At 51.2% G+C, this 283,359-nt stretch overlaps 4 protein-coding genes and 3 long non-coding RNA genes across 13 annotated transcripts; 4 read left to right on the top strand and 3 right to left on the bottom strand.

Annotated features, from left to right (window-relative positions):
- Positions 1 to 26,901: 26,901 nt before the first annotated feature.
- On the top strand, positions 26,902 to 60,336 carry UROC1 (urocanate hydratase 1). The gene is made up of 20 exons (XM_063107751.1): positions 26,902 to 27,027; positions 33,617 to 33,747; positions 34,804 to 34,897; positions 35,723 to 35,782; positions 36,078 to 36,206; positions 36,302 to 36,363; positions 38,028 to 38,094; positions 38,184 to 38,327; positions 39,407 to 39,495; positions 41,172 to 41,234; positions 41,536 to 41,715; positions 42,217 to 42,314; positions 42,869 to 42,941; positions 43,873 to 43,994; positions 45,860 to 45,930; positions 49,305 to 49,403; positions 51,878 to 51,977; positions 54,559 to 54,640; positions 58,831 to 58,930; positions 60,199 to 60,336. Exons 1-20 carry the CDS (start codon positions 26,902 to 26,904, stop codon positions 60,334 to 60,336), a joined length of 2,028 nt encoding a protein of 675 aa, XP_062963821.1.
- Positions 57,950 to 61,799, bottom strand: LOC134385954 (uncharacterized). The gene is made up of 3 exons (XR_010024434.1): positions 61,730 to 61,799; positions 61,370 to 61,468; positions 57,950 to 58,335 (listed from the first exon to the last, which is right to left on the bottom strand). It is a non-coding gene; the product is annotated as an uncharacterized LOC134385954 (long non-coding RNA).
- Positions 61,800 to 68,744: 6,945 nt separating this feature from the next.
- ZXDC (ZXD family zinc finger C) lies at positions 68,745 to 105,223 on the top strand. Its single transcript, XM_063108384.1, has 10 exons — positions 68,745 to 69,567; positions 70,901 to 71,053; positions 71,152 to 71,230; positions 72,213 to 72,343; positions 76,637 to 76,807; positions 80,330 to 81,000; positions 82,847 to 82,931; positions 101,423 to 101,592; positions 103,467 to 103,568; positions 104,363 to 105,223. Exons 1-10 carry the CDS (start codon positions 68,760 to 68,762, stop codon positions 104,447 to 104,449), a joined length of 2,457 nt encoding a protein of 818 aa, XP_062964454.1. The 5' UTR covers positions 68,745 to 68,759; the 3' UTR covers positions 104,450 to 105,223.
- A 1,087-nt stretch (positions 105,224 to 106,310) lies between these two features.
- CFAP100 (cilia and flagella associated protein 100) lies at positions 106,311 to 150,680 on the bottom strand. Its single transcript, XM_063107520.1, has 17 exons — positions 150,555 to 150,680; positions 150,139 to 150,246; positions 133,582 to 133,659; positions 128,828 to 128,928; positions 127,097 to 127,262; positions 125,244 to 125,311; positions 124,993 to 125,156; positions 124,690 to 124,770; positions 123,903 to 124,084; positions 123,530 to 123,571; positions 123,325 to 123,451; positions 120,282 to 120,333; positions 119,957 to 120,108; positions 109,527 to 109,662; positions 108,599 to 108,804; positions 107,349 to 107,442; positions 106,311 to 106,424 (listed from the first exon to the last, which is right to left on the bottom strand). The coding sequence occupies exons 2-17, from the start codon at positions 150,185 to 150,187 to the stop codon at positions 106,311 to 106,313; spliced, it is 1,812 nt and encodes a 603-aa protein (XP_062963590.1). The 5' UTR covers positions 150,188 to 150,246; positions 150,555 to 150,680.
- Positions 150,681 to 150,830: 150 nt separating this feature from the next.
- On the top strand, positions 150,831 to 152,844 carry LOC134385544 (uncharacterized). 2 transcript variants are annotated; one of them, XR_010024407.1, is made up of 4 exons: positions 150,831 to 150,904; positions 151,563 to 151,675; positions 152,113 to 152,186; positions 152,452 to 152,844. It is a non-coding gene; the product is annotated as an uncharacterized LOC134385544 (long non-coding RNA). The 2 variants fall into 2 exon arrangements; XR_010024408.1 differs by having other exon boundaries at positions 150,858 to 150,904; positions 151,584 to 151,675.
- Positions 152,845 to 178,122: 25,278 nt separating this feature from the next.
- KLF15 (KLF transcription factor 15) lies at positions 178,123 to 212,275 on the top strand. Of its 4 annotated transcripts, XR_010024429.1 has the most exons (4): positions 178,123 to 178,332; positions 182,213 to 183,313; positions 189,485 to 189,717; positions 190,200 to 190,279. XR_010024429.1 is itself a non-coding variant. In XM_063107553.1 (3 exons), the coding sequence occupies exons 2-3, from the start codon at positions 182,238 to 182,240 to the stop codon at positions 210,108 to 210,110; spliced, it is 1,134 nt and encodes a 377-aa protein (XP_062963623.1). In that variant the 5' UTR covers positions 178,124 to 178,332; positions 182,213 to 182,237; the 3' UTR covers positions 210,111 to 212,275. The 4 variants fall into 4 exon arrangements, 3 of the variants coding, with proteins under 3 accessions (XP_062963623.1, XP_062963622.1, XP_062963621.1); XM_063107553.1 differs by lacking the exons at positions 189,485 to 189,717; positions 190,200 to 190,279 and adding an exon at positions 210,053 to 212,275 and having other exon boundaries at positions 178,124 to 178,332; XM_063107552.1 differs by lacking the exon at positions 190,200 to 190,279 and having other exon boundaries at positions 178,124 to 178,332; positions 182,213 to 183,342; positions 189,485 to 189,653.
- Positions 212,276 to 250,548: 38,273 nt separating this feature from the next.
- Positions 250,549 to 275,555, bottom strand: LOC134386035 (uncharacterized). Of its 3 annotated transcripts, XR_010024440.1 has the most exons (8): positions 275,425 to 275,555; positions 262,706 to 262,820; positions 260,590 to 260,680; positions 258,255 to 258,385; positions 255,834 to 255,888; positions 254,315 to 254,393; positions 250,980 to 251,110; positions 250,549 to 250,881 (listed from the first exon to the last, which is right to left on the bottom strand). It is a non-coding gene; the product is annotated as an uncharacterized LOC134386035 (long non-coding RNA). The 3 variants fall into 3 exon arrangements; XR_010024439.1 differs by lacking the exons at positions 250,549 to 250,881; positions 250,980 to 251,110 and adding an exon at positions 253,078 to 253,876; XR_010024441.1 differs by lacking the exons at positions 250,549 to 250,881; positions 250,980 to 251,110; positions 275,425 to 275,555 and adding exons at positions 253,078 to 253,876; positions 263,176 to 263,280.
- Between the last annotated feature and the right edge of the window lie 7,804 nt (positions 275,556 to 283,359).

Genomic DNA, 283,359 nt, shown 5'->3' on the forward strand with positions numbered 1-283,359 from the left:
GCAGGCTGGCTCCGTCAAGGACCCCAGCCCTGGGCAGCCCTCGACTGACCACGCACACACGAGCGCATGCCCCCTTACCCCACGCACACGGGTGCGCATGGGGACACATCGGACACCCCTGGGAAGATCCGCCCACAGCAAGATGGACACCCGGACACACAAGCTCCCTCCTGAACAGATGCACAGAAAGAAACAGGAACTCCCCAGCCAGGGCACACCGGCCAGGTGGGAGCGCTGCTCAGACTGCAGGACTGCCATGACCTGGGCAGGCCCTGGGGTGGAGCGCAGCGTCTGTTCTCTCTGGCTGCGCCTTCTGGTCAACATTGTGTCACCTCTGGCCAGTCATGAGGAAGCACACCCAGAGAGACGCTGTGAACACACACACACACACACACACACACACACACACACACACACCCCACACACACATAACCACACAACCACACACACACACACACACACACACACACCCCACACACACATAACCACACAACCACACACACACACACACACACACACACACACACACCCCACACACACACCCCTGGCCTCCGCCCCCAGGCCTCACGCCACACGTGTGGCTGCAGGGAGCAGCAGAGCCCGGGCTTTTGTCCGGCTCTCTGAACCGAGGCACAGGGCTGAGCTGCCAGGGCTGGGCCCTGAGAGTCAGAGGCTCCCGTGTCTCAGATTCTACCTGTGCAACGTGGGAGCAGCTAGAATCGGGTGGCTGCAGGGGTCCTGTGCATCTGTGCTGGGGCGAGGCAGGCAGGCCAAGGCCGCCTACACCAGGCAAGGAGGGCAGGGTCCAGGGAGGCTCCTGCAGGAGGACGGCACCAGAGCAGAGAGGTGAAGGGTGAACCCAGCTGCTGGCAAATGTGCCGGGGAGCTGCCGGAGGCAGGGGCAGCACCCAGCGCCCAGCCACAGCGGGAGCCGGACCCTGAGCGCCAGAGCCAGGGAGGAGGCTGTGGCTGCGCGGCCCCTGCCAAACAGCAGCAAAGCAGCGGAGAGAGGGCCCCGCTCCATCGCGCCCGCTGGTGCCCGGCGGTGCCTCCTGCTGGGAGCTTGACCAGGGTTGCAGGGTTGGGAGCAGGGCCATGCAGTCCACACAGGCCACCTTTGGGGGCAGGAGAGGCGGAGAGTAAGGAGAGGAGCGTGAGGGCTAAGGGTAGAGGCAGGGTCGTGCAGAGACGCTCCAGGCGGCGCAAGTGCCCAGGGAGAATGTCGCCCCACCTCGAGGGCCTGAACGGCTGGCTTCTGGATGGCTGAGACAGGCGGGGAGGGCAACGAGGCGGCCAAGTGCCAACATCGACCTGAGGGGTAACAGAGCCACTGAAGGTGTGGAGCAGGAGGCTGGCACACGCACACCTGTGTCAGCGGCTGGGAAGACAGGCAGGGAGGCCTCTGCAGGCACAGACCGGGGAGGTGGAGGGGCGGCCCCGTGTGGGGAGGCAGCAGGGGTGGCCTCAGGTGGGAGGCAGGAGGGGAGGTCCCAGCTGAGGAGGTTGGCATGACTTAGAGAGGTGTGTCTACCAGCACGTGCTAAAACAAAACTTGCTTAGTGGATGGGCGGGACCTGGGACCATGTCCCCAGCCACGTATGGGGCAGGGGCACAGGTGGCATTAGGAGCCTGCTAGGCTCTGGCTTAGATGTCTGGGCGGCTGGAGGAGCCACTGTGGGGGTGACTGTGTGGCATCTCCCGTGCTCTGTGTGGGAGGGGCCAGGACGAGGCTGGCAGGGAGCGGATCTCGGTTGGGGCCCTCCCACACGTGGGCCTGCCGCCTTCTCTGGATGGTGCTGGCTGCAGCCGGCAGGGCTCCTGAGGGTCAGGTGTGGCTCTGTGTGGCTTCTCTAGGCTTGGGGCTCCGGATTTTACATCACTGGTCTGCTCCCGCCAGCCTCCACCCCCACCGCACAGCCTTTGGGAACTCAAATTACTGAACCACCGCTTCCCCGGACAAGGCGTCTGCACGCTGGCCGCCCTGCATACCAGTGTCGACCACCCCTTGGCCAGTGAGGAAGCAGGGCCGCCTGGGGGCATCTCCTAGAGCCCAGCTCTGTTCTACAAAGAGAGGGGCTAGAAAGTCACCTTGGAGTCCATGGAGAACAAACAAAATCGTGGCACTAATTACAGCTCTCTGGAAGAGGTGCATGGGACGGCTCGTAGCAGGGTGTACAGGTGGCCCTATTGTTCCAGAAAGGAGGTGGAATGAGGACCCTTGTGATTAGGGAATTGAAGGGGGTGGTTCCCAGCCCGCAGAAGGCAGAGCCTGGGGTCGGTTCCACTGAGGTGCCTGGGGAAGGGCGCAGAGGACTGCCCCTGCGTGGCACTCCAGTGGGGGGCTCCAGCCCATCCCTCCTGGGGTGCTCGGCAGGGGGCTTCACAGTGGCTGTCTGGTGATGGAGCCCAGCTTCCAGCCGCAATCCCTCAAGCCTGCAGGAAGCAGAGATCTCCAGGGCTCGCTCTTCTTGAGGTTAGAACCAGACTGATGTGCATTGGGACTGTATGAGCCTCGAGGAGGGTTTCTCCGAGTTAAAAGCTACGTGCTGTTCAATAGGAGCAAAATACAGTAACGTGTTCACAATACAGCACAGCAGTCAAGGACACGTACCAATCCCTCCTGCCCCGCAACGTCCTTCCTCCCCCTCCAGGTGACTGCACCTCTTACCCCCTTTTAAAAATATTTCAAAACAATACATGTTTGCTTTTGTTTGTTTGTTTGTTTTTTAGTTAAGAATATATGATACTCTATGCAACTTTCTTTTTCCACTCAATGGCAGGAGCCATGGGCGATGGGTGCAGTCACAGTCCGTTCCTTCTTCCCTGCATCATACTCCACGACTTTGTCCATTCTTTTTCCAATAGAGGCTTGGGTTATTTCCACTTCTTTTTTTTTTTTTTTGGCAGCTGGTTGGTACAGGGATCAAACCCTGGACCTTGGTGTTAACACCATGCTCTAATCAACTGAGCTAAACAGCCAGCCATTTCCACTTTCTGCTATTGTTGACGATGCTGTTCCAAGCATTCCTGTCCCTGTCACCTGGGGCATGCTGCCCCTCCCCCAGGAGCGGAGCTGCGGCTCAGAGGGCTCCTGAACATCTGCCTCTTGCAGAGAGGGCCTGCAATCCTCTACACGGGACCTTGGGATCACTTCCGCGCTGGAAGCTGTGGTACTGGAGCATTTAGTGCATGGCGTGGGAGGGCTGCCGGCTGCCTGCTCTCCCCGCATGCTGGGCACACCCGCCGGGCTACCCGAACCCAGAGTCATAAGATGTGCATGGTCTTTAGTTAGTAACTCCTCCCCTGGGAGATTTTCTAAAGGCATGTAAAGGAGAGAGGAAATACCACTGCTCCGGCCTGTGCTGTGTTTGCACGCACATTACACCCTCAAAGGAGGGAAACTAAATGCTTGAGAGTATAAGGATGGTTTAGCAATATTCTCTACTCAAAATTATTCCATAAATATTAAAAATGACCATGTGGCATCCCAGACAACAACATAGGCATGTGTGCCTGGCATGCAGTGGGCCCGCCAGGCTGGCATTGGCCCACACGCGTGGGCACCTACCGGAACATGTCCCAGCAGACGGCAAGGCAGAGGCCCATCAGGCAGAGTGCGAGGAGCACGGACACCTCTCCGTTTATTCCACACCCACACACCGTGCAGGAGGAGGGCTGTACGAAAACATCCACTGCGGCATCGCGACAGGAAAGGGTCCAGATTAACCTAATTGCCTGTCATTTAGGAATAAAAGTAGCACATCCGTAATAAAATTATGGTGGATACCTTGCCCTGGGTCGAGTTCCCCAGAACCAGATCTGGAGACACGGGGTGAGGGTGCAAGTCATTTATATGGGAGGTGATCCCAGGAAGCCCCAGGGGAAGTAGGGAGGGGAGACAGGGAGGGACTGGTGAGGAGGATGCTGTGGGGCAGGTGGCCGCCATCTGGGTTTGCTAAGGCTGCCGTGACAAAACGCCAGGCTGGTGCTCTACACGTTTATTTTCTCACAGTTCCGCAGGTTGGAGGTCCAAGGTCAAGGTGAGGGCTGTTATCCTGGCTTGCTGTGTCTGGGGGAGGGAGAGAGAGAGCACACACTTGCGAGCAAGCACAAGCTCTTTGGTATCTCTTCTTATAAGGGCACTAATCTCATCACAGGGTCCCCACCCTCATGACCTCATGTAAACCTAATTACCTCCAGCAGGCCCTACCTCCAAAGACCACCACGCTGGGGGTTTGGGCTCCAGCATATGAATCTTGGCGGGGTGCAGTACAGCCTGCAGCAGCTTCTGTAGGTACTTGGTGCTGATCCCAGGGGGACCCCAGGATGCAGTGCCAGTTGTGCTCACACAATGGCTCCTGGACTATGTGTCCCCCAGCTTCCATCAGACATGGGTGAGGGTTGCTCCTGGGTGGGGACTGCTAACTCCCCACACGTCCAGCTTCCCTGTGCTCAGGCAAAGGTGATCAGAAAGAGCCTTGGAGGTTGCAGGTACCAGGGAGCCCATCAGGGCCCCTACCGAGAACTGGCTACTGTGGAGGGATGCGGTTATGGGCAGGGTTACCGTCCCTAGCCTCCCTTAAGCTGGGCATGGCAGTAAGGCTGGTGCTGGCCAGTGGGACTGGACTGGAAATGGAATGTATGTCTTTAAAGGGAGAGTGGGTGCCCTTTTCACTCCAAAATTCTGATGCTTGAAAAGTGAATGGCTCACTCTCATGGACACATGGGGGAGCAGCAGGCAAGGAGCCTGGGCTCCCAATGGCCCCAGGCAGCAGCTGTCCCACCAGCCCTGAACCACCTTCCTGTGGACAAGAGAAAACATCTTGTTTAAACCACTGTTGTTGAGCCTTTGTCCTAATAAGGGAACTATTGCATCACTGGTAAGATCAGGACCCTGAGGTCTGGGCTCACTGACCTCTTGGGGCGTGTCAGTGACACACAGTCCGAGCTGCACACAGTGGCTCTGGGCCCTGCCTTCGCCGAGGCCGTCTGGCTGGCTACTGAGGCTTGCAGAGGCAGTCCGCAGTGATGTTAAGACCGCATGCTGCATGAAATGGTGGTGTTTGCAAGGAACTGGAGATTTATTTTAGCCAAATTTTAAACTCTGGAAGCTGCCTGGCAGACAAAGCCACAAAATAAAACTGGAAAACAAAACAAAACACACACCATAACCACAAAAAACTGGAAAACATTTTCTTGACAACGAAAGCCAGAAAAAAAAAAAAAGAACATTTAAACTTATTTTAAACTTTGTAACCCAGTCCACCAATATCACCTCCATCCTGGAAAGTTTGAGAGACTGAAAAACTGGAAAGAATTTCACGTAAGTTAAAATGCCATGTGACCTTCAGTCCTGCTGGGGTGCCTGCCTGGGCGCCTTCATGTTGTGTCCAGCTCTGCGTGTGTGACCTTGTCTTTCTCAGGTCATTTATTGACCCCACCGTTGAGGGCAGTGGTCAGCCTGTGATCTGTGAGGACACAAATATTCTGGTGTCAGCCAGAGAGGCACCTGCACACACAGCAGAGTACAGAGCGTGCGTGACATCGGGTGCCTGCCACGTCAGCGCACAGGGGACATCGTGGGTGTGTGTGACAAGCGTCAGCATGTCGGGTGCTGAGGGGAAGAGAGCAGAGGTGGAGGCAGAGGAGTGACACGTGGCTATGTGTCCCACCAGGGTCTGTCTATGAGATGAGCTGGGAATGAAGATGCACATCACGGAACCGCTGTGCAGCAGATGAGCACACAGTGGTAATGGCGGTGACAGTGTGTACCCTCTGAGGGAGTCGGTGTGTCCACAGGCCCCAGCCCTGGAGTTCAGAATGGAGGAGCTGTGGCCCAGGGAGCTCGGGTAACGGTGCAGGGCCCGTGCTCTCTGTGTGCCTCCCGCAGGGAGCAGAGTCCCCCTGGCTGAGGCTTCATGGGGAAACCAGCAGCCCTTCCCAGGCCCACCGGGGCTGGCCACCTTGATCCACACTGGTGGGTCCCTGGACATAGCTTTGGGGGAGCTCTGAGGGGAGTGTCCTCAAGGCCTCAGGCAGGCTCCTGAGAGGGAAGCACCTCAGGACTGGCCTGGGGAGGGACAGTGCTGCAGGCAGGGGACGGCATAAGCAAAGGCCCATGTGAAGGTGACTGACCTGCCAGGCCCTGGCCACCCCAGCCCTGGTGGCTGGAGTGTGGCCTCATCCCTGCCAAGCTCCCTTCTTTGGTTGTGTTTCTGATTTCTGGTTTGCAAGACTCAAGCCCTGTTCTGTTCTTCCCAAAGTTCTGGCACTTTCATCAATCATCCAAGGAACCTGAGAAAGGACATCATGTACTCAACCAGTCACTAAGGGGACATCCAGTTCTTCCCAAGGGACTCCTATGGCTGGCTGTCTCCCCAAAGCCAAAAGGGTGGATAATCCTTACCGTCAAGCGAACCCCCCCATACACACACTCTCACACTAATGTGGGAGGCAGCTTGAGGCAGGGGGCTTGGCTGAGCAGGTGTGAGCTTCAGTCCTTGACCCAGGTCAGAGTAAAGGGTTAAAGTTTTTTTTCTGAATTGTCACTGCTGCCCTGCAGCCAGAATTCACCCCTGCACGGTGCACCCCCTTGCACCTACCCCTAGTGCAGCACTCACACCTGTGGCTGCTGTGAAGGTGACCCAGGCTCTATGATCACTCTCACCTGATCTTCTTATGCATTTGACGGCAGGGGAAACTGAGGTTCAGAGACTCAAAGAGGTGTCCGTGGTCAGACGGTCCCAGGCCCCCAGAGCAGATGGTGCAATAAAGTTGAGAAACGCCAAAAGGTCAGAAAGGAACAGAACACATTCACTTGAAAGCACTAGCATGGTTCACAGACGTCCTATAAAACCCGCACTGCACTGCACCCTGGGCTCACTGCAGGCTGGAAGACCCGGCACCTCGAAGGACAGATCAAAGCCGGTGACAGCAGAGTGGAAGGCAGCTCACAGAGGGTTCCTGAGCAGTGCCCCGACAGGTGGCCCTGCCTGGAGTCCAGCCAAGGGAGGGCTTCTCTCCTCGGCCAGGACTGTCCATGCCAGGGTGGGCGTGGTGGGAGGGCACCAGGCTGGGCCACAGGCCACACTGAGCCAGGTGTCAACATTTTGCTGTTGCACCACACACAGGGTGAATGATGGGGTTGACAGAAAATGGTGTCTCCCAGCCTCACGAAGCCGTGGGGCGAATGCACAGGCCTGTGCCCCTGGGGTGGCTGCGCCCATCTGGCCCAACGCGATCTGCGCCCGGGGCGGGTCTCCTCGGTCTCGCGGGAAGTGTGCCTTCTCCGGTCCCTCTCCGGTCCCTCTCCAGCTTCAAGCGGCTGCCCGGGACCATGGGACTGCCGGGCAGGGGAAGAGCAGGAGTCGGCCCTGGGGGAGGCCGGCGTTGCGGGCGGGTCGCCACGTGGGGGCGCGGGCGGCGTCACGTGCGCGGGGAGGGCGGGTCGCCGGGGGCGCAGCGGAGGCGCGGGCTGTGTCGTCGTCACCGTCACCGGCTCGCCGGCCCTGCGGGCGGCGGGGCGGGAACAGGGACGCGGCGCGGCCTCGCGGGCCCCTGGGTTCGGCTCGCGGAGCTGCCGCCGGGCCCCGGCGGTTTGAGGCCCGAGGACCTGTCCTGGCCTGGACTCGTGGGCGCGGAATCTGACCTCGTTGAGGCACGAGCAAGACGCGCCGTGAGAGCCCGGGGCGCACTGTGACGTCAGAAAGCCGCAGAGAAGATGACGTCAGTGTGCGCGCGAGTGACACGGGCACAGGTGACCCCGCTGCTGGCCACAGGCAGGTGCTGCAGGGGAACGTGGCTCCGCTGACTCACGTCGAGGTGAGAACGCAGCCCCTGTGGGCCGCCAGGTACTTTTTGCTCAATAGTAAATCAGCTGATCCTGTATTTATGAAGTGGCACTTTCTGCTGCGCTTCGATTTCCTTGTCCCCCAGCGCGCGGGCAGGGTGGCCCTTCCGGAGCCTGTCCCTCAAGCGGCACCTGTGTGGCACTTGCTGTGTGCAGCCACCTCGCCAGGCCTGTCCTTCCCCTCGCAAAAGTCCCTCTGCCCAAACAGGGTCCTGAGCCCCAAGACTGACTAACCCGCCCCCCTGGTTTTTGTCTAAAAGTTCTCAAAGGAAAGTGTTTTAACTTCTTAAATTGTATTAAAAAGATATGGTGAAAAAGCAGACACGAACAACATGGTGGGTTGTGGCGAGAGCGGACCCTGCACACCCTGCTGGTGGGGACGTGAAGCGTGTAAAGGGGACGTGAGCCAGCAGCTCTGCTCCCCGTGCACCCCAAAGACCTGAGAACGGGCCCCACACAAAGCTTGTCTGCGAATGTCACAGCAGCTTAGCCCTGCCAGCCAGAAGTCGAAACAGCCCGTGTCCTCCAGCCGGTCAGTGGACGAAGAGTGTGGGCTGCACCCACACGAGGGAGTATTTTTCAGCCACGAAAAGGAATGAGGTAGTGACACATGCTGCAACATGGATGGGTCTCGAAGTCACCGTGCTAAGTGAGAGGGGCCGGTCACAAAAGACCATGCATTGTATGATTCCATTTATGTGAAATGTCCAGAACAGGCGAATCTATAGATATAGAAAGTCGGTTAATGTTTGTCAGAGGCTGGGGGAAGGAGGACGGGGACTGACTGCTAATAGGTGTGAGGTTTCTTTCTGGGGTGGGAAAAATATTTTGGAATAGAGTTGATGGTTGCACAATCTTGTAAAAGTATAAAAACGACTGTACTGTGCACTTTGAAAAAGTGGATTTTAGGGTATGTGAATTATTTCTCAGTTAAGAAAAAAGCCTTCAAAATGTTTCCATTTCAGAGGAGGCCAGAGCAGGGTCTGATATGGTGGAACACTAGACCCAGTGCCTGCATGAGGGTGTCTGGCGTCCGTGGAGTGGGGTGTGTGTGTGTGTGTGTGTGTGTGTGTGTGTGTACGAGCGCACATGTACACACTTGTGTTTCTGATGCCTTTAAAAGTATCCTGTATTAGAGTGCAGCCTGTAACACCAAGATCAAGGGTTCGGTTCACTGCACCAGCCAGCCACCAAAAAATTTTTTTAAATTATCCTGCAGATTTTCAAGATATATTGAATGAAAAAACTAAAGTCCAGAACAGGACTTAACACTTGTGTTTTAAAAGAGTGCGGATGGAAATAAAAAATGTTTCAAAAACGATGGGAGGAGGGAGGCTTTTTCTTTCAGAGATACGTACTGACAGAGTCACAGAATCCGCAAGGCTGGGATTCGCTTCAAAATAATCCCAGGTAGGAGGGGGTGACAGCCCCACCTTATGGGCTACCGTGAGGAGACAATGAGTCCACAGAACTAAAGTGCCAGGCTCAAGTCAGTGCTTGTCGGCCAGATTGGTTTTTATCAGTACTATTTCTACACCTGCAAGGTGTGAAGCTTCCCAGGACTTGAGGCCCAATGGTCACGGGGTCCTCAGGCTGTGAGGGGCCATCTGCTCCTCAGATACCTACAGAGCTAGTGGAACCTGAGGGCTTGCTAAGATTCTGGCCTACCCCCTGCTTGCTGTGTGACCGAGGACAAGCCAGTCGTCCTCTCTGAACCAGGGCCTCCCTGCCTGCAGCCCGAGGCTGTGCTCGGATGAGCTCCTTTGGCTCAGCCCTCAGGGGTCTGGTGAGCAGCCCCCACTGACCCCACTCTCATCATCCTCCACACAGCAGCAGATCTTCCGAAGGGGACAGTCCCACATCATTGTTCCCACTTAAAACCCTCACGGCTTCCTGTTGCCCTGGCCATGGCTGGGCCCTGCCAGCCACTGCCCACCTCTCTAGACACACCTTGCACCCCCTCTTCTGCACCCCACTCTCCGCCAGGCCTTTGGCACAGCCGTTCCCTCTGCCTGCAGCACTCGGCCCCTACTGTTTGCCTCTTAACTCTTACCTTTCCTTCGGGTCTCAGGTCCAATGTCCCCATCTCGGAAAGGGTCTCCTCTCCCCCAGCTAACCTAGAACCCTCTTGGTAGAACTTTTGTTGCACCTTGTGCTTCCCCTTGAGAGTACAAATGAGCCACATGTTAGTGCAGGCAAGGCCAGGTGATGTCTTCCCCCCCACAAGACTGTCAACTCCACAAGGGCAGGGACCCAGCTGACCATTTGGGGCTATGTGTGGTCCCAGTGGGGCCCCAGCAGAGGTTGAGTGTGGGCCAGCGCCACCTGGATCATCTGCTGGAGAGTAACGCCCAGGCAGGGGCTCCCTGCACGTTTTCCTATCACAGCACATACTGAAATTGGGGGCTAACTTAATTACTGTCTTTCCACTAGGCTGTGAGCTCCCCAAGGGCAGGCACAGGGGCTGCTTTACTCTCTTTTATATCTGCAGCATGAAGAAGATGCCTGGCGCAGTGTGACCTCGGACTATTGTTGGATGGATGATGGATGGGAAGTAAGTGGGTGGAGACCCCAGGACTCTCAGCTTACGCCCAATACTTGCTCTGTCCCTCCTATCTGGACAGAGCCTGGGGTTGGGGAGGAAGCCCCTCTGTTCTTCGTGTGGGGTCCAGTCCCATGATAGCAGGTCTACACTGGGGCTCTCAGGTTCCCAGAGGAACTACTAGGGATAGAGGGAGGCATGCCTGGGGCAGGTCTGTCCACCTACCTGCTCCAGGTCATAGAGCATCTGCAGGGAACTCCTCCTCTTCCCACCAAGCCAGCCAGAGCCCAGGGCCCTGTTTTCAAATGCTGTGGGGCACAAGGAGAGAGGTGTCACTGCTGCATGAGAGAGACTCACTGTGGAGCTAGGGGCTTGGCCAACCCACCTAGGGCACCTTTGACACACCTCAGTTTCCCCTGTGTCCCACCTGCCTCCTGGTGACTGGATAGAGTGTGTAGGACACTGACAGGGCCCCTAATCCACCAGGACATACCCTTGGAGGGTGCCAGGCAAGAGGGGAAAAGAGGAAAAGTGGTGCCCATCCCACCTGCCCTTGGAAAGGCCTGCCCACCCAAACTTACCCACCTCCATCTGTCCTCGTCTCAGGCCCCACCCCTGCGAGACCCGTGTCACTGGAGCCCTGAGGGGGGCAGATGGATCCTGGATGTGGGCGGCCAGAAGGGCTGGGCAGTAGTGGAGGCAGCACAGCTGGACTGCAGGCTCTTAGAGTGACAGCTTACCAGGCTTGTGACCTGTCGTGTGCTCCTGTGGCAGCCTGTAACTCCCTGTCAGTGCACATTCTGCCTCATGATGGATGCAGGCTTAACTGTCTCCTGGACTGGAAGCTCCTGAGGGCAGGGAGGCTATCTGTCTAACTGCTGCATTCCTGTTTTCCTAAAACTATCAAAAATTCAGCTTACTAATAAGTTTATTCTTTTGCCCAAAACCTGTTTTAAGGAATATCATTTAAAACATATATTAATATATTCTTAGTAATATAGACAAATTTATATGATCATATGATTCTTGATCGCATTTTTCTTGAATATGACTACACTTACTAGTTAACTAATGAAGTATAATGCAGTCTTTTAATAGATCACCCAAACTGGCAAACATTTGGCTAGACTGATCAATAAGAAAAGAGAGAAGACTCAAATTACTAAAAGCAGATATGAAAGAAAGGATATTACTACCAACCTTAAAGAAAAAAAAAAGAATTACAAGAAAATTGAACAATTGTAGGCCAACAAATTAGATAACATATATGAAACTGGCAAATTCCTAGAAAGACACAAATTGCCAAAATTCATCAAGAAGAAACAGAAAATCTCAGCAGACCTCTAACAAGTGAAGAGATTGAACTGCTAATCAAAAAAATCCCCACAAAGAAAAGCCGAGGATCAGATGGCTTCATTGGTAAATTTTACCAAATGTTTAAAGAGGAATTAACACCAGTCTTTCATAAACTTCCAAAAAACAGTAGAGGGAAGAACACTTTACAATTCAGTATATGAGTATCAGTATTACCCTGATACCAAAAATAGACAGAGGCATCACAAGAAAAGTACAGATCAATATCCCTTATGAATATAGATGCAAAATCTCTGACAAAATACTAGCAAATCAAATCTAATATCATATAAAAAGTGTTATACACAATGACTGAGTAGGATTTATCCCAAGAATACAAGGTTGTCTCAACATACAAAAATCAATCAATAGGTTGAGAAAATAAAATAAAAAGGCCACATGATCATCAATACATGCAGAAAAAGCATTAGACAAAATCCAATACCCTTCTTTATGATTAAAACACTAAGTCTAGCAATAGAAGAGAATTCTGTCAAACTGATAGAGGGTCTCTGTGAGTAATTCACAGCTAATATCACATTTAATGGTGAAAGACTGGATGCTTTTCCCTTATGATCAGGAACAAGGCAAGGATGCCTGATTTTGACACTTCTATTCAACATTATTACTGGAAGTACTAGCCAGGGTAATTAGGCAAGAAAAAGAAATAAAAAACATCAATATTGGAAAAGAAGTAAAAGTATGTCTAGTCATTGGTGACATGGTCCTACATATATAGAAAACCCTAAGGAATGCACAATGAAACCCTTGAAGCAAATGAATGAGTTCAGCAAGGTTGCAGGATACAAGATTAATATACAAAATCCAATTGTATTTCTATATACTGCCAATGAATAATCAAAAATGAAATTAAGAAAACAATTACACTTACAATAACATCAAAAAGAATAAAATAATAGGAATAAACTAATAACAAAAGAAGTATAAGACTTGTACACTGAAAATGATAAGACATCATTGAAAGAAATTAAAGACCCACATGAATGAAAAGACATTTTGTGCTCATAGATTGGAAGACTTAATATGGTTAAGATGCCGATACTCCCCAAAGTGATCTACAGAGTCAATGCAGTCCCTGTCAAAATTCCAGCTGCCTTTTGTCTACAGAAATTGACAATTGATACTTAAATTCATGTGAAAATTCAAGGGATTCAGAATATGCTAAGCAATCTTGAAAAAAAAAAAAAAAAGCCAGAGTTGGAGGATTCACACTCCCTGATTTCACAACTTACTACAAAGCTATGGTAATTAAGACTGTGTGATGCTGGCATAGAAAAGACATATTGATCACTGAAATAGAATTGAGAGTTCAGAAACAAACCCTTATATTTATGGTCAATTGATTTTTGAAGAGGGAGCTAAGACAATCAGTGGGGAAGAACAGTCTACAATAAGTGGTGCTGAGACAACTGGATGTTGGACAATTAAGTTGGACCTCTACCTCATTCCATATAAAAGACTAACTCAAATGTAAGAAAAAAAAACTAACCTAAAGTAAGAGTTACAACTATGGAATTCTTAGGTGATAATGCAGACGTAAATCTCCATGACCCTTTAAGTGATGATTTCTTATGTATGACGCCAAAAGAACAAGCAGCGAAATAGAAAATCAGATGAATTGGACACATCACCATTAAGAACATTGTGCTTCAGAGGACAGCTCAAGAAGGAGAGACAACAAGCCACAAACTGGGAGAAAATATTTGCAGATCATCTCTCTGACAAGGGACTAGTACATTACATAGTGAACTTTTCAACTGAGTAATAAAAGACAACTCAACCTTAAAAATGGGCAGAGTATGAACAGATGTTTCTCCAAAGATACACAAGTGGTCAATGAGCACATGAAAAGATGCTCGACCTCACTCTTAGGAAAATCAAAACCACTAGGATGGCTGAGCGTGGTGCAGATGACACCATGCTGAGGGTTGCGATCCCCTTACCAGTCAAAAAAATAAAGTGAATTTTATGGAATGAGAATTACATCTCAATAAAAACAAATAAAAGTATTAATCATAAAAAGAATATATCCAAGAATGTTTTCTGTAAATGTAACTTACAAGTTTAAATATAGTCAATGGCTATCTCAATATATTCTTGAGTTCATAAGAACATTGAATAGTTATAAAAATATATTCAGAATTCAGGAACTTATGAGAAAAGAATATATTCATAAGAAGAATAAATGTTTCTATGACCCTAGGCTTTCAGCCAAATGAAGAGTCTTTAAAATGCTGTTACAAAGAATATACTCATTGAAAAGAGTCCTTCAGGCAGACTTTCAGTATGATGATAACCTTGGAAAATGTGATGATCTGATCCAGCGCAGTGGTTCTCAAACTTTAGCATGTGTGGAGCCCATAAAACATACCTGTTCAGGCCCCATGCCCAGAGTTTCTGGTCCAGTAGTTCAGGTGGGGCCTGAGAATCGGCATTTATTTCTTTTATTTCTTTGTTGGGGGCTGGCCCATAGGGGATCTGAACCCTAACCTTGGTGTAATCAACATTGCTAACCAATGAGCTAACTGCCAGCCCATTGAGAATCTGTGTGGCTAACAGTTCCCAGTGATGCTGATGCTGCTGGTCTGGGAGCACCTTTGAGAACCGCAGCAGCAGTGCAGAGCCTGGCAGGTAGAACAGAGTGAAGATGCATGTGCTCCGTAAACAGAGGTTGGCTGAATGAATGCACCACTGCAGACTGGCCTCCAGAACCCTGCTGTGCATACCTGAATTACACTGTCCAGGGCCCACTGCCACCCCTCTGCCTGCCTCAGGCCCCCTCTGCGCCCCAGACCACGTGGTGTGCCCCTGGAACGCGGGCCAGGCTCCCCGGGGACTGGGCCTTGCACAGGAGGCTGATGCTCTGGGAAGATCAGGGCCTCCTGTGTCTCAGTGGTGGTTGACAACCCCATAGCCCCAGCACCCGAACCTTCGTCTCCAGACACAGACCAGGGATCTTTGTGGGACCCATGGCTGCCTTCCTGGCAGGTGGTCATGTCCCAGGAATGCCACCGTCATCAGAAAAGGAGCTGACAGGAGAGGGCGGCAATGTTGGCCAGTCCTTCAAAGGGTGGGGAGACCCCAGGCTGGCTGGGGGTGGCAGGTCTGGCCACTGCTGCTGGCCTATGTTTAACAGTGTCACCATGAGCTAAGCTCCAGGCTAGTGTGGCACCTCTCGCCACCCTGAGAAGAGGCAGGTCCTCCTCCCCATTTTGCAGATGAGAAGCGTCCCGCTGGCCTGAGGTCACTCAAAGCTGTGGCTGGGGACTGAGGAAGAGCTGGTGCCCACCAGCCCAGGTCTGTGGGCAAGGAACAGGAGGAGCAGACCCCAGTGACGCAGAAGTGGGCCTTGGCCCGTCTCTACCCCAGGCCCCAGGACTCAGCCACCACCCTTCCGGAAACACCAGTGCTTGCATAGGGCCTCTCATTTCCTGGCCTGACCACAGCCTGCAGGAAAGTGGGTACCACAGCAGACCCCAGGGGCCAGTGGGCGGAGGGTGAGAGGAAGCTGGCACCAGAGAGAGGCCCAGAATATCTGTGACGGTGATTACAGAGCTGGGCCAGCTCTGCCCAGCCCCTCTCCTGCCCACCACACAGACCAGAGGAGCCCTGGGCTCCGAGGGATGGGCAGGCTGGCCATGGAGGGGACAGATGGGTACAGCAGGGCCAGAAGGGGGTGTCTTGAAGATCCCTGGTCCATCATCCCAGCCAAGGGAAGGCCTCAAACAGGGCTTTGCTCCTCTGCTGGGCTCCAGGTCCCAGGCAACGTGCCAAGGGCATGGGCAACAGACAGGCCAGGGAGAGCCAGGCAGTGGGCCTCAGTCTGTGTAGCCAGGGAGGGGCCTGGGCTTGAGCTGAAGAATGTGTCCACCCAGGGCAGCCACGGGAAGCCACGCAGAGTTTCTGCTGTGACAAGGACACAAAACTGGAAGGTGGTCAGGGAGAGATAAGGAGAGCAAAGGGGGTGAGGACAGTGGACAGGAGAGAGTGGGGGTGCCAAAGACACAGGGACAGAGACGGAGAAAGCTCTGTCCAATGGCAGGGACCTTGGCTGGGAGAAAGTGAGGCAGACAGAGTTAGAGGGAGCCGTGACTCAAAACAGCGGGACGTGTGAAATGGCCCACAGCAAGCCAGCCAGATCTGCAGGGCAGGAGCCTGCAGTCTGGAGGGCTCAGGCCCACGCCTGGGTGTCCACTCAGGGGTCAGGCCATGGACACAGTCCAGCCCGGCCTTGCAGGCAGTGCCCAGCCCCAGGCAAGCGCAGTGCCCACTGCAGTATGGGCCAGAAGCTCCCAGGTGAATGCAGCAGTCAGCCAAGGCAGGAGGGGCTTTGGCCGGGTCCAAGAGCTGGAATTCCGGGGTGGGTGAGCGCCCGGCGCTGTGCTCGGCGCTGTATGTACATGGGCACACTTCCTCCTATCAGGTGGAAACTATGGTTATCCCCATCTGACAGATGTGGAAACTGAGGGTCAGGGAAGCAAAACAACTTGCCTAAGGCCTCACAGCTTACTTGCTAGGCCAGAAACAGGACTTACTCCAGGGCATGGGTGCCAGCATCTGCAACCTTGATGCCCAGGCCGTCCTGCCTCTTGGGCACCACTCGCCTTGCACATGACCCCTGCGCATTCTCACAGCAGCCACAGGCCGGTGGTCTCAATATATGACTGATGAGGAAATGGCAGCTCAGGGAGCTGCCTGATCAAGGTCACACGATGGCAGTACACGGACAGGACATCTGCAGGCATGTTAGGATGCTTCCTATGCCAAATGAGACATCGGGTGAACGCTACAGAGAGACCCAAGGCAGAGAAGTGTGACAACCGTCCATGGCGCGCCCCTTCACCACGGAATGGCTCACCCCCACGTAGGGATGAGGGGCACGAGTCACCATTTGGGGGAAAATACAGTTTGGAGACGCCCCAGTCCAGTGAGCCTGGATTACCACACCCAGTTTCTGGTGGGTCAGAGCATTGCAGAAGCTGACAGAGGAGCAGCCTGGCCTAGACAGCAGCAACCCACTGGGAGCCTGGTCCCCACACAGCCTCCTAGGGCCTCTCTGCCCGGCTGACCCACCCCGCTCCTTCCCCAAGGGGCTTTCCAGGGTGACCTGAGTGCCCCCAAGTCAGGGACATTCCTTCTGGTGACCAGGAGGAACACGTCGGACTACCTCCTCACAAGTAAAAAGCAATTCCACCTTTTTTTCTTTTGAGAGAAATAGAAGCTTCACCACTTGTACTTAATTCAAACCCTATTCACTGAACTCCACAAGCTGTCTGGAATGGAACCCTGACCTGCCCAGCTCATTTGGAGATACAGTCCCATCAGGAATGCCCCAGAGCTGTCGGACACCCCACGTCCACCGACCCCATTGCACCAGCACAGGGAGGCCCTCTCAGCTCTTGTGATGATTGTGGGAGCCTCGTCGCAGTCTTCCTGTTTCTGGGAAATAGGATTACCCCACCTTGGTGATCTCAAAACCCACACGGCTTCCTACTGGCTCACATGCAATTCGGATTCCTTCCCAGGGCCCCTCCTGGGCACCCCACCCTTCCTGGGTCACTCACTCCTCTCCAGCCCAGTGGCCCTCCTGCTGCTCCCCGAACACAAGTGCTCCCCTGCTCAGGGCCTTTGCACCGCCTGCCCCCCGCCTGGGGCACACTTCCAGGAACCTTGATGCGGTGGATACGTCTCATTGATCCGATCTCAACTCAAGCGTCCCCTCCACAAAGAGCTTCTCTCCAACCAGTCTAAAACAGCACCACAGAAGGATCTTTCCCAGACTCTCCTTTTAATTCACTCTAGTCACTCCTTACTGCTGAAATCATCTGATTTGTATGTAGGTTGGTCCCTCTAGAAGGTCCGTTCTTTAAGGAAGGGGACTGTTTTGTTTTCCCTGTAAGGTAACCCCTGTACCTTGCCCAGTGTCAATGACTATTTGTTTGAAGACTGATGGCCCTCAGAGCCATAGGGAGGCCACCCCAACTTCTAGCCTGCCATTCAAGGCCATTCACAACTGGGCCTTTCGGGCTTCCACGCCACGCCTCCCTCTCAAGGCCTCTGAGCTCTGCCCACCGCGCATCCCTTAACGCACCGGGCAGGGCCGTCCCACTCTCCATGCTTCTGTCTGCCACTCCCTCCGCCTGCAGTTTCCTCATTTCCCTTCCTGGATGTTGCCACGCAGCCTTCAAAGCCCAACCCAAATGCCCCTGCCCTGTAGAGTGGAAAGAGTAAGGATTTGGGATTTAGACTGGAATTTAAATCCTGGCCCCTCACTCCTGGCTTGAGCAAGTCTTCCTTTCTCTTGATCTCAGTGTCCCCCTCTGCACTGCGGGATTGCCAGTCCCTCCTCTGTGCTGCTGTCCTTCCTGCCAGCCCGCCTCTTCCCATGGTACCCTCTGCAGATGCCTCGGCGCTCTGCACGCCCCAGCAGCACCCGAGAATGGACGACAGCATGGCGGGCCTCTGTCAGTTCTGCCCCCAGCAGCCAGCCCCTTCTTTTTTTCTTTAATTAAAGCATAATTGATTACACATATTTGTGGGGTGCAGTGTTGAATATCAATGCCTGGGTCCAAGGTGTGATCGGTCAGGATAATTAGCATGTTCACTACAAAACGTAATCATCCTTGTCTCTACTGATCACGGCTGACGGACACGCCTCTCCTTTCGCTGACCAACATTCATTCCGCGTCGCTCCGATAGCTTCTGAGACAGGCTCGGGACCCAGGCCTGGCCAATCAGAGCATTCCACCTCTTCATGCCACAGAGACTGGCTCAGATGGGCACCATGTGGCCCAATCCCAGCCAATGAGATGCAACCTCGGGACTTGGGCTGGAGCCATGGGTAGAAGTGCCCTCTCTTCTGGCTGGGGTTGCCAAGCTGGTGAAGCTGCTGGTGGCATGGCTGAGTGGAGCTACCATACCGAAATAACAAACCTAAAGCTGGAAATGTGATTTGAGCCCCTGGATACATCCATGCCTGAAGGCAGAGACATTTGGACTTTCAGTTCTATGCACCCATAAGTTCCCGTTCTGGCTTAAGTGGGTCTGAGTTGGGTTTGCCCTCAGTGTGACCACTATTATCTGTGGATGGTTCCCAGTCTCTGACTCCTCACTGCCTGCTAGTGAGCAGGGGCCAGGACTGGGGAAGGGTCAGAGTGTGTAGAACAGGGCAGTGGGACCCCAAAGACCAAGGTCCTGAGGGAGCACCCGCAGGCTGGGGCCTGCAGGGGGGACGCAGGGCACTGCCAGGGGCCATCTGCCTCTCAGGCCTCTTCTGGCTGTGTCAGCTGTGATCCTTGACCTCTATGCCGGTGGGGGCTGCTGCTGAGCCCCAGGAGGGCCTGCTCGGCCCCAGGGCCAAGCCCATCCCAGTCCTCAACAACCCGCCTCAGCCCTATCGACTCTCCTCTGCAGTCTTCCCCACTGGGCGCTTCTGCATTTATTCTTCATAAGACCAAAATGGCGGTATTTCCTTAAAAACTGTGGGTGCCTACAAGGCCACACGGCTGTTGCACACTGCACGACCACAGGGGCATGCCATCGCGGACCCTGTGTTCAGCCTGCACAGCTGTCCCAGGTGCCGTGGTGCTGGGGAGGGGAGCGCCAGGGTGCCCCCCAAGGTTCCTGGGTCTGTCCCCTCACACTCTCTGGGAGGCTGATGGGGGGAGGAGGTCTCTGTCAACACATGTTACCCTCTGACGGGAAGTGCTGGGCTCTAAGAGAAGGGATGGTGCCTGGAGGAAGAGCAAGGCAGCCATCCGCCCCAGTGGCTGTGCTGGGACAGGCCTCCCCTTTGCCCAGCCTCCTCCTGCCCCCTCCCTTCCCTGCTCCCAGCTCCAGGACCCTCTGGAAGCTGCCAGAGGCCTGGCCTGTCTCTGAGAGAAACACCAGTGACTTCCAAACATCCGGAGAGACGTTTAACCCTGGTGGGTACAGGAACAGAACAAAGGGTCCGCTGCTGTGGCCCAGCCAGGTTGACTTAATGTGACATCACCAATGTGCCTGCTGGTGTCTCAGGGGCCAAGGATGCAGAGTTGAGGTTTTGGTTTTTAATATTAAAATGTAAGCTCCACAAGGGCAGGATGTTTGTGTGCTTTGTTCTCTGCTGTCTCCCGGCGCCTATACAGACTCTTGGCACCAGTAGGCAAATATGTGGTCAGTGTTATGCCGACCACAGGAAGCACAGTCGCCATGCCCAGGCAGGGACACAGAGGGAGACCCAGGGGGGACAGTGGCACTGCCACTGGGATCTGGGGCCCAGGGTGGGTGGAGAGGGCGGTGGTGTCCGGCACATCTGTCCCGCCTCCCCTGGCCTCTCCTCCCCACAGATCTGGGCTGTGTTGGTTCTGGAGGCCTGGGGCTGAGGCGGGTTGCTCCACACCTCCCCACTTGTAAAAGGGCTCTGGCCTGGAAGCCCTTTGGTGGTCCCTTGCCCAACTTATGGCACCACCTCCTGCTTTGGAGAAGCGGGGGACAGTGCTGGACCCACCCACCTGGGATAACGGGCTAAAATTCCTCCCGGTCCCTGGAGCCCCATGCCAAAGCCAGGGCCCCTTCCAGGCACAAACCTGCCCCTTCGGCTGGGTGTCCTCTCTCATATTCCATACCGCTGTGCTCTGCCCTGTCCCAAATACTGGGTAAAGACTTGTCTACTGAAGGATGGGGTGGCCACAGACACTGGGGGCCACTCTGGGGGCTAAGACCTGAAGAGCCCCTGCTGCCAGCCAGTGCGAGGACGTGGGGCGGCGGAGCTGGGAAGAGTGACCACAGCTCGCTCCCGAGGGCTTGGGAGGCATCCGTGTCTGGCCGGCTGTGCCCAGACGTGAAGGGGACGGTGGGAGTGGCAGGATGAGCACTGGCGGGGCCTCCTCAGCCCTGCTCTCCTGAACCCTGGCCAAACCCTGGCCTCCACCCAGAGGCAGTCAGGGGCGCTTTGAAGGAGAGCAGGAGAAAGAAGCCCCCGGCCCAGGAAGGAGGGAGCACAGAGCCATTTCTGACAGCAGCAGCCAGGTGAGAAGGGGCTCGGGACTGGGCACTTCCTTGCTGTCTGCTCTCACTTGAGTTCACCCCCTACAAGCCCTGGAAGGAGAGACTCAGCACCCATTTTATAGATGGGACTCCTGAGGCCATGGGAGGGGAGGGAGGTCACCCAGCAGCTAGGGTCTGCAGAGTGCCCCCTAGGCCACCGCCCTGCACGTGGCTGGATCCCTCCACAGGTTACTGCCACCCTGCAAACAGTAGACGTGGCCTCACGTCTTTGGCCTGCCCGACCCTGCCCCTGCGGTCCCTGCCCACCCTGGGGCATGGCTACTAACTCCCTGGGACTGTTGCCAGGCTCCAAGGACCGACTCCTAGGCTCTCACAGGACCTGCACTGGCGTGGGGAAGGAAGGCCAAGGCAGCCTCCCCTCTGCATACAGGCACACGGGGAGGCAAGCAGCCTCGGAGCCCGGGAGACGGGCCGCCGCGTGGGCGCAGCCCCCGGCAGCCGGTGCAGCAGCGCTGCCGCCCGCACTCGCCCCGCGCCTCTCCCGCCTCGGTTTCCTCCTTTGTGAAGTGGGCTGGGGGGAGCGTCTGAGAGACGACCAAGCCGGGACCGACCGCAGGGCGGGACAGCGCCCCCACACGGACCCCACCCTCACCACCCACGGCGGACCCAGCTCTCCGGGCGCAGGCCGCGGCGTCCGGACGGTCACCCGTGGGGGGTCTGGGCCCTCGGTGGCCCCGTGCCCCGCCCGCCCCAGGCCCTCCGTGAAGCGCACAGCCCGCAGGCCTCCCCCGGGCGCGGGCGAGGGCGGGTGGTGGGTGGGGTCCTCTTTCCATGTCCTCTCCAGATAGAGGGGACGGAGGTCCAGGGGGAAGGGCGGACACCGCGCGGGGGCCCCGTTGCTGGTGAGGCCGCGCCCCTAGAGCTGGCCCTGGGGTGCCACCGTCAGAGGCCAAGAGGCAAGGTAATGGCGGCTTGTGGGAGCGGGGCCTCTTGCCGTTCTGCTGCCTTACTCTCCAGGGGCCCGAAGGCTGGTCTGGGGAAAGCCAGGGAGTCTAGCGGAGTCACCCAGGCACCCCAACTCCCAGTACCAGGCCTAACAGTGCCCCTTCCCTCCCCTGAGGCCACCTGTACCCTTGCTTTCCTCAGGGTCTCCTGAGTCTTAGCTCATGCAGGTCTCGGCCAGACTCCGACGGAGAGGTGGAGGTCTCAGCTCACGTCGTCTTGGCACCAGGCCTGTGCCTTTCTTGTCCCTACAACTGCCCCAGGTGCCAGGTGAGCACTCGGAACTCGCCAAGGCCTCATGTGCGTGGTGGCATAGTCAAGTCCAGGCCTTGGAGGACAGACCATACAGCTGGCCAGTGGGATGGGAAGAACACACCTGACCCCAGGTTCTTGCTGCCTAGAGGTCAGGCTAGCAGGGAGCCTGAGGTGCAGCTGCACTGTGTGCACGGTGTGTGTGTTTGGGCCAGCATTTAGCACTGCGAGTGTGTGAAATAGGGCACTGCAGGAAACTCCAGTTTTCTAACTGCTCCCCAAAAATCTGATGATGCCAAACTCTGCTGCTGCCACTAACCTGCTGTGTGAGATCAGGAAAGTCCCCTAACCTCTCTGTGCCCCAGCTTCCGGTGTGATGGAACACTACTAAACCTCACAGTGTAGTGAAGACTAAATGACACACCGGAGATATTAGCAATTAACCATTTATTTTATGATTACTGCCCTTTTCTGGCAAGTGACCGGTTTCTGTTACAGTGGTGATATAAAAATTTCTTCCTATTTCATTCATTTAAGTTTTAAAAGGTCTATTTAAGAGAGAATATTAAGCAAATAATAGCTCTGCTGGCGTTAAGATGCAGCGGCAGATGGTAAGGACGGCAGAGAGGGGAGCCAGCTCCTGGTTAAAATGCTCCTTACCATGACCTTCCTGGCCCTGGGGAGCCTGCAGCTCACCCCAGCCCACCCAGAACCCAGGGATTCCAGGTCATCGCATCGCCTGCCGGTCCCACATCTCGTCTCAGCAGCATTTCCGAGTCTCCTAGAGCTGCATTCCCTCCATTGTCCCCTAGCCCAGGAGTCCTCAGGGCAAGAGGCGTGGCCCTCTGGGCTACCACCTCGTGGCCAAACTTGAAATAACATCTCAGCCCATCCTTGTCCAGAGATGTCCCTGGACAGTGGCTCCCAAAAGATGACAGCGTCTTGGGCCCTGGGGTAGGAGAGTGCAGAAGCCTGGCTAGAGGCCAGGGCGTCAGTAGCTTCCCTGAGAAGACGCCCTCTGAACCCGCCTGCCCTGTCACAGGGACTCAAATTCATTCATTCATTCAGTCAACAGATACAGTCTCTGCCCTCAAGCTTACATTATAGGTGGGGGCGTAGAAATGGTAAGATAACACCATGAATGTTGCTATGAAGACGATACAGCAGGAAAGAGGATGGTAATGTGTCCCAGGTAAGAGGGTGGTGGGGCAGGCCTCAGGGAGGAGGTGACATTTGAGCAGAGACGTGAAGCCAGGGAGGTATCTGGGGAAGGAGTTTCTCAGGCACAGGAACAGCCCTTGCAAAGGCCCTGCGGTGGTTTTCCAGTTGCTGTTGCTAAGTAACAAGTTGCCCTAAAATCTGGCAGCTTAAAACACCCATTTAAATTTCGCTCACAATTTTGTGGATCAAGAATTGAGGTGGGGGCTTGGTTGGGTGCTTCTGACTGGAGGTCTCATGCTGCTGGAGTCAGATGGCAGCTGGGACTGCTGGCATCGGGGGATCACCCAGGCTGGATGTCCCGGACGGCTCACGCTCACTCTGGCAGGTAATGTGGCTGTTGTCAGGGAGCTCTGCTGGGCAGTCGACGTGAGGGCCTCTGTAGGGCACAGTCCAGCCTGGGGCAGGGCACTGGGATGCTCCCGCGGAGCCCGGCTGTGCGGCCAATTCCTGACTGGCCTGGGGCTACATTTACTCCTCAGACACACCTGAGGAAGTAGGTACTATTATCACGGTCATTTTCCAGATGCAGAAACTGAGGCACAGTGAAGCCAGGAACTTACCCGAGGACACACAGTTAGGGAGTGCTATAGCCAGGGCTGAACATAGCAGTCTGCCATAATTAACCTCTGTGAGATCCTCATTCTTTTAAATAGCTTGATGATGTTTGTTTGTTAGTTTTTAAATTAAAATATTTATCTGGGATGACTAGGTTTGTGTGCAGTTGTAAGAAATAATACAGAGATCTCACGTACCCTTAACCCAGTTTCCCCTGTGGTAACATCCTGCAAAACTGCAGGATGATATCACAACCAGGACGTGGACTTTGATCCTGTCCACAGGTCTTCTGTACAATGGTAATAAACTTTTTAAAAAATGTTTAAAAAAATTTTTTTTTAACTCAGGAGATATCACAAAAACTGTTGGATTTCTGGCTTCTCTTGAGCCATGAGATGATGAGGCCTCCTGAGAAGCAAGTCCTGAGACGAGGTTTCAGTACAGACAGCAGCAGCCACGGGGCTGCACCCCACTGCAGGCAGCTCGGCTTGAGCCCGCTGGGAACTCCAGGGGACAGCGCCCTCCCCAGAGCTCTTACTACCTCCGCCCGAAGGCAAGGGGCCTGGGGCATTCATCCACTGACTCCCCACGGTTGCTGGTTGAGGGCCACTCCTGGGGCAGGTCGGGGGCTGCCGATTCTCCAGCACTTCCAGCCTGCCGTCTCAGTGGGAAGAGCCGGCACAGGGTCACCAGAAGACCTCGAACAGAGAGACACAGGCGCTGGCCACTGCAGCCCAGGCCATGTGCAGGGCTGCCACAAGGATTTCTATCTCCTTGGCTCTGCTCCTAGGGCCCACAACAGTGCCTGGCACAAGAAAGTGCTCATTTAATTGTGCTTGAAAGGTCAAGTGAATGGATGAATGCCGGAAAGCAAACAGGAGTGCGTTTCTGCCCACTGCCCTTCCAGCGGCCTCCCTGCCGGTGAGGGGTGCGGCGGAGCCCAGAGGGAGGGAAAACAAACTCTTTCCTTCTACCTTCACACACTACACAACACACTGCTGGCCACCAACAACCAGTTCTCCAGGGGACACCAGCTGGATGTCCTCTAATTCCATTCAGTTCAATTCTGACACTGCCCACCTGGAGATAGGGTCAGACCCCACAGGTTGAGGCTCAGTCCCACCAGGCTGACCCTCCCTTCAGATGCCAGTTGCAAGCCCCAGGTTGCGGCCTGTGCTTCTGGCAGACTGGCGCTACACTGGGGTTCCCATGACCCCTTCCTGGGGTTCAGTTAATTTGCTGGGTCTGTTCACGAAACTAAGGGAAACACTTACAGACGTTTACTGATTTATTATAAAGGATAGTACAGGGCTGGCTGGTTGGCTCGGGTGGTTAGAGCGCAGTGTAATAACACCAAGGCCAAGGGTTCAGATCTCCATACTGGCCAGCTGCCAAAACAAACAAACAAAGATTAAAAAAAAAAAAAAGGATATTACAAAGGATACAGATGAACAGCCAGATGGAAGAGATGCATAGGGCGAGGACTGGGGGCAGGGATGTGGAGCTTCCATGCCTTCTCCAGGCGTGCCACCCTCCAGGAACCTCCACACGATAAGCTATCCAGACGCTCTCTCAGCTCTGTACTTCTGCACTTTTATGGTGGTTTTGTTAAATAGGCATGACTGATTACATCATCAGCCATTGGGGATCAACTCAACCTTCAGCTCCTCTCCCCTCCCGGGAGGTTTAGAGGTGGGGCTGAAAATTCCAACCCTCTAATCACATGGTTGCTTCCCCTGGGAGCCAGCCCCTATCCTGAGGCTATCCAGGAGCCCACGAGAGTTGCCTCAGTGGAACAAAAGATGCTCCTGTCACCCAGGAAATTCCAAGGGATTTAGGAGCTCTGTGAGGAGCTCCTATCACTCAGGAAATTACAAAAGTCTTAGGTACTCTGTGTCAGGAGGTGGGGTCAAAGACCAAATACTGGAACAAAAGATGCTCCTAGAGTTCCTGTCTACAAGGGTTTCCGGAGCTCTGTCTCAGGAACTGGGCAGAGACTAGTATGTGTTTCTCATTCTGTCACAATACCACACCAGCAAACGCGGGTGGCTAGAACCAGACCTCTGGGGTCCAGGGTTCAGGTCCCTGCTGCACCCCTGCCTGGCTGTGACCTTGGGCAAGTCCCATCTCATCCATACAACAGGACAGTGCGCCCTCAGGGTGACGAGTAGGTGAAAGCACACTCACAGGTGCTCCGAGAAGAGCCAGCACTTGCAAGGGCATCTCTCCTTCACCTTTCCATGTGCGGGCTCTGCACCAGGTGTTCAAATGACCTCTTCCTAGCCAACGCCCCATAGCCTGAGCAGTTAATTAATACTCACATGTGTTAATTACCACCCACTTGTGTAGACTGGGACAGGGCCAAAGGGGTCAGGAGCTGAGCTGGGTTCACACCCAAGTGTGTCACTTCCCCAGGACCACTAGGATTCAAAGGCGGTCACTTCCTGGCTGTGTGAGTGAGACTTGGGCCTCAGTTTCCCCATCTAGCATAGGGCTAATGTGTTTGGGGAAGAGGGTCATCCCCAAGCAGATCCTTCTCAAAGAGCTTTGGGAATGGGGTGGAGCAGTACACACCTCAATGGTAGCTGAGGAGGGGACACCTGCTGCTGGGGGAACTCCTGCCACACCTGTTACCTCACAGGTGGCAGGGAGGGATGGGGTACCCTGTGCTCAGGGCCATTTTCGATATCATATGGCTCTCCATCATCAAGACACGAATCCCATCACCTCCTTGGTATAACACCCCCATAAGACTGCCAAGCCAACACCAAATTAGAACTCCACCAGTGCCCCCAAGTCACATTCCGGAAAACACAACCCCTTAAAGCCAACATCCCACTTGAAAGGGCAAACAGACCCCCCACCTAGCCCAAGTGTCCCCAGGGTGAAGGCTGCCTCTCCCCCCCCCCCATGGCCCCTCCCCGAAGTCAACTCTGCAGCAGCCGCCCAGTGGCCAGTGACCCATGACCTGCACGTGGCTCCTTCCACAGACCCTGGGCCCAATGAGGGGCTGGAGGAGGTGGCCCTGGGGCTGGAGGTCCCCGCCCGCTGGGCCCTGACTACCCAGTCTCTTCTTGGCTGCCCCACCGTGCTGGCCTCCGCCTCAACCTCAGCCCACATGTCCACCCTCCAGGCGCTGTGCTCCGGCCTGCCCCTGCGGCCTCTGCCGGAGAACCGGGGACGCTGGGCCGAGGTGCCCCATGCCCCAGTCAGGACCCCTGGCCTAAGTCCTGCAGAGGAGCAGGTAAGAAGTGACCCCAAGCCTCGCCGCGGTGGCTGTCCTGCCTCCTGCTCTCTCTGAGGGAGCTGAGCCCCCCAACTCGACCCCAGCCCCGGCCTCCGGGGCTCCCCGTGGAGGTGGGGACGAGACTATCACACGCGGTATCTCTCGGGTGTGGCCACCCTTAGGTGCGGCATGACGGTCCCCATTTACAGAGCAGGACGCTGGGGCTCAAGGTCACTTAGCGGGTCGGGGCGGCTGCGGCCGAGGCCTCCAGTGGGCGGAGGAGGGTCGGGTGTGACGTGCCCAGCAGAGCCACCCATGCCTCGCCTGGCCCCCGAACACCGCTCCGGCCCCGCCTGTCGCCTGTGACCTTCCTCCCGCCCCCGCAGCGCGTCTGCAGCGAGCACCCTGAGGCGGGTCGCCGGCCGCCCGGGGCCTCGCTGTGCTCGTTTGTAAGCAGGGGCCGGACACGATCCCACCGCAGGCTTGTGGAGGAGACTCAGAGAAATAACGTGGGGACACGGCCACATAGCGTTTTCTCCTCCTTTCTCTCTACTCGAAATTATTCGAGAACGCAGAAACAGTGGAGAAAAAGTGGAAACCGCAAATAGCACAAAGGTTAAAAGAGCAACCTCACCACCCCAGAGACAGCCGCCCTTCGGGAGGCCACCCCCTGGGATTCCTTTCCTCAAGCGCGTCCGCGGAGGCGGGGGTGGCGCGGGGCGAGGCCCGGGGTAGGCGCTGTGGGGGCGGGGCCGGCTCTGGGGGCGGAGCTGGTGCTGGGGCGGGGCCGGCTCTGGGGGCGGAGTTGGTGCTGGGGCGGGGCCGGCTCTGGGGGCGGAGCTGGTGCTGGGGCGGGGCCGGCTCTGGGGGCGGAGCTGGCGCTGGAGGGGCGGGGTGGCTCTGGGAGGAGCCGGCGCTGTGGGGACTGGGCTGGTGCTGGGGCAGAGCCGGCGCCGGAGTGACGGGGCTGACTCTGGGCGGAGCAGGGCTGGCGCGGGGGCGGAGCCTCTTCACCCGGCCACTCTGGCCCAGCTGGGCTGACGTGCCGGTTGTGGTGAAGGTTTCTTGCGTCGACCTTCGGCCACGTGCGCCCGACGCTGTTCCAGGTGTGTCACCTTAAGTTGTCCCCAAGACAATCCTGAGAGGGTGCTGTTATTAGACCCACTTTACAGATGAGGAAAGCCAAGTCAGCGAGGTGCAGCGCCTGTGCGACGGGCCCTCTGCTACAGATGGAGGTGGGACAGTGAAGCCCGGCGGCAGCAGCCTCTGCGAGGCCATCCCCGCCAGTGCGAGCCTGAGCCGCGGCGCGGTCCGGGAGGTCTGGCTCCTGCGCCTGGCTCTTAACGTAGGTCCAGGCCAGAGCTGGCCAGCCCAAGTAAAGGCTGGGCCAGCGGGGTGCAGGCGCGGGAAAGATTCGGACAGCCAAGCCAGTTAGATCGTGGTCATCATTTTTGCCAGAAATAATGCCATTCAGGAACTTTCAGTGGATGAGGTTTGGGAGTGAGTAACCTACCCCACGATCTCACTGCCGAGTTGGAATGAAAATAAGCCACAGGGCTGATCCCTAGCTCAGTTGTTTAGTGCACGGCCTTGTAACACCAAGGTCAAGGGTCGCCCCCCCCCCCCGACGGCCAGCCGCCAAAAAAGACAAACATAAAAGTAGGTCATAGGCTGAACACACACACACGCACACACCTGCTCTGTGAGCTGAGCAAGCTGGTTCCCTGCCAGTGAGGTGCAGAGCCACCGTGCAGGGCAGGCTTGCTCTCGGCTGGGTACTGCCTAATCAGGGCTCTGTTACTGCCCATATTAGCTTCCTATGGCTGCTGTAAGAAATCACCACAAATGTAGCGGTTTGAAACAACACACACTTATTCTCATACAGTTCAGGGGTCAGAAATCTGAAGTGGGTTTCAGTGGCTAAAATCAGGAAATACTAGTGAAAAGATTCTGATGTTAAAATCGGGCTTGTTCCTTTGCTCTCTTATTGTGTTTTGTTTGCCAGCCTCATTTTTGGCACAAATATTACATATCAGATTGTCCTGGTTTATGCTTACATGTTTGAAAAGTTCGTAATACATTGTTAGTAGCATTAAATATATTATATGGAGTTTTAAAAAATGCCACAGGGCTGTGCTCCTTCTGGAGGGGAGGGGCCGTCTCTGTGCCATTCTCGGGGTTCAGAGGCGGCCTGCGTGCCTCAGCCTGGGGCTTCTTCCTCCATCCTCGAACTCAGGAGCTTGGCATCTGCAAAACTACATCGCATCACTCTGACACTCTGCTTTTGTCCTCATGTGTCCTCTGACCCTGACCCTCCTGCCTCTCCTGTGTTGGATAATACAGGATCATCTCCCTATTCTAAGATCCTTGACTCAGTTGCATCTGCAAAGTCCCTTTTGCTGTGTAAAGTAACATACTCACAGGTCCTGGGGTAGGACATGAACATCTTTGGGGGTGGGCATTATTCTGTCTACCGTCCCATCAAGAGCCCAGAATCCTCTGGTACCAGCCCTAAGCCACTGAACTTGTTAGAGTCTTCTTCCTGTGAAGGCAAAGAAATGTGTTTGTGGGGCTTCTCTAGAATATTCTGTCCAATTTATATGTCTCAAATTCTGGTTTCACCAGTATGAACCCACTTGTAACGTGCATTATGTGATTAACAAGTTACAGTTACACCAGTGAAGACCCATTTCTGACATTCTATGTGCTGTGTAGCAGACCCTCTGGTGTACACTGAGATTCGGAGAGCTGAAGTGCTTTGGCATCCTGTGATAAGCACGCTAGGGGACACCAGGACTGAGAGTTCCCAACAAGGGAGCCACTGCCTCTGTCTGGGTATTCTGTGGCATTTTAAAGTAAACTGAAGACCTGAGAACACGGGAGCTGTGAAGGCAGGTTGCAGTGGCTATTTGGAGAGAGGGGCTGGGGAGGAGGAGGAATCAAGAAACACTCCCCAGGTTCTGGCTCGGGGGTCTTTAAAAGAACAGGTGGGTAGAAGGCCTGGCACCTTCCTAATACACATCCAGGTAGACAGTGTGAGAGATGAGGAAACTGCAGTGGGGTTGGGACTGTGTGGGGGTAACGTGCCCAAGCTCATAGCTGGTAGGTGGCTGGGCTTGACACAGGCATGGCAGTGCCCACTGGTCCATGGTCATCAGGAAGTGACTGACCCTTCACACCACGCAGCCTGTGCTCGTGGGCCCGGCCTGCTGAGCCTCCTCCTCTGTTGAGGGTGTCGGTCTGTGGAGGCAGCTGGGCCTCCATGCCGGGCCTGCCACAGGCCTGCTGCAGGATCCCACGCAAGCCACAAACGGCTTGTGTGAGTGCCATTTTCTCCTCCTCATGCTGAGAACTGCCCCAGAGTTGCTGTGTTGAATCCAGGCCAGCTAAAAGAACCTTCTTTTCCCACTTAAGAAAAATCTATTGCATGTCTGTTATAAATAACTCTAGACATAGAGTATGATATTTTGATATATATACTTCTGTCCGGTCTTCCTCCTGTTGCGTTTCAGGCATACAACTCCTAAAATCCTTAGAATCTCCAAAGTAATGTCTTTTAAAGGCCAGTAAGCTGACTGGTGGCTGGCAGCCCCTAGGTAGCTTCAGGCAGGTAGTGGGCACAGGAAAGGCCTGTGGCAGGACTAGAGGGCTGGGACTTTCAGCCCCAGCCCCAGCCTCCAGGGAGGGAAGAAGGTCTGAAGGTTGAGCCTCTGTAATAAGCCTCCATGAAAACCCCAAAGGTTGGGCTTCGGGGAGCCTCTGGCTAGTGAACATGTGGAGGTTCCTGGAGGGTAGTGCCAAGGGAGGGTGTGGAAGCTCCGCGCCCCTTCCCCTTCCCTGTGTGTCTCTTCATCTGTGTCCTTTGTAATAAAATGTGTTTCCCTGAGTTCTGTGAGCTGCTCTGGCAGATCAATTGAACTCAGAGAGGGAGCTGTAGGAACCCCAACTTGAGGCTGGTTGGTCAGAAGTTCCAGAGACCTAGACTCGCGCCATGACTGGTGTCTGAAGTGGGGGCAGTCTGGGGACCAAGCCTCACCCTATGGGGTCTGACGCCATCTCCAGGTAGACAGTGGCGGAAATGAGTTGAATTATGGACACCCCGCTGGTGTCTGCTGCAGCATTGCCGGCTTGCTCGCTGGTGGGGAGAACCCCAGGCATCTGGTCGCAGGTCTTGTGCTGGTCTCTGTGTGAGTGTAGAGGAAGAGCAGTCCGCTTTTCTACTCGGTCTGTCCTTTGTCCACTCACAGGGGATAGCGTACTGAGTGAAAACATGATAGAAGAAGGTCAAGTCTTATTCCGCGGAGCGTGGTGAGTGCATCTGCAGCGATAGCTGCAGCTCAGTGTGGCTCACGATTGAGTTTGTGTGTGTATACGTTACTTTCAAAAGCTTTGCTGGCAAGCTCCGATTAGCAGCTATACAGCACTGAAAAAGCACAACCTTTGGGGTGAGGTGTACCATACAGGACCTCGGGTGCACAGATGAGCATCCGCAGACCCATGGGCAGAGGGGACGAGCACCACCGTGCCCGAGGTGCCCTGCAGGTGGCCGCCATCCTGCACTCTGACTGCACGCTTCAGCTGTGCTGCCTCTGAACTTCCCATCAATGGCATTTTGCAGTATGTTCCCTCTTGTGTCAGCTTTTTTCACTGTCACTGTATTGGGAGATTCATCCTGGTGGCTGAATGTAGCTGTGGGTTGTTTGTCAACTGAAATCAAGGCCATCGAGGCAGAAATAATTCTGTAAAGTTTATTGGGAGCCAGCTGTGGAGATCAACCCGGGACATAGTCAGAGAGGTGCTCCAAAGCACAGACAGCAAAGGTTTATAGACAGAAAAGGCTGAAGACAGCAGAAAGAAAGAACGAAAAATGGATAGGTCATTTCAAAGTTACTTTCCTTGTATGGTGGGGACAGGGAGATGGGACGAAGGAAAATAACTGAAGAGTTAACAACAGGTGACTTCAGGCTGTCTCTTGTGTGTGAGGAATAAAGCAGAGAGAACTTTGTCATCGCCACTGCTGAAGATTTACGCTGGCCTGTCTGGGAGACCGGCTGTTGTCTCTTTCTCCTTCCTTCTCTGAAAGTCCGACCGCAAGCCCAGGTGACCTGGGACTTAGAGGGGCTGTTTCCATTTTGGCTTTAGTCTGGTCTTTTGGGCCTAATGCAGGACCTTAGTCCAAAATAATGGCTTCTGACAATTTTTATTTAACATGTTCATTCTCACTGCTGACATCTGGCAGTTCCCAAAGTAGCATCCCTGGCCAGCAGCGTCAGCATCCCCAGGGAACTTGTCAGAAACACAAATCAGAGACTGGGGGTGGGGGGTGGGCAGCCCTTGGGGGATTCTGATGCAGGCTGGAGTTTGAGAGCCCCATACTGAGGCACACCCTTAGCCCCCTCCATAAAGGGTCTGGCTGGGCTCCCTCTCAGCTCCCTGCTGGCACCCCTTCCCTGCTCACACCCCCGAAATGCTGGTGTCCTGGGGCCTGGCCCTGGGCCTTCTCTCCTGTCTCCTCTCAGCCTCACTCCAGCTCTCCCCACAGTAGAAATCTTAATTCACCCAGCTCCCCTCTCCCCTCACCTCCAGAGCAGCTTGTTAGCCAAGGATAGTTGGTTGAATAAATGACCTCAACATCCACCCAGACACCTGGGTGTCACCCTGGACCCTTGCCCTACCTTGCCCGCTCCCACCCCCAGGCTCCAGTCTGGGTGTTGGAAGCAAGAGCTGTAAAGGGGTGCCAGGCCTCAGGTCCTCCTGCAGCTTGCAGGCCATAGCAAGGAAACAGACGGCCGAGCGTCCAACATGAAAAGCCCTGAAAGGAAACACAGGTGGAGAGAGGCTGGGAGGCAAGCAGGAGAGGTCAAGACAGGTCTCTGGACCGAGAGGAGGGGGTTGTCCAGGAGGACTTGGGATGGTGGAGGGAAGGGTTCATGCAAAGGCCCTGAGGTGGGACCAGAAACATGAGGAATACCTGGAGAAGAGTGACCAGAGGGTGTGAGGGCTCAGGTGCTCTCCCCAGGGGTAAGAAGCCCTCCTTGGCCTTCTGTCCTGGCCTCAGGCTCTGCCCAGGCCTCATCAGATCTACTCCCAGCGATGCAAATGTACCATTGTGCACTGCCTGAGGTTGGGCTGAGAACACAGCCTACACGCTCCTTGCCAGGCTAGGCACCTGCTGGAGGTGATTTTCTGTGCTTGCATGAGGTGCTTTTGGCTGCAGCAGGTGCCTCCCCTTGACCTACATTCCACTGTCCTGCAAGCCTTTGGCAGGCCCCTCTGTGGTCCTTGCCTGGGGTCAAGCAGCCTGTCCCTTGGGGCAGGAGGTGGTCTGTGATGAGCAAGAAGAGGGAGGGACTGGGTCTGCCTTCATGAAAGGGGCAGGCTGGGCAATCGAGGAACGCTTCCTGCAGGAGGGGACATCATAGATGGGCCCAGGGCAAGAATCAGGCAGTCTCTGGGTTGGTCAATAGATTTCTGAGTGGAGCAGAGGCAGATGGGGTCGGGGGGGGGGGGTGATCGGGGGCGGGGGAGGATGGCCCAAGATGGAGGCCTCAGGACACTTGGCCTGGAGCCCCCGGTCCGTGGCTGCCTCTCTCTGCTCTCCCTGCAGCTAGCGCTGAGGAATGCCCTGCGCTACTTCCCGCCGGATGTGCAGGAGCTGCTGGCCCCCGAGTTTGCCCAGGAGCTGCGACTGTATGGGCACATCTACATGTACCGGTTCTGTCCTGACATTGAAATGAGGTGAGTGTGGGTGGGCACAGCTGCAAAGGGGGCTCAGAGAGGGAAGAAATCTCCCAGGAAGACCATGCTGGAGGCCAGAAAGTTCAGAGAGTCAGCAGCAAGGGGGAAGTCTAGCTGTACGCACTAGCAGGCAGGAGGGGGTGGCACACTGAGCAGACCCCCCTCACGCAGAGGGAGGGGATGTTGTGTTGTCATCTGCAGGGGTCTGTAGCCCAGAGCTGGCTGTGGCCCCCAGGCCTGGCCCTAAGATGGGGGCACCTCATTAGATGGGTCTCTCTGGCCAGGCCCACCCGTCCTGGTCAGCCAGTCCTCTGCAATTCTGCAGCTAAATTGTATACAAAATCCCTTTCTAAATACCATTTCTTGTCATTCTGCAAGACAGCAGGGAGAGCTGGGGTGGCTCTGTCAGTGACTTCCAATCTCTCACATTTTCGATCCTTGGAGCCTTTGAGAACCGGCATGCTGGGCCTCACTCTGATTTCTGATTCAGTGGTCCTTGAGAGTCTGCATTTCTGACAGTTCCTGGCAGACGCTGCCTCTTCCCTGGAATCACACTTGTCTCAAGTCATCCCTGGGAACACTGTTCCCCATTAAGCAGGAAGCTAGGTCCTCATTCTCGTTGGGTCCTCCTGGCCTGGCACTTGCTGTAGAATGTGTGCCCAGGAGTGTTTGTGGAGGCAATGAAAGAACGAATGCACAAACTGTCTGGAGGTAGAGACTTCTGGAAAGCAGGCGTCAGCTCTGTTTTGCAATCAGCTTTTTCCCAGGTGGAGCTCTTCAAACGGGGAGGGAGGGCTGCTGGGGTGGGGTGGGGCCTGGGATCCCCGTGCCTGGGAGTTTGGGAGCTCAAACAATCTGAGCACTAGAGCGGGTGGCCTTAGTGGTTCTGGAGCCCCCATTGTGGGCACCTAGTGAATTCTGTAGGTGCCAGGTGTTGTTGTCCATTCCCGTGTGGCCAGGTGCTGGGCTGTGGCAGGGTGGGCACTGCATGTTAGCAGGAAGGGAAGACAGGAGCCTCCCCATGGTCACACCTGGTGGCTGGGCTTCCCCTGGCAGGGCCTACCCTATTGAGCAGTACCCCTGCCGGACGACATCGGCTGCAGCTATCATGCACATGATCATGAACAACCTGGACCCCGCCGTGGCCCAGGTAATGGACTGCTGGGGAAACCGAGGCCTGGAACTGTCCACTGGAAATTTAACACAAGACACACGTGTAATGCTCTTAAGCCTTTAATTCTGAAATAAGTGCCAATTCACAGGAAGTTGCAAAGCTAGCACAGAGAGGTCTGTGCCCTGCCCCTGCCTTCCGCAGTAGTCTTCTGTAACTATAGGACAGCACCAAAACAGGACATCAGCATCTCCACAGTGGACACATATGTAATTTTAAATTATCTAGTAGTCACATGAAAAAGCAAAAATAAACAGATTTAATACTATATTTTATTTATCCTAATAGATCCACAAATATTATTTTAACATGTAATCAGTATAAACATTGTTAATGAGATATTTTACATTCTTTTTTCATACTGTGGAGCCATGCACAACAAGTGCAGGTGGCCAGGACCGCGTTCTGGAGGCATGACCTGGCCATAGGTGCATGGCACAGGAGTCCAAACTGTACATCAGTTACCCTTATTGAGAAAGGACAGCCTTGGGGGAGAGGCCCTGAGTTCCTTGAGGGCAATAGGTTGCTAAAATTTGACCACTTTGCCTAGTGGGTGAGGACATCCTGAGCCTGGCCCTGGCCCCAGACCCAGCTCTGACCCCTAACACCAAGCTGAGCCCTTACCCCAGTCACAGGCTGGGCCAGCATTCCTGCTAATGTGGCTGTCCCTGGGCCTCACCCTCTGGCTTCTCCTGTCCCCACCCCGTTAAGCCTAGCCTGAGAGGTGGGGGCCTTCCTCTCCCTCCCCATGGCTTCCTGGGCCCTTCCGGGGCCTCATTTCAGATGACACCATATCTTCTCCAGTTTCCCCAGGAGCTGGTGACCTACGGAGGAAACGGGCAGGTGTTCAGCAACTGGGCTCAGGTACTGTGGGTGGACCGGGTGGCCTCACTCCCTCCCCCACTGGCCTAGAAGGAGCTTACAGATCCGTGGCTCAGGACTTGGGTCTCTGCCTCCATGATGCCTGAGGCTCCAGCGTTGTAGGTTACTGGGGGACGTTTCAGGTTATAAGAATGGGCAGGAGTGGCATTATTGGAAGCACCAGGAGCCATTGGAGTGTAAAGGAGACCTGCAGGGGTGGGGCCACTGGGCAGGACTGTGGGGCCCGTGTGGTGGCCACGCACACCTGCAGCTCCCTCCTGCTCTGCTCTCCCTCCAGTTCTGGCTGACCATGTCCTACTTGTCGAAGATGACAGAGGAGCAGACTCTGGTCATGTACAGTGGACACCCACTGGGCCTGTTCCCCAGCAGCCCTGGCACCCCACGGCTGGTCATCACCAATGGCATGGTGGGTCCCAGGCAGCTGGGCTCGGGGAGGTGCTGCTGGTGCAGGGAGGAGCCCTGTGCCCCGACACCTGCTGCTGCTCCATCCCTGTTTTCCAGGTCATTCCCAACTACTCCTCCAGGACAGAGTATGAGAAGCTCTTTGCCTTGGGGGTTACAATGTGAGTTGCTGTTTCAATTTCTCCCTGTGGTGTTTCCCCTTAGCTGTGTTTCATTATAAAGCAAATGTAGCGACATTACACGTAATTTTTGGAAAGCACTCACAGTCACAGACCAGTGGCATAAATAATTTTGTTTTCACATGTTCCCTAGTAGTGTTTATGTATATGCCTGCAATTTGTGTACACTTGTAAGCAAGAGAACATACAATTTTGGATCCTGACTTTTTCCAACACTTTATTACGAACAATCTCAAGCAAACAAAATCGACAGAGTTTGCAGTGAACAGCAGAATTCTGTGATTGACTTGCTACTGTACTTGCTCTATCATGTGTCTGTCACTCTATCCACCCGGCTTGTTTTTAACATATCTCCAACTTAGTTGCAAATATTACAGACTGGAATTCGATATTTGTTGACAGTTTTTTTTCTTTTGGAGTGAAGTTTGCCCAGGATGAGGCGTACACATGTCACGTGCACACATGATGGGCTCTTGTGCGCCGAGCCTGGCAGGCACCGAACGCTACAACTGCACCCAGCTCCTCGCACCCTTTCCGGGCTGTCGAGCTTTTCATCTGTTTTGAAGTTAATCCATGCTCCGGACTGAAAACTCTTTCATCACACATTGTAAAAGGAGCTACAGTGAAAAAGGAAATCGCTCTCCCACCCTAGACTCCCCAGTCAACGGTGTCTCCTGTGTCCTTGCAAACGTTCCTCATGCGTGTGGACTTTTGACTTGGGTAGCTAGACCATCGTGGGCAGCCCCTGTGCCCTGCCTCCCCTTTGACAAGGTTGGAGGCTGTTCTGTTTCAGGAAGCAGGTAGTCTTCCTCCACCTGCCTCTGATTTGAGGGTCTGTATGTGCTGATGTGGAAGGGACCCACAGGTGTTATGCTGGGGAAAAACAAGTCGCAGAAAAAGTACCTCATAATCAGAATAATAACAACAGTAACCTCATGCAAAACGATACTGTAAGCGTTGTTCACTGAGCAGCGTGGTGCACACAGCAGAAGTGTATGGAATTCTGACAGGTGTGGTCACCTGTGCCACCAGGCCAGTCGTGTCCAGACCCACCCCCCCTTCCTGCAGCTCTGACACCCCCGCTGGAGAATGGCTCCTCACAGTGAGGTTGATTGAATGTCACGTGAAAGGACTCCTGCAGAAGATGCTCCTTCATGTTGCTGCATGGCACATAGCAGGACTCTGTCCTCTGTGTCTGCCATGTGCTATTCCACTGCGATCCCGGGCCAAAATTCACTTATCTTTCCCATTGACCACCTTTCCTGCTGCTTCAGGGTCTGGCCACTGCAAATAAAGTGCTATGCCCATTCTGTGCATGTCTTTGCATGTGCATAAAAGTACGTAACGTGGACGTGCTGTGTCACATTCCGCTTGAGTCCATGTGGCTCAATAGTCCCCCAAGCAATTTCTTCTTACCAATTATATAGCAGTTTTTAAGAGAACGAAATCTGTTTGTAAAACATCTGGAAGGTGGAAGGGGACCAGAATCGGGGACCTGCAGCCTTATCTGTTATGTTCTCTCTTTTTTTTAAGGAGAATGAGGGGTGGTTAAAAACTAATTTTAAACCTCCTAATGTGGGTGGCAGGAGAATCTGTGCCGGCCTTAGGCTCAGCCTTTGCACTCACCTTGCCCTCTCTGTGGTCAGGTATGGCCAGATGACAGCAGGCAGCTACTGCTACATTGGTCCCCAAGGAATCGTCCACGGCACAGTGGTGAGAGAGGGCCCCTCCAGGGTGCAGTGGGTGAGTCCTGACCCCAGGGGCTAGGACTGGTCAGTGAGTGCCCCCTCCTCTCCTGGCAGCTCACTGTGTTGAATGCTGGGCGTCGGTACCTGGGTGTCGAGGACTTGTCTGGGAAGGTCTTTGTCACCTCCGGGCTTGGTGGCATGAGTGGGGCTCAGGCCAAGGCTGCGGTCATCGTGGGGTGCATTGGCGTGATAGCAGAGGTGAGTCAGCAGGAGCTTTTGGTCATCAACCCTGCCCACCGCCCTCCCTCGCTGCCTCCTCAACTCCTCAACACGTTGCAAGCTCCCCACAGGTTCCCGCAGCAGCATGTACTTCCTGCCTTGAAGTGCCCATTCCCCCCCAGGTCTGTCCTGTTGACTGCTCTCCTGTGAAACCATGACTGTCTGTTCACAGGCACTGCCCCCTGTATCCCACCAACTCCCTGGAGTGCAGAGGGGAGAATAAATGTTTGTGAATAAATGGACATAGACTCTCCTGACTCAGGCAGCCTGCAGTCAGGGGGAGGCAGACAAGTCCCCAGCAGCAGAGTCGTGGGCAGGCAGCTGTCTCTCAGGGGCTCTCACATCTTTGGTAGGTGCCAAGGAGAGTAACGGAAGCAGGAAACAGGAGGTGAACAGCTTTCAGACAAGCCTCAGTGATACATGCCACTGCAATTCGTACTCAGTGATGCTAAGCCTGTGTCATACATGCTTGAACTTGTTAGGAATGCACTGGGCTGCAGGTACCAGAAAACCTACTTACAGCAGCTTACATAAGTAGGGTTTCGTACTCCTTATGTAACCAACATGCTGACACTGGTTTAGCAGCTCAGTGACGTTGGTGGCAACATCTTTAGATCCTCTTGGGCTTCTCTCATGGATACAAAGTTGCTGCCCAGCCCCAGCCACCCTGTTCACTCTCCACATTCTAGGCAGGAACAGTGTGAGGGGAAGTGCTGGTCACAGTGGACTTGTGCACCAGGAAAATCATGTGGCAGGAGCCCCTTCTCTTGGCTCGTTGGTCAGCCTTGGGTCGAATGGATGTTCTCATCTGCAAGGGAGGATGGGGACAGCAGACAGGCTGCTGTGATTCGTTCGGATGGGGTTCATCTCCTGGGCTGAGCACAGTGTCACCTGAACAGAATCTGGGCTCTTTTGGTACAGAGATAGGAGGAATAAATAAGAGGGTATGAAGGCAGCTCAGAGCGTCTTCTCTGAGGCTGTGTTGTAAAAGTGGGGGTGGCAACTTCCTAGCTGAGGGGAGAATTGTACCTCAGTGACCCTGTGTCTCATGGTCCCAGGTGGATAAAGCAGCCCTAATGAAACGCCTCAAGCAAGGCTGGCTGATGGAGGTGACCGACAGCCTGGACCATTGCATTCGGAGACTCAGGTACAGCTCCCAGCTCAACTCAGAACACCTGACACATGAGCGTTGAAAGCAGGGAGACCAGAAGAGACCGGGAGGCTGGGCTGTTTGTATGGGCCTGTTTAATGCCTGACACCTGGCTGCAGGTGGGTGCCACACCAAGTGCCAACCCAGAGGTCACGAGGTAGAAATGTCGGGGGAGAGATCTTTTCAGACTCTTTGGTTGTTTTTGCTAGTATGTAGGAAGCCACTGGGTTAGCGTCCTTGGTGGGCAGACACTCGGCACTCACGGATTTCAGGTCATTCTCTTGGTGTTCCCATACTCAGCCGCAGCTTGGGGAAGAATGAGTCTCTTTTGTTCTCCCTGTGGGCTTGAGCCTGGCACGTGGTGTGTGCTCACCTGCTCTGTCTGTCAGGGAAGGTGAGCTGTTGGCGACATCGTGCTCAGCAGGAGCAGATCTCACTCCCCAGCACCATGCCTGTGGCTCATCTGGGGGGTCTTCTGACATAACTGCGCCGAAGCCTGCCCTGGGCTGCTGCTCAGAGGCCTGTGTTTGAGGTATCCTCTCAATTAATTTTCTTTGAAGAGCAGAGCTCTGCTGGGGAAGACACACCAGCGTGGTTCCCCACCCTGGCCACGATCAGAATCACCGCAGGGGCTTAAAAGTTGTTTTCTACGAAAATGTAAACAAAATCTGAAGAATGATAGTGAACTTCCAAATATCCCCATTATCCAGACTGGACTCTATAGTTGACACAGATATTCTAAAACATTAATTTGACCACATGCACACCTCTTTAAAACTCTCAGATAACTGCCCATTAATTATAGGAAAAATTCCAAACTCCAGGTGTGGCATCGAGGGGCCTCGCCTGACCTAACTCCCGTCCCCATCGGTGAGCATTCTGTTTAGCATGTGTGCGTGCACTCGCAGAGATACACACATGTACACACATACACAGGGACACACACGCACACATACACACACAAAACAGAATCAGTTAGATGAACTGCCCTAAGTAACTTGTCAAACTCCTGCAGCCTGGGCTGAGAGGACACGGGTGGGAGTGGAGTGGCCTCCCAGGGGCTCATGGCTCCTGGCGGGTCCTTCAGCTGGGATTCAGCCCTCTGGGACCGTGTGTCCTTTCCCACACTTGGGAGAGAGAAGGGTCAGGCTGCTGCTGGCTCCTCCTTGCCCAGCCTGGCGTGCGGCCGATCTGCCCCCTCCGGCCGCTCCACGGCCCCTCCTGTTCCTCTTGGCACCTTTGCTCTCTGCAGGGCCTGTTCATTCACACCTTCTGCTCCCCCCAAAATGCTTTGATGTTTCTCGTCCTTCTACTTTTTTGTGAATCCCACAAATCTAGAATCACTTTGAGTGAGTTTCACAGAGACCCTCACAGAGCTCGGACCCCAATGGCCTAGCTCCCTGCATCTCAGGAAGAGCTGTCGCTGTCGCTGTGTCAGCGTGCTCATCTGGGACACTCACATCTGGGCTTTCTCTTTACAATTTTGTGTCCTGCACAAAAGATGGGGTCCTGAGAGGACACAGCTCCAGTCCCGCGCCACATGGCCCCGCATGCACACTCAGCGCTGCGGTGGCCCTTGGCCCGCGCTGTGCTGTGTTGGTGGGGGCGGGCTTGTCCAGGGCAGCGTGGACAGGTGTGGCTGGGCCACCCGCTCTGCTCTGGTGCCCTTGCAGGGAAGCAAGAAAGAAGAAGGAGGTGCTCAGCCTCGGTTACCACGGCAACGTGGTGGATCTTTGGTGAGTGGGGGTGGGAGTTGGCAGCCGTGGGGATCCAGATCCTAACCCTAACCCCCAGCAAAGGTCGCAGTGCTGACCAGGTGACCCAGGACCCAAAGCTCTGAGCCCTGACTCCTCCCGCCTCTGACGGTGGCGCCCCCGCCCAGGCGGGCCTCCCTGCCCTGCTCCTCCAGGGAACGCAGCTTGCTCAGGCCCCGCCTACTGGGCATGTGGGTGGGAAAGTGCCATGGGCTCCACCTGGCCAGCCCGACTTCTACTCAGACCCACCTGTGCTGCACTGACCGCCCCGTGGCTTCCCCAGGGAGCGCCTGGTCCACGAATTGGACACTACCGGAGAGTGCTTAGTGGATCTCGGCTCAGACCAGACGTCCTGCCACAACCCGTTCAACGGTGGATACTACCCTGTGCAGCTCAGCTTCAAAGAGGCCCAGGACCTCATGGCCTCCAGCCCTGCTGCCTTCAAGGTCCTCGTCCAGGAAAGGTGACAGCAGGCCGGGGCTGCTGGGGTGCGGGCCCACTGTGCAGCCTTGGGCAAGACCTTAACCTCTCTGAGCCTCTGCCTCCTCCTCTCAGATGGGGTCCTGGACAGGCATCCCTCATTTGATATTTGCAGAAGTGGTATTTGCAGAATACCTGGCACAGCTGAATGCCAGGGCGTACGTAGTACATGGTCCTATGAGCTAGTGCATCTGTTTTCCCAGGGCCTGACGGGGTTGGTGATCAGTAAATGCTTGTTCAAAGGTCTGCCAGCTGGGTCTTGAAGGGTATAGAGGTTTAGAACAGGCGCCAGGGATAGGAGGTGGCATTGGGGCAGAAGGCTGCGGGGCCAGAGGGAGCTTGAAGTGGGCAGGCCCGAGGAGCGGGGGGCTCTACAGTCTATGGGCTGGAAGTGGGCAGAGAGCTCAGCTCCATGGGTTGGCACTGGGGTGGTGGCAGTGGGCGGGGGTTCCAGTGGGTGGAGCTGACCCCCTGTTCCTTGCAGCCTGAGGAGGCAGGTCTCAGCCATCAACAGGTTGGCCGAGGAGAAATTCTTCTTTTGGGATTATGGCAATGCTTTCCTCCTGGAGGCACAGAGAGCAGGTAGGTGAGGAGAAGGGAGGCCGGGCAAGGTCAGGCATGGGGCTGCTGCTGCCCGGGGCCACCAACCCCATGGGACCAACCACCCTTCCTCCCGTGCAGCGAGTGCTTGGGGAAGGCTTCACTGGGCCTCAGTTTCTCCACGTGCTATGAGAACGTGGGACAAATGCCATAGAGAGAGCTGGAGGGATGCTCAGGTACAAGCTTCAGCGCTCAAAACTGCAGCTTCCTTTTCCCACGATGGAAACTGCTCTCTTTAGAACGGTGATGCGCTCACAAAGCAGAAGGCTCAGAAGGTCTCTGTGCCCACAATAGGAAGTCTCCCTTCCTGGAGACTGTAGGCTGTGGCGTGCCTCTCTGGGGACAGACAAGCTTGTCCCCTCCCATGCCCTGGCCCCCACGCAGTGAGGCACCAAAAGCTGCACCAGCTTTTTCTCCTCTTTTACTTACAAACAGATCTTGCTGACCCTCCCCAGGTTTCACTGGGCCCTCTGTCTGAATCACCGTCTGGGGTCGCTGTGTGTGTCCTCACACCAGGGTGGCGATTCTGTCCACAGGAGCGGACGTGGAGAAGAAGGGCTCCAATAAGACAGAATTCCGCTACCCCTCGTATGTCCAACACATAATGGGGTAAGCGACGGGTGGCTGCTGGTTCTAGAGTGCCTGTGCCACCCCTGCTGCCTTTCAGGGTCCAGGCCCTGGGCATTCAGTTTGGAAAGGCTGGAAGCTCTGACCAGCACCAAGATCATGTGCTGAGATCTTCCCATGGCCCCAAAATATCCAGGCACCGGGTCATGGGATTTCCACCATAGCCTACTGCAGATGAGGAGGCACTGAAAACACGAGACATTCTGCAGGGCCTCGGTGAGAAAGCAGGGGGATGTGGGGGGCGGAGGCCACCTGCTGGTGACCACCCCAACCTCTGAGTGCCCACAACCCTCATTGGCTTGTCCATGGAGCTGCCCATCCCATGGCCACGGCCATGGCCACAGCCCTGAGTGGGCAACTGACAGCTTGATCGTACAGACCAATACCTGCTGTGGCCCTGAGCCCACCTGCCTGTCTGGCCCTGCAGGGCAGGTCTGGGGAGGGCCAGCAGCCTGGACACTTAGGGGAGGAGGAGAAGAACCAGACAGGGGACAGGGGCCAAGGCCAGAGGCTTCAGGGCCATGCTGAGGAGTGCAGGCTTTCAGCTGTGGGCTGGGGGAGGGAAGGCACCACGCTGCTTTTGGAAGACTCACCAGCCCTCAGTGTGCACAAGATGAGACCAGAGAGAGATGGAGGCCGGAAAGGTCTTTTCACATTGTCAGTTTCACCGTGGGGTGCGGAGGCAGAGCCAGAAGTGGGCTGGGTCACTGGCCGGGGCACAGGGGCAGATTAGCTCTCTCTGGGGAGGAAGGGGGCACTGAGGGGCATGGGGGCGCTACTGAGGGGTGAGCAGGACCCAGTTCTGGAGGCTGGCCCCTCTTCTCCAGGCATGTCACATGCTGCACCCCTGCCCAAGCCAGTGGGTGCAGCCTGGCTGGAAGTCCCAATGTGAGGAGGTGTTTTGTCCTTACAGGGACATATTCTCGCAGGGATTTGGGCCTTTCCGCTGGGTGTGCACATCAGGGAACCCCCAGGACCTGGCTGTCACGGACCAGCTGGCCACGTCTGTGCTGGAGGAGGCCATTGCTGATGGAGGTGACACCGCTGGGTGGGGAATGCTCACGGCGGGTAGTCCCCAGCACTCCTGCCTCCGTGTGGACAGGCTCCCGTAGCACGCCTGCCTGGCAGCTGCAGGCAGACTTCAAGAGACCCCAGGCACAGAAGGCCTTTGTGAGTCTGGTGGATGCTTGGCTGACTACAGGAAGGCCCTTGTCCCTGGACATCGTTCTGAGCTGAGGAAGCACAGGCCCCAGCCCTACCCCAGCCTGCGCCCTCCAGAGCTGTTCTCGGCTCTGCCAGTGTGGACCCTCTGGCAGCAAGTGACAGAAAGCCATTCAGTGGCCAGAGCAGAAAGGGTCTTCAGGGCTCGAGTCATGGAGCTGTCACAGCCGGGCCTCCCACAACACAACACAGTCCTTCTCTGGCCCAGCTTCTCTCCTGCATGTCCCCCGTCCCCTGAGGGCACTTGAGCACGCGGCCTCGGGCTTACGCCTGTTAGTGTGCTTTGATCCATGTCGGCTCTCCCAGGCCCACGTGAGTCTCTACGCCCGCACCCCTCCAGCATGGCCTGGGTTTTGCCGACACAGAGGACTGGTTCTGCCTTGTTGGCTCAAGTGATAATGGTCTTTCTGTGTCTACGTGTCCCTGCCCATGTTTAAAACCACCGTCTGCTCTTGTTGAATGGATGTGGCATCGTTTATCACGTGGAAAAGAGAGGCAGTTACTTTACAAAACCTCCTCGGTGGTCAGAGCTTTTCTGCAGGCCCCGGGGGTGGGCCTTCTCCTGCTTCTGTGTGCGGGTCCTTCAGCCTTTGCCGCTCACTTCAAATCCCCAGAGCCCATTCCAACCCTGCTGCTGACTTCCAGGTTCGGGGGGCTGCTCAGGGGTCCAGCTTACGCAGATCCAGCAGGGGCAGGGGCTATCTCTTGGAAAACCTGGTATTTAGAACAGCAGCACAGCCCTCAGCAGGCAGGCTGGGGGTGTTTAACAACCAGCCCCCGGGAAAGAAGCTGTGAGCTGTCGCATCTGCTGCCGACCCTGGTGCAAATACTCCCAGCAGGGCTGATTTCATGCTGTGACTGTGGCCTGCTCCCTGTGTAGCGGTAGCACTCTGTCATGCGGTGTTTCTGCGGGGCAGATGTGCCAGACACAGATAACCTGCAGAGCATGGTCACAGTAAAGGGCAGGAAAGTAACAGACAATGATGAGTTTTGAGTATTACCTTCATTTTTAATATAACTTTTTAAAGTGTAACTTTATTTAATTAAAATTTTAGTGATGTCTGTGTTAACCACTGGCTTACACAATTCCTGGAAAAGCACCAGTCTGCTCTCATGAGCTGGTACAAACTGGCTACCACCCCCTGCACCTGCCCTCCGTACCCGAGCCCAAGTGTCCTGTCTTCCCAGGACAGGCCGAACCGGTGCCCACTCAGGGCCTTTCACTGGCTGTTCGCTCTGCCTGGGACTCTGTTCTCTCAGAGCTTTGTGCAGCCGGCTCCTGCTAGCACTTAGGACTCAGCTTGACTGTTGCCTCCCCGGAGATCCTGGTCCCCCCAACCCACTACCCTCGTGACCACCTCATTGCACGCTTTCATTTCCTTCGTGGCCCACAGAAGTCTTCATTTTTGGTGCCTAGCTCGTGTCTGGTATACAGTGGGCACTCAGCTGTTTGTTGAGGGAACGACTGTATCAGGCAGTGGGTTGTACCCGTCCATCCATTAATTCATGTGGTCATTGGTACTGCCGGTTCCCAAAGTCAGGAAGACTGTTGTGGTGGGGGGGTGGGTTCCCTGGCTCCCCCCCAGCTCCAGTGATGGGTACGGAGCAGGTGCCCGCGTCTGTGCCCCCTGGCATGGGCTCCCGATGCCCATGACACCCCCTCTGCTCTGTCCCTGCAGTGGAGGCGTCAGTGAAGCTGCAGTATATGGACAACATCCGCTGGATCCGAGAGGCCGCCAAGCACCGGCTGGTGAGGGCTTGGGCCTGGGGGAGGCAGGGGTGGGCTATCGGGACATCCCAGACAGAAGTGAGGTGCTGCTGGTGGGCTCTCAGCCCAGCCAATGGCCCCCAGCTTGCCACGCCAAGGATGCACACACAGCACCCCGTGGGTCTGGGTGTGGTGGCAGACCCCGGGGGGCACACTGGAGGGGCAGCAGCAGCCACTTGCCAACAGGGATGGAGGAGGAAGCCCAGGGTCTTGCAAAGGGTGTGGGGAAACGAGCCCTGCACTGCTGCTGGGAGCGTGAAGCGGTGCAGCCGCGTGGAGCAGTGTGGAGCCTCCTCAAAAGTCTGAGATAGAGCGGCCACGTGGTCCAGCAGCCGCTCCTGGCACAGTCAGCCTCTGTGCCTGTGATTCCACGTTCGTGGATTCAACCAACTGTGGGTCCAAAATATGTATTTTTTAAAATTGCGTCTGTACTGAACATGCACAGACCTCTTTTTTTGTCGTTGTTCCCTAAACAGTACAGTGCAACAGCTATTTGTATAGCATTTGCATTGTATTAGGTGTTATAAGTAATGTAGAGATGATGTAAAGTACACGGGAGGACATGCACAGGTTACACGAAGATACTGCACCATTTTATGTCAGGGACTTGAACGTCTGCGGCTTGTGATGTCTGGGGGGTCCTGGAACCAGTCCCCTGAGGACACCAAGGGACGACTGTGTATACAAAAGAATCGGAAGCAAGGTGTCAAAGGGGAGCAGGCACCCCCACGTTCACAGCAGCACTGTTCACATAGCTAAAGTGTGGAAGAAGCCCACAGGGCCATCGACGGAAAATTGGCGAAACAAAATGTGGTCCACCCATCCAGTGGAATGTTATCAGCCTTAGGAAGGAAGGAAATTCAGACACATGCTACAGGATGGGTGAACCTTGAGGACATCACGCCGAGTGAAATAAGCCAGCTGTAAAAGGACAGATACCGTAGATTCCACTTACGTGAGGTCCCTAGAGCAAGAGGAGTCATAGAGACGGAAAGTAGAACAGTGGTCCCAGGGGCTGCGGGAGGAGAATGGGGACTCAGTGTCACTGGGGACAGTTTCAGTCCAGGAAGATGAAAGAGTTCTGAGCCGGATGGTGGTGATGGGTGCACAACGATGTGAGTACTTAATGCCACGCAACTGTGCACTTGCAAAAGGTTACGATGCTAAGCTTTATAGCACATGTATTTTACTTAAGAAAAAACCTGGGAAAAGAAGATGGCCTGCCAAGCAGGGTGACGCGGGGTGGGGCTGCTTCACACAGCCAGGTCAGGCAAGGAGGCTGGCACGTGCACTCAGGTGGAGGTGCCGAGAACATGGCAGCCGTGCGACAGTCGGCAGGCAGAGGGACAGCCGCCGAACGTCACCGAGGAGGAGGGAGCCGAGTGTGCTGACGACAGAACGAAAACACGAAACGGACATTTGGTTCACATGTCTTTGGCCACAGACCATCCCTGGACCAGTGGGACTATCCCCTGCTCCTGGGCTGTCTCATCAGCCACAAAAGCCCTTGTGCCAACAGCAGTCTGGCCTTGCTGAGTCGAACACCCAAGGCCAAGGCTTGAGGACTGGGGCATGGGCAGGAGGGGACTGCAGGAGAGAGTGAGCAGAGTCGGGTGGAGACGGGCAGAGAAGAGAGGAGGATGAGCCTGGACGAGGGACCGGTGGGCGGTCGTGAGGGTCAAGGGCATGCGGAGGGGCCTGCTGGACACTGCTGCGGGGCAGCGGGCAGGACTGTTCTGTGTTTGGGCTGGAGCTGTTCAGGGTTGGGTTCTTCCTACTTCGTGTTTTCTCTTATGAATGACGGTGATTGCAGAAGGTGCCTTTTTAAATTTTTTCATCTAATTTCTTTTAACGTACACTCTTGACAAGGTTGTCAGTCCTATGTCAGTTCCTCCCCATTTTTTTCTAGATCCGAAAAATGGGAAAATTTCTGCAGCACCGACTCACACCGATAGTTTTCTGTAAAGGGTCTGAGTAACATAGGGCCATTCCATAGAAACAGCGAGGAGGGAGGACGCAGCTCGAGGGGCCGAGCTCACAGCCAACGCAAGGCACCCTCCAGCGCCGGCCGCCCTGACCCAGCCGGGCAGCCGGGGCGCACAGCGCATCTCCTTTGGGAAAGCGGAGCCTCTCAGCCTCCACACTACTGACAGTTGGGGCCAAATAAATTTTTAAAAATTGTGGTACAATATACATGATCGTAAATTTACCACCTTACCCATTCTTAAGTGTGCAGTTCAGTGGCATTAAGTACTCACATCACCGTGCAGCCATCAGCACCATCCAGCCCAGAACTCTTTCATCTCCCCAAACTGAAACCCTGATTCCCTGTGCTGCACCCCCAGCACCCACCGTTCCACTTTCTATCTGTGAATTAACTACTCGAGGGCCCTCACATAAGGAGAATCATGCAGTTTTTATCTTTTTGTGTCTGGCATAAAGGCTGAATGATATTCCAATGTATGAACAGACCGCAGTTGGTTTATCCATCCATCCATCCGCGCACACATGGGCTGCTTCCACCTCATGGCTGCTGCGAGTGATGCTGCTGTGGACATGGGTGTGCACATACCTCTACAAGTCCCTGGGGGTTGGATAATTCTTTGTCATGGGGGGCCATCATAGGGTGTTTGGAAGCATCCCTACCCATGCCAGCACACCCAAAAATGTCTCCAGTCATGGCCAAGTGGTTGAGAACCACAGGGAGAAGCAATGATTCATTGTCTTTGCTGAAGCTTGTCTCTTGAGAACAGCCACCTGTCACTTTCCAGATGTGCTATATAGTATGCTGGTTGAGCACGCAGGTGCTGAAGACAGACATGAGGGTCCAAGTCCCGACCCATGGCAGGTCGCTCAGCCTCTCTGGGTCTTGGTTTCCTCATCTGTAAGACGGAGCTTATGAGGAGGACAAGTGTCTCCTCCTGAGACTCACGACCGAGGTACTATGTGTGAGGTACTTGGCGTTGTGGCAGGAGCACCCAAAATCACACTGTTGAAATGACTGAGCGGAGGGATGCTCATTAATGCCCACCCTCCCTGCAGCACAGGCGAGTCAGGGTCTCTGAGGCTCCTCCAGGGACAAGCCCTTGGGGGATGGATCGTGGAGGGGCACTCGGGCCCAGCCTGCAGATGGATGCGCGGGGCTGGTGTGGCTGTCTGGGGGTGGACGTGAAAGTTGCTGCAGGCCCATAGACTCAGAGCTATCACACACCTGGGAGGCCTCCGGGCCTTCCTGGAGAGGCCATCTGACTGCTGGTGGACCACGTCTGCGGCTGTGTCACCATGATCCCTGCAGCACCAGGTCCTGGCATTCCCACCTCCTTTGGCTGAGATGCCTCTTGCCCTTCCTCCCGCAGGTGGTGGGCTCCCAGGCGAGGATCCTGTACTCGGACCAGAGGGGCCGTGTGGCCATTGCTGTGGCCATTAACCAGGCCATCGCCCGCAGGCAGATCAAGGTGCTGTGTCCTGTGGTCTGGGGAGGCTTCCCATCAGCATGGGTGCTGCCCGGGGTCACCTGCTAGCCCGCCCCCACAGCCCGGCCTCTGGGAGAGGCGCCACCCCCTGGCCTCACAGCCTGCTGTTCAGGAGCTTCCACCCTCCCCAGCTGAGGCCCAAACTGCCACCTTCTTAGAGAAACCAGGTTTCACTGAAGGCCTAGGTCCCTGTGGACCGGCCAGGCAGTGGGGCTCAGAGATGAGCTGTCTCTGGACTAGGTCTGCTTGGGAAGGTGAGGCTGTGAGCGGCCGCGACAGAGGCAGGAGGCAGGAGAACACAGAGGGGCTTGTGTCCTGGGCCCCAGCTCGTGTGTGTGTGTCTGTGTGTCACTGTGGGGGGTGGGCAACTGGGGGCTGGCAGTCAGACCCAGGCGCTGACACTGTCCTTTGCTGTGGGACATTGGGGATGTCAGGGGTCCTCTCTGAGCCTCAGTTTCCCTCTTCTACGAAGAGAGAATAATGGTAAAACCTCAAAGTGTGGGTGTGAGGACTGAATGAGCCAGCTTTCAGAAACGTAATTTCACACATCTTTTCTGAGTTATCTTTTCCAAATCATGACAAACTTCCCCAGCTTCTCCCCACTTCCCTCCAAATCAGCCAGGCCCAGCTCCGAGGATGGGGACTCAGGCCGCGCCTGCCGGGAGGGACCGCGTGCCTACCCTGGAGGCCCAGGCTGCAGAGCAGGCATCTCTGTCTGACGTGCCAGGAATAGTCACGATGAGACGTGAAAGAGAAATGGAGAGGGATACGTGTAAAGACCGTCCTTCTGGGTGGTTCCGGGGGGCGTGGCACTGGCAGCAAGGACAGCAGCTCCCTGCCTTCTCAGGGAGCACAGGCGGGATGCACCACGCTCTCTGCCCACCGAGAGCCTGCCGGGTTTTGGGGGTTGCTGGCAACGTTCTTGGTTCAATCATAGGGGCCAGCAGAGAGAGGTGGGCGTCTGATCCTTCCTTCCTTCCTTCCTTCACTGGACAGCACTTGATTGAGGCAAGTCCTAAGCACCAGGGACATGGAAGAAAACGAGGTGAAACAGTCCCCACCTTGCTGTACTTAGTTTAGTGAAGGAAACTGAGGACACACCACTAAAGGTGCATATCAAGAGAATTTCAGGTGGAGAGGGCCCTGTGGAGAGAACAAGCCAGGGGACGCGGTGGAGGGTGACGCTGCTCAGGATGGGCCTTTCTGGGTTGCTGACGTTGAGCTGAGGCCTGCATGTCCAGAAGGTGCCAGAATATCTGGGAGAAGGCGGCTTCGTTGTGAAGGTGAAGGTGTGGGGACAAGCTTGGCTGCTCGAGGAGAGGAGCCTCTCAGTGCAGGACCAGGGGCTTCCCAGCCTCTCAGCAGATGCATCCTACACGGCAGCCCGTGAAATTCCAGGACCCGCTGGGAGCGATGGGAAGACCCACACCCCTTGGGCCAGCCATTCCTCCTTTATGGGACACTTAGAGAAGGGTCCCCAGGGCTCTGCATAGGAACAGCTCTACTTTGCCAGAGCAGCTGTGCTGTTACCCAGTGCCGCTCAGACAACTCCCCTGCACCCCATCCTTCCAGCTTGGCTTCCCTTCTCCACAGTTCCTTCACTCAGTTTTTAAATTGCTCCAGTTAGAACCTGTTTCCATAATGGGCCCACCCTTGCACAGCTCCGGGGAGCAGTCTTAGCCACAGCTCACTTGGCCTTCGGGGCTGCACCATGCTCCGTCACGTGGGCCCATAGCAGCAGAGCTGCCGGCTGCGTCTCCTGAACCTCCAAGAGGCCTGAGGTGCTTGGGGAACAGGGACTGCTGACAATGTGTGTGCTAAAAAAATTTAAGGTCAATGCGGGTGCTTTCACCACATGAAAATCTCTGTCCTCAAAGAGACTAGCAGTTAGCAATTATCTTGTCCAGGAAACCAAGGCCCAGAGTGGGGAGGTGACCCTAACCAAGGTCACACAGGGAGGGACTGTCAGATCTGGCCTCCCAGGTCGCTGTCCTCCCCCCGCCATGCCCACCAACACCCCCGGCTGTCGGCCAGCCCCTTTCCTTCCTGCACAGGCCCAGGGGCTAGGCTTCCTAAGGGTAGAGCCCAGACTCCAGTACCATGTGTGGGTGTAAATCCCACCTCGCCCACCCGCTTGCTCTGTGAAGTTTCTTACCCTCCGTGCCTCTGTTTTCTCGTTTATAAAGTGCGCACGATAACAGTCGTACCCATCTGGAGAGGGTTGTCAGGAGGGCCTAGTGAGCTCGCGTGCAGCACATGGGCGCTGCCGGGCACGAGAGTCTGTGGCTAGCTGCAGATGGCATCAGAGACAGCCTGTACTTCTCCTGTGGAAGAGGGTCTGTTTTCAAGACAGAGGAATCCACAGGGCTTCTGGTGTGGCCTGGCCATTGTCCTCTGCCTGCTGTCAGCGGCCTTGGTGCACAGCGCTGCTGACGTTTGTATCCTCCACGCTGCAGGCACCAGTCGTTCTGAGCCGGGACCACCACGACGTGAGCGGCACTGACAGCCCCTTCAGGGAGACCTCCAATATCTATGATGGCTCTGCTTTCTGTGCAGGTGAGGAAGACAAAATTTTTCTGAATTTAATGCTAGATTTGGATTTTCTTTAAAGACCTGTTGACTCATTCTTTTAGTCATGATGTTGCAGAAGATGTCTTGGCATCTGAGACTTGACTTAAGGTGACCACCCTAGGACAGAGGAGGTTCTGAGATGTGGGACTTCCAGTTTTAAAACTGGGCCAGTGCCAGGCAAACCAGGACAGTGGAATGCCCGAGACTTGGGTGTGCACCTGGCCCTGTCATGTGCTGGGTGATCTGCAGCCAGGTGCTTCCCTCTTCTGTAAAGTGCAGGTGGTGGTCGTTCCTCCCTCAGAGGGCTGTAGTGAAGGATGAAATGGAACGTGCAGCGTTTGGTCAGTCCTGTAACATCAGCTGCTGCCGCTGTCTCTGTAACTACTATAATCACTGCGGAAGCTACCAGGTCCTAATCTTTGCATAGCTAGCAAATTCTCAGCACCTGAGGGCTCCTTGAATTGTGGATGAGACCCCGAGAGAAGAAGGTGGACTCTCACGAGTACCCTTTGCATTACTTTTTTTGAGAAATTGCCCTATTTCATCTAAGTTATCAGATTTATGGGTCAAGTTATTAGTAGATTCCCCTATCATCTTTTTACATCTGTGGGGTCAGTTGTGTCCTTCCCTCTTTCCTGACTGCTGTCTTCTCTCTTTTTCCTTGGCCAGTCTGGTTAGAAGTTTATCAGTTTTACTGATTTCTCTAAGCAGCAGCTCTTAATTTCTTTCCATTGCTTTTCTGTTTCCAGATTCATTGATTTCTGCTCTGATCTTCAGTATTTCCTTCCTTCTCCTTGCTTTGAGTCTAATTTGCTCTTCTTTCTCTGGAAAGCATAAGGTGGAATCTGACCTTGAGATTTTTCCATGTTTTATGTAAGCATTTGATGCTATAAATTTTTCCATCTCTTATATAAGCATTTGATGCTATAAATTTCCCTCTGAACACTGCTTTACCTGCCTCTCACAAATTTTTATATGACATATTTTCATTTTCATTCAGTTGAAAATATTTTAAAATTTTATTTGAGACTTCTCGTTTGACTCACTGGTTATTTAGAAGTGTGTTTTTCAACTTCCAAATCTGGGGGGATTTTTCAGACATCTTTCTGTTATTGATTTCTGGTTTCATTCCATTATGGTCTGAGAACTTATTGTGTATGATTTCTGTTCTTTTAGATTTGTTACGAATTTTTTGTGGCCCAGAACATGGCTTATCTTGGTGCAGTTGAGAAGAATGTGTATTCTGCTGTTTGGCGGAATGTTCTATAGATGTAAATTTGGTCAGGTTAATTGATAATGCTATTCAGGTCACCTATATCCATCCTGATTTTCTGCCTGCTACTTCTGTAAATCACTCTGATAGGAGTGTTGAAGTCTCCATCTATATTTGTGGACTTGTCTATTTTTCTTTACAGTGCTTATCTAATTTGCCTCATGTGTTGTGTTTTTTGTTTGGGGTTTTTTTGGCAGCTGGCCAGTACAGGGATCCAACTTTGGCCCTTGGTGTTATCAGCACCACACTCCGACCACTGAACTGACTGGCTAGCCTTGCCTCATGAATTTTAAAGCTAAGATGATAGGTGCATACTCATTTAGGTTCATTGTCTTCTTGGAGAATCCACACCTTTATCAGTATATAATGTTCCTCTTTATCCTAACAATATTCCTTGTTCTGACGTCCACTTTCTCTGACATTAATATAGTTTTGTGTTAGCATCCTATGACCACTGTAACAAATTGCCACAAACTTAGTGGCTTAAAACAACACAGATTTATTTTCACAGTTCTGAAGGTCAGAAGTCTGAGGTGGGCTACAGTGGACTGAAGCAGGGCTGCAATGCCCCCAGAAGCTCTGGGGAGAAGCCTTTCCCTCGCATTCTCCAGACCCTAAAGCTGCACTTCTCTAATTTCTTGGCTCCTGGCCCCTTCCCCATCTTCAAAGCCCAGCATCTGGAGGAAAGTGTTCTCAGGATTCTCCTCAGTCTTTTCTGTGACACCCAATGGGGTTTTGGAGGAAGAGCCTACAAGAGGGTGCAGATGCCCTCGTGTCTGTGTCCCCAGAGCCTTCACGGTCTCGGGCTAACTCTCACTGTCCTTTAGCAATGCATTAGGCTCTTGGAAGGTGCCCAGTGTGGGCTCTGTTTCTCTCTGCAGGTGCTCTTTCTCCCCAGATCTCAGGTTAGGTGGTTATCTTGGGACCTTGGTCTCTGATGGGGTCAAGAAAAGTCATTCATGTGCAGTTTGTCCCTTCCTGACCTGCTTTTTCAAGGGTGGACATGATGCTCTTTGGCTCATCTCTGAGTGGATGCTGGTGACTCATCCCTTCTGACTCTTGCTCTTTCTGCTTCTGAGGCACTTACTCTGGTGGTCAGTGCTCAAGAGTATAATTACAGGGAGGGACAAGAGGGGAAACTGGGCACTTGTCAATTTCTCCTGCTTCAGCTCAAGTTCTTCAAACACAAATTATTGCTGTTTCTATAGTCGCCTGTCCCTAGTCTCCTATGCTTGGCCCCCAGAGCCACCTAGTCCAGGGAGTGATGGGTGGTGGCTTTCTCTGTTCCCGCAGACATGGCCGTGCAAAACTTCGTGGGAGACGCTTGTCGCGGAGCCACCTGGGTTGCACTTCACAACGGAGGCGGTGTGGGCTGGTAAGGTTTCTAAGAACAATGTGGCTGGATGTGGAAGTCTTAGAGACTCCCGGGAGCCAGGCCAGATTCGGGTGGCTGAAGTCCTGGGCCCTACCTTCCCCGCCACTTTCCTCTGCTAACGGCTTTGCTATAACACGTTCCTCGTGTGAGCTGGGAATTGGAGGGACAGAATATCAAGGAGGTTTCACATGTCACGTGGGGACACTGAGGCCTGCTGTGGACGCTCAGTAAAAGCAGCCACCAGCTTTCATGTCAGTTTCCTGGTGCTTTCTCAGCTCTTTCCTCTTCTCACTGTGATCACCTCACCTGAGAGTGCAGGACCCGCCCAAGGTGCCCAGGGCAGCTGGGCTGGGAGGTGGGGGACCTGGGTTCTAGGCTCCCCTCTGTCCCTGGCTCACTGCTCTGCCCTGTCCAGGCTGCTTCCAGTCTGTGCTATGAGGGATTGGAGTTTCTGGGAGGCCTTCATTCCTCCTGATTTGCTGTTCCACCAGAATGACGCCTGCTGCTAAGAGTAATAACACTTATTGAACACAGGCCATATGGCAAGCATTTGCCAAACTCTTTGAATCCACTCTCTCACCTAATCTTAGGAGGAAAGCACATTTTACAGATGAGGAAACTGAGGCACTGAACTATTGATGAACTAAACCTGTGCTGCTCTACCTCTGCAGAAAAAGGGCTCCAGGTTGGGGCTTCTGACCAAAGCTGGATTCCTTGGCTACTCTGAGCATCAGGAGTGCCACAGCTTCAGTGAGGAAGACAGCCCCCCAGCCCTGGCTCTCGTGGCCATCTCTGAACTGACCTCCAAGCCCATTTTGGCCAAATGAAGCAACCCCCTGCCTTCCAAAGCCAAGTCCTTCAGCACTCGAGCTTCCCAGAGCTAGCTTGGCCTTGGGCCCTTGGAGACTGGAATTCCTAGCTGCAGCGCAGTCAGGTGGCTTTGATTAGTGGGAAATGTGACCAGAGTGCATTTCCTTTCCAACTTACAGGCTGGAGAAAACCAAGACAGAAAAGGACTGCCAAGTTATTGGGTGCCTCATTTTCCAGTGCTAGATTTATGGAGTCACCTTTGGAGAGAAGGAAATAGCTCTAGAGGAGGCTGTGTGGCCCAAGGCCACAGAGCTGGTGGGGAGCCAGGGTCTGAGCCCAGACCTGTTGTCTCCCAGGACCCACCATCATTGCCGACAGGACACAGAGGGCAAGAAGGGGCAGGGTAGGCTGAGCAAGAGTTTGCACCACGAGGACCCTGGGGCCAGGGCAGCAGGCCCAGAATTTAGGCAGGACATAGTTGGCCGCTGACCCTGCACTGGGGCTCCCCGAGGCAGGGAAGGCTCCCGTACATTCCTAAAATGCTCCACACCCCAGAGGTCTCCCCAGGCTCTGTGGACTCAGGCCGTGAGATGCCAGAACCAACGCCCCTTATCCTTACTGTCCTTGTGGGCTGTTTTGGGAAAGTGCCGCAAATTCACTTTTGGTATCCATCAGACTGACACACGTACATAACTTAATCTGTCGGATAAGTCTGCAAGGCTTATTACAGAAGTCAGCAGGAGAAAGTCTGTCCCTGCAGCTACTGCCATTCCGACAGGAAACCAATTCTGACTCTGCAGCTGTGTTTTTCTTTGTCGTACGCACATCCATGTTCTAAGTTATAAGCTTATCCTGAGATTTCTTGATTTGCTTTTCCATTTTTTAGATTGTCTGTTGGCTGCCTCTTGTGCAGTGCTTATTTTTCCAAGACAATCAGATGGCTGGGTGTGTTTCCAGCTGCCTCCGTGGACCTGTCTCCTCAGAGCCCCTCTTTCCAGTGGCCTGTTTGGTGTCTGTCTTTGTGCTGTCTGTCAGCAGTCATGTTTAGAGGGGGTGCTGGCAGGTGGGCAGCAGCCCTGTGTGCTTGGGTGGTCCTATAGACAGTGGGTTGCAGGACGGGGCCATCTGACCAGGCCACAGAGCGAGAGGTCAGAGGCTGGGCTTGGCTAGTCAGACCTCAGAAAAGACCTTTCTGGTCTCCTGTCCCTGTCAGGTGTCGAAGCTTCACGTGTTAGAGGTTCACCTCCAGCCCCCTGCTGAGGGTCAGCTCGGGCAGCCGTGAGCATCTGGGAGTTCCCTCAGCTCTCCCTTCTGTTCTCTCCCCTGCTCCAGACCTCCTGGGCACTGCCCGGCTCCTGAGGTTTCCTGGGCCCTGGGCGCTGATGGCTCACTGCTGCCGTCCCCATAGCCACCAGGAGCGGGAGCTTTCCTGTCTGCTCTCCTGCTTCCCAAGTCCCATTGCTCCTCCTCCTCTTTCTCCCTGTCCCTGTCACAACAGTGGGGTTCCGTCCGCCGTCCTTACTGCTTCCCACTACAGGGTGTCTCTGAGTGCATCTCAGACTGACCGTGCACAGGAGTCCTCAAAGTGCAGGTCTGGATGGGGTGGAGATTCAGCACTTCTGACAAGCTCCCAGGTGGTGCTCATGCTGCCGGCCTGAGGACTGCTCTGAGCAGCCAGGGCTCCGAGGGCTCTCTGTGCACATCTGCCTCCTCCACGCCATCCACCCATGCAGTGGACAGTACTATAGCACAGTGGTTAAGAGCGTGCACTCAGAGGGCAGTCTGACTGCACAAGCTAGGTGTCTGCGCCTTTGTTTCTCATTGGAGAAGTGGTCATGACAGCAGCCGTTGCTATGCAGACTGGAGGTGAAGATCACTACGTCAGTGGTAATGGCTACTCACATGGTGCACAGCACGTGCGAGGCCTTCTAAGCGTTTGTAACGTTCACTCACCCGACTGCGGGCTTTAGTGCACCTGGCATTTACTTTTCTTTATGTGTGATGTGGAGTCCTACTTTCATGTTTTTCCCAGAGGTACAGTTAGCTGTCCCAACACCATCTGTGAGTAACCTCAACTTCTCCACAACAGCAAGGCTCCACCATTCCCGTCTTCCTGGACTCTGCACGCTCAGGGCTCCTCTGCAGCCAGTTTGCTGAGGTCACCTGGGCTGAGCAGCCTTGTGGAGGCCTGTGGAGGCCTTTTGGAGATTAGAACTACATCAAGGACACATCAAGGACACATCAAAGTCCTCAGGTCTTGGCCAGCTGCTGCCCTCTTTCTCCTCGTGTAGCCGGCATCGGCCTGTGACAGGTGAATGGGGGTGACGTTAGGTCAACTCGGAGCATCTTCCACCCAAGAGACTGGTGTGTTGGCAGCCCTCTCGAGGGCCTAGGACTGCTCAGGGCAGAGCAGGGGCTGGGGCCCATTCCCAGGAGGTGCTCAGCTTCTGAAACTGGGAGTGGGGGTGCAGGTGGCTCAGGGCACCTCAGCTTCCTGGTGAGAACTGGCTGAAGTTGTTGCCAGTAGGGTCCAGGCTGGGTAGGGAAGTAGATAAAGTCAAAAGCCTGAAAGATCTGACACAAGGGAAACTAGATGCGCATTTTGGGTGCAGGAAGGAGAAGGGGCAGCACTGCAGTGTGTGCGGAGTAAAGCAGGACGGACATGTCTGCAGCAAAGCAGTGACAGGCATCGTCAAGATTGGGGTGTCTCTTGCTTGTGTAACTGAAAGCTGAGAAGACTGGGCAGCAGCAGCACAAAGCCCTTGGTGATGACATCAAGGACGAGGATGGAGAAGGTCATCCCGGGTGGACAGAGAATGGCTGCAGGGCAAATGTGGAAAGCAGAATAGCACTGCGGGACTTAACTGAGGTTCAGGTTACTTCTGCTAAGGAAGAATGAAAACAAGAACGTGTCACAACCTGCAGAACATGTCAAAACAGTACTTGCATTAATTAGAAAGCAAGAAATACTGAAAATAAAGGAACTCCGCCTTCAGATCAGGTAATCAGAAGGGCCCCAAAATACATCTGAAGCAAGGAGAAGGGGTAGGAAAGATCAGGGTCATAAAGATAAAATCAGAAGGAATGATACTTGAACTGAGTAACACAAGTGGCACCCCAAGGAAGCGCGCCTCCACGGACGGCACTCTGAGAACAGCCCATGGTGGGCGGGCAGACTTCAAGCAGGAGCTGCCTCCCAGGGGACCCCGCGAGGCACGACGCCTGCACCCATTGGGCCCCATGCGCCACGCTGCAGAGGCAGATGCGGCTCTCCCACACTGCTGCCTTCTCAAACCAACACTGCCCAAACCCACGAGTCTGCCTGCTCTGGGCAGAGTCAGGCCCAGGGAGTGACCTGGAAATGCCTCTGCCTCTTGCAGGGGTGAGGTCATCAACGGGGGGTTTGGCCTTGTGCTGGACGGGACCCTGGAGGCTGAGCAGAAAGCCAGGACGATGCTCAGCTGGGACGTCTCCAATGGTGTAAGTCACCCCCCACCTCTCCACCTCCTCTTCCGTCCCTCCGCTCTCTTCAGACTGCAGGCCTGAGACAGAGTCCTGTCCCCTTGTCTCCAGAAAAGAGCTGGATGCTCTTCATGTCACGTCCCTCCTCTCGGCCACTGCCAAGGCTCCCTCTTCCCCAGACCACCACCGTGTCTCTCCCAACCACGTCCAGAGTGTACTTTGGGCCTCCCTGCCTCTGGCCTTACCCCTGCAGTCCAGCCTCTGTCCGCACGGGTGGCCCTGGCAGTCCCAGCCCTTCCTCCCAGCAGAGAGTGACCAGCGCGGCTGTTGAGAGCCTGTTGTGAGATGTTCTGTCTCCCCCATCTTCAAAGGTGGGCAGAAAGCACAGGTTCTAAGCGGGTCGGGCTTTGGCTGTGCAACCACGGTCCCCTTTGCTGTGACATGGCGTGTGTGGGGGTGTGTGTGCTGGATTTCTCTCCATGACCACATCACAGGCAGCCAAGAAGGGGGGAGCGGCTCACACAGGAGGTCAGAGGTCGGGTGGTGGGGGAGGAGGGTATGTGGGATGTGAGTGAGATACAGAGGCAGCTGGGGAGCTGTGTGCAGGAGTCCAACAGTGTGATGTTGCCAGGTGACTGAGGGCCCCCAGGCTGGCCCAGATGGCAGGGGACACGCTGGCAGGCAGACTCTGCAGGAGCCGCAGGGCCTCCAGGGTGGGGGTGGGGGTCTTCATCCTGAAGCAGTGAGAGTCGGGGAGAGCCATGGCCGGGTTTCATTCTAGGAGGCGCCACCGGCTGTGGCATGGAGATGGATTGGGGAGGCGCAGAGACACGTGGACCAGGGGTTGGCGAGACTGGCACCAGGGAGGAGGGCGGGGGATATGGCTGTCATCCAGGGGCGACCGGCGGAGAGAAGTGGGCAGGAAAGAGACTTTGAAGGTGGAGCTGAGGTTGGTGCAGACCCCGCGAGGACGGAAGGGAGGTGGGGCTGAGGATGTCCCAGCTCCTGGCCTGTTGCCCCCAGGGCCACTTCTGGAGGAGAGGGAGACAGGGCTGGGTGGGTGACGGCCAGTTTCAGATCCGAGAGGAGTCAATCAGTGGTCCAGGCAAGAGAGGGGGAGGCCTGAGCTAGGGCGGGGGCAGGGCAAGCAGTAAAGACAGCTGCCCCCGGACAGCGTCAGCGGCCCTTGAAGTAGAGGAAGGTGGGAAGCTCGAGAGCCAGAGCACTGCGCGGGGAGCTGGTGAGGTGACACCAACTGCCGCGCTCTTCCCCAACACCAATGGCAGGTGGCCCGGCGCTGCTGGTCCGGAAACCAAAAGGCCTATGAAACCATCTGCCGGGCGATGCAGGAGAGCTGCGACTTGGTCGTGACGCTGCCCGAGGCAGTGGAGGAGCACGTGCTGCAGCGGGCCCTGCGGCCCTGAGCGGGAGCTGAGCACCAGCGGCCGTCCCCTCTGTCCCTCTTCCTCCCTCAGGCCTGTCCTCGCCCCCCAACCCCACCGCCACAACACACCTTCTGCCGCACACCTTCAGCTCCTGGGCTTCAACACATGCCTTACGCAGCCCCCTAGTGCCCTGGACAAGGCTGCTGCTACCGGACCCATTTTACAGATGAGCCAGCTGAGGCCTGGAGTGCTGCAGCCATGTGCCCATGACCACCTTATGACGGGGGCCCTGGGTCCTCAGGCTTGCTGTGACCATTGGCTGAGCTGAATACCCACTGGACCCCTCCCAAGCTGCCTCTTGGAGGTTTCTTTGGCCAGGTTTCATCACGTCACTGTGTCTCCCGGCCACCTGCCATACACCACGCAGTTCTCTTTCTGTCTGTCTGCCCATCCGTGTGTCTGTGCAAGTACTTTCTGAACCTCAGCGCCCAGGCTTGGGGACACAAAGGGCTTGACGAGGCCCTGGGCCCAGAGGAGTCTAGGGAGGAGGATAGAGAAATAAAAGTGGAACAGAGTGCTGTGCACGGTGTCCTGAGGTGGAAGCAGCTGGTGGAAGGGCCAGGCACAGCCACCCCTAAGGATAAGTGATCATTTGTTGGGCAAAAAAAGAGAGAGGAGTGGCATTCCCCATGGCATGAATCATGAGAAAAACTGCTTACGACAGAGGTTACCCTAGAACCTGTCTGGGACCTGGCTGGCCTGCAGGAACCATGGTGAGGCTGGAGTCCTGTGCCCCCTCACCCCAGATCCCACAACCAGTGATGGCTGCCCCCCGAGCTCCAGCCTCAGACGCAGGCACCCAGGCAAGAGAGGCCTGCATTTGGAAGACAGCACTTTTTTGTCAAGGGTTCCCACACTATCAGGGCCCCTCCCACCTCCCAGACCTTGGGTTGCTCTGTGCCCCACCTCAAGCCCCACCGGGCGCTGCAGGACTATCCATCCCTGGAGTGGAGCCAGGCTCAGGAGAAATCATGGGGAGAGGGGAAAAAAGACACTCAGAGAGGCCACTGACCTGCAGTCCAGTGACGGCTGTGCTGGGGTGAGGATCTTAGTCTTGTTTGCTCACACAGCAGGACCCAGGACAAACCTGTTGTCTTCCCTGAGCAGGCACCTTTGGGGACGGGAAAGAGGGGTCTTCCAGCCTGCCCCAATCCTGGACAGACCATGACAGGGGCCAGGGACTGGGGTCACTTCTTCCCTGTCCTCAGCAACCAGTGATAGCTGCTGTTGGGGCTGCTCCCTTCTCTGTAAACATACACTGCCAAGCAGGGAATCAGGCAGAGGCTGCCACTGGAGCAGGCCCCTCAGTGTCCTACTGCATTCATTCACTGTCTACACTTGGAGACCCCACCCCTCACCCCCGTGACCTTACCGTGAAGGGCAGGGCAGCCTTGGCCACGAACCTCATTCCCATGAGTTCCTGCACCTTAGCCAGGCCCAAGACACACTTGCAAGTGACTCATCCTAAACAAAGAAATGAGGAAGACTGAGGGACGGGTGTCTGAGGGGCCACAGAAAAGCAGACTGCAGACCAGAGGGGGCAGGTCTAGCTGGGTCCTTGGTCCTCAGACACCCCGTGCTCTTTGTCCCCTGCCAGCAGCTCTTCTCCACATCCCTTGCTAATAAAACCCAGTTTTGGGCCAGCCTGTGGCTCACTTGGGAGAGTGCGGTGCTGATAACACCAAGGCCATGGGTTTGGATCCCATATAGGGATGGCTGGTTTGCTCACTGGGTGAGCATGGTGCTGACAACACCAAGCCAAGGGTTAAGATCCCCTTACCGGTCATCTTTAAAAATAAATAAATAAATAAATAAATAAATAAAAATTAAAAAAATAAAACCCAGTTTTACAGGGCAGCAATATGTCCCATAAAAATACTTGCTTTCCCAGCCTTCCTTGCAATTAGGAGTGACTGCTGGCCCAGTTCTGGCCCATGGGCTGAGGGGAGTCTGCTGGGCAGGACTTCTGAGGAAGCCGTTGTGTTTCTAATAAAAATGGGCAAAGGCAGCTGGGTCACTGTTGGCCGCTACTCCTTCCCGCCAGAACCTAAGATGCGATGCTTGGAAACACAGCCACTACGTTAGTCTGCTCGGGCTGCCTCGACACAACAGCCTGGGCTGGTGGCTGGCACAACAGACATTTGTTTTCTTAGTTCTGGAGGCTGGAAGCCCATGATCGAGGTGCCAGTTGATTTGGTTCCTGGTGAGGGCTCTCTTCCTGGATTGCAGACAGCTGCCTTCTCTGTGTCCTCACACGGCAGAGAGAGTGCATGAGCAAGCAAGCTCACGCTATCTTGTCTCTTCTTAAAAGGACATTAATCCCATCATAAGGCCCACCTGTGTGACTTCATCTAACCCTAATTACCTCTCAGAGGCCCCACCTCCAAATATCACCACATGGGGGTTAGGGCTTCCATATATAAATTGGGGGGACACAAACATTCAGTCCAAAACAGCAAGCACTCTGTGTTGTAGTCCACACAGTCCACGTGGAGGACGCAGCTGAAGAGGCAGAGGCGCCTGAAGTGTGGCGGCTCCTGGCTGTGCGTGGAGCTGCTGTGCCAGCCCCAGCCAGGCCCTGCCACTTTCTTCTGTCCTTGCCTATTAAAGCTGTCCAGGCAGGGCTTCTGTTTCACACAGTAAGTAGTCTCTAAATGACATGTCATCTGTCAACAGGTCTCCACACAGCACCCTGGTGCCCGTACCTGTGTAAATGTTTACAGACCAGGCCCTGGCATCATCTGTTTTCACCAGCACCTCCCTCATCAAGGACAGGCAAGGCTCCATGGCCAGCTTCGGCCGAGGCCTCTCCAGCACACACTATGGCCTTAGGCCCCCTCTTGGCTCCACACCACGCCATGCCAGTAAGCAGGCCATTTTCCTGGGCCACCACACAGCAGCCTGCTGCAGGCTGACAGGACAGTGGGGCCCCCTCAAGCTCCCTGGGGATTTGGGGCAGCTGGGCACAGCCTGGGTGGCCGTGGGTGGAGCAGCGTGGCTTCTGATGTGTCTAGGTCAGCCTTCTTTTTAAGAAAGCAAGGATGTGTATGTAGTACAGTTAGAAATGTTTTCATCAAAATGTTTAAAATAGAAACCAATTGGCCGTGATGGGCGTAGTCTTTGGTTTCCTTGAAAACTGGAAGTCGTGAATGGCTTGGGCCCCCTATTGCAGCCTTGGGGTCCTTACCCTGGGCAGCTTCTGCTCTCTGCCAACCCAGAGCCCCTGAGAGCTGCACCCTTCCCTTGCTAGCAAGCCCAGGTCAGGTAGGGAGGGCTCAGCTTTCCCAGAAGAGGCAACCACACGGGGGCTGGGGGCCGACTTGACCTGCCCTATTTAAGAAATGTTTAACTTTGTCACCAATGTTTACAAATTGGGAGATTTCACTTAAAAATGCAGGTTTCATTTAAAAAAAAATCAGGACATAAGGCCACACTGTGCTCTCACCATTCTGCGGCAGCGAGCAGCTGCAGGCCCCTGTGGGCCAGCCCTGCTCTCTCTCCCCACCACAGTCCCGGCCGTTCCCTCCTGCTCCCCACCAGTGAGGCTGGTGCGTCTGCTGTTTGTTCTGGGCACGAGCTGCTGCTTGTCTCACACACGCCTGCCTCCCACATTTGCATTACCTGCAAGGCCTCTGCTGGGACTTGAATCTGTGAGCTTTGGCAGAGAAGTTCCCTTTCACTCCCCAGGGAGCTCCAGCTCATCCCTGCTCATGTCAGAACTTGAGAAGTCCGCGCGCTGCTGTCAGCAATCTCAAAATCCGCATGATGCCTTTCAACTGGCTGGGGGTGCTGGGCACCCACCCATCCGGCCTGGTGGGATTTCTCCCTGAATGCAAACAAACATGACCAAATGTGTATCATCTGCGTTCCTTCCCCAGCTCCTCCAAACTACTTGCTACACAGCTTGTGGAGTGCAGGGGCGGGGTGGCTGAGGAGTCACAAGCATAATTTGGGGGAATCTTTCAGCATATTGAATTCATGTCTCTGCCTGAGACCCCACAGAATGCAACAATGTTGACAACGATTCAAGCCATCTAATTCTCACCAGAAATCTTGTCACTGTCGCATGATGAAGAGCACAGGGTGGCTCAGAGCAGGGTGTTAGAAACTCTCCTTGGATTTGGGTGGTTTGAAGGAGGGCGTAAGGAAGTGGGGTTCACTCCAGATTGTTTATTGCCAGAAAGTGGGGACAATTCCACGATTGGGCTTCTGAGTAAGTCCCACGTACAGGGAGAGGAATCCAGCACGAAGACAAGCAGCCGAGGGTAAAGAAGCGGCAATCACTTCTCTCAGCCGAGGGAAGGGGGTGCTTGGTGTTCTGCAGGTGGCACAGGGACCGTTTTGTCTGGGCTGAGACGCGGTTGTGAAGTGGCCTTGTTTTGTCTCACCGCATCGTGGTCTCAGCGTGGCCTTGGCTGAGGCTGTTTCCTGTGAGATTGTCACATCTAACAGGAGGACGGCCTGCCCCAGCCATGCACACAGCCAGCCTCCAGAGGGTGGGGGCTGCCTTTTTTTCTTTCTCAGTCCTCTTCATTTTACAGATGGGGAAACTGAGGCACAGAGAGGTTGTGGTGAATTAAAAATGGCTGAAAATTCATTCAGAACTCCTGTTGAGAGGTGGAGTCCTATTTCCCTTCCCCTTGAATCTACAGCAGCCTCGTGGCTGTTTTTAATCAAGAGAACACAGCAGAACTGAGGCTGTGCAGCTTCTGAGACCAGGTCCTAAGAGACAGGATCCCAGCCATGCTCCCCCTCTGAGTAGCCACCGAGCCGGGAGCACCTGAGCCAGCCGGCGGAGCAGCACCAAGGCCCCACAGCCAGCACCCACGCCAGCCTGTGACTTTCTGCCCTGATGGACATTCTGGCACTCTTCCTGTCCTATGTGGTAGCTGCAAGCCCACGTGGCATGGCATGTTCACTTCATGGCATGTGGCTAATGCAGCTGGGAATTGAATTCTAGAACTTGGTATTTCAATTCATTTAAATCATACTTACTTGTGTTAACATGAGACGCCTTTCCAAAAGCGCAATAAGGGTGATTTTTCCCACTTGAACATGTTCTAAAAAATTATGTTAGTCATTCTTGAAAAAACAGGAAAACAGGAAACATCCATATGACCAGTTTTTCATCAGAAATATTTTTTCTTTTATTATGGTAAAATACACATAACTAAATTTCCCATCTTAACCACATAGAAGTGCACAGTCCAGTGGCATTAACTGCAATCACATTGTTGTACAACTGTCACCACCCGTCCCTTAAACTTTCACCTCCCCAAACTGAAACTCTGCCCCCATTAACACTGACTCCCCATCCCCTCCCCCAGCCCCTGGGACCACCATTCTACTTTCTGTCTCTGATTTTAAAGACTTCATATAAGTGGAGTTGTATGTACAGTGTTTGTCCTTCTATGACTGACTTATTTTACTCAGCATAATGTCCACGTTGTTTGCTTATCCATGTTGTTATCCATGGTTGTTTATCCATGGTTCATCCATGTTGTTTATCATGTGTCAGAATTTCCTTCCTTTCTAAGGCTAAATAATTCTCCACTGTGTGTCTAGACCACATTGTATTTATCATGCATCTGTGATGGACACTTGGGCTGCTTCCACCTCCTGGCCATTGTGAATAGTGCTGCTGTGAACATTGGTGAACAGATCTCTCTTCCAGTCACTACTTTCAATTTCTTTGGGTATATACTCAGAGGTGGGATTGCTGGATCATATCATAATTCTATGTCTAACTTTTGAAGAACCACCATAATGTTTTCCGCAGCGAACAAAATAAATTTTTTAATCATAAAATTATTTTAAAAAGACTTGCTTGTGGTTTAAAACAGAACCAAATAGCGCCAAAGGCAGTGAAGTGCGAGTCATGGTCTGCTCCCACCCACTCCAGGAGCAGAAGGCACAGCAGCCTGTGTATCTTTCTGGATATTTTCTAAGCACATACATGCACACACACACGTGTAGTTTTCTTTGTTACACAAATGGGATCCTCCTAAACAATGTTCTGCATTGACTTTTAAAATACATTTTAAATGGAAACATACATAAAAATCACCATTTTGAAGTGTATGGTCAGTGGTCTTTTGAATACTGTGTTGTACAACCATGAACACTGTCTAATTCCAAATCATTTCCATCACCTCAAAAAGGAATCCACCACGGCTATTAGCAGCCAGTCCTAGTTCCCCTCCCCACCAGCCCCTGACAACGACTAATACACTTTCTGCCTATTCCAGATAGATTTACCTATTCCAAACATTTCAAATAAATGTAATCACACAATATGTGGTCTTTTGCGACTAGCTTCTTTCTCTTAGTATAATGTTTTCGAGGTTCATCCATGTTGTAGCCTGTACAGTACTTCACTCCTTTTTATGGCTGGATAATATTCCTTTCTATGGATAGAGCACATTTTGTTTGCCTATTCATCTGTGATGAATGCTCGGGTTGTTTCCACTTTTTGGTTAATATGAATAATGCTGCTAAGAACATTCACATACAAGGTTCTGTGTGAATGTGTTTTCATTTCTCTTGGATATATACCGGGGAGTGAACTTGCTGGGTTACGTAGAAATTCTCGGTTTAACTTCCTGAGGAACTGCCAAGCTGTTTTCCACGCAGCACCGTGCTTCACCATTCTTCATTCCCACACACAGCGTATGAGGGTTCCAGTTATTCTGTTATCTCGCCAACACTTACTGTTTCCTGTTTCTAAAAAATTACAACTATCTCAGTAGGTGTGAAGTGGTATCTCATTGTGGTTTTGATTTGCATTTCCTTATTGATTTATGATGTTGAGTATCTTTTCATGTGCCTATTGGCTGTATGTATTCTTGGAAAAACATCTATTCAAATTCTTTTTCCTTTTTTAAAGTGGGCCATCTTCTTACTTTTGAGTAACAAGAATTCTTTATATATTCTAGGTAGTAGATCCTTACCAGATATGATTTGCAAACTTCTCTCCTATTCTATGGGGCGTCTTTTCACTTTCTTGTTGGTGTCTTTTAACCAGAAAAGTTTTTAATTTTGATGAAGTCCAACTTATCTATTTTTTCTTTCATTGATGGTGCTTTTGATATTATACCTAAGAAACTATTCCCAAATCCACATCTGTCACAGATTTACACCCATGTCTTTCCCGAATAGCTTTAAGTCTTACGTTCAGATTTTTGATCTATTCCAGGTTAATGTTCATATCTGATGTGAGACACGGGTCCAAACCCGGCGTCTGTTGAAAAGACTGTTCTTTCCTCTGCTGAACGGTCCTGGAACAATAGGTTTTTAGAATAACTTCATATATACAATAGAAGTATCCTGTTCTTTTTAAAATTTTACTGCGCCTTAGTTTAGAAATTACCTTTAGTGACGATAAAGCATTCACCTGCTCGGTGAGTCGCACTAGGAGCACTCAGCAAGGCTATGGGCACCGGCCAGAACTAGGACAGCCCTGCAGCGGGAGCCCGCTCTCCAACGACGGTGGGCAGTGAGCAGCAGGGAGAGGACACGTAAGACAGTACGGAGGAGACGAGGAAGACGCGGGGCGGATGAGAAGAGGCTCGGTAAAGGGCTGAAGGGCACCGCAGGGCAGAGCCAGCAGAGCCTCCGCGGCAGGAGCGCGCGCGAAAAGGCGAGGGCGGGGCGGCGAGACCGCGCGGGGCGGGGGCGGGGCGGCGGGAGTGTGGGGGCGAGCCGGCGAGAGCGTAGGGGTGGGGGCAGGGCGGCAAGAACGGGCGGGGCGAGCCGGCGAGAGCGTAGGGGTGGGGGTGGGGCGGCAAGAGCACGCGGGGTGGGAGCGAGGCGGCGAGACCGCGCGGGGCGAGGCCGGGGCCGCGGCCGCGAGAGCGTGCAGGGCGGGGTCGGAGAGGCCGAGCCCGGCGGCAGTGAGCCGGTCTAGAGCAGGGTCCGACGCAGGGGGGGTCCCAGAATCTGCAAAGAACTTGGGCACCACGGTGAGCGGTGGGGCCGGCGTGTGGATCGGGGCACATATTCGAATCTCACTTCCGCCAGTTCCCTGCTAAGTGACCCTGGCAAGGGACTCCACTTAGTACTAACCCTTTTGCTTTCAGTACCCACGTGCAGAAGTACGACTCGAAGTCGCACGAGCCTCGCCCTCCCGGCAGGCAAGCAGACTCAAACTCTCCGGACTTGGCGCTCGGCGCGCCGCGCCCCTCGCCCCGCCCCGTCGGCCCCAGCAGGCCTCGCGCGCCGCCCCGCGGCTCCTACGCACGCGCGGCTCCGGGCCGGACTCTACGCCGGGCCTTGGCGCTGACCTCACGCGGGGGCCACGCGGGGGCCGCACGGCGTAGCGCGCACGGCGGGGCGGGGCGGGACGGGGCGCGCTCGTTCTGACGCTCTGAGACAGTGGCTGCGACAGGGCTGCTGGGCCCAAGATGGACCTGCTGGCGCCGCTCGCTGCCCCGGCCGCGCGCGGCCAACATGGCGGCGGCGGCGGGCCCGGCCGGCTGCGCAGGGGCCCGGGGTCGACGCTTGGCCCGGACCCGGAACGCCGCCGCCTGCTGCTGCGGCGGGGCCCCGGGGACGGCGGGCCCGGCCCGCGGCGCGGGGAGGCCCCCCGGCCGAGCCCGCCGCCCCCTGCGGACGGCGGCGACTCCTTCGTGGTGCTGCTGGAAGTGGCGCGTGGCGCCGCGGCCGAGGGCCCCGGGCGGCGGGAGGCCGAGCCCGGCCCCGGCCCCGCGGGCCGCCCGCAGCAGGGCCCCGGCCCGGGCGCGGCGCTCGCGGGCGGCAGCCAGGCCCCGCCCGCGCACGGCCCCGAGCCCGCGAGCCCCGCCGCTCCCCGCCGCGCGCCGCCGGGCTACCGCTGCCCCGAGCCGCAGTGCGCGCTGGCCTTCTCTAGGAAGCACCAACTCCGGGTGCACCTGCTGACGCACGGCGGCCTCCGGGCCCGGCGGCCCTTCCAGTGCCCTCTGGACGGCTGCGGCTGGGCCTTCGCCACCTCCTACAAGCTCAAGCGGCACTTGCGGTCGCATGACAAGCTGCGGCCCTTCGGCTGCCCGGCGGACGGCTGCGGCAAGAAGTTCACTACCGTGTACAACCTCAAGGCACACATGCGGGGCCACGAGCAGGAGAGCCTGTTCAAGTGCGAGGTGTGCGCCGAGCGCTTCCCCACGCACGCCCGCCTCAGCTCGCACCAGCGCAGCCACTTCGAGCCCGAGCGTCCCTACAAGTGCGACTTCCCCGGTGAGCGCGCGGGGCGGTCCGGGCGGACCCCGGCGGGTCGCGTCCGTGTTCCCCGGTGACGGCGTGGCGGGTTCGACCGCGAGCCTGCGCGCGTAGTGAGAGGCAACCTTCCGCGTCGCGTCGTGGAGGCAGTATCTGCCGCCCTGGGGCGCTTCCTTTCATGCGGGGGTAGTGCATCTTGAGGGCTTTGCGTCGGGTCGAGTCAGGTCGGTGTCAGGAGTGGTGAGGGGGCTCCAGGTGAGACAGATCGCAGAGGTAGAATCAAAGAGCATGATTATCGATTTGGGGGAGAGGGTTTCTTACTAAGACAGAGTCAGTGTTCAGACTTACCTGACCAAGTGTGAATACACCAGCCCCCAAAGGGGTGGGGATGGAGACCAAGTTGAGGCCAAAGAGGATGACTTTAGGGTGTTCAGGAAGATCAGCGTTTCTTAGCTAAACGCTCCTGGGGAAAAGTGGGGCTCCTCGGGTTGACCCTTGTGTGCAGTGCTGTGCAGCATATGAGCTGCGTGGTGGCTCACAGAACGGTGACAGCATGTTAAAGCCTCAGCAGAAGAGCTGCAGCAAAGAGATCTGGTCACACTTCTTGCACCCGCACATTGTCCACACTGTTTGAGCACTGAATATTTTTGTCAAAGGAGAAGTCATTATGTGGAAGGTTTGGGAATTGCTGCGGTGCAGGCTGCTTTGGCTGGTAGCTTGGCTGGGAGTTGAGCATGGAGGTGAAGGGGAAAGCCATGTGGGTGAAGACGACACGGCAGGGAGCGTGAGGAGTGGTAGAAGGAAAAAGTGGCCAGACAACGCAGTGGGGCTGGCAACTATAGAGGAGGTGGGGGAATTCGTAAGCGTGGAGGATGCAGTGTAACCCCAGGGGTGAAAGTCTGAGCTGCTAGGATGGTGTGTAACTCTGCAGAGTTCAACCCTGCCAGACACAATCTCGTTCCCTAGTATATTGTTTTTGTTATGAGTTTTTCTTGGGTCACATGAGCAGCGTTGCCATCTGAGTTCACGGAAGACACACTGAATGCACGCGAGATCAGTGCTGCAGAACCAGCGAGCAGAGCCTGTGATTGGAGGATTTTCTCTTGATTAGTTGCTCCATCTCCAAGTCACATTGCAACAGGTGGCCTGATGCCTATTGGCTGCTATCTGTCACCGCTATGGTAGCTATGACAAAGCCGGACATTAGTGGTCGTGACTTTTTAGAGAGTGTTTCTGAGTCATTTGTTTCCTTGTCTGCTTCAGTGTGAACTGGTCTGAGGTTGTGACTAACATTAGTTGTGTTGTGTGATTTTTGTCACACCATGAGCAGGGTTGTGTTTTCTTCTTGCAGGCTGTGAGAAGACATTCATCACAGTGAGTGCCCTGTTTTCCCATAACCGAGCCCACTTCAGGGAGCAAGAGCTCTTTTCTTGCTCCTTTCCTGGATGCAGCAAGCAATATGATAAAGCCTGCCGACTGAAAATTCACCTGAGAAGTCATACAGGTAGTGAGCTAGAGAGTGCAACATCGTTTGGACCCAAGATGTGTCTGTAGTAGCTATTGCATTTATAATTAGGCCATGTAATTTTTCTCTTCTATAAGGTGAAAGACCGTTTATTTGTGACTCTGACAGTTGTGGCTGGACCTTCACCAGCATGTCCAAACTTCTAAGGCACAAAAGGTAATCCTTACGTTTGGGTATGTGTTATCAGCTTTGAAAATGAATGGTTTGTCAGTTGCAGAAACCTATCGATGAAATATCTGTAGATTTTTTTAAAAGGAAACTGTAAGAAGAAAATTGCTTAGAATCTCATTACCTAAAGGCAGTTTTTATAATGTATACTTTTTTACACTTAATTGGCATACTTGGATTGGCCACTGAGCACAGTTCATAGAGCGCTGTATGATAACATTGAGGTCAAGGGTTCAGATCCCCATACTAGCCAGCTGCCTGCCCCCCCAGATGGCATACTTTATGTATGATTTCAGTTTTTTAAACTTTACATTGTAGATTGAGCTTTCCTTGTGTCATTACACACTTCATGGTGCTGACAGCCTTGGTGCCTGTGTCCAGGGTATGCTCAGCACCCTCCACGTGTCTTATTCCCTCTTCATGACAGCTCCCACATCGATGTTCTCTCTGCTTTACAGTGAGGCTCCGAGATGTTGGGTAGTTTGTCTAAACTTGCACAGGGGGGGTATGAGGGGTGTTAATATAAAAAGTCACTTAGGACAGACACAATCTGTATGAGTTGGCTTGAGGGGTTCTCTTAGCCTCACAGCCAGTGTTCCGTTCACACTTCTCATGGCCCTCAGTAGCTTGGAAATCCTGTTGATCACGAGTTTTCTAAACAACAGAAACAGCTTCATTGATACATTTGGGACTTAGCTGTTCATACATTGAAGTAGCACTAATTGTTCTGCGCCTGACTCTTGGGTCAGCTTAGTCATTAAAAAGTAGAAATTTCTAATTTGGGGGTAGCTAAATTGCAAATCTCACATGGACTAAAGACAGAATTAAGACTTTCTGGAATGGACTGATCATTTTTTTTAAATGCAAAGAGTTTGTAAGTTGTTATATTTTGCATAATTTTAAACAAGGAATCACCTCTGAGGCCTGTGACTTGTGTAATTATTGCTCCTTTGCTTTTCTGTTCTGGCAGGAAACACGATGATGACCGGAGGTTTACCTGCCCTGTGGAAGGCTGTGGGAAGTCATTCACGAGAGCAGAGCATCTGAAAGGCCACAGCATAACCCACCTAGGGACCAAGCCCTTCGAATGTCCCGTGGAAGGTAAGTTTTATTTTTATTTATTTATTTATTTATTTGGCAGCTAGCCAACATGGGATTGAAACTGGACTTTGGTGTTATCAACAGCACATTCTCACCAACTAGGAGGTAACTTTTAAAACGTTGCTTTGAGCTGTAAACTAAGTACCATGCCAATATTCGTTGTAAGTAAGTTGTGTAAAGGTAAGTTTTAGTTGCTTAAGGATAAGGTATAAGTCACAGCATTATCTTTACTTGGCTCATTGAGTTACTTGTGCTGTCTTGTGAGCAGTGTATTAGAAAGAGCATGGATGTGAGAATCAGAAGTGGTTTGACTCCTGGCCCTGCCACTCACCGGATCTGTGGCTCTAATTAAGTTACCTGTTTAATTTGGTGATTGTGAGCATTAGGTGAAATGCCCTGTAAGAAATTTCTGTTTATGCATCTGGCACATAGTTCAGACTCTGCAAATGATACGTAGCTGCTCATGTTGTGATTGGACGGCAGTAAAGCTAGGATGACTTTTTGAAAAGGGTATTAGAGAGTTTTTTTCTATAAAAAGCTGAAGGCATAGTTCATTTGCCAAAAATCTGTTGTGTGGCTCCTCCGTGCTGGCCCACTCCAGTACTGCAGGTGCGCTGGGAGTCAGGGTGTGTCAGATGGTTGCGAATCCCAGTTCTGCCTCCACCATTCCCTCACTTGCTGACCTCAGGCAGGCCGCTTCTCTGTGCCTTGGTTTCCTTATCTGGAAAAGGGAAAAATAGAGACCCATTTAAAGCTGGGACTAGTTCTTGGAGCACAATGAACATAGTACAAGAGGTATAACCAAGACACAGTTTCTCCTTCCAGCAGAGATTCAAGTGGGGCACAGACAGGTGAGCAGTGACATGTGGGGTGGTTCAGGGGCACAAGTGTTTGCCCGGACTGCTCTCAGGGGGTGGGAGCAGCCTCCCAGTCAGCTGAAGAAGGAGGAAGAGCTAGCCAGACACACGTGGGTGTGGGTGTGGGTGTTGGAAGCAGAAGGACCAGGGTGAGAGCAAGCCGAGTGCTTGAGATGGGCCAGTGATGTGATCGCGTGTGAGCTGCGGCTCACTCTGGCTTCGAGATTGAAAATAGGTAGGCTTGTAGGGAGATACTGCAGTCATCTGGGGAGGCAGGGTGTGCCTGGACTGGGGGTTGGCGGCAGGAAGGGAGAGAAACATCTCCACAACAGAGATTGGAGTCAGAAGTGACAGTACGTGGTGACGGTTTGCATCCAGATGGGGTTGAAGGAGAGGCAGTAGTTGAGGTCAGTATCTCAGCTGAGGTGGGGACGCAGGAGGGCTGGTGTGGAAGTGTTGCATTTTAGGTACCTTCAGCCATGCAAGTTGAGGTGCTCAGATGGCTGGAAATGTGCTGCTGGAGCTGGGAGAGCAGCAGGCAGTGCCCGAGAGGGGCCAGTTCTCAAGGAGCGGTGTAGATCAGCATAGTGGTTGGAAGCGTGAATTCCAGAGGCACACTGCTGGACTAGAGTCCCAAGTCTGCCACTTCCGTAGCTGTGGGTGCGTACACAAGCATCTTAAGCTCTCTGTGCCTCTTCCTCACCTGTAAAGTGGATGAAACGTCACAGGGTTGCTGTGAGACTCAACCAGTTAGTAAGTGTAAAGCACCTTGAAAACACCAGTGCTTGTCAGTTACTATTGTAGCAACTGCTGTTGGTTTTTAAAAGGCCTGGGGCAGAGCCCTGGGACTGCCACAGATTGAGGTGGAGATGTGGGTCCAGGAGTCCTGGGAGGGCCAGCAGGAGCACAGGGCCAGGATTGGGCATGTGCCTTGGGTGTCACCCACCAGATCCTCTGTGTTGCTGGAGAGGCTCTAGGGGGGTAACTCGGGAAGGGCTCTGCACCAGTCCCGAGAGGTGGCCTGAGGGGAGGCAGGGGATGCTTTGTGTTGACACTTTATGTTGAGGTGATTGAGGGGAAGAGGAGAAGGTGGGAGCTGGCTGCGTGGGGGGTCGTTTATTTTTTCAGAGCTGTCGAGGAACTTGGAGCACGTCTCGGTGTTGAGTCTAGAAGGAGAGGTTGGCACTCAGCAGTGGGTGGTTGAGAGCGCCCGTCCTGTGGAGCGTGGAGATAGAGTCGGGATCAGCCCCTTTTCAGTTTGACTGAGAGTTGACACCTCTTGAGTCTGGGTGATGGGGGCTGATTGCACCATTTTCTTTGCTGTGGTAGATGTTTGAAATGTTCTATAATAAAAAGTAGGAAAACAAACCAGGCCACCTTTTCCACAGTAACAGGAGGAGGTAAGGGCGGGGTGCAGGCAGTGATTGTGTGAGGGTGGACGATGCTGGGTTGCCGGCGGGTCAGTCTGAGTGGGGCCAAGGTCAGTGGGTAGGTGATGGGAGGCTCTCAAGGGTACACGTGGTGGTGTCCATGTCCCTTGTATGTGGAAGCCTTTCACACAGAATACAGGCTGGCAGGTGTTTGTGTAGTCATCCACATACGTGCCTAGCTGTGCTCTTGAGTGCGGGTTTGGGGCAAATTTGTCAGAGGTGGGCTGTTTGTGCCCCTCCTCTGGGTGGGGCTTTGCTTTGTGAATGACACCAATCTCAGTAGATAGATAGTGGTGCCATTAGGACATGCCAGCAGTTAACATGCATGGAGAAGTGGGCACACTCCTGGTCATCAGTGGAGACACAGACTAAAATGAAATGTATTTTGTTGCCTAATTAGCAAATATTTTTAAAAATGGAAGATCACTGCTGGCAGGAGTGTGGCTAGTGTCCCGTTGTGGGTAGCCCTTACCACTGGGAGAGCAGTTTGATAAAAGGTGTGTCCAGAGCCTCTGTCTCTAGAAACCTCACTGAGGACACCCACCTGGAAGAGGGGGTCCAGGCACCTGTGCACCCTAGAGAGCAGAGGACGCACAGCAAATAGCGCTGCATGGGTGAGGCTGGAGCTCCTGACCCTCTGTTGTGTTCCCAGAAGTTCTTTCATGAGCCTGACCTGGAAGCAAGTTTGAAGCTTTATTTGAAAATGAAATTAAGTTCAAAACTACACTTGGAGGCAGCCAAGGTCCTCATTCATCTGGCCATATCCTGTCTTTTTAGCCTCTTTTCCTAAAACATCCCCCTTCCAGGCCTTGGGCTCTGGCTATTGGGCCCCTGTCCCAAGGGTGTGCCCTGCATGCCATGTAGCTGGGCAGGTGCTCTGTCAGAGGCACTGCCTTATTTGCATCTCACGACACCCTTCAAGGTAGGTGTCTTCCCCTCTTACAGGGAAGGAAAAGGAGATGTGCAAAGGGTAAAAACATGTCTGGAGCCACACAACCAGCCAGCAGCCGAGCTCAAGGTGGGGTCCAGTCCCTCAACGTCCACCCCCAGGCTGGAACCCTGGTCTGCTGCCTTTCCTAGCCCTCCATGCCGAGCTTGGCCGTCCCCTCAACTAGAATGCCCTCTGCTTTGCCACGGGGTAGCCCTGCCACACGGCAGGGCCCCTTCACCTTAGACGCTCCCTGCCTCACCAGACCTTTTTCTCTTTTCTCAGGTGTGCTGTTTCCTCTGCTTCTAGAGTGCCTCCTTGTTTCAGCATGATTTAATTCTGCCTTTTGTTCCAACACTGATTGTTATGTGTCCCTACCAGATCACAAGCTTGCAGCATCCCAGAACCTCGCTTTCCCTGTCTGCTTGTGTTTGGGGCAGCGCTCCACCATAGTGGGAAGTCAGGCATGAAGGGACGATGACCATCAACCTGAGCTTGTCTTGTTTCCTTCTGTTGTCCCTCTCATGGGGATCTGAGGTGTGAGCGAAGAAGTGCCGTCTGCGGCTCTGCTTGTGGCCTGGCCTAACGAGGCTGCTTGATATCTCTGGGCATCAGCTCCCCAGTGCTGAAGTGAGAGGCGTTGGCTTTGGAGATCTGTTGAGACAGTTGTTTTCATAGCAATAGCTTAATAGAGATGGGTAGTATGAATTTTTTGCTACTGGGGTTCAAGGAGTTGTTTAATACCTAATTTGACTTAGTCTTTCCAATAACCTTATGTAGTGGCTGAAGAGAGAGGCACAGAGCTGGCCTGTCCAGGGCCACATGTCTCTGATGTGGCTGAGGCAGGCCTTCTTGCCTCCTTGTGGTTCTACTGTATCTCTTGCCTTGTAAGATCAGAGTTTGCTTTTGATGTTAATTCCTGGTGATGCTGCTCCCGGGGATGTTTGGTTTGTGTGCTTCGCCAGTGGCCCGTACATGGACATTTAGGTCTCATGGTTCTGACCTAATGAGGAAGTGCCGTTTGTTCTGGATCCTTGGTAATCCTCAGGCTTAACGCTTGATACTCTTTTTGTTTCAGGGTGCTGTGCTAGATTCTCTGCGCGTAGCAGTCTGTACATTCACTCTAAGAAACACCTGCAGGACGTGGGTGCTCCGAAAAGCCGTTGCCCCATCTCCAGCTGCAACCGACTCTTCACCTCCAAGCACAGCATGAAGGCGCATGTGGTCAGACAGCACAGCCAGCGTCAAGGTCTGTGCGCTGGGTCCCTCTTGGGGAGCTACAGGGATGTGTGTGCCTGATGTGGGAGGAGCCCAGAGTGCTGCTCCTCTGGCTCCCTTGGAGCTTGGCTAGCACAGCGGGGTCACAGCCCAGAGAGCGCGGCTGCCCCCGTGTGGCCTCCTTTGCACTGTCTCTGCCCTCAGTCCCTCCTTGTCTGTCTTTGAAGGGCTTCCACTCGGTCAGCTTTTCCTAGCGTGGGACCTCTGTCCTGAATTCCGAGCCTGCCCCCAGCATTCCCACCTTCTTTAGCTCCTCTCCTTCCAGGGCGTGGTGCTCTCTCTGAGCACTGAAGTCTTTGTCCTCTTCTCCCTCCTGCTGCAGAGTTGATTTCTTACTGCTGAGGACTCTGTTTCCTCTAGGAGGCAGGACGTGTTTCAGGAATGGCTGGGGAAGTGGGGGCTGGAGAGGAAGGAGGGATGAGAGAGGAGCCGCGACAGTAGTCCAGGGACACCTGACTAGGAGGATTCTGAGCATGCAGGTGCCTGGGCATTTGTCGCCTTTGTGGCATGGGACTTAGCAACCTGCCTCTTTAGGCCTTGTCCACAGTCCCGCGGGCAGGACGTCGAGGGTGTCTGGGTGGCAGTGATGGCTCTCTAGGGCATGGTGGAGTTGCTGTTCCTGGCAGGAACAGGTAGTGCAGAGTTGCTTCTGCTGTGCGGAGTCCCTGGAGGCCATGGGTGTTACTAACAGGCCCTCTTCTCCATGACCTGTGTGGCAGGTAGTACTGGCCTTGGGGCGCAGCCTGTTCCCAGGTGCGATCCTGGGCAGGGGACAGGCCTTTAAGCCCCATTTTCCTCATCTTTAAAACAGGGAAGGCAGTTAGAGTAGTTCTCGCCAAGTGTCTCGAGTGCCTAGTGCAGAGCTCGATGAGTGGTCAGGGCCCAGAGAAGATTGTGTCCTTCCTGTGGTTTCCTCTGATCCTATTTAGAAGAGGTCCCTCAGTCCCTCCGTTGGGTCCAGGACACATTGTCCTTTCACGGTGCACAGCAGTATTATTCAGCTTTGTATTTCAAGAAACTGCCCTTCCTCTAGATGCAAAGTGTCTAGAGGATGGGGAGAGTACGGGTCTACCTGATTCATGTTGGAGGGTGTGACCTTTGCTCTCAGAGGCCCTCAGTGACCAGGTTTCCCTCTCACCAGCTCTGAGCTGGTGTTACTCAGGCCTGTCTCCTTGGTTCCCGTCAGTCCCTCTCGCAGTGCACTTCCCCTTTCCAAATATGGCGGATCCCAGATGAGCTTTCCTTAAACTCCAGTTGCATGTGAGACCATCCAAGGTGTTTCTGTAGTGCCCTGTGTATCCCAGGGTCGTATGTATGATGTGACATTGATTTATTTGTGTCACAGGCAGATAACCAGGTATTGCAGTCCTTGCCTAGAATGTCTGATTACTGTGGGATTAGGCCAGTCCCTTAATGTATTGTTTCAGGACCTGCACACTGGTCCTAGGCGTGCTTTGTCACTGCTTTGTCATTGATGAAATCGAGGTGGAAAGAAGGGCCTGCCGAGGTCATAACAGACAGGAAGTGCTGGAGCCAGGACTTGACCTGGGGCCCGTTTGCCTCCTGGCATTGCGTTGGTAACTATTGTGTTAGACTCTGTACCAACTTATGTTTGTTTAGCAACTTTTTAATATCTGGCCCTTGTGTGTGTCAGGTCTGAAGTAAAAGTTTGTGGACTTAATAAAATGCTAAATAGGAAGTTTTTGAATAAATCGGCATCTCTGTTTGCACTGAGATTATTATTAATCTTTTCATAGGGAACTGAATCCTCAAGATAGGCAAGAGAATTTTTGGAAAGTTTTGAAAAAGTGACATAGGTTTCCATTTTTTTTTTTTTTTTTTTTTAAAGATGACTGGTAAGGGGATCGCAACCCTTGGCTTGGTGTTGTCAGCACCACGCTCAGCCAGTGAGCGAACCGGCCATCCCTATATGGGATCCGAACCTGTGGCCTTGGTGTTATCAGCACCACTCTCTCCCGAGTGAGCCACAGGCCGGCCCAGGTTTCCATTTTTAATTTCTCCAAAGAATCACTACCATTTTCTTTCAAAATGTTTCATTGATACTGAGAGATATTTATTGAAGAAGTGATACTACACTACTTTTTTTTTTAAACGTTGAAGTAATATGACAGTTAAACTCAGAACTTTTATTTTTGGTCTAGAGTAGATTTCTGTCATAGATTTGTATCAAAAATATAATAGACACCCTGACTGGGTGTTCATAGCTTGAAAGTATGAGTTTGGGGTTAGCTGTCAGTTGGTTTGGAGAAATAGATGCAGAGAGCCCCGAGAGAACCTCTGCCCTCTAGGCCAGGCACTGGTGTGGTCAGGAAGCTGCAGTGGGCTTTCTTGGGGAAGAGTAACATGGGCCTTACATCCTCTTCTGCACAAACACATTGTGCTCCCATCTTTCCACGTGCTCGAGTTGTGTAATTTGGTATGACTGGCGTGTACTTGTATATAAACCCCCAACTTGAACATTCGTTGGAATTATTTTGAAGTATGTTAATGTTCATTATTCCCTCAAGGATATTCTTATTAAATCACTTAATTGAATAACAGATAATAAAATATTTAAAGAGCATTGTGACCAAAAATTAAGACTCTGCATGAATAGGAATCTCTTGGAGTTATTTCTGCATAACTATTAAATGCCTCATAAGGGCCCTGTGCTGTGTTAGGTTCTGCCCCACAGGTGGGTCAGGTGGGCTCTCCACCCTCAGCATGGCTATAGCCTGGGGGCGGGGTGGGGGGTGAGCAGTTGGAAATGCAGTGGGGGGGAGGGGGGCTCTGGGAAGGGAAGCCCATCAGGAAAGCTCCATCTAGGGGGCATGTCTCCAGAGTGTGGGGCGGGGTACCTGCTATTTGAATTCTGTGCAGCTGCTGAGAGCTGGGGCTTTGCTCCTGCCCAGAGCCAGGCCAGGCAGGCCAGTTGTATTCTTGGTCACCCCCAGATGGCTCGAGTCAGTTTAGGGGTGGCGGCTCATTGTGTAGTGGGGCACAGAGTTTGACAAGATATGAGCCGACCAAGCTGATGCCAGAAATATCCCCAGAGCCAAAGTTTAGCTCATCATTGGCTTTAGAAGACAGTGTACTGGGGGAATTTGCACAGTCTTCTCAGGGCTAGCTACTGTGGTGTAGGTGAAAGAGCTTTCAAAGACACGGATCCCAGTCTTACCTTACCAGCAGATGTGACTTTAGGGAAAACATTGTTTAATCTCTGCAGTCACTTTTCTGGAGAAGTGCCAGTCAGCTCGATGACTTGAGGTGTGTGGAGAGTGCCTGACATGTTGTCAAGTGTGCCTCCCCTCCGCGGGTGTCGGTCGCCAACAATATGCCGATGTAGGTCCCAGTTAGTGACGGTGGGCAGCGAGGTACAGGATAGGACAGTAAATGTTGCCCTGAGGGGTTGCTTGCTAACATCTTGAGCATAAGCAGAATTCCTTTGTCTCCCAAGGTCATAAAATAACCCGAGTGTTCCTTCCTTTTTCAGATCTCTTACCTCAGCTAGAAGTTCCAGGTTCTCTTACGCCCAGCAGTGAACTCAGCAGCCCAGGCCAAAGTGAGCTCTCTAACATAGATCTAGCAGCGCTGTTTGCTGACACCCCTGCTAACGGTACTAGTTCTGCAGGCGGGTCAGATGAGGCTCTAAACTCTGGAATCCTGACTATCGATGTCACTTCTGTGAGCTCCTCTCTTGGAGGGACCCTCCCTGCTAATAGTAGCTCCTTAGGGCCGATGGAGCCCCTGGTCCTGGTGGCCCACAGTGATATTCCTCCAAGTCTGGACAGCCCTCTTATCCTTGGGACAGCAGCCACAGTCCTCCATCCGGGCAGCTTCAGTGTGGAGGACGTGCAGACTGTAAGTGCAGGTGCATTAGGCTGTCTGGTGGCTCTGCCTGTGAAGAACTTGGCTCAAGACACCCCACCTTTGACCTCCAGCAGTGACTTCTCAGCGTACATCACCACACCGACCTCTTCAAGCACCCCCCGAGAAAATGCCAGTGTCCCAGAACTGCTGACTTCAATCAAGGTGGAGCCGGACTCGCCTCCTTTTCCCGATGCAGTTGGGCAGCAGGAAGGGTCTGTGTGCTCCGGCCCAGCAGAGAGACATGGTGCTCAGGAGGACACAGAGCTCAGGGCATGCTCCGGAACCTTCTATTTGGTATGAAGCACAATATTCAATCACCACCACATAGCTCACTGCTCTTATCTCAGTTTTGAGGGTATTCTGGATTAATGCTTTCTATGCAGACGTTTCTCACTGGTTTGCAAAAGAATGGAGCCCTGAACTATGAGTCTGGAAATCTGAATCTAACCTCAAGTCTGGAAGTGACGAGTTCTTACGATCTTGAGCAAATCACTTATCTGAGCCTTAAATTCTCATTTATTTCTAAAATAAGGGGATTTGGCTAGATGATTTCTAAGGTCCTTTTGGGCTCTGTGATTCCGTGATAATGTGTTTCATTTTTTGAAAAAAATTGGGGTACTTCGTCATGTTGGAATGATTTGCCTTGTGCTTTCCACTTGAGGACAAGTCCTATACGAGGATGAATCGCAACATAAAGATTTAAAGGACTATCTTTGAAGGTTTAATGGGAACTTTAAAACCATGTCAAAATATTTTTAAAAATTAGAATTAACAAGAAAAAAAATGGGAGTGGTTATGAGCCTTTTCTGTTGGAGGGTTCTAAGATTCTTCTCCAGTGTTGAGTCTGGACAGTCAATACACTTTAATTTATGTCAGTTGTACATTTAATGTAACTATTTAACATAACTTGACTAAAGCTTCTTAGGAGAGTCTGGCTCTCACTCTCACACGAGATGATTACATGGGTTTTTCTCTGTGGCACAGGTTAAATTTGATGGTGACATTTACATTCAAAATGTTACATCTTATTTTACCACAGCACTAAAACATAGTCTTTTGAATCAGGATAAGTTGTGAGGACACACAGTAACTGGTCTTCCGAGGAGCCAACTTTTACTCTTTCAGTCTAAGAGAGGGCAGCCTCTCTTTCTCTCTCCGTTCCTGCCATCCTGCTTGTGGGTGGCACAGTCCTGCTGGCTAGCATTTGCTTTGGCTGCCACAGCAGTCGCTAAGCGGACAGGTGGCTGGGTGGGGATGGGAGGTGGCTGCAGGTGAGAGGTAAGTGGGAAGGCAGTCCCTGGCCCAGGGACTCGGTGCATGGGGAAAGCAGTAGCTCTCTCGAGCCCTGCTGCACCTCCAGAGTTGTGACTGTGGGTGGAGGCGGAGGCGCCGCCAGACCGCGATCCTAACCCCCTGTTCATTTTCTTGCTAGCTGTGTGACGTTGGGCTACCTCGCTTCTCTGAGTACAAATGGTGTGTGGTGAATGGGTTACAGGTATGCCACGAGCTGTTGAGGGCTGTTCTTTTTCTTTTTTGTAGTGATAAGTATTAAACCGTTTTTTAAATAAAACATTCACAGTTTTACAACGGTTTAAGTCCTATTTGAATACTGTTTGTCTCGCTCCCTCAGTTACCTTACTGAGTTCAGTAGCATAATGACTGGGTGTATACGACTGATCAAGGCCCCTGCCACCAGGGTGGCCTCTGCAGTGGGTACACAAGGCAGGACTTGCCTGGGTCTGCGGGACAGTAGGTGGCACGTGTGACACGGGGGGGGGTTGCTACTGTGTAGTCACAAGTCACCAAGGGAAGGTGGTTAATGTTTTAGAAAGCAGAGAAGTATGTAATTCATTTTATTACAGTTTCTGTGTAATATATTTTAATATGTTTTAGATTTTGGAGGAATAAACTTTGCTTCTCTGGATAATAAAACTATGTATATTGTTCCAACTCTGATTTTGCTTAGCTACCACGGTAGCTGGACGCAGCATTTGGTTCTTTGCGTTTGCTGGGGATTCTGAAGTCGTTATTGGAGTCCTAACGTGCTCAGGAAGCAGACTGACGACGTTTCTGTAGTTCCCTTACTACCCTTCCTTTGCTGTTCACATCAAGTGACTGACACACTTTTCTTTGGTCTCAGGAAAGTGGGGGCTCAGCAAGAACTGATTACCGAGCCATTCAACTAGCCAAGAAAAAAAAGCAGAAAGGAACTGGGAGCAACGCAGGTGAGGCCGTGTGTGCTGCAGTGCTGGGGTGAACGAGGGGCAGAGAGCGCTATGTTGCAGTTACAGGCAGAAGAGATGCACAGAACAGGTGTTTCTGTGTTCTTATTTTACTTTTATGTTCAAAATGCCCTTTTAACACTCCTTAGTTTTATGTGAACTTAATGAAAAAAGTAGTAACAAAATTCCCAGCATCGTTATGAACATGTTATATTTACCTAAAAAAAGCTGTGTGAAAGTTCGAGGTCCAAACACAAGTGTCAGTTACCTGACAGGCTCCTCAGCCAGATGAGCAAAGCAGGCCAGTTGTAACAGCGGAGGGGGTCCTGACTGGCTGCTGGCCCTGACCTTGGTGTGACAGAGACCCTGGGGGGGTTGCCACTGTCCCCAAGGGCAGTGGTACATGGAGCCAGCCCCTGTGACCTGTGGCATTGTGGCCCCCAGTTCAGAGTTATGTTGAAATCTTCTTTTAAAATGTCAGCAACTTATTTGAATTTTTAAAAAATACTATGTGGACCAAACAAGACCTGGTAGTTTGTGACCTCATGGTTCTGTCCCTCTTGAAAATAGAGTAGTGGGGCACAGTGCTTAAAGGAAACTGGTAAATCCTTTTATGAAAGTAACAGCGAATTCTTTTAATACATTATTTTTGTGTATTTCACTTGTCTTTTATGTTTATTTAATATTTATTTTTAAAATATCAAGGGATACGTAGAGTCAGCAATACAATTTTCTGTCTTGCTCTCTATTCTTAATAGCGTCATAGGTTTTCATTTAAGATAAATAACTCCGTTTTCTGTCGTTTTCTTAAAGCATATATTTCCCTATGATGCCGTACATGTCAGTGTGAATAGTGACTTAGGAAGGGATTCCTCCGCAATTCAAAGGGTACCAAGATGGACTTCGCAGAGATAATGGAAGGAGGTGTTGGGTGGAAATCTGTACAAAGAGTTCACCACATGCTAAGCAGAGTTCATGAAGGAAGCCACATGCCTTTATTGAACCTGGTAGACAATCTTCAAGGAAGAGGAGTGCTACAAGCATTTGAGTGTATAACACATGGTGCATTCATTGCATTGCAGTGATATCTATAGAGGTGGTTTGATTTTTTTTTTGTTGTTTTGTTGTTTTTGTAAATATTTCAGAAGTATCTTTAAGAAATACAGGCACTTTAAAAAATTATAGCCACATATTGTATCACTTCTTTAAACATTAATAGTATTTCCTTAATATCATTATCTACCAAGGGTTCAAATTTTCAGTTGTCCCAAATGCCGTAATGTTTTTTGTAACTGTCTGTTCAAATCAGAATACAAATAAGGCTCACACAGCACCATTGGTTGATAGAGATTTAAGTCTCTTTTCAGCGGCAGGTCTCTCCCTCTGTCTCTCTCGTGCTTTTGTTGAAGAAACTGGGTTCCTTGTGCTGTCGAGTTTGCCAGTTTGGATTTTGCTGATCATGTCACTGCGGTGTAGTTTAACAGGTTCCTTCATTTTTGGTGTTTCCTATAAATTAATAATTACACCTAGAGGCTGGATCTGCTTGATTCCTTTGGGGCAAAGAGGGGGTGGTAGAACTTCTTTGCAGGTGGTGGAGGCCACTGTCCTCTGGTGGTCTGTCCTTCTGTATTGTTAGTGGCCGCTGGTGACCACTGACTAGACCTGTTAATTCCTTAGGGGTTGCAAAAAGATGAAACATTGATTCTGTTCTTTTTCAGTTATTAGCTGGAATACTTATACTTCTGTAAAGAGCAACTTCTCAGTTCGTTACCCTGAGGTACAGTTCATGTAAGAAAGTCAGGATATTTGCATCTTTTTCTTTATCAGTTTTCAAATAATGACTTGGTTTCCTTAGCCTCCTCAAGTGATAGTCAAAATATTTTAACACGGATTTAAATATGTTGTAGACTTTTATGAGAAGTAGTCATCTGGTACCTGCCAGGCATCTGGCCTTCATATATGCGGTAGTGGGAAAGTGTCTTGTAAGGGTGAAGTCCTACCTCCTCTCACCCACGTATCCTCCATGAAAAGCCCTCTTGAAAACTGTAACCAGCGAGAGCAGGAGAACCTAAATATAGACACGGTCCCTTTTTCAAAGCCCTTGGGGCCAACTGTGTCTTTCCCCTGATATTTTATTTGCTCTAGTTTTATACTTGGAGAAGACTTGCTTCCCTGGTGGCGATACTCTGTGCATGTTATCATCTTTGTATCTCTGTGTAGGTCTGCCTGACTCTTTCTCATGAGACTGGGTTTGGGGGTGTTGGATATTTATCTTATTCTATGGGTTATAATCAATATTGGATTCTGATCAAAATTGTTAGTACTTTGTTGCTCAAATTACTTCAGCTTCAACCACTGGGAGCACCTTCCATTGGATTCTTGTACCCTTTCAGTATACTCCTGTCCTGGCATTTTTTTTTTTTTTTTTTTTTGAGCACTTCCTTACTTTTTGGCACTACCAGGCTCGTCCTGTGTCCCCCTGTCCTAGCCCTGTAATCACCTACTTCTGCAAAGAGCCCTGGCTCCTTTTAGTGGAGAATAGTACTTAGAATCCAAGATGTGGACTCTAGGTGTGTTCATTGCTTCCTGGGTATCATTGTTCTCTCACTGGACTATGCTAGGAAATTTGTTTATATATATTAGCCCACACTAGCTGTGTTTTGAATTCAGAATTTTCAGATTTTAGAAAAGTAGTATGATACGTATGTAATGACGCCCTGGTTACTGCGTCGGTGCTTTTCAGCACTGATGGAGTTTGGATGTGTTGTCCCCTCCAAAACTCATGTGGAAATTTGATCCCCAGTGTGGCAGTGTTGGAAACTGATTGAGTCATGGGGGTAGATCCCTCATGAATGGATTAATGCTCTCCCTGGGGGAAGGGGGATTAATGAGTGAGTTCTCGCTCTATTAGTTCCCGCGAGAGCTTGTTGCTTGGGCCCCTTCTCTCTCTCTCTCTCTCTCTCTCTCTCTCTCTCTCTTGCTTCCTCTTGATTCTTTCTCTTGCTTCCACTCGCCATGTGATCTGCTTGTACCTCCCGGCTCCCTGCCACTTTCCGCCATGAGTAGAAGCAGCTTGAGGCCCATGCCAGATGCAGCTGTCCCAGAATCGTAAGCCAAATAAACCCCTTTTCTTTATAAATTACCCAGTCTCAGGTATTTCTGTTATAGCAACACAAAACGGACTAAAACAAGCACGATGTATTCATCTAAGTGGGATCAGATAAGATGGTAAACAGCTGCTCATCAGTTCAGGTCAGGTTTTGCTACTAAGTTATTTTTGGTACCAAGTTTAGGGGAAACAGTTTGGGTTTTGGAGCTTTTCAGGTTTTGAGATTGTAATTGCAGACCTGTGACAAGTTCAGAACAGAGAAGCTGCGGTTTAATAGGAGTGCTGGTGGAGGTGAGTCATGTAAACAGGTCTTCACTGTCGTAACTACGGATGAGAGTGGAGTGCGTGTGCTGGTCTTAGGAAGTGTGTGGTCTGAAATGATGAGGTCCGAAGTCCGAGGCGATTCCCATTGTGATGCTGTTGGATGTAGAACATAAAATTGTGCCTGTTCTTCAGAAAAAACCAATGAGTTTTTCTCAACATAAAAATGTCAATTTTTATTGTTGAAACTTACAGCAAAATAAGCTTTGATAAAAAATGTAACTCGCTTCAGAATGGTACACGGGCATGCACCTTCCTGCTCTCTATGGGATGGGGAGGGAAAAAAGTGTGGTGCTCTCTGGTATGGACAGTGGACAGTGGCAAGACTCATGGCAGAAGACGGAGCCTGGCTCCCTAACAGACGGAGACCATGTGCAACAAAAAAGCAAAGTCCCACCTGTGTGTTATCTAGAAGAGGCATACCCTGTGTGGAAGTATTTGGGAAGGTTAATTAAGACATGCTAAAATAAAATAAAAACAAATCACTGAGTAAGGGTTAATTTTAATGTGAGAAGTGTAGAATTCAAGGAAGAAGAATTAGGGCAAAGAAGTTTTTCCCTATTTTTGGTTGCCGTTCAGGTATAGCCTACAGCAGAACTATACGACCCACGGACATTGATACGAATATTTAAATATTTGAGAACTTACAGTGTCAAACAATGTAAAGTAAAACTGATGGACCTCTAGGAGAATTTGATGAATACAGTCCTAGCTGTAGTGAAAGTGATTAATTTAGCTCGCTGTTTTTGCAGATCAAGCACAAAAAATAAGGATATAAAAGATGTCTATAGTGGGATTAATACGGTTGATTTAATAGATTCTGTCCCATGTGCTTGGAATGTTCATAGAAATGAAACCGAACAAATTAAGGCATTGGGGAAAACTACAGTGATGTTTCAGGAAAACCCGGGCAGGGCTTTGTCTTCTGATCATAGTGTGAATTAGAAAGTGAAAATTACTTGGAAGACAGCTCACTAAACAATTGGGTAAAAGATACATAAGCTAATTACAAGTACTTATAGAAAAAGTTGATAGCCATGTAGTTATAAGTTTGAACTCTTAAGCAGGCAGCTTCTATGTACTTCAGTTTTCTCCTTTGCAAAATGGTAATAAAAGCACTATTTAGCATTCTTGTGGGGATTAAATGAGGTAAAACACATAGAATACTTGTAAACACTTAAAATGTAAGCTAATTATTATTATGCATTATTGGGTATGAAATGTAGGGTATGTGGCTGAAGCTAGATGCACGTGTATGCCGCGATACCTTTCCATTAAATAAGAAAAAGGAAGATCCGGGGAACTAGCTGTTATTTCAGGAAGAAAGAAGAATAGTCAAATCAAGGTTTTGATGCATAAGTGTGACAACCTGTCAAGATTTAGAAGACAAACAAGACATATCATTAAGTGGATACAACTCCCAACTGTTAGTTTCCGCTTCTGTCTGAGCAGTAAAAGAGAGAAAGTATATGGAAGTTCCACAGATTGAACGGGAAACACAAACAGATGTTATATAAACTTTGTGGTAATAAATTGGAGTACTTGCAACAAAATGCATAATTTTCCAGGAAAACAAATCATCATTATTCAAAAATAAGAATATGAATAGTTCACCCACGGAAGAAGTTAGTCGATCAGAGGCTCACCCCTGTATGACCAATTCTTCCACTCCTTCGTGGGCTTTGTGCAGTGAACACCACTCCAGAGTTCTGTGGAAAATGGAAGCTTCCCATGAGAAACCTTGAAGAGGACTGCAGGTTGGTGACTTGTGACAATAGGTGGAAGTGTTCTAAGTAAAACACACCTAGGATCTGGCTCTATGTTTAAATCCAATATTTTGACCACGTGGGGATCAATCAGGTAGACTGGGAATGATTTAATGTTAGGAAATCTGTTAATTGGTTTATCTCAAAAATAGGGCAGTGAAGAACTTTATTATTTTCTCAGCAGATTCTGTATTTGATTTTAAAGTTGATACCCATTACTGATGGAAATAGGAATGTATGAGGGCACTTCAAAAAGCTCATGGAAAAATGGAATTAAAAGATAATATGAATCCTTCCATGAACTTTTTGAAGAGGGCTAAATCAAGCCAGACCGACAGCCACATGGACTTAGTGAAGAATCACCAAAGGCCATCTGCACTTGCACCTGGATCCATGTGAGAATCACTTGTGTTACCATTGTTACCCTTGGAATTTCACGTTGTTCTAGAGGTTCTTGCCATTGAAATAAACCAAGAAAAAACTAAGAACCGTAGGGAGGAAACAAATAATCATTTATAGATGATCTGACTGCTTGTGGGAAAACCCAAAAGAATCAACTGAAAAATTAGTAAAACTTAGAAGATGTTTAAGTGGCCAGTTACAAAATAAGTGTATACCATCTGGAATTTCCGACATGGCAGCAGAAGCCAGTTAGGAATGACATTGGGGGAAGATACCTTATTGCCCACAGCAGCAAAAATTACTAGATATCCAGGAGGAAATTTCACAAGTGGGTAGGAACTGGATGGAGGGGCAGACAAGATGTGACTGAGAGGCAGAAGGCTGACTGCTCTCGCATGCGGGGGTTCCCTCCCTGCAGTGAATCAGGGAGGTGGCGGGGAGTGCACGACACCCTGCTTGCAGTCTGGCAGTGGGGACGGATGTGTCCCCAATCAAGGACAGAGTAAAGCAAACGATGCATGTGATGATGAGAAGCAGGACCAGGAAAGGGTCTGAGACGGGGAATGCCTCACAGCAAGGGTGGCGGCCTCAGGAGGTAAGAAAGGCTGCCATGGGGGTGGGTCTGGGGAGATGGGCAGGGGAACCAACCGTCCAGGCCGGGGCCTGAGGCTGGAGTGTGCTGGGCCTGGCAGAACTTCCAGGAGGCCGTTGGTGCCAGTACAGAGTGAGCCGAGAAGGAGAGTCAGAGACGGGGCCAGAGGGCCAAGGAGGCTGGGCCGTTCTGGGCCTGGAGGTGGCCGTCAGCATGCTGGCTTTCACGCAGTCGAGTGGGAAAACGTTGGAGAGTACTTAGAACTAAGAGCGATATGATGTTTTTAAAAGGGTCCCTCTGGCTGCACTTTGGAAAATAAGCCAACAGGTGGCATGGGAGAAGGAAGGAAGGAGAATGGTGAGAGTGCTTACGTCATCCAGCAGGAGTGTGAGTGGCTGAGGCCGGGGTGGTGGCTGGGCAGCAGGGAGGGCTGGTCTCATTCCGAGCCCACCTGGAGGGCAGAGCCCATCACCAACAATGCAACCAGGTGTGGGGGCAGAGGTCACCACGGACACGCCCCCAAGCCACATTGTTATAATGCAGTTTCGTCTCAAAGTCCAGGGAGGTTTGAGGACAGCTGCGTGAGAACCTGCAGGCAAGAGTTCCCAAGGAAGCCTGGGGCAAGTGACAAGCTCATGGAGGGCTTGCCACAAGGCCACGGCCACTGGAAGGAACTGTGGCAGTTCTGGCGGCATGCACACGGAGCTTGGCATGCTGAGAAGCAGTCCTAGGGCCTTGCTTACCTCTGTAGTGGGAAGGTGGCTCTTCACATTACCAACAGACGAGTACTGGCCTTTTGGAGAAAAAAGCGTATTAAAATTCGCAGAAAATGAAGATGAGAGGTTTAAGGTTTTTAAAAAGCAGGAAAAGCTATAATAGTAGCCAACCCCTATTTCATTCTATTCTGTGTGCTCCACCTGTATCAACTCATTTAAATCCTCACAGTCACCCCCTTAAGGCAGATGCTGTTATCGTTAGCCCTTGTGCAGGTGAGCTGCTGAGGCTGAATAGTTTCCTGGAGTCACGTAGGCAGGCTGGCCATGGAGTCCACTCCCCCCATAGGCTGGGCACTGAGGGACTAGATGCTCACGGGGAGCAGGGGCCTGGTGGGCAGGATGTCAAAGGCAGAAACTATGGAGACGTGTTGACACAGATTTCCAGGGGACTGGTGCGGTGTGAAGTCACAGTGCTGCAGGTGAAGATGGCAAGTGTGTCATAGGAAAATGGATGAGGACAGGCACAGCACTTGCAGAAGAGGCTGGTGGACACAGAGAGCAAGGTGACGGCAGCCCAGTGCTGGGACGGGTGTGTGGGGAGCATCCACCTGCTTGGCGAGAGCCTCACCAGGGACATGGTGTGGCATTTCTGGAGGTCATTTGATGACGTTCTCAAGAGCCAGAAAATAAGCATGATGTTCAATCTTATAACAACATTTTTGGAATTTATCTCAAGGAACTCTTCAGGGATTTGTGTAAGGTACCACATACCAGCTGCTGCTCAGTGCAGGACTGTTCGTGATTGAATAGCTCAAGTGCCATCAGTAAAGCTGAACACTGCATGTCCATGTCTGTAAGAAAAGCTGGGTGTCAATAGACCATTTGTGTATGTCTTTGCATAGAAACAAAAGTGGTTGGACATATGTCCATGGATAGCGTTTTTTTCTTGCACGATAAGATTGTGGGTATTTTATGATTATTTTTACTTTTCGTATTTGAAAATACATTAACTGTGTTATTAAAAAGCTTGTGTTAAAATGGCCATTTAAATGGTAAGCAGCAGAGGAGCCGTTCTGCTGGGGTGGCCTTGCAGGGCTCCCCACAGGCTCTCAGGTGTCCTCACCTGGGAACTGAGGAGAGTGGTCTGGAATCTGTTTCCCTTCCCCGAGGGGATGGTGAGTCCAAAGAACAGTAGCAAAGAGGTGAGGGCAAGCTTGTACCTCCCACTGTGGGGCCTGGGAGCACTGGGGTGGCCTCTCTGTGGCCCCTTGAGCCCAGCGCCGTCCCAGCTTGCCAGTCCAGAACTGGGGAGTCTGCCATGTGGGTGGAGGTTGAGCTGGCTGTGCTGTGTTTGGTGCTGCTGGCTCAGGCATGCATGCAGCTGCAATGTTTTAATAAGTAGCTGGGTTGAATTGGGCCTTGAAATTGTCAGTGATCTAATTTTTAATAATATGTTTTTTTCACTTTAAAGCAGAAAACTTGGGGCATTCTTGAGGCATGTGGTCTCACCCATTCCTTCTTGTCTCTGCTGTGATGAAAGCAGAGGGAGAACGGGAGGACGGGAGTGGGTGGGGCTGCTGGGCCAGCGGGTCTGTCAGTCAGCTGGGACGCTACACTCTTTCTTTCCGGAAGAGAATTTACACAGTTCCTGTGGGGTTTGTAAACTCAAGTACCACAGAGCACCCCAGGTGGGTTTAGGTTTGGATTTGGATGGCGGTCTTTTGGCTGCAGAGGCTTTGTCACACTGTGTGGCCCTGTGTATACACCTCGGGGCAGATGTGGCCTCTGATGAGGGAGGGTGCACTGGGCTCTCAGGGAGGAAAGCGGATTGCGACTGTTACCAAAGTGGTGGCCGTCTGTCCTTGTCTTTTCTGTAGACACAGGGTGGTTTTGCCCAAGCTTCCCATCCTAGTTCCCTGTGTACTGCAGACACTTCCCGTGAAGGTATCTGCTCATCGCTCACTTGGGGCCCAGGTTCTTCTTTGTTCCTGGTGTAAAGCTCTGGTTTTAAGGGCTGTCATGGCGGGAGGTCTTCTGAAGCAGGAAAGGGTGCTTGGTGGCCATGAGCTTCCTGCTTCTGTGGTGGAGTGTGACCCCACAGTCAGCAAACCAGCTGCGAGTCAGGCTTCCTGTGCCCAGACCCAGCGAGTGCCAGGACTCTCAGTCACAGTCCTGCTCACTGCGTTGCTTTGGTTTCTGTTAACTTCCATGCATTGGTTTTCATGCTGCTTCCCTGCTTGGAGCACACGTCCCCGCTCCCTTTCTGTCTGTATAGGGGCAGAAAGGTGTGATACCTTTCCTTACCCATCACAAGGGTCATGGCCAACGCTCCTACAACAAAAGACAGGTTAACAAGAGAAGAGACTAACATTTATTTAATCAAAGTTTTATGTGTCATGGGAGCCTTAAGAATGAAGACCCAGAGACCCAGGAAAAGCTATCCATCCTTACGCTTGGGTCTGATGAGGAGTGGACAGCCGTGTGGAACTGTGATTGGACAGAAGGGTGTGAGCTAGTGGTAATTGACTTGGACAGGTAGAACCCCACAAGCAAGGCCTGTCTGTTCAAGTTCTTCTTGGCTTCTCTGCGTAGTATTCCTCCCCCTATCTACATGTGGCAGGACCCCTGAGGAATGAGGGTCTTCAAGGGAGAAAGGAGAGAGTGACCTTTCTAGAATGGGGGTGAGTAGCTCTAATTTCCATGACCTGCCTTGGGGAAGAGGAATTCTGGTTTCCACAACTCATTTGTGGGGAGTAAGAGGGGCAGCAGGGCAGAGAAGCATTGCTTCTGAGGCCTTCCAGGCACCTTAAGTTCCCAGTACTCAGCATGCCAAGGTGCCGAACTCTGGGGTGTTGTTTTGAGCCCCAACAACTGTGACTAGCACCTGTTTTCTCTGCAGGCCCTGCTTGTTCTGTGTCCCCTTCTGCTCTACCTGGTCTCGCTGTCAGGTGACAGAATGAAAGTCTGACCCTAACAGCCAAACAGTAAGTCCCTTGCTGACTCCTCGCCCTCGGCAGCAGGTCCCCAACATTTGGCAGAAGGAATCCTCTATTTAATGTAAAAATGGAATGGACTTTGCCACACACAACAGCTGAAGAGACAATTCATAGTGCCGAGGTGTCCTGTGCTGATTCAGAGTGCCAGTTCCACTGTCAGGAATCGGGGTGAGGTCTGGCTCCACCACCTGTGGTGTCCTGGGGCAGATTGTCTGACCTTTGACTTCAGCATCCCCCCCTGGAAAATGGGGTCAGTAGTGACCTGGCTTTTTAGGGTGGGTGTGAGGCTTCCATGCAGGACTGCCCACCACTGCCTGGAAGATTCGGTAACAGGTGCCGACGTGCACTTTGTTCATCACACCTACCTGTGCACATTCGTTTAACGTTTATGGGAGCATAGCAGGGAGAACAGCGGCAGGGCTGGTGTGTGTGTGGTTTCAGAACCACTGACCTCTAGGACGGGCCGCTGCCCCGTGTTTACGCTTTTGAGGCCTCAGGAGCTGGCCTCAGCTGCCCCGAGCCCGTCGCTCTGCCCTGAGCTGCTCTGGTGCCTATGGATGCCCTGTTGCGCATGCTGCCCCTGTTTGTTGCCCCGGCAGATCCTGCTCTTCCTCCTGTGTGGGTGATGAGACTCACCCCTCTCAGCTGGGCCAGTCATTACCGTTTCACTCCCCATCCCCAGAGGGTGTACCCAGGCTCCCCAGTAGCATTTCCAGCCAGGTTCGGCTGGTAGAGCACTGGTGAAAGATTAGGCGGAGGGGGGTGTGGAGCCGGAGTCTCGGGCACTTTCTGCTTTGGTGGGAATTTTATGATGGCTTTGTCTCCCCTGCGGTCCCAGCTCTTTCTGGGTGGCCCTTGCTATATAGTTCTGGCTCCTGTGCACTGTCCCTCTAGTGGACTCTGGTGATACCACCCCCTCCCCGGTCCCTCCAGCCTTGGGGTATGGTGACTTCTGCTGTGCTGATCTCTGGTTGTCTGCTTGGAATGCTGAGAGCGTTCCTGACAGACTCTGCAACTATCAACAGCTTCTCAAAGGCAGTGACTGTTACAGCCCCTTCAGTGTCCTCTGTCAGTGGCCCCTTCAGGGTTGCCAGGGTACCCTGTACTACTATATCATCCCCTTATCACTGCATTTTGATTGTAGGTTTGTCTGTATGTCCCTGAAAAACATAAGACACCTGTATTTAGAGCACAGACCAGCAAGTGAGCCCCCTGGTAAGGGTCCACATTGACCATACAGTGTGCCTACCACAAGGAGAAGGTGCAGCAGACACTTATTGAGTGAACGAGAAAACCCACACAGACATGTTTTGGTTAAAAGCTATTAAATCCAATGTACAAGGCTAACGCACCCTGAGTACTGAAACTGACAAGGGGGTAATGTCTATGTAAGGCGCACTGTGCACCAGGTATAGGTCTAGGCCCCATGTCTGTTGTCCCCTTTAGTCCTCTCAGTGGCCATGGGAGGCATATTTCCTAATTCTCTCATTTGCTGGATCAGGAAGCTGAAGCACAGAGAGGTGAGCTGACCAGGGCCACATAGCTAGTGAGGACAGGATCAGGACTGAACCCAAGGCAGGCTGGCTCCAGGACACCACGACTTGCCTCCAGTAAGTGACATGGAGGTGGAGACCCCGGGTGAGATGTTAGCACGTTGGCTGCAGATGAGTTGGGCTTACCCAGGGCCAGGTGGCGCATGGTCGCTCAGTCTGACTTGCCACATCAAAAACCACAGATGACAAATGAGGCAGTTGATAGCATTCATCATCTGTTGTTGATTTAAAAAACATCGTAGATCTGGGCTGGCCAGGTTACTCGGGAGAGTGTGGTGCTGATAGCACCAAGGTTAAGGGTTTGAATCCTGGTACTGGCCAACTGCCAAAAAAAAAAAAAAAAAGTCACAAATCTTAACTAGGACGCAAAAAAGATTTCTCTAATTGTGATAGCTAATATCATTTTCAGTGGAGGGATGCTAGGTACATTCCCATCAAAATCTGAAGAAAAGGCAACCATACAGTGATATTTGTAATATTTGACACTTTCATGGAAGGTTTAGAGAAAAATAGGTAATCAAATAGAAAGGAGGAAGCACTGATATGATTATCAGTCTTAGAAAACCCAAGGGAATCAACCCATATAATTAGAAATAAGGCTGGATAGGTAGCTAATTGCACTATAAGTTTTTACATGTATAAAACTAGTAGCTTTTCTGTTCGGATAATTAGGACAGAGATACAATAATGAAAAATAGATCTCATAATGGCAGTAAAAGTCATAAAACATCTTGGGGTCACTAATGACAAGTCTGCTGGGCATGGATAAGGCCCCAAGTAGGGCCTGCCATATACTTGGCTGGAAATGCCTAATTCTTGGTTAATATATATATTTTATTCAGTTCTTGTGAAATCTCAAAGGAACTTAAAAAAAAAATCTTGTCAATTTTAAGTTCATCTGGAAAGATAACGTAGAATACTCCTGAAGGCCACTGCAGAGAGGAGTCATGATGGTGGGTGACTTGGCTGGCTCATTAGTGTGACTGGTGGTTAACTTTTCAGGTCCCTTCTTTGCTTACCAGGAGGTTGCTTGCTGGTTGGATTTTACTGCTCTCCTCTCCCCACTCCTCAAGATTCTCTAGCACAAGTAAGCATTTTGAATAAAGATTGAGAAGACTGAAGCAAAATTCAGTTCAGTGTGGTTACCTTGCTCTGTAAGGGTTTGTGGATTTCCATAGTGAGGAACGAATTTTTGTTTTTTCCTATGAAAATGTCTGTCATATTTAATGCTGAGGCATCCTTTGCTAGGGAGGACCTGGGCTGTGTGGTCACTGTGGTGATTCCTGTGGAGACCATTTGTTTGTTTTAGCATGTCACGCATCCCTAGATAACACACTTGCTTCGTTAACTGAAGAAGTATATGATTAACTTTTAGCCATCTTAAATGTCTATGGTACATTACCAGTTGTCAAGGAGTATCACTGGGGATTATAGGACGGAACACAGTGCCCCAGCGGCTTTAACAGGCAGAGGTGGTTCTGTCCTGCCCAGGACGGATGGACAGCTCAGCTTCCTTCTCTCCCTGCCGTGCCCTTCTTCCCTCGCAGCCGTCTCACAGTGGCTAATGGGTGGTCTCCAGTCTGGCTCCAGTGCCCTTGGGTGTGTGAGAAGACTTTTGAGGAATCAGCTTTCAGGTCATCACCTTCCATAGACAGTCTTCCCTGTGATTCTCCTGAGAAGGTGTGTTTGAGTTCAGGAGCTCTGCAGGTTCTCCTTTCTACCTCTCCATCACAACTGCCCTCCTGCTTTATAAGAAACATGGAAGCCACATCTCTCAGCCCCACTTTTATTATGGTGCATTGCCCTAGGGGTGCATAAAGACAAATTAACCTTCCAGAACACCAGATCCAGGGACAATTGAAAATACTGGTCTCAGGGAAGCATCTTTTAGTGGATTAATACAGGCATCAAAACTACCAGGAGGTGCCCTTGCCAGCCTGCCCTTGTTCGTGCAGAGATTTTTCTAACAGTGAGCGCTGAGCTGTTCTGATTTGAGATGTGTTGTAGAGGGGCTGTGAGGGTGTCGAGAGCATTTCTTTAAAGTCCTCGTCTTTTCTGTCCCTCCGCTGTTGTCAAAGAATGCATTGCTTTTAAGGAATGAGTCCTGTATATACGAGTACATAAGCATAAGCAGTACAAGTTAGTGGCAGTGATTCTTCTAAATTTAACTATGGTGTCTGCAGGACTACCAAAGATACTGAGTTAAACAGGCACATTAAAGAGAAATTTATGTAATTTCTGTTGGATTAAGTGTAATGTAGACGTTAAAGCCAATTTAGCTTATCATAGGTCATGAAATATTCTAGTTACAGTGAATCTTATTATTATAAATTAATGCCTCTACATCCAGTTAATAAAAGTAGAATTATAGTCTAGGTACTAACTGGTTTTTTAGAAGTGTTTATGTCCTGGTCTAAAAGGAAAAATATGAGCATGATATCTAGCAAAGTCAGTGAAATTATTTCTGATTTTGTGCCCATGACTCTTTCTTAATTGTACGGTAAGTTGAATAGTTTACCTGCTGGCACATATCTAGTAAAGGAATACAAAGCTGTGATCTTATCTCTTGTTTCATAGATAACTTAGAGTATGACCCACATGTTTGGCTTCGAATCATTTTACAATAAATAGTGATAAGTGGCTCAGATTTATCTTGTTTTTCATGTTGTAAAACTACATGATAAATATTAGATACACATCATTTAAACCTTGCCTGCCTTTTAAAGTAACCTAAAAAGATTCATTATTCTTTTATGATACCTTCCTTAATTTATTCTTCAATGGTTTCTACAATATTCTGTGAAACATGTTTCAGTATGTTTACTTGAATTAAAAAATGAAGTCAGACTAGTTACCAGAAAATAATCACATACCATACTGTCTGACCATAAGGACTGGTCTTGTACTTGAGCTTTGTGACAGACATTTCCCCAATTGAATGAGCTCAATCTGTAGTTGCAAAGTTTTGATGAAATTATATTGAAAACAGCACAAGCATTTAATTTTTAAAAAATCCTTTTTATTGGGCCCAGGGAAGCAGGTGAGGAGCACACCAAAAACACTTCCACGTGGGTGGCCCACCACAGCCACCACCACAGCCACAGCTGCTGAAAAAGCAACTCAACTCCACAGCAGTAGCCACAGCCACCATGCAGGCGGCCTGCCACACACTTGACTGAATTAACACAGGGAGAGTCACCAGTGGAGACCAGAAAAAGAAGAGGATATCTCTCTCCTCAAAGCCCACTCCAGAGTAGGAATAGAAGCAACTGCTTTACCAGATGACCAGACATCAGTGTATAGATACTAGAGATACAAAAAAAATCCAGGAAGATATGACACCACCAAAAAAATACAGAAATTCTCAAATATCAGACCCTATAGAGCAGGAAACCCTTGAAATGAGTAAAAAGGAATTCTGAGCAACAATTTAAGGAAACTCCCTGAGATATGACAAGACTCAGTTAGACAACATAATGAAATGAGAAAAAATCCAGGATATGAAGGAGGAAATTTACAAAGAGATTAATACCTTAAAAAGTGTAGCAGGACTCATGGAACTGAAAGATTCACTCAATGAAGTGAAAAACACAACCAATAGCTTAAGCAGCTGGCTAGAACAAGCAGAAGAAAGAATTTCTGGTCTTGAAGATAGTCTATGAGAAATAACCCAAGCAGGCAAAAAAAAAGAAAATATTTTACAAAATGAGGAAAATCTAAGAGAGCTAGTGGACAACCTAAAGCACATAAACATTCGAATCATGGCTATTCCAGAAGGGGAGGAGAAAGGAAATGGCATGGAAAACCTATTCAACAAAATAATTATGGAAAACTTCCCCAGGGACAGGGAAAGACACAGACCTGCAGATACAGGAGGCTCAAAGATCCCCTAACAGATTCAACCCAAAAAGATCCTCTTTCCAAGACACATTATTGTCAAGCTGGCAAAGCTCAAAGACAAAAAGAGAATGTTAAAAGAACAAGAGAAAAGCATCAAATCACCTATAATGGAGTGCCTATCAGACTAACAGCAGACTTCTCAACAGAAATGCTACAGGCCAGAACAAAATAGAATGATATATTCAAAACTCTAAAAGAAGAAAACCGCCAGCCAAGAATTTACACAGCAAGGCTATTCTTAAGAAATGAGGGGAAAATAGTGTATTTTCCAGACAAACAAAAACTGAGGGAGTTTGCCACCACATGACCAGCCCTGCAAGAAGTCCTCAAGGGAGTCCTGCATCTGGAATCTGAAAAATGATAATCACTACCACGAATACACAAAGAAGAAAACCCACTGGTGGAACAAAAAATGAAAAAGAGAAATGTCTTACCACCACAAAAAAACGACAGTGAAACAGAAGCAAACACACACTTGGTCTCTTTGGAAGATGATAGGGAAACAATTCAGTTTTCTAAAACTAGTAGGCAAAAGGGAAGAGTCAAGCATTTATCCTGTCTTTCCTGTATGAATTGTTCCTCAGGGTAACCATAAATGGCTGAGGAGGGAGCATTTCTGTCTGTTGAAGCATCCCAGCTAGAAAATAAAGAGGGAATAAAACAATTAGAATATGGTATTTTGCAAACCTCTGTTGGAAGAATGGATCTAGCAAATGATCGTCAATGTCTGCTAATGTCACAGAGAGATGATCAGACACAGTGGGCCTCCTGCAGTAAGAACGTACATCTCTGAAGCCAACTCTAACCTGAGTGAGACCAGGCCTCGGGATCCAACAACCAATCATCAGGAAATGCGGAGGACGGCAGAACATGTTACGTGACACTACTGGGATGAAGCCAGCAAATCCAGACCTTGGGAAACTCGGGGGGGTAAAGGAGAAAAAAATAGGTGAAGGGGGAACCTATAGATTAAAAGAAGCTTAAGAGACAGCAGACACAGCAACCAATGCAACAAGCAGAACTTGTTTGGATTCTGATGTAAGCAAATCAATTGTAAGAAAGAAGGAGGGGGAGGGAATTAGAGAAATTTAAACATGTCTAATGTTTGATTATATTAAGGAATTATTATTGATTTTTAAAATGTGAGGAAAGAGAAAATGGAGGCAAAAAAGAAAATCTTTTTTGCTTGTCAGAAATATATGCTGACCATGTGTAATTCTGGCGATAAGTAATATTTAAACACAGGTATATGAACTCACTGGGAAAAAATGTAACCAGTCAGTCCTACTCTTCTTGAGATGCATTTTCAATACAGTTTTGCTTTTAATATCATAACTATCAAAGTTTCTATAGTTTCTTTTCATTTGCATTGCATTACTATAATTGCTGTAGGAATTCAGTCCAGGTGAAAAATTTTAACTCCTAGAAATTTAAATAAATAAAATTTCAATTTAGGTACATATTTTTATTGCAGGGAAATATGCTACGGTGGTAAGACTTCAGAGCATAAAAATGTATTCAGGTAAAGTTCTTGAGGTCAGTGGAATAGCATACAGGGTCAAGGAAAATAGGAACCATGTGAAATTTCTATCTGTTGAGGAAAAGTGAGTACATTTGGGGCCCTCAGGGCCTCTCTTGCTTCATCCCAGTAGTGCAATTAGAAAGGAGAAACTTGACCCGGAGAATAATTGGGGACAATCCACCATGAGGGTTGTTGCAGAGGACCTGCAAGTGAGTGGAAAGGAAGTTTTCAAAGGCACAGTGGAGCTGCTTCTGCAGTGAGAGGGCTGAACCTATGATCTCGGAGAAGCTCCTGTCTGGAATTTGCACTCCAGAGAGAAAACTCCTCAGGTGCCCAGGAAGAAAACAGGCCTGTGCTGGGAAAGGCGGTGTGCTGGGGCACCAAGGCAGTGAGTGCTGGGTGAGGAGACGCGCCTTGTCACATCTGAGCTCGGAGGCCACAGTGACCAGCACGAGGGGCTCAGGACAAGGGGCACCGCAGGGGCACTGGGAGGTGTGGAAGCTGGAATGAGGTAGTGCAGCGTCATAGCAGGGCTATTTGGAAGTCACACCTCCGTGACAAAACAGCCTGTCTTGGGGAGCGGGCACCTGTTCAGGTTTAAAATGGAAATGGGGTATGGAAAGCCCTAAGCGAAGAATCCAGTCTCTTCGTGTTTTTCATCTTTTTTCTTTAAATTTAGAGCAATTGGAAATTTTTATGAAGAAATCTTATTCAGAAATTTATCAAGCCCTTCTATTTTGCTTGTTCTATTTTATTTTGTTGTCTCCAATAAAATTAAACATAATACTTTTGTTATGGATGACTTGTCTGATAGTCACGGTGTGGTTGGTTTTGTCAAGCCACTCATGGGTGTATGTCCAGGCCGGGATGTGTGGACATAGCACCAAACATTCCTAAGATCCCTTGGCACTGTTCTAGGCTCTTACCACATATTTACATGTTCAGTCTTCCCCAAACTTTGTGAGTGAGGGCAGTTATTCCCGTTTTACAGGTGGAGAAGGAATACTGAAGCCCACAGCCTGGGTTCTTTGCTGAGCATCACAGAGCAGTCGGTGAGCCAGGGCTTGAACAAGGCTGTTGGTCTATACAGCCCCAGTCTAGGCCACCTCCAGGGCTTCCTGATGCCCCCAGGGTTATTTCTGTTTTAAAAAGCATTTATTTAGAAAACCGATGAATTGATGACTTTTGAAAAGGAAGATGGACAGAAACAACAGTTTGAAGGAGTTGGCAACTGTTCAGCCAGTTCCTCAGTTGCCCAGGGGTGGTGGATATGACGACCCTGTCTTCCCTTTCTGTGATTCTGTCACTCTGGTGCTTGGATGTGCTGGGGCATTTCCCAATTGCTGCGAGCTGTTGACAAGGAAGAGTCCGTGCCCTCAAGGAGTGAGCATTGTTGATCTGATGGCAGTCTGGCAGAAAGATCTGCATGATGTGTTTTGTAAATTTTCTAATGAGAATCTTGGTGGTTTTTGTTTGACCTCTTTCCTCACGGTTACTCCTGTTGAGCTGTGTGGGGTGACTGTTAACAGAAGGCAGTCTTCCTCATAGTAGGTCCCCAGGAGGGCCTGCCCATAGATGGTATTTTGGATGTGCTGGTTTTTACCTATTTCATTTTAGGAGCCTCGGGGTCTACTCAAGGAACAGTAAAAAGTGGCACAATCAGTCCTCCTCACTTCCACACCAGCCAGAGCAGTAGGTTGTGCGGGAACCTCGTGATGCCCAGTGGAGGCCTGCCAGGGCCAGCTGCAGCAGCGGGGGCACGGTGTGTGCACGTCCCCTTACTGCAGGTGAGGCTGGGCGGGTGAGGGGCTGCTCGTGGCTGCTGCACTCTTTCAGGGAATGGCCAGCCCCATACCCCCTCTGCACTGCCCTGAGTCCCGTGTCACATCCTGAATGTCTCCCCACAGCCCCGGCTGCTGCTTCCCAGCCAGCTGTACTGTAGCTGTCAGGAGGGGCACATGGGCTTCGGCACACTGTGTGTCACCCTGTCTGGTCACCTGCCTCTCTAGGCCGTGCTGGCCACCCCCACTCTGGGGACTGCTTGGGGTGCACCAGTGGGTGTATCTTTTCTATGTTGACAGTGGTGGGACCTTTCTGTTTTTGTTTTTTTCCTGTTTTCTTTTCCACCAAACCAAGCTCCTCAAGGACAGGCCCAGGGGCTGCCCGCAGCCCGCGGCCAGCAGGACACCCCTGCATGCTCCCTCAGCAGCCCATGTGCGCTCCATCTCAGCTGGAAAAGGGGAGCAAGACAATTTGGAAGGATTTGGGGAGAAAAGAGGTTTGCGTGCGGGCTGTCTAGCTCTGACCTGGCCCTTTTCACGGGCCACCTCTTCACTCTGCATCTGTCTGGGCTGTAGGTCACCTCGTGGAGGGAACTGCGTTTCCCGACACCATGGGCCGCGCGTGCTGAGCTAACTCTGGTCACGGCACTGAGAAATAGAGCTGAGAGAAGGCGAGACCCATGGGGTCTGTAGTCCTGGGAGCGGCTTATGACGGAAGGAGGGCTGAGAGCTGGCTGTGAAGGGTCCCAGAGGGGAGGTGCTGGCCTGGCAGAGGCAGGAGCTGGAGAGGCGGGCCAGGGGGAGCGGGGAGCTGGGGCATACCTGGTGGAGGCACCCAGAGGCTCCTGCAGAGAGGAGGAGGAGAGCAGGCCCCTTCCTTCCAGGTGTGGGACCAGGGATTAAAGCAGCTCGGAGCTTAGGAAAAGAGAAAACTCCCCAGAGATAGGGCAGAGAAGGAGGACCATTCCGAGAGAACAGCCCCAGCCAGCAGGTCAGAAAGGAGAAGGCAGAGCTGGAAGCTGTGAAATGGGAGGCTGCAGGACAGCTGCTACCATTGGCAGAAAAGAGCAAGTTGGAAGGGAGGAGGATGTGTTTTCTTTAAGAGACGCCAATTAAAGATACAAGTTTTGAGGTCAGGGAGATCTGGGTTTGAATCCTTTATCTGTCCCTTACCAGCTAGTGTAGTCTTGGGCAAGTTACTGAAGCATGTGGGCCTCAGTTTTGCCATCTATAAAATGGGAGTCATGGTGTTTGGTGCTTTATGCACAGGAGGCTCTCGAGGCTGTGGAGGAAGGGGGGCAGTAGCCCCGGGAGTTCCATGTCGGGGTTGTGGATCGCATGGGATGGCTGTGCAGGTGAAAGACAGGTGCAGTGTTGACCAGTGTCCCTTTTCTTTTTTTTAAGTTTTTTTATTTTTTGGTGGTTGGCTGGTACAGGGATCGAACCTTGACCAGATGGTGAGGGGCCTGGTGGCCTCGTGGCAGGGTGGCACCCACAGGGAGTTCAGGAACACCTCATAAGAAATTGGCATTTGGGCTAAACGGAGGATTTTTGAGTGTGGGAGTAACTGGGGCCAGGGACAGGAGCCAGTTGGCAGAAGGTTCCTGGCCCAGCTTAGTCTGTTGGCCCTTGGGCTGGGCACAAGGTGAGAGAGTGAGGACCAGGCGGAGGGGCAAGTAGCCCCCAGCCCTGATACCAGTTAGTGCTGGGTCTTCGGGCCTCATCTGGGAGTGGGTGTTGCTTCAGCTGGAGGGTAGTGGGTGGGCTCGTCTTACGGAAGGTCACAGGGGAGGGGATTCTTCAGGCCAAGGTGAGGGACATTGCTCTGCGCTGCTCAGTAAACAGCATGTGAAAGGTCTTTTCGGTTGTTGCCTCCCCAGGATGACCCCTCAGGTGAAGGAGTCTTGCCGTTAGCCCTCAACCTGCAGTCTTCCACCTTGCACCCCTTCTTCGCAGTGGATCTGCCCGTCTACGTGCTCCAGGTCTGGATGCCTCGACTTTTGTTTTTCCTGTTAAGAATGGCAGAGCCTCCTGGCTTCCTGAGGGCTGGCTTTGCAGCCAAAGGTGGCCAGAATCTTTTGCTGCCTTTTGGGAAAGGTGGATAAATGTCACAGCTAAGGATAAAGCTCAGATTTGCTCGTCATTGTAATTCCTATGGGTAAACAAGGTGAAATTTAATACACTCTTGAAATATTTTATATTTAAAAATTCTAGTATTTTCTCCTATGGGAAGTGGCCAGCTTTTAATGTGGGAAAATAGACCCAGAAAAATTCAGTCCTCTGCTTAAGTGGTTAAGCTCAGAATAGGTGGCAAGGGATACTTCCCGCCAGGAGCATGAGTTGAAGATAAGAGTACAGGCTGGCCGCCTGGCTCATCTGGGAGAGCAAGGTGCTGGTAACGCCAGGGTCACCGGTTTGCATACTGTAGCAGCCCGCTGCAAACAAGCAAAACGAGACATGTTATTTAAACTAAGGAAAGGCAGCGGCTTCTTGCAGGCTTCGTCCAGTGGCCTGTCGCAAGAAGCTGCGCAGCTGCTGTCCGTGCCTGGGGTCACCCACTGGGCCCACCCTGCACTCCTCCCACACACCTCCCTCCTCCCTCGCCCCTCCCCCTCCCTCCCCCTCCCTCCCCCCTCCCTCCCTCCTCCCTCTCTCCTCCCTCCCTCCTCCCTCCCTCCCTCCTCCCTCCCCCCTCCCCCCTCCTCCCTCCCTCCTCCCCCTCAGTCCTCCCTCACTCCTTCCTCCTCAGTCCTCACTCCTCTGCTTGGTTTTGCAGGAGGTACTTCCCGCAGCTGGAGGCACTGCTGGGCCTGAGGCTGCACAGTTCCCAGGAAGAAACGTCAACCTTCAGGACCTTCAGTGACAGCACCCCAGGCCACGAGAGGCCTGAGGGCCACGTTCCAGGCTGGCTTTCTTGGACTCAGATGATGTGGTTTGTGGGCCTGAGGAGACTTCACTTGGTTTGTGCTCAGAAGTTTTGCCTAGTTCTTTAGAGACTTGGGCACATTTGTTGAAAATGTTTTCCTTTGTTTTAGTAGGAACCAGTTTGGGTTGTACTCTTTAGAGCTGCTTTTTGGTGAGCAAGGGTCACGGTCAGAAAGGCTCTTGTCCCGTGTGCTGTAAGATCTGAGCTACGCATCACTCGTTGCATTTAAAAAAAAAAAAAAAAAGACTTGTGCAGGAAATAGGGTATAGTACTGGCGCCCTAGTCAAATATGACTTTATCTGTAGTAAAACCAAACGTGGTCTTTCATTGTCAGTGTTTTGTATTTTGCCTGAAAGAGATCTGGAAATTCCATTCTCCTTTTGTGAGAGCTGGTGCAACAGGCCGTTCGCCAGCACCTTGATGGTGTTCGTGGGTACATTGGTTTTGCCACACCATAGGGCAGAGTGGTCCCATTGCCACAGCAAAGCCAGATTCTAATCTGTGCTCTGGCTTTGGAGGGAGATGATGGGGTGAATGGGGCTATCAGTGGCCTGTTAGCAAGTCTTCTTCCTAGACCAAATTTACAGCTCACAGTTTGGGGGCAGTAGAGTTAAAACTTTCAAAATCATTCCCCTAAATTCTGTATTTGGGTATTAATGCTGAATAGTAATTTGACAGCAGTTCATAAAGTGATGTTCTGGATACTATAAATTACGTGTAGGACTGTAATTACGTATGTGTATGTTTTTATTGTTGTGGTTTGAAGGTGTGCACATAACACACCAATCTATATTTTTATGAGTAAGGTCGTCTTGCAGAGCTTGACAACCTTGCACATATTTATTTGTTACTTAACAGACTAGACTGGGCACAGGGTCACTCAGAAATCTTTTTTTTTTTTTTTTTTTTTTTTTTTTTTGCCTAGTCCCTTTTCTCAGATTTGCAGTCACCCAAACTCTGCCCTTTCTGTGTTTCTTTCTTTGAATATTTGGACTTTTGGGAGTGTGTCCTTACTCTGGTCCCACTCTGAGGTGCTGTCTGCCTGGGTATGGCTCCACCCAAAGAAATTCCAGCCCCACTTGTAAATGGTTCCTTCTCGCGGATGACTGTGCTGTGCCACAGACTGAAGGTCGGGGGTGGGATCTTCCCACCTGGCAGGCTCCCCAGCCCCCAGGTTACGGGGCCCTCCTCCTGCTGGGAGGCGCAGCTCTGCCTTCTCCACATGCCCTCAGTGAGTGGCCACCAACAATTGGGACTGGCTTTCGGTTTTCCAGGCACTGAGGCCCCCTGCTGGCCGTGGGCCCAGCTCCCAGTGCAAGTGGATAAAGGTTTTGTGCAGTCGTGCACTGAAGGCCTCACTGTGGCCTAATTCAGGGAGCCCTGTGTGTAGTGTTGTCATCATCATCTCCTCAGCTGGTGGCGATAACCCTTTCACCTGACCAGCTTGCTGCCTCCTCCTCTTTTGTCTCTGTGCTGGGGGTGACTGCACACAACACCCCAGCATGGAGCTGGCTTTTGTCTCTCTCCAAGCAGACGTTTTGGATGGCACACCTTGCCACCGGCATCAGTTCACAGTTGCATGATTAGAGAGAGGGATGCTTACATGTGCTAACAGTGGCTGTTTCCTTAAAGAGGCCTTCAAGACACCAGAGAGACATGAGTTTATTTTGAGGGAGTAAGGGAACACACAGAGGAGACCTTGAGGACTGAGGGTCCACTCAAGATCCAGCCCGTCTCTGCCTCCACTGCTGATGTCTCTTCTAAGCCCTCAGCCAGCCCAGCTGCGGCTCTGTGAAGGTTAAATGAAGAAAAACAGCGCCTCTTCCTTGTCTTTGTCCATCAGCGTGTGCTCAGACTCCTCGCTCGATTTGAGAGCCGGGGGTCGGGAGCGGCACACCAGTTTTCTGCCTCTCTGCAGAAGAAGTGACTTGGTGAGCCTATGCTTTTTGTCCTCATGGCAGAGGTGCGGGCAGAGGGGGTGATGCTGCACCCCCCTGCCCCTGAGCCTGGGGGAGGCCCAGCATGCTCCAGTCAGCTCCTGGTCACTGTGGGCAGCCTGGTAGGCTGAGCCTGGAGTTCCTCTGGAGTGTGACCCTGCCCAGCATTTATCATGCCTGGTCTATGGGAATGGAGGAGGACCTGGAAACATGAACTGGGAAATGCTGGCCTAAACAGAGGGAACTCATTTCCTCCGCTGTGGGGTTATGGAGGAGACCCTGCAGTATTTGCCCTTCCCCAAGTGGGAGTCCTGGAATGTTCAGCAGAAAGCCCACCACCTCATCTGTTGTGGGGCCGGGCTCAGCTCCGGGCCTGCTTGAGGGACTATGCTTCCTGTTGCCAGGGCCAGAAGGCAAGTAACCAGTCCAGCCCATTTGCCATGGGGTGTAGAGGCCTTGGGATAGGAGGAAGGGGGCCCCAGTGACATACGAGTTTAGTTTGGGTATGGTTGGAGTGTAGGTGGGGTGGGGGGACCTGAGGGACTGAGCTGTTTGGGCTAGCTCTCTGAGCTGACTGCCTGTACCTGGTAGGGGAGGGTAGGAAGTTGGGTCAGTCTGGCTAGGAGTGTGTGTAGGAGAGAGAATCCGACATGGGCCTCAGGCTGGCAGCCAGGGGAAGGTATCCTGGGAGTGGAGGACAGCCCTGGGGGGAGGTGGGGGCAGCAGGAGACCCCGCTCTACCCTGGCCTTGCTCTACAGGCAGCCTGTCTCTCTGCAGAGCCTCGGTGATACTGCCTGTAAAGGAGGTATCAGAGGTTCAGGCTGCAGGACCTCAGCTCCTCAGCTGTGCTGTATTGAGACCCCTTCCTAGCAGTGACCTCTAGGGTGACCCTGCTTACCTTCTTCTTGACCTGGGCCTGGGCACGGGCCCGGGCCCGCTGCAGACGCTCTTCCTGCAGTAGCTTTTGCATCATGACCTTCTCTTCCCGAAGTCTGGGTGGCAAGAGATGGCATTAAGTCTGGAAGAGCCTGGGAGGCGCTGCCATATTCTGTTTCTAGCTTCTTTCCACTCAGTCTTCCAAGTCAGGCCAGGGCTTCCTTCTTGAGAAAAGTCCCAACTCCTCTCCAGGTTGGGACCCTCCTACCTCTCCACAGCCAGAGCACCATTGCTTCTGGCCCAGATGGTTTGGGCCCAGAGAATGACAGATGGAGCCTTGGCCCTGGCTTCCTGTGGGTGGTGATCTAGGGTTCATCATAGCACACCCGTAAGAGGCTCATGACCTTGGTCCATGTCCCTGACCTCTGTGTCTGTCATCATTCCCTGTGAGAGCCCAGCACCCAGCTGGGATAGTAGTCCTGTGTCCTTCCTATTTGTACCTCCTGTCATCAGACCTTTGCCCAGTGCCTGCTCCAACTAGGGTGTTGGGGCCCAAAGGAGAGACCCCTCTGCTTGTGGGAGAGACAGATGGACAGCTGCAGGTGGCCATGTCTTAGGGCCCTGTACAGATAAGTGAATGAACCAGCTGGCCCAGAGGCTGGAGAGCCATGGTCCTCATCTCACCTGGGTCCCATCGGGCCTATGGGGAGCTCCCTGGACCTCCCCATGCCAGCTTCCATCTGGTGGTGTGACTGAGCTGGTGCCTGCCTGCCCCACTCCTCAACTCTGAGCTGGAGTCCCCAGAGGCTCCCTGAGCTTCAGCACCCCAACCACCATTCCCCTGCAAACACTGCTCAGCTGTGCCCAGCTCTGGCAGCTGCCCTGGAACTCAGCCTCTGCCCCACCTGTGCAGCTGGAGAGGGGAGATCTAACTAAATCCTACGTTTGTCCTCTTGCTCAAAGTCTTTCATCGATTACCCTTGTCCACAGGATCCAGGCCTCTCTTAGCTCCAGCTCTTCTAGATTGTGTGCCTCCCTCATGAGCCTCCGGACTCCATATCACCAATCACCATCACCTCCAGGGAGCCTTCTCTACCCACCCCGCAACTGAGTGTGCTGGCCTCATCCCCAAGACCCTGGCTTCCACATCTCAGCATGGAGTGCTGGGGGCCTGTCTACCCTGCTTCAGGAGCTCTTTGAAGGTGGGGAGGGGGGCTGTGTCAGACCAGAGCTGAAGCTGGCTGAGGAGAGTGGGGTGGGCCTGGTGTTCACCTCATCCGCCTCTCCTTCTCCTTGGCTGCCCTGGCCTGCTCGACCTTGGCCTGGGGCACATGTTCCAGGTTCTCGATCAGCTCGTCCAGCTGGTGTTCAATGATGGTGAGCATCTGCACAGTGCCCAGGTTGGCGTCCTGCTGGGCACCCACACAGTGCCGGTACACATCCAGCACCTTGTGGTTCAGGCTGTCCAGCAGCTTGTCCTGCGAGGAGGACAGGCCTCCAGTGGGGTGGATGGCAGGCCCGTGCCCAGCTCTCACTCCATGGCCTGCTTAGACTAGTGCCCCCGGCTGTGGCATACTGATCTCCCAGGGCCTGCCCACCGCACAGTGGGTCTCAGGGAACTGCTATGTGGGGTGTGTGAGGAGTAAGTAGCCACAGCAGAAAAGCTCAGCCAGGCCTGGGCTCAATGAGGTCCGGCCCGTGGCCACGTCCTGTGTCCCTGGCCCAATGCCTGGCATGTGGTAGGCACTCAAATGACCTAGGAAGCTGGCCCCAGGTGTGCTGCCAGGATGGAAGTGTGCTGAGCCCTTGGCCAGTCCCTGGTTCCTGCTACCCGGAACATCACTGGCCTCTCCCCTCAGGATTCTCTCACCCAGCCTGGCTTGGGGACATGCCTCTTCCCTACCTCAGGATCACCTTGCTGGATGCAGTGTCTGTTTTTAAGAATCAGACAAATTTGTTGAGTGAAAGAACAATGGAATCAAGGGTGTGTGGGGCAGCTGAGCTGGAATGGGGCATGAATGCACAGGTGGTTTGTCCAGGTGGTGTTCCTGAGGCTGGAGAGGTGGACGGTGGCAGGGGCATGGGCAGCCCCAGAGCCTCTGCCAAACCTTGGCCTCCATCTCCCCAGGGGCTTTTGGACCTCCTCCAGCAGGAGCCTGTAGCCTCACCCTCCCCAGGCCTGTGGTCAGGCCTCCCCTACCTGCTGATCGCCCTTGTACTCCCCGAAGTGGAAGACTCGAGCTTTGAGCTCCAGCTCAGCAGCAGTGTCCTCCTCCTTGGTGATGGACATCATCATCGTGGTGATCCACTGCTTCAGCTGGTTGACCTCCTTGTCCCTGGATGGGGATGGGGCAGGGCACCACTCAGCACAGCCCTGGGCAAGTCACCTCTCAGCCCCACCAGCTGTATAGCATCCCGAGGGCTGAAGGATCACAAGTGCCCAGTGTCTGCATGCCCAGGGTCCAAATGCTGGTGGAATGGAGGGTGTGAGATAAAATCTTTAACAACCAACACTAAAGAAAATAAAAAATTACAGCATTGTTGAGGTATAATTTACCTGCAATAAAACTAACATTCATAAACTTAAAGAGTAGAATTCAGTAGATTCTGGAATAATCATAAAGTTATACAACCATCAAAGAAACCCTGTACCCATCCCATTAGCAGTTACTCCATTGTCCTCTCTCTCCCTTGGCCTTAAGCAGCTCCTAATCTACTTTGTCTCTATCCTGGATATTTCATAAAAATGGAATCGTACAACGTGGTCTTTTGTGACTGGCTGCTTTCACGTTGCAGCTTGTGTCAGAACTTTATTCCCTTTTAAGGCTGAGTAATATTAGTTGTGTGGACAGAATTCACTGTTGATCCATTTGTCTGCTGATGGACATTTGGGTTATTTCTACCTTTTGGCTCTTGGGAATAGTGCTGCTATGAACATTCGTGTACAGGTTTTCATGGGGACATGTTTCCAGTTCTCTTGGGTATACATTTAGGAGTAGAATCACAACATTCACCTTTTAAATGAATAAAAGGTTTTAAATAATCTTTGTAATCATTATCGTACAGACACCAACCATTACATGTCGGGGTTTTCTGAGTGGGAATCCTGGCTCTTACGCTGGCATGAGTTCAACCAGTGCTGGCAGCTTCATGCAAGTCCTTGAAATGTAGGTGTGGACAGCCATTTTGGGATGCCACTGCTCTCCTGCCGTTTATGGACAGAACCTGCTGACAGCTTCTCTATCTTACATAAAGTGCCACAACTGCAACTCCTTTGCCAATGAGGGGTCTCATGGCTCACAGGGATGAGGCCACAGGGATGCAGTCCACAGCCCTCAGAAGCCCCACAGGCTTCACTCCACTCACTGTGGGGCCAAGGGTGGCGCCCAGAAGACCATGAGTGTGAGGTCTTCTGGGCTGGTCTGGCCAGCTCACCTGGGCTGATGCTCAGAGATGGATGACCAGAGCACCTGGCCACAAACAGCTCAAATGTCCCCATTGCACCTCAGGGTGCTGGCTGGGGCATGTGCAGTTCACCTGGGAAAACAATGGTGAGCATTTCCTGGGCATCAGCCCTTCCTTCCCTCTGTGGCTGAGCACTCAGCTGCAGGAGGCAGTGCATTTGGGGTTAGTAGTACTTCTCACAAAGGATATATGACTGCATTCTGCTTTCTGCCTTTTATAATAGGGATTTTTAGCTCCTTTATATTCATTGCCTTAACTGGTAAGTTTGATCCTACAGCTGGGACCATGTTTCTATCTTTGCTTTCTCATCTTCTGTTATATGGACTAGGTTTTCTTTGCCCTCTCTATTTCTTCTCATTATTTGGGGAAAAGATTTTGTTTTACTAGGTACTTTTAAATTAAAAATTCTTGGGTCAAAATGTTTTCCCTCAAAGTAGATTCTACAACCAATTTTCAAGAGATGGAGTCCTGAGAAACATGCTGCTCAGAGTTGATCCTCAGGCTAGCTTGAGCAAACCTGCAAATTTGTCAAAATGAAGAGTCTCAGGCCACAACCCAGGCCTACTGAATCAGAAACTTCATTTTAAGATGCCTAGGGGATTCAAGTGCATGTAAGTGAGAGAGGCACTTTGCTACAGGAAAAATGACCTGGTTTCCTAAACAAATGGACTACAAAGAGAAAACAAGACAGAGTAGGAATCTACAGATTGAAAAGGATTTAAAAACCACAGAATGACAGCAGCAAGATGGTGGAATCCATCTTCCTTGGCTTTTTTCCCCCCAGAGAAACACCAATTTGACAACTATTCACAGATGAAAATGCCTTTATAAGAGCTCCAGAATCCAAGAGAGAGGTTACAGCACTTAGTGGAGCACAAAAACTGAGAAAAGCCACATTAAAGAGGGTAAGAAGAACAGCTTAACTTGGCATATGTCACCCCTCCCCCAGGGCATTGCAGTGCTGACAGAGATCCTGCTGGCCTGCAGTTTCTCCTTTGGGGGGGAAGGAGAAAGCAAGGTAGAACCCCAGGTTCCCAAGCATTTTGGGTTGCTGCCTGAGAGGCCCACTTCTCTCTCACCTTGGCCAGAGCACTGGGGGAACTGGCATGGCCGGGTCACGTGGGGGCAGATAGGAACAAGTAATAGGGGCAGGGGCTCACAGCAATGTGCAGATTTTGGTGGCAGACCCCACTCACCTGTAGACCCCCATGGCAGGCCCCACCCACCTGTGGACATTGGCAGCAGGCCCTGCCTGCAAACCCCAGCAGCCAACTATCCAGAATCTCTGGCTGAGCTAACTGGTGAAAGGTCTTTCCCTGATGAAGCCAGTCTGTAAAGACTGGAAGAGGTGACTTCTTAAAATGCACAGACACCAACACAAGGTCACAAGGATCATGAAGAATTAGGGAAACATAACACCACAAGACAAACCTAATACAACTCCAGTAACCAACCCTAAATAAATGGAGATCTATGAACTGCCTGACAAAGACTTCAAAATAATTGTCTTATAGAACCTCAGTGAACTACAATAGAACATAGACAACTGAACAAAATGAGGGGAACAATACAGGAACAAAGTGAGAGGCTTAATAAAGAAATATAAACCAGGCTGGCTAGTTAGCTCAATTTGTTAGAGCACAGCCATATAAAACCAAGGTCATGGGTCCATATCCCTGTACTGGCCAGCTGCAAAAGAAAAAAAAAAGAAAAATTTAATAGAGAGCTTTAACAGCAGATTAGGTCAAGCAGAAGAAAGAATCAGTACACTCAAAGACAGGCCATATGAAATTAGCCAGCTACAGGAGCAAAAGGGGGAAAAAATGAAAGAAGAACACTTTTGGGACTTAAAGGAGAACATTAGATGAAACAATGTATGTATTGTGGGAGTTCAAGAAGGAAGAGAGAGAAAAGGTGGAAAGCTTGTTTAAAGAAGTAATGGCTAAAACTTCTCAAGTCTGGAGAGAGAAATGGACATCCAGATTCAAGAAGACTAAAGGTCCCCAAATAGGTGTAACCTAAAGAGGTCTACACTGGGACACATTATAATTAAATTATCAAAAGTCAAAGAGAAGTTTGAAAGCAGCAAGAGAAAAGCAACTCATTACATACAAGGGAACCCCCATGAGATAATCAGTGGATTTATCAACAGAAGCCTTGCAGGCCAGGAGAAAGTGGGATAATATATTCAAAGTAATGAAAGAAAAAGGAAAAAAAAAAAATGCCAGCCAATACTATACAAAACAAAACTGTCCTTTAGAAATGAAGAGATACTTTCCCAGATACACAGAACCTGGAGTTCATCACCTGCCTTAAAAAAAAAAAAGCTAAAGGGAGTTTTACAAGTAGAAACAAAACGTTCCTAAATAGCAACATGAAAGCATATGAAAGTATAAATCGCACTGCTAAAGGTAAAGATAAACATATAGACAAACATGGAATATAATACTGTAATGGTGGCACATAAATCACTTTTAACCCAAGTATAAAAGTTAAAAGACAAAAGTATTAAGAATAACTATAATTACAAAAGGTTAATGAATATACAATATAAAAAGTAATATCTGACAGCACAAAGTGGGGAGAGGGGAGTAAGTGTAGAGATTTTGTATGTGATTGAAATTGTTATCAGCTTGAAATAGACTTATAACTGAAAGATGTTTAATCCAAGCCTCATGGTAACTACAACAATAACAAAAACCTAGAGTAGATACATAGAAGATAAAGAGAAAAGAATCAAGGTATATCACTGCAAGAAATCATCAAACCAAAAAGGAAGCAAGAGTGGAGAATAGGAACAAGAGAACTACAGAACACACAGAAAACAATCAACAGAAAATGGCACTAGTAAGTCCTTAATTATCAATAATTACTTTAAATGTAAATGAACTAGACTTATGACACTGTATGTCGAAAGACATAGAGTGGCTGAATGGATTATTAAATAGACTCAACTATATGCAGTCTACAAGAGGCTCACTTAGGCTTAAGGATACATGTAGACTGAAAAGAAGGGTCGGAAAAAGATATTCCATGCGATGGTAACCAAAAGAGCAGGAATGACTATACTTATATCAAACAAAATAGGCTTTAAGTCAAAAACTGGTATTAGAGAAAAAAAATTCAAATAAAATCAGGAATTAAAGAAGAAACATTACAGCCCTTAGGTGCCTAAAGTCAATGTACAATGGCAGCTGACAAAGTCAGCCTTAAAAAGTCCTAGATCTGTCACATATTATTTTATCAATGTGTAATTTACATATCATAAAGTATACCCATTTTATGTATAGTTTGAGGATTGAGAAATCTATACACCTAGGTAAGCAACAACACAAGATGTGGAACATTTTCATCACCCCAAAAGCTTCCTTGTGCCCCTTTTAGTTGATTCCTCCCTTCCCCAGCCACAGGCACACAGTGAGCTGATGTCTTACTGTGGCTTTGTTTGCTTGTATGGTGGGCAGACCTCTAAGATGGCTCCCAGTACCACTTGCCCCCTTCTGTTCACACCCTTGAGTGTGGGCTGAACTGGTCCCTTTATTCTATCCAGTGGAGTATAGGATGGGATGTCACTTCTGCGATTCAGTTACAAAAGGTTGCAACTTCCCTCTTTCAGGCAATTGGCTTTTGTCTTGCACGCTTCGGAGGAGCAAGCTGCCTGTCAGGAGCCTACGTAGCAAGGAACCAAAGAGGGCGGTGGCCAACAGCCAGTGAGAAACTGGCTCCTGACAACCACACAAGCAAGCATGGAGGTGGACCCTTCCCCATGGAGCCTTTGGGTGACTGCAGCCCCACTGTGCCTGGATGGCAATCGGTGAGAGGCCCCGCAGCAAAGGGCAAAGCTAAGCAGTGCCCAAGTCCTGACTTACAGGAATCATGAAATGGTAAGTGTGTATTTTAGGGTAGTTTGTTATTCAGCAACAGACAAGTAGTACAGCTGGTTCTGGAACTTCATATTAATAATATAGTAGGTATTCTTTGGTGTCTGGATTCTTTCTCTTAGCATCATGTCTGTGTGGTTCATCCATATTGTTGCCTGTATTACTAGTTTGTTCCTTTTCATTGCTGATTAGTACCATGGTGTGTTGCAGCCCCTCCAAAAATGTCCACATCCCAATCCCTGGGACCTGTTAATATGCTATACTATTTGGCAAGGAGGATCAGAGTTGCAGATGAAATTATGGTTGCCAATCAGCTTACCTTGAGACCAGGCAATGACCCTGGGTTATACCCAGGCAGGCTCCTGTAATCACAAGTGTCCTTACAAATGGAAGAGGGAGGCAGGAGGGCCAAGAGTGATGCAGAGTGAGAAAGACTTGACTGGCTGCTGCTGGTGTGAAGACGGAAGGAAACCAAGGAATGTGGGAGGCTCTAGAAGCTGGAAAATGCAAGAAACGCATTCTCCCTTAGAGGCTCCAGAAAGGAATGCAGCCCTGACAACACCCAGATGTCAGCCTACTGAGACCTATTTTAGAATTCTAGCCTCCAGAACTGTAAGAGAATAAATGTGAATTGTTTTAAGCCACTCAGTTCATGGTAATTTGTTACAGCAGCAGTCAAAATCTAATGCGTGTGGCATGGATAGACCGCATTTTGTTTATCCATTCACCTGCTGACCGACATGTAAGTTGTTTCTAGTTCTTGACTGTTAGAAATAACTTTGGTGTGAACATTCCTGTGATTTTTTTTGTACACTGTCTCTAATACAGCCACTCTTTCTTCTAGTGGTGAAACAGACTGCTCATTTGCTGTTGTAATATATTTTTTATATAGACTTCATTTTTTAGAGCAGTTTTAGAGTCACAGCAAGATTGAGCAGAAGGTATAGAGTCCCCTACACCCCCTGCCCCCACACTTGCACAGCCTCCCCAACTATCAGCCTCCCCCACAAAAGTGAGAGTGTGCATTTGTTACAATCAATGAGCCTATGTTGACACATCATTGTCACCCAGAGTCCACAGTTTACATGAGGTGGTTCACTCTTGGTGTTGTACATTCTATGGGTTTGGAAGAATGTATAGTGACATGTATCCACCAATACAGTATCATACAGAGTAGTTTCACTGCCCTAAAAATCCCCTGTGCTCTGCCTATTCATCCCTCTCTCCCCCCAACTCTTGGCAACCATTGGTCCTTTTACTGTCCCCATAGTTTTGGCTTTTCCAGGTGTCATATAGTTAGAATCATACAGTATGTAACATCTTCAGATTGGCTTCTTTCACTTAGTATTATGTACTTAATATTCCTTCATGTCTTTTATGGCTTGATAGCTCATATCCTTCTAGCACTGAATAATATTCCATTGTATGGATGTATCACAGTATTCACCTGCAGAAGGACATCTTGGTTTCTTTCAAATTTTGGTAATTATGATCAAAGCTGCTATAATTATCTGTGTGCAGGTTTTTGTATGGACGTAGGTTTTCAACTCATTTGGGTAAATTCCAAGGAGCATGATTGCTGGGTCATATAATAAGACAATGTTTTAGTTTTGTAAGAAACTGCCAAATAGTCCTCCGAAGTGACTACCACTTTGCATTCCCACCAGCAATGAATGTGAGTTACTGTTGCTCCAAATCCAAATCATCAGCATTTGCTGGTGTCAATGTTTTGGATTTTGGCCATTCTAATAGATGCATAGTGGTATGTTATTGTTTTAATTTGCAATTTTCTGATATATGATGTTGAAATGCTTTCATATGCTTATTTGGCATATCTATATATCTTCTGTGGTGAGGTGTCTGTTAAGGTCTTTGGCCCATTTTTTAATTAGGTTGTTTGTTTTCTTATTGTTAAGTTTTAAGAGTTCTTTGTGTATTTTGGATTAACAATCCCTTATCAGATATGTCTTTTGCAAATATTTTCTCCCAGTCTGTGGCTTGTCTTTTCATTCTCTTGACATTGTCTTTTGCAGAGCAGAAATTTTTAATTTTAGAGAAGTCCAGCTTATCAATTATTTTTTTCATGGATCATGCCTTTGGTGTTGTACCGAAAAAGTAATTACCACACCAAAGGTCATCTAGATTTTTCTCCTGTGTAATCTTCTAGGAGTTTTATAGTTTTGCATTTAATGTGTAGGCCTGAAATCCATTTTGAGGTAATTTTTGTGATTGGTGTAAGGTCCATGTCTAGATTCAGTTTTTGGCATGTGGATGTCCAGTTGTTCCAGCACCATTGGCTGAAAAGTCTATCTTTTCTCCATGGTATTGCCTTTGTTCCTTTGCCAAAGATAGTTGACTGTACCTGTGTGGGTCTATTACTGGTCTCTCTATTCTTTTCCATTGATCTGTTTGACTATTCTTTCACCAATTCCACACCGTCTTTGTTACTAGAGATTTGAAGTTTACTAAGTCTTGAAGTGGGATAGCATCAGTCCTCCAACATTTTTTTTGTTCTTCTTCACTGGTGTGTTGGCTATTCTGGGTCTTTTGCTTCTCCATATAAACTTTAGAATCATTTGTCAATACCCACAAAATAAATTGCTTGGATTTTGATTGATATCTTCACAATATTGAGTCTTCCTATCCATAAACGTGGAATATCTCTCCACTTATTTAGCTCTTCTTTTATTTCATTAAAATTTTATAGTTTTCCTAATATATATCTTGTACATATCTTGTTAGATTTATACCTAAGTACTTCATTTTTGGGGTGCTAATGTAAATGGTATTGTGTGTTTAATTTCAAATTCCACTTGTTCATTGCTGGTATATAGGAAGATGATTGACTTTGTATATTAATTTTGTATTCTTCAGTCTTGCTATAATCACTTCTTAGTTCTAGGAGTTTTTTGTTGATTGTTTCAAATTATCTACATAGACAATCATGTCACCTGTGAACAAAGCTAGTTTTATTTCTTGCTTCCTGATCTGTATGCATTTTATTTCCTTTTCTTGCCTTATTGCATTAGCTAGGACTTCCAGTATAATGCTGAAAAGGAGTGGCAAGAGGGGACATCCATGCTGTGTTCCTGATCTCCATGGGAAAGCTTCTAGTTTTTTACCATTAAGTATGATGTTAGCTGTCGCTTTTTCTGTAGATGTTCTTTACCAAGTTGAGGAAATTCTCTTTTTTCCTAGCTTGCTGAGAGTTTTATGATGAGTGGGTGTTGAATTTTGTTCAATGCTTTTTATTGATATAAATCATATGATTTTTTTTCTTTAGCCTGTTGACATAACTGATTACATTAACTAATTTTCTAATGTTGAACCAGCCTTGAATACCTGGGATAAATTCCACTTGATTGTAGTGTATAATTCTTTTTATATATTGTTAGATTTAATTTTGCTAACATTTTGTTGAGGATTTTTGCATTTATGTTGATGAGAGATGTTGGTCTGTATTTTTCCTTTCCTGTAATGTCTGGTTTTGGTATTAGGGTCATGTTGGCCTCATAAAATGAGTTAGAAAGTATTCCCTCTGCTTCTAGCTTCTGAAAGAGATTGTAAAGAATTGATATAACCTCCTCCTTAAATGTTTTATAGAATTCACCAATAAACCCATCCAGGCTGGTGCTTTCTGTTTTGGAAGGTTATTATTGATTCAGTTTTTAAATAGATGTAGGCCTATTCAGATTTTCTATTGGTTTTATATTTTTTAAAACTGCATTTTGATTTTTGCTGAGAAAAAGGGGTTGAGTTCATGGGAGTTAAATGCACAAGGGCTGTGACTCTCCTGGAAACTGTTGTGCTCATGGGGATGGCTTCGCTATCAGAGTGGCTTGGTTGGCTGAAGACAAGATGCTGGATGTCACCTCCAGCATTCTGCTCTAAGGTAGGGGTGTGTGTTCATGCATGTGTTGGGGAAGGGGCCTGTCCTCACATCAGGTTCTCTGGAAATCTAGGAGGCTTCCTACCTCTCCCAAGCTCATCTCTCTATGTATCTGTGCCACCTCCTAGCTTTCCAGGGAACACAGTCTTGCCTGAGAACTGGTGGTTTCACATCATTCTGGAGACTCCCAGCCATGCTGGCTGATGGAACGTAACACGACTGTCCATGGGACGCTGCAGCTTCGGCTGGCTCCCACCTCTGAGCCTCTGCAGTTACTATTCCCTCTGTCTGGAGCCCTCCCCCAGATCTCCCTGTGGCTGGCTTTCTACCCATCCCTCAGGAAGTTCCTGGATCACATGGTGCTTCCTCCTGGAAGCCTTCCCTGGCCCCTCCCATCTGATGTCGCCCTTTCTCAGTTCCTGCACTTTATTTTCCTTCTAGCTTATGTCAATATCTACAAGTGAAATCTGCAGGCCTGTTTGTTGTGTCTGCTGCTGTTGAAAGTCAGCTCCATGAGCACAGGGCTCAGACCATGCCTGACCCAGAATGGAGGCTCAGTGTTTGGGGAGGGAGCAATGACCTCCTGCCCTGCCCAGCCCAGTCCTCCTGCAGAGGGGGACTGAATGTGGCTGGTGGCCACACCCAGCAAGAGGGACCATAACAGCCTCAGCTGGGCTCCAGGTGAGAGCTGGGCAGCCACCCACCTTCACCTGCTGCCCCTCTGGCTGGACCCTGGGGGCCTTGGCCATCTTGCCATCCTGAACAAGCCCAGACACCTCCCTCCTCCAGCCCTTTCTGACTCCTGCTGCACTGTTCCAGTCCTCTCCCTGGAGACCCCAGCCTGTGGGTAGCACTGACCCTGGCACGTCCTCCTGCCCCTACAGTGCTGCTAAGCAAGGGAGGCGGCTGTGCTTCACAGCAGCCTTGATCTTAGTTCTGGCCCCCCTTAGCTCTGTGTGGTGAACATCTGGCACTTCCTCAGTGGCCTATGAAATGTTATGAAGATGCAGGTTTCAGCCTCTTCCAACCTCTGCCAAGGAACCTGGAGGTCAGGGTCACTGTGGATCCCCAACCTACCCCTGCAGGACCTCCAGGCCTCCAAGGAGCCTGGCCTCACAGACACACCTGGCTGGGAGGTCCGTGGAGACTCCTAGCTCTTGCCACAGGCTGCTCCAGGGTGGAGATGGGACAGCCTCTGGCTCCTCAGCCCTACCCCACCGGATCTCCCCTGCCCACAGGGGCCTGCAAAGGGAGGTTCAAATGGTGCTTTCTAGAAAACCAGGGCCAGGGCCATGGTCAAGGTGGGAGTTCGCACAGCCCAAGTCCCAGTGCTGTGGGGGTCCCAGGATGACAGCCAGTGAGGGGGCCTGCCCCCCCCACCAGCGTGGGACCTACATGCGGATCTGGGTGTTTTTCAGGCTGAGGTTCAGCTCTTCCAAGGTCTCCTCCATCTCCTGCGTGTTCTGGATCAGTGACAGGTTCTGCTCCTCCAGCTGCGTGAAGACTTCCAGGAGCTGCTGGGGCTCGGTGAAGTACAGCTGTAGCTCCTACAGCCCAATGGGACGGGACGGCGGGGTGTGGGCAGGGGCAGTCAAGAGGCTGGACAGAGGAGGGGTGAGGGGAGAGCAAGGAGGGGGGCAGGGAGGGCCAGGTGGACCCGGTAGCGGAGCCAGCTGGAGGGGGCGGCTCCGGCAGCCCAGCCCACTGCCCAGTCACTGACCTCCTCATCACTGTCAGGGTCTTCTTGTGCAGGCAGGAGAGCAGAGCTGGACCTGCGAAGAGACAGCGCATCAGGGCTCCCAGGGCCAGCCTGGGCAGGATGAGAGCAGAGGTTGCAGGCATCTCTCCAATCCCTCCTCTCCCGTGCCCATTCCACATGCTGCCTTGAAGGTGGCAACAGGGTCCTCATGGTCCACCCAGCTGTCACAAAGCAGGGGATAGTTTCAAAATTCAGTCAGCTCACCTCCAGTTAGAATAAAACTGGCCTTCTCTCTGGCCTGTGGGGGCGTGGCTCTCACCTCCTGCAGGCCACCCCGGGGTGTTCAGCTGCTGCCCTGCGCGCTCCTTCCGTGCTCTCTAGGTGCTGACCCTAGTCACGGCCTTCACACCTGCTGCTCCCACGCCAGGGCTGCCCCGCCCCACTGACTCCATAGCCCAGCTCACCGCTGCCATAGGGCATTCAGACCTTCTCTAAGTGACCCTGAGCAGCACCTGACAGGGGCAGGGCCTGTCCTGGGCCTGCCCAGAGGGGTGCCGAAAAGGCTGCATGAGCTTTGAGCACTCAGTGTGGGGTCCTGGAAGACCCCACCTCCACTGACTTCCAAACCCACTTTCATTGGCTCCCAGCAGGCCTCCAACCCAGGGGTGGGTGGGGCTGACCCACCATCAGGCATCCCAGGAACCTAGGCTGGGGCCTTGGAGACACCAGGCCCTGACCCCCATGAAGTGGAGAGGCACAGGTGCAAGGCCCTGTGGGAGACCTGACAGGGCACCCAGGAGGGGCTGTGACCATGACAACATCACTCACCAGGCTGGGGCCTCACACTGCACACTTGTGGGTCCACATTTCACAAGTGACGAATGAGAGCCAGCCACCTGCCCAATGTCACCTGCAAGGCACTGCTGGCCCATAAATGCCTTTCTGAGACTCCACCCTCCAGATGGATGCAGCTTGGGCAGAGGCCCCTGGCCTGGTGATTGAGGGGTGGGCTGGACTTCAAGCCCCATTTGCCCTCTCTGCTGAGTGACCTGTGTGGCTTACAACCTGCGCAGCTGTACTCAGCAGCCCTGGTCACCTGGCTTATAGATGGAGGGGCCAGGATTCAAATCCAGGACAGCGTTGAGTCCAGACCTCTGCTCTCAGTGATTCTGCCAACGCAGGGCCCACGCAACGGTGGGAGCTCCAAGGCTGAGGGGCAGCGCTGCACTGATGGTGGCCAGTCTTCTTGGCAAGGTAAGGCCATGATGTGTAAAGAGGAAAGCGAGCTTGGAAATTAGAATGTTTGGGTCCTCTTCCAGCTCAAGAAGCATCAGGTTGGAACATGGAAAGGTCAGGAACAATTGTGAAATTAAGTTTGGCCTAAAAGTTCTTTAGACATGGTGAACTGAAACTAACTGGACGTGCAAGCAGACTGTAACTTACTCTTGTAACAAGTAGCTGAGTCTCAGCCACTCACAGGCAGCCAGCTGTTCAAACTGTGTTCAAGTAAGACAAATGCCCAGCTGTCACCAGTCCAGCTGTTTCTGTCCCTCACTTCTGTTTTCTGTATCTCACTTTCTCTTTTCTTTCTATTAATCTTAGCTGACCATGCTACTCTGAGCTTAGTCTGGTTCTGGCAGCTGTCTGATTCACTAATGGTTCTTTGCTCAATTAAACTCTGTTAAATTTGTCTAAAGTTTTTATTTTAACATGCCCATAGGGGTGTGGAGCTCAGGAACAGGTGGGGGACAGAGCCACAGGAACGGTCCAGGCAGTTGAAGAGAAGGGCTGACAGAGGGTGGAACATGAAAGGGGTAAGGTGCCAGCAGGTGGGGGGAGGATGCGGGAGAGACCCTCCCCCACCACCCCCAGCCCTTAACAAGCTGGGAAACCATACAGATTCCAGGAGAAAACCTAGGAGAATATTTTAGTGCCTTTGGGGTTGGCAACAATTTCTTTTTTAAATTTTTAAGTTTTTAATTGATACACAATAATTATACATATTTTGGGGTACAAAGTAATGTTTTGATACATGTATACAATGTGTGATGTTCAAACTAGGCTGATTAGCATATTCATCACCACAAACATTTGTCATTCCTTTGTGATGAAACATTTGAACTCCTCTCTTCTAGCCATTTGAAAACATACAATAAATTATTGTTAATTATCGATACTTAGCACTACTGTTGAATACTAGAACCTATTTTTCCGACCTAGATATAATTCTGTGTCCATTAATCAACCTCTCAACAATTTCTTCAGCAGAGCACAAACTGCACCAATCACGAAGGAAGAGGTTGGTAAACTGGACCTCATTAAAGTGAAGAGTCCCTGTTCCTCAAAAGACAATTATTAAAAGAGCAACAAGAAGATGTCTGTACTACACTCATCACAGAAGGCTGCACCCAGAATACACAGAACTAGCAGAGAACCATAAGAAACAGGCCAACAAAAATGTATGGAAATTGGATACTTCACAGGGTGGATATCTGAATGGCTAACAAATATGGAATGTGCTCATATTATCTGGAAAATGTCATTAAAACCATACGAGACACCACTCCACCCTATAGTAATCCTGTCTTGCATTTCCTGTGTTCTGACGTTAGTCCATTCCTACAGATAGCAAAGGAGTCAGCCTGGAGCACACCTTTCAAATGCAAACCAACCTATCTAGTGTCCACACCCAACCACCTCCTCTGTGGGCCTCTCACACTGTGGACCAATGTCTTCCTGCTCCAGTCACCCCAGAGTCCAGGAACAGACAACAGGGACAGCCCTGTACCCCAGGGCCCTGAAATTATGAATCAGTTCTAAGCGTGCTTATCCCACCTCCTGTGTCCCACCACTGGAAACCACACTAAAGGCTCTTGTCCACAGTTCTCCTCGACCTGCGCTCACCCATGTGGCCTATGTGGCTGCTGTGATCTTCTCTTGGGAGCTGTGACACATGTCCTTTCAGTGGCAGTCGTCTCTGTTCTCTTGGCCTTACTATTCCTGGGTGCCACCAGGGAGCACTTCCCACCAGGCCAAGCCCCTCCGGCCGCCCAGGCCCACTCACTGCTGAGATTCCAGAATGCTGGGCTGGCTGCCCTGGCTGCTGTGGTGGGAGATGCTCATGCTGGACAGGATGTGCCCCACCCGGAGCGCCTGCAGAAGCTTCGCGGGCTTCTTTGTGCCCTGGTCCTCTGGAGGAAGCAGATGAACAGTATCCGAGTGCCTGGTCTGGGGTGCGGGGCCCCCTCCAATCTGGGGCAGGCAGATACCTCTGGCCCATGGGGAGCCCATCTTGCCCTTGATCGCTGGTCCTGCAGGAAGCAAAGGATGAGTACCAGAAGGCCTCTGCTGGAACCAAGCTTCGGGCGATGCTACTCACCTCCTCAGCCTCAGCAAGAGGGAGGTGCTTGGGAGGAAAGCCCCTGGGTTTGAGCTGAGAGCTGGCCCCCTACCCCAAGGCTGAGCCATGTGGGTGGCTAACGGGCGTCTACTGCCCTGTGCAGAGCCCAGCTGGGCCGTGAAAGGTATGGAAGGGGCCAGCCTGTGGCCCGAGGCCTGCAGGGCCCCTGACAGCTCGACATGGGATCTCAGAAGGCCACTGGCAAAGCCTGCCCTTGGGACCCGCATCCCCTTTTCTGCTACCTTTGTCCCCTGACATGGAGGAAATACTGCTTTCTTTGGGGGCCCTGGAAACCTCCTTGGCCTTTCTAAGAGCCAAGCGCTTCTTCTCTTGTTCTTCAAACCACTCCTTGGGTGACAGCTTGTACAGGAAATCCTTGTAGATCTTGTAATGCTGCAGTGTGTCTTCAAATTTGGAGATATCACTAGGCCCAGGAAGGAGAAGGTGGAGTCAGGCTCCACCCATGACAAGGCCCCCAGCTGGCCCCTCCCTCCACCCTGGCCAAGCCTGGGTGGGCTCTTCGTTCTTCTGGAGAACAGGCACAGGAATGCCGTGTGCCGGGTTCAAGTGCCCATCCTGCTGGGACCAGAGTTACAGCCTGCAACTTGCAGGTTCCTCTTTACCCTGGACACTCTGTCCACCCCTGTCTCAGGCTGGAGCCCAGGGAGCCTTTGAGCCACACCAGCTCTGCCTCTCGGTGACGTGACCTCTGAGCAAGTCACTGACTCCCTCTTGGCCTCAGTATCCCCCCTTCTGTAAAATGGGCAACAGCCTCTGAGGGACCTTTGAGCCCCTTTAAGTGCCTGGGAGATAAAGCAATGAGGTTTTCATGGTGCTAGGCTCCCTGTGGCTACCTGCAAAGTGATAGAGACAAAGGGATGTGGCCACATGCCCTCTGGCCTCATCTTTTTTTTTTTTTTTTTTTTTCTTTTTTTGGCAGCTGGCTGCTACAGGGATCCGAACTCTTGACCTTGGAGTTATAACACCAAATTCTAACCAACTGAACTAACCAGCCAGCCCTGACCTCACCTTTTGATATTCATGATCTGGACAGTGAGGTCCCGGATCTCAATAATCTTCTCCATCCTGGCTTTGGTCTCCTTCTCAGCCCTGGTGGGGAGGGGGCGGGGGCCAATCAGAGACTGTCAAAGAGGAGAATGCCCACTGCACTCTGGCCAGGGGCTGGGTGAGGCTCCGACTACCTCGGGGGGCAGGTCCCTAGTCCCCCCTCCCCACCTCCTCCGGGGGAGCTGTGGGAGCTGGGTGGGACCTGGCCAAGGTGTGGGCAGGAGGGTCGGTGTGCACTGGGGACACTGGGGCCTGCAGCCTCACGCTGTCATGGCCTGCATGGAGCTGTGGTCATTCTCCCTGAGGAACTTGTCAAACAAGGCGGAGTCCCTCTCCAGGGACTTCTCAGCTCGCTCCAGCCTGGCCTCCTCCTTGGTGGCCAGCACCTCCAGCCGATGGACCTCACTCCGCTTCATCTCCAGGGCATACTGAGGGCAGCAGACTGGTAGTTACGGTGCCTGGCCCAGGCCAGATCCCCAGCGGGCACCCCTCACGTGGGGTGTGGCTGTGCCTACCTGGATGAGGAACATCTGTCGCTTCTGCTCGATGTAGCTGCTCATGCTGTCTGGCTCCACCTTCTTTTCTGCAGCGGGAGGAGGGAGGCAAGTGGGGCAAGAGACCGAGGCCCCTGGCCGAGCACAGGTACTTGAGCCTGCAGAGGAGCCTGTGCTCTGCTGCATGCGACTCCCAGGTTATCACAAGGACACTGTGGGCAGTGCTCCCACCTGTCTCCAGCAAAAGGAGAGGAGGCCTCCCCGATGCATTACATCCTCCAGGCTGGAGTCAGGCTGGGTGGGAAGTCCTGACTGTGTCTTGGGCCTCTGTTGCTGTAGTGCCCTTCTCGCTGGGCATGAGGCTCTGGACACCCACACCCTGGAAATTTCACCCAGCTAGACTTAATAATGAAAGGCTTAGTAGCCAGGACCTGAATGGGAGTGGAGAAAGAAAATGGGGTGCCATGATTTCTGCTTAGGGCACCCAAAGCCCCCAGAGCCCACTTTGGGCAGCGGCTAAGTCTGTGCTGCCAGGGTTTAACCAGGCAGGAGGAACTGAGGTGGCATCTGGATGACCTTCTGGAATGCAAGCAGGGTGGTGACAAAGTTGGGGCCAGGGACCACAAAGCCTCTTTCCCTGGCCTTTCCGAAAAGAAACCTCTACGTGCTTCCTTTCTTTGGAGCGCCCAGGAGTTGTGGAAAAGACCTTGAAACAGTGTGGCTCTCAAACCTTGTCCCTCAAATCCCTTCCTTTCCAGAAGATCCTGGTGTGGCTGGCCTGTGTGACTGCCCCTCTAGGAGACCCAGCTCCTCATAGGCAGACACAGTCAAGACAATGAGGAGCCTCTCCCATCCAGATACCACCTGCCTCTGCCTGGTCTTAGGAACCAGGGTGGAGGCAGGAACGAAACATGCTCAGCAAACGACACGTCTGTGCACTCGGGGTTCCTACCAAGTAACCAGCACCCAAGTAGAGGCAGGGACCTTGCACATGTTATGTCCACACTTAGTACACCTGCAGTCCCACTGTGCGCTGGGACTCTCTGACCCCAACTGTGTCTTCCTAACTTTGTGATACTATACGTTATTGACTGGATTCGTAGACTATCAACACATTCGCAGTCCTTACGATTTTCTACTGGTAATAAAAATAAGCTCACACAAACATCCATATTCCTTCTTATTACATTCAGTGCATTAACACAGGTAATCCCCACAACCTATGAGGTTGGTTCTGTTAACAGCCGGGAGAGGAAACGGGTGCAAAGGGGTCAAGTAACTTGACCATGACAACAAAGCCGCAAGTGCTAGAGCTGCTACCAGAACCAGGAGATCAGGTTCCAGACCCACGCTCTTCAGGCCGAGCTGGCCGTCTACACTGCACGCTGTGTCCCCTGCGGAGCCTCAGCACCCACAGTGCACAGCGGTGGTCCCCTTATCGCTGGGTTGAGCTCCAAGACACCCAGGGGACGCCCGAAGCCACAGGTACTGCCAAACCCTGTGTACACTATGTTTGTTCCTGTATATACATATCTATGACCAAGTTTGATTTATGAACAAGGCATAGTGAGAGATTAACAGGGACAACTGGTAGTGAAGTAGAACGACGTAACTAAAGCTAGGTGACTGGGGCCAGCTTCTCTCGCTCAAAATATTTACTGTCCTCACCCATTTTCGGACCGCGGTTGACCGCAGGGCCCTGAAACCCCGGACAGGGAACCCAGGGATGGGGATGTGTGTGGGGTGCTGTGGTGCGAAGCTCTCGGATGTGCCACCTGGAGCCGCCCCTGTGACAGTGCGCGCTGGGGTCGCGCACAGCGAAGCCCACCCTCTGGACGCCTACTGGGCGCGGGCCGGACAGGCAAGGGCGGCACCTTTGGTGGCGGCGAGCTTCCAGGCGGTGGCATCGCGGTCCCGGCGGCTGTCCTCGCGCCTGTCCTCACGCCGCAGCTGCCGCCGCAGGCCGCTGAGCCGGGCCGCCCTCTGTGCCGAGGATGTCATCTTCTCGTGCACGCGCAGCGTCTTCCTCTGCTCCCGCTCCTGGGGGGTCAGGCCGGTCGGGCGGGGCCGGGTCCCCTCCCCCTGCTCGCCCCTGGGGACTCCGCGGAGGATGCGGCGGGCAGGGTCACGCGGCAGAGCGCTCGGTGCTCCGCGGAGACGATGCGTCATTTCATCTGAAAGTCACACCTGAGTGCCCTATATTCTGATTCGGGAAACACGACGGAGGTTGGGGAAACTAGATCTGCTGAGTTTCCAGAAGAAACTCGAGGTCCGGAGTCTGATCTGCAAGCGCTGCTGTGTCGGCCGCCTGGGGCCGCTGGTGTCCCCAATGCCACCTCTTCCCCACCCTGCTTCTGTCCCCTGCGCTGGGGGGGTCCCCGTCACTGCCCAGCCGCTCCTCGGGAGGGGGTCCCCGGACGGCAAAGGGGGGGCTCCACCCCCTCCACCCCAGCCCCCCACCCTGCTGTCCAGATTCTGAGGCTGGGACATCCCCCTGCCAGTCCCCACCCCTCCTGCCCCTCTGAATTGGCCTTTCACATAAGTCTCATTTGGATTCTCTGGGACACTTCTATTTCCTGCTGGGCCCTGCCAGGTACAACCAATGACTCAACATCTGAGAACCCTGCAGGAGGCAGCCCCAGGCCACCAGTTTGCATCTCCAGTGTGACAGGAGTCAGAAAACGTCACCAACTAGAATCCCAGAGGCAGGTCTGTCTTTGAACACAACAGGTAGGTGTTTGCATCAGAGTGAGGTTGCATCAGAGTGAGGTTGGGGGGAACTGGTGGGGTGGGGGAGGGCGTGAGCTTGGGGGGACTGAGGTGGGATTCTGCTCTGAGGAATCTCAGAGATGCTGAGCTCTTATGATGAGTCCTCAGTGAGGTGAGACAGCGGCTGCTTGGTCAGCCAGGAAAGAGGCTGGGGTGGCTCTGCCTTGCACTGTTGGTACCTGTGCTTGCTCAGGCTGTGCTGGGGGCTGTGGGGACGAGTGGGCTGTCCTCACCTCTGGGCATGGCTCTCAGGGTGGGAAAGCAAGAGGGACCGTGCTGGGGTGCAGACAAGCAAGTCCATGGTGTTGGCGCGGCCCCGGACTCTCAGGCCCTGCCAAGGGGCAGGTGTGTGCATGCCCGTGTGCCTGTGTGCACCTCTGTGTCCATATCTGACCTCCAGGGTTCCAACGAGAGGGGACCACACAAAGCCGGAGTGGTCAAGGGGTTCCCTGAGGGAGAGGAGAGGACCCATGAGGTCTGAGATGGGCCTTGAGGGACAAGGAGAATGTTGGCAGGAGATGGCATTTCATGCAGGGACAGTGGAATTGGCAGTGTGGTGGCCAAGGCTGTGGCCACAACAGCCCTAGGAGCCCACCTGACCAACGCCCAGGAACAGTGGTGAGGGGTCTGGGTATGATGCGTGGGGCAGGTCAGAGACAGGCAGGGTTTCCTGTTGATTTTCTAGGCAGTGGTGAGCCGGCGAGTACTCTGGAGTGAGAGTGTCCGGAAGAAAGTGCGCTTCTGAGAAGGGCAGCGGGGCCACTGTCTGCTGTGAGAGGGGAGTGCTGGGGCAGGGAGGCTGCGTGGAGGGGCTGGACTCTGTCCCGGATACTCACTGAGAGAGCCTCATTCCGCTCCTGATCTCTGAGCAAGAAGAAATCCACATCCCCAGATAGGTGGAAAGGATTAGCTGAAGCCTTGGGACTGATCACAGACCCTGGAGAGGGAGACACTTTGCTGCAGAGAGAAGCCACCTCTTCCAGGAGGAGGTCTGTGCCTCCGGGGTCCTAGTGCCCTCCCAGCCCAACATGTGACAGCACAAGTGAGTGGCAAATGTGCTCTTGGATCCAGCCATGCCTGAAGTCCACCCTGGACCTTCTGGCTCCATAAAGTCACCTCTGTGGATCAACCTAGTTTGAGTTGGGCTTCTGTACCTGGCAAGTAAAAGAGACCTCATGAACACAGCCCCTCCTGTGTCTGAAGCATCAGCCCTCTGTCATCTCTCAGTTAAAGTCTCAGGAAGCTCCCCTTCACAGAGGAGGAGGCCAGAGCCTGCCGTCTGTCAGTGATGGAGCACAGGGACACTGAGCAGTGCCCTTTGCTGCACGCGTTGGGCATTCTAGGGGAAGGCTGGGCTGGGGGCAGGACAGTGCAAAGTGCTGGAGGCCAGGGGAGGAGGCAGGAATCCAGGAGGGACCAGAGGCCGGGAGAGGGGCTCATGCAGGTTTCCTCTGCAGACCGGACTCTTGTCCCACTCTTAATGTCCATGACTTTCTTTCGTTCAAAGAGAGAGATTCTAGAACAGATGCCAAAGGGCCTGTGTGAGCCCGCAGTGGCCCGGAAGTCAGATAGAGAGGCCCACTGAGCCTCCCCCACCATACCAGCCCCAGCCCCCAGATGTGTTACAAAATAAATGTAAACACCTAGGACAGCTCTGGAAAACAAGAAGGGTGACTCGGGAATAGCAGCAGTTGCTAGAGAGCTCTGGGAGGGGAGGCAGGGGGATGGGTCAGGGAGGGGTGTGGTCCGCCGCAGCTGGAGACAGGAGGGCACGGAGGTGGGGGTGACAGCTGGAGAGGGGACCCCCGAGGCCAGGTCCTCCCCCTGCTCCTGGACAGCAACCCAGGGCAGAGGCCTTGGCCCTAAGTTTAGAACAGTGGGGACTGGTGCCTGGGTCAGAGGGGCGGGGAAATAAGAGTCTTCATGTTCCCAGGCTGGCCACTAGCCCACACGGGCTGCACATCGCAGGCCTGTCACACAAACAAATCGATAGCTCGCAAGCACTGAGCACTTACCACGGGCCAGACCAGGGATTTTACACGACTTAATGTTCATAACACCCCAGGAATGAGGATGATTGTCATCCCCATTTTACCAGCAGGGAAACTAAGTCACAGAGTGGTAAGAAACTCTCCCAAGGTCCCACAGCTATTAAGTAGCTGCGAGAAGACAGGATTCAGAAAACAAATGGTATTCACAGCCAGGGAGTTAACACTAATGTGAAGACTGCTGATGTGCTAATGTGAAGACTAGCCCAGACAAAGAATGACAATCATTTGAAGGAAATCGTTCCAAATGCAATGTTGGCTGACCATTTATAAATTGATCCATGTAATGCATCCCATTAACAGAATGAAGGAGACAATTATGTAGTCACTTCAATAGATGCAGTAAGAATATCTGATAAAATTCAAAACTTATATTTGACTTAAACTCTAGCAACCTAGGAGTACCAGGGAACCTCCCCAGTCTGATAAAGAGCATTGTGGGGCTGAGCAATGGCCCCGGGCTGTGAATATATTACCCCACTGGTGAAGGGGACTGTGCCTGCCCCTGTGCCTGGAGAGATTGCTCTGGATTACTCGGGTGGGCCCAGTCTAGTCACAGGGGTCCCTCAGCAGGGAGGCAGGAGGGTCACAGAGAGCAGAGATGAGTTGAGGAAGCAGAGGCTGGAGGGGTGTGGGGTGAATTTGTGGACGCTGCCATGTGGACCCTGGAGGAGGAAGGCAGAGGCCGGGAGCCTGACCCTCCCGTGCAGCATCTAGAGAGAACACAGCTCTGCCAACACCTCGATTTTAGTCCTGAAGACCCATTTTGGACATGTGACCTACAGAGCTGTAAGATGATGCATTCACGGTCTTTTAAGCCACTGAGTCTGGGGTAATTTGCTACAACAGCAATAGGAAACAAATGCTTGTATCTACAAGAAGGCTACAGGTGAAATATTGACTGTTTCCTGCCAAAATCAGATCAGGAGAAGGTGGGGATGTCTGCTTAACATTTCTGTTCAACGTTGTAATGAGGGGCCTCACTGGAGCTGTAAGTCAAGAAAAAGAAATAAAAGGGATAAGGATCTCAGAGGAAGAAAAATAATGTCGTATAAGGTGACATGATTGTACAGTAGAAGACCCAAAAGAATCTACGACAAAATGGTTATGATTAGGTCAATCAGACGTGGTTTGTATATCTTATTGCGAAATTAAAACAAATTTGTAGAAGATACAATGAAAGGATATGTTCATGACCCTGGAAGTCAGCAAAGAGTTTCAAAACAGAACACAAAAAGCAATAACCATAAGGAAATGAATGAACAACATTAAAATTAGGAACTTTTGTTCATTAAAAGGCACCCTCAGAGAGTAAAGGGCAGGCCCAGCAGTGGGAGGAGATATTTGTAGGACTTAGAACTGGCAAAAAACTTGAACACAGTGAAGAGCTCCTAAAAATCATTAAAATGAAAAGACGACCCAAGAGAAGAGTGGGCAGAAGACAGGAACAGACACTTCACAACACAGACTCACTGAATGGCCCATGAACACATGCAAAGGTAATCACCCTCCTTGGTGACCTGGGAATAGAAGATACTAATACATATGCAAAGGACTAGGTAATGTTGAAAGGCTCGACAATGTTTCAAGTGTTGGCAAGGACATGGAGCAACCGGACTCTTATGCCTATTGTGGGACTGTGAATTTGTACATTTGCCCTGGAAAACTGTTCATTTATCTACTAAAGTTAAACACACAACGAGCAATTCCACCCCTGGGTGTACACCCAGGAGAAATGAGTGCTTATGTTCCCAAAATGACATGTACAAGAATGTTCATAGCAGTATTTTTATAATAGATGCAAACTGGAGACAACCCTAATGCTCATCAACTACAGACAGAATAAATAAATTGTTGACATCTGCACGCGACAGAATATACACAGCAACAAGAAAGAAGGGGCTCCAGCCAGGTGCAACAGTGTGGATACATCTCACAGACAATGTTCAGTGACAGAGGCCAGAGCCAAAAGAGCAGAGAGTGTGTGACTCCACTTACAGGAGGCAGCTGTCTCTAGGGAGATGGAAACTTCTAGATCTTCATGGGGTGGAGGTCGCACAGTTGTATGTATTTGTCAAAACTTACCAAAGTGTATACTTAAGATCTGTGCACTTCACTGTATATGAATCATGCCTCGGTGAAGAAACCAAACCAGACCCAAACTTGTCCTCCTTAGCCTAACAGCCAATGCAGGCGTCGCTGGGGAGGTGAGAGTACTGTGCTGAGCGGCTGTCATGAACGTCTGTGGCGGAGGGTCAGGCGTGCGCCACCTGAACCCACCAGTCCACGGCAGCATCGCCTCAGCCCACCCAGGAGGCGCACTGGTGACAGAGCGGAACAGACAGACACACAGAGACGGCCGCGCTCTGCAGGAGGAACCAGAGGCGGGGAGAGCGAGAGGCGGGCAGCGCCTGGGGGCTGCAGAGAGACTGGAGCTGTTCGGTTCTCAGCGGAAGCCCGAGCAGGGCGCAGCTTCTACAGGAGACATTCCCGAGATGACAGCGTGAATGTGGGGACGAGCTGGCCCACTGTCAGGCGTGAGGACAGCACCGTGGGCTGGGAAGGAAACATCCCCACTGAAAAGTGCACACTGAGGTACACAGGGATGAAAGGACAAGCTGGATTTTACTTTAAGATATCCTGGCAAAGACAAAGAAAAGAGACAAAGAAAAAGAGAAAAAGGACAGGTGAAGTAAATGTAAAATCTTGTCACTGTCAAATCTGGTGATGGGCCTGTGAGGCTCACTGGCTTTAGTCACCACTTCTGGGCATGTTGGACTTTTTATAATTATAAAAAGGGAGGAAACAGGCTGGGAGGAGGGTCGGGGTGGGCCCAGCTGGTGAAGAACAGACTCGGACAACAGCTGAGAGGTGCCAACTGCCGCAGAAGGACCAGACTGCCTGTAAGTCGGGGGGCAGAGCCGGAAATAGGACGAGTCCAGGGTGGCCACGTGTGGAGCCACACTGCAGGGGCCAAGAGTGTGTGGCACACGCGGCCAGCAGCCCGTGCTTCTTCTCTGACAGGTGGCATCAGTGTGCCTGGCTCAAAGCCTCCTTGTAGATACTGATGGGGACATGACAGATCTTGGCCAGTCAAACGTGGGCAGAACTGCTGACTGGGCTTTCGGGAAGAGTCCTTTCCCAGGAGGGGTGAGTTGGCTGTGGGTAGTCTGGCCCTCCGCTTTGCTCCTCTCCCTGACTGGAATCCGAGGTGACCAGGCTGGAGCTGCAGCAGCCACATTGCAACTACAGAGCAGAAAGGCTTGGGACCTGCCCACATGGAGGATTTCGTGGAACTGCCATTTGTGGAGTCTCGGGGAGCCCTGGGTTGCCTCCCCCATTTCCCACGACTGGAGGGAAAAATAAATCTTGCTTTGTTTATGTTTTTGTTATTTCAGTTCTCCAGAACCCAATTCCTAACAGAAACAGAAGCATCTCCCTCTGCCCTTAGCACTAGAGACCAGGCCGGAGGGCATCGAGGGGCAGAGGGAGAGGGTCCATCTCCTACCAACTCGGACTTCAGCTCCCAGCCCGAGGGTTACCTCTGTCTTTCTTTGCTGGTTTCTCCAGCCTTTCTTCAGTGATCGAAGAACTGTTATTCATGGATTCCAGACTGTTCTCTGGGGAGACACAAAAGTGAAGGCCACAGCAGTGACTCACCTGGCCCGTGAGAGCTGTGGACACAGCACAGCGGGCACACTCCAGCCTCAGCCTCCTCCCCTGCCTGCTGAGCAGGCTGGTGAGTCACTCGGCATCTCCGAGCCTCAGTTTCCATATCTGAGCTGACCGTACGACTTTGTGGAGCACATGAGGACTGCGAAAGCAGCCCTGCAAGTCCCTCATACATACAGCTAGTGTCCTGCGCATCCCTTTTGCATCCTTCAGTTTGTTCCCTAAGAGCAGCGTGTTACAGAAGAACACACCGAGACTCAGGGGCCAGAGACCCCAAGCCTTCTGACTCCCGGCGCAGCCAGTGCCTTTGCCTCCCGGGGCATCCCTCAGAGCTCCCACCCCCTCCCCTGTGAGAAGTGGCTCTGCCACTCCTGGCCCTTCTGACCAGTCTGGGAAGTCAGAGGTAGGCTGGCCCAGCAGCCAGGGTCCGCTTTCCTTCCCAGAGGCCGGCAAGCCTCTCACCCTGGGTGGGATCCTCAATACTGCCTTTCTTTAGGTGACATGTCACCACAGGGTCCCCACTGCCTTGTTGTTTTCTTCAACTGATATCCCCAGGGAGGGAGACGTGTGGCCCGACCCTTCCTCCAACCCAACCCAGGAACCATTTGGAGCTTGGAGACCCCGGCCCATGCCAGCAAGGTGGGGCTGCCAGGGCGCTTGGAGGTGTCCTCTGGTGGGCTGCTCAGGGAGCTGGTCCTCTTGGGGCAGGAAGAGGGAGTGTGAACGTGGTCCTAGAGTGACCTGGGACCATAACCATGAAAAGGGAAGGCAGGGTCTGGGAGGTAGGGATGTCCTGAACAGATGGGTGATGCGGTGACAGAGGAGCGAGGCGGCTCTGAAGGTGCGCTGTGGGACAGGCTGGGGGGGCGGGCCTGGGGCTGGAACCCGAAAGTCTTCAGGGCCACACAGAACATGTAACGTACAGGGGGAGGAGAGACAGGCTGTAGGGAGCGGTGAGGCCTGTGAAGAACTCAGGAGTTCAAGCTGCCAAATTATTATTTTCTACCTATCGTTTTTAATGGCTATATGGTTAAATTTCCACGTAGTAAAATTTGGTTAACCTTATAGAAATCAAAAGATATCACTGTTTTTCAAACAGACCAAAACCAAAACCAAACAAGCCAGAACCCTAAACAATTAACATTTCTTAATCAAAAAAAACAATGCACAAAGCAAAAATGGCAAACAATGCATGTTTGATGTGTCGATATGATGAAAAATCCTCACCTGAAGCCCTCACTGCCTAACAGAGCTTTGTACATGTAGCCAGAAGTATTTCACGCGCATGCACTGTCACGTGCCCCTTCCCTTCTCACTAAATACACCTGCGTGCACGCGTAACATGGGTAAGCCGTGGGGACGATATGCTAAGTGCAGCACGCCAGTCACTGCAGGACCAATGCTGTATGATTCCATTTACACGAGGTCCCTCGAGTAATCAACTTCAGGGAGACAGAAAGTAGAACGGTGGGTGCCAGGGCCGGGGAGGAGAATGGGGAATGAGTGTGTCGGGGGGACAGTTTCAGTTTGGGAAGATGGAAAGTTCTGAGCTGGACGGTGGCGGTGGGTGCACAGCGACGTGCACGTACTGACCGCCCTGGACGCACACTTTCAAATGGTGAACATGGTAAGTGCTATGTTACGTGTACTTCACCACAATTTAAAAATGTTTTCAGAAAAGTATATCTGCTCACACACAAGTCTCATGGGTACTTAGCCGAGTCCCTTAGCAGACGCTGAGGTTTTCTTCAGTCTTTTGCAATTTCTAAACTTTTGCGATGGCTACTGCCAATCATCAAGTTTGTCTGTACTCTCTCCACACCCGGAACTTTTGTCACTCTGATAGGTGACAAATGGCATCCCAGTTTTCATTTACGTTTCTCAATTATGGAGGACACTGTGTCGTTTCAGATGTTACTGATCCCCCTGCTACCCAGGTCTTTCTCCCTCTTCTGTCTCCCCAGACACCTCACCTGTGGCACCTACACCCCACATGCCCCCTGCTGAGCTCCCGGTCTCTCCTCTCACAGACCCACTCTTCCTCTGGCCTCTGCCATCTCAGCCAACAGCCAATGATGCCCAGGTGCCGAGTTGAGACAGGGGTCACCCCAAGCCTCTTCCCTCCCATTCCTACACCCTAGTCACCAAGGCTTGCCCCCACCTCTTGAGAAGCACTGACCCCACCCATGGCCCTCCCAAACCCCCACCTCCCTCACATCAGCCACTGTCCCCTTAACTGGTTTTCTGTGATTGCCCTCCACGGGGCTTCCCTCGTCGAGTCCTGACCACCCCCATAGTGGCCTGGCAGGTCATTGTAAAACACAACTCACAAAACTGACCATGTGTGTGTATCCTCTGCTGGCGAACCTCTGAGATGCGCCTCCATGTGCTGGCCTCCTGGAACTCACGCCCTTCTGAGTCCCCTCTGGCACTGTGATTCCTTGGCTGGCCTGTGTGACCAGCTGCAGAAGTGACAGTGTATGACTTCTGAAGCTTGGTTGTAGAAGATATTGTGGCTCTGCCTTGCCATCTCTCCTGGATCATTGCTCTAGAGGAAGTTGACTGCCATACTGGAAGGACACTCAAGCAGCCCTATGACAGGTCTGTGTAGAGGGAAACTGAGGCCTCTAGCCAACCGCCATGTCAGTAAGCCTGCTCGGGAGCCAACCCTCCAGTACTGGCCACGTCTTCAGATAAGACACCCTGAGCAAAAACCACCAAGACAAGCACTCATAAATTCCTGGCCCACAAGAACTGTGACATAAGACATGTTTATTGTTGTTTTAAGCCACTAAGTTTTGGGGTAATTTGTTATACATCAATGGAGAACTGATATACCCTTGAGTGGAATCCCAGCACTTGCAGGAGCAGGACCCAAGTCAGTGTGGTCTGGGATACCCTGTGTGATCTCACTCTATAACCTTTGCACTTTTTAAAAATTATATTTTAAAATGTAAGTGTATAAATTTGTGGGGTACAGTGTGTTGTTTCAATACATGCATATATCCTACAATTACTCACTTAGGGTAGAGAGCATATCCACCATCTAAACATTTATCTTTTCTTTGTGGTGATTACATTCAAGATCCTCTTTTCTAGCTGTTTAGAAATATGCCATACAATATTATTAGCACTAGTCAGCCTGGAACACCAGAACCTATTCATCCTCTCTGCCTGTAAATTGGTACCTGTTAATCTACCTCCTTCCTTCCCCCAACCCCCTTCCCTTTTTGGTGTCTTGTAACCACTATTCTGCTGTCTACTTCTATGAAAACCACTTATTTTTATTTACTTGTTTATTTCTTTAAAAGATTACACATATAAGTGAGATCATGCAGTACTTGTCTTCCTGTGCCTGGCTTACTTCACTTAACATAATGGTCTCTAGTTCCATCCACATTGCTGCAAATGACAGGATTTCATTTTTTTTGTGTGTGGCTAAATAGTCTTTCATTGTGCATATGTACCACAGTTTTTAAGATCCATTCATCTGCTGACAGACATTTAGGTCGATTCCATCTCTTGGCTATTGTGAGTAGTGCTGCAGTGAACATGGGCGTGCAGGTGTCTGTTCGATACATTGATTTCATTCCCTTGGGTATATACCCAGTAGTGGGATTGCCAGGTTATAAAATAATTCTATTTTAGGTTTTTGAGGAACTTCCATACTGTTTTCCATAATGGTTGTATTAATTTACATTCCCACCAACAATGTATGAGACTTCTCTTTTCTCCCATTCTTAGCAGCATTTGTTATGTTCTTTTTGATAACAGCCATTCTAATTGGAGTGAGATGATATCTCACTGTGGCTTAGTTTGCATTTCCCTGATGCTTAGTGATATTGAGCATTTTTTTCATGTGCCCCTCCATATGTCATCTTTTTTTGTTGTTTATTTTTTGGGGAGTGGGTGGCCAGCACAGGGATCTAACACCCATGACCGTGGTGTTATAAGGCTTGCATGTCTTTTTTTTGGAAATGTTTATTCAGGTCCTTTGCCTTTTTAAAAATTGGGTTATTTGCTTTTTTGCTGTTGAGTTTTTTGAGTTCCTTATATATTCTCAATATCAGCTCCTTGTCAGATGTGTAGTTTGCAAACATTTTCTCCCATTCTGTAGGTTGTCTCTTCACTTTGTTGATTGTGTCCTTTGCTGTGCAGAAACTTTTTAGCTTGATGTAGTCCCATTTGTCTATTTTTGCTTTAGTTGCCTGTGCCTTTGTAGTCTTGTTCTAAAAAGCACTGCCTAGTCCAACTACACGTACTGTTTCCTCTGTTTTCTTCTAGTAGTTTCACAGCTTTGTGTCTTAAACTTAGGTCTTTAATCCATTTTGAGCTGATTTTTGTGTATGGTGAGACATAGGGTCCAGTTTCAGTCTTCTGCATGTGGATATCCAGTTTTCCCAGCACCATTTATTGAAGAGGCTGTCCTTTCCCCAAAGCATATTCTTGGAACCTTTGTCAAAAATCATTGGCTGTAAATGCATGCATTTATTCCTGTGCTCTCTATTCTGTTCCACTGGTCAATTTGTCTGTTTTTATGCCAGTACCATGCTGTTTGGGTTACTATAGCTGCGTAGTGTATTCTGAAGTCAGGAAGTGTGATGCCTCTAGCTTTGCTCTTTTTTTGTTCAAGTTTGCTTTGGCTATATGGGGTCTTTTGTGGTTCCTTACAAATTTCAAGATTGTTTTTTCTATTTCTGTGAAGAATGTCATTGGTTTTTAAATAGGAACTGAGTTGAATCTGTAGATTGCTTTGGGTAATATGGACAATTTGATATTAATTCTTCCTACCCATGAACATGGGATATCTTTCCCTTTATTTCTGTCTTCAATATCTTTCACCAGTGTTTTATAGTTTTCATTGTAGCGACCTTTCACCTCCCTGGTTAAATACTCCTAGGTATTTCATTTTTCCTGATAGCTATTATAAGTGGGATTACTTTCTTGATTTCGTCTTCAGATATTTCATTGGTGTATAGGAATGCTGTTGATTTTCATATGTTCATTGTACATTGTACCACTATACTAAATTCATTTATTGGTTCTAGTAATTTTGGGGGGAGTCTTTTGGATTTTCTATGTATATGATCGTGTCATCTGTGAACAGGGGTAGTTTGACTTCCCTCTTTCCAATTTGGATGTCCTTCATTATTTTCTCTTGTCTTACTGATCTGGCTAGAACTTCCAGTACTGTGTTGAATAAGAGTGGGGGGAATAGGCATCCTTGTCTTGTTCCAGACTTTAGAGGAAAAGCCTGCCTTCAACTTTTGTCCATTCAGTATGATATTAGCTGTGGGTTTGCTGTATATGGGCTTTATTGTGTTGAGGTACTTTCTTCCTATACCTAATCTCTTGGGTGTTTTTATGATAAAGGGGTGTTGTATTTGATCAAATGCTTTTGCTGTGTCTATAGAAATGGTTTTTTTTCATATTTTTTTCATCATATTTTTTTCCCCTTCATTCTGTTGTGTGATGTATCACATTTATTGATTTGCATATGTTGAACCATCCTTGTATTCCTGGAAAGAATCCCACTTGATCATGAAGAATGATCTTTTTAATATGTTGTTGGATTTGGTTCACTAGTATTTTGTTGAGGATTTTCACATCTATGTTCATTAGGGATATTGGTCTGTAGTTTTCTTTTTTTGTTATGTCCTTTTCTGGTTTTGGTATGAGGGTAACGTCTCACACCAAAACGAGTTTGGAAGAGTTCCCTCCTCTTCAATATTTTGGAAGAGTTAAAGAAGAACTGGTAGTAGTTCTTTAAATATTTCATAGAATTCAGTAATGAAACCATCTGGTTCCCGGGGTTTTCTTTGCTGGGAGACTTTTTATTACTGCTTCAATCTCATTACTCATTATTAGTCTCTTTAGTTTTTCTAAATCTTCATGATTCCACCTTGGTAAGTTGCATGTGTCCAGGAATTTATCCATTTCTTCTAGGTTTTCCAGTCTGTTAGCATATAGTTGTTTGTAACAATCTCTTCTGATCCTTTGTACTTCTGTGGTATCAGTCGTAATGTCTCCTTTTTAATTTCTAATTTTATTTATTTGAGTCTTCTATCTTTTCTTTGTTAGGCTCACTAAAGGTTTATTGTTTTTGTTTACCTTTTCAAAAAACCAACCCTTTGTTTCATTGATCTTTTGTATTTTTTAATCTCTAATTTATTTCTGTTCTGATCTTTATTTTTGCCCTGCCACTAATTTTTTGTTTTTCTTGGTTCTGAGGTATAACATTAGGTTGTTTATTTGAAGGCTTTCTACTTTTTTGATGTAGTCATTTATTACTATAAACTTCCCTCTTAAAACTGCTTTTGCTGTTTCCCATAGGTTCTGGTATGTTGTGTTTTCATTTTCATTTATCTCCAGGAATTTTTAAATTTTCTTTTTATTTTCTTCTTTGGTCCATTCATTGTTTAGGAGCATGTTTAATTTCCATGTCTTTGTACAGTTCCCGATGTCCCTTTAGTTACTGATTTCTAGTTTTATTCTGTTGTGGTTGAACAAGACAGTTAATATGATTTTAACTTTTAAAAATCTGTTGAGACTTGTTTTGTAACCTAACATATGGTCTATTCTAGAGAATGTTCCATAGTCTGCTGAGAAGAATGTTTATTCTACAGCCGTTGGATAGAATGTTCACTCCATAAATAAATGTGTGTAGGTACAACTGGTCTAGAGTGAAAATTAACTTTGATATTTCTTGGTTAATTTTCTGTCTGGATGACCTGTCCATCACTGAAAGTGAGGTGTTAAAGTCCCCAGCTATTATTGTGTTGTAGTCTCTCTCTCCCATTAGGTCCAACAATATTTGCTTTATATATCTGGGTGCTCTGGTGTTGGGTCACATATATTTAAATTGTTATCTTGTTGAATTGATCCCTTCATCATTATATAATGACCTTCTTTACCTTTTTTTACTTTCCTTGAGTGGAAGTCTATTTTATTTGATATAAATATGGCTATTACTGCTCTTTTTTTATTTTCATTTGCATGAAATATCTTTTTCCATCCCTTCACTTTCAGTTGCAGTGTAGGTAAAGTGAGTTTCTTATAGGCAGCTTATTGTTGGTTCTTGTTTTATAATCCATTCAGCCACTTTGTGTCTCTTAATTGGGGAATTTAATCCATTTACATTTAGTTAATACTGATATATAGGGACTTATTCCTGCCATTTGGTTACTTTTTTTTCTGGTTGTTTTGTCAGTCCTTTTTCCAGGTCTTACAGTCTTCCTTTGTGATTAAGTGATTTTCTCTTGTATTATATTTTGATTTTTCACTATTTATTTTTAGTTTATCTATTACAGGTTTTCGTATTATGATTATCATGAGGCTTACAAAAAACATTGTATAGTTATAACAGATTATTTTAAACTAATAACAATTTAACTTTGATTGCTAAGAAAAAAACAAAGCTGACTCTACACTTTGACATCATTCTCACCCGGCCCCCCCACGACTTTTTCATGTTTTGTTTCAAGTTACATATTTTAATATTGCTATCTCCATATGGCTATTATTATTATCTTAAGAGTTTTGTCTATTAGTCTTTATACTAGGGATATAAGTGATTTATTCACCACCCTTACAGCACTGGAGTATTATGAGTTTGTCTGTGTACTTACTTTACTAATGAGTTTTACACCTGCAAATGTTTTCTTGTTATTCTTTAGTGTCGTCTTCTTTCATACTGAAGAATTCCCTTTAGTATGTCTTGTAAGGCAGGTCTAGTGTTGATAAATTCCGTTGACTTTTGTTTGCCTAGGAAAGTCTTTATTTCTCTTTCATATTTAAAAGTTAGTTTTACTGGATACAGAATTCTTGGCTGACAGTCTTTTTCCTTCAGCACTTTGAATATATCCTGCTCACTCCTGGCCTGTAGGATTTCTACTGAGAAATATGCTGAAAGCTGTACTGGGGTTCCATTGAATGTTATGTGTTGCTTTTCTCTTGTTGCTTTCAGTATTCTTTGTTTGTCTTTGTTTTTTTTTTTTTTTTTTTTTTTTTTTGGTAATTTGACTATGCTGTGCCTTGGAGCATTCCTCTTTGTCTTGAATTTGGTTAGTGATGTTTGATCTTCTTGTACCTGGAGGCTGTCATTTTTCTCCATACATGGTAAATTTTCAGCCATTATTTCCTTAAATATGATTTCTAGGTCTATTCCTTTTGCATCTCTTTTCAGGTATGCCAGTTATGCAGAACTTTTTATGCTTGAGGGTGTTCCATAGTTGCTGTAGTTCTATTTCAATTTTCTTTTTTTTTTTTTTTGTCTTTTTCGTGACTGGTACTCAGGCAGTGAATGCACCGGCCATTCCTATATAGGATCCGAACCCGCGGCGGGAGCGTCGCTGCGCTCCCAGCGCTGCACTCTCCCGAGTGCACCACGGGCTCAGCCCTATTTCAATTTTCTTAGTCTTTTTCCTTTTTGCTCCCCTGATTGGGTAACTTCATATGTTCTGTCTTCAAGCCTGCTGATTCTTTCCTCTGATTGATCAAGTCTGCTCCTGCAACTTTCTGTAGAGTTTTTCAGTTCAGATAATGTATTCTTTATTTCTAGATCTTCTATTTGGTTTTTAAAAATTGATTCTATTCCTTTGTCAAATTTCTCATTCTACTCCTGGATTTTTTTCCAAATATCATTTTATTTTCTATCTACATTTTCTTGTGACTTCCTGAACATCATTAAGAGGGTTATTCTGAACTCTCTGTCAGACATTTCATAGATTCACTCTTCTTCTGGGTCCACTGCTGGTGTTTTGTTGGTTTCTGTGGCTGGTGTCATATTTCTCTGTTCTTCCTTGATCTTTGTGTCTTTACATTGATGCCTGCACAGTTGGGCAGATGGGAACCTCCTGCATGTTTTAAAAGTGTTTTTTGGTGGTGTTAGACCTTTACTACTCAATATCAGAACTTTGTCTCTGGTCTATGTTTTTCCTGTTCTGTGGCAGATTAATAGCAACCACCACCACTTAAACACTGCATTGGAACTAATTTGCTGTCCTGCCATTAATTTCTGAATCAGGGAAGACTTACTGTGGGGACTGGAACTTTAATGCTGTGCTTAAGCTAAATTGCTGCCTTGCTGTTGATTCTCAGACTGGAGAAATGTTTTCCTGTGGACCATATTTTAATTGTTGGCCTTTTAGTAACTTCTGGGTCAAGTGGAGTCTCCACAAGAGCAACTGTACTGTGTGAAAAATTCAGCCCAGACTGAGTCCCCCCAACTGTGCCCCCTGCAGTTCTATTGCACTGGCTGGCCCCCAATGTGCTACAACCATGCCAATTGAGAGGCAGATCAGCTGCCAACACTGTGCTCTGATGCCCCCTGATGAGTCAGACCCCTGGCTCTCCAAATGTTTCCTGTGGGGCATGCCCCAGATGAATCCCCCACAAAGACTCACTCACTGCTAGGTAAATCGAACACCCACCTCTTACTCTCTCCTCTCAGCAATGAGACAGCAGGGCCAGTGGCCTTTTCCATGTATGGTGCTGTAACAGCCTTGAAATTTGGAGACAGAGCATTCCAAAATGATGTTTTCTTCTTGCTGGGTGTGGCCCCTCCCTCCTCTGCAGGCACAGGGGAACCTCACCAATAGCTACCTGGCTTGGGAAATGGGACGGGATGTTCTGAAGTGATGTCTTTTGCAACAGTCATGGCACTTTTCTCCCCTGTGCAAAAAGCGCTGTGGTGGTTTTGCAGTCTCCAGGGAGCTGCTATGTGTGCTGAGCCACACAGGCCTGGAGAGTAACTGGTCTGGGACTGATTGGAGTGACCCTTCCTCCCATCTGTCATGTCTTTCTATGCCTTCGTGGACTCAGTCTCTCCTCCTCTCTCCCTGAGTTCCAGTGATTGCAGGATGGCAGTCTTCTGTTTTAGTCATTGCAAGTTGGTTTCTTGGTGGTGGAAGGCAGGAGTGATGCCAGGGACCATCCGGTCCGCCATCTTGGTGGCATCACTCTCATTCTCTGCAATTTTTCTTCTAGCCACCACCCTCTCTGTCATTCAACACCTGGCCATGCTGAGATTCTGTGAATCTTGAAAAGGCCAAGCTTCTCTGATGCAGGGACTGCCATGTGCCATCCCCTTTGTGTTCTCACCCTGCCCTGGCCCCCCTCAGCCAGCACCCTCCTAGCCTGTCCTCTGGGAACCTCCTCACCTCCTCATCCAGACCAGCTGGGCTCATCTTATGCCTCCCAGCAGTGGTCCTACCCTCTTTAGTAAGTATCACATCAGCCATTATTCAGGAGTCTGAGGTAGGAAACTCCTTGAGGACAGGTGTATTAACCATGTCTTTCATTTTCTTATTTAAATGCTTTGACATCTGGGGCCTTCTGACCTAGAGGGACTGCCCTCTAGGGTTAGTGGCTCCTCCAACCACTGCAGACCACCTTCTTTGTGCCCCTCCAAATATGCCCAGACTGTCCTGTTCGTGGAGTCTACCCTTCTCCCAGCAGCCAGGACAGTCAAACAGAAATTAGTTATGTCACTGCCCCACTCACAAACTACCAATGTCTCTCACTAAAGCTGGTGTGTGCTCATACCTCTCTTCCACCCTCTTCTGCCTCCCCCGCAAGCCCGCCAATATCTATTTCAAAAAATTTTCATCACCCTAAAATGAGACTGTGCCCATTAAACAAAAACTCCCATTCCCCCTCCCCCAACTCTGCACCATTCTGCTTTCTATGAATTTGACTATTCTAGGTATCTCATATATGTAGAATCATATAGTATTTGTCCTTTCGCATCTAGCTTATTTCACTTAGTATAATGTTTCCAAGGTTTATCCATGTTGCAGCATGTGTCAGAATTTCTTTCCTTCTTAAGGTTGAATAATATTCCATTTTGTGTGTAGACCACATTTTATTCATCCATCCATCCATCTACAGACACTTCCACCTCTTGGCTACTGTGAATAAAGCTGCTATGAGCATGGGTATACAAGTATCTGAGTCCCAGATATCAATATATATTTTTTTCATATATATCTAGGAGTGGAATTACTTTATCATATGTTAATTCTAAGTTTATCTTTTTGAGGAACTTCCAAACTACTTTCCACAGGGGCTGCACCATTTTGCATTCCCACTAACAGTGTAAAAGAGTTTCAATGTCTCTACATCCTCACCAACACCTGTTATGTTTTGGATTTATTTTGAAAGTAGCCTTCCTAATGGGTGTGTGCTGGAATCTCATTTTGGTTTTGATTTGCATTTTCCTAATGATTAATGAAGTTGAATATGTTTTCATGTGTTTTGTGGCCATTTGTATATCTTCTTTTGAGAAATGTCTACTCAAATCCTTTGCCCATTTTGAATTGGATTGTTTGCTTTTTGTTTTGTTGAGTTTTGGGAGTTCTTTATATATTCTGGACACTACTCCCCTGTCAAAGATTTCTAATGTCACAGGCCTAATGTGGGCAGCATGTTTGTCTGGCTCTCCAAGGGTGGAGGGGTGGGAAAGGGAGGTAGACAAAGCCAGGACGCTGCTTCAACCAGGGGGGTTGGGGGCTGGCCTCTGTGCCCGCCTCTTGGTCAAGTGCAATCAGACACACAGCCCCAATTTCTGGAGGACAGGGCCCTTACTGCCCACCCTGGCACCTGGAAGCTGTACCAGGAACTTAGGCCACCCTCCCTGTGGCTGCCTGCTGCTGGGAGGGTGGCTGGAGGCTGGAGGCTGGTAGCTGCTCCAGGAATTGATGAAAATTCACCAAAATTTACCAGCCTCTTCATGTAACTCTAGCCTGGAAGCTGCAAGTATTTGATTAGACTCCAGGGTTTCCAGAATGTTTCATTCTGACAGTTCCCGCCAGCTTAATTGTTGTCTGGAGGAGGGATTCCTGGGTCCTTCTACTCTGCCATCGTCTACGACATCCCTCCAATTCCTAGATATTCTTTTAGATGTCATTGAAAATGCGATTGCTTGCTTCATTTCCCTTTTGGATTATTCATTGCTGGGGTTTAAAGACAGCTTATTTTTTTACATTGGTCTTGTACCCTGCAACTTTGCTGAATTCATTCATTAGCTCTAGTAGCTTTCTTGTGCATTCTTTGGGAGTTTCTCTATATAGGATTGTGTCATCTGTGAATAGTTTTACTTGCTCCTTTTCAATTTGGATGTCTTTTATTTCTTTTTCTTGCCTAATTGCTCTGGCTAGAACTTTTAGTACAATATTAAACAGCAGGGGTTAATGTGGGCATCCCTGTCTTGTTCCCAATCTTAGGGCAAAAGCTTTCAGGCTAACAGAGTTTTACTGAAGGCCTGTTAGGTGCCAGGCTCTGGGGAGTCAGCAGCACACAAGACACACAAACACCCTGCCCTCATGGAGCTTACCTTCTACAGTAAACAAGATCAGTAAGGAGAGGTAGGGTAGGTCAGATGGTGGAAAGTGCTAACAAGAAAAATAAAGCAGGGACAGCAATTAGGAAGGTAGGGTAGGGTGGGGGGTACTCCATGTTTTAAATGGGATGCTTGGGGAGGCCCTACTGAGAAGGCAATATTTGAATAAATTCCCAAAGGGTGTGAAGGAGGGAGCCACAAGGGAATCTAGGGAAAGAGCGTTCCAGGTGAGAGTACAGGGGAGAGTAGTGTTAAGACGCCGAGGCAGAGCCGCCTGTCCTGCCCAGCAGCACGAGGAGGCCAGAGTGGCAGGAATGGAGCGAGCAATTGCTTGTCTCTCCCCAACTTTCAGAGAGCAGGCACCATCTCTGCCTCATTTACCTCTGTACCCCCAGACTAGCACAGTGCCTGACGTATGGGAGGTGCTCACTAGCTCTCAGTGAAATGACTGTGGTCCCCGAGGGGCCTGATGTGGGCAGCATGTGTGGATGGTGAGCTTCAGCTGGCCCAGGTTTGCAGCTCCCAAGATGAAGGTGAGATCACCTAAAACCATGGTTCCCCAAACTGTCAAATTAGTGCATCCAGCCCTTCCCTTCCCCCACAGTCAGAAATGGCCAGGGGAAGTCTCGGCAGACCCCAGACCCCTCTCTGCTGCTCCCAGCACGGGGAACATGGACTTTGAGGCAGTGAGTGTGAGGCTGCTGGGTGTCCTCGGCCTGGGAGTGAGGCTTCTTCACAGGGATGAGCCTTTCCCAACCTCCTCCTCCTGGAGTCCTGTACACTGAGCCTGGTCTCTTGGCAAACAAATCGACCACTCAATGAACAAATACCCCCACCCCCCTGAGGCTTAGGCGGGGTTCTGGCCTGGAGGTCAGGAGCTCCAGACATGGAGGGACCAGCTGCAGCCCCGTCTCCACGATCTAGCTCCGCACTGGGGCCAGGTGCCAAAGGTAGAGGGGCCAGAGCTGGGGGATTGTCCTGCAGCCCCGTCCCCATCTCCCCTGACTGGGAAGCCTGTAGGCCACTCTGGGCTTTCCCTGACTCTTCTGCCCAGTCATGGTCTCTATTAAATACCCTGTCCTCTGCTCAAGGTCTCAAGGGAGGCTGTGGGCAAACCAGCCCTTCTGCCGTGCATTAGAGAATGGTATCCCTTGTCACAAAAGTCATAAAAGCTAGACACTGGGCAATCTCACTGCTTAAACCCCTCCCATCACCTGAACAGAACTGAATAGTTCTCCTGCAGCCCCCAAAGCCCTACCCAATCTGGTCCATGCTGGCTTCCTGTCTCTGCCTTGACCACGCCAACCTCATTCTCACTGCAGGGCCTTCGCCTAGAATGCCCTTTCCCCACTCTGCCTACTCATCTTTCAGGATTGTCACTGATGCTTAAATGTCATCTCCACAGAGAGGCCTTCCCTGATTACCTCTTTCACCCGCCTCCCCCGACCTGCTCAATGCTTACAGCTCTGTTCCTTTCTGGTTGTTTATTTTCCAGGGTCTGCCTTCCTCACCACAGTGCAAAAGGACTCCACTGGATTTACTCACCCTGAAATTTGTGCCAGTGCCTGGAATCAATGCCCACACACAGCTGGCCCCTAGTAAGTGGTCATGAATAGAGAGTAAACCAAGAGCTCCTGTGGCCCAGCCCCAGGCACACAATGCAATCGATGACACACACTGGTGGGCCTGGGCCAGGTGACAGTGAAGTGACAGGGGTGGGGAGGGTGACCTGGAGGAGCTGGCTGGGCCAGGTCCTGGAGGAGAGTTGCAGAGGAGAGGGCCCTGGGGAGGGAGCAAAGGAGCTACTCCCCTAAAGTGGGCACCTTCTGATATATTCTTTTAGGTACCATGTTGGCACAAAGACCTTTAGGATCATGATATAAAATGTCAGAGGATGCCATATAAAATCACACTCCTAGGATGGTGCCTGTCGCAGCCCCTGCACTGCAGCCCCGCCCTGCCTCTCCAGCTGAGTCTCTGCCCAGAAACTCCCGTCCTGCGCTCTCTTAGCATCCTACCACTCCAGCTTCACCTGGGCTGTGGGAGGGGCAGGAAGTCATAGCAGCAACAGCACTTCTGCCCAGCCCTGCCCAGCATCCCCTCAACTGTCATAGCCACCCTAGGGAGCAGGCGTGCTCCATTCCACAGACAAGAGAGCTGAGGCTGACTGATGCAGCAGAGGAGTGGTGGGGCTGCAGGTGGGTCTGACACCCCACCCCCCACCCTCTGCCCAGCCTTGGCCCTGTGACTAAGGCTGGGGTCCAGGCACCCTATCTGCACCTGTCCCAGACTGGGAGCTCGGCATCCCAAGCTCCTCCTGATGGTTCAGTGCCTTCCTGGCCCCCACCTTGGTCTCCAGCTCCTGCAGGTGGCCCTGGGACATCGGGCAGAGCAATCCTCCTGGCTGCAGCCCTCAGGCCAGTACACTGCACCAAGGCCTGCTTCCCTGGCCTGCCCGACTCAAGGCCCCTTCCTGTCCCGGCCTACCGACCCCGCGTCTGCCTGCTGGCCTGGTTTACTCATAAATGCACAGACCCTCAGCCAATCTTGAGGGATTGCCCAGTGCCACAGGATCATAGGGGGCCCCCAACTAACCAACCATCCTCATACCTCAGTATGAATCAATACAGTTTATTATCCTGAGTGTTTTGTGGTAGCACAATAATCTTGCATTGTTTTATGCGTGTTGAGAGTTAATTAGTTATCTGTAAACATTTCAAAGCCATCTTTTTCTTTGGTAATCCCATTTCAGTCTTTCTTCACTTTTCAAGTTGCTCTGGAGCCAAGACAGAGAGAGCACGTGCGTGCAAGTGTGATAGAGCGACAAGTGCTCATTGCAGCACACTTTTGAAGCAAGCTAAATGCCCACTGACAGTGGCCTGGTTAAACAGGTTATGACGCATCTGCAGTATGGGGTGACTATTCTGCTCAAAAGCACAAGTCCAAGGGAATTCTTTATGTACCCATAAGGAACAGTCTCCGCAGTGCACGGGCCAGTGGTGCAAAGCAAGGTGCAGGAAGCATGTCCTTGACACGGCTGTTAGTGTGACAAAAGGGCAAGCTCCGTCTATGCACATTTGTTTGTATGTGCATGGAGCACAGTTGGAAGAGACAGGTGACGCTGGCCACCTCCGTGGAGGGGACCCTGGGAATCCGGGGACAGAGCAGGAGTAGGCTTTTCATGGGGGGGGGGGGAGGCACGCTTTGAACACACTTTTGAATTTTGAACCATGGGATACTCTACCTAGCTAAAAACAGATCAAATTCAAATTTAAAAGCTGAAGGGAACAAGAACACACAGATGGTGTTGTACATTCTGCCCACCTGGGCAGCCTCCCTCAGTGCCACCCAGAGTGAGCATCTGGCAGCAGGTGTGTGGATCCACTAGAGAAGGGACTTCACCCGAGGACCTAGTGGCAGCTGGCCGCTTCCTGGGGCTCAGCCTTGTAGCCATGGCTGCAGGAAAGCTGAGAGGCTCACCTCCACATGGCTCCCTCCTGATGCCTTTCACAGGCTGAGTGGTGTCTCCCCCAAGTTCCTCTGTTGAAGTCCTAACTCCAGCACCTCTGACTGAGCTTGTTTGGAAATAAGGCAGTTGCAGATGTAATTAGTTAAGCTGAGGTCATTCTGGAGTGGGGTGGGCCCTAATCCAACATGATGGGTGTCCTTATAAAAAGGGGACATTTGGACACAGACACACACACAGGCAGAACATCATGCGAACATGAAAGCAAAGACTGTGGTGATGCTCCTACAAGCCAAGGAACGACTAAGGTTGCAACCACCAGAAGCCAGGAAAGAGGCCTGGGACAGATGCTCCCTCAGTCCTCAGAAGGAACCGACCCTACCACACCGTGACCTCAGACTTCCACTCCAGAACTGCGAGTCAATACATGTCCTTTGTTTAAGCCCCCCAGTCTGTGGTGGCACTTTGTTACACGGTGTTTCAAGGGAAGCTGGCAAAGCTGTGATTCCTGCCTCACCACCTGATTTAGGCCCCTCCGAGTCCAGACTTCACTGACCCAGGCTCCACGGCTTCTTCCAGAGGCTTCGACCTCTGAGAGACCCCACCCAGTATGGTACTTACTGTTACAAGTCATGTTCTTGGAGACCCCACTGGACAGTATCTTGGGCATCCTGGCTGAGGACCAGCAGGTCGACGCAAAGCTTGGCCTCGGCTAAAGGAGCTCCTCACCTGGGGAGCAACACAGCGTTTGAGCCTGGTGACCCCACGTGGCAGATCCTGCCCCTGCTGACAGCTGCGGCCTTTCCTGATGGCTGACCACGTGGCCGCCACCTGCATGCTCCCACCTCTCCCACCCCTGCCCGCTAACCTTGGTCTGCCTCAGGGCCTTTGCGTTCGCGGCCTCCTCAGCCAAGAAAAGTTCTCCCGCACCCAGTCGGGGTTGGGGGGGCTCCTATCCCTTCAAATCCGAGCTCAAACGTCACCCTTCACAGAGCCGTCTCCTCCCACCCCACCCAAAGTGATCAACTTCATCTGACCTCACTTGATTTTCTTCGCTGCAATTACCACTATTATGTTCTCAGTTTAAAGTCGGTTTATTGTCTGTTTCCCCCTAGAATATAAGCTCCCTGAGAACAGGGGAACTTTTCCGCCCGTCAAAGCTCCTGACAGGTCCGGAACACTCCGTGACTGTTCGGGGGAGGAAGGTTCATGTGTTCAGAGGAGCGAGCAGAGCGTCAGCCAGGCGTCCGGAGTCACGCGGCTGGGCGGGACCCAGCGCAGGTCCCTCCCTGCGGCCCCTGCTGCAAGAGCAGGCGCCGGGGAGGCTGGGGCGGGCAGGACGCCGGCGACAAGCGCGGCACAAGCGGGGACGGCCGCACCCGCGCAAGTGAGCCCCGGGAGGGGGGGGGGGGGGGCGCTTGGAGGGCGTGACCCCGGCCCCGCGCATCTGCCCGCGCCCCCGCGCCCCGCCCACTCGCCCTGCGCACACGCACCTGCCCCCGCCCCCGCATCTGCCCGCGCCCCCGCCCACTCGCCCCGCGCACACGCACCTGCCCGCGCCCTCGCGCCCCCAGCCCCGCTCCCCCGCCCCGCCCCCGCATCTCCCCGCGCCCCCGCCCACTCGCCCCGCGCACACGCACCTGCCCGCGCCCCGCCCCCCCGCCCACTCGCCCCGCTCACACGCACCTGCCCGCGCCCTAGCGCCCCCAGCCCCGCTCCCCCGCCCCGCCCCCGCACCTGCCCGCGCCCCCGCCCACTCGCCCCGCGCACACGCACCTGCTCGCGCCGGCTGCTCCGAAGCTCCGCGGCCCGGGACCAGACGTGCGTCGCCATGGCAACCGCGCCCGCCGCCGTGACATCACAAAGGCGGGGCGGGGCGGGGGCGGGGCTGCAGCCCCGGGGTCTCCGCGCGGCGCCCGCCCAGGACCTGGCCAGGACGGTGGCTTCCCTCCCACGAGTCGCTCATCTCCCGGTGACGGGCGCGGAGCGGGGCCTCCGGGGTGCGCGGTGCGGAGCGAGGGTACACCTGGTCCTTTCCTGCTCAGGAGACTGAGCTATCCTTTCAGGGACATTCAGGAGTCTCTGGGGACTCTGTAGCAGCGTGCGGGCCGGTCTTGTGGTCCCGGTGAGAGCCCCGCAGCTCATGGCTCTGTCCAGGGTACGTGTGGCGGGTGAGGAGACCGGTTCCCCTGGAGCCAGGGTGGGAGGGAGGACGGGCTTCCCGAGCTGGAAGGAGCGGAGATCCCCGAACTTCACGGGGAGGACAGTGTCCCACCCCACAATACCCACAGCGGGCTTTGCACAAGGAAGGAAGGGCCATATCCGTGATGTGTGCGTGTGCACTGCGTGTGTGTGTCACAGCAGCTAGTGTGACACGCCCCGAAAAGACAAGTGGCCCCCTTTACCGCTAGGGTCCGGAGATTCCTTATGCCGTCAGCGTCCCAACTGGCCCAGCCCAGCTCCTCTCTACAGTCCCCTCCCTGCAAACCGGCGAGGAGGGGCAGAGCGTTCGGTTTAGGTTCATGGAAACGTGAGAAGCACTGCACGAGCTAAGGAAAAGCAAATATTTTAAAAATAGTTTATCTTAAACACCAGGAGTTTTCATGATACGTTTGGAGCCCAAAGAGAGAAGGCTGCTGAGGATATTGCCGGTTCACTGTCGTCAACAGGTAAGCTTGTCAACTGCTGTGAATTTCCGCATGAGTCCTTACAGAGTGTATTCCACGTGCCAGGCACTGTTCTGCGTCCTTGGCACAAATTCTCCCGTGAACCGGCTCGACTGCCCCGCCGGGTAGGCTCTGTCCTCACCCTTGCTTTCCAGGGGGAGCCGGGGCGACCAGAGCTGGGCTTTGCAGTGAGGCGGCAGAGTCCCGTCTCTGCTCCTAAGCAGACACACGTCGCCGCTCACTAGAACGTGTTTATAATTCTATGCAGTTATCCAGAACAGTGACGCACAAGCGTTGGAGAAAGCCTAAGAATTCTGCAGGTGCGCTTCGTGAGAGGAAGTCTCTAGTCAGTTTGTGTGTGCTTGTCTTCTTTTGGCTCTCGATTGTTTAGAAGATTGGAAAGAAAACCATTTAGGAAACGTGGACTGATTTGGAACTTTTAATCTTTGCCTAACAAATTTAACTAGAAACACCATTTGCTGATACAAAGCTAATTTAAAAAATAAGATGGATGGATGGAGGGATGGAGAGATGATAGACTAAAAATAGACTTGTGATAAAGCAGGTGTGCTGGCATGTTAACCGTAGAGCCTGTGCGATGCTGTTCACAAAATTCAGCATTTCTGTGTTTGAAGTTTGAAAGTTTTCATGATAAAGTGTTTTGGGAAAAGCTAATAATCTTTTTATGGGGAGAGTTTGTGTTTCTTTTTTTTTAATTTATTTATTTTAATAATATACAATGTGGTTGATTATTGAAAGTCTGTGTTTCTGATTTCATATTTTCCTCCTCGAAGAAGGTGTGTCAGTCCGGGTTCTTGGGAACAAACAGCGGAAGTGAACTGCAGCCAGTTAAAGGGGAAGGAGACACGGGGCACTCCCAGAATCCACAGGAGGACAGGGAACCAAGCAGAGAGATGGGGTAGCCTGGGGGCGCCCAGAGCCGGCTGCAGGTGCGTCCTGGTGGACACACTTGTGGCTGTTACCTGGTGTCTAACTGTGTGCTTCTGACTGGCAGCACCAGAGGTCACCTGTCTGCACTGTGTGCCTTCCATACAAGTCTCTGGCTTCTATGGTGGGAGGTGGGGACTCAGACAATGGGGGGGGGGTCCCTCACAACCCAGAAGGGTGTTCAGAGGCCTACCAGAATGTCTGACAGAGGCCCATGAGAGCAGCTTGTGTCTTCCTGCCAGGGCACCTGGTCTCACTGTCATCCCTGCGACGTCACGGGCAGGCAGTTCCACAACTCTATGTCTTGGCTTCTTCCCTTCGCTTTTTTTGTGATGTCTCTTATTCTGCTGCAAATCTCTTACTTGTTTCTGAAGACTCAGTTCAGGGGTTTCCTCTCTGGAAAGTCACTGTCTGCCTCCTTTCCCAGGCGCCCCCTGCCCTCTGGTGGCTAGGCAGGTCCAGCAGGTGGAAGAAGTGGAATAGCCAGGCCCCGCGTGTCCTCACTCTGCCCCCTCGCCCCCACCCCCTCCATCCCCGGTGTGACTTGCTCCTCTGGGCAGGCCTGCATGGCCCCAGCTCCTAGGCTCCAGCAATGCCACCGCCTCCTGGGCCTGCAGTCCCACTCCTGCCAATTCCTGACGGCCTCACCATTCCCTTTTCCACAATTAGTTACTTTCATATGGGTGTAGCTAATTCCCTGCTTTAAATTTCTGTCTTTGAAACTCCGATAGTGTTTCATCAGACACCATCTGATGGTGTGACATCATCAGTCCAGGCCAGGTCCAAATTCTAGCTCTGCCCCTCCCCTGCTGTGTGCACCCCTGCCTACAAGCGTCCGGCCGGGCCTTAGTTATTTGAGCGAGGAAGCTGAAAATCAGAGACATGAAGCCATTTACCTAAGGCTACACAGCCCATAAGTGGCAGAACTGGGATTTAAGCCCAGGCAGTCTGACTTGACAGCTTAGACTATTCACCACCCGCCATGCCTGTTCCCACTGGCCTGGGGAGAGGAGCTCTCAGCCCTCTAGGGAGGGGAAGGTCTCGTCCCTGGGCTGGAGTTGAACTCTGTGGTTTACACAGGTATCTTCCCTCCCCAGCCCTACCTGGGGGTGTTGGCCTCCAAAAGCCTGACATCCGGGCCCATGTAATGAGCCGACTAGAAATCAGGTGTGGTGCAGCTCACAGCTGCAGATGAATTGGGACAACAGGCAGCGCATCCCTGTGAACCCCTTGATGTCTGGAAGCTCCATGTGAAGCAGAATGGAATAAGCCTGCAGCAGGCAGGACACAGGGGCTCTCATGATCCACGTCAGGGCTGGACAGTCACCTTCCGGGTAAAATGCCTTAAGTGCCTGGACCTCTTGCGAATGGACTTTCCTTTTGCTCAGAAGTTGTTGGATATGGGCAATGACTAAACCATGTCTACGTAACTTCATGGTGAGATGGGCTTTCTATGGGAAGGACTGCAGTGTGTGCCGTCTGCACTTCACATGCTGCACTGACAGTTTGATTGGACTGTGGGGAAAACACAGTGGTGACTGTTGGTGTGTCCACTTCCCTGGCATACACGTGTGACTGCAGCACAAGAGAAACAGTGTTCACAGATAATAAAGAAGGTATTGGAGTCCAGAGTAAGATTCAGTGGGCTTGGATCATCTGGGGGTGGCATTGTTTGGATCAGGTTCAGTAATGAATAGGATCTAAATAGGCAACTGAGGGCTGTGATTCAAGGAATTCCAGGAGCAGGGATGAGTGTGAGGCTGAGCTCATGACATTGGGACAGGAGTACAGGATGTGCAGTGGTGAAGGTGAGGGCATGTAGGGGCACCGGGAAAGGTGGGCAGGTGCCCTCCAGGTTGCGTAGGGCTAGAATGTTGTTTCAGAGGCGATGGGGTGGGGTCTTTTATTACTGCCCGTGTAGTACAAGGAAGGCAAGGCCATGCTCAGATTTGCTATTTAGTTTGGTCTTTAGCTTTGCGGGGAGGATGGGTTGTACGAGAGGGCAAGCCCAGAGGCAGGGAAGGTACTAGAAGGTGGTAGCTGTTTCCAAGCAAGAGGTAATGGTGATGTGGATGAAGACAGAGGCAGTCAGGACAGAGAGAGGCATGATGCGAGCTGGGTTCTGGAGGCAGGATGGACAGACTGGCTGTGGGCTGAAGAGGTAACTGGACTCGGTAGCTTGAGCACATTCGCTGAGATGGGGAACCGGCTGGGCGGGTGTGTGTGCTTTGCAGAGAGGACCCGCGAGGAGTGTCGCTGGCTCACAGCTCCTGTGATTGCTCACTTGGAATGAGCGTAGCTTTGTGCCGAGGCTGCTCCCAGCCGATGACCGTGGGCTCACGGGAGCTGGGCCGTTTCTGCCTGATGCGGGACTCCTCCAACCGGCAAGCTCTGCACCAGCCTGGTCAAGACCTTCCCAGAGCTGCCCCACAGCCTGGCTTCTCGTACCCACCTCCCTTTCTCTCCTCTCTCCCCGCCCCACTCCTGCTCTCTCCTCTTTGTCTGAACAGGCATTTCTCCCAGTAAATCTCTTGCCTGACAGTTCCTGTCATGGTGTCTGCATCCTGGAGGACCTGCGCTGGCATGGAGGAGTGTGGTCAGTTTTAGATGGGCCGAGTGTGGGGTCACATGCGTGTGTCTGAGTGTTGGCGTGTGGAGAGTGGGTGAGATCGCCTCGGGAATGTTTGCAGTGAGAAGTAGGGACAGCCGAGAGGTAGGAAGAAAATCAGGCAAGCTTGTTCTTTAGAAAGTCAGAGGAACAGATACAAGAGGTGGATTGCTAAGACCGTCCAGCGGGACAGAATTGTTTTCTTAGTCAGTGGTGCTGGGACAAGTGGATATGCACATGCAAAAGAAGAAGGTTGGACCTCATCTTGTGTCATACACAGACATGAACTCAGTATGGCTTATATGCCTAAATGTCAGAGCTGAAACTCTAAAACTCTTAGAATAAAACACAGGAGTTTTATTTTTTGTGACACGAATTAGGCAATGGTTTCTTAACTCTGACACCAAAAGCACAAGTGACGGGAGAAAAAAGTTGAGCCACATCAAAATTAAGAACGTTTGCTGTCTGTACCATAACGTTAAAAAAGCAAGAATGGGAGAAAATATTTTCAAGACTTGTATCTAAAATCTGTAATGAACTCCTACGACTAAACAATAAAAAGACAAATAACATAATTAAAAGTGGGCCGAGTAGACATTTCTCCAATGAAGATATACAAATGGCCAGTAAGCATGTGAAGAGATGGCCAACAGCTTAGGCCATTAGGGAAATGCGCATCAAAACCACAGTGGGACCATTCACACCTGCTAGGACGGCTACGGTGAAAATCAGTGACGGCGAGGCCAGGAAGAGGTTCGAGTCCTCATGCCCTGCCGGTGAGAACGTGAAATGCTGCAGCCATGTCGGGAAAGTCTGGCAGTTCCTCCCACCGTGAGCATAGACTTTCCATATGACTCAGCAGTTCTCCTAGGCAGACACCCAAGAAAAGCAAAGACACGTCCACACAAGAACTTGTACATGGATGTTCACGGCAGCATTAGTCATGATAGCCAAGAAGAAGAAACAGCCGAAACGTCCAGTAGCTAATGATGTGATATATTTATTCAATGGAATATTATTTGGCAATAAAAAGAATTAAAATACTGATAAATGCATGGATGAACCTTGAAAACATTATGCCAAGAAAAAGATGCCAGTCACAAAGGCTACATGGAACACAGTTCTGCAAGTGTATGAAAATGGAAATGGACCAGATGGGCAGTGATAGCTAATGGATCTGGAATTGTTTTCTTTGGGTGATGGAAATGTTCTCAAATTAGGTTATGGTGCAAATTAGATTTACTCTGTGAATATAGTCAACACGCTTTAAGTGGGTTAAGTTTTGGTATGTGAATTCTATCTCAATAAATACGTTAAGAAGGAAGGGAAGGAAGGTGGCCCACATTGCCAAGCGCTCTGGAGAGGCCACGTGAGAGAGATGAAGCGTCCGCCGGCTGTGTCAGTAACCTGGCTTTGCCGGGCAAGAGCAGCCTCGGGATCTGCTGGGGCTGTGGTGGGTGGTGAAGAGGAGGAGGACAAAGTGCATGTGACAGTCGTCCGAGGTGCTGGGCCATGGCTCCGTCCTGCTGCCTTGGGTGGCGCTGGCCCGCAGTGGGACAGGGGGAAGTGACCCATTCTCTTCCTCAGCTCTGGAGCAGGCTAGGTCATCAAAGCCAGTCTCGACACCACTGTTCAGGAGACCACCAGGATGGGGGATGCAGCACACGGGGAAGAAAACTGCATGGCACCGGTCTGGATCAGAGGCCTGGGGGCCACAGGTTTAACCTGCAGGGTTCCAGGTGGCTAAGGGACTGTGGTCGGCGAGGAAGAGGGACTGAGACTAGACCAGGCTTGTGAGCATAGAGGAAAGGAAAGGGTGAGACCAGCTGTGGGAAGGAAGGAAGGAGATGCAAGGAAGCAGAGAGTGCTCCACAGGCGGGCGTGGTCAGCCTCAGGAGCCCAGGACATGGTAGGTCTCAACAATAGTTCCTGTATTTTGCTTCAAGAAACGCAAAACTCTTCTAGAAATGACTTAAGTATCAAGGAAGCATTGTCTCACACATGAGAAGCTCCTCAGGACACTTCTCGTGGTGTCTCCTCTGCATGCCTAAACCAACTGCTGGCTGGATGGAGAATGCGAGCTCCGTGGGAGGACCCAGGCCTGAGGCATATGGCCCAGGCCACGGTGGGAGCCTGGTCAACATCAGTTGTGTTAGGAAGGAGACAGGAGGGTCTGAAGGGATCTTGGGTTGGTCACCAGCAGTGTCTGCTACACCGCGGCACCCTCCTTCGTGACCTCTGCATACTGGGTGCTGTGGGAAGCAGGGGGTCTTGTTCACAGCTCACCCCACCGTGCAGCCCCAAGGAGCACTGCGCTGGCCCCTACATGGGTGCTGCGGAAATCTTCATATATGCACCTACACCAAAACAGTATCTCTGCGTGGCGGGATTACCGCTGATTATCTCTTTTTTTTTTTTTTTTTTTACAATGAAGTTGTAGAATTGTATTACTTCTGTCATTAATAAAACAGTAAACAAGAAGAAGAAACTCCTCGGGGGCACCGCTGCCCCAGCTGACACCCGAGCCCTCTGGCCCCGGCCCCTCCATGCCCTCTGCTGAGATCCCACCTCGCTTCCAGGACTTTGCCTCTGTTGTGCCCTTGCCAAGGGACTGGCCTCTGTCCTCCTTTCTGCTCGGTCCCAGCCTTTCTTTAAATTTCAGCCTGGAAGTCCATGGCTCGTCCCAGCCGTTCCTGGCCCCTGAGCCCCCATTGTGCCACCAAAGCAATGGTCACTTCACAGAAGCCTCGGTGGGTGTGCCTCTTCTGCTGTCCTGTAGGTCCCATGAGGACATACACAGAGCCCAGCATACAAAGATGTTCAGTAAATACTTTGTCCAGTCAGCCAGCGGATAGTGGATGGTGACAGGAATGGATAGTGAACAGGTAGGTAAATATTTATATGAGCGGTGGCACTTCCTGTGGTGGGTGTATGCAGGGTGGTATGTGGAAAGAGGGCTGAGTACAGGTGGGTGGGTGGGTGACGGACAGATGTGTGACAATGGCGTGGTTGGCATGCTGCCCGTGTGCCCTGCAGGACCCTGCTCCAGCTGGAGTGCCGGCTGGGTGCATGCCCCTTCTGCCCAGAGGGGACTGCCAAAAGAGGAACCTTCTGTCCCAGGCGGTGGTGAAAGGTTCCTGGTGACGCAGGCTTGTGAACAAGCTGAGAAGATGCTGCGCTGCAGGTCCAGATGGGGCCGAACAAGCGAGCCCTGTCCGCAGGCCACAGCGTCCTCGAAGGTGCCTTCCTCGGGTTGCTACAGAAATAACCCTCAGCCTGAAGTGGGGCAGGGCCTGGAAGCCTAGAGCCCCTATGTCCGAGTGCACACACCTTCCCCTTGCCCCCTCCCTGATGTAAGCCTAGTTGGGAAATCTACATCCCTGTTCAAACTCCGATCCCAGCCCAGCCCGTCCTGTCCGGCTTCCTCAAATCCCAGCTTATCCCAAATCCTGATCCACATGTTGAACCCGCTCCTCAAATCCTAACCCGAGGTGTCTACCCCAGCTCTCCAGGTCTTTTAGTGCAAACCCCATTCCTAAACTGAAATCTTCTGACTCTAATCGAGCACCCCTAAACCTGTAGAAATAATCCCTAACCCAACCTCAATTTGAACCAACTCCAAACGCAAAAACAGGTTCACAGTCTCTTCAAAACACTGTAAAAATAGAGAAGAAATGCATGTGTATATTATGGCTGTAAAAATCCCAGTGATACAATTAAAGGTAGTAAAAAGTGGGTGTTCTCCCCCAACCCGCACGTCCTCTCCCCACATTTCCCCCGGACTCACGGCCTTTGCAGCGGGGCCTGCATGCTTTCCTGAGTGGGATCAGCCACTGGCTCTGCCTGCAACTTGCTTTTTAGACGACACTGTGTCGCAGAGCTTTAGCCAAGGCAACCGTGGAGAGCCTGGATTCCTTTGCATGCAGTTCCTGGTGTCCAGGGACACGCATTCTCCAGACAGGAGCACTGTCAGAGTGGAGGGTCTGTTTTGCTCCCTGCCGCAGGCCCGATGCTTAGGAAGTGCCTGGCACATGGTGGTGCTTGAAATTGTGTTCCCTGATCCATTCAAGATTCACTTGTCAGCTGTCGATGCTAGATCACCTCCAGGTTTTCCTCTCTGTTAAAAACAGTGGTTGTCTTTGTACATATATGTGTAAGAAGTGGGTAGGCTCAATTCAAATCTAGACAGATGCTGCCCAATTGCACTTCAAAAAGGTTTTTTTCTGTACCAATGTTCACTTTCACCAGTGGTACAGGCAAGTGCTAGCTGCTTCACTCATGTACTGACACTGTGTGTCACCAATCTTTATCATTTTCACCAATTTGATGTGCAAAAAACCGAAATATCATTTTAATTTGTATTTCTCAAGGGCCTATTTGCAACCCTCTCAACAAATATTTGTTAGTATTTCATATTCAACAAACACACAGTTAAGTCATATAATAAAACTCAGCTCTTCCGTGTCCCATGCTCCGCGCCCCTCTTTCAGATTCTTTTGGCTGTTTCTTTACGTATATTTCCCCATTTTTCTAAATAACACGTTTAAATGTTGATTTCTGGATTTATGAGCTTTGAATAATCATCAGTCGCTTCCTATCATGGGAGGTAGGATTCACTCCTATGGGACCCTGGGTACTGTTTGTCCCCTTCCCGATACAGCTGATGCCGGGCCAGTCTGGACTTTGCCTTTTTATGTCTGCATTAGTGTTGTTCCCTTCTAAGACTTCCTTGCACTTTTTTTTTTTTTTTTTGGTTCATTTTGAAGTTAAACACCCCATTTTACACCTTAGTTTTTTCCATTTTTGTTATAAAATATATAAATCATATAAAAGAGTATAAAATATATGCACATTTCAAAGAATGAGAATTTTTTAAAAAGAACAAATACCCAGGTTGAGTTCCTTAGGCATCCCTGTGTCTCCATCCTGACTTTTGTGATGCACATCCCCGTGCTTAAAGTTTCATCATCCATGCATGTATTATTAAAGAGCAGCTTGTTTAATTTTGCCTAGTGGTGACCCTTACAGAAGTGGAGTCATTGGCCCTGTGCTTCAGGACTTGCCTTTTTTGCTTAGCATGTGAAATCCGTTCATGGTGATGCATGTGCCTGTAGCCCATTTGTTGTCATTGCTGTGTAGTGGTAGTTTGTTCTACGAATATAACACAATTTATCCATTTTACTGTTAGTGACATTTGGTTTGTGTCCACTTTTTTCCTTTTACAAACAATACTTCTAAAACCAATTTTGTACGTTTCTCCTGATGTGCAGAAGAATTTTTCATGGGCACACACTCTTGAGTGGGATTGCTGGGTCCTATGACGTATATGTGTTCAGTCTTACTAAATAATGCCAAACTGTTTTCCAAAGTGGTTGTACCGATTGCACTCCACCAAGCAGGGGATTTAAGTCCCCTTCGATCTACTTCCTTGCCAACACTCTGTATTGCCAGGCTTTTACATTTTTGCCAGTCTGATGCGAGAGTCCTATGTCACTGTGGTTTTGATTTGCATGTCCCGATGACAACAAGACTAAACATCTTTCCATGTGCTTATTGGCTTTGAGTTTCCTCTTTCATGATGTCTCTCAAAGCCTTTTGCACACTTCCTCTTGGACTATTTGTCCTTTCCCCATTAGTTTGCAGAAGTTCTCTATGTCCTGTGGATACTTGTCCTTTGTTGGATATATGTGTGACAAATATCTGTGGACCTGAGTTCCCTGCCCTAACGACTCAGAGCTGTCTCAAAGGCCAGGACCAGCCTCTTCTCTCATCCTCGCAAAGACAGACTGTGCCAGGGTGTGGGAGGGGCCTGGGGGTGCTGCCTGTGGGGAGGGGTGGGGTGCCCGTGCCTGCGTGGGTGAGGCCCCACCACTCTGGATGGGGGGTGGGGGGAGGCAGACGTGGCCAGTGCCCTCTCTTTCCCTCTTGCCCTGGGTTCTGCAAATTTCAGGGGTGAGCCTGCCGCTGGGGGTGTCTGAGAGAAACCTACATGCAGATAGAAACAGGCAGCTGCACCCATGAGATTGGAATTTAGGGGAGAGAGCCCAGCTGGAGACAGAAATTTGGCAGTTGCTGCCCAAAAGATGGAATAAAAGCCACAGGCACTGATGAAGTCACTCGGAAAAGGGCATCACATAGTACCTGGCACACACGTTTGTCGGATAATGATTCAGTGAGAGCCAGAGAGAAAAATTCTCCCTTGGAGTATTTACGACACGTGAATCAGAAGTAGATGTCAGAAAGTGGGAGGTGAACTGAACTTGACGACGATCCCGAACGCACGAGGAAGGGACAGTGAATGAAAACACAGGCCCACCAGAGGCTCACAGAGGAGCCCTCTGCAGGGCACAGCATGTGGACCACGTGCTGGGGACTTGCAAGGGACAGCCCCACAGGGGAGGGAGTGTTGGGATGAAAGAGGCCCACGTTGGGCCAGCGGGACCCTCCAGTGAGCTAAACAAGAGGAACGCAGGAACTCGGCAGCCGCAGACAGCCAGGGCATTTCAAAGGAAAGTGCCAACCCCCAAAAGCTTCCTGGCAGAAGACAGGAACTACTTTTAAAGATGTAGCTTTAAATTTACTCTCAGAAGATAGCCCCAGAATGACAGAAGCCCTCGGGGGAGGAACAAGACAAAAAGATTCCACGCAGTGCCACGGCAGGTCCTTGCCAGGCAGAGAGCTTGTCCCTCTAGCTGCCCCTTGACCAGGAGGATTTCTTGTGTTTCTTCTCTGTCCTACATATGAGGACACTGAGGCCCGAGCATGTGAAGGCCGCATGGCTGGCCAGCCCCCAAGCAGGACTGTGCGTCTGGGCCCTGCTCCCAGCACCACTGTGCTCCCCAAGTGTCCAGGGCCCCTGGAGACCCGTGACGCAGCTCCACCCCGATGTCGCCCTCTGGGACGGCCCTGCCTGTCAGTTGCTGCCAGTGCACTAAGTCCTGAGCCTGCCCTTTCACCCCACTGCTGACCCTCCTCCCTGATCCAGGGCCCAGTGTTCCATTTTCTTTGCAAACGTCTTTCCTCAGGGCAGGGGGTATGACTTTTCTGTTTGAAAAATGTGGCTCTTTAAGAGCCTGGGCTCTGGCTTCAGACTACCCGGGTTCAAATCCTGCCTCTGTCACTTTCTAGCTGTGTGGCCTGGGGTGAGTTTCTTAACCTCTCTGTGCCTCAGCGTCCTTATCTGTAAAATAGGGTGACGACAGCACCTGCTTTAGAGGGCTGTGGGAGCATCGCTTGAGTTGATTCTGGCAAAGCATTTGAAGCAGACCTGGCCTGGGCTGAGCGATCCGTCCTGTTAAAGATTGACACCGCGGCTCTACTCTGCCTCAGATGCCCCCACCCAGGTTACCCTTGGCAAACCAGCTGGAGGGGCTCTTTAAAGACATGAGTCCGACCACGTTGTCTCTCTGCTCAAAACCCTCCAGTGGCTCCCAGCTTGGAGTGCCGGCCTCCTCTCCTTTGACTCCTCCCTGCTGCTCAGCGACACCAGGCTCACTGCCGCAGGACCTTTGCACTGCCGATTTCCTCTCCCCTTGCACCACCTGTAAGACCGCAGTCACCTTCTCAGTGAGGCCTGCTGCTACTGGCCTGTCCCGAGACTGGCCCCGGCACCAGCCCCTCTATGTGCTGTCATTTCTCATGTCTCTCCCTTCCGACATTCTCTATCATTTAGTGTCTGGGTCTATTGCTTGTTTTGTTTCTTCCCCTGTTAGAACACAAACATCTCAGGGGCAGCTATCCTTGCCTGTTGTGTTCACTGACGTGGCCCAAACGCCCAGACCCGAGTGAATGTCACCCAGATGGGAGTGTCAGAATCAGCTGGTCACCTCCTGGGGATGCAGAAGCTGGCCCTCTGAAAGCGGCCTCTCCCAGTTGGAATGGATGCACATTCGCAAGTCACTGCACGGCAGGGCAAGGCCTGTACACTGCCCTCCGCCCTGCCTGATTGTCACAGGCTGGAGCACAGAGACCACAGACCATGTCTGACCTCTGGGGCCCTAGCTTTTCAAGTCTTAGATGTTCCTGGCCTCTCCAACAGTGGCAAAATTCCTGGTGCTGTATGAGAAACATTTGCTTTTGCTAGAAGTGGCCAGAGGCATGGAAGAAAGTCCCAGCCAGGACCAGGACCAGATAAAGGCCCATTTCCAGGCAGCTGAAGATGAGAGGGGGTGGGGGAGGTGGGTGCAGACAACGCAGGAAGATCTGCAGAGAAAGGGGAGAGCCTACCCCAGGGGAGGCCCATGGATACCCCGAGCAGAGTGGGGGACCAGGCTCTGCAGGGGTGACGCGGCGATCCCCCAGCCCTGCAGGAGGAACTGTATGCAGCAGCAAGAGCAATGCCGGGCAGGGGGGGGCTGGCAAGGTAAGCATGAGTCCTGGCCCAGTGGCACCATCCGTGTGTCAGAGGGCAGGTGCCCACGGACCTGAGTGGAACCGCCTCGGAGAAGGCCTGTTCAACGAGAAAAGTAAGATGTAGAATCGAGTGTCTGTTATAATCCAATCTGCGTTTTAAAAATTGGCATGCTTTTCTGCTTAGTGTCTCCGTGGAAATGGTCACAGTGGTGGCCTTTGGGGGGTGGGGGTCAGGAGGGAGACTGACTTTTTATTGAGCGCCCTTTTATACTGCTTGGCTTAGTTACCATGTGTGTGAATTACATGGAAACATCTGCTGCCCTGAAAGCTGACACATGTGGCCAGTGCTGTAGCAGCTGGTCCCTGGACAGCTGCTTGTACCCACAGCAAGCAGACTGCCAGCCTCTTAGTGCCCTCCAGGGCTTGGCAGAGGGCTGGCTCACTGTGTGCAATGTTTTGCACCAGGCAGAGCCCAGTGTGGGTGTCACTGGGAGACTGAATGCGAGAGACCAAGGTGGACCCAGGACCACGGGTGCAGGGCATCACAGCTCACAGCATAGTAGTGAGGAGCCCTGCACCATCTCCCATGGCCCTGGCTGGAAGTGAGCCCTCTCTTTGCTGCTGGCCTCCATGGCACCACCTGCGCTTCCCTTTGGTGGCACACTCTGGGCATGCTGGCTTTCTTGCAGTCTGTCTGCCTTAGGACCTTTGGAACACTCTTGTAGGACCCTGGGCCTGGCTGGGCCCTCTCACCCTTCAGGCCTTCACTCAGATGCCTTCCTAGGAAAGGCCTATCTATCCATGCCTCCTGCTCCCCTTTCCTCTGTCTCATTCTCTGACTGATTTTCTGCACCACCATGAGAGGTGAGCCCTTCCTGACAGGGTTACGCATCTGTGTGCCTGGAGCAGGGGTTATGTTGGTCTGCGCGCCTGGTGCAGAGCCGGCACATGGAGGCCCATGGCACACCTGCCTTCTTGGTGCTGTCTCTGCCTATGTGTTTAGCCTGGGTTCTCATGGCTCACAGACACAGTGGGGGACGTCCTCTCAGGGACCCGTCCTCCTTGTGCTCTCTTGCACATGTACCGCCCCATGAAGCCCTCCCCTCCCTGTGGTCCCTGGGGGAGGTGCCCTAGTGCATGGGCAGTGCAGCAGCTGGGAGTCTGGCATGGGGTCCAGACAGGGGTTCCTGGACAGGCCACATACCATCCCTGGACTTCGGTGTCTGTCAGTCCAGTGGAGACAAAAATACTCCAGTGGATGATGCTCTGAGCCAAAGGAGATGGAGTGGGAGGGCCTGCACGGGTCCCAGGAGCTGGGGGTTGGGGGGCTGGCCCACTGCATGTAAGCTGCAGACAGAGCGGGGAAGCCCACACCCTCACCTGTGAACTCGGTGACTTCCCAGATCTCTCGGCTGCAACTCCAAATTCAGAAAGCCATGGTCTGTCACAGCACCATGTGGGAAGGAGCGTTCCCAGCACAGCACTGACCTTGCTGCCTGCGGTTAGCTCTGGGTGCTCTGTCCTTCCCTCTTCTAGTCCTCTCTTTTCTCCGGTGCTTGTTTGCCACAGCACTGATTGTGCTTTCCTGAGTGGGCTTCATGACCCGCACTGGGTTCCAGAGTGCAGCTGGAGACGGCCTTGGCCTGGCTGCGTAGGGACTGCGTGTGGTGTGGGCCCTGGCGGGTCTTCCCCAGGCCACTTTCCTGAGCGGGTTGGGGTGTCATGTGCCCTCCTCCCTGCTGGTTGGACTGGTCCCCCACCCCACATGCCACCCAGGCTGGGCTCGGCCTCCGTTAAGCTTTTTTCTTTGTCTTCAGAATATTCCAGCACAACCTCCCTTGACTGAAAGACACACCCCTGATAACACACCCCGGAAACCCTGGCATGGAAGGAACCACCAGGAAAGTATTCCAGGCTGGGTAAAGAGCGCTGCCCCAACCCCCCTGAGGCCCCTTCTCCCAGTGACCACACTGCCTGGCCCTTGTTGGGGACCCCAGGATGCCCGTGGCATACAGAAGTGGCACCGTGCACAGCCAGTTCTGCTCCATCGTCGTGACCGTTACATCTGCCCACAGCCTGTGCTGGAGCCACACTGGCCCTGGCCTGTCTGCCTCGACACTGGCTGGTCTCTATTCCCTCCACCGTGGACGTGTGTCTTTCGCTTTACAAAGAGACACAAACCATTTTCTCAACCACATCCATCTGCCGGCTGGTTCTGAGGCTCTGCTGCCAAAATATGTTCTCATGGTCATTAGTATCTCTGCAGCCACCACCGTGTCTGAGCGGCCACCATCTCTCTCCTGGCTCCCTCCGCTCCTGTCTGTCCTGTGCTGGTCATTCTCCACATGCCACTGCGTTCCCCGCTCTCCACTGTGTTCCAAGGCTGACCTCCAGGAGGGCACCCCTGGGACCCGCAGCATCTGCTCTTGATTGGGGTGAGGTAAGCGGATAGCAAAGAAAGGTCAGGTCCCCCCCCACTGCGTCCTCCCTGCCTGGCCATGGTGCTGGCAGTGCCGGGGGCTCCTGCCACCGCCCACCCTCTGCTCCAGCCCTCCGGCTCCTCCAGGCCTCCAGGAGGCAGCTGCGGTGCCTGGGCTCCAGGAGCTGTGCTCCCCTGACCCACCACCTCTGTCATGAGCCCTGCCGTTAAATTCACTTCTGTGCAGCACATTTGAGTGTATCGTCTTCTTTTGTTGGGACACTGACTGATACATCCTTAAAGCCCTTTATTATTTTTAATTGTGTTAAAATATACGTAACATGAAATGTACCATCTCACCTATTTTCAAGTGGGCAGACCAGTGGCGTTACGTACGCTCACGTTGCTGCGCCTCCGTCCCCACCGTCCAGCTCCAGAGCTTTCTCATCTTTCCAAACTGAAACTCTGTCCCCATTAAACACACTCTCCACTTTCCCTCCCCCAGCCCTGGGGACCCCTGTTCCGCTTTCTGTCCTCTAGGGACCTCATATAAGTGGGCTCATACAGTATTTTCCTCTTGTGACCGGTTTATTTTATGACTTTTTTATGTCCCTTTGTGGCTGTCCTTTCATGACTTAACATAATGTCTCCAAGGGTCATCCATGTTGTAGCATGTGTTACAACTCCTTCCTTTCTAACAGTAGCCATTGTCTGCGTAGACCGCGTTTTATTTATCATCCGTTGATGGACATGTGGGCTGCCTCCGCCCTTTGCTGCTGTGAACGCTGGTGAACCCGACAGGCCTTTCTCCGTAGACAGCAAAGCGCCTTCTGAAAACCAAAATCTGGCCAAGTCTCTCCCTTGCTTAAACACATCGGTGGGTTCCCATTGTTGAGATTAGGTACACAAATCTTTATGACAGTCCACACTAGAGTTTTTTAAACTGCCAGTTGCAGTCCTCAGTGGGTCAGGAGGTTAATTTAATGGGCTGCATTTCTTCCCCCCCCACCTTCTTTTGATGAAACCAGAGCAGAGCAGAAGGGAAGGGAAGGGACGGTGTCAGCGCTCACTGCAGACGCCCACGTCCGGATGCTTGTGCGAGAGCTTCGTTTCCCTAAGATGCCGCTGGTTGGGCAGGTGCCTTCCAACGAGGGCATGCTTCTGAAGCTGGGCCACCCCGCGTGCTCCCCGTCGCCCCCACCTCATCCCCCCAGTCCTCGGGCTCTGGCCTCAGTTTTCGGTCAGAGCCGCAGTTGTGCAGGCTCTTTCCACACCTGGCTCCTTCCAGGATCCAACCTGACCTCCCGAGAGGCTCGCTCTGTTCGGCCCACCTGAAGCAGCTCCCCTCTGTCTTCTTGTTTGTTTTGCTGGAACGTCTACTAGGGCAAAGATGTCGCTCTGCTCGCCACCCTCCAGTCAAGTGGCTGGATGAGGCAACCTGCTTTGCAGTCGACCTGGTGAAGTTTGGTATTACTGATAATAAATAGTCCCCAGTTGTGGGCATAGTGGCTGTTCACTGGTCCAGCTGGCTGGAGAAGCATAGAACTCCTGTCCCATGATGGATTGTCTAATACTTGGGATGGTGGCACTGCCTGAAATTCCACCCACGGGACCTCCTCGCCTGGCATCCCCTCCCAGGTCCTCTTGTAAACAGCAAATGCCTCTGGGAAAACCCTTGCAGTGAGCTCAGCCCTCAGTAGCAAATGATGGCCATTGATCTATCAGTATGATCACAGAAAGAACGCAGAAACAATATAACACTGTATTGTTCTTCTTAAAAAAGGCTCCAGGGGCTGGCCGGGGTCTCACTTGGGAAACTATGATGCTGATAACATCAAGGTCAAGGGTTCAGATCCCCATACCGGCCAGCTGCCAAAAAATAAAATTAAAAAGGCTCCAGAAGCAACCCAAGTGTCCATCGATGGATGAATGGATAAATGAAATGTGATATATCCACAGGATGGAGTATTATTTAGCCTTAAAAAGGAAGAAAATTCTGACACATTGTACAATATAACTGAACCTTGACGACATTATGTCGAGTGAAATGAGGCAGTGAGCAAAGGACAAATACCGTGTGCTTCCAATTACATGAGGTCCCTGGATCATCAGATTCATGGAGACAGAAAGTGGAGTGGTGGGTGCAGGGGCTGGCGGGGAAGGGGTTGCAGTCTGTGACCCGTGCAGAGTTTCAGTTTTGCAGATGAAAAGGTTCTGGAGATTGTCTGCACAACAATGTGAATATGAAGGTACTTCAAGAAAGTTCCAAGAAGTACTTCCAAGAAATCTTCATGGAAAGATTCATATAATCTTTCAATTCTATTTTTCCACCAACTTTTTGAAGTATCCTTGTATACTTAACTCTACTGAACTGTACAATTAGAAATAGTTAAGATGGTAAAATTTTTGTTGTTTTTAATCACAAATTTTTAAAAAACGTTCCAAAACAGTATATATAATGTATTCCCATTTTTTGTTAACAATAATGTGATTATCAATGAGTTCTTTTCTTTTTATGCTTATCTGTGTTTTCTGATATTTTGGGCAGTGAGAACATTTACTTTTGGACTCACAAAACTGTTTTAAAATAACATACCAAGTTGCACAATCAAACCAAACATACGACATAATCATATTTTTTGGTTATAAAAGTAATACATATTAATTGTAAAAGGTCTGGAAAAGTAAAATATAGAATGCTGACAAGATCATGTGTGACCCCACTACTCAATGAAACATTTTTATATCTGTCTCTTATTTTTTATATGGGTATGTTTACCTTTACACATCGCATAGAGAATAATTCCTATATAAAGTTTTGAATCCTGCTTTTTCATCTTAACTTTCACCAAGTGGTCGTTTAAAAACCTGATTAAATGAGTAAATGATGTGCCGCTGAACGGACGGGGCATAGTTCGTGGCCAGTCTCCCGTTTGTTGACCCTGATCAGTTTCCGATTTTTCTCAATGGTTAGTGGGCTGGGAAGAGTAAGTCTTTATTCTGGGCGGGCCAGTGTTTTCCTCCCTGTGTTTTGAAGTGACGTGGAAGGGGTTCCTGCACGACCCCGGCAAGGGCTAGCTGAGGCTGGGTGCGGGGTGCCCGCTCCTCCTCTCTGCCCCCACCACGCGCGAAGCCTGTCCCACGTGTGCTGAACCCGAACCGCAGTAACACCCCGGCCCACTCTTGGCTCCTGTGGGCTGCTTGGAGCCAAGGGACAGCCCATGACCCTGGCCTGAAGGGCCTGCAAGACAGGCACCCTGGGGAGAGGGGAAGGGAACTTCAGGCCAAAACATGTTAGACTTCAAGGACTTTAACCGGCAGGAGTGACTCATTAACTCCCTGTCATCCGCCGGCTGATCCCACTGGGGAGAGCAGACTGGGGCTGGCATCTGTCTCACTCCTGGATGGAAACTCAGGTCCTTTCCAGTGGACGTTAGAGACTCAGTTGTGGGATTTTTCTCTTATAATTTCCATGTATTGTTTTTATTTGGCTCCTCAGGCATGTCCTGTCCGCTATCCAGTCCTTGAATTCGCATGAACGCCATCTAACATTACATTTCCAAGAATTCTCTTATTCTCCGAGTGCTCCTTTTCACGCGGGTTCACTCTCCCCATGGTGACGGCCACAGTGTCTGCTCCCAGGGAGGGTGTGTGGTTTGCGTGAGGTGGAATTTGGAAAGCACTTGGAACAGTGGCTGGCATGCAGTAATCGCTCAGGGCTCTGGGCCTGGGATACAATGACACTCAGTACAGTTACCTGCTCTACAAGCTGGAGGTTTGCAGAAGTCTTTCCAGGAAAGCCTGGATGTCCGAGGTCGTGTCAATGGCCTGGGGCGCATCACTCACCCCGCCTCATGCCACAGCCCAGGGAGCTGGCATGGCCCAATTTGCCCATTCTGCCCCAACCCAGTGCCTCCTTCAGCTGCCTCTGAAGACCTGTGGGTTCAAGTCCTCCACTCAAGACCCCTCAGTGGACACTTTGGCTAAACTCTTGGTGCAGAAGAGAAAAACAGAGACCCGCAGAATGTGGTGACTTGCTCAGATCTCTGCAGCCAGCTAGAGATGAGACCCTAAGTCTCTAGGCTCCTAGCCTCCCTGGCAGAGGGACACAAGCGAAGGCCACTCACACAATGCCTTGACCTATTTTCTCACAGGGACAGCGGCTCCTTCTGTAGGGTGTCCTTACAAAGCTGGGGCCAGGTGTGGCTGTGACGCAGCCTGGCCACGTGGAGGAGGGCAGTAACCAACAATGGCAGAGGAGTGAGTGGAAGGAGCTGGGCCCCGGGTGGGCCACTGCGCCCCAGCCCTGACAGCAGCAGCATCGCACTGCTGGGAGACAGGGAGACCCCCTCTTGTTTGGGACACTGCTATTTAGAGTCTCGGCCAGTGTGGGGATCTCTACCCTGATGCCCCTGCAGTGGACCTGGCCTGTGCTGCGTGGCTGCTGGTCACTGCTGGGACCTCTAGCACCGTGCTGTGTCCCAGGCTGGGGGCAGCAGGCTCCCACAGAGCTGTGGTGCAGAGACAGTTAGGACCGTGTATCACGGGTGGATGCCAGGGGTCCCTGCCCACAATGTGCCTCTGCTGTTCCTGCCCCTGGGAATTGTGTGGTATCCCCAGGCCCTGACCCTTCTCTATAGGCTGCTACCTTCCTCCTTGTTAGAGGCCCCACTCTCTAGATTCTTCCCCCATCTCCCCTTTCCCAGGGCCCAAAAGCCTTCTCCAGGTCTGGCATCAGAAACCTCCCAAATTCCCACTACCTTGTTATTTTCCGGTTGGAACCTGGGCACCACCTCCTGCTGTGTGACCTGGGTGGGTGACCTCTCCTTGCCCCTGGCTCCCTCTCTGTAAAATGGACCCAGGAAGAAGGGGATTCTGGAGATAAACTAAAATTACCTGGTATCATGTGAGATATGCTGAGCCCCATTTCCCAGCCATCCCCTCCCATTTAAGCTTTGCCTGGGATCCCGACCTATCTACAGGGCTATTGAGTTGTTCCCTAAACAAAGTTGCGGAACATTCCCAAGAGGGACCCTTGCTCCTCACCGACTCGCTCGCCTAGCAGGCAGCTTTGACAGCACCCCCTTTTGTGATATCGAGATTGCATGAACACATGTTCCTCTGATGACTGCAGCTTGATTAGAGCTAGCCCGGTGGCTGCAGGCTGGTGAGCCTGAGGTGGGCTCTGCCCCAGCTGCCACACTGCCTGCAGGCCTGCTCCCTCTCATCTTGACATGGAGCTGTTTCTGCACTGTCTTCTCTCTCACTCCATCTCTACCCTTCCAGCTCAGATTCCTTGGGGAGATCATTCACAGGTGACAGGAGCAGGCAGGATGTGTACATGTCTCAGAGGGAGAACAGGTTCCCAAGGCCAGGCCAGCCTGGTGCCAAGGAGAGCAGCCTCTGGAGTAAAGAGGGTCTGGCTTCCAGTTCTGCCTTTGCCACACCGTTTATTGTATGATCACGGCCAGTCACTCCACATATCTGGCCTCAGCTTTTCTTTCTGTGAAATGGGAAGAGTCAAAGAGCTCACGGCTATCCTGCATGCCCCAGCACGGCCAGACACACAGTGGCTCTTCCCCCCTCCAGCTGTCTGGAGTGCGTGGCTGTGAAGTGCCCAGCATGGCTGCACACCAAAGTCTATCTCCTGCTTCCATCCACCTCTTGCACAACCAGGAACTGTCCAGGCTGCTGGTACCCCCAGCTACAAGGCAGATGCAGCTCTTCCTGCCCTCTGCCACGGTGGGGGTGTCAGCAGGGAATTGGATGGCCAGAAGTTGGTCGCTACTGTGATGGTTCCTCACCAGGACCCTCACCAGGGGGACAGCAGCAGGGCTTAAAGCCCTCCTCTGCTGGTGGCCTGGCTCATGTGTAAGGGAAGGGGGAGATATCCAAGGTGGCTACACAGCACCTCCATGAGCTAGTCTCAAGGACCCAAAGACAGACAGAGGTCGCGCTATTGGCCCTGGCTGTGCCGCTCGATTTCAGTGGACTGCCAATTTCTCTGCTGGAAGACGGGGTTGATTGTACTGCATCCTCTCTCAGCTTCCTCCTGGCTCTGACACGCTGCTACTGGTCCATGTGGAACCTTATTGGACAACATGGATATGGAACATTGCACCATCACAGAAAGTTCTACTGGACAGCGCTGCTCTAGTACTTTAGCCAACCCCACACTCAGCAAAACTGGGTGCTGCAGGGGTTGCTGAAATTTCTGGGAAATAGCCTTGGTCCCAAAGTACTCATCCATTTGTTGGTCATATATAAATCAAGGACCATCAGGTGCCAGGAGGGTGCTGTGATGACCAGGACGGACATGCTCCCTGCTTCCACAGAACTTCCTGTCCTGTCTTTTGTAACAGAGACTTACTTGTAGTTTTTCTGTCCCCTGAGAGCCCACACTGGTGAGGAGCTTCCACTCTGTGAAGCTACCTGGGGTCTGTATTTCTCCTACCTTGTGCTCTCCTCACCTCACAGCATTGCCCTTGTCTGAGCCACACTGCAGCCAACACACCATGCACATGCAGACAGGTAGGGCTGTGGGCAGGTGTCAGGGGCCCAAGACTGGCTCAGCAGGCATGGGGGGCGTGCATGCCGGTGGACTTGCTTGGCCCACACTCAGGGCGTCCCCTACCCGCCCTTGCCAGGAGAGGCCTGCTGGGTAAAGAGACCTACATAACTGCCCAGGGAATCCATGGAGTCTACTATGTTTACTGAACCAGCCTTTATTTGTGAATATAAGCCATAACCCAGGACTACCAGATATTTGGGGAAAAAAACCAAACAAACCAACAGCACAAAAGAGAAAACACTACATGAATAAATCAAAGAACAGAAACTTAAAAAATTTGACAAAATCCAAGGAACAAAAGATAATTTACAAACATAATCGATATCTTCAGACAGATCTGAGAGGATGGCACATCTGTAAGAACAGAACTGGCCACTCGTGGGCAGATGTGCACCTGCATTCTCTGCTCCTGTGACTCCTGTGAGGGAGACGGGACGAAATCTACCACAATTGCAAAAACATAATTTCTTTTCACCACCAATTCCATTTCTGGCATTTATCCCACAGATATATCTGCACCTACATGACATGACATATGTATGAGATTTTTCATTACAGCATCGTTTGTATAGTGACAGATTGGAAACAATCTCAATTCCATCCCATAGGAACTGGTCCTGTGAACTACAGTTCATCAGTCTGCTATAGAAGGAATGAGGATCTATTAAAATGGAGAGATCTCTAAGGTATACTGTTATATGTAAAAAAGCAATGCGAAAAAACAGTTTGTATAGTGTACTATCTTTTGTGTAGGAAAAAAAATTTTAATTATGAGAAGCTGCTCAAAAATTTTAAATGATTGCCAAAATAATAATAATAAAAGTAAACACCAGTAGAAACGCTAGAAGAAAAAGTTCAATAAACTCTACCATAAAGCAGAGTAAAAAGACTAAGATGTGGAAAACTCAGAGAAAAGCTAGATCAAAAAGACCTCAAAGCAGTAGTTCTACCAGCTATCAAAGAAGAGTTCTAGAAAGAGAGAAAAGGGAAAATGGGGGGAATGAAGTAAAGAAGTAGTAGAAAAATTTCTCAGAGCTGAAGAACAGCATTACGTCTTCTTCACGTGCTGAGCTGACGCTGAAGGGTGCACAGAACAGAGCTAGTGCCGAGGCGAGTGACCAAGTCACTGCAGGGGATCGAGGGAAAGGGCAGACTCCAAAGACTTCTCAGAGGGAGAACCAGATAGCCTCTGTCTTCATGCATTTGGGCAAAAATACCATAACAAAAACCATCTTAAACTGGGTACTCTAGAAACAACAGGAGTTTATTTCTCACAGTTCTAGAGGCTGTGAAGTCCAAGACTCAGAGCAGGCCAATCTGGTGTCTGGTGAGCACCACCTCCTGGTTCACAGATGGACCTTCTCATTTCGTCCTCACATGGCGGCAGGGGTGAGGGAGCTCTCCGGGGCTGCTTCTGTGAGGACACTCACCCTACTTATGAGGGCAGAGTCATGGCCTAATCACTTTCCAACAGCCCCATCTCCTATACTGTCACCTTGGGGGCTAGGATTTCAACATATGAATTTTGGGGGGACACAAGCATTCAGACTGCAGCACCCACAAAGGAATGGGAGTCCTGTTGGTTTTGGTCGTCTCATCAGCAACACCAAACACCGGATGACAGCATAGCGATGTCTTCAAAGTTCTAAGTGGAAATTATTTTGAATCTCAAATTCTATATCTAGCCAAATTATCAATCAAGTGTGACAGCAATCAAAGATATTTTTACACCTGGAAGTTCTCAGAAGGTTTATCTTCCAAGCACTTTCACTGTGCTTTGCATGTTGAAGTATGATGAAGAGATGGATGACAGCAAAGCTAACACACACTGGTCCAGCCCCAGCAGGACACACGGGCCCTCCCACAGGGTTATCAAGGAGACCTGGATGCAGGGAAGATTTACAGACATATGGGCAGGTTCAGGGTTATGGAGCTTGGGGGGCCAGGGGAGGCGTTCCCAGCATCTAGAGAGGAGAGCTCTAGCAGAGACTTGCCTGATAGCACTGCGGCCACTGACAGAGGAGCACAGCCAGCTAGCAGTGACAGGCAGGGAGCAGCAGGGGACAGATAGGACCTCACTTCCCTCCCATCCTCAGACTATCCCCAGAGCCTCCTGTGGGCAAAACTCACTTGGAAGCCACAGACTATGCAGATGCGCCTCTTGGGGCACAGAGTGCCAGGTGGGATCATGTGTTTCTTTTACAGACACCAAAGGTACAAACATATTATTTAGAATCAAGCAGGTAACAGAGAAAACCAGCAACAACAAGAAGCAGAGATGGCGGATGCGACTGGGGCTGGTGGAATGTTACTTTTCCTTCTATGCCTTTCTGCAGTGCTTGAACGATAAAAACTCCTGCAGGTGTTCTCTTTAGAAGAATTACTCAAATGAATAGCCTGAGCGTGCTCGGGCGTGAACCTGTGGGGACAGAGAATCCCGTGCTCCTCGTCCCACCGATGGTTTCCTGGCTTCCTCACTTTCTAGGTGTGGCATGTCCTTTTAGGAGAGAAGCTGCCACCCCCCCCCCCCCATGGGGAGCTAAACATGCCCTTTTCTGCAAAGCCTCTCCTGGCTCCCCTGTGGAACTCCTTGCTGCTCCCAGTGTGTCCCCTCAGGGTGGTGGCGACGGCCCCTTGGGGCTTGTACTTGTCACCTGAGCCACCGTTGGCCTAATGCCCCCACGGCACAGGGGGTTCAGGAGGGCCGGGGCTGTGTGCAAGGTGCCTCCTGTACACAGCATTGCCCAGCCCTGGGCCAGGAGCAGGATGGCCATCGAAGAGCATTGAATAACTACCAGGAGCGATGACAACCACTCATCAATCTCTTTGTACTTTCCAATGCCTTTTCCTTCTATTACTTTATTTGATCTTCAAACAACCCCTTGAAGGACAGGGGTCTTCATTTTACAGATGAGGAAACTGAGGCTCTGAGAGGCAAATGGACATGCTCAAAGTCATACACAAAGCCCCAGTGGGCTGGGATCCAGGCTGCCTTCACTCTGGAATTGCAACAGATGCCAGAGAGACCCCGGTTCCCAGCAGAGATGGGGAGAGGGAAGCCGAGGGGCCCTCCATCCCCCAGACCTGCACCTGTGTGCCCTTGGACCAGGTAAAGCTGCAGCTCTCACCCCAGAGTTAACCACCCCTTCTCTTCCTGGCTGAGGTGTCCTTGGGGCCTTTGCCAATGGTTAGGGGTAGCGGGAGAGACTCCCAGAACTCAGGCCCTTCTCTGGTTTCTTCCCAGGGCCCTGGGCTGATTTTCCTCAGAGCTGTGTGTGCCCAGGGCTGGGGGCCTGGGGTCTGGAGCCTGGGAGTTAGCTGCTGTCCCTGGAGCAGGGACAGCACTGGCTATGAGAGAAGGGGTGTGCCCTCATCTGAGTCACCTGGTGTCAGGACAGACCTGGCCTCTTGTCTACACACCAGCTCTGGGGGCCTGCTTGGTGGGGAAGGGGTCTGGCTCCAGCCTGAGGAACCATCTGCAGTACATTTTCCCAGCCCTTGGCCACACCCACGGTCTTCCCCTTAGGCCTGCCCACTCCTAGCTCCCACCTCAAAGCCATTTCCCAGGCCTGCAATGGATGGGGTCTCCACCTGGCATGTGTGAGGAACAGTGAGGAGGTCAGTGTGGATGGAGAAACGTGAGTGGGGCAGAGGGCGCAGGATGAGGTCAGGCTGGAGGGGGAGCTTCATCCTGGAGGACAGGAACACTGGTGGAAATTTAGTGAGGTAGGAGCCGCCGGAAGTTTCTGAGCCAAGGAGGGGCCTCTTGCCTGTGAACTGAAGCTGCTGAGGACGTGTTTGTTTGCAAGCTGCTTGTGACCTTTGGCTGCGCTTTTCACCCAGAGGATGGGAGACACCGAGCTGGGAGCACTGAGGAATGAAGGCCCAGGGCAGGCAGGGCAGGTGGAGAAGTGCTGCGGTGGGCTGACCTGCACAGACACGACCTCGCGGACCCCAACTTGACAGACCTCAGTCTTTTCTCTCATAAGCACGGGTGCATGCACCTGTCCTGCTAGCCAGGGCTGCCATAGAGACAGAAGCAGGCATCGCCTTACGTGAACTAGAAAGCCTGTCCCCACCTGCATCCTCGGCACAGGCTCCTCCAAGCCCTCTGGCCAAACCTGGTTTTGGCTGCTGGTCACAGCAGGAGCTGCACCCTCGGCGCTGGCCTCGAGCTCAGAGAGCGTCCCCAGATCCCGGGTCCAGCGAGACCAGACCGACTGCGTGCGAGAGCCTGGAAAGGTTCTCGCTAGGAACTCGCGCTCTAGCGGTGTCCTCGGGGACTGTCCTCTCTCCTAAGCAGCTGTGTGACCCGGAAGGGCCCGCGCCCTCTCTGAGCCTCGCGCGGTTCTCTCGGGCCAGCGACTGAGCCTCCCTTTCCACCTGTGAGCGGGAATGTGAGACGTCCCAGGACGGATGGGGACAAAGCAGACGGTGGACCGAGCCCTCACAGCTCGCAGGAAGGTCCCCGGAGACGGGGCGTCCCTGGTTCCAGGCGGGGTCAGCAACCCGCATAGACCCTGTGGGGGCGCCAGCGGCAGCTCAGCGAGCGCGCGCCTTGCGGAGGGCTCTGTGGTCTCCCGGGGTTTCGTGTTTCTCCGACAGCGCCCCGAGACGCCGGTCCCCGCTGTGCCCGGCGTCCAGCGGGACACACGGCGGCCCGCACCGCGCTGGGGTGGAGGTGCGGGTCCGCCCCGCGTGGACCGCACCTCGGGGCGACAGCAGGGCCTTTCGTAGGCCCTCCCCGGGGACCGAGCTTTAGAAGAGTGACCTCGTGGACACCACGAGTCCACGGCGAGAAGCGAGCGGCGGGTCGGGCCGCGCGAGTCGGTGGCCCAGGAGCCGAAAAGCGTGGGCAGCGCCCAGCCCGTGACGGGTGGGGACGGGGCTGGGGGCGGGGCCTGAGCGGGGCGGGGATGGGGAGGGGCGGGGCCGGGGCGGGGCGCGGCGGGCGCGTGACGCACGGCGCTGGCCAATGGGGCGCGCGCCCGGGGCCGAGCCTCCTGCGAGCCTTCGCGGCGCCGCGGCGTCACGTGAGCCGCGGGGAGTGCGCGGCCGGAGAGCGGCGGGGGCGGCGAGACTCCGCCGCAGCGACCCGGGCCAGCGGGCGGGCGAACGAGCGACGCAGGACCCCGGCCCGCGGCCGCCGCCGGACCGGGAGCCCGGCCGCCGCCCCCAGCCGGTCCAGCCCGCCCCCCGGGCCTCGGGACTGCCGGGGCCTGGCCGCCGGCCCGGCGTGCGCCGAGTTCAGGTGGGAGAAGCGCGTCGGGGCCGGACGGGACGCGGGGGTCGCTGGCCGGGCTCGGGCGCCCGCGCCGCCGTGCGGGGTCCGCGCGAGTGTCCCAGGCGGCACGGGGGCGCGGGGAGCCCGCTGCGCGGCAGGGACCGGACAAGCCCGCGGGACGGCGACCCCGGGCCGCCCGCCAGCATTCGCCGCGCTCAGGCCCGGGCCGGCTCTCCCATATGGCGGGGCCGGGGCGGAGGGTGACTGACGGTCACCGCGGCGGGGGGAGGGTGGGGGCGCCCCGGGGTTCAGCGGGTGCGAACTGGCGTCCGCGCCCCTGCCCCACGCGCGCTCCCACCCACGCGGTCACACGCCGGCGCGCGACACACGCTCACGCCTCGTGTGCGACCCCTCGAGGTGCCCCGTCCTGAGCCCGAGCGCTGCGGGCCGGCTGGAGGGGGCGGCGCTGGGGTGGAGGAGACCCCCCTTTGCCCTGCGCTCTGTGATGTTGCCGCGGACCCCCCGCCCCCCCCCCCCGCCACCTCTCCCAGAGGACACGGAGCGGCTGTGTTCTCCCACGCTCCTTGGAGGAGACAAAATCCCCGAATGTCTGAGCTCCTTAAATCGCCTTCCTCCCTGAGGACCGAATGGCCTGTGGGGACGCCCCGCCGCCCTGCAGGTGCGGGGACGCGGGACTCGTGGACTCGGGGACCTGCGAGCGGCGCAGGAGCGAAGACTCTTATTTTGAAGAGCGGCCCCCACCGCCACCCCCGTGATTTGCGCGCTGACCCAATGGCTAGCCCTTGGCCGGCGCTCGGCTTGTTATCAATTACATGTTGTTCCTGCAGCCGCTGTGTCCCCGGGAGGATAAACAGCAGGCCTGGCCGAGCCGGGGAGGGGGCGGAGCCCGGCGGCTGGCTGGGGACGATGCCCGGAACAGCGTGTCCCCTCCCCCTGCACGCAGCCTGCGCCTCTTCCCGCGCCACGTGCTGCTGTTTTTAGGGGCCGAGCCTGCTCCCACCTTGGCTCGCCCTCTTTTTAACTCCCGCTCCTGCAGCAGCCCCAGAGCCCCGGCTCGGCTCTCAGTTCCTCAGTGTCCCTACCCTGCATTAAGACCCTGTTGCTGACCCGGGCCACAGCATTCCTGGGCTCCACCCCCGCTTCCATACTCGCCCCCCCACTTCACTCACTCATTCAGCACGTTCTGCCAGGCCCTGTTTTAGACCCTGGGATACAGCTGCGGAGTGAACAGTCAGAATAGCTCACATCTGGTGGGGAGGAGGCGAGGGATGAAGTACACAAACGCGTGACCAAGATAGTTCCCCACAGTGGCACCTGCTAGAAAGAATCTAATATGCGGTGACGTAACAGGGGAAGGATGGTCCCTACAGGGGGTGACTTCTGCACTGAGGTCTAAGTAAGGAGCCCCACCTGGAGTGCTGGGGGAAGAGGGATCTACACAGAGGGAAAGGCCGGGGCCCCAGGTGAGGTTAGCACAGCACCGGGGAGGAGTGGGGCTGTTGGAAGGGAGTCTGCCCAGGGTGGGCAGGGCCCAGGTGCTGGGTTGCTGCAGGAGACAGAGTCACAGTGACTTGGGCAGCCATGGGAGGTGGCTTTCTTCCATGTCTACCTTCTTGTACTTATTTTCCCCACGACTTCTTTTTCTATCGTTTCATCTGTGAATATCTGTTTGTACCCTTTTAAAAAGGTAACCACAGCACCCTCATCACCCTTAAAAATGTTAACAGTAATTGCTTAATATCATGAAATGTCCAGTTGGTGATCACATTTCCGGGGAGAGTTTTAAGCAGACCTGTTCTGGGTCCCAGGGAGGTTGGAGCCCCTGCTTCCAAGCATCACAGCAGAGAGCAGAAAGACCCCTGTCCACCGTGTTTGAAGCTGAATGCTAATGGCTGGTTGTGTGTGTGCTAGACCTGGTAGGAGTTGTTAGCATGTGTTAGCTCACTGGGTTCTCACAGTGCCCTGGGAGCGAGGCACTGTTGGCAGCACCCCCATCTCACAGATCAGCACAGGGACACAGAGAGGTTGTGCCACCTGCCCGAGGTCGCCCACCTGATAAGTTGAAGACATAGGAGTGCAGCCTTTGCTCGGAGGGTGGTTGACCGGTGGGGAACCCTAGGGCAGTTGTGGGCTCTGTCCAGCCTCACTGTCCTTTTCACTATCCAGCACTTTCATTCTTTCTCAGCACCTGATTTGGTGTAGAGTGTGTATTTTAAAACACACTCCCAGATTTAAATCCTTAGCTGAGTATTTAAACCAAAAAGGCAGGTGTCCTCCTGGTAAAAGTGCCCTGGGGCACAGACCTTGCCTGTTTCCTAGAGCTCCATCAAGCTTCTTGGGTGAATTGGGACTGAGGTCAAAGGTCCTGGGGTCCCTAAGCAGGAGAGAATCTTAGAGATCATTGAAACATGGAGCAGATGAGGAAACAAGTTTAGGGAAGAGCAAGGACTTGCCCAAGGTCGCAGCTTATGATGACGCCAGCCTATTGACCATCGGGCAGTGCTGGGCGCCAGTCCCTGATGTCCTGGAGACAGAAGGGGGGTGGGTGCAGAGGTGTTGCCAGGCAGCAGAGACTCTCCGGCTTCGGATGCAAAACATTCCCCTTCCCCAGCACTGATAAACACCCAGCCCGCCCTGGTCACTGGGCAGGGGCAAAGGTCCACAGAAGTGGCCCCATCACAGCCAGACACTGTTGACTCCCTTTGGACACTGGACCTAGCATGGTCTTTGGCTTCAGAGGACGCAGCTTTGCCCTCTCTTTCGCTATCAACATTCTGTGAGACCCTCCTGGGCACCTCCAGGTGCTATGCTGGGCACTGGAGGCACGGCGTAGACACGGAGCCCACTGTGTAGTGGGGCAACAGGCGTTAGCTGAGCCTTCACGAGGCGGTGAGTGTCCTAGTGGAGAGAGCATGGCCTTGGGGTGCAGGGCAGGAGGCTCGGCCTCCTCATCAGCCAGGGGGATCTTATCTCCCATCCCACTAGAAGGTTGTGAAGTCCAAGGTGCACATGCTCTGGGACCTTCAGTCAACGTCTGTATCCAAGAATTATCCCTAGAGAGGTGGGGCCTTGTCCACCACCACTCCTGCCTCTCCCACTCACAGAGGAGGCAGTCGAGGCTTGGGGGAGTCTGAGAACTGGGGCGTGGATGCGTGTCCCCCTTCAGACGGGGAACAGCCCGCAGGGCATGTGCTTACTGGGCTTCAAGTTTTTTGTCTCCAAAGTACAATTGCCAGATTAAAATACAGCCAGCCCAGTTAAATCTGAATTTCAGATAAGATAATTTTTAAATATAAGTATGTCCTGCCCAGTATTGGTAACATATTAAAAGTAGGTCATTTTTAAAAGTCTGAGATTCAAATTTAACTTGCAGCCTTATTTTTATTTGCTCAATATGGCAACCCTGCGGAAGCCCCAACAACATGGGGGTCAGAGGGAAAACTGCTCCTCTCCTACCCCCCTTCTGTGTCTCAACAGGCAGGCAGCTAAGGCCAGGTGTCCTCAGACAGGCAGTGACTCCCATTACATTGACGGGAGGATGATTCCCGCTGTTCTGGGGTCCAGAGAGCCTTGCGCGTACTCCTCTCTCACTCACATTCAGTTGTTCACGGACACGTGTGTTCTTTCCAGTATCATTCTAGAAAATCTGTGCGAAACCACAAGTGCCCCGGGTTGTGCAATGGGCTTGAGAGGGCTCTTTTGCAAACAGGTGGTGCAATTTCAGAAAACACTCTTGCAGTCACAGTGCTCCCATGGGACGGAGGCAGGATCCAGGCATTTGGCAACAGGAGGCTATGGGCAGGCAGCAAGGGTGGGGGCTGTCAGCCCACGAGGTGGCAGGTGAGCGTGCGTCATTCTGACCAGGCCTCCCTTGTTCCCTCTGCAGCCACCACCGGCACGGCCAGGCCAGCATGGTGGACCACTTGCTTCCAGTGGACGAGAACTTCTCGTCGCGGAGACGCCCTGTGGGCTATCTGGGTGACAGGCTGGCCGGCCGGCGTGCATACCACATGCTGCCCTCGCCCCTCTCTGAAGACGACAGCGACTCCTCCAGCCCCTGCTCCTGCGCCAGCCCTGACTCGCAAGCCCTCTGCTCCTGCTATAGTAGCAGCCCAGGCAGCGAGGGCCAGGACAGCATCTTGGACTTCCTGCTGTCCCAGGCCACGCTGGGCAGTGGTGGTAGCAGCAGCGTCGGGGCCAGTAGTGGCCCCATGGCATGGGGGACCTGGCGGAAGGCACAGGCACCTGTGAAGGGGGGGCATTTCTGCTTCCCTGAGTTTCCTGTGGGCGACCCCAATGACGTCCCAAGGCCCTTCCAGCCCACCCTGGAGGAGATCGAAGAGTTTCTGGAGGAGAACATGGAGCCAGGGGTCAAGGAGGTTCCAGAGAGCAACAGCAAGGACTTGGAAGCCTGCAGCCAGCTCTCAGATGGGCCACACAGGAGTCACCTCCATCCTGAGTCGGGGGGGACCAAGTGCTGCACTCCTCCCCCAGACGGCGCCAGTGCGGGCAGTGCCCAGGGCCCAGGGGCGGTCCCCTCGCCTGATGGCCCCATCCCAGTGCTGTTGCAGATCCAGCCCATGCCGGTGAAGCAGGAATCGGGCACAGGGCCCGCCTCCCCTGGGCAGGCCCCGGAGAACATCAAGGTTGCCCAGCTCCTGGTCAACATCCAGGGGCAGACCTTTGCGCTCGTGCCCCAGGTGGTGCCCTCCTCCAGCTTAAACCTGCCCTCAAAGTTCGTGCGTATCGCCCCCGTGCCCATCGCTGCCAAGCCCATTGGGTCAGGATCCCTGGGGCCCAGCCCTGCTGGCCTCCTCATGGGTCAGAAGTTCCCCAAGAACCCAGCGACGGAACTCATCAAAATGCACAAATGCACTTTCCCTGGCTGCAGCAAGATGTACACCAAAAGCAGCCACCTCAAGGCCCATCTGCGCCGGCACACTGGAGAGAAGCCGTTCGCCTGCACCTGGCCGGGCTGCGGCTGGAGGTCAGTATGGCGGGTGACAGGCCTGGACGGTGAGCAAGGTCCTGTTCTTATCTGCTTGCTTAGGTGTGTAGCCAAGGCCATTTTCTCCACTGTTAGAGAAGGCTGGTTAGGAAGGGGGGCAGGGGCAGGAGCAGGCCGGGGCCAGCACAGCCACAGCCACCCGGAGGCCTCCTCGTCGTGCCTCTGGATTACTAAAGTGGAAGTCGACTGGTCTCCAGTTTCCTAATGACGGGTGAGGCTTGCTGTGTCTGTGGCTGTGGCTGCTGGGTCTCCTGGTCCAGCTGAATGAGGTGAGGGTCGGGGGCTGAGCTGCAGAGGAGGGGCAGTCACATGGGTGAGGGCAGCTGAGACAGGGGTAAGTACCCCCCACTCCCCACATGTCCTCAGTGAGGACACAGAGACTTGGATTGCCAAGTCACTTGCCCAGCGTCACTCCACTCTGTAAATGGTATTTGAACCCACGGGGTTGGATTAGAAGGTCACATCCTGTAAATGCTGCTTCCCCAACCAATGGGACTAGCTTCTGTTCACAGATGTCTTTGGGCATGCGGGCTGGCCCTTGCTCCCTCCCTGGGGGCCTGGAAGTATGTCAGGGAAGCTGCAAAAGACCACCCAAGAAGGCAGACAGGCTGGCGGTGCCAGGTCAGAAGCAGCAGGGTCCTTCCATCCTCTCAGGCGCTCTGCTCCACACGGTGCAGTGGGGAAACCAGCCCTCCAAAAGTAGGGGACTTGCCCAGGGTCACCCAGACCTTGGGGGGCAGAGCTAGATGGCCCCTGTGACTCACCCTCACCCGCATCCCGGTGCTGCTCACCCTCTTCGGTGGGGTGGGGCATGCCCACCTTTTCCTGAAATGCAGGCAGCCCACCAGGAGCTCGGCTCTCCTGTGTGAGATACCCATCCCAAAAGTCTCTGGCCTGCCTGGGAGGGCGGCATGTGCTGCTGGTTCCATCCTCGTCTTTGCTGCTGCGGCTGTCACTGCACGCGTGAGTGTGAGTGAGATGTGGCACGCTCGCTTGTGTGCGTGTGGGGTGTGTGGCTGCGTGTGTGCACTTGTGCATGTGTGCATCTTCAAGCATGTCTGCCATGTGACCATGCGTTCACACACATGCATGTCTTGTGTGTTTGGGCACCACATGTGTGTGGCTGCGTGTGCATGCATGTGCGTGTGTGTGTGTGTGTGTGGGAGTGGCACACAGGGAGCAGAGTTTGTAGCTTTTGTTTTCTAGACCAGATTCTGGTTCTGAGAGCTTGTGAGAGTTGGCAGGGGATGGGGCCTGGCTGGCGAGGCTGCTGAGGACAGGGAGCTGTGAGTGACATGGGAGATGTGACGCTGGTGGCCCCTTTCCAGTGATCACCAAGCTGGCCAGACAAGGGACTTTTCCAAAATGGCATCTTGGGTCGTGGAGGGGCTTCCAGGCGCGGCCATCACTCACTGTCCTGTCCTACCCCCTTCTGTTAGACAGACCTGAGAGGCCTGCACCCAGCCCCACCAGGTTCCAGTCCTGGTGTGCCCATTTCTCTGGGCCCCACGCCTGGCCTGCGAGTGGGTGTGGGGCCACCAGGCTGCTTGTGAGGCAGTGTGCACATTGGGGGTAATGGGGGCCTTGGGGGCACTTTCAACTGAAAAAGAAAGGAGAGAGAGGACGTGTCGTGTGGGGCACTGGTCCTGAGCCCCGAGGTCAGATTCTGAGGAGAGACCTTGAAAGTGTTCCCCCGGCCTCTGTGCAGGAGCGCCCCATCTCAGGAGGTACCCCACGCCTGGACTCTGCCTGCATATTCTCCTGGTGGGGCTCCTGGGGGTGAACAGAGGTGGTGCAGCCACGCCGCAGCCTCCAGAGCGCCGGTCCTGTCGCTCATGAAGGGCCCAGTTTTCCAGGCGCTGTCCCCTGGTTGGTGCTGAGCACTGGCAAGGGCTCCTCCAGTCAGAGTGAGGCCTGGCAAGGCCGCAGGGAGGGAGTGTGGTCCTTGGTCAAGGTGGCCACTCCTTGAGGAGGTGGGGCCTGCCTTCTTCTGGGCTGTCCCAGAGCCAGATAGCAGATAGGACCCTCAGCCCCATGTGTCTTCGGGAGGCAGACCTTCACCCTCCACACGGTGGCCTCTGGAGGTGTGAGGGCCCTGGCCCTGATCTTCTGCTTAGGACCCACATAGCAAGGGGAGGTGGGTACAGTGGGTGCCTGGCACTGTGAGGTAACCAGGGAGCTGCTCTTGGGAGCTGTCCCTGCTGTCAGCCATTCCCCGAGCTTCTAAAAGGCTTCTCCAGTCTCACCCAAGTTCCCCTGGAGCAGGCCTAGCCTTCGTGGGGTCACCCATGGCGGAAGTGCTGTCTGGCCAGGAGCGGAGGGCACCTGTCTCTTGGGCGGGGTTTACTCTGAGAATTTGGGGAGTCCCTGGTTGACCTTCAGGGATCCTGAACCCCTGGGGATGTAGCAAAGATGCTGTGCCCCTTATGTGTGTGGGTAGATAGTCTTCAATCAAGGGCCAGAGGGCAGATGGGCTCCTGCAGTCCTGCAGCAGCCAGGGAGGAGAGTGGACCCAGCCTTGGGGCAGCTCAGTCTGGATGGGACGATGATGGTGAGATGCCAAGTGCACTGAGCACTTGCTGTCCGCTGGGCACTATTCCATGTTCCTAGAGTCGGAACCCCTCCACCCAGTTCCTTCACTTGCCAACGTCCTGCCACGGGGAACTCATTACTTCTTGAGGCTACTCTGAGGCTTGCAGAGTATGGAGCACACTTTGGTGCACTTGAATTCCTCTCGGCGCTTCTCAGGCCCACAGTCTGCTCCCTGCCTCTTCCCCTTACTGAGTGGGGTCCAGCCACTCTGACCTCCCCTCTGTGCCTTGGGGCCCTACTTGGGCATCAGCTTCTCTTCACCCTCCCATGGCAGCTACAGTGACGTCTTAATGTTTTGACCCAGGCTTTGTTCTGTGCATACCACATGCATTAGCGTGTGTGTCGTCACAAGAGCCCTGTGAAGTGTAGACACTAATTCAAATTTTACAGAGGGGCAACTGAGGCACAATGATGATGTCACATGCTCACAGGGGCATAACCCCAGGTGGGTGCCTCAGCCCCACTCGAACCCTCCAACGGTACCACCTGTATCACAGTGGCTGCCGCTCTTGCCTTCTGTCCCCACCAGGGTGTGTGGGCTCTGTCAAGCTTGTGCTTACAGGCCGTGGGGAAGAAGCCAACAACAGCAGTTGTGGTGACAGTAAGAGCCCCTAATGCGTGCCGCACGCTGCTCTGAATGCTCCACGTGTGTTAGTTCACGGAACTCTCCAAATCAGTCCACGAGGTGGGCACCCGCACGTCGTCCTGTTATGCAGAGGAAGGACACACAGAACAGTTAAGTTGTCCACGGTCACACGGCTGGTCAGAGGTCGGAACAGGAGCTCATCTGGGGCTGTCTGCTCCCCCACCCAGACTCGGGCCTCTCTCTCGCCCGCTCTGCACACCCCTGGGGGGGGGCTTGCTCCAGCATCGGGCCGTCTCCGCCTGCGCCTGGGCTCCGGGTGGCACCTCCGCACACTCGCCTGCCTCCCTTATGGGGAGCTCTCCACTCCTGAAGCCTCTTCCCTCCTTGCTGGCGGCCCTGGTGAGTGGGGCACGCTTCCCCTGCTGGGCTGGCCCTGGTGCTGTGTCCTGTGCCCACAGGACAAACCAGTGGCCCTGCACGGCCCCACCCTGCCACCTTCGTGTAACGATGTGCTCTGTCTCCCCCGCCCGATACTCACCCCCCACTCCCCGTGGCTTTTGGTCCTGAAGCCAGCATTCCCTGCCCCTTCCCCTCTGTGACGTGGTCCCCGCACCCTCCGCAGGGCTAAGTCAGACGCTCCCTGCGCTGATCTAAGCGTCTGCGGAGTGCTGTGTGCCTGTCTTCCTGGACGCTTCCTGCCTCGCTCTCAGACACAGTCCTCCTTTGTTCACTGCAGCGGAACGTCCTGTTCTGGAGTGGCCGAGCCATTCTGTCCAGAAAGAATCCCGTGTGCCACAGCCAATATGAGTGTTAGTAATCAGCAGCCCTGTGTGCAGGTACTGCTGTCAGCCACAGGGGACATGGGAGGCCCGGAAAAGGGGAGTTGCGGGGCTGATGCCATGAAGCCCAGAGGTGGCAGGGACAAGGTTCAAACCCAGGGATCTGGATCCCAGCCTGCCCTCTTGACCTGTGTGTCACTGCTGCCCCTGCGCGATGAGTCTTTCTTTGACCCTGAGTGTGGCTGGGCAGGTTGTGCCCTGCACAACTCTAGGGGGTGTCGTTCCTATTGCAGTCCCTGAGACTGAACTGTTTACAACAATGGCTTTCTGGTGGATGGCAGGTGAGTGTCTCGAGGAGGAGGCGCCTTCACACAAAGGTGCTGTTTGTGCTAGTGCTGATGTTAGGGCCTGCTCTGGGGAGTCACCTGACCCCGTGTTCTTCCTCTGTCCTGCAGCTCAGCAGCAGGGATCATGGTCATGTTCTCCCTCCCCACACACACACACCCACACCAGGACCTTGCCAGGGACCAGACCCTGCACCAGGCTCTGTGCGGGTAACAAGAGCTCCAATTCTTGAATAATCACCAGGGCCGAGCACCGCTCTAAACACTTGTTGCTTTTACAGTCTTCACAGTCCTGTGGAATTGTGATTCTCCCTGTCCCCAGGTGGGAAAACCGAGTCTCAGGGAGCTTGGCGATGTGCTCAGATTGCCTGGTCAGTAAGTGGCGGAGCTTACTGTCTGCAGAGGCTGCGTCTTAACCACCTGGTCCCCACTTCTCCCCCGTTGTAGTCCCTAGATCTCCCTTTTGGCTTCTGCTTGGGGAAAGATGGTACGCAGGTGTGAGGCCGGGGACAGTCCCCCCAGGTACCAGGACCCTGTGGCAGCTGGGAGGGGCTTGGGGCTGAGGACAGCTCGTTCTCTGGCCTGGCTCTCAGCCCCCTGTCCTCCCAGGTGTCCCCATGACCAGAGGGCTGCTATGGCTCTGTGGCACTGCTTTGGCTTCTTCTAAATGAGTCCTGGAAGGCAGTTACAAGTCCTAAGGTCTTCATGGGATGAGTGAGGAAACTGAGGCCCAGGATGTTTCAATTGTTTGCTCAGGACCACACAGGGCACCAGTGGCATGGGGACTGTCAAGGCAAGGACCTGGATCCTGCTATCCCATGGGCTGTGTGTTTTGGCCTCTTTGAGCCCTTGCTGTGATCTTTTCAGTCCAACAGGACTGATCCTGATTGCCTGGCCAGGAAGGTGCTGGGTGGCCCTAGTGCCTGGTGCCTGGGGAGGCTAGACACTCTGTTTCTTTAGCTTTCACCTATCCATGCCCTAGGCCAGCTGTTCTGCTCAGAAGCTGTGTGCCCACGTCCAGCTAGGGGCAGGTGGCCCTCGTCCAGGAGCACAGGTCCAGGCTCTGAATACTGGGCACATTTATCCCATGTCTTCACTGGCACAGGGCCCCAGTGACACACCACCTAGCCAGGTGCTGTGGAGGTGGCCAGGGGGCATCTGTTGGCTGGGAGTCCAGGCCATCTGCTTCCACCAGAGCAGGCAGGGCAGGGAAGGGTACGAGGGGACTGTGCTGAGACCTTAGTTCTGGCCTCAGCTGCTCTGTCTTATCGGTGGCCCTACATCAGATCAGGTCCTCATCACTCTGAGCCTCAGTTTCCTCATCAGACAGGACAGTTGGGCTTCATTTGGTCCAAAGATATGCACTGTCAGCACACTGGGATTGGGTTGTAGCGCCAGTCTCCAAGCGCAGAAACTGTCTGCTGTCTGGGAGCAGGACCCTGGGCCAGCAGTCGAGGTTGACGTCCTTATCCCGCCGGCCCCTCCTGCTGCCCACCTGAGCCTTGCCCAGCACAAGTTCTGCTGGCTCCTCCTGCCCTTCCTCAGGCTGCAGAATCAAAGCCTCTTCCCACAGGGTCAGGGCAGAGTTGGGTCACTAGCCCCTGCCAATCAGCTGGGTTGAAAACTGCTGTTCCGGGACACCACCTAATCTGCCTCGCCATGTGGTGCCAGGTCCAGGAAGGAGGTGTTAGGCCTGATGCTCCTGTATGTGCATGTGTGTTCATGCATGTGTGCACGTGTATGTGTGTGCACTGAGATTGCCCTGTGACGGCTGTCTGTCCTTCTGGGGGTGATTGCTGTGCCCACTTTTTGAGTTAAATATGCTTACTGAGCACCTCCCATGCACCAGGCACTGGGCTGGTCATGGAGGAGACCACAAGGCACCAGACTGGCATATCCGTCTTCATGGAGCCGATGGTCTAGTGGGACAGACTGACAATCATCAAAAAGTTGAAACTAATGTAAGATTGCAGCATCAGCAAGAACAAGGAAAGAGAAATGCATAAGGTGGTGGAAACCTAGGATTGGTGCGGTCCTGGAGGGCTTTCCTGGGGAAGTGACTTTTGAGCTGAGCTCTACGAGGTGGGTAGGAGAGAGCGGGGAGAGGGGAGGGAAGAGCTTTCTAGATAGAGGGAACAGATGTGCATGTGTCCTGTGGCAAGAGGAACTGAGGGAAAGTCAATGTAGGTGTAGCACAGAGAGGAGAGTGGGTGGGGACTAGGTGGGGAAGGAGGGGTCCTGCTGCTGGGAGAGAGCCCCAAGTCCCTGAGGTCAGTGACAAGCAGCCTGGGTGAGCTGGGCTCCACTAGCCTTGAGATCCTGCCCTCTCTGCAGTGTGGACCAGTGGCTCTGCCAGGCTCTGAGAGTGGGCGCAGGAGAGCGGATGGCAGTGCTAGCACAGGCCTTGGTGGCTCTGCCGTCCTGTGGGGGCACGGACGCGTGGGACAGTGATGATTACCAGCAGGCTCAGGAGTAGTTTGACATTTTAAGAACTGGTATTGTCTCGCTGAGCGTGCGGCTGCCCCACGTGTGCCAGGCCCTGCTGACCGCACCATGTCCCGCAGGTTCTCACGCTCCGACGAGCTGTCGCGGCACAGGCGCTCGCACTCGGGCGTGAAGCCCTACCAGTGTCCCGTGTGCGAGAAGAAGTTCGCGCGGAGCGACCACCTGTCCAAGCATGTGAAGGTGCACCGCTTCCCACGGGGCAGCCGCACGGTGCGCGCAGTGAACTGAGCGCCCCGACCCCCACCCACAGCCCCGCACGCCAGCCTTTCAGCAATAATTTATTTGCCTTCTTCAGAGGGACGTGACAATGTTACCAGCCCACCTTCTGAAGCACGGGAGGTGTGAACCCAGAACCCGCCACCGCTGCCTTTCCCGGGACGACGGAGCTGTGCACCGCGTCCCTGGGGCTGGGTCCCCAGGGTCCCCAGCGCACGGGGCTGGAGGCAGGCCTTTGTGCCTCCGTGCCATTGTGCCTTCCTGCGGTGGCCGGGCCTCTGCTGTAGCTGCCGGCTGGAGGCAGGGTTCTGGGGCCTGGCCCTTCTCCCACTGGGCTCCCCGCCTGGGCTGAGGCCGTACTTTATTGCTGGGCAAGAAGAAATGTGCAGTTTTGAAATGTGTGGTTCCCACAGGGAGCCGTGCTGGGAAGAAGGAAGTAGGCCAGATGTCCAGGGCTGCTCTGTGGCATGAGGACCGCTTTGTCCGAGAGGCCTCGCTCAGCATCGTCGCCAGAGGGTATCAGCAGGGCCACCAGTGTGGGGCAGGGCCTGGCCACCAGGGCCTAATGTGGGGAGAGGGGAAAGTGCCCCCCTTGGGGGCCGGCAGTGCATGTGCTTGAGTTACAGGTGCAGGAGAAACAGACGGACGGAGCCATAAGCATCTGGGCCCAACGTGGCTCATCCCCTCCGTTTCCCAGACAAATGTGGACACCAGCCTCTAGGGTCACCTTGGGGAGGGGAGGGCACAGGCCGCACTGGGCCAGAACAGCTAGGTCGAGCCTCCCAACCCTGACTTAGAAATGCATTCCTTCTTTTGTCTAGAAATCAATATCAGATGAACTAGCTGGTTTTGACAGGTTTATTTCACATCCTATGAATGTATGTAAATAAACTGTACATTGGTACATCTACATAAAATGTCCTTTAATAACATATCAACATTTGTGTACATTTGAAATTTAAAAATCTATGAAGTTGGTGTATATATGTTACAATTATGTATATCTTCTTTGGTCCTTCATAAAATTATATTTACTTTACCAATAAAAAGAAAAAGAACTCACCAGCTTTTCGGCATTTGTGTACTGTTTTCCTCTGCTTTGCTGGGTGGGACCTAGGGATGATTCTGGGTGCCGAGTTTATGTGTCTGCATTTGTAGTGACCAGGGGACCTTGTTTAGTACCCGGAGGGATGCGAAGTCCCCCTTGGGATCCAGCCCCTTCCAGCAGTGTAGGGTTCCCCAACAGCCCACCCCTGTGCCAGCCCATTCCCGCACCGCCTGTGGGAAGCCACCTGAGCCAGGCCAGCCTTGCAGGAACCGCCCACCGCAGCTGTCTGAGACCCTGGCTTGGCACTTCCTATCCACAGTTGAGTTCATCAGGCACCTGCCGGTGTGCTCTCTGTGTGCTGACAGGTCGTTCACCCTCTAGACTTTCCCTAGTAAGAGGTCATGCCATTTCCTACTTGCAAGGATGACTGAATTTGTTAGGAATCTTGACCAGGCACAGGCAAGACTGGAGAAGCCAGTGTATGGATGTAGGCCACCTCCTCTGCCCCCTGCCTCTCTGACATGCTTGGGATCTCTGCCCTGTGGTTCCACAGTTGAAGTTTGGACCCATCCACACAGCCTTCACAGGCTGGGAGGCTGGGGACAGTGGGGGCCAGACAACAAGGAGAGGCTCTGAGCCTCCCAGGGAACGGCCCTGGGGACGTAGAGGTTGACAGGGCAGGTCTACCTCCATAGCTTGGCTGATGTGAAGCGTGCAGGAAGGGGACTGCCCTGGCTCACCCATCTATGTGGAGTGGGAGGCAAGGACCTTCGAGAAGTGGCCCTCTCCTGAGGAGCCTGCTCTCTAAAACAGACCCTCAGTGATCTGGAGGCAGGTGGCCGAGCACCTGTGGATCTGCAGCATGAGATGTCTGTGTGGTGTGTGTGAATCGTCATCTTGGAAGGCAGAGGCCAGCTCCTGCTGGTCTGTCGTGTGTGGCAGGAGCTGGCAACACTGGGCTTTCATGTGTGCCCAGCACTCGGCATGACTGGTTGGAAGGTGGACATCCCATCGTGACTGGCCCTGGTCTTGGGGAAAGGGCTGGGCCTGGTGACCTCTGCCCTGTTGCTCCCGACTGGACGTACCCTCTGTGAGCAAACACATTAACGTAGACATCATCCATACAGAAGTCATGCAGCCCCAGACAAGAGGGACATTGGAGGGACGGGGGGACTGTAGTTTGGTCAGGATGGTGACACTGTGGGAGGAACAACCCTATGTGCACATGCACCTTATCACCAGGGCCGACCTGCTCATGCTTCTCACCCCATCTCAGTGTATGCTCCCAATAGCCCATTTGTGTCGACCCCACAGCTCCTGCAACTGGCCAGTCAGGCTGAGGCTAGGCTGACCATCCTGGGGCAGGGGCTGTATGTGTGGCGTGGGCTTCCGCAGGCTTCTCACCCACAGCCCGGGCTCACACACTCATGGTGCACCTGCCCTGTGGGAGTCTCTACTTCATGGGGCCTTGGGTGAGAGGGCGCTGCAGGCACAGCAGAGTGAAGGGAGCGCAGGACTGTGGGGTCGGACGGCCCGTCGGTCCTGGGGTCTACCCCTGTGGGTGGGCTTCAGCTTCTACACCCTGCAGAACGGGCATGGAAGCCCCCAGGCCGTGCAGTGTGGCGGGGAGTGGTAAGTGGGGAGCAGTGTGACTGTGGGTAACAGCTGGGTGGGAGCCACCTTCAGCAGGATGGAGCCAGCTGTCCGCAACACCAGCACTGCCTGTGCAGGGACCTGACGGGGACCCAGGGTTTTGGGCCCTTGTCTCTGCCTTTCTCGCCTTCTCTGACTTCTGTGGCCAGAAGAGGTGTGTGTGTCTTGGCCTGAGAGCTGAGAAAACAGATTGAGACATAGACCGATATGCCGCACAATTCTTTGCAATGTGGGAAGAATCTGGAGGGTTGTGGAGCAGATCTAGTCATAAAAACCCACCCCACCCTGCACAATGCCTGTCCCCAAGTCACACCATTTATTGATCACTATTAACACATAGGGTACAAGTTATGCTGCTGTGACAAAGAAATTTCCAAATGCCATGGCTACACCAAGGTAGTTGTTTATTTTCCTGTGATTAAACAGTCTGCAAACAAGCAGTCTGGGCTGATACGGCGGCTCTAGTGTGGGCACAGAGACTCCGTCCCTCTCGCCGCTCCATTGTGCCCCAGGGTGTTGATCCAAGATGGCTCGACAGCACTGCGCCAGCGGGGACGGCCCGTGAGGGGCCGTGCTCCTGCCCTGCTCTTCAGGGCATGGCTGAGATTTGCACAGTCACTTCTACCCAGGTCTCATTGGTCGGAACTTACTCACAGGGCCACAGTCACTTCAAGTGAAGTTGGACAATGTCGTCCTCACCCAGGAGGTATGTGTGCAGCTAGAGTATGGGGGCTCTATTACAAGAGAAAAGGGGGAGAGGAGAAGTGGGGGCAGCCAGCAGTCCCCGCTGCAAGTGCATCGTTGCCCAGTGCCCAGCCCGGCACCGCGTCCATGGCGTGCAGCCCATGTACCCGAGAGCCTGGCAGGACGGCGTCCCCGTGGCTCGGGTGGTGCCTGCGGAGTTCAGCTCCGTGTGGCCTATTCCACATCCTCAGAACGGGTGTCACTGACAAGTGTGGGACCAACAGTCAGGCGTCCAGGACAGCGGATCACCAGGAAGGGACAGTGTCTGTGGGAAGAGAGGAGCCAGAGGCCCTGCTCAGGAGCTTGGACACCTTGGTTGGGAAGCCACTGCTGCAAATGACAGAATCGTGACTCCTGCAGATGGAAGTGAAGCAAACGAAACCAAACCCAGCCCTTTCAGTGTTCCCAGCGTCTGCTTCTCAATAGGGCTAGAGTCCCCACGAGGGCCACGGGGGCAGGGGGCAGGGTCAGGGCTTTGAGGGAAGCTGTAGTTCTCCTGCTGCTGCTTTGGTTGGGAGAGTCAAAAGCCCAGGCAGGGGGACCTGCTGGGAGCGGGTGTGGTCATCTGCACAGCGTAGGTGTGAGGAGGGACTGAGAATGGGTACCAGGCCTGTCCCCCGTGACGAGCACTAGGTCTGAACAGGTCCCGCTTTGTTTAAGGATAGGCAGAGATGAAGGCAAATGCTCTGGGGCTGGAGGAAGCAGAGAGAGCAGTGTCCAAAGGCCTTGACGAGAGCACGCACCGGGTGGGCTCCCTATAGAAACGGCCACTGTCCTCAACGGGGAAGGCAGTCGTGGCTCCCAGGACGCCACACAAAGGCACAGGAGAGTCACAGGACAGGGTGAAAAGAGAGACGGGAAGGCCAGCGGAGGACAGCAAGGGAACAAGACATGCAACGGCAGAGCTGAATCCACGTGGAGGGTGGTGAGGAGGGCGTCCCGCCTGCGCAGACGACACGCTGGCATCGGTCCCCCAGAGCCCAGTGGCAAAGGCAGGACGAAAGGAAGAGATGCACGGAGACAAGGCCACTACACGGACAGCTGGGGGTCCTAAGCCAGACTCTGAGCAAATGCAACAGAAGCCAAGCACTCAGAAAATATCTCACCACGGAGGGCAGCAGACCACGTGCCTGGACCTTGCAGTCGCGTTGAATGGAGGCTGTGTGAGCCTGGCTGCGTGCGTCGCCGTCTCTGGACCTCAGAGTCCTCACCTGCGGTGGGAGTGTCACAACACGGACCCGCTGCAGGAAGGGCAGGAGGCCACAGTCCGTGATGAGCTGGGATCAGACACGTGCAGCAGCTGATGGAGGCCTCCCGCCAGAGGAACAGACCTCACATGACGACAAAGGCTCAGAAGCTCAGACTCGGGTGACACTCACGGGATCCTGCTGTGTGCCACGGAACTGTCAGTCCTAGGCAGGAAGGAACACGGAGGACTAGCAAGGAAGAGCCCCTTGTGGAGGCCTGACCCTGAGAGGAGCGACGGTTCGACCACGGTGGTCCTCCCCCGGCTCGGGTCCTCCCCCGGCTCGGGTCCTCCCCCGTCTCGGGTCCTCCCATGTCTCGGGTCCTCCCCCGGCTCGGGTCCTCCCCCGGCTCGGGTCCTCCCATGTCTCGGGTCCTCCCATGTCTCGGGTCCTCCTCCGTCTCGGGTCCTCCCATGTCTCGGGTCCTCCCATGTCTCGGGTCCTCCCATGTCTCGGGTCCTCCCCCGGCTCGGGTCCTCCCCCGGCTCGGGTCCTCCCATGTCTCGGGTCCTCCCATGTCTCGGGTCCTCCCATGTCTCGGGTCCTCCCCCAGCTCGGGTCCTCCCCCGGCTCGGGTCCTCCCCCGGCTCGGGTCCTCCCCCGGCTCGGGTCCTCCCATGTCTCGGGTCCTCCCCCGGCTCGGGTCCTCCCATGTCTCGGGTCCTCCCCCGTCTCGGGTCCTCCCCCGGCTCGGGTCCTCCCATGTCTCGGGTCCTCCCCCGGCTCGGGTCCCATGCTCTAGCTCTCAAATTGTCCATGTCGCAAGGACACCGCGGCATCCACTGATAGAAATTGCAGGCTGCTCCCAGGGCTGTTCTCAGAAACCAGCTGCGACATTCCTGCTGCTGCCAGCGTCTGGCTTCTGTGAACTTGGCCTCAACCTTGAGCTGAGCTGATGTTGTAAGACACCGAGAGCAGTCCCAGTACCAGGCAGCTTCTAGTTCTAGAGTTAAGTGCAGGGGGAACACACTCTGTTGAGAAATTGCATCGAAGATGTGAGTCGACTGAATGGGAGTCGAGCAGAAGGAAGAGCTCGAAATGTCTGATGGAAAGAGTGGAAACACTTCTGCAGAAACACGTCGAAATAGTGCCAGTGTCACCTGTCGTTGGAGAAAGAGAAGGAAGCTTGCAGTGTGACAGTAACCACACAGCACTGCGACTTGCTGGCTGTGGACACCCTGATGGTGTGAGTGGACTGGGCGTGGGTGGAGGTGTGACGTGTGCTCCTCAGGACCCCTCTTCCCAGACAAATCTTTGTCGCAGCACGAAATGAAGGAATGAGACCAGATGCCGTTTCATAGCAGGGTGGGCATGTTCTTCCTTCCCCAAACCCCCTGGGTGAGAAGTGGACGCACACTGGTCCGGGCTGCTGGGAGGCCCAGCAGACGCCCGCCCGGTCAGTGCACACCCAGGGCCCGTGTGCATGTGGAGGAGTTCTGGTTACCACCTTGGGGCAGAAGCTGTGGCCCCTCTCTGCCTGTCAGCCTGAGGGAGGACTTGGGGGTGGTGACGTGGGGAAGGGTAAAGGCCCCTTTTCTCCATTCTCCCAGACATCCTGCGCTCGTGGGCCTCAGTAGAAATCTGGGCACACAGCTGGAAATCCCATGCCACCTCCTGTCAGAGGGGACACTAGAGTTCCTGCACAATTGCCAAGGTGGGGTGGGTTCAATCTCCCCAGATGCCTGCCCCCTACTCTCCAGTCTCCTGTGTTATCAGACATGTTTTCCAGACAGCCACGATGCCTTCAGTGGGTCAGGCGGAATCTGCTCTTGTCTTACTGGACCCATTACTGGCTCTGGAAGAGTCGTCGGCTCTGGCAGCCCTGTCCTTACAGCCTGTACTGAAGGTTTGCGGGTCACACAGCCCCAGTGGTTCTGCTTGAAAAACCTGTATTTGACGTTCCTATTTATGTAATATGTTGAAATGATATAATTATATATTCTGTTCTGTTACAATTATAGGATTTATATATTATAATATTTCTATATTATATATTATAAATCATATAATTATAATATAATATGTATACTAATATATAACATGTATAATATAATTAAAATATAACTAAATGGTATAATGCATAATTATTACCCATATGCACACATACAGTTAGTTTAAGTAACACAACTACACTGCATCCTATTATTTGTAATTTATATAAAAGAACTATATTAAACATGCCAGAACTAAAAATCATAACTGTATGTGACCACCTCCTCTGCAAGACACACCAGCGACTTGGTTTTTGCGTCTGTCCCTCCTCCCATCCCACAAGCACCTCCGAACTTCAAATTCCCGTCCTCTTTAAATAAAGAAAATTAGAACCAGACTCCCTGTGAGGGCTGATGTCAACGGTACCTTCCTAGGGTCATTGTACTGACGAAATGAGCTAAACTACAGAACACACCTAGGGCAGCATCTGGCAGATAGCACGAGCTGTGGTTGTTGGCAGTGTTTTTGCCACTATCCATTGTTAATTGAGTATTCTCTCAATATTCACCCTTCTTCACCCGAAGAGATTTAATAAGACATTTCTTCTAAATAGACAGAGTACTCTTCCCAGCAGACATTTTATTGAACCGCACATTCTCCAGCATCAGTGCCTGAACATTGTACTTGCAGATGGGCCTTGGAGGGGAGCTCATCTCCTCACAAAAGCATTGCAGGGCTCTGTTTAAGTGGTCTTCAGTTCATCTTCGGGTCATTAAATACTCAGCAATGTGAGAACTGCAGCCCACGTGTTCAAGCCGCTGCTGATTAAGTATCAAGCAATAGCGGAGATAAACAAATCTGAAGTTGCAGTGGTGTTGAGAGGCCGTGTACGTTTCCCAGGCTTTGTCTGCACTGCCTTTTCCTACGCACGAAGGTTATGAGCAGACTGCTCCACTCAATACCATACACCCGGGACTTCTGCCCAGGCCTGTGTCCTCTTACCCCATCGCCCCTTCTGCCCCACAGAGAGGGCAGACCTTGTTTGGACCCAAACAAGTTCAAAACCCAACAGGCACACATTAAACCCTAAAGCTCCAAAATAATCTCCTTTGACTGCAAGTCCTGCTTCTTGGGCACAGTGGGGGACTGCCAAAGACTCGGGCTGCACTGGTGCCTGTGGCTTTTCCAGGCCTGCATTGCACGTTGCCAATGGCCCCACGGTTCTGGGGTCCTGGAGGCAGCCCTGCTGCCTTGGCTCTACTAGACATTGCCCTGGCGGGGGGGGGGGGGGGAACTCTCTATGGGGGCTCTGACCTGGGTCCCCAGGCTTTTCCATACATCCCCTGAAATGTGGGTGGAGGCTGCCACACCTCCACTGCTCTTGTGTCAACCTGCAGACTTCACACCATGTGGATGCCACCAAGGTTTCTGGCCTGTGCTTCAGAGCTGCTGCACAAACCACACTTGGGGCTGTTTGAGGTAAGGTTGCTCCATCCTGAGTGGATGGCAGCGCAGGGCAGCAGCGGGTTGTCCCTGAAAACAATTCTGTCCTCTTAGGCCTCTGGGTCTGTGATGGGAGGGGTTTGCTCAGAGACTTCTACCATGCCTTCGGGACCTTTCTCCCACTGTCTTGGCTTTTACTGCCAGGCTAATGTCTTTAGCAACCAATCTCTCCACTGCTCCCTGGGATTCTTCTGAAAATGCTCTCTGCTTCTCTACCACATGGCCAGGCTGCAAATTTTCCAATTCTTTATGCTCTGCTTCCTTTTTATTTTAAATTGCGTCTTTACCATGACTTTGCTGCCATAACTGAACGTAGGCTGTTACAAGTAGCCATGCAGCTGACGGAATGCTTTGCTGCTTACAAATTTCTTCCACCAAACATTCTGGTTCACAACTCTTAGGTCCCACTTTCCACAAAGTCCAAGGGCATGGACACAGTGCAGCCTAGTTCCTTGCTATGGTGGAGCAGGGCTGATATTCTGTCCAATTCCCAGTAGGATCCTCATTTCTGACTGAGACCTCATTATCAGCATAGCTTTTACTGTCCACGTTTCTATCAGCATTCTGGTCACAGCCATTTAACCAGTCTCTAAGAAGTTCCAAACTTCCCCTCATTTTGTTTTCTTCTGAGTTCTCCAAACTTCTCCAGACTTTGCCCATTTCCTAGTTCCAAAGCTGCTTCCACATTTTCAGGTATCCACACCCAACTCTCAGTACCAATTTTCTGTATTAGTTTGTTTTTTTCTTGCTATAACAGAACACCTGATACTGGTTAATTTATAAAGAATATAGGCTTATTTGGCTTACGATTCTGGGACAGCTGCATCTGGCATGGGCCTCAGGCTGCTTCTACTCATGGCAAAAAGTGGCAGGGAGCCGGCAGGTACAAGCAGATCACATGGTGAGAGGAAGCAAGAGAGAGAGAGAGAGAGAGAGAGGAGGTGCCGGGGTCTTTTAAACAACCAGCTCTCGGGGGAACTAATAGAAGTAGAATACATTCACATATGTGCCCCCCCATCCTCAGGAAGGACATTAATCCATTCATGAGGGATCTGCCCCCCATGACCCAAACAGCTCCCAACACTGTCACATTGGGGATCAGATTTCAACATGAGCTTTGGATGGACAAACATATCCAAACTATATCAGTGACTATTCTTTGACCCAGCAAACCCACCTTTAAAAATCTGTGTGTATAGATATGTGTACAAGTCTGTTCTTTTGGCATCAAGTTCCTTAGAACTATCGCAGCATGGTGGAGACCAAGGGATGTGACAAATGAACGTGGTGGGGGCTCCTGAATGATGTCCTAGGACAGGCACAGAGCAGTGATGGGAAAGCAGGGAAAGCATGTGACGCCCGAAGTTTAGCTGGTAGAACTGCACCCACCTTCACCTCCTGGTCTTGACACCTGCACCTGTTATGTGATGTGCTGACACCAGGGGAGGCTGGGACAGGGGTGTTCAGGAACTGTCTGCAATGCTTGTAAATCTAAAATGATTTCAAAATAAGACGTGTAAAGACAGAGGTTGCCCCCCAGTGCTCCTCATCCCTCTCACCTGCTTTATTCCCCAAGCACTGCCACCTTCCAGTGTGTGCCCAACTCACTTGTTTATTCAGGGTGGTGTATCTTTCTTCAGCAGAATGTGCTCCACGAGGACAGGTTCTGCCTGTTTGGTAATAAGTGCTGTAAACCCCGTGCCAAGAATAAATATGGTCTTATTAATCTATAAATTCCAGTTTCTGGGCACCACAATTTATTGACCCAATTCTCCTTAATAAATTTTTAGGTTGTTCTCAAATATTTGCTATTATAAGTAATGCCATAAAGAATAGACTTGTTTATATATCACTATACATGGATTCTTAATGGTGGATTTGCCAGGTCAAAGAACAGGCACAAGTTCAAATTGTGATACATTTTGCCAGATTATCCTCCAAAAAACCAATTGTTCTGAGAGCTTAACTTACTCATTAATTTGGTTTATTACCTGTCTTTCTCCACTAGAGCATAAGCTCTATGAGAATAGGGTTTTGCCTGTTTTGTTCAACACTGGAAACCCAGCTCCCAGAACAAATATTTGTTGTGCAAATGAGGTAGGCAGGCGAGAGCTAGTCCCAAACTTGGTGAGATGAGACATAGAGGTTTAAATATATCATGGAAAGTTATAAAGGTGCTTTGGTAGACAGAATAGTGTCCCTGCCCCCAAGATGTTCATATCCTAATTTACAGAACCTGGGAATATGTTACTTTTCATGACAAAAGATACTTTTTTTTTTTTTGGTGGCTGGCCAGTTTGGGGATCCAAACCCTTTCACCTTGGTCTTATAACACCGTGCTCTAACCAGTTGGGCCAACTCGCCAGCCCAAAAGGCACTGTTTTTGGAGATGCGATTGCGTTAAAGATCTGCAGATGGGGAGGTTATTCTGGATTATCTAGCTGGCCACTGTAATCATAAGCGTCCTTATCAGAGTGTGAGAAGGAGGTGTGAGGATAGAGGCAGAGGTCGGGGGACAGAGACTGGAAGATGCTGAGCTGTGGCTTTGAGGGTGGAGGACAGGACCAGGTGCCAAGGAACCTGGGAGGAGGCTGGAAATGTCGAGGAGACAGATCCTCCCCTCGAGCCTCCAGCCCTGCTGGTGACACCTTGATTCTAGAACTTCTGATATGTCAAACTGTAAGAAAATAAATTAGTGTTTTTCAAGCTACCTACAGCAGCAGTAAGAAATTAATCCACGCAATGATAGAAGAATTAGAATAAAAGTGTGAATTCAAACAGGAATTGTGGGAGAGGTGGGAAGGAAAGTAAGGTAGCTGAAGCCTCAGCTTTGGTGACAGGGAACCCAGAGGAGGGTCCACAGCAGACAACTCTGGACACGGGTTGTTCCGTATTTCAGCTATAGTCAGGGACAGAATCCAGAAGGGTTAGAACCGGAACAGCTCAAAGCACCCGCCCGGGACCTGGATGTGGGGACTGTCACTTGCTCTCATTTACACTTTGGTGCACACGGACTTATCACGTGCGCATCTGTGTTTCTTGAAATATCTTGTCCCCTCTTGAAACCTGCCACGGTCACTCCTACCCAGGTACTGCCGACAGGTGCTCGGGAAGCTCCGGGCAGCACCACTCTGTGGGGCTTGCATGGCGGGGCAAGTCATGGGAGAAAGGCCCAGGGCTGTGGCGGGCAATGGGACATGTCCCCAGTGGACTTCGCTCCTGTCCCACCACTTGCACAGGTGCTTACAGGGTGCATCCACCTTCACAGAGGTCACGAGGGCTGTGAGGTGATGTGCAGCCGCCCTCCAGGCCGTGGGTCACTATCTATGTTAAGGCTGTGGACACGAAACAAGGGTGCTCGTGTGAGCTGGGCAGGACTCCGACCTGGAGCAGGACACCAGAGCATTTGCAAGGCTATTTGCCCACTCCTGCCATGGGTGTGGTGATTACAGCCTGGCCCTCGGGCCTCAGTTTCCTCATCTGTCAATGAGGGATTTGAAAAGGGCCTTTCCCAGTGGAAACTCCCCTCCTAGATTAGGCAGGTGGCCCGTGGGCCTGAGTCACAGTTGGATGGGCACCCATAATTTCACCAGAGATCCACTTTCCTGAACGCCACTTTCAGCAGAGTTGGGAAAGGCCCATCCAAGGACCTGAAGGACAGCTCTGGCTTCCCTGAGATCGCTGAGAGAGAAGGGCCAGCATCCACAGGGCAGCTCTGGGGGACCCAGGGGACGTCTTCCCAGGCTACTGCTGGAGGGTTCCAGAGGTATGCACATGCTACATGCATGTGTGTGCATGTGTGTGTGCATGTGTGTGTGCAGTACTTGTGTGCACGTGCAGCCAGGGGAGCTCAGGCATGTGTGTGCGGGAATACACATTCATCTGTGAGTGTGAGGGTACCCTCACGGCTGTACAACATACACACGCACATGTGCACACACTGGCTCATGTGCAGGTGCACCAGTATTCGCGTCTGTGCATTCAGTCTATGTGCACTGGCAACAGTGACAGCCTTGCTGCCAATTTCAGCTCAAGGCTACATTTTGTTTGGCTGTCATAATGTGTTTACATAAATCAGAGCTAGCATTTAAAAACCAGAAAATTTTATAAAAAAATTCACATGTTCAGCTTCTTTTGAAAAGTGATGAGGCATTCCTGGGCCCTGTTCCTGCAGGGCATCCACCAGCTATAGCCGAGAGGCTCTGCCCAGTCTCTCCAAAGGGGGGGCGTGATCTCCAGTCTGTCGAGTCCTCACCAGCCCCCGCTGTCTCACATTTTACCTCCGGCACCCATCTGTGTTACCTCCTTGGCCTCTGTGGGAACTTGAGATCCTGGGATGGAGTCCCCAAATTTAGTAGCATGGTTAAGTCTCATCCACAGTGTCCCCGCTCCAACCTGGAGGCTTCCCCACCCACCGCCTCCACTCAGCTGGACCCGCTTTGCCCACCTGGTCACTCTGTCCCTCCCCACGCTTGTCCCGATGCTGATTCCCTGGTCTGCTATGTCCCTCCTCGCCCTCCGTCTCATGGGGTCTTGCTGTTCCTCCAGCCCCGCTGTGTCCCGGCTGCCACGCTTCACACTGCTGGCAGGTTAGGTCTTCTGGGAAGCTGGTGCTAGGAATCCTCCAAGGGAGAGGAATGTTTTTGAAAACACCTTGATAAACTCAGAAACTACTCCTCATTTCTACCTTTCTACTCAGAAACTGTGACGATCCAGACAATGGAATATTGTTTAATGCTAAAAAGAAATGAGCTGTCAACCGTGAAAAGACATGGAGGAAACTTACCCACCTATTGCTAAGTGAAAGAAGCCGATCTGAAAAGCACACAGACTGTATGATTCCGACTGCGTGACACTCTAGAAAAGGCAGCACCATTGGAACATAAAAAGATCAGTGGTCACCAAGGTCTGGGGGAAGGAGCGATGAGCAGGTGGAGCACAGAGGGCTTTTGGAGCAATGAAACTATTTTGTTTGACACTATATTGGCAGATACACGTCACTATACATTTGTCCAAACCCACAGAATGTACAACACCAAGAGTGAACCACGTCATGTAAATTGTGGAAACTGGGCGACAATGGGTCAATAAGATTGTAACAAACACACCAGTCTCACCCTGGAGGAGAAGTTGATAGTGGGAGAGTCTGTGCACGTGCGTGGGCAGAGAGCATACGGGAAGCTAAAACTACTGTAAAAATATAGTTTATTAATTGAAAGAAGTAAATAAAGTAATGTCTCTTTACTTTAAAGAGAGTTAAATTCTAAAACCATCTCAGAAGCCGAAATCCTCGTTAGCTGAAATTACTCTTGGAGATGTCCTTAAATCGCCGCTGACGCACAGCAAGCCGTGTGCACTGGCCGCGCGGGACACCGCTGTGCCCACCCCCACGTGGGTCACACGAGCGGCGCCTGCACTTAGAGGCAGCTGACTCTGTATGACACACACACGTTCTCTAGTCTCCTACCTAACGCTCATTCCAAGGCACGTGGGATGGAATGAGGGGAAAATTATCGCACACAATTTAAATTAATGTATATTTTTCCCTGTCATCTTTTGGGAACCGCTATGGTTCAACTCACAGAAGTTAAAGGCATGAGACGAGTCCTCAGAGTCAGGTCGCAGCCATGCTGTTTAGTGTGAGGAAGCGGGAGGGATCGGGGAAAGGCCAAATGGAAAACTAGAGCAGGGAGGGTGAGGACACAGAGGGGGGCCCGGGAGACGAGCTGTTTTCGTTGGTCCATGTTGGTGTCGTGTAGAACAGAGACAGCTAGTGTGGAATCAGGAGCTCGGAGAGCAAGGCCACCAACAGGGTGTTATTTCTTGAGAAACTTGTAACATCTTTGGGAGGGATTTGAACACCCACAAGGCACAGAACTGGGGTGTGGGCCAGTGCTAATGAACCGCAGAGCACAGGAAAACCTATTTACCCTCCACCAGATTTGGGGCTCATGGCGCTGCCTGCAGGGTTGGACCTGATGGGTTTGTCGCTGCACAGAGCAGGAGAATGGATGAGACCCAGCAGATGTCCTGGGGATCTTCTCGTACTCCCAAATTCTGCTAAAGTGTGGCAGAAGGCCACCAGGGACTCAGGTCACTCCGGAATGAAATGAAGAGACCGCACAGCTGAGATGCGGCTGGACGGAAAGGGAACCGGGGTGGGCAGGGAGAGCTGCAGCCTCCTGGTGAGCTGTTGACATGAGGACGGATCCCTGCCTGTCCTTCTTTCCTTCGCTAGGTCGTGGACATATGGGACGCCTGCAGCTCTGAAGCAAGTGTCCCTGGGCCCTGCTGGTGTCTCTGGTGGCCAGGCCAGGACCTTGGGGTGCCAGGTGTCAGGAGGTGGGAGGTCCCTGCTGAATGGGAGGAAGCCGGGACGGGTGTGGGTCCCGCGTGCGGGGGCTCTGAGGTCACGATGGCCACAGTGACGTTGTTCTGTGATAATTCTCCTCTCTTCGAGTGGTCGGTAAATCTCTGTCAGGCCTCACAGGTTTGACTTAGGTGTGTTCAGGATGTTTGGGGGAGGACACTTGTGTGACATTTGCAACGAGGTGGCAGATGCTCCCATCCCCCACCCCATGGTGATTTGGCTGTGACCCTCACGTCAAGGGGGCTCCATCTCCCTGCCCCTGAGTCTGGCCACACTGGGGCTGATGCTGTGTGACCCGCCACTCTGCACCCACCCTCTTGGAGCCCCGAGACACCATGCAAGGGCACCTGGCCAAGCTTGTGTGAGGACGAGAGTCCCTGAGGGGGATGTCAGCACCAGCTACCAAGCATGACAGTGATGCTGCCTGAGCCCAGGGGCCAGCGAGCTTTCCTATAAAGAGCAAGGCGTAGACTCTCTGGGCTTTGCGGGGCCACGCGCAGTGTCTGTCTCAGCTCCTCAGTCGGCCATTGACAACACATGAATAGAGGAGCACAGCTGTGTTCCAATAAAATTTTACTTGCAAAAGCAGATGGTGGGCACATCCGTGGCCTGCTGATGCCACTCAAGTCCTAGCTCTGTCTCTAGGGGACTTCAGCCACATGACTACCCCAGCTGTGTGACCTGAGAACCTCCCAGAGCCCAGCCCAGGCAGCCAAACCATGGCAGTGTGAGAAAATGAGACGGTGGTGCCTTAAGCCTGAGCTTCGGGTCACCTCGACGCAGCAGCAGGTGGCTCACACGAGGCAGATCTGTTTGTGGTGCCATCTGGAATAGAGCATGGGGCAAGTGCAGCCGGGCAGCGCTGGGGGCTGAGAAGGGCAAGCTGCGTGATAAACGGCCCCTGCAGATGTTGCACAGGCTGGGAGCCCGGGCTGGGGCCCAGAGACACTATGTTACAGGCTGAACTGCATACCCCCAAATCCATACGCTGAAGTCCTAACCCAATACCTCGGAATGTGACTATTTGGAAACAGGGTCGTTGCACGTGTAATTAGTTAAGATGAGGTCACGCTGGAGTAGAGTGTGACTCAGCTCAGCTGCCACAGCAAAGTGCCACACCTGGGGCTCAAGCAACAGACATCCATGGTTTCGTGCTTCAGGGGCTGGACGTCTGAGGTGCAGGTGCCAGCAGGCTGGTTTCCCCTATGGCCGCTGTCCTTCTCCTGCAGATGGCCACCCCCCTGCACCTCCACAGTCTTGCCTCTGTGTGTGCACAGCCCCAGTGTCTCTCTGTGTCCAAATCTCCTCTTCTTATAAGGACACCAGTCATATGGGATTAGGGCCCACACTGTGACCTCGTTTTAATTTAATTACCTGTTTAAAGGCCCTATCTCCAAATATGGTTCTATTCTGAAGTACTGGGGGTTAGGAATTCAACATGTGAGTTTTGGGGGACACAATTCAGCCAGTAACATCCCATCGTCCAGTATAACTGGTGTCCTTACAAAGGGGGAAGTTTGGAGACAGACACACACATGGAGAATGCTGTGTGAAGAGGGAGGCAGAAGAAATGATTGGGGGCTGGCGGGTGGCTCACTTGGTTAGAGGAGGTGCTGATAACACGAGATCCAGGGTTTGACCCCTGCACTGGCCAGTCACCAAAAATCACAAAGATGAAGGTAGAGATTGGGAACACCAAAGGTCACCAAGAGCCACCGGAAGCTAGGCCAGAGGCCTGGGGCAGACGCGCTCCCAGCCCCGCGGGAGCCAGCCCTGCCGCAGCTCGTCTGGACTGGAGCGTGCAGCGCTGTGAGAGGTGACCGCGGCGGTGCCAGCCCCGTCTGCGCGCTCGTCACAGTCGCACACTGAGATCCGGACGCTGATGAGGGCAGAGACTGCTCTGCGCCTGCACTGACGGGAGGAGGGTGCTCGTGTCGCGGAGCCTGGCTGCCGCCACCTGCCGCCGTCTGCTCGTTAACGGTCGGTCCCCGCGTCGCATGCAGAGGCTGAGCTTGCCGTCCGCGGGAGCGCCTTCTGCCTGTGTGTGCAGAGTCACCCGGGCCAGCGGCGGTCCCCACGCCCTGCAGTGAGGGTCTCTCACGTACGTTCTTTGTGCACAGCACTTACTTGACGGGGTCGTTCGTTTCTGACGCCGCCGTTCCGTCCCACATCTGGTCCCCGTCCCGTATGTCTCAGGCGAGTCACGGGCGCCCAGCACCCCCGCCCCTGGCTCGTCACCTCATCTTCAACGCCGGCTCCGCCTGTCTGTCGGGGACTTGAGCTTCACCAGCGTCACCCCGTACCTCTCTCTCCCGTCCCCCAAGCCCCGCCCCTGCCACCGCCGTCGCCCCGGCCAGACTCGTGGCTGTCCTCGCCGGGTCCTCGCCCGTCCCCGCGTCCGCCCTGCAGCCGAGCCAGCCGTCAGCTTCGCTCTCCACGCCCCGCGTTGCTCGGCGACCTGAATGAAGGTCTCCCTTCCAGTCGGGGACCTCATGGAGAGGGCAGAGCCAGCTCCCCCTGCGGGAGAAAGACTTCTGTCCCCGGAGGAGTGTGGCTCCTGCACGGGCGAGCTTCCTCTGTCAGTGCCCTGAGAACTCCCGGCCCTCGCTGCTGAGCTTGTGCCAGCGACGCCAGGGCGCAGCTCCCGCACACGGGAGGCCAGGGCCGGGCAGACCCGCTGCGCGCCGGCCGCAGCCCCTGCCTGCACCGGAGGCTCCCCGGGGGCTGCATCGCAGCGCTGCGCCCCGAAGGCCGGGGACGCGCTGCTCCGACTCCCCTTCAGGAGGCAGGTGCGCGTTCCCTGGGGCTGCTGGGGCAGGGGGCAGCTTTTGGGGATGTCCTGGGCTCTCAAGCTCCCACAGGTGGACAAGGCCCGCGGCAGGCCCGCACTGAAGCGCGACTTGCGTCTGCACCGGGGCTCGCCCTGGGGTGAGTTCCAGGCGGCAGCTCCCACTGCTCAGCGTCCCCCTCAGAATGGGCTCTGGGAGACACACACCATGCTTACCCCAGCTGGCCAGCCAGGGGGTCGTCCCAGGCCCAGCAAGCCGCAGGGGGCCACAGCTCTCCCTCTCCTCAGGTCAGGGCCCTCAGCTTGGTGGCTGGTGCCAGGTCTCTGCCCACTTTCAGCTGAGCAGCCGTGACCCTTCTGCTCGCCCCACCTTCCACCTGGATTCAGCCTGTTCTCAGGATGGGGCCTCCCGGTGACAACAAAATCCCTGATGCCTGGGACGCATGGCAGCCAGACAAGGGGTGGGTGACAGCCTGTCGCGTCCACTGCTCGGGTTCTCACAGGAGTCTGAAATTCGGGTGGCCCCAGCTGGGGAACGTGAGTGAGTAAAGCCGGCAGAGTGAGAGGACACGGCTCAGAGTGGGAGCTCTGGCCGTGCAGCTGGAGAGCCCAGGCCACAGGGCAGCTCGTCCTCACCTCTGGCTCATTGTCACCAAGTGGCAACATGGTCAGCCCTAACGTGGCCTGAGCTTCTGATTTTTAAAGACGAGTTAGAAATCCTGACTTTTATGCAAAAATTTCTGGTCTTTAAACGTTGGCTCCGTTTCTCCAACACAAACAAACAAAACCCACACAGCCGAGTCTTCCAGCCGCTCGACACGACACGTGTGCTCTGGGCCGCGCGTTTCCCTGCCCAGAGGCAATGAGGGAGTCAGAGAGGCCACGCTCGTGACCCAGGCGGGGACCCGGGCCACCTGCCCCTCTGGAGAGCTGGCCTTTAGCTCCCACTTTGGAATCTTGCCCACGGCCAACCTCATGTTCACATCACTTGCTTTTGCAACATGGCAGCCACATGTGCCATTGGACAGTCTCGATGTCCAGCTTCCTCACCAATCTGCCTTCTAAAGGGAATCCTGTGGGCCCTGCTGGACCATGGTTCACGTCCACGTCCCTCGGCTGGAGGCTGACAAGGGCTGACAGTGCCATGTTGGAAAAGGAGGAGAAGCCAGGGGACCTGGGAAGAGCGATGGACGGTCATGTCCCTTGGGGAGGGGCATGTCTAGGATGGACCCGCAGTCAAGGTCTGGTGACGGCCTGCAGGCGGGACAGGCACCGGCCGGGGCTCTGGACTTCACGCTGCCCAGGAGAGTTTGTCTCCCTTGCATTTGCCGTGGAGGTGAAAACCACAGGGTGGCTCTCTGAGAGGAAACAGGGTCTGCTGGGAAAAGAGCTGGTCAAGGGCAGCCTGGGATGGTTGGGGCTGAGGATATCATCCCAGGGGAATCCGAGGAAATGGAAACAGGAGGAGAAGAAACTGTGTGCCCGAAGCTGGGCAAGGACCTGGCTCTGACTCCGTGGGGTTGGGGGGCGAAAGGAGACGGCAGAGGAAGGGGAGAGCAGCATGAGCCTGGGCCACAGGCGCAAAGGTCTAGGGAGAAACCATGGAAGAAGGAGACCGAGGGGCCTCTTCACCCGCAGCAGAGCACAGTGACCAGTGAGAAGCTGCTGTCATTCTGCAGGGCCTACAGCCTCCCAGTCGTCCTCCTCCTCCCAGGCTTCAGCATGCACGGGCTTCACATGCACGGGCTGCGCGCGCGTGTGTGCGTGTGTGTGTGTGTGTGTGTGCATGTGTGTGTTTATATGTGAATGTGTGCTAGTGTTCATGTGCGTTTGTGCACGTGTGCGCACTTGTATGCACATGTGTGCATGCATTTTTTGTGCATGTGTTCATATTGTATGCATGTGTACATGTGTGCATGTGTGTGTACTTGTGTGCATGTGTGTGTACTTGTGTCCATGTGTGTGTTTATATGTGAATGTGTGCTAGTGTTCATGTGCGTTTGTGCATTTGTGCGCACTTGTACGCACATGTGTGCATGCATTTTTTTGTGCATGTGTTCATTTTGTATGCATGTGTACATGTGTGCATGTGTGTGTACTTGTGTGCATGTGTGTGTACTTGTGTGCATGTGTGTGTACTTGTGTGCATGTGTGGGTATGTTAAAGAAAGTGACCATTTTATGCCAAAGTCAGAAGCCACCGTTGGCATGAGACCACAGGCCCAGGGGTAGCTCACAGAGGCCTTTGGGCTTCTTCAGAACAGAGAGTGAGGTTCAACCAGCCAACATCTGGGTTATACATTTATTTCCATGGAGTAAATGATCTTGGGGGTGAGGGACAGCTGACACAGTGTGAATTATTTTATCAAGGTGATTTCTAAGCAACACTCATTAGGACTTTTCTACCCATAGGTTTCTTTTCCTTTTCTCGGGTTGTCAAAGGGAGTCAAGATTCCACAACTGCGATTAGTCCTTTGAAGGGAAGTGTAGCCCTGAGAAGGAGCAGAGAACACCTGAGTCCTTCTCATACTAGAGTAACCAGCCTCCCAGGCCTTTTTAACTCCCACAGTGCAATACATGAGAAGACCCTTTCTTCTGAAAGCTGAACACCTGAGACCCCATGGAGATGAGAGTTTCATGAAAAAGAAGGCATAGGCTGCATCTTCTACAGGGGTTAGCATCTAAGTCAATGAGTCCAGGAAAAAAAGCACATCCAGAGAGTCCCCAACTGAATGATTTTTCAAGTTTACAATGCCGTGAAAGCCACACACATCCAACAGAAACCATACCTCGAGTGCACACACAACTGTTCTGTTTTTCACTTTCAGTCCATATTCAGTAAATCACATGACATATTCCGCACTTTATTACGTATAAAATAGGCTTTGTGTTAGGTGATTTTGCCCAACTGTAAGCTAATATAAGTGTTCTGAGCATGTTTAAGGTAGGATGGGCTAAGCTATGATGTTTGGTAGATTAGGAGTATTAAGCGCATTTTTGACTTAAAATATTTTCAACTTACAATGGGTTTATTGGGATGTAACCCTATTTTAATTAGAGGAGGATCTGCATAGTCAAAGTTATCTGTTTACTGGGAAAACTGGAGATCCGTATGTGGAAGACTGAAATTAGAACCCTATCTCTCACCACATACAAAACCAACTCAAGGTAGATTAAAGACTTAACTGTAAGACCACAAACTATAAAACTTCTAGAAGACAACACAGGGGAAGCACTCCAGGACACAGGGCTGGGCAAAGATTTTAGGAATAAAACTTCTAAAGCACAGGCAACAAAAATGAAAATAAACAAATGGGATTATATCAAACTAAAAAGCTTCTGCACAACAAAGGAAACAATTAACAGAAAAAAGACTGCAGAATGAGAGAAAATATTTGGAAACTAGAGGATTAATATCTAGAATATTCAAGGAACTCAAGCAGCTCAGTAGTAAGAAACAAATAATCAATTAAAAAATGGGCAAAGGAGCCGAATAGACATTCCTCTAAGGAAGACGTACAAACGGCCAACAGGTACACGAAAAAATGCTCAGCATCACTAATCATCAGAGAAATGCAAATCAAAACCACATTGAGATATCACCTCAGCCCAGTCAGACTGGTTATTATCAAAAAGACAGAATAACAAACGCTGGTGAGGATGCGGGGAAAGGGGAATCTCTTCTACGCTGTTGGTGGGACTGTAGACTAGCACAGCCATTATGGAAAACAGTACGGAGGTTTCTCAAAACACTACAGCCAGAGCTGCCAAATGATCCAGCAATCCCACTTCTGGTTATAGACACAAAGGAATGGAAATCATCATGTTGAAGGGACACCTGCACTCCATGTTCATTGCAGCTCTATTTGCAATAGCCAAGATATGGAGCCAACCTAAATGTCCATCAATGAATGATTGGATAAAGAAAATGTGGTATATATACACAATGGAATACTACTTAGCATAAAAAAGAATGAAATTCTGCAGCAACATGGATGAGCTTGGAGCAAATTATGTTTAGCGAAGTAAGCCAGTCACAGAAAGAGAAATATCGCCTGTTCTCACTCATATGTGGGAGCTAAAAGAGTTGATCTCACAGAAGCAGAGAGTAGAACAGTGGTTACGAGGGACTGGCTGGGGGGAGGGGAAGAGGGCGGTCAGTGGACAGGAAATGTTAGAGAGATAAGAAATTAGGGATTTAGTGTTGTATAGCAATACATGGAGACTGCAGTCAACCACAAATTACTGTAACTTCAGGTAGCTAATTGAGAGGGTTGGAAGTTTCCTAACATGAAGAGGTAACAAAAACGTTTGAGGTGATGGATATGCTAAGTACCCTGATGTGATCATTACACATCATATAAATGTACCCAAATATCACATTGTACTCCATAAATACATGTAATTTTCATGGGTCAATTAAGAATAAATAAATCAAAAAGAAAGAACATTTCAGAGACAGAAGTAGATTAGAGATTCCCAGAAACTAGGGGAAGGAATAATGAAAATTATTGCTTAATGGGTATAGAGTTTATTTTTAGGATTACGAAAAAGTTTTGGAAATAGAGGTAGTGGCTGGTTACACAAAATTGTGAATGTAACCAATTCATCGAAATTGTACGTTTAAAAATTCTTAAAATGGTATTCCTTATGTTATGTATTTTATCATAATAAAAAATAAATTTTAAAAAGTTATCTGTGGAAATCTCTCAGCCATTCGTAAAGTACAACATGCCTTGACTTTCTTCCACACAACTCTGATCAATAAATCTCCTGCACGCTCGAGTCTGAGAGTCACAGAGACAGTCTAAAGAAAGACGTTCTCCCTCCTCTTTCTTCCTCCCCCTTCTCATCGCCCCCACCTCAAAAAGGATCTACGTTCAGACATCTGGGGCTTCAAACTCTTGCCTTTAAGATAGCTGGAATCCCTATTGTGTGGGGAAGACATTGTTGGTTGCCCAACCCAATGGCCAAATCCCCAAACTTTTCCCTTCCCTGCCTCCCACCACAGAGGCTAGAAAAGCAGATAGTCACTGACCAGCCACCCTTGCAGCCGGAGCGGCCGGAGCGCCCACCTGCAAGTGATGGAGTGGGAAAGGACCTCTCTGAAGGCTTTTTCTTTCTTGATAAAAGAGACAGATGCCAGATAAGATTGATGGAGCTGCCCTTTTCCTCCCCTTTTGCCTTGAACATGGATGTGATGCCTGGATCTGTGGCTGCCATTTTGCAACCCTGAGGCACCAAGCATGAGAACAAAAAGCCAACATGCCAAGGGGGCAGAGCATGACTGTGGAAAGAGGGGGTTTCTGACAGTGTTTCTGTGTGTGTCACGGACTGACTCTGCTATTCATCTGCCCTTGTAATTCTTGTTTATTTGTATTTGTTAGATTAGGTACTGATGTGAGTGAAAGCCCAAACTGATCATTTTAAATGACATAAACATGTTTCTTATATAAATCCAGGCCATAGATGGAAACATAGCTCCAGAAATTTCAGGACCAGGTTCAGCACGTGGCTTTTATCTCATGCTAGGATGGCTGCTCCAGCTCCAGGCACCACAGCTGCTTCCAGCTGGAAGAAAGGAGTGGAGTGAAGATGAGTGGGGCTCTCCCACAACAACACTGCCTGCAAGTTGCAAGCAGCACCTCCATTTACAGTAAATGTGCCAGATCATAGTCACACAGCCACATCCAGTACCTGGGGTACCGAGAAATGTAGACCCTACTGCGGCATTCATGTCCGGACTGACATTGAGAGCTCTACACTGAGGAGAGAGGGCAGAATGAGACATTGGGGAGTGACTAAAGGCATCTGCCACATGGGCAAACAGTAAAGAGTTTATGTACATTTAGTCATGTTTTCTGTTACTTGCAGCCAATAGCATTTCTAGCTCGTAATGTGTAGAGCTCTCAATGTCAGTGAGACAGAGCAAGCCTAGGCCTGTGAACCAAACTGACTCCATTTTCACGGCAGAGGACACTTTCTTACTTTTCCACTCCTCAGTCATGAGACTCCCAGGGCCCATGATTACCCCAAGGCCTGCCCTGATAAAATACACTAGGATAAGAAGGGAAACAGATATTCACTGAATTGCAAAACATCTCCCCTAAGGCTTGTTTACCGTAATTATAAAAGTTAAGTTACAGATTAACCTTAAGACCCCGTTAGGAATTCCCACATGTGCACAAAGCTTCAAGGTGACCATGACCCTCCTGGGGTGAGAACGATGAACACCACTGCCATCTTGGACCTACTGAGCATGCGCCCATGATGCAACCAGTAAGAACAGAATGGACCACCTCCAGTGACACTGGCCTGTACCCCTTAACTCCTCTCCCTATAAAAGACACTGAACAGCTCCCCTTGGGCAGCTAGCTTTACTGTCACTACTCCCCTTATGCATAAGTCTATCTCCTCCTTTAATAAAGCATTGCTTGCTTTATTGCTGGGTACATCGTTCATTTCCATGACTTTGGAACCCAAGAGCCTAATTTAATCACTAGTGAAAATTGGAAAGCTTTGGGCACCAGAGAAGACTCTAGCTGCAAGAAGCAAGTGACCACTGGAACTATTTTGCTCCCGTGTCTCTGTTGCGGGTAGATCTCTCCTGGAGTCCCCGGACTAACTTCTGACAAAGCAATGCTTTATTGTCTTTTACTCTCCTTTCCTCCCTTTTCTTCCCCTTTAAAGTGACTGCTGGAAAACTACAGCTTAAACTCCTCTCAGCCTGTGAGAAGCTGCTCCCTCTGGCCGGCAATGGCTTGTCTTGACAGGTAACTAGCAGAGGTGGGAAGGCCAGTCCTGTGCCATGAAGATCTTACTGGAGCAGGTTCCCCTGACAGGGGGTTCATGAGAGTGGTGGGGCTTGTTCCCACGCCACACAGTGACTGGAAGTCCAGAAGCCACTTAAATTTTCTTTACCTTTCTCCAATCTTCCGAGCCCGCTTCTGCAGTTCTGTATAGGTGCACTGTGGAGGGCTCCCGGCTATGCTTTGTTTTTCTGATTTAAATCTAGTGGGCACTTTTCTTCTTTGTGCTGACAACAGTGGTGAGAACTGCTTTTATCGATTACTGTGTCAGCAGAAGAGGTTGGCCCTGCCAATTGGGACTGGGATAAACAGGACCCCACTGCTCCTCTTTTCTCTGTTTGTTTGCTTGGTTAGACATTTAGTTGAGTACTGGTAATCTGAATTAACCTTCCAATCCTTGCACCAACTTTTGGACTTTCAAGTCATTTGTTTAGTGTCAGAGGGTGAGCTGAGCCTGGTCTGTTGGTAACAGAGGGCGGAAATTTCAAAAGCATTTCTGAGACTTCCATTTCCAGACAAGATGGAAGCAAATTTATCTTCCTGCATGAAACAGTAAGAAACTGGACAAAATAAAAGTAGCAATGGTATTCAAGACACTGGATGTCAAACTGTGAAGAACAGTGATCCCCAAAAGATGGAGAGAATGAGGTAAGGTCAGGTTACTGTCCTGAGAGCACTTTTGGGGACTAGTGCTGAGGGAAGAACTCACATAGAGAGCCACACAGAAGAGCCCTGGAGATCTGCAGAGGGTCTCCCCTGAGCGCTCACATTAAGTCCATCAGCGCATGTATGTGAGGAAACTAACTAAGGCTGGGGAAGAACCATTAGAAAGGATCACAGGAAACAGTGCCTGGTGCTCATACAGCCCATACATACTCATACAGTGCCCGTTTCCACCAGCCAGACTGGAAAAGCTCATAATACACAGAGAATTAGATGCTGTACTCATATGGTCTTGCATCAGTACACTAAATACTGCCCTGAGTCCACTTAACAAATCTGAAATGCAATACCGGAAATGATCAAACTGTTTTTAAGTAACTTAACTGAGTACCAGGACAAAACTCAATATTTACTGGAATACAAAGATGTCCAGCACAAATGTGGTAAAATTCACAATGTCTGGTACCCAATAAAAGTGGCATGCAAAGAAGCATAGAAGTACGACCCTAAATAAAGAAGAATCAGTCAATCAAAAGCAACCCAGAACTAACACAGATTTTAAAATTATCAGACTGGGGAATTACAACAGTTATAGTTAATATTCCATATGTTTAAAAGCTGAAGTAGAAACCCAAATCAAACTGTGTAGATGAAAACTATAATGTCTGAGATGAGCAATTAACAGCAGCTTAGACATTTCAGAAGAAGAGATTAGTGAATTTGATGACACATTGATAGAAATTATACAAAATAAAACAGAGATAAAAAAGAATAAAATAATTAAACAGCACATCAGAGAAAACTGCAAACAACCTAATAAATGTGTAATTAGGGTTTCCAAATGGAAAGGAGTAAGGTAAATAAAAGACAGTTGAAAAAATAATGACTAAATTTCAAAATGTGATATACATACACTATAAACCCACAGATGTATGAATATCAATAAACCTCAAGCACAAGAAACATGAAGAAAATAACACCAAGATACATTGTAATCAAATTGCTTAAAACCAGTAATAAAAAAAAAAAATTAAAAGAAGCCAGAGAAAAAAGGCTGCTTTTAAGATTTTTTAAATTACATGTTTTGTAGAGAGGAGCAAGGATAAAGCTAACAGCATGTTTCTTGCTGGAAACAGCGCAGGTGGGAAGGAAACTGAGTGACATCTAAACACTGGGAGCAGGGCTGTCAGCCTGGAACTCTACACCCAGTAAACACATAGGCAAAAATAAAGAAATTTCCAAACAAAAGCTGAAAGAACTAATCACCAAAAGAAAGACTCTGCAAAAATACTACAGAAGTCCTTCAGGCAAAAGGGAGATTATACCAGATAAAAATGTGGATTTATGCAAAAGAATGAAGAGCCTGGAAGTGGTGACTGCATGCGGAAATATATAATTTTTATTATTTAAATCTTTTAAAAACTGAATTAACTGTTTAAACAGAAGTAAAAACAATGTGTCTGGGGGTTTATAACATAAATACAAGTGAAATATATTAAAGCAATAGCATAAAGGCCAGGAGGGAGAAGTGGAAGTAGAGTATTGGAAAGTTCTTCTAACATAAGTGCAGCGGTGTAGGATTACTTGAAGGTAGACTATAATAAGTGATCTTTACTACAAATCCTAATGCAACCACTAAAATAAAATAAAGAGGTATAGCTAGTAAGCCAACAAGACATAAAGTGAAATAAGAATAAATGCTCAATAAAAAAAAAATAAAAATAAAAATAAAGAAAACCAGACGGGACAAATAGAGAACAAGTAGCAAGAGAGGAGTTTTATGCCTGGCCACATCGATAAATATGTTCAGTGCAGACGGTCATAACAGCTCAATCAAAAGAGAGGGAATTCCAGATTACATAACAAACAAGACTCAGTTATACACCACCTACGAGAAATCTGTTTCAAAAATAAGGTCGCCCCACCCCGCTGACCGCAACCAGGCCAGTAACGGAGCCAGCCGTGGGCCAGCTGTGCCCTCCTTCCCTTCACCCCCCAACAACATCTTAGGATGTTCTTAATAAAAAAACCCTCAAAATGGAATGGCATATAAAGAACCATTTATTATGCTCACAGCTTCTACGGTTCATACATCCACACAGAGCATAGCAGGGACAGGTGGCTCACTCGTGCAGTGCCTGGAGACCCACCGGGGAGAGGGGAAGGCTGCAGATGACTTGAGACTGGAGGTGCTTTCCTTCATTCACTGTCTGGTGGCCGGGCTGCAGGCCACTACACCTGAACATGACTTCCCAGGTGGTCTCTCTGCATACACTGATTTGGGCTTCCTCAGCATGGCAGCTGGATTCCAAGCCTGGGTGTCCCAGCAGAGCAAGGGGGATGTGCACAGCAGTGTTGTGGCCCAACCTCAGAAACTGGAGTCCCTTCCATTCTACTCGGTTGGTTGGTGGCCATGAAGGTCCACCCAAGTTCAAGGAGAGGGATAATAAACCCACTCCCTGATGGGAACAGTGTCAAGTCCCATTGTAGGAGAAGCACGTGGAGGGGACATTGTGGTGGGCTCACTGTGACAATGCCACCTGCCCCCCTTCACCATCCTCCCGGCCCAGACCTCCCCCGTCCACTCTGCAGATTCGATGTAGGGCAATGCTGATGTCAAGGCTGGTATTCACACAGTGTTTGCACTGTGTCAGGCAAACGTCACAGCCCTGCAAAGCAGGCACAGAGAAACCGAGGCACAGAGACCTTAAGCGATGTGTCCAAGGTTAAAATGCTAATGAGCGGGACAGGGAGTGAACTCAGGCCTGGAAAGCCTGCATCTGCCATCCTAGCTACCCTGTCTACCACCCAAGGATGACGAGTTGGGACTTGCCCAGCCAGAAATCACAACAAAAAGCTGCACTGCACGTTTTGCATAAAGATAAACTGGATTGTGAACCCACAAATGGACTTGAATTTATGTGCAACTTAGTATGTGACAGAAAGTATAGGGGCCAAGGGAAAGCTCCTCTTCACCCCTGAAGGTTCATCAATAAAAACCTCTGATGAATCTCAGTCAATATGAAGAAAGGGCGTAACAAAGTTTGTTATTTGGTGTGCTGGAAGGGGGCAAAGCATGGGGAGCCACAAGAGAGTAACGTCCCCGTTCTCCATTGGGTACAAAGCTTATGTGCCAGGGTTCATGAGAGAGAGAAGGTGGGGGAGGTCCAAGCCCCAGCACAGTGGCCTGAGACCAGGTTTCCCTGAAGCTCTGGGGGGGGGGGGGGGGGTGTTGTCACAGGTGAAAGAAGGAAGTCAGAAGTTAAAGTTAAGCAGAGACGTCCTGTACACAGGTGAAAGCAGTTCACGTGACCTGCAGCTGCCCCCAGAAAGAATAGATGGTACCAGAGGAGGGGCCTCACAGGAGCCTGGCCTGCGGCATGCAGAGATGTCAATTTCCTTCCGCAAAGAAACAGCCTTCTAGCCAACCTTGTTTTCCAGTCTCTCTGAATTAGGCATCTTGAAATATGTCAAAGAAATATATTTTGAGGCTGAGCTATTTTACTTTCCCACAAAAGTAGTATTGTAAACTGAGGGAAGAAATAAATTAATTAAAAAGTGATATTAGGTCAACAGGCTTATCATCTGGAATTCAAGCTGGACCTCACATTGTATCTTATGTCAAAATAGATTCCAGTTCAATTATTTAACTGTAAAAATAAGCAACACCATTAAAATATGGTATGGGGAGGGGAGGTTAGGTGGCTTTTAAAATAAATATAAAACAGTGCAGGGCTCTATTAGTCTAACACTACAGCCCAAAAACTATTTAAAAAGTCATTGCTAGATTTAACTAACAAAATTTTAAAAATTAAGTTTAAGACTAGTCACCACAAAGTTACTAAACAAATGATCAACCACAAAATAAAAATGTCTGTATCCTAAAATTAATACCCTAAGGATATGAAGAATTTTTACAAAGCAGCAAGAGCAGAGATGAACATTCCCCCCAAAATAATGATAATTACAACAGCCAGTTTGACCGTGCGAGAGTTCCATCGGCCTTAACGGCTCCCTCACGACAAGCCTCCGAAGTGGGTGCTCTGTTTCCTGCGCTGTGGAGATGAGGAATCAGAAGCTTCGAGAGTCCAGACAAACCCCCAGCACCAGCACCAGCCTGGGCCTGCTGTGCGCCGATCCCTGTGCTGCAGGCCTCCCATGCAAAGACAAGGGCAGACATCTAAACTGCTAAGAAATATGAGAATTCGACATTTAATACAAACTTAATGCAAACTTATATGAATTTAGCACACATAAAAACAACTTGGAAATCCTTCCAGCCCCCTCAGGCTGAGAAACATGAAAGTCAAGTAACTCCCAGTGTTGGTGACGCTGTGGGGTGGTAAAGAAAAAATTGTTCAATGACGCTTGTTAGAACACAGTAGGGAAGACTTTCGTCAGGACCATTGTGCAGGTCCAGGGACCACTACAATGGAATTGAGCCCTGGGGAGAGAGGCTGCCTCGGCTCCAGCTCCAGCGTGGGCAGGCAGGGATGGACTGGGGTCAGGCTCTCTTACCTGCCCCTAATCCTGCCGACTGGGCCAATTGTCAATCTAGGGCTGGGTCTGGAGCTCACAGACCCCTCATGCCCATTTACAGACTGGGTCACAAACCCTTCACCTGACAGACTGGGTCCCCAGACCCCTCCCACGCCAGGCTGGGCCACCAGGCCCCTCCCACGCCAGGCTGGGCCACCAGACCCCTCACACGCCAGGCTGGGCCACCAGACCCCTCACACACAGGTCTATGAGCTACGTAACTGGCGAACAGGTCCTTGGAAGCCGCAGGTTCAAGACCATGGCCGTGCAGGGCGGCTGCTGGAGGCAGTGGATGCCAGATAAATCACTGCACTGCGCTTGGGGGCTCTTGCTAAACTGACTTAACTTCGTTCTTGCTAAAACTGGATTTTCCAAGGAAGCCTGACTACAATTTGTCCAAGCAGAGTCTCTGTCAAAGAGGTAGACGCCTCATTGCCTGTCGGGAGTCCTGTGAGGCTGGTGTCTCCCTGGGTGCAGGGGGGAGGGGGGAGGGGGCAGGAGCTGATCTGGTTGTGGACACCTGGGATACAAATGTGGATGACTTTTGAGAAAACTGACTCCAAAGCTAACGTTAGAGCAGCACATGGTGACCGGGCTAAGGACACGGGCTTTGAGTCGGAGGCCTGGACGTGGCTCCTGGTGTTGGCGTTCACTCGAACTGCAGGCTTGGGCTGTGGCAGCTGAGGCTCTTCATCTGCCAAAAGGCGTAATAACAGTATTACATGTACGTGTGTGCGTGCACGTATGTGTGTATGTATGGGTGTGTGTGCACATGTATGTGTGTGTCTGTGTATCTGCTGTGGGGGAGAGAGGGCCACTGTCAGAAGACTGTGGGGGAGAGAGGGCCACTGGCTCCAGGAGAAGGGAGGCTCTGAGGGGGGTGTCCTCACAGGGCAGGGCAAAGGGACGGGTCTGCCCTCTGGAGAAGCCCCGCTGCAGTAGGCACAGGGTCACGCTGCAGCTGCTGACCTCAGCAGCAAGGATGGCCCAGAGCCAGGGGGCAGAGGCAGCCAAGGGTCAGCCCATGAGTGGAGAAAGGGGCTCAGAAGATGACTCGGGGCACCCTTTGTCCTGGGAGCTCTGCTCTCTCTCCTGCTGCATGCTCTATCAACTAGCCTGCGGCTGAATTATTGATGTTTAAAAGTGGAAGTTAACTTCTTCCTTACGAATTCCAATTAATCAATGTGGAAGGAGTGAGACAGAAAGCGGAGGAGCTCCACAAGGCTGCAGTAATCACTGCTGCAGCAAGACCGGTGGTGGGTGTTAAAGTTCGTGGGTAATTACAAATGGGAAACAGTAAGTCCACAGCTGAGTGTTCTGGCAGGCACCACTTTCACCAAGAGGTCAAGGATAGCATCACCAGGTAGGAGACATAATGGCATCCTGTACCCGCTGATATAATCCACTGAGAAGGGCGCACCATTTCTGTGGTATTGCCTCAGAAGTGCTGAAAATGCATACCCCAGTCTCATCACGAGAAAGCGTCCAGCAAACATACAGTGAAGACAGTCCTCACAGTGAGACACCCGTCCTCCTCAGAAGCTCCATGACAGGCGGGGACGGCTGAGACCCTGACACAGACAGGAGACCAGGGAGGATTGGCCACCTAACACATGTGGGGCCTAACACGGGGGCCTGGAGCAGAGGACGGCACCTGTCACAGCCACACCAGGTCTGTTGTCAGCACACAGGACTGCCGTGAGGACAGGTGTCAGCACTGACCATGGTGCTGTGACCATGTAAGGTGCTGTCACAAGGGGGCCAGATGAAGGGTCTACAGGAGCTTTCCACTCAGCTTCTGTGATTCTTCTGCAAGTCTAAAACCATCTTGAAATGGAACATTTGTGACAGTCAGTTCCCTGTTGGAAACAGGCAACGGGCAGTGTGTGTGTGGGTCTCCGGGTGTGTTCAGTGGGCCCTGCTGGGATCTCTGCCCCAGGTGCCCACCTGGAAAACACAGCTGGCCTCAGGTGGTGCACAGCGGGCTATAGGGTATACCACCACTAAGGTGTGAGCACATTCTGCATAATCTCCGGGGCTGGAGTGTGGCACCGAAGAGCCTGTGTGAGCCCTGCAGTGACTGGCATTTAAAACATGACCATGACATATGGAACAATCAGGCCTGGCACTGTGGCCACCAGGAGTGAGGGCCCCATGAGGGGCAGAAATGTCTTCCCCACATGCACAGACCTGCCCCTGTCCACATCTCCCAGACACCGAGGGGGCGTATGGAATGCAACCCCAGCAACAAGCCTCTCCAGATCCACCCCCCGAGCCTGTTCCTCTCTCTTCCTCTGGGCAGCAAATGGCCCCAAACCAAGAAGTCACCTTTGATTCTATTTCCTTCACTCTCCCTATTGGCTTTGCCTCCAAAATCCATCCTCAATCCCTCCCTTTCTCTGGCTCTCCCCGTAGTCTGTCCTCCACCCAGCAGACAACTGAGCCCTCTGGGACCCCTGCCACGTTCGCCCTCCTGGCTTAGAGCCCTTCAGGGGCTCCTGCGCCAGCTCCTCGCCCCCTCCTGGCCCTCTGCCACCTACATGACCACCCCAGGGTGTCCCTGCACTGCGCTCTCCACTCACGCCTCTTCAGAGACGCCTCCCCTGCTGGCTGGCCGAGGAGCCCATTCTTCTCTCACTCTCTTTGCCTCCTTATCTCATCTTACGTCCTCGTGGTGGTTATTCCTGCCCCAAATGGTCTTCTTTATTGATCCGTGTACTTATCAGCCTTGCTCTTCTAGAATGTCTATTCCACGACAGCAGGGCCTTGTCTGTTCCCTGTGGTTGTATCCTGAATCTAGAACAGAGCCTGGCACACAGTAGTGCTCTATAGACACTTGTTCAATTAATTAATTAATTAGCTGCTTCCCTCCTTTACTCTCAGCCCTCCCGTGGCACAGCTGGAGTTAGGCAGGCAGGACAGCCCCCACGAGAGGTTTTCTGCACTGGGAAGACATCAAAAGAACGCATGGACCCTGGGCTGGGTCTTTGGGAACCTCATGCATCTTGCACAGGCCTACCTGGGAGTGCCCAGGGCCTCAGGAACAGCAGAGCTCTTCCTGCCTGTTAAGGAATGGCTCAGTATGGGAGCAGGACCCCAGCCCTGCACTCCCGGGGAGTTCGGCACAGTGAGCCATTGACTGACCCTGGACGTGGCGTGGCAATGGACAACGTGCTCCGTGTCCTAGAAGTCTGAGGCAGGAGAAACTGACTGTGTGGCCCCGGTGTGTGGTGGTCTGTACCATCTAGGGTTGTGTAAGTACCCGCTATGGTGTCCACACAATGATGAAATCTCCGAATGTGTCTCCGTTGTTCAGTGGTACATGACTGAAGGAAGAGAGTCTGAGGCCTGGAAGGAGCAGGGGCCGGGGCAGTTCCAGGGCACCCGCGGGCCAGCTGCAGGCACTCCATGGACTTCAAGGCCTCTGTCCATCCCTAACGTTCCTGGCAAGAGCAGCTGCTGGGCGTGACCTGGTCAGTGACTGCACCTCAGAGCAGCCGGCCATGGGAGGGCGGGTTCTGAACACAGGTTCCCCTGGGAACGTCGGCAAGTGGGACACACAGCGGTCAGTCCAGCGGCTGAGGGCAGGGGAGAATGGTGGCACAGGCTCCCTTCCTCCAGAGCTGGTACCGATGCTGTGGCTCAGGGACATGCAGGGCTCTGCGTTGACATCTACTTACTCACCAGCCTGTGCCTTGACGACACTCAACAATTTTCAGTCACACTCTTTAATTTATCTCAACGTCCAACTTCAGTTCTTTCCGATTCTGGCAAACTTCCATCTGTCCTACGTGTGGCTCTCCATTCTGGGCAGTCTCCTTTTTTAAAATCTCTCTATCTCCATTAATCTGGACATTTCTCAAACTTCTCCTTGCTTTTCTGCAGTGTCAGTTTGATGTTTTGCAGCTTCCAGAGGTTACGGCCATGAGCCACGTGACCACATTTCGGTCAACAATGGACAGCGTATGTGATATTGTGGTCCCATAAGATTATAATGACTATTTTCAGGGACCTATTGCAGGTTTTCTATTTTTGCCCTCATTTAAACATATTGCAGCCTTCTCTGGTCTCAAAGTGGCTGTGTACTCCATCATTTTCTTGGTTTCAGCCATCTTCCAAAATCTGCTCCTGGCAGGGGAGCCATCTGAAGGGTTACACGAACAGGTCCAAAGTACTTCCTCCTCCTTTCCTGCGGGAAACCTTCTCTGGGGGCCAGAGGTCGCATTTTCCTGAATCTCTGAATTTAATGTCCTTTCCTTTGTGGTTATTGCTGAGATTGTTTTGGTCTTGGGGAGAATGTTCCAGACATGGCACTGTTGTCCTCTCTGAAGTCAGTGGCCCCTAACAAGATGAAATGGGCTAAAAATAAATGTAAAGTTTAGTTCTTGGTTTAAAAAAATCGTAAAAGTACAGAACAGGACATTTTGAAAAGGCTAATTTTGTACAATTTTGAAGCAGCTCCATCAAATGGCTACATTAAAATACAAAAATGGTATATATTTTTAAATCATCAAGTGACATGTAAAGGAGACACCTCTCACCCTTCCACACCCAGCTGCCTCTTTCCAGGTCCCTGCCTGTGTGGATGGGCTGCTCTGAACTGAACTTGTTGGTCCGTTCCCAGAGCAGAAAGGACCACAGTTGTGAGAGCACTAAGAAGAAATTTAGGCGGATGTTTCTATAACCTTGGAAGCTAGAAGCACTTCCCAAGCCTGAAAACAGTGCTAGAAAACGTAACGTAGATGCTTGATGGATGTAACCACATAAAATGGCAAATGACAAACTGTAGAAGGAACTCTTGTGAATCAGTTAAAAAAGAAAAAGAAAAAAAAGCAGTACCCTGATAGATAAATGGCAAACAGTGAGTACAGATTAGGAACAACTCAGACTGAGAAGGCCCCAGTGGGCCAGTTGGGGGCAGACAGGCCCTCTAGACAGGCCCGGGGGGTGGTCCGAGGTTCTATAGGAGCTGCCCCTGCAGCCAGGCTTGCCCTCTAACCTGCCAACCTCTCCTGTGGGATTCCAGCCCGAGCATGTGCTGGAGGGAAGATGACAGTGGCAGAAAAGTGAAAACACAGAGAAATTCACATTTCGGTCACAAAGGGAATGAGGTAATTATGTGTTCGCATGAAGAAGACATGTGCGTGGGAAGGCCTGTGTTCATGAACGTATGCTTACATGGCTAAGTAAACGAGGCAGGCTGTACAACCACACGTAGATAATGAAAGAAAGAAACGAGAAGCAGTGCCTCGTTTTATATTCATGTTCTTGATTACAGTTGAGGTTGAGATTATTTTCATGTTTAGTGGCCCCGTCCACCTTTTCTTCTGTGAGTGATTCACGTCCTCATTACTTTTTCTTAACGATTTGTGAGAGATGTTTAAGCAACATAGATATTGACCGTTTGCGCATTACATCTATAGTAAACAATTTTCTCCAATCATTTACAAATTGTAAGCAATTTGTCTTTCAGTGTGCTTGAGGCACCACTCATTTAGCTTTTATAACTCTCAGATCTGTCCGTCATTTCCTTCATGGATTCCAGGTCTCCTTGACTGCTTAGTAAAGCCTTTTGCACTGTGGGATCTTAAAACTACTTTTCCATATTTGGTTCTAAAACTCTTACAGACTTTCGTATGATCAGCTCTTTAACACACCTGGAATTTATTCCTGCAGATGGTGTGAAAAAGAATCTAACATTATTGGTTTCAAACAGATAGTGAGTTTCCCCCAAAGCATCTGCATCCTTCCAGCTCTGGTTCAAAACGCCGTCTCTTCTGCAAACTGAATCTCCACATGAACGTGAATCTCTTTCTGGGTTTTCTGTACTAATGACCGATTCTCATCTATTTTCTCTTTCAGACGAACTTCAAATCAGCTTCTCAAGTTTCAATATCCTGTTGGGATTCTGATTGGCATTGGACTGAATTTTGCAAGCTGGAAAAAAAAAGTTATTTTAATTTTAAGGAAAAAAAAGATTTACATGATTTGTTTTTAGATTGTGTCAAGATGTTCCTACACCCACAGCCGACAGGGCGCAGGACCTTGGGGTCCAGCCGGGCAGTGTGGGCAGCCACCGGGGCGAGCCTCGCGCTCTGCCCAGCGGAGAGAAGACCACGCGATGGTGCCGGACACCCTCGGGCCCACGGTCGAGGGGTCCACGGTTGAAGGGGTCCCACGGTCGAGGGGGGCCAGGGTCGGGGGGGTCCGGGGTCGAGGGGGTCCAGGGTTGGGGGGCCCAGGGTCGACGGGGGCCCAGGGTCGAGGGGGACCCAGGGTCGAGGGGGGCCCAGGGTTGAGGGGTCCTAGACTAGAGGGATCCCTGAGTCGGGGGAGTCCAGGTCGAGGGGCCCGGGGTCGAGGGGGGGCTGGGGTCGGGGGGGCCTGGGGTCGAGGGGGTCTAGGATCGGGGGTTCTAGGGTCGAGGGGGTCCAGGGTCGAGGGGGCCCAGAGTCGAGGGGGGCCCAGAGTCGAGGGGGGCCCAGAGTCGAGGGGCCCAGAGCCGAGGGGACCCAGGGTCGAGGGGGCCAGGCCCAGGCTGCAGCAGGTGTGCAGGAACGGCTGCCGCCGGGCAGGGAGGCGCCAGGCACCCCTTCCGCGCCACCTCAGCAGCGGTCGTCTTGAGCTGGCCGTGCTCGCTGGAGAAGGTCGTTTGCACCTGCACAAATGTCAGCCTCCAGCCTGACTAGCCGGACTTTCTTGAAGAGCAGTTGCTCTCAAGCTGTCTTGCAGGAAACTCCTTAGCATTTTAGTCTAAGCCACTCACTGTCGCCCACTCGAATATCCATTTTAGCCTCATTTAAGCACCTGTGCCTGTGAAAACGTGAGTTTCATGTACCAGCCACAGTGTCCATACCCACGGAAATAAAGCACAGCCGTCGAGGGGCGCGTGCTACCCCTCACCACGGAGCGTCATTGCTGCCCGCACGGGGACAGGGCAGAGCGCCCTGGGGTGGGGGACGGCGCGGGGCGTTCCCGGGGGTGACGGGGGTGGGAGGAGAGCTCCCCGGGCGATGGGTCAGAGCACCCTGCGGGACAGGGCAGAGAGCCCGGGGAGGTTGGGACAGGTCGGAGAGCCCCCGGGGGTGGGGAGGGGACTGGTCAGCACGCCCTGATCTGGCCGCGGAGGAAGCGCTGCAGTGCCCATGTCTTGAGCTGCAGTCGCCGGGGCAGGGGCCATCCCTTAGCGGCCAGGCCCTGGTTCTTCCTGAGCAGACTCCCAGCCCAGAGCCTCCCGGGGACAGAGCCCAAGTGGGAAACCAGGTTCCAAGCAAGCTGGAGTCTGCGGTGGCTCCGGCCTGACGTGTGTCCTTACTTCTGGAGCTGCAGCGAGCCCCACGAGGGGGTGGGAAGGAAGTGGACAGATGGCCCGGGGGGACGAGAAAGCACGCACAGCTTGCTGGCCCGGGTCCACCAGGCCCAACAGCACGGGAGTCCTGACGGAGCTGAGCGCTGGCCCAGGCAGGGTGGCGCCTCTTCAGAGCATTCCGCCCTGGACACTCGGGCAGCCCTGGGACTCCAGCGGCCCCGCCTGCCAGCCCGAGCTCAAAGGCCCTCTGTGTCCCCCCAGGCCTCAAGATAATACGCTGGGGGCGCTCATTCAGACCCTCTCCCTCACTGCAGACAGAGAAAAGAGGGCCTGACGGGGCCGGTGGGGGCGGGGCGGCCTGGCCAGGCTCACACAGGCCCTCCTGGCTGGAACCACAGTCTCCTGCCGCCAGCCCATGCCCACGCCGGGACTCCCAGAGCGACAGTGGCAGTTGCCACAGCCATTTGAGGGGAACTAATGCTTTTGGAAACATGCCAAGGGTATCATGCAAAGTAGGCCAGAAGGAAATTTTTTAAATGTGGGAAAACACAGTGTAGAATACTAAACTAACATACTTAAAAATCTTAAAGTGATGAATACTTTTCTAAAGAAATGTCAAGTTTGGAAAGTAACTCAAGATGTAAAAAAGATAGCACAGGAGAAGATATCCCACTGAGATGCAAGTCTCAAAATATTAACAAAGCAACTTGGAAGAATATGAAAAGCATCTACAATGAACAAAAAAAAAGAAAAGATTTATCCAAGGAATGTAGTTATGGATTATCATGTCCAAATTCCTGCACACAAGACTCCGTCTCGGGTACTTCTAAGCACCACCTCATCTGGTTATCACTGAGGTCCAGAGAGAATAAGGGATTTAACCAACACCACACAGGTCGTCCCATCCACACGTCCACTGCCACCAGGCTCTGAAAACAGACACATGGCTGTTTGCCAGAAAACCCGACCTAACCTGAGCTCAGGTAGTGGCAAAACTTACCCTGAACTCACTGAAGCCATGGTGGTCTTAATTTATCGCCCTTAGTGTGAATACTCACAACTGTTGCTGTAGGAATGTTCATATGTTTCGATCAAGCCCCGGGGAGAGTGTCACACAGCACAGGGCTCATGTACACCGAGCCCTTTCAAACACAACATAGTCTAAGCTCAGAAGCTGTCTGGCCCCCGAACCTCAGGCCCATCTCTCCTGCTGTCGGCTGCCCCCTTGTCTTTCTGTGCCAGTACAGATGCTTCATTCTTTCAAGGGTGTGGGAGGGAGGGGAGATAAGCACATGAATTCCATCTGTCACATTTTATAGGACTGTATTACTCGTAAAAAGGAGAGAGAGGTCGTGGTTCATAAATACTACTGAAAACATTGCATCTCAACCTCTCGACAGGGGGTCACAGCTCACATCCCAGCAGGAGGGCGATGGTCACTCTGTGCCTGCAGATATGCTGCCTGCAAGCAGGACACCCACTGAGCAGCCAGCCTGGAGAGACTAACCTGAGTGTAACCAACCAAAATGAGAAATGCTTTATTCAACCAAGGAAACAGACACTGTGTTCTTCAAAAATGTTATGTCATGAAAAGTCAAAGAAAGGCCGTGCAAATGTCCCAACTTAAAGGATGGGATGACTACATGTGATGCCTGATCCTGAGCTGATCCTGCACTAAAGGGAGAAACATACTATAGCAGGCCGTGCTGGATTAATAGACAAAATCGGCAGGCGGGCCACAGATTTGAGGAAGGAATCAGCAACGCACAATTGTTACGTATAGAGATAAAGGGCTGTGATCTGTGTCACTCGCCCTCACATGGTTCAGAACCGGCGACACGTGTGTGCACACACACGCACACACACACGCACATGCACGTACAGAGAGAAGACGGTGGGGCAGCGTGGTGAAAGGCTGCCGACCGGTGACTGCGTGAGGGATAAAGGGCGTTCTTTGTACTGTTCGCATTCGTACAGTTTTCCTGTAAGTTTGAAGTCCTCTCCAGATAAAAAGTTAAAATCCGTTTGTGCCTTTAGTGTTTCTGCCTGCCCCTCAGCATCTCCCATTTCATCTTGGCTTCTCGTGCTACTGTCATTAATATCTGTTTCTACGATTCCAAGTTTTCTAGGATTTTATTGAGGTTGCTTTGCAAATGCTTTCTGAAATTTACATTTTGTTTGCATAGTAGGTCATTTCAACAAACGAGCACATCCTTGTGCCTGTAGTTTCCAGATGACTGTCCTCATTTGTCTGTGTCTGTCCTCTCTGACCTGGAGTCTCTTCAGCAGCGCCATTTTCCCATTCACTAGTCCCTGGGCGAGGCGAGTGGTGTCTAGGCTGCTGCTTGTTGGTGACACAGTGAATGGGTTCTCCTCCATGTCCTCCCGCCACCTCTTCAGCGGAGGGTGATTGTGCAACCTATTTCCTGCCATCTTCTGGAGGCCTAGAGATAGTTTCATGAGCTTCTGCTGTCCTGCAAGTGGGGTCCCCTGTGACCCTGTGGTCTGGCTGTCCTTCTGCAAAGGAGTGAGTTTATCCTCGCAGCTGGCAGGAACCTGTGAGGCTTTGCTGGCTAGAGGACAGCTAGAGCCCAGAAGGCAGGTGCCTGGACATGCTGGGCTCCCCCGGGTGTGTCAGCGGGATCTTGTCAGGGCCCTTTAACTTGCTGGGAACGACGGCTTCCAAGGTGGTGCTGGAGATGAGTGGGGGCTTGGGGAGAAGAGAGCATGGGGCAGCTGCTGCCACATAGATGCTCCCCACTGGGTCTCCGGGGAGATCTCTGAGAGGTCCTTGAGCAGTGTCCTAATTTCCAAGACTGTCAAAATCTCACCACGTTCACAAGCATTGCCTCCGTGACATCTGAGTTGGGGAGGCCATGCCAAGAGCTGCAAAGTTTGCTATCAGTACTAATATTGAATTGTATTTGTTCAAAACTGAAAACATCTTCCGGCCTCCAGGAAAGAAGGAAGGAAGGAGGAAGGAAGTAAAAGGAGGAGGGACAGGAGGAGCAGGCAGAGGTTGTGGGGAACGGGGGACTGGGTGACAAGGCTGTGGATCTGCATCAGTGACGCGGTTCCTCTTCAGTGTCATCCACCCCCGCTTGCAGAAGTACCTTCTGGCCTGAGCCTCCCATCACTTTCAGGATTAACGTAGCATTCAAGGCTCTTCCTGGTCTGTTTCACACCATAGTAAAGCAGATGTTGGCTTAAAAATGGACAAAATTCCTCCCAGGCCGTTGGAGTTGGTCCCCCTGCTCATTGGGGGTGGGAGGAGACGCAGGGAGTCGGTCCCGTCCTCCTGCGGTGGGAGTGCCGTGAGTCCTGCTGGAGAAGACCGCAGGGGCAGCGCCAGGCCGGGCAGGGGAAGGCAGGCCTGGGAACAGGCGTGTCCCCAGAGGCGGGTGGTGGGCTGGGGTCTGAGCTGAGCCTTCCTAGCTGATAGAGGTTGGCAAGGCTGAGAAGGAGCCGGAGCAGAAGACAGCAGAGCTCTGCGAGGACAGAGACAAACACCACATGAGACTTGGGTCAGCCAAGGCTCTGCAGGAGCCAGGGGTCACTGGAAAGGGCACCAGGAGACAGCTCAAGGACAGAAGTGACCACCAAGAGAGCAGGACGCCGGAAAGGGCCGGCGTGGTGGTGAAGCACTGGCTGGCACGGTGTCTCCCTTCTGGGCTTGCAGGGACAAGGAGAGGAAGCCACTCCCCACATGTGCCTGCAGGGCGGCGGTGTGGACAAGCAACCCCTGACTTCTGAGCCTCCTGCTCTCCAATGCCAGTTTCCCACTGTCCCCCAGGAGGCCGGGGCGGCGCCCTCTGCAGGCTGCGAGGGGAACTCGCTCCGGGCCCACACGCCCCACGAGGCAGGGCCGCGCCGTGATTCCGTTCTACGGAGGACGAGGCGGACGCCCGGTGGACCGCCCCACGACGGGGAGCTCTCACCCTGCTCGCTGCGCGCCTGGGGACACCAAGGCAGCCAGAGACTCAGTCCGCGGCCTGTAAGGCTGAGCTGAGCCTGGGATCCTGGAGTCCGGCATCCCGGCGCGAGCCTGGCAGGGGCACAGCGAGGCACCGAGGGGACCCTGCGAAGGTTCCGCCACGGCCTCTTCTTCTCGCCACTCCTGCCCCCTCCACCACCTGTCCCTCCACACGGACCCTTCCCTCTCCTGCCCCTGCCCGAGCTCCACCTTGCACGGCTCTCCCCTTACCTGGGCCGCCCTCTGCCTGCCGCTGTCCCTCCCACGCTCCAGTCACTTCCCTCGTCAAGGTCATGATTTCACCGTGTACTCGAACCACCTGCGCTACTATGTACTTAACCTTGTCCTTATTTAAATGTATTTATTTAAAAGGAAATGTCATATCTCTTTCATAAGTGGAAAGCCAGTATTTCTCTAACAGACCTTAACATAAATAGAAAACTATTAAAATTGACGAGAGTCACCCATGGGAGCAGCCTTTGAAATCGTACGTACTTGTGATCATCCGTGTGACGGGCTGTGAACATCCGGTAATTTGTGCTTCAGTCCCGGTTCTCAGCAGGGGACCTTCCAGTCAGTTTGGGTTTCGAGTCAGTCGTTGCCTGTCTCTTGCTCTAGATGTCAGCTGCACTAAGACAGGGCGCTCTTCTGGGTTTTATCTCACAGGCACCGCACGGACGTTCGCTGCTGGGTGGACGCGGCAAGTGTCACCTCTCCCGGGGTCAGCGCGGAGTCAGGAGGCCTGATGAAGCTGCTGCATAGAGCCCATTTTTAATGCGGAGATGGGTTTGTGTTTATTGACACAGCGAAGTTAAAAAACTTGTTTGGTCAAATCCATTTCCCTTTTCCCTTATTGCTGCGATTTTTGGTCGCATGTTTGTTCAGTTCTCCCCTACCCCCAAGATTAGTAAACGTTCACTAGAATGTGCTCCGGATGTTTTCATGGTTTCATGTTGCGTTTGCATCTTGAATCCGTCTAGAAGGAGAAACAGGAAGCAAACTTTATTTCTTTTCAAGGGTTTGGCCACTTACCCAAGCTGCTTAGAGAAAAAAAGCCAATTTTCCCCAGTGATTTTAAAGGTCATCTTTTCACACGTTAAATGTTTACATGTTTAAGTAACTTCAGGTTGACATACAGATTTCCTCTTCTCTTTTATTGTATTCTTGCATCAGGAAGTCCATGTTTAAAAGATTGTAGCTTGAATATCTAATAAGGCAAATCCCATTCCCCACCCACTTGGTGTCCTTTCCAACGTTACTCGCTAGAACATGGACATTTTTATAATCTGTCTTTCTATCCAGGGGCATGTTAGATCTCCGCATTTATTTACTAAATACTTGGTGTTTCTCAGGTAGGGAACGGAATCTCTGACTTTCGGTTCCGTGTGTGTCTCCCTGTGTAGTTTATTCCTAGGAGTTTCTCATTTCTTATTGAATTGTGAACGGGATCTTTTCTCCCCAGCATATCTTGTTATAGCTATTTGGGGGGGGTTGCAAGCCACAGGCTTCATATATTTACATTGTAACTGGATTTTCAGTTTGAATAGTTCACTCCCCTGGGGCTTTCGTTGGATGCTCTACTTCTGTCCCCTTCGGTGGCAGTAGCCCAGGTGACATAGGCTGCGTCTGGCACTCTGGGGGAGGCTGGCCGCCCTCGGCTTGCGGAAGAGGCGCTTTGCCCTCTGCGAGCACGCAGGGATCAGTCTCCAAGCAAAATATGTTTTCTGTGAAGGAGCTTCTTTTCCGTCAGTTGGTATTTTGGTCAGGAATCACAGAATGTACTTTGCAACAAGCTAAAAACACACTACTTTTTAAAAGCAGGCCTTTCCCTACAAGATCAACAACAAACGTGTTACTTTTCTCACACCTTGGACATGGAGGAAAATGTGTGCTCAGGGAGCTGGCTGGGTGCCCGCCTGGGACAGGTGCCAGGCTGGATGAATGCTGTGGGGCAGAGGCTTGGCTTTTTCTCGTTTGCTGGACTTGAATAGCTGCTAAGAGTCCCTCCAGAGCCCACGGGCACCCTGTCCTCAGCGCACAAACTGGGGCGGCTGGCAGTTCCCACCTAGAGGACGGTTCTCTAGCATGAGGGGAGCTGTGTGCTGTCTGCGTCCCCTATGATCCACGTCACACGGCCCAGGAGCTGCCACCTGCCCTTCTTCAGAAGAGGAGCTGTGGCCTCACATGTTTGAAGTAATTTCCCCCAGGTCTCGTAGACGTTCAGGGACAGAGCCTAGATTTGAACCCAGTTTAAGCCATCGATTCTAAATGTTTGGGTCTCAGAACCCCTTTACAGTCTTTATTAACTACAAATTGCTGGAGACCCCAATGAGCTTCTTAAAAAGTGAGTTATCATAATTCAATGTATTTGAAATTGAAACTGAGAGACTTGTAAGGCACAAGAGTGCAGGGCACACATCTTATGGCCGCGCTGTCGCCATGCCTCATGCCTGAAGCTGCTGCCACCCTCCAGAGAGGAGAGTGAGAAAGGCAAGGACTGTCATAGCGTTATTGCCAACTGGGGTCATCTTGAAGACTCCTCGAAAGAGTCTGGGACCCCAGGGCTCTCTAGACCACGCTTTGAGAACTACTCAGTCCTCCCAACTGCTGTGAAATAACTATGGTCTTCCAGAGTCTGGACCACAGCACCATAGAGCTTTGTGCTGGAAGGATGGCTTCCGCTGACACATCTCTGCCAAGTGACTCTGGGTGTGCACAGTGTTCCTGCTGCTGTGACCCCTCACCACGTCCTGTCTGGAGACACCAGGACCACCGTGGCCCACCAGGGCTGAGAGAAATGAAGGGGCCTGGCGAGTGGCATTAGGAGACCGAGCAGGCAGGGTGGCTCACTGAGACAGCTGTCAGTGACCTTCCTGGCCCTTACCTGGTGTTTTGGCCACTGTTTGGGTGATGAAGTGGGACTGTGAGGGCCCAGCCTGTTCCAGCACCTCCTTCTGTGGGTCAGCAAACCTCGGAGCCCCTACTCTGTGCTCTGCAGGCTAATCCAGGAGGTGGATATTAACTAATGACTGAACAAATACGAGCTACTTCAAAAACCCTGTGGAAAAGTTGAACTAAAAGGCAATGGGAATCCTTCCATGAACTTTCCGGAGGCACCTCGTGTAGAGTGCCAGCCTGTACGAAGTGCTGTAGTGGCCCGTGCAGCTGTCGCCACTCCTCTCTGGCTTCGAGATAGGGCCTCCGAGACCCAACGGTCCAGCGCCCCCCCAAGCCTTTCTCGCTGCTCCCTGTGCTGGGGTCACCCTGCCAGCGCCCCCTCCACCCCCCAGCTCCTCACATCTGTCCTGAGACACACAGCAAAGCCTGCATCTTCTCTGGCCCGAGCTGTAGCATGTGGCCATAGTTGTCCCGGCAGCACCTCCCACCACTTGTCGCAGCCAGCCCTGCTCCCCATCCCACTGGCTCCCTCCCCAACCAGGGGCCGGGTCCGGCTTGTCCCTCCAGTCCGCTGTTCTCTCCTGTTCTCATCCTACCAGCAAGACCCCAGCCTGCTCCCTCTCACCTCTCGGGTCCACGCTGCCCACAGGCCCTGTCCTGGGGGAAGGCGCAGCTCAGCCGGGAGAGGAGATCCCTCCAGAGCAAACGGCAGCACACGCAGTGCTGAGGGATGGGCAGGGGACACGGGAGGCTTTGCAAGGGGGTGGGGCTGAGCTAGTGAAGACGTGGGGGTCCTGAGGGCCGGAGCCCATTGTGAGCGGGCTGGGGGCTTTGCCAAGGCAGTTGCTACAGTTAAAAAGGGAGGAGGAGGCACAAGGTATGAGGACGAATGACACAAGTCGATTCATCTCTCTGAGTCTCAGTTTCTTCATCTGTAAAATGGGAGTGATGATAAAGCTGCCGCACAGGGGACCTGCGGGCAGAGGACTTCAACCACTGTGTAGCCCAAAGGCAGGCCTGGCTGCCTCTGACCCTCCCACCCCTTTGGACCTGGTGCACCAGGCCTTTTCCCAGCCACAGCCACAAAGGCTGCCTGCCCAGGACAGGGCATGCGGATGTGCACAGCGGGAACTCCAGGTGGGCCAGGCTGCTCAGTAAACAGCTCAGGAGCGCCTCGCATTTCAGCCTCTGGGGCCTGCACCAGGGGCACAGGAGAACACACAGCCTGGGGCTGCAAGAAGCCTTTCTTTCTTCCTCCCTTCTAATCACTAACTCCTGAGTTGTCCCCTCTTCCCCACATCGTCCCTCCCATCCCCCCGCCCCGTTGCGGGAATGTTATGAATGGAATGTATGAATTCCAGCTTCTGTGTGCGTGCTCAGGAATGCAGGCCATGGACCTCCTCCCCACCAAAGGCCAGTGTTTGGCCCACAGCCCCAGGGCCTGCAATCTGTGCATCAGGCTGTGGTTGCCCAGCTGCCCGCCAAAGATGCTAGGAGCAAGGCGGCCGAGGTCTGCAGTGGGAGATTCAAAGGGCAGGCTCCTGTAGGAGAGATGAGAGAGTCCAGGAGCACACGCACCACCAGGACACACCAGGACACTCACACCTGAGCCCAGGGGTGTGCACAAGGCACACACAGCAGGGTGCACACATACAGCAGGATGCACACACGCACCAGGGTCCACACACACCTGGGTGCACACACACACAAACCAGGTTGCACACACACCACAGTGCATGCACACAGCAGGGTGCGCACATACACACCATGGTTATGCACACAGTAGGGGGTGTTTGCACACACAGAGACATGCACTCGTATACCAAATGCTTGCACAGTGTGCACCCCCCCCATAACACAGTGTTGTGCACACAGAACACAGTAGGTTGTGCACCCACGTCCAAGGGTCACATGCATCTGTGGCAGTGGAGAGTGTGGATATAGGAGACACCCAAACACAGCTTCCATCTCCTTCGTGGACAGGCGGACCTGCAGAGGGCCTGACGTCCTGGACACACAACGCCAGCCCTTGGCTCCCTGGGCCAGCCCAGGCCGCAAGGGACGGGTGACCTCAATGCCTCTCTCTGGCCCAACCCCCCTGGCCCCACCCCCAAGCCTGGCCTCTCAGTACTGATCCTCCTGCAGGGGGTCGTGGGCTGGGAAGAGCTGCAGGGAGGGGGTGTTGAGGGGTGCGGTAAGAGGGGGCTCCTTTCTCAGGGGACTGTGGTAACTCAGGTCCTCGAGTTTGTGCTTCTGTGTTTATGTTAAACGGCACCTCGAGGGCTTAAGGGCTGGAGAATTGGAGGGCAATGCCCATGGGGGACCCTGAGTCTGACCCTCCCCACACAGCTCCCGGTTGCCGTGGCTGCCGCTGCCTCCCTCCAGACCAGCTCCAGCACCTCCACACACACTCCCTCTAGCCTCCCAGTCCTGTGGGAACCAGGGCATCCTGCCAGACCTTTCATTCATTCATTCGTCCATTCAGGAGTTGTTGGCTGAGTGCCTAGGACGCCCCAGCACGGCAGGTACTCGAATCACTCAAGGCCCCACTCCTTGTCCCCAGTCCCCTGCAAACTTCCAGCTCACAGATATGTTTTGTTTGGTCTTGCTATGATTTTAAAACTTTTGATTTCATATAAAAATCCAGATTCCTGTCTTTCTGGAGAAGTGGAAAATTTGGTTTTAGGCCTGTGTTTCCACCAAGCGGCAATGCCTGGAGCTGCGCCCCGTCTGCCCACTTCTGACCGGCCACGACTGCCCCTGGCCACCGCTCCACCCTCTGTCTCCAGGCTCCTCAGGTGTTTCGTCAGGCCCTGGGAGCGTTGGCAGCAGGCGGGCCTCACCCGGCTGCCCCCTTGCTGCCCTAAGCCCTGGCAGCGACAGCTCCTCGAGTGTGGCAGGGAGGGACCGTCCACAACCCAGGCGATGAACTCCCCTGACTCAGGACTCTTGCGTCTGTGTGTGCTTTAGTGGAGGGAGGCAGACCGTGCAAGTGTCTGGGGAGAAAGGCTGGTTGAAGTGGAGATGCGCATAGACCTCGGATTCTTCAGAAATGAACGCAGCTCGGAACGTCTCAGATGCCGAAGGCCTGAGGCCAAGCACAGCAGCTTTCTACTTCCGTTCACAGTGACCCCTGAAGAGGTGACCCACGGTTGCCGCTTCTGATAGACTTCAATACTGTGTGTGTGAGTGGGTGGGGCATTCCCACGGAGCTAAAACTGGACAGAGTCCCTAATCCTCCTCACTGTTCTCAGACACAATCTTTGATGACACATAGAGCATTTCTGACTTGCATTTTAGTGTCATCCTTTTCTTTCCTAATGAGACATCCTGTTGCAGGCTTCGGTCCAGGGCCCGAATGAGCGACCCCAGGTGCTCTTTCTTCAGCCCCAAGCTGTTTCCCTCTTGGTTCGGGAGGGTTAGGGTTAGGAGAGCTGTTTCTTGTCACCGTTCTCTGCACTTGCATCTCTCTGCTTGCTACTAAGTGCGGAGCACACTAAGACCTTCGAAAATTGCACAGCGGTCGTGCCGGCAGACAGGTGTTGCTGGCACCAATTCACTCCCTGGCGGAGGCTCAGCTGTGGTTCTGAGACAGTGGAGACTGCTCCCTCCTGGAAAGTAGAAACTGCTGGGCATGCACTTGGAAGGAGAGAGGGCCACGGCGCACCCCCTGCAGGCCGCTGCTCCTAAGGACCTTCAGAATGTGGGCGCACGCAGACCGACACCCTGCCCTGTCCTGGCTGCTCTCCCCATCCCACCTTCGCCCCCTCACCTGCCTCTGCACAGCAGAGTTTCACCACCCCCAGTCCAGAGCTGAAGGAGCCCAGGACCAGAAGATGCAAGTGGCTCGTCCAGGTCAGGCACTGGGTTCACTGAAGGTTTTGGATTAACTGGACTAGGATTCCCTAAGCAGGAGCCAAACCCTACTGGGCTCACCTGGGTTCATTCCCTTCCTTGGTCCAGGGCCCTGGCCCCAGGGAGGATGCCCAGGCTCCCTCTGGCTCCCTTTTCTTCTCTGCCCAGCACTTGAAGCCCTCGTTGCCATGAGAGTTTTAGGCCCCCAGCCTCAGCAATTCTAAGCCCCCAGGTGGATGAAAACCCATCCTGGGAGCCTGTTTCCAGAGAAGTTTGCCCTTTTCTCCCAGCACTGGGGGCTGGGTCCTCACAACCCAGAGGGACAGGCCCCCTCTGAAGGAGAAGCTGCCTGTGACTGTGGCAGGTCCCCACACCTCCAGCTCTCTGCGGGTTCCTTTCCCTCCCCTAGTTTCATGAAGTGGCCCTCGTGCTACGATCTTCTCTCCTCTTCCAAAGACGCTGAGTGGACAGCAGGAGCCCAGAGTCAGGGGCCCAGGATGGGCACAGGTAGGTCAGGACTCAAGCCAACGCACCCTGGATATGCAGAGATGGAGAAAGTGTGACCCACCAGAACTCCTCTCGGGACTGCGTTGCATTCGTTGGGAAGAAATAACCCCCTTGTGGCTGGGGCATCTCTCCCAAGTCATGGACTTTGGTAGATAAGAGGGCAAGCCCTCTTGACACAAGCCTTGTGGGTTTAAGGGCTCCATGATGGATGCGAGTGTGGGGCTGTGAAAGTGGGAAGCAGATGGAACTGAGTAGTGCTGCATGACAGACGGGATGCTCCAGAAGTTTCTTCTTGGGGGGAGGGGAGAAGGAAGGAGTGGAAAGAATCCAGCAGTACCAAGGGAACTAGGAACCCAAAAATGCCTCCAAGGGGATTTGAAATTAAAGGTGATGTTGTTCAATACAAACCTGTTTCCTTCCCCTGCAAAGTCTTCATCTAAGCCTGCATCATTATAGATGCTTTGTTCGACTGGATTATTCAATGCAGTGGGTGGGGGGAGATCCAAAGTGTGCTGACCTTTGGATTTTGGTGGGGGTGTGGTAGAACCGCGAGCTGTTGCAGGCTGGTCCCCGCATCGGTGCAGGCAAGGCTGAACGAGCCGGCCTGTGCACGGCGTGCTGCCCGCCACACACAGGAGGACGTCCTGCAGCCTGTTGGCTCTGTGACTTTAGTTAACTCCCAGACCGTCTCTGAGTCTCAGTGTCCTACTGCTGCTGTAACAAACACCCACAAATGTCGTGGCTTAAAACAACACTAATGTATTCTCTATGGTGCTGCCGGTGGTCTCACAACCGGGTTGTTGCAGGGGCTTCATTCCTTTCTGGAGGCTCCATTTCCTGGCCTTTTTTAGAAGCTGCCTGCACTCCTTGGCTCGTGGTCTCCTCCTCCATGTTCAAAGCCAGCAGTGGGCAATTGGGTCTTCCTCACGTCATGTCACTCCCTCTGACTGGCCCACTTCATTCTTTTATATTTAAGGACCTTGGTGAACACCTCGGGTACACCCGGATGATCCACGACAATCTCCCCTCTTTGGGGTCAGTTGATTAGCAACCCTGATGCCATCTGCAGCCTTCACCTTCCTTTGCTGCAAAACATGACATATTCACGGGTGGGAGGACTGGGCACGGGCATGGCTGGGGGCCGTTGTTCTGTCTGCCACAGGGAGGAGAAGTGAATTAACAGGCAGATGTTTTTCGTGCTCAAGAGTGCAATGACAGCTCAGACAGCAGCGGACTCATGAGGCAATTACGTGTTGAGAGAAAGAGTGGACTCCATTGACTGACCATGGCCAAAGACCAGCTGTGAATGACAATATTGTTGACGGATGGTGTTGGCGAGGACACACCTGGGCACTAGGTGAGCTAATTTGGACAAAGACTCGGGAAAAGGGGCAGGGGTCCCCGAATTGATGGGTTTTGGTTAAATTAAAACAGGAAATGGGAGAGAGATTAACTTGAGCAATAGATTCCATTTAAGCTTATGTGTACACCTTTATGTCCTAACATCCATCCTCACTGCATACAAGTGAGCATTTAGTTTTTAAAGAAAATCTCTGACTTTTAAATCTGATCGTCTTTTAGCTCATTTTATTTTATTTTGCTTTATTTTTATATTTCGCCTCTGAAGTCGGCTGGAGTGGACTTCAGTGCCAGCCCCAAAGCTGCTAAAGCAGCGGGTCCTGGATTTGGGGGTCCAGGCCAGGGCACCTGAGGGCCTGCCCTCCGTCGAGGGACTGTAGCAGGCTGGTCTCTGCCAGAGCCTGGGCCCGGGAGCCTCTGAATCGGAGTGGCCCGGACCCTTTGCAAATGCTGGGCGCCCACTGGGAGTGAGGGAAGAATGGCAGGAGGTTTCCACATGACCCCACCCTGATCACCCGCCAGAGGACAGTTACTCAAGAGGCCGCAGAAAGCACTGGAAGTGCTGAGTCGAGCACTGGCCGGGCACTGGGATGATGTAACCCACTCTCCATTGTGCAACTGAGATGAAAGGGTCCTGGGGGACAGGGTACACACGGGGCTGTGCATCATGCACACATCACACGTCGAACTGGTCACAATTACACACACTTGAGAGTTTGGTATTCCTAGGGAAAGTGAAATAGAAAAGCCGGTGGTGCTGCAGTGGCTCAGTGCAGCGTGGAGAGCCCAGGAGAGACCGGTGAGGGTCAGGGGAGGGGATAGGGTTGGCAGCGAGGCAGCCACATGGGCGCTCTGCCCTTGCTAAGGACAGCCCCACGGGCAGGCCAGGCGGGATGGAAATCTGGCACCTCCTCTCCCACGGTGGGTCTCCATCCCAGATCTGTGCTCTCATCCCGAGGTTGACTCCAGTGTGTAAAAATAGGTATGTCTCACACAGCAAGGTCTTGAAGTCTGCAGCTGAGCTAAATAAACAGTGATCTGATCCAGAGTAGAGGAAAACCCGACTGCTGACTTTGCAAGGCCTCTTGCTATCAGCGTGGTAGCGTATTACAGCGTTTTCAGGGGGACTTTTGGTCAGTCTTGCCTGGCCTCTGCCCTGATCTTATGACCTGACCCCTGAAGCCACTGCCACCCCCCACCCTGAGGTTCCAGCAGACCAGGATTCCTGTGTCTGCAGCACTACGCTGCCCCCCGCTGGTCAGGGCCAAGTGGCAGGTCCTGAGTGTCAGCTGCAGGACCTTGGAAGGTCCTTAGGCATCAGCAGGACAGGAGGCACACCAGCTTCCCGAGTGCTTTGGGAGTGGGACCTTTGTCCTCTCTTGGAGAAGAGCCCTTCACCGCTCCAGGGATGATGCTGGATCCATGTGTCGCTGTTATTTCTGCAGTCGTATACTCTAGTTCAGCGAGAGAGGAGACACACGTCTCTGACCTCGGGGTGAAGTTGGAAGGGACAGCCAGCCTCGGGACAGCCACCCTCAGGCCAGCCTCACTGCTGCTGAGCAAAGGCAGGGCGCACAGCCTCTGCTCTCTTGTCTCTTTCTGTCTCCCCTGCAGGAGAGTTCAAAGATCCGGAACTGGGCCTGACTGCCCTGAACTGTGAGCCAGCAGCTCTTGGGCCAGGAGTGGCCATGCTGCTCCAGCTCTGCCACCGTCTGCAATTCCAAGATGAAAAGTGTATGAAAAACCTTCCTGTCCCGAGGGCAAGATGAGGGCCTGGCAGCGCGTCCTGTCCTGTGAGAGGCTGGGACGCAGGGCACCTGACGCTGCTCTTCTTTGTGATACTTTTTAATTTAAAAGTGTAGATGCCTTTATACTTTTTCCTGGTTCTAAAAGTAATAGGAACACATGAAACTACCCTCAACTGCTCCAGTAACCAAGGAAGTAAAAACATAAATTGCAATATGATGCTATTCACCACTCACCAGATTGGCAAAAATGAAAAAATCTGAATGTGCAGAGTTGTTGAGGGGCAGGAAAAGGAAATGAGGCATTTTGAGGCTGAGCACGTGTGTGGAAGTGGCACGTCACACCCATCACACGAAGCGTGTCCTGCCCCTGAGCAGCTGCCCTTCTGTCAATCTGTCCTGCGTGTCCGCGGTGATCGTCCACACTCCTCTTGTGAGGTGAGCTGAGATCTGTCGAGCTGGCGTGTGGTGCCAACGAGGACAGGTGAGTCCCACTGGGTCCGTCCACACTGCTCTGCACAATGCGACTGGGATCTGTTTCTCCACCCTCGAGTGCGGGCCAGCCTGTGACACAGAGCACACGCCTGAGTGGCTGTGTGCAAGCCCAGGATGTGAGCCTCGAGGGGCCTGGGGTTTCTGCCGTTGCCCTCTGAGAACTCCGAGTCCCTGTGCTGGCCAAAGACCAGCCTGCTGGGAAAGGGTGTTTGCCCGGAGGGGCGTGTGCTGCACATGATCTGGGGAGGACAGCCGGAGGTCTACCGAGACTGCCGCCCCTCAGAATCAGGAGAAACAACAGATCCTTGTTTTCGGTCACTAAGGTTTTAGGTGCTGTGATTGTTAGTTTTATGTGCCAACTTGGCTAGGCTGTGGTGCCCAGTTTTTGGTCAAACATAGTCTAGATGTTGCCATGAAGGTATTTTTTAGATGAGTTTAACATTTAAGGCAGTGGACTGTGGGTAAAGCAGATTTCCTTCCATAATGTGGGTGGGCCTCATTCAATCAGTAGAAGGCCTTAAGAGCAAAGACTGAGGCCCCTGAGAAGGAAGGGATTCTGCCCCTGAGATGGCCTTTGGACTCGAGCAGCAACATAACTCTCCTCTGGGTCTCCAGCCGGCCAACCTGCCCTGCAGATTTCAGAGTGGCCAGCCCCACAGTCGCATGAGCCAATGCCTGAAAATCTCTCTCTATTGCTATGTCTATCTGTCTATCTATCCATCCATACATCCTCACCCTCTCTCCCAGCAGCCATCGCTAATCCAGAGACCCACATGCATTGGACCCATAGGTGGTTGTTCTTTTATCTGGTGTCGTTTTGTATAGTTGAGGTCTGGCAGGTGCTGGAGCCTGGCCTGGAACTCAGGCTGCTAACCTCCAAGGCCAGGGCTCTCTCCTGCTCTCTCCAGTCTGCCTGGGCTCTGCGTGGACTGCTGCGATGGTGGCCCCAGTCTGTTTGCCCCTTGCTGTAACTCCCCTGGTGCTGAGTCCCTCCCACACTGATGATGCCCCTGGCCATGTGCCTTGCTTTGGCCCCTGGGGCAGTAGCAAAGAGGTGGCTTGGAAAAGTGCGGTGCCCTCTCCTGTTCCTCTGGGAAACTTGAGACCAGCCTGCACGTGAGCCTGGGCGGCCTGTGGGAGGATGACAGAGAGGTGGCACCTCCCCTCCGGCTCTGGATGCTGACCAGCACACCCAGGTGCAGAGACACCTGCTGACCTGTGCTGACCACAGAAGAGCTGCCCAGCCGAGCAGCTCAGCTGCTGACCAGCAGAATCGAGAGCTGAATAAAACTACTACGTTTTATGTAGTTTGCCATATAGCAATACGTAACTGATACAAATTCTTCTATGCGATCTGTCTCTATGAAGAATAAAAAAGTAGACCTACTATAAAAATAAAATCAATGTCCAAATGAAGAAAGTCCCCATGCTAAAGTAATTCCATCAACAAAGATAATCCTTGTCAGTGTTCAGCTAATTTTTGGAAATTGCTCCCTTTCTGTAAAACATGTTCCATCTCTCTGTCTGCCTGCCTGCCTATCTAACTATTTAAATAAAATCGGTCCTATTGTGCATACTTTACTGTCACTTACTTTCTTCACATTATTACCAATGCAAAGACCTGCTCCAACTAGCCCTTCAGCATTTGCAGCTCTTTAAGGGTCATAAGATAATTCCAAACAAGATAAAAACAATCTGGCTGCCAGTAACTTGCAATTTTTAGTTTTTCCTTTTACATCCAAGGAGCCACGTAACACATCCTACCAGTCAGGGTCTCAGCAGGAGACAGACGGTGTGCTTGGGCGTTTCACTGAGGGAATGAAATGAACGGGTTGTTTGCTGACACAGAGGCAGGCCCAGGGATCCAGTGAGGGACAGCGTGGCACCCGGGCACTAGCAGCAGCTGCTAGCTCTTCCCACCCTTTGGTCTGCAGGAGCAGGGTGGGGATGGCATTCTTGGGACCCAGTCACAGCTGCAGGCAGGACCGGTGGCCCTAGAGGACGCAGCCATGGCTAGACGGCCATGCGGTGGAGAAGTGAGAGTGGCCCAACCATCCAACTGTGCTCCCGCCCTACCTGGTCGCTTGCTGGGCCTCCCTTGACCCAACCCGGCGGGAAACCAGAGGGCAGGGAGCCCTGGGGGTTGAAATCTGAGAAGGGCAGAGGGCACATGGAGAATAAAGTGAAGGACCAGAAACTTTTTTCCAAGCTCCCTCCCCGCAGGCAGCACCTGCAGCTGCCACCGCGCACGAAGCCTGCCTCGCTGACAGGGAGCTGGGGTGCAGCTCAGCGCTGCAGCCTGGCCCTGGCCCCTCAGCTCCTCCCTTCTTTCCGATGATCTTGGTCTTGCTTCGGCTGCCTTGTGTGTCTTTAGCTGAAGCGAGGGAAGAGACGGGGTGTCTGTTTATCATCTCACTTGGAAGTTGAGAGCTACAACTCCAGGGCTGGTCAGTGGCTCAGCCGGGGTCTTGGGCAGGCAGGCAGGGGCTTTATCTTGAGAAGAAAATGTTCCCCAGTGACCCTGAGCAGACTTTCCCTGAGGCTCATGGCTGGTCATGGGTGTGCACTTCTCCTACACCAGGCACCACAAGGAGACAGAGAGGGTCAGGAACAGCCGCCTCCTGAGGCACAGCAGGAAGCCCATGCCCCCCCACACATGGCTGCCTGGAACTTCCACGTGGGTGGGAGTGCTGCCAGCCAGAGGCAGGAGGACAGGTGAGGTGAGGCAGGGGGTGGCAGGCAAGAGTGCCTGGGGACCCGGGCCAGAGCACAGGGCACACACCAATGCTGAGACCACCTGTGTCCCCAGCCTTGTATGTGTGTTTCAATTTTGCTTTCAGTGTTGTTTTTGTCAGAAAATAGCCCAAGTGATTCATTTGCAGGAATAGCTTAGCAAGGGCTGCTTGACTAACTTGTGGGGTGATAAAGTACACTTTCCCGAGGGTGACTCCTCAAGATGGTGGCTTGTCACCTTGTTCTTTTTACTTCCTGGTTCTTCTTCCTCCTCAGGACCTCTGGAGGGCCTTTCTTGTGGGCTTGTCCTGAGCCCACCCCTTTCTCCCAGAGGGAAGGGGACAATAAATGCCTTATAAGGAAGTAATGAAACTTAAGTGGTGTCTGGGAAGACTGTACTCAGCCAGTGAGGAACTGGGGGAGGGACTTGTGCACTGGGGAACAATTGCTCGATGCAACCATGGTATGCCTGCCCAGCAGACACCTGATCTTGCAAGACCACCATTAAAGCCTCGCTTCGCCATACCTCATGTCTCTGTGTCCATCCTTTGGCACTGGACAGGCGAGGGCATTTCTCACATTTTTCTTCAGGGTCTTTAAATGTAATGTAAAGAGTTAATTTAACTCCTTTTAAAAATTTTATTGAGGTGAAATCCACTTAATGTAAAATGATAAGATTATAAAATCAGCTAATTCAAAGTTCACAAATGGAGGTGCAACGAACTGTTTTGCCCTAAGATGAATTAGGAGAAAGAACGGCAGGGTCTCATGTTCTTTAAAAGGTTGATTGTTCTTTCACCTACTTGAATTTAAAAGAACAAAAGGAAGGAAACAGGAGGGGGAGAGAGAAGACTCCATTATCAACCACCCCAGCACCAAATCGTGTGGCAAGTCTGAGCATGCCCTTGGGCTTGCCTGCAGTTAACGAATAAGTGATGAATCCTGAGTTGAAGTGATCCTTGTAGCTGCACCTCCTCGGAAGGTTTGTGCAATGCTTGTCTGTGATGTCTCCCTCATGTGATGGCAGCAACCTGGACAGAGTGGAATACCAGCTGCCAGACTGAGCTGTGCTCACACACATCTTCCCACTGTCCACTGTGCCCTCGAGGCCCTTGTCATAAACTGGCTTCATTTCCATGTGAAGAAGTGTACATGCACTCATTTAAAATTTCTCATACATATGACATTGCAGGCATGTTATACATAATTATTTTCATGTTCTTGACTTTTTAAGAACTTTTTTGCTGGGCTTCCCCTGCCCCTTCCTGTGACTGAATTAGAATCTTGGGTCCCAAAGTCATAGAAATGAGCAATGCACCCAGCAGTAAAGCAAACAATGCATTATTATAAGAGGAGATAGACTTATGCATAAGGGGGTTAGCTGCAGAGAAGTTAGCATCCCGAGGGAAGCTGTTCCGGTTCCTTTCAAGGGAAAGGGGAAAGGGGTGGAGGCTAGTGCCACCTTTCTGTGCCTCTGGATGTGGCCCATTCTGTTCTTCACAGGCGCATGCTCAATTAGGGCTTTGGTCCTCGCATCTGACTGATAGATCCAAGATGGCGGTGTTCATTATCATCACCCCAGGAGGGTCATTGGAGTGGTCACCTTGCTTTGTGTACATCTGGGAACTCCTGAAGGTGTCTTAAGGTTAATTTGTAACTTAATTTTTACAATGGGAAGCAAGCCTTCAGGAGGGTTTTGCAACTCAGTGAATCTCTGAACCCTCTTATCTCAGTTTATTTTGTCAGGGAACCCCGTGGGGTAACCATGTGCCCTGGAGGTCTCATGACTGAGGAGGGAAAATGGAGTCAGTTTGGTTCACAGGCCTGGACCTATCCTGTCTCATTCCCCCCTGAGAGACTTTATCCTCCTTATTGAAAAGGAGAAAGGGGCTGGAGGTCTCATTCTTCTGAAACTACTCCCTGCTGGCCATGGGTCTAGTGTCTGCCTATACTTTGGGGTGTAAAAATCTGATCTAATGACTGATCTAGTGATTTACAGGGACTCAGTTCTTCTTAGGAGGGGATGGGTTGGAATCCTTGTGCCACCATCTTAACGCAGAACTGTTGTAGCCTGGAAGATACAAGCTTTACTAACAGATTAAAAGACAGGGCTAGAATCTAATGACAGGTGTACTATAGTTTCCTTCTGAAACATAATTTTCTGTCTCCAAGTTTCCCATTTTTACCAAAGATATTTATGACAAGACTAATTTATTTGCAAAATAAGTTTAGTTCTAACCAAATTATTGGCACAAAGTGCAGCGAGATCAATGATTTATCATGTAAGCTCTCTTTGAGCTGGCTTTGCTGGGACTTTTATAAGGAATCTCAGATTAGACCTTCAAAAGCCTCTTGAGTCTTAGGAAGCCAAGCTAAGGATTTGACTTATTCTCTGATTACCTGTACCAGTTGCATGAATTCCTCTCTTTTGAAGGTCCCCCAAATATCGAGGTTCTGGCCTGTCGGAAAGTTACATTCTTTACTTACTGCAAGGCCAGGAACCTTGTAATCATGTAGACAAGGTATCAGGCTAGTCTTTCCAAGGGGCTTTTTATTGGCTCCATAAAAAGGTCAACTTTAATTCCTTAAGGCAGTCTGGTCATGTCAGAAAGTATGATATTCCAGTGAAAGCCTTGGTAAAATAACCAGTATCTCCAAGTGTGTCCTGTTATAAGAACAGATTCTTATTGAACTTATGCAAATAAATATATTGCCATAAAATAAGAGTACTCATGAATGGTTTCAAAATCCTGGAGGGATCAAGTAGAGAGAAAAGCAAGTATTTCAAAGTTTGCTGATAAACATATACCTCAGCAAGTTGTTATACCGTAAAAGGTTTTCTTAAACTTAGAAAATAAAACATTAAAAGAACCAGCAATATTCCAAAATCCAGAATTCTATTTATCAGTTCCTCCAGTTTTATTTACTGTTTGTGTTGGGTTTTTTTTTTTTTTCATTCTTTCCAAAATTTTTTTGAGGACATAACACTTTAAACCTATAATTGAACCAAGATTTTGACTGATAGCATTTATACCAAGACACAGACTCCTAGGAACCTTACACAATTTTGGAACACATATCAACATATCTATGTAACTCAAAAGAAGGTCAAACACCATTTCTTGTTTTAAAATGCTTCCCACTAAATTTGACCTATCAGGTAAGCACATTTCTATTATAGATCCTAAAGAACTTTCAGGGCGTATGTAACATCTCAAAGTTAGTTTGAGTGAAAAAGACCTAATTTTTAGAAAATTAAGGCTTAAAACACTTAATTAAATAGGATCATAAATCCTTGGGCATAAAACCAAAGTGACAAAAGATTTCAAAGGCACAATGTACAAGAAACTGTCCTGACAAAACATAAAATCTGTTTCCTAGGCCAGTCACCTAAGAGGAAAAAACCTCTTACAACTTTTATTTTTAAAAAAATTAAATCAGATCAGTGTTTCAAGAAAACCCTATTGTTCCAACATAGGGGAGCAAATTCTAGCTTTGGATCAGTGTAGTTTTGTTATTAATGCTCAATTTTTAGAAAAACCTATAAATAATTCCCTTCTGATTTTAGCCAGCTTGATCACCCATAAAATTCCTTTCCTAAATTTACTGTATACAAACCATTTCCACACGCTTAGACTTCATGTTTTGTCCTATACTTTCTCTCCTACTTGCTTACTTTTTGAAGTTTACTCAAAAGGTGAACTTTTATTATCTTTTTAAACTTTTTTTTAAACTTTTACTATTTTTTTATTAAAAGGCAATCTTTTATTATCTTTTTTTGTTATTACATGAAAATCTTATTGAAAAGAAGAAAACCAAAGGGAGTTCTGGTCAAGATGGTAGAATACACGGTCCCCAGCATCACTCTCTCCCACAAATCAACCCATTTACAACTATAAACAGCCAAGCAGGGGCTGCTGGAGCTCGGGAGAAGAGGAGGAAAGACCTATGGAGTGCATGAAGGCAGGAGAATCCACGATGAGAGAAAGAAAAAATTGCTCTGATCATTTCATGCCACGGCTGCTTTAAGGCTGGAGCTGCTGAGCACATGGAGCAGGAGCCAGCAGAAGCCACAGCTGCGCCCTTTGGATGGAGTTGCTTGGAGGTGGCAGGGGAGAAGAGGGCCTTGGTGGCCCCCAAGCCAGCAAGACCACTGATAGGGTTCCCATGGACCCATGCAGGAGCAAGGAGCCACAGCAACTGAAAAAATGGAGCCACTCAGAGTCTGGTGAATCATCGCAAGGGACTGGTGCATGGGCAGTCCCACAGGAAGTGTTTGCAGCACGGGCAGTGGGAGAGACTGGCTCACCGGGGGAACACAGGCACAACAAGGACAGCTGACCAGCACCCCAATCAGCATAGAGCCACTCAGAGGAGACTAGTCAGGAATATAGAATTGCATGGGGTGCAGTTTGGTGAAAAGACTCAGGCCCAGATCAGAGTTTCTACACAACCCAGGTGCACTGGGTCTCTGGAGAGCCAGAAATACCTATAAAGTAAACCATTATAATCTGTGATGCGCAGAAAGCCTTCCTTGGGGAAGAAGCAGCAAAGCAGCAGTTTAGCTAAACCACAGAGCTGAAGTGCTGGTCCCAACAGGAAGTTCCCCCACTTTAGAAGTATGCAAAGGGCAAAAAAAAAAATATCTCTGGCTCAGACAGACCACCAGTGCCTTGGGGGCCACCAGGGGACCTGAGGCATGGAGAAAGGGACTGGACCCCCCTCCACAACCAGGCACACCATGCCAGTGCCTTCGGGCCTGCCTGGGGACAGGAAGGATGGAGCTGGGGACCAGAACTCCCTCCCATCAACCAGGCACACCGCTAGCACAATGGAGCGTGCCAAAAACATCACCTCCATGGGTGACCCACCACAGCCACCACAATAACCATGGCTGCCATTTAAGTGGCTAGACATCACAACCACCACACAGATGGTCCACCAGCCACTGGAGTGCACTGACACAAGCAGAGTCACCAGCAGAGATAAAGAAGAGGATGTGTCTCTCCACAAAACCCATTCCAGAGTGACAGAAGAAGCATCTGCTCTCTGATAATATTGGGGGACCTGATCACACCTCTTAGCATTGGACAGATCATCTAGGCAACAAATCAACAGAGTAACTATTACTCTTTCAGAAGGTGAGAAGAAATCTAGGGTACTTAAAGGAGAGGGGCAGGAGGGGGTGAGATTGGACAAGGGGAATAAAGAATAAGTATGATTTGTAACAATATATATGCTAGTAATACTGATTTGATCAACCTATCTCAACTTTGAATCCCCAAAATATATATAATCAATTTTGATTCAATAAAAAATTTTTTAAAAAAGAACCAAATTTTACTTTTGTACCAGTGTACTGTTAATATTACAGCTAATTTTAACAAAAACTTATAAACAAATCTATCCAATCTGTCAGTTTTGACTGCACAAGATTACTAAACTTTTTATAAGCTCTTACAATTTTTTTCCAATTATATTCATTCAGTTATGTCTCTAACATTCATTTTTATTCTTTTAACTTGAAATACCCTTTAAATACCTTTAAGCCAGACAAATTTTTATTTTAACAAAAACCACACTACATCTTCATGCCTTTTATACCCCTTACCAAAGACACATTCTACTTTCCTCACATCCTACTTTCCTTAAACATTTTGTATAAAAAGTTTTCTTGTACTTACCAGTTTGAATTGTGTATATCAACTATAATCACTTCTTAGTAACCCTAATTTCCAGTGCAAACCTAGTAAGCAAGCAATTTTGAACTGCTTTACATTAATATTTGTAGGTAAAAACCATTTCTAATTTCTGAAGAGATGTTTTAAAATTTTTTTAACAGATCCTAATATATTTAGGTTTTTTAATCACATAAAAACAAAATGCCAAAGTATATAAATTTAAACTTATAATAACTAATGTTTGAGTATTTTAACAACGATATAACTCAACTTTAAGATTTCAAATTATTGAAAAGAATTTTTGAAACTCTGACAATTTAATTTATAAGCATTTAACCCATTCACATTTGTCTAATTTACTCATATCAAGCCACAGTTTATCAACCAGTATTAAGGCCTTTGAGATAGTGGATGTAGGTCCCCTTTCTCCAGCCATCCTGAGTCCCAAGTACCCATGTGGAATTCAGGGCCATGTGGCATCCAGGGCAGTCTTGTAGAGCTTAAGACAGAGGGCAGAGTTTACAAAGATAATGCCTAAAGGATGTTGACCCTCCCAGAATGGCCAGAAGGCTGAGCTGAACAAAACCCAGGGTGTCCCTCCACCTCTGCTAGTCACCCATCAGGACAGCTTCTCACAGGCTGAGAGGACTTTTAGCTGTAGTTGTCCTGCAATCACTTCAAAGAGGAAGAAAAGGGAAAGAGAAAGGGAGACTAAAAAAGAATAAAACATTGTTTTGTCAGAATTTAGGCTGGGGGCTCCAGGAGAGACTTACCAGCAGCAGAGACATGGGAGCAAAATAGTCCCAGTGGCCACTTGCCGCTTGCGGTTGGGACTTCCTCTGGTGCTGGAGGCTTTCCGGTTTTCACTAATGCAAGTGTTAGAGCAGCACTAACCTTAAAATGTCTTAGTAGACAAAACGTGCAAATAAAAATAACAATGAGATTTCACTTTACATCCACAAACAGGCCAAGCACCTATTGCTGATGGAAATGTTGGGAAAAGAACACCAGCAGACGTTGCTGGTGGAAGCATGCTGTGTTGGAGTCTTTGGAAAGCACTTGAGCAACACCTGTTAAACAGCTACTACCATTAGAGATGGTATTTGTATGGACATATGGATATGGACATAGATGGCCTTTATTACCACATTGCTCACAGTGACCAAAAGAGCCCACCAAAAACAACAACAATCTTGGAAATGTCTATCAGTAGAAGAACTGCTGACAACATATGGTATTTCCACACTATGAACTATTATGCATTCTGAATTAGAGTTAGACTAGTTGCCTTGGAATAGTTTCCACAGGGTGCTTTTGAGTAAGAAGCAAGATTCCAAGAAATATGTATAATATGATCCTATGTTTTATATATTTGGTGGTTATTTGGATCTGCTCATCTGTAAATTTTCTATTCATATTCTTTACCCACACTTTCTGTGTGAAATTGTTCATCCTTAAAAAAATACATTGTATCTTACAGATATAGCTTCATTTTCTTAATATAAATATTTTTCCAAATCTATCTGCTGACTTTATGTCATCTTTCACCATACAGGAAATGATTTCCCTTTTTTCTTTACATTTTCCAAGTTTTTTTTTTTTTTTTAATAACCTCTTAGCTTCCAGTATTGGTTAACAAGTTCTCTCCTGCCCTCTAGGGTGTTCATGTAATCTTACAGATTTTCTTGCAGAATTTTCAGTTTTTAGCTTTTTATATATACATTGGAATTTATTTTTGTATGTGGTATAAGATGAGAGTCCAATGTGGTTGTTTTGCAAATGCAGAGCCAGCACCATTCATTAAACAATTCCTCATTTCCATCTAATCGAACCACAGTCTCTGTCATGTGTAAACTTTCCATATATTTGTGTGTGTACACACACACACACACACACACACACACACACACACACACACACACACGGTGACGCACTCTCCTGATAGCCCGTTCATCACCAGACTCTGCCATCTGCTTGAATATGCATATTTAATCAGGATGTGACTCTTCTCCTCTGGGGGTTCAGATTAGGGTGGAGAGGATGATTCCAGGAGTTGCTCCTATCGCCTTTGTGGAGGGGATGATGAGGGAGTGTCTCCTATCTGCAGCTGGTGACTGTGTAGTGACTGGGGTCTCTCCTGCTTCTCTGGGGATGGGGCAATGCCAGGTGTCCCCCGGCTCTGGGAGCAATTGGAGATGATACTGGGCCCGTCCTGTGTCTGGGGAGACAGAGATGCCTGGATCCCTCCCTCTTCTTCCAGTCTTGAGTGCTTCCCACCCCGATCCCTGCCTTCTCAGGAAAGAACAGGGTATGACTCTAGGATTAGACACCGCAAGCCAGGCCCCTGTCTCCCCATGCCTCATGTTGAGGGAAGCTGGAGCAGAGCAGGGGGTACCCTGTAGCCTTGCCAGAGAGGCTGCCCAGGGGGAACCCAACATATCCCTTCCACTCCCTGAGAAGGTGCCCAAAAAGGAGAATGACTGCACTGATGCAAGGAGAGACGTGCCAGCCAACAGGGGACAGCTGGGCTGATGTGGCAGTGAGGAAACTGAACAGATGTGCAGGGAGCAGCTGGGATGACTGAGGACCAGCTGGGCTGGTATGGAAAGAAAACAGCTGAGCAGAGCAGGGTCTACCTGGCCTGATGTGAGAGCAGAGCCATCGGCCTAATAAGGGAGAGCAGCTGGTTGACATGGGAAACACCTGACCTGACAGAGGGGAGCGGCTGGGTGGATGTGTGACAACAACCAAGCTCACACTGGGGAGCAGCTGGGCTCACCTGGGAAGGCCACGTTTGTTGCTTTGCCTCCCACGGATTGGTCACCCCTTTTCCCCTGTGATGGAGCCACCAAGGATTACTCAAAGCCCATCTCGTCTGAGCAGTGAGATGCCCCAGAAAGGGGTTAATATCCCAGAACCCTCAAGCGAGAGCCATTCCTTCCATTTGGGAAATTAACCACAAATTGGGGTTCTCTTCCTGCATTTATTCTCCAGACCAGCAAGTTACAGGAAGAGAACATAGGTGGGGTTTTTGCTAAGTACCATTTAACAAGTTTAACAATAGAAGCTGGTAACATGCAATTAAGTCGATCCACTAACAAAAACTTGATTTTAGCAAACATTCTCTTCTTACAGCAATTCCCCAGTATCTTTACATATCAGTCAGTAACCTGTCTGTCTTTGAGCCAGCTACCTTGCTGTGTTACAATTCTTTATCTTACAACAGAGACTTTACAGCCTGGGAAAATTTTCCTGTCCTTTGTAAAGTCAATATTTGAAGCTGCGAGGCTTTGGAAAACCAGGCCCTGTGAAGTACATTTGCTTTATGAATCCTCTACATAGGTCCACATGCTTGAGGAGCCTGAGTGCAGATGAGAACTAATAGGAAAGAACCCAGAAAAAAGTTCAGAAGGGAACTAGTGGGTAAAATTCTCAGGCAAAAACCACCAAAGCACTATCCTCTCTCTTAAAGATTTTAAAACTAACCCAAATAGCATGTTCCCACAATGTTGCAATTATAACAGGTTTCCTCAGAGAAAAAAGCTGTTTCTTCAAGGAAAAAAACTCCTTCCACGGATATCAGTGTTTTGCTTGACAAATGCATTAGAGTTACGAGGAGGAGGGAAGGTGGCCACCCAAGGACAGAGGACCACTGTGTTAATGTGCTCTTCTGCAACAAAAAAGGATATGCCTCAATTAAGTTTTTTACTTTCTTAAAAAATAATTACAATAAATGCTTCCACTAATTTTAAAATTCTATCCATATTAATTGAAAAACTCTATTGTAACACAGCTTTGCTTTTTCTTTTGCTTAGAACTTCATTACACTTAAAAGCACTTTTAAATATTAAAATAGAACATTTTTCTTTACCCAAGTTATGGTGTTTCATATGGTCACTTATGACTATTTTGTAATTCAAAGAGAATCTATCAAGAAAAAAAAATTTATTAAAAAAATTTTAAAAGATCAATGCACTTTTAAACCGCTGCTTTCGGGTGCCGGCTCTTGTTCTTTGAAACTAGAATGGCCAGAATTTTGTCTCAGAGAAAAAATAAAACTTAAAAAAAAAAGGGAAAGAACAACAACAACAAACCACACACAGCTTACCATTTTTCTGACTTCGGCCGGGGAGAAGGTTTTCTGGGAATGAGAAACAGTGCTCTCATCGGATGCACGTCACAGAGAGCTGCGAGAGGAGACGGTCGTGTCAGGATGGCACGTGCTTTATTTACTCTTGATGTCTACAGCTCACTCATAAATAACATCAAATGCTTTGTCCCATTGTCTGACTGACATATTTCACATCAAGCAGTCTAGACACCTGGTTATGAACTCTCGAGCATACCATGAAATTCCCATTTAAAAACAGAAAAATATGAGGACAGGGGCAACAAGAAGAATATGCAATTTCAAATAGACATTGAGAAGTTTTCATAACTCAAAGATAAATAATAATTCAAAGTCTTAAAGAAGGTTTTGAACCATCTGTAAGATTACAATAAAAATTACTATGTTTTCATAGGGTTGTTGTAAGGATTAACTAAGACATGGCTTATAAAGCCCTTCACAAAATGCCTGGAACAGAGATTTTCACCATGCCCCCAGAAAAGCTAACTGTTCATTCTTACAGCTAGTATTACTATGAAAGAGCAAAAACGGAAGAGTGAGGTGGAACTGCTTGATTCTGTGCAATTCCCGTTTATACTCCTATCACTACCTCCAATAAAGTCATATAACGCACACATGTATGCATTAATATGTCACCACAGGCAATGTGCATTTTCATGTGCTTATTTGCCTTCAAGAGAATCATACAAGGCAGCTGTGAAATGGGAGGAGAAAAAGCAGACAATACTATTCCCACTGTGAAAAGAAAACTGAGACAAAGGACCAAGCAATACTTCCCCGTCTCAATTCCTTAGAGAAACATGAGGGACCATACAGTGTTCAAGGCAGACGTCAATTTCTGTATTGCAAACTAATTTTTAACTGTTGACAAATTTTTTTCATTCATTCAACAACCATTTATTCAGCAGTAACTATGTACCAGGAACTTATACATTCTTTGTGTATACCTTTTTCTTAAAAGGGGAAATAGCAGAAATGCTGTTTTTTCTGTTTTCTGCAGTTCTCCCCCACCCCTGATCAAAGATCAATATTATACAGTTGTCCCAGGCGTGATCCAAAGGACACAAAAAACACTCCTACAAAATTATACAGGGAATAAAAAAAAACCTATTCTATAGTTAACGAGTTATGCCTCCATCTGTAAAGTCAAAACTTTAATAATACCAGAATGCCATGTGTTAGGACCGTGGCATTTTGGTATTCACGAAATTCATTTAGTTCCACTAAACATTAAGTTGAATAGGTAAAAAAAAAAAAAGATTACCACTTATTTCTGACCTTGGCATAATACAACTTAAATAAAAGAAAATGTAGCCTAGAGACCTCCAGAAATCTCCAAAAGGAATAATGCTTGCCAAGAATTTCTCTTACTCTAAAACCTCACTGTATTTATGATTCCTTCATCTAAATGCCCCACCAGGAATGGCTGTTCTTTTTGAAGCCATGAGCCTGGTTTCAGTTACATATAAAAACTGGGCTAAAAAGGAAAGTTACTTACAGGGGGCAACTTCTGCCATCTCAATGGCCATAATGCCTCAAGACCAAAGGTCACTCTGCAAAAATAAAACAGTATGTTATAAATATCGTATTAGCTACAAAGCCAATAACTTACATTTCTGGATATTTACACCAATGAAATAAAGGCTTTCTTTGGTGTATAAACCGAAGGGAAGTTTGCCGGTAAATTAAAAGCACAAACATATTGGCAGAAACACCTAACGAATGAATGACTGATTGAATGTATGAATAAATAAATGATAAAAATAAAATTGATTTAATTAAAATGACTCACATCTACAAAAGCACTAGACAGGGTCAACTCAAAAGCCTCTAACAGCCCAGTGAACGGTCTACTGCCCAGTACACTTCATTTCTTTACAAGCATTCAATAGTTTAGACCCTGGCCCACATTTATGTTTATTTTTGCATTTGCTATTAATACCTCAAACTTAATTAAGTTCATAAAAGTTTAAAGGCCAGAAAGTATTCTTTATGAAATGTCCACAACTATCCCACACATCACTAGTTTGAACCATGCTGCTCAGTATCTCCACTCCACCTTCAAACCAAACAAGGGGTGAGCGACAAATAAATGCACGTTTGTACATGGCATCTTCTCCTTCTGATCCCCTTGAAATATTAACTATAAAATTTCATTTAAACTTTATTCTCCACTCAAATATAAATTCCATGAGGGCAGGCATTCTTGTCTGTTTCCTCACTTCTGTATCTGTCAGACAAACAAAAATCTCAGCCAGTATTTTTTAAAATCCAAAAAAGATTTTAAAATAGCAAATAATGGATAGTAACTGTCATTAGAATACTTTTGCTTATGTGTTGTCACAACCAAGGAATTACTTAAAGTTGCTCAGTTTAAGCATTTTCTAAATAACCTATAATTACGTTACGAAGTTCAGACCCATGCTTGAATACAAGAAAAAGACAGGCCTACAAATTTCTCCTTTATTTTTCTGAAGTTTTCTATACCATAGAAGTGCAAAGGGGCTTACTACCTTAACCCAGTGGCCCAACTTGGCAGTGTCAATGGTGGCATAAGCAGGGCTGCACGTCCCCTGGTGTAAGGCAACTTGAGACACCCCCATTTCCTGTGAGGGGATCTTGCTGAGAAGGTTTCCCTTAATATTAATTGAGCCTTTCCAGTTCACAGGAAACAAGCTAAATGACGTTACAGGGAAGTACTCAGACAAATGTGGAGGGTAGAACATTTTACAACAGGCCCAGCCTCTTCAGTAAGTCAGTCTCATGGGGAAAAAAAAAGGGAAGGGGTGGGGGGGGTGACAGGGAGGTTCTAGATTAAAAGAGACTGAGTGGCCAAACCACCAAATGCATTGCTTTGTCCTGTACTGGATATTAGCTTAAAAAAAACAGCAGGGTCTAATTACAGACTTTGTATTAAGGAAATGTACTTATTTATTTAGGTATGATAATATTTTGAGTGTGTTGGAAACTGTTTTTAAATTTTAGAGATATGTAATGCTATATTAAAGAATGGAAAGTCACAAAGTCTGTAATCTATTTTTAAACACTTCAACATATAAAAATAAAAAATAAAAACTCCTCTGCACTATAGACTTAAATTAAGCCTCATTAATTGGGTATTTGTAATAAATACATTGGGAGGCTGTTAAGACATGAACTCAATCCTGAATAACATTAACAGGTACACTAACCACTCTGGCTCATTTAATTAAGGCAAGGGTTTATTTATTTTTTTAAACAGTTTCTGTAAACATAGTCAACCTGAGTCTGATTATCAAAGATGAGTTTTACACCTGGATCAAAAAAGCGCATTACTGATTCAAGTCCCTAGAGGTCACTCTAATAGTTTAAATATATTTGTGTATAGAATCAAAGCTGTAAAGCTCTTTAACAAGAACATTCAAAAATTCCATGTAGATGGAGCTACTACTATACGTTCTGACAATATTTCTAAAAGAACAAATAATCGATTCTAATATATTCTTCAAGTTAAAAAGGACAGCAAACAGAGGCAGAAGTGTTTTACTCATGATGAAAAGATCTATGCACAACAAAGTGGCCCAGACTGCCCTGAAACCAGCATATTCTTTACAGATGAGAACAAAGCTGATGCAAACAGACAAAAGAGACAGCATCTGAACACTGTCCTGGATAATTTGCACCCACAATAGGGTGCCCATGTCTTCCTCACTGAGGAAGTAGGTATGGACAAGGAGTGTGCAATTTGTAAACAAAGCTCATGTCCCGGGCCGGCCCGTGGCTCACTCGGGAGAGTGTGGTGCTGATAACACCAAGGCCCCGGGTTCGGATCCCATATACGGATGGCCGGTTCGCTCACTGGCTGAGCGTGGTGCTGCCAAAGCTCATGTCCCTTGGATGTCAGTGTCCCAGCAAAGGCCCACCAGCAGGAGCCTCTTACTCTGTAGTCATAGGTGGCGTCTGGGTTCTCGTCACCGGCAATGACCTCAGGAGTCATCCAGTAGGGGGTGCCTATGAATGTATTTCTCTGCCCAATCATCCTGTCCAGCTGAGCACTCACACCGAAATCAACTGCAGGAGAACGAGAAAGAAAAGTGGAATGCAATTAATTAACAAACCAGATATAATACAAAAAATGGGAGGAGGCGGTGTCTTCATAGTAAACAGAAACAGCAGTGCTTCATGAACATGTGATTCTCCTCAAGGCAGGCAACACATGAAAGGAGTGCCCCTTCCACAGCAAAGCCACCAAGAGTGAAAAACCCTTTACCAGTCTGGAAGCCTCCTAGGAGGCCTGGACCCAGGTGTCCCTGAGCTCTCCAAACAGTGACCAACAGAGGGCCTTTTGAATGAATGGAGATCTTCAATGCTCTCAGAGAACACACCTGCCACAAACAAAATCAAGTCCTAGAAAGCCCCTAGTTCAGGAGAACTGACTGAGACCCGCTGGACTTAGCTACTTAAGCAGCCTAATAACCATACAAAGAAACCCACAAAGGTTTTCTTGGAAAGAACATGGTATTACATTAAATAAACAGAATCATGCTAAATTGCAAATACACGAAGAATATCCCCAGAAGCAAGTGGAACTTCTACCAATTTTTCAGAACAACTTCTACACCCCACCCAATTTAATGATGGTGGTGGTCTTGAGGAAAGTTCAAGGATGGGCAGCAGAGTTGGCAGGAAGCTAATGATCTCTAATGGAATGACTGCCCATTCAGCACCTGCCAACATCAGCACTGCACACACTGCCATTACCCCAGCAGGAAAGTACAGAGGTGGAAGAGGTCAGGCAAAAAGACTCGTGAAGTGGACCGAGCCCGTGGCACCCTTGGGAGAGTGCGGCGCTGGGAGCGCAGCGACGCTCCCGCCGTGGGTTCGGATCCTATATAGGAATGGCCAGTGCACTCACTGGCTGAGTACCAGTCACAAAAAAGACAAAAAAAAAAAAAAAAAAGACTCGTGAAGGGCTGAGATGATTCACAGGGATCACAGACTCCATTTCTCTGCACAGAACACGCACAGGACACAACCTGCTGGGGTAGGCTCACTGAATGCTCCTCTTGAGACAGAGACGCATGGGCGATGCCGTCAGCACAGAAAGCCTAAGCAAGTTTCCCAGCAACATGGACAACAACAGCAACCAATCACTAAGTGATGACTGAGGGACTCACAGGCCTAGCACCATGAGGTCAGTGCAGGGAACACACTGAGTCGTTAAGTATGAGAACAACTTTAGTGCTTCCTATCTTAGCTTTGAGGGGAGTTTCCAACTGGGCAGACTATTCCTCCACAAATGATCAATAAATGCAGACACTATGTAAGAAGGCAATGATGAAGATTTCATTTTTAAAGTACAACTACTGTACCTAAGATTTTAAAAAGGTCGACCAGATCCTTTTAAGAAAAAGTATAAAGAAATATTTGGAGTGTAATAGCTTAGTTGAAAAAAAATAAATGCTAATTCTGTTTAAAATTTTGACAGAATCATTGCACGAAAGTGGAATGGGAACAAAACTCAGCTAAGGGAAACGGGAAATACAAAAGAACCATCGTAAAATCACCTCTGGGAAGATAGGAGGGGCTGCAATGACCCACCCATGCAGAAATTCATCGAGCACCTACTGAACTGAAGGCCCTTCACTAGGTGCTGGATAAGAATCCTGGTCAGTGCACTCCGAGAAGTTATATTCTGTTAGAGCAGACAGAAACACAAGTCAACAAATAACCACAGAATTATCAATTGTGAACAATTCTATGTAAGAAATAAGCACGGGGGTCCAAGACAGATCAGAGGGTCAGAGAAGGCCCCTGAAAATGAGGGAAAATTGTGACTTCAAAACCGAGGCCAAATATTGCCAATGGGGAACAGTACGTACAAAGGCCCTGAGGCAAGTTCCAAGTTTTAAAAAAAAAAAAAAGACAGGAATAAAATGAAGAGAGTCACAAAATGAGGTAGGAAAGTAACAGGGGCCAGATCCTATGTGGGATCATGGTAAGAACTGTGGATTTTACCCAAAGTAAAATAAAAAGCCACTAAAGGTTGTTAAACAGGACAGTGACATGGTCTGGTTTTTAAAATCAGTCTGGCAGCTATACAGAGAACAGAGCAACAGATAGAAGCACGGGAGAAAGGGAAGTTGGAGCGAAGCTAAGCAATTAGCGCAGTTCCACATTCCTGCGTGGAGCAGAGACAGAAAACATCGGTGCAGGGAGTGTCAACGGTCTGTGCCAGGGCAAGTATGAGATCATGCTGCAAGTCTGTCACATACCAAGTTTCGCCTCTGCATTCTCAGCCAGCAGTACATTCTGGACCTTGAAATCCTGGTGAATCACATGATGAATGTGAAGATGTACCAGTCCCTGAATAGCAAAGACAGATCTAAATTTCAGTTCTTTGTTGCTGTAAGGGTAAACAGCTAGGAACATGCCTTGTATAACAAAGTGCATACACGGGCCAAAAGTTTATGTGCACTCATATTTAGAACATAAAATTGACTCAGTGCATTCCCAGCAAGACATCTCCAATATTAAACACACACAATGAAAGAAGCCCCACCCCACCCAACTCCCCCCCATTACAACAGGGTGAAGTTCCCCATGTGAGCAACATTACCCCTTTCTACCTGTGCCTTTATGACACTTTAGATTACCATCTGCAGTTTCTCTGCTATAATTTGTGCTATTTCTACACAGAGCAGTTCTTTCCCCACACTAAATATCTATCTTTCATTGGGTGACCCCGAGGGTATATTTGAACTAGACACATTCCAGGGAAAGGCTAAAGTCTAGAGAGGGGTTTAAAAACTGGCTCTCCAACACTGGCTAGTGTTCCCACTGCACAGCGACAAACTGCTAAGTGCTGATCAATCCCACCTCCACCATAGCGTAAAATGATTCTGCTGTCAGGAGCCTCGTGTTCAAATAAAATATCTTTCTTTCCCAAGGAAAATTCCAAGAAGGTCAAAAAGCTTACCATTTAAAAAAAAGAATCTACAAAAACAGAAGGTAAATCCTATGCTGTAATCGTCTCACTTCCTAAGAAGTCATCAATCAACAAAAGTAAAGGATATTATTATAGAACACAGGTATGCCTGTGAAACTTTTAAAAGTCTGTTCAAAAAAAAAAAGTTAAGAAAATGAAGATATTAAAAAAAGAACAGACTTCTGCTTCTGGGAAGATAGAGCAGATGTATTTTTCTCTATTCCTTCCATTCAGGACATGTAAAAAGTCTAGACATGACATCTAAAACAAAAATAAGATGTCTCTGAAAAGTGGAGAGAAAAATGAAGACTCCTAGGCACCTCGGGACTGAAGAAGCACACGGCAGCAAGTCCTCCAGGTGTTCTTTTTGCCTCCTCTATCTCAGACATGGAGATGAAAAAGCCAGCAACCCAGAAATGCCAACGGGCACTGACAACAAAAGCCCCAACATTAGCCTGCTTTATCTAGGAAGAGTCAGCCTAACAAGACAGAAATGCTTTAGAAAGGCCCCACACTTTAACGCTATCCCATGAGCCTCTAAGTTTCAACACCGAATTTTGGAAGAGACACATTCCCACTATAGCAGCATGGTTCTCAAAAGGAGACATACGAACATCCAACCAGTGTACAGAAAAACAACTCAACATCACTCACCAGGAAAGCATATGAAAACCACCAGGAGTTGACACCTCACACTTGTCAGAATGTGTATTATCAAAAAGATGAAATGGAGCAAGTGCTGGTGAGAATGTGGAAAAAAGGGAATCCTTGTCAACTGCTGGTGGGAACGTAAATGAGTACAGCCATTGGGGAATACGGCCCAGAGGTCCTTTGAAACATTAAAACTAGAATTCCCATAAGATCCAGCAATCCTACTTCGGGGAGACAGAGTCTAAGGAGTTAAACTTCGTACATGCAAGAGATGTTTTCACTCCCGTGTTCACTGCAGCATATGCACAAGAGCCAAGATAGAGAAATAACCTACATGCTGTAAAAAAGTCATCTATTTTCTGATTCATTTTCAGAAATGACTTATCTCGGAGTGTTTGAACTGATTCAGGTCCAGCCCACTCCCAGAGGGTCTCTGAACAGACAGGGCTCTCCTTGAGATGTCAATCAGTTACTAGCCCCCACTGTTTTCTTCACTCCCTGGCGTTTCTCCCTTCACAGGGCTTAAGCGGGCCCTTTCTGCGGGCTTGTCGCGAGCCCCCAAAGGAATTCCTTGTGAGGGAGTAATAAATTTTAGCTGCCCTTCAGGAAGACTACATCTCAGCCAATGAGGAAGTGGGGGCAAGGACTTGCATACGAGGGAATAAACTGCTTGATACAGCTCTTTTTCACATGCCTGCCCTTCGGAAATCCTGACCTTACAAGGCCCTAATTAAAGTCTTGCTTCAGTGTACCTCGTGTCTCCACGTGTCCATCCTTTGGCATTGCATGGGTGAGGGCATTTCTCACACGTGCCCATGAGTGAGTGGTTTTCAAAAATGTGGTACACGTACGCGATCCTATTCAGCCCTGGAAAAGAACAAAAATTCCATCAATTCCAACAACTTGGATCCATCTATGAGACATCATGGTAAGTGACATCAGCTAGGCACAGAAAGACGAACGTTGTATGATCTCACCTACACATAGAATCTAAAAGGGTCAGATTCAAGGAAACAGAGTTCAACGGTTACCAGAGTCAGGGGGGCAGGGTTTGGGGGTGGGGGCTGGTGAACAAAGGAAAAGGGAATATTGACCAATGGGTACAAAGTTTCACTTAGAGAGGAGGAATAAGGTGTGGCGCTCTATTGCACAGCAAAATGATTATAGTTAATACTAACGTGATTTCAGAATTGCTAAAAGAGTGGACTTCGAGTGTTCTTACCACAAAGAAGTAAGTAGGAGGTGGCGTGACCATGTTAATTTGCCTGATTTGCTCACTGCACCATTGATACACGTATGGAATCATCATGCTGTTCCCCATAAACACATATGGTTGCTAGCTGTCAGTAAAAAAGAAAATTCAAACTGAAATTAAGGTGTTAAAAAAAAAGACAGTTTTGCCATACTGGCCTAAGTACGCACCTAGAGGTCAGCGGAACAGAACTGAGAGTCCAAAGAGAAACTCATCCATCTGTGACAGATGGGTCTCCCCAAGCGTTCTGTGACCACTCAACGGGGAAGCAATATTTCTTCAGCAAGAGGTGCTGGGACAACTGAAGAGCCACGAGGGAAACAATGAAGTTGAACCATGCGCCAAAATGAATGCCAAATGGATCACAGAACTAAACGTAAGAAAGAAAACTCTTAAAACATGGGGATAAATCTTTGCGATGCTGGACTTCATGATGGTCTCTTAGATAAGATGCCCAACATACAAGAAACCACACAAAACTAGCCAACTGGACGTCATCAAAAGTAAAAGCTGGTGCACTTTTTAAAGGACACCTCCAAGAAAATGAAAAGACAACGCATGCTACAGAAAGACATATTTTGAAATCATATTTAAAGAATAAGGATATAGAAAGAGCTCTTCCAACTGAACAATCAGAAAGACAGTTAACCCAATGGGAAAAAATGGTCAGAAGAAGAGCTGGCCAGTTAGCCCAGTGGGTCAGAGCATGGTGCGACAGCACCGAGGGCAAGGGTTAGGTTCCCTGCATGGGCCAGCCACCACAACACAACAGAAAACACCACGGAACAAAAACACCACTCAGGTAATTCAAATATTCAACTAAACATTTCTCTAAGGGAGGTACAGACACAAGGCCAAAAAGCACTTACAAACATACTCATCCTCGCCACTGAGGAAATGTGTACGGAACCCCTGTGACATCATACTTCACACACATCACAAGGGCTGTCATCAAAAAGACAGTCAATACAAAGCGTTGACAGGATACACAGGGATTGTAAAATGGTACAGACTCTTAGGAGACTTGACTGGCAGGTTTTCAAGCTGTGAAATGTCATGTGACTATGTGGCCAAGCAATTTCATGCTGGAGACACACCCAAGAGAACTGAAAACATATGTTCCCCAAAAAACTTTGTATATCAGCGCTCCCAGATCAATGTCACTCAGACTAGCCAAAGAGTCAAACCACACAGATCACTAAGGAACAACACTGGAGAGCAGGGAGACAAACACACACATTCACACCCATGACACACTGACATGCTCCACACCTTTGCACCCAGGCCCTACACACACACACACACACGCACACTCCACGACACATGCACGTGCTACACGAACCTTCGCACCCAGGCCAGATGCCACAAGTCAGGAAGGGGGCCAGACCCCTCGCAGCACAGAGGGTGGTCAGAAGGCCAGCCATGCCCACGCATACCCCTTCTCCCTCCTCCACCTGCTGGGGCTACCTCCACCCGACCGCTCCCCCTCCCCAGGAAGGCCACAGGAAGCCAAGCTTCTGACCTGGCTCCGCCACTGCCCAGCCAGCTGCACCATGAGCCAGTCCCTTCTCTCCAAGACGGTAGCAGCAAAGGTGCAAGAAGACGGTGCCTGCGTCAGGAGGGCAGGGGGTGGGAAGCCCCATCCACACAGCTCCACGCAGCCCAGAAGTCCTGCTGCGCCCTCGGCTGAGACCCCCAGGAGGTCGTGTGCATCTGGTGGTGGAGGTGGGGTGGGGCAGGGCCACCCACTGTCATCTTCGGGCTGTGGGAAGTGGGGACCGTGGCCCCCATTTGCATGGACACTCCTCACTCAGGAGAAAAGCCCCCCCTCACCAAACAGCCCAGCTTTCCAGGAGAGAAGGGGCACTGGCGGGCCCTGGCTCAGAGCTGGTGGCCATCACTTCCCTCAGCTCTCAGGCCTGCGGGGAGGAGCTTTACTGTCACCAGTTCCCAGAAGGGAAGCTGAGGCACAGAGATGTCAGGACGTGCCCCAGTCCGCCCAGCTAGACAGAGGCCCAGGCAGGATCCAGAACCAAGTCCCTCTCTTGACAAAGCTGTGCTGGCCCTGCCCACTGGGCCGTGGCACTGGCTCCGAGCAGCATTAGCCTCCAGGGGAGAAGAGCTGTAGAAGGGGCCTCTGCGTTCACAGCGCAGCACCCCACAGCGGTCGGTGAGGACCTGCAGGAGCTCAACGAGATGAGATGGCCAGCAGGAGTGCTGCCATGCACCTGCCTGTGTCCTCCAGGACAGCACAGGTGAGGGCTTGCCAGTTGTCTGTCTGCCTCTCTGCTCTAGGATGAGAGCAGCCTGAATAAGTTCACAAGCTGAGGAGGCAAGACCCCCATGGGAGAGAAGGCAAGAGCCAAAGCAGGTCTCGGCGAGATGGGAGTGGAGGCTCTTCCCGTCTCACAGATGGCCGAGTCAGAGGTGAGCCACACAGAGGGCCACCACTGGGCCAGGGCGGTGGCAGCAGGGCTGCCCGAAGCCTGTACCTTCTCCACAGTGTGAGAAGCACAGTCAGCTGAGTGGGGTTCCTGCAGAAAGGGAAGCGCTGGGTGGAGGTGGGGGCTGAAGGGCGAAGTATGGACTGTGGTGTCCTGCTGGGGGAAGGGCAGAGGGAGCCGCAATAGGACAAGGAGAGGGTGACCCCAGCTCTGCCTGGGACCAGAAGGCCCATCGCGCAGGTGGATTTCTTGCCTCCAGTCTCAGAAATGGAGGCAGAGTCACAAGCTGTGGGGCTCTAAGGGAAGGGACGCAGGAAGACAAGAGATCAGAGCCCCTCAGGGACCACCCTGCATCAGCCTCTGCAGAAGCAGCTGAGAGACTTGGAGAAAGGTGGGCAGGAAGGGGAGCCACTGAGGCTGGGCAGAATGTGTGGCCAGAGAATAGGCTGCTGGCATTTCAGGGTCCAGAGGCAAAACATCACCCAGCACAGACAGCCAATGCCAGATGGCTGGGCTCTGAAAAGCCAGAGATAGGAGCCCTATAAGGTGCCCAGAACAGGAGGGAAAGGGGGCAGGGGTGAGAGGTGGGGTTGAGAGGGACAAGGGTGAGCAGAGGTCAGGGTGCCCATGGGCAGCTCTCACAGGTCCCAAGGAGGACCCCTGACAGAGGCAACACCATCATCCTCACATAGCTCAGAGGCAAGGTGCCAGGCTGCTGGGACCCAGGTGGAGAGAACTGGGCCAGCCCTCACCAAAGCCTACTGCCCAGGGCAACCTCAGCTCAAAGCCAGAACCTCCACAGCACACTCAGCGCCAGGTCCTCACCTCCGCTCTGAGCTTCACCATGCCCCCTCTTCTCCAAAGCTTTCCCTGACTCCCACCAACACCCCGTGGCTCCTCCCCTGTTGGCCTGCTCCATCCGCTGGTCCTGAGAGCAAGGCCAGTTTCTCGGACAGGAGGGCAGCCCTGTGCCTCCAGCCACTCGCACTGGAGGCCTGCGGGAAGCAGGTGACCAGTGGGACAGGACAGGCTGTGGAGGTGGACGCACCATCCTAGCCCTTTCAGGTAGGAGGCTCCAGATGCAGCAATCCAGGCACTGTCCACCGTGCTGATAGCAATAGGCCCTAAGCTGGCCCTGCAAGCCTAGTCCAAGCCGCACTCAGAAGCTTGCAGGGTCCACTCCCAACCACACACTCAAGCTGATTTCAAACACTTCCTTATTTCAAAACTTGCTAAAAGCTACAGTAATTAAAACAGCAGCATACGAACCCATGGAATAGAATAGAGAGCCCAGAAATAATCCTTCACATATATGGTCAAGGGATCTTCAACCAGGGTGCCAAGACCATTCAATGGGGAAAAGATCATCTTTTCAACAAATGGTGCTGGATAAACTGGATAGCCACATGCAAAAGAACCAAGTTGGATCCTTACCTTAAACCGCATACAAAAGTGAACAAAAAAATTTTAAAAGACTTAAATGTAAAAGCTAACATAATAAAAGTCTTAATAGAAAACTTGGGAGGAAAGCTTTATGACGCTGAACTTGACAATAATTTCTTAGTTATGACACCAAAAACACAGAAAATAGAAGAAAAATAGACAAATGGGGCTTTATCAAATTTCAAAACTTTTGTGCATCAACGTCCACCATCAAGAAAATGAAAAGGAAACTCAGAAAATAGAAGAAAATATAACAGTTACAAATATATTTAAAAACTCCTACAACAACCAAAATATCCTATTTAAAAAGTATCCCAAATGATAGAGATAAGAAAAGTGAGCAGAATGAGGTAAAAAGAAAGAAACCAAATCACTTGTAAAGGGAAACTAAGCAGGCCTCAGATTTCTCTATAGCCACATTCAAAGGCAGAAGACAGCGGAGAGACATCTACAAGATGGTTAGAGAATAACAGTCTTGACCAAGGGTTCCATCAACACTCAAGCTGTCCCGCAAGCCCCAAAGCCACAGTTCTCATCCAGCAATCAGGGGCCACCGTTCCCACCAGCCACTCTGAGAAAACACCTCCAAGAGAAACTGCAGCCAATCGAAACCTGATAGAAGAAACACCATCAAAAGGGCTGTCAATGAGCACTGAACATACTTACTTGTAGATGTAAGACAGAAACCAATGTGGGCTGACGGTGACAGACCAGAATGCAGGTAATAGAATGCCACAACTGTGGAGTAATGACTCAGCTAACAAAAACTGGGAGGCAAAAGACAAAAGAAGGCAAAAGACAGAATTAGGTCACCACCTCGTCAACAAGACCTGGAGTCAAAGGATATCACTTAAAGCTGACATTTCAATATCAGAAATACAAGTAAATTTCAGAGTAGAAAGGCAAACACTGAGAAAGGTATTATTATTGACTAAAACTGGGTGATGGGAGGAAGAAAACAAAACATGTTAATTTGATAATTACTCATGGAAGGTGTACTAGTTTCCTACTGCTGCCATAACAAATTATCACAAATTCAGCAGCTCAAAACACACAAATTAGTTCTATCACAGTTTCCATGAGTCAGAAGCTGGGCTGTGTTCCTTCCCGGAGATGCTGGAAAAATAACTCAGGTTGTGGGAAGAGTCCAGGTTCTTGTGACTGCAGGACTGAAGTGTCCGTGTCCTTGCTGTTGGTGGGGGGGAGGGGTCACCCTCGGCTCCTAGACCCTTCTGCTGCAAGTCCTTCAATTGGGACCTCTCTGAGGTCACCTTCACCACACCTCTCTCACTTCTCACTGGACAAAGTTCTGTCCTTTTCAAGGCTAAGATAACTACATTGAGCCCACCCAGGTAACCCAGGCTAGTCAATCGACATCTGCAAAGTCCCTTTCTACCACGTAACATGACATGGTCATAGGTGCCAGGGTAGAGTATACCTGGGGTAAGGGTAGGGTCAGGGGGAGGACATCATTCTGCCCATCACACAAGCTACTGAATAAATAATCCCCATAGACGTACAGTGCTATGAGCATTATATGACATTATATGAGATGTTATTACAACATTTCATAGTGACGAAGGTATAGACTCTCCCAAATATCAGAAGAAATGTAAAAACTAAAAAGAAAAAAAGCAAATGACAACAGAATAAAAGACGAAAAATAATACAAACACACACACACCACAAAACTAAGATCAAACATGTTTGACCTATCAATAAATGTAAATTACTTGAACTTACCTAGAGAAAAGAAATGATTCTCAGATTGAATCACAAAGCAAAATCCAACTTGATCTGGCACGTAAGAGACACAAAGTAATCCAGAGGGTTAAAAATAAAAGAACGGGCAAAGGTGTGGCAAGTAAACACATACTCAAGAAAGCAATAGTCATGATCTTACAGTCAGAAGAGGGAGAAATAAGAAAAAGAAGGGCACCTTGATACTAACAGGTACCCCTCAGAATAAAAATACAACAGGCAGAAATAGCTATGCACCAGATAACATTGCAGCCCACATTCCCTGCAGCCACAAGGGGAAATGAACAGAAATGCCACAGTGGTAGAGACTAATTCACTTCTCTTGCCCACAACAGAGCAAGAGGACAAAAACTAAGTAAAAGTGATAAGTGACCTAAATAAGACAATTAAGGTAGCAAAATTCATTGACATACACATCAAACCTCTATAAACCCAAAACAGGAACTCGACCTTCTTTTCAAGCCCCAATGGAACAGTGATGAGAACTGACTCCACACTAGGGCCACATGAACACTTCCTGAAACCCAAAAGCTCAAAAGAGAAGAGTCAGTACGCTCTCACTAAAATGCGACCCAATGTAGAATAATAACAAAACCAAAACACCAAAACATCCTTGTCCCGTCCTGCGGGACAGGTAAGAACGTGGGCTCGAGGAGGACTACCTGTAGCTGGTGAAAAGAGGAAGAGACAGGAGACACACAGAATGGAGGCAAGACAAGATTCTGATCAAGCCTCAAAATTTTATTGTCAGGCGATTGCTTATATACATAGTGAAGAAGGGGCGGGCTGTCACAGGGTATGGCAGCTTATGATAGGCGGAAAAGCAGTGGGGTGATAGTGGCGTGGTATGAGAAGAGGAGGTAGGAGAGGTGTTGGCTTGGCGCGCGCAGGCTTTTCTGAGGAGGAAGAGAAAGGCTTATATAAAATGGCTGTTACTTGTTAAAATGGTGACTATTGTTAAAATGGCTCCTGACATCTCCTCCCTTTCTGTTCAAAGACAGAAGGGAAGGCGAGCATTAACCGGGCGAGGGAGTAGGGGCCTGGCTCCCCCGTGGATTTTTTGCATCCACCATCATTGGCTCTTGGTATCTTTTGGGGGGAGGGGCAGAGCCGAAATTGATTTTTGATAGATTAGATACCAACCCCTATGCAAGCCAGGCGTGCTCACAGGGAAACCCAGAGGAGGTCGGAGTTCTGTGACCTTCCCTTGTAATACTTTGTTTTACACTCACCCCGGTGCTCATACCCTGTTCTCCCTAAAGGGAGAGGGTAGACATGCCTCTGGTTATCATGTCGTCCCCGTAGGGAGGGAGCCATAGTAGTCTTCTCCCGCGTCCTTTGATGCCAGCCGTTGATAATGAATTTGGATAGGTTTAGAAAGGACGGCATCAACTTGTTTCTTAATTAGGTTGGTGAGATGGCGAAACGCCCAGGGACCGAAGGTTATAAGTAAAAGGAGGCAAAGAAGGGGGCCCAAGACAGGGAGGAGGTAAGGGAGGAGTCCATTAAGTCCAGTCCAGAGCGGGTTTTCGAACAATTCTTTTCTTCGCTTGATGAGGTCTTCTTGTAATTTCTTGATTTTGTCTCGGACAATGCCAGACTTGTTGGCATAGAAACAGCACCGTTCCTGTAAAGCTAAACAGATCCCTCCCTGTTCTGCAATTAATAGGTCTAACCCTCTGCGATTTTGTAAAACTACCTCAGCTAAAGAATCAATTTGATCTTGTAAATCATTAACAGTTCCAGAGAGGGTTTGAACATCATCAATTAACTGACGAGATAATTTATTTTAGGTGTTAACAGCAACCCCTATCCCCGCCCCGCCGGAGGCCATAGCGGTTGTAATCCCCAAGCCTAAAAGCAAGGGAATGACTTGGAGAGCACACCGGTGGCGTCCTGTTATAAGGTCAAGGCTAGGAAGAGGGATGGGCTCATATCCGGGGATGATAGAAATGTCAGGGAGAAGGCTCGCTGGAACGCAGAGGCCTGTCCAATTAATAGGGAGAAAGGTATGGGCAAGGTTGCCTCCACAAATGAATACCTGTCCTGGAGAAGGGCAGATGGGGGTGGAAATGTTAGTTATGGAATGACAATGGGAAAAGGTGACAAATCCGACATCAACGTCATAGGAATTATTTTGTGAAAGTCCCTGGAGGCAATCAGAGAGATTGAAACCGGAGGGCTGTACTCTGAAGGGGAATGATAGTGAGCAATTGGCAGTTTCATTAAAGGGGATATACGAGGCAGTAAACATAGGAATGGCAGTAGGTAGAGGCATACTAACGGTTAAACATAGCCAGCAGTCTTGTGCAAGGGAGGGGTTGGTGGAGTTTAATAGAGAGTGGGTAGCGCTGAGGATGTCTTGTGTATGTGGATCTAAAGTAATGTCTCTGGGTTTTGGAAGGGCAAGTGGATGGTAGTTTAATTGAGGATATAAGTGTTGGGCTAGTTCTTGAATTCATTGGGCAACTAAAGCCTCTTTTAGGGTGTCGCTGGGGCCCCCTCCATCTGATACATGAATCGGGGCCATGGGCGACCAACACACATTTTTGCCGACATGTTGTGGGAGACAGGATGCCTGAGAATATTTTTCAGAACCTCCCTCTAAGGCGCTGCCAAAGGTGCCCGAAAAGGCCCTTTCTAAGGTAGCAGTAAGGTAGGTTTTTTGTGGTTTTTGTGTATGGTCAGTGCATGTTTGTGTAGAAGAGTAGCAAGTGGAATGGACGGACTGGAGAAAGGTGCAGTTTTTAGGGCAAGGTCCAGGGCGACCCTGTACTGTAGGAATGATTGTAGGTTTGTTTTTGCAGACCCATTCAGGCTTTGTCGCCCCAGACCAGGTGTAAGATGTTGCGATATAGGCTACCTTTGTGTTGCAGTCAACTTGACTGGTATAGGCACTTGGGGTGCGGAAAACCGTACCGCCCTTGCAATCGCAAGGGTTTCCAAAAAGGGCCTTGTAGAGTTCTTCACGACTTGGTGGAGGTTGAAAACCCGCCTGCACACAGAAGGCGTACGAAAGAAGGGCGAGGAGGCAGGGTTTCATTGTCTGTAAAGGAGAAAAGAAAGAGTTTTTTCTCAGGGATCCTTCCCTGGGTTGGGAGAGTTATTTTCTTTGGGGGGGTTTACTGGTTTGATTAGACGTTCGGGCAGCCATCGAGGCCCCCCTTCTTGAGTGTCATAGACACAGGCCGAGCCACGTCCCCATATGAGGACCGGATCGGGGCCCTGCCATTTAAATGTTGAGGGATTTTTCCACATGACCTGTGCGTACTGGTCATTTGTTTTTTGGTGCCAATGACGATCGGCTGCTGATTTTCCCTGTGCATCAAGTTGTAAGAAGTTTAGAGTGAATAGAGCATGGATAAGGATATTACACGGTGAGCCTTTGGTGGGGTAGAGACCTGTGGTTTTAAGCTTGTTAATGGTATTTTTTAAGGTTTGATTTGTTCTTTCAACAATGCCTTGGCCCTGTGGATTATATGGGATTCCTGTGATGTGTTTGATGTGCATTTGAAGGCAAAAGGTTTTGAAGGCTTGAGAAGTATATCCAGGGCCATTGTCTGTCTTTAGGACATTAGGTTTACCCAGAACTGTAAAGCAGTGGAGAACATGAGCAATTACATTTTTTGTGGCTTCACCACTTTGGAGGGTGGCGAGGATGAAGCCACTGAAGGTATCTACTGTGACATGGATGTATTTTAGGTTGCCAAATTCTGGAACGTGTGTAACATCCATTTGCCATACTTCATTTGGAAGCAAGCCTCTGGGGTTAACCCCAAGGTGTGGCAAAGATAAAAAGACTACACAAAGGGGGCAGTTTTTAACGATGTCTCTGGCTTGCTCTCTGGTGATTTTGAAACGGAGGCGCAGCGTTTGGGCATTTACATGGTGTAGTTTGTGAAATTGTTGGGCACTTTTAAAGAGGTCCTGCAGTAAGGAGAAACAGGCCCGGGTTAGAGTATCGGCCTGTGTATTACCATGAGAGAGGGGGCCTGGGAGATCCGAATGGGCTCTTAGGTGTCCAATAAAGAAAGGTTTTTGTCGTGATAAAATTAACAGTTGTAACTGTTGGAACTGAGGTACTGCATTTGTAGAAGGTTTTATGTAGGGAACAGTCTCTAATAATGGGACAGAGAAGGCAATATATGCACTATCAGTATATAGATTAAAGGCCTCATTTTTTAAGAGCTTGAATACTTGTATGATGGCAAATAATTCAACAAGTTCAGCTGATTGATATGGGGATTTTGTAATATATTGTTGGTTATTTATGATATAAGCAGCTGTACCTGAGGAGGAGCCATCAGAGAAAACTAATGTCGCTCCTTTTAGGGGCTTTTGAGAGGTGATTTTTGGGAATGTAAAAGGGTGTAGCCAAGAGAATTGGAAAAGTTTATCAGCAGGGTAGTGGTTGTCAATTTGTCCCTGAAATAGGATCAGGGGAATAGCCCAAGAGTCATCGTTTTGTATTAGCCATCGTATTTGTTCTCTGGTGTAGGGGAGAACAAGATGGTCAGGGTCCCTTCCAAAATGTAGGCGGCTCTTTTCCCTTCCTATTTTGATTAGTTTAGAAACGAGGGTGGTATATGTTGTTAAAACCTTGTTTGGAGATGAAGGTAAGTGTACCCATAATAGGGGGCTATGTTGCGAAATAACCCCGGTAGGGGTGTGTGGCGTGGCACAGATTATGAAGGAGAAAGGTTGGCTGTAATCTAAGAATGTAACTTGTTGTTTTTGTATAGCAGTTTCTAAAAGTTGGAGTGATTTATGTGCCTCGAAGGTAAGAGCACGCGGCGACAGGGCATCAGGGTCACCCTGTAATATGTCAAAGAGAAGTTTAAGTTCTCCTGTGGTTAACTTTAGATAAGGCCGTAGCCAATTGACATCCCCTAGAAATTTTTGAAAATCATTGAGTGTGTGTAAATGATTAGTCTTTAATTGAACCTTTTGAGTAGTGATGACAGTCGAATTGAGCTCAAAGCCTAAGTAATAATAGGGGTCTTTTAACTGAATTTTATTGGGTGCAATTTGTAACCCAAGGGTGGTGAGTGCCTCCTGTAATTGGGCACAACAATTGAGTACCTCAGGGGCAGTTTTTCCTGCCAAGAGAATATCATCCATGTAATGAATAATATAAATGAGGCCATTTGTCCCGAAGGGGATCTATAGCTTGTGCCACATATTTTTGGCATAGTGTGGGGCTGTTGGCCATTCCTTGTGGAAGAACTTTCCACTGGAACCTTTGCATTGGCCCCTTAAAGTTGGTTACCGGGAGGCTAAATGCAAAACGTTCTCTGTCCTGGGGGTGTAAGGGAATGGTAAAAAAACAATCCTTAAGGTTCTCGGATTTGCCTGTCTCCCGCAGACATCTGCAATCACGACTGCGCTCCTGATCCTGAGCTGCCCTGTGTCCACACGATTGCTGCACCAGATTTCTACTGAGGACCTTCAATGAGCTATGAGGTTAAACCACATACAGTACCACTTTCATCAGCCAAAGAACTCCAGTAGTAACAGATTCCACCTGGATCTTTCAACCGCATATACTGCACCCACACTGAGGGTACAGTAAGCAATAAATGCCAATCTCTGCTTCATAGACTACAAAAATAAAATGGAAAACTTGCAGATAAGTAGCAATGACAAAACAAGAAATGCTGCGAAGGAAAGGAGAGGGACCCTGAGGCAGGAAATATTGGGGAGAGTGGTCAGGAAGGTGAGTGAGTGACAGTAAGCTCAGACCTGTGGGACGATGCCCAGATACTGACTACGCCAGGAACTAAGAGGAGGACAGGAAAGCCTGCAGGTCGGGGAGGAAGGGGCGCCAGGTGTGGCTGGAATGGCATCTGGCAGGAGGAGGGGGCGGAGAAGCAAGGGCCATGCCAATCTTCTCCAGCAGCCTGGCCCACAGACATTTTTGTGATGACCGCAAGATTCCCGTCTGGCCATCCAACACAGCAGCAAAAGGCCACGCCTGGCTACTGAGAGCTGAGATGTGGCTACTGGGACTGAGGAATGGACTCCTTCATTATTAGGTCGATTTAAATAGCCACACCTAGCTAGTGGCCAGCCTACTGGACGTCGCAGATAAAGCTTCCAAGACCTGGGAGGAGTGAGGTTTGAATCTAGGATCAACAGGAGGCTCCTGGAGAGTTTCTGCAGGAGCCGGCACAGATCACTCTCTCCAGGAAGCTCCTTTGGGGCTGTCCCCAGCCCCCAGGAGGTACCTTTTCACAACGTGGACGCGGGGCAGAAAGGGCAGAGGGGAAGCACGCAGGGCCGGAGTCCCCAGCTCTAGAGCTGTGGAAGACTGTCCACGGCACCCGCAAGCGGCGCTGGGGCAGCGCGATCCTCCCGGAGTAGAAACCTGGGCGCACAGTCCGGCGCCCACCGACGGGGACCTGCAGAGCGCTCCGGGGATGCGGCGGGGCAGAGGGGCGCAAGGGCCCAAGGGTCGGCCCTGAGACACTGCGCACTCGGGGCCTGTGAATTCGGGTCCCGGGGGGACACTCGGCGCGGGCGCGCCCCACCCCTCCTCGCCTCCAGCCCCAGGTCGCCCCCACCGCCTCACCTGGGCCTGGGTGGTCGCTCTTGGTCTCCGGCGCCCACGGCAGAAGAGCCGCGTGGGAGTCGTGCCCGGCGACCAGCACGCGCTCCTCGCGTCCCACACGCCAGCGTCGTCCGCGCTCCAGCCCCAGCGCGCACGCGCGGCCGGAGAAGGCGGGACGGCGGCCGGCTGGGCCCAAACACCTCGCAAGCGGGCGCGCACCCGGGGACTGCAGCCGCGGAAGGCCCGGGCGCCCGGAAACGGCGGGGAACGCAGCCCGCTGGGGAACGGCTGAAAAGAAAATGTTAAAAATTTGGAGACAAATGAAAGTAAAAACACGTTACACCAAAATCTATAGGATACAGCAAAAGCAGTTCTAAGAGGGACGTTTATAGCAGTACACAGCTACCGCAGAAAAGGAGAAAAGTCTCAAATCAACAACGTAAACACTGCACCTCAAGAAACTAAATAATCAAAAACAAACTAAGCACGTAATTAGTAGAAGAAAATACATACTAAAGATCACAGCAGAAATAAATGAACTAGGGAACAGAAAATCAATGAATAAGATCAGTAAAATCAAAAGTGGATATTCTGAGAAGATAAACACAATGAACAAATCTTTAGCTGCCCTAAGTGAAAAAAAGAGAGAAGGCTCAAATAAATATGATCAGAAGTGAAAAAGGAAAGCTTACAACTGACAGCACAGAAATGCAAAGCTGTAAGATTCTGTTTCTCTAGAAGCACTCCTGGTACCAACATCTGCGTTAGTCGGGGTTCTCCAGAGAGACAGAATCAATAGGACGTGTTATAATTATATGCGAGGGATTTATTAGCTCACTGGCAATGAAGAAAACTCCCACCATAGGCGTCTATAAACTGGATGCCGGTCGCATGGCTCAGTCCAAGTCCAAAGGCCTCAGAGCCAGGGAAGCTGATGGTGTCCGTGGTGTAAGTGCTGGAACCCAAAAGGCGAAGAGTCTCACACTCTGATGTCCACGGACAGGAGACAGGAGTGTGTCCCAGCTCCAGCCGGTCAACAGATCCTCACCTCTGCCCTCTGTCTTTTGTTCTCTCTGGATCCCGAGTGGATCGGATGGTTCCCACCCACACTGAGGGTGGGTCTTTCCCTCCCAGGCCACTAAGACTCTCGTACTAATCTCTGCTGGAAACACCCTCATGGACACACCTGAAAAGAGAGCTTTACCAGGTCTCCCAGCATTCCTTCATCTAACCAAGTTGACACCTAGAACTAACCTTCACAGCTCCCATTCATTATCTGTGCTTCTCCTTCCACAACGTATTTCCAAGAATCAGTGTCAATCCGCTGACTACATTTGACGGCTCCCTGGCATGTACCGGGGCTTGTGACTAGTTCTCTGTCAAGGGAATGTAAACTGAGGTGACGTGTCTAATTTCTAGGCTCAGGGATTTAAAAAGCAGTTGTGCCTTCTCTTGTCTCTTTTTCCACACTCACTAGCTGAATGCAGGAGACTCTGGAGCCCTAGAATAGGAAGGGACCAAAAGAAAGAAGGAACATGGGCCCTGAATCAGCACAAGGAAGGCCACCTGCCAAGAAAGAACACCTGCTCTGGACTCTTCTGTGAGTGAGAAGCAAACTTCCATTATGCAAACCACTGACATGCAAGGATTTACTTGTTATAGCAGCTGGAGTTATATTAACTAATCACAGTTGCCGACTATGACCTTGTTGCTAAGTATAAAGGACACATACAGCTCAGTCCTTGTCTCTATTAATTTTTCCACAACATTAATAGCTTTAATCGCTCACTCCCTTTTGCAATTCCTCTTAACTTTGCCCTTCGCCTTCTTTACTAAGACTGAATTCTGCAGCTCCCACCAACACTGCCACATCTGCCCGTCCCCACTTTTACCTTCAACTTTCCTGGCTTCTCCATTTCATCTTCCTTCACCACTTGTTCTCGTTCAAAGTTCATACTCTCCAAATCTCTGTTCAGGGCCCATTTCTTTTCCTGGGCAGTATCAACCACTTCGAACCTACTGGAAAGTCATTTCTTACTGACTAGTCGCTTCGCCTGGAGGAAGGTGACTGTTAATGACTTTGAAAAATATTGAAACACTCAGAAAACATATGAAAATGTGATATGTTCCTCATGTAGTTTGCATTTCACTATTCTGTTTTAAAGTTTTACTGTAAGGAGTCAGTGATATACAGGAGGTCTTCAAAACTTTCAGGGAAGGATTTGTATTATCTTTCAGTTCTATTTTTCCGAAACCTTTTTGACATACCCTCATAGAGATTTTAGCTTACTTGGTCATTTGTTCTTCCTTTTACAAATATATTCTTCTTGGTGCCCTCAAATCACACTACTTAGGTAGATTTTACTTTACCCTGTGCATAATTTGTCGTAACCAGAATTATTTCTTCCTTGAGCAAAAAACGATTAAGAACTTATCATGGGTCCACGCTGCTCAGAGTATTGGACACACAGTATTGAAAAGGAGAGACAAGAGCCTGGCTTTCCTGGAGCTTTTTGTAAGTAGAGGAAAATAGATGATAAACACATAAACTAATTCCAGACTGAGAGAAAGGCTGTGAAGACCATCAACTCTAATCATGGGAATACATGGGACAACAGGCAGTCATGGGACGGGGGTTGCTATTTACTTGGGGTATCAGTAAAGCATGCTGAGGAAACAACTTTTGACGAGATCTGAATGAGGAGGAGCAGCCAAGTAAAGATCTGGGGAGAGAAAATCAAGGACAAAAGGAACAGTGATCTCTGTTTGAAAAAACAAAAGACCACCAGTGTGGCTGGAGGATATGGTAGAACACGGGCCGGAGAAGCAGAAGTGGAACTGGCCGTGGGAAGGAATGTGGATTTGGGGTATTGTGAACACACTGGCCAGCATTTGGAGGGAATACAGCAGGGAGGACAGAAGAGTTAGGGAGACCTACACACCCACACCACTAACAGAATGGATGACTTGGGGAAAGTCACTTGATTCCTCAGGCTTCTGGATTCAATTTTGCAAAACAGGGGTGTTGGAATAATAGGCACTAATGTTTTGTCTGGATCTAGGAAATCAAAAAGAAAATGAAATAAGAAAATAAGACATATTCTGATGGCCTCCTGGATCACTTTACCCTTTCCTCTTTTAGAATGGCAGCCACTCGATAGCACGTCTTCTCTTCTTCCTTATACTGGGATCCTCTCCCAAGCCAGGGTGCAGCTGAATCAGCTCTTTCTCCAGCTCTCGGCACCATGCTTGGCATATGGTAGATACACACAGAGAGAGCAGAGGAGACAGAGCACAAGACTAGTAACAGGCATGTTACAATGACATTTAGAAAGTGACACCTTCTCATTTTTGATACTCTATTGGTTAGAAGTGAGTCACTAAGTCCAGTCCACACTGCAGGGCAGAGGATTACGTGAGGATGTCTGCAGCAGATGGTTGGGACCACTGGGAGCCCCTGAGGAGTCACCCACCACACAGACAGAGATGTGGCACTTGAGTCCAAACCTAAATATACATGAAGCCATTGTGAGGTTTTATGGAGGAGAGCAGTATGGAATGCATGAAACTCCAACTGTCGCATGGTGCGAAAACAGGCCAAGAGCAAAAGTGACATTTTCAAGATTATGTGACAGGAACCAGACCTGTCATAAGCTGCATGTGAAACTGGCCATAGGTTTTAGAGATGTTTTCTCACACATGCCTGATGCCATCCCTGGGAAGAAGATGCTAGAATGATCACCAATGTGCAGAAGGGGAGACTGGGGAGGTCCTGAGAGTCACAGTGGCTTGTCCAGGGTCACATAAGTGATAAGAAGCAGGAGCTGGGGCTGAGCCTACATGTATCTCCTTCGAGCTGTGATGCTGGCTGCACCCAGGCCTTGCACAGGGGTGTGGTCAGTCAGTGTTGGTGGAAGTGTGGGCAATAGAGAGAGTTCATGGGGAAGGAGGGTCAGCAGTCAGGTACCCAGAGGGGCATTTGCAGTCTTGTTCACAGAGGAGAGGCCCAGGAAATGAGGTACCAGGAAGATACCTCACTTCCTTGACAACAGACCCCAACAGAACTCGGAACTTCGTAACCTGGCACCCACATTCTATACACAGCCCCTTCCCCAGCTCACTTGGCCACAGGCAGAGTGAGATGTTGTGCTGTGTCGCGAGGTCCCGGGGCCATAGCCCCAGGCAGCCCTGTGCTGAGAGGCTTGTCCGATGCTTCCGGCGCTGGGTCAGCCCTCGCCCTCGACCCCTGTGGCCGTTTGGCAGGAGGTCCCCAAAGGTAATGTCAGGTGTCCCAGGGGAGGGCTGGCTATGCCAAGCCAGGCCAGCACTATGAGCTTCCCTTGGTGACCACACCCTCCTCCTCCTGAGTGTGTGGGGAATGGGGACATGGGACACCCTCCCTGGGCAGGGGCAGAGGGTGAGGGGGTTATAAACCTGCTGGTCCTAGTGTGTTCACACCTCAGGTCATGGCTGCAGGGTGAAAGGGGACTGCCGGGGTGGCAACCACCACCCTGTATATTAACCCTGGGCCCTCAGAATGTCTTCTCATGTCCTCCGTGGGGTTAAGACTGGCCTCTAGCCCCTTCCCTCCTGGGGTCACGGTGCTGTCACTGTGTATCTCTCCCCTGTCCTGTCCTAGAATGAAGACATGTCTTCCCTGAGCCCGGATGCCACCCATATGGTGTGGCCTGTCCTGGCACGCACCCTGAAGAAGCGAATGGAGCACCTGGTGCCTGCTGTCCTGCATGGCGACTGATCCTATGTACACTCTTTTCTGTTCAGCTACAGGGACTTTGCCAGTCCCCAGCAGGTGCTGGACCTGCTTTTTTTCAGGTGAGCAGTCTGGCCCTTGATCGCACAGTGTCACTAGGCCGCCTCCCAGCTGTGAGTCTTGGGACTGTCACCACACTCCTCTGAGCCTCAGTTTCCTCCCAGGATCAGTGGGTGGTCACAGGAACAAGCTCCAGTGGGTCCCCCATGGAAAGTGCTGCTCCTGAGTCCAGCCCTGTGGAAGGTCTGCTGGAGGGGCCATGGTCGTCCTCATTCAGGATTCCTGCCCCCCGTGAGGAAGTCTCTGTCACCCCCTCACTGACCTCATTGACTTGGGCTTCACTGTTTTCACATTTTTACAGGAAATTTGAGATTCTATCTGCAGGCTCCTGGGTGTATTGAAAGCAGGGAGACCAGGGGCGGGCAGAGCGGCTTCAGGTGCACCCAGCTCTCTTGGGAGGAGTTGGTTGGGGTTCATTCCTTCAACAAACATATGTGAAGCCACACTATGTGCCGTCACTTTCTGGGCACTAACCATAATCCAATGAACCAAGGAGACTACATTCCCTGCCCTCCTGGGCTTCCATTCTAGTAAGAGGTGAGACAGTCACAGTAGACATGAGAAGCAGGTAGTGCCACCATATGGTAGATGTGACACCCTCCTGACCTCCTCTAGGTACAGAAACATGCTTTCTCATTTTCATGGGGATGGCGAATCCCTGGAGCAGCTAAAATGGTAAGTGGGGTTTGGGTGCACATGGAGGGGCTCCCATCTCCACACAACTGTGTGTGGTCTGCGGGGGCCTGTGAGTGGGGGGCTGGCAGAACTCTGTCCCCCACACATCTTATGATTCATGCTGCAGGGCTGAAGGCTCATGGTTACCCTGCAGGAAAAAGAGTCAAGATGAGCTGGGGATGGGGCCCCAGGCACTGTAGGGTGTGAGAGCCTGGAGAGCAGAGTGAGCCCAGAGAGAATCCATCCCCACCCCCTCCCCCCAGCCCTGCCCACACCCTCAGAGCCCGTGCTGAGCCAGAGCAGGAGGTGTGCAGAGCATCCCGCTCACACTCGGGCCTGGAGCCTCCATGGCGATGCTCAGCTGGTGCTGGGGGTGCAGAGTGTGGTCAGGGACAAGAGATCGGTGTCAGTGAGAAGAGGAGATGCAGATTTTCATGCAGACACGTGGGCAGTACATCCACATGTGAGCTCAAGTTTGGGCTTTTCCAAGGGCCCTGGGTAGGCCAGGGGAGCAGAGCCTCCCTCTGTTTCCTCATTTATCAGATACTCCTGGACACCTCCTGTGTGCCAGCGAGTAATGCCCAGAGCAGACAGCACCCTCCTGGGGTGGACAGGTCATTCCAGCAGGGACGGGGCAGTGACACCGACAGAGGAGGGTGTCAGGTTTCCCTGAAAAATGGAAAGGTGGTCACACCAGTGGTTGAAGGCTCCTCCCATGGAGGCTTTTGCCAGCCCCTCCTTGGTCACCAGGCCTCTCTGTGCCTGGGCTGCCATACTGGGGGGGGGGGGAATTGGAGAGGATTATCTATGGACAGGCAGGGGCAGAGGGTACAAGACTGCGGCTCACTCAGGGGAGCCCTGGGAGGGCGGCATAGAGGGATAGGCCAGGCCTCTGACGCTGCTACCCACATGTCTCCCCCAGTGCCATGTCCTCCGTCCTAAAGATCTGGCTGGAATTCTTTTCCATTGATTTCCACGAGCCTCCTGAATTTCATTCTTTGAAGTTTCTGTTGGCCTATGTACACATCAATATGCCGGGCTCAGAGGTGGAGCGCAAGGCTGATCTTCTTCTGGTGCAGCTGGAGAAGCTAGAGCACCTAGACCCTAGTGAGGCAGAGACTGAGGGTGAGGAGGAAGAGAGTGGGTGCCTGTGAGGGTTTGGGGAGGGGGCTGGGCTGGGCCACACAGAGCAGAGTTTCCAGAAGCAGGCTGGGGACAAGGGCACTGAGTACTCAGAACAATCATGCAGTGTTCTGCAGTGTGGGGAGACTTCCTGCGGCTGGGTCTCTGGACTTGGGCTTCTCAGAAAGACAGTGTCATTGGAGGAGACATAGAAACTCACGTTGATATTTTCAATTCTTTTCTCTCCAGTTCCAGCTTCTGCCCAGGCTGAACAAGTGTCTCAAGAGCTACTGCCACATTCAGCTACAGGTCCAGCTCCAGCTCCACTGCCAGAGGCAGAGCGAGAGCAAGATCCAGAGGCCAAGCCAGAGCAAGAGGTAGAGCAGGAGAAAGAGCAAGAAAAAGATCAGGAGAAAGAGCAAGATTCAGAGCAGGAGAAAGAACAGGAGCAAGACCAAGAGAAAGAGCAAGAGAAAGAGCAGGAAAAAGAGAAAGATCAAGAGCATGAGAAACAGCAGGAGCAAGATCAAGATCCAGAGATAGAGCCAGAGCAAGCTGATGTAACCGCTCCTGAAACTTCAAAAGAATTAGAAGAAACACCAGCACCCAGGGGAGCCCTGGCTCCAGAGCTCCCACAAACACCCTCACCAGTCCCCACTCCAGATCTGTTCTTGCCCTTCCTTGACGCTGTGCTTCTCCTCATTTTCGTCTGTGTCCTGCATCTCCTCAAATTTTTTCATCTTTTATTTTCAATAATATCCCTTGTATAAAATAAAGTGTTTTTAATATTTTCAAAATTCCAGTTCAGTGGCATTAAGTACATTTTTAATATGGTGCAACCCTTACCACCATCTAGTGACCGAACAGCTTCATCGACTCTGTAGCCATTAAGCTGTCACTCCCCATCCCGCCTCTCCCAGTCCCTGACAACCACTCCATTTTCTGTGTGTGTGAATTTACCTATTGTGCATTGTTCCTATCAGTACAGTTATATGTTATGTGGCCTTTTGTATCTGGCCACATAATATGAGAAAGAACTGATTAATTTTCATTTTATGTTTTTAGTAAGAGGAAAGTTACAGAAGAATCAAAGACTCTATGTAGAAACACAAAGCCCTGATAGTTATTATTGCCATAATCTTGAAATAGGAACTACTTTTGAATGACTAGAGAGCCAGAGGCCACAGAGGAAAATGCTGACTTTTCCTGGTCAAAACAAAAACAAGAATAATGTCAAAAGCTGAAAAGACAAACCCCAGACTGGAAAATTCTTCATGGGCAGAGAAAGGGTCGTATGCATCCTAGTGGTACAAAGAGTTCTCATTTAT

This window comes from Cynocephalus volans, chromosome 9, assembly GCF_027409185.1.
Source record: "Cynocephalus volans isolate mCynVol1 chromosome 9, mCynVol1.pri, whole genome shotgun sequence".
In the NCBI taxonomy this organism is placed as follows: domain Eukaryota; kingdom Metazoa; phylum Chordata; class Mammalia; order Dermoptera; family Cynocephalidae; genus Cynocephalus; species Cynocephalus volans.

Excerpts from the sequence above, each read along its gene's own strand:
- UROC1 (XM_063107751.1), top strand. The coding sequence starts at position 26,902 with ATGTCCACCCTCCAGGCGCTGTGCTCCGGCCTGCCCCTGCGGCCTCTG. Across the intron at positions 36,207-36,301 it reads TGGTCATCACCAATGGCATG|GTCATTCCCAACTACTCCTC; the intron begins GTGGGTCCCAGG and ends CCTGTTTTCCAG. Across the intron at positions 41,716-42,216 it reads AAGGTCCTCGTCCAGGAAAG|CCTGAGGAGGCAGGTCTCAG; the intron begins GTGACAGCAGGC and ends TGTTCCTTGCAG.
- ZXDC (XM_063108384.1), top strand. The coding sequence starts at position 68,760 with ATGGACCTGCTGGCGCCGCTCGCTGCCCCGGCCGCGCGCGGCCAACAT. Across the intron at positions 69,568-70,900 it reads CTACAAGTGCGACTTCCCCG|GCTGTGAGAAGACATTCATC; the intron begins GTGAGCGCGCGG and ends TTCTTCTTGCAG. Across the intron at positions 101,593-103,466 it reads TGCACGTCCCCTTACTGCAG|GATGACCCCTCAGGTGAAGG; the intron begins GTGAGGCTGGGC and ends TTGCCTCCCCAG.
- CFAP100 (XM_063107520.1), bottom strand. The coding sequence starts at position 150,187 with ATGCCCAAGATACTGTCCAGTGGGGTCTCCAAGAACATGACTTGTAAC. Across the intron at positions 123,572-123,902 it reads CTCCATGTCAGGGGACAAAG|GACCAGCGATCAAGGGCAAG; the intron begins GTAGCAGAAAAG and ends TGCTTCCTGCAG. Across the intron at positions 123,452-123,529 it reads GGGCTCCCCATGGGCCAGAG|AGGACCAGGGCACAAAGAAG; the intron begins GTATCTGCCTGC and ends TGCTTCCTCCAG.
- KLF15 (XM_063107551.1), top strand. The coding sequence starts at position 182,238 with ATGGTGGACCACTTGCTTCCAGTGGACGAGAACTTCTCGTCGCGGAGA. Across the intron at positions 183,314-190,199 it reads TGGCCGGGCTGCGGCTGGAG|GTTCTCACGCTCCGACGAGC; the intron begins GTCAGTATGGCG and ends CATGTCCCGCAG.